Source organism: Brachyhypopomus gauderio, chromosome 11 (genome assembly GCF_052324685.1).
Source record: "Brachyhypopomus gauderio isolate BG-103 chromosome 11, BGAUD_0.2, whole genome shotgun sequence".
Taxonomy (NCBI): domain Eukaryota; kingdom Metazoa; phylum Chordata; class Actinopteri; order Gymnotiformes; family Hypopomidae; genus Brachyhypopomus; species Brachyhypopomus gauderio.
Window position 1 is genome coordinate 19,990,708 of NC_135221.1, and position 286,698 is coordinate 20,277,405.

Consider the following 286,698-nt stretch of genomic DNA (forward strand, 5'->3'; position numbering starts at 1 on the left):
TGTTTAAGAGTGAAATCACTTTTTTAAGTTTGTCAAGGTCAGACTCTGAGAAGGCAGACAAAGTTCTTCCTGGTGCTGTGTAACCTTGAAGGTCTGGGGTGCTTAGAGACCTTGTTTAACACTGTTCCAAATGGATGAGATTTTACTGCCAATGACTTCAGCAAATTCAAACATATCATTACCAAAGTGTAGTGAGGGCTAAGGTGAGGGGTCAACCAGGTGTAGTGAGGGCTAAGGTGAGGGGTCAACCAGGTGTAGTGAAGGATAAGGTGAGGGCTCAACAAGGTGTAGTGAGCACAAAGGTCAGGGGTCAGCCAGGTGTAGTGAGGGCTAAGGTGAGGGGTCAGCCAGGTGTAGTGAGGACTAAGTTGAGGGGTCAACCAGGTGTAGTGAGGACAAAGGTGAGGGGTCAGCCAGGTGTAGTGAGGACGAAGGTGAGGGGTCAGCCAGGTGTAGTGAGGACTAAGGTGAGGGGTCAGCCAGGTGTAGTGAAGACTAAGGTGAGGGGTCAACAAGGTGTAGTGAGGGCTAAGGTGAGGGGTCAGCCAGGTGTAGTGAGGACTAAGGTGAGGGGTCAGCCAGGTGTAGTGAGGACTATGGTGAGGGGTCAGCCAGGTGTAGTGAGGGCTAAGGTGAGGGGTCAGCCAGGTGTAGTGAGGACGAAGGTGAGGGGTCAGCCAGGTGTATTGAGGACTAAGGTGAGGGGTCAACCAGGTGTAGTGAGGACTAAGGTGAGGGGTCAACCAGGTGTAGTGAGGACTAAGGTGAGGGGTCAGCCAGGTGTATTGAGGACTAAGGTGAGGGGTCAACCAGGTGTAGTGAGGACTAAGGTGAGGGGTCAGCCAGGTGTAGTGAGGACTAAGGTGAGGGGTCAGCCAGGTATAGTGAGGACTAAGGTGAGGGGTCAACAAGGTGTAGTGAGGGCTAAGGTGAGGGGTCAGCCAGGTGTAGTGAGGGCTAAGGTGAGGGGTCAGCCAGGTGTAGTGAGGACTAAGGTGAGGGGTCAGCCAGGTGTAGTGAGGACTAAGGTGAGGGGTCAGCCAGGTGTAGTGAGGGCTAAGGTGAGGGGTCAGCCAGGTATAGTGAGGACTAAGGTGAGGGGTCAACAAGGTGTAGTGAGGGCTAAGGTGAGGGGTCAGCCAGGTGTAGTGAGGGCTAAGGTGAGGGGTCAGCCAGGTGTAGTGAGGGCTAAGGTGAGGGGTCAGCCAGGCATAGTGAGGACTAAGGTGAGGGGTTAACGGTAACTAAGTTAACGATTATAGTAAAAATGAATGTAGGGTTATTTGGGGTCTGTCAGTCAAGGTAGAAAAGTTCAGTGCTGATCTGCATGTTATGCTTATTGTTAAAATAATAAGTGTTAAAAAATAGTGTTAAAAATAATAATTGTTAAAATAAGTTGACAGTGAGCTTAAGCTGTCTCAATCTCTCTTCATGTCTAAGGTGAAGTCTAACCTGATAACAGAGATCTAAGTTGAGGTCTATCCTGATAACAGATATCTAAGGTGAAGTCTAACCTGATAACAGAGATCTAAGTTGAGGTCTATCCTGATAACAGAGATCTAAGGTGAAGTCTAACCTGATAACAGAGATCTAAGTTGAGGTCTATCCTGATAACAGATATCTAAGGTGAAGTCTAGCCTGATAACAGAGATCTAAGTTGAGGTCTATCCTGATAACAGAGATCTAAGGTGAAGTCTAACCTGATAACAGAGATCTAAGTTGAGGTCTGTCCTGATAACTGAGATATAAGGTGAGGTCTAAGATGATAAATGAGGTTTAACCTGAACATGGAGTAATGTAACCTGTAGCGATCATGAGGCACATTTGATGAGAAGAGCGATATTCATTAGGGGCAAATCCAGAGTCAGAGTGGTTTTACCAACACGAAGATATCCAGAAGACAAGAAGGATAAAAGGAAAAAATCTAGGAAGCATAAAGTCTAGAGACCCAAGAATGAAACCAAACAGAGATACAACAAAGACAGGAATATCTATACTGAGATTATGACACAAACAGGGATACAACAAAGACAGGAATATCTATACTGAGATTATGACACAAACAGGGATACAACAAACACAGGAATATCTATACTGAGATTATGACACAAACAGGGATACAACAAAGACAGGAATATCTATACTGAGATTATGACACAAACAGGGATACAACAAACACAGGAATATCTATACTGAGATTATGACACAAACAGGGATACAACAAACACAGGAATATAAAAATGAATTTTAATAAAAATGCTGAGATTAAGGCACAAACAGAGAGAACAAATGGAAGGAAACAGGAAGTAACGAAAACAAATGACCATCGAAGTAGAATGGAAAACACTGGCTATATATACACACTGGCAATCATGGCAATCAAAGTCAATCATAATTTTTGATAACAGCTAAACTCAATAAAACCTGGGTGATGTGTGGGGAGGTGGTACATAGGTCAATAAATACAACCAACTGTTTACAAAAAATAGCAATTAATAGCAAAATATTAAAATTTTTGTATTCACCAAAACACTGATATCTAATAAATATCTTCCTTTGCCAAATACCTTCTCCCTCACCTATTTTGGCAGTTCTCAGAAACAATATCAAGGTGGCATCAATATCAAAGTTCATTCATTAAGGGTGACATTATTATCAGTGCTGAGCCAAGTTTCAGGGAGAAAGGTGATATCTAAATCATAGTTTAAACCAGTTATGCTACTGTATGGGTTTTAAGCTGATGAGTGTTGCGAGCAGCAGCTCTTAAAGCACCTTCAGGGCGTAACGTTTCCTCATCTCTTCCTTTTGGTTTTTGTGCACTTCACAATTCTGTGTGCATATTTACTTTGCAAATACTCAAACTCTAATAAACCACAATTACACCAACCATTAAATACCACTTCGGTCAGACCCAGTGCTGACGTGAGGACACTGCATTCTGATGACGGTATCTCACAGTTACAGTGGAAAGCACACAGAGGAAAATGAGGCCACACTGAGGAGTTTGTGGTGTAAGATACACAAAAAGGTAAAAGAGATATTACAATCTTTCCAGACCTCACAGACATCAGGTCTGGAGAAACAAGAGTTTCTGAGCCACCGCAGCCATCTAAATAATGTTATACTCTGATGGAAATACTTGAATCCTTTAACAGAATTACAAAAATGCAGATAACTGAAAGATCCCCAAGAGTTATACTTTACTGAAATTAAGTCCAACAGGGGAGTGGGTCAGAACAGAAGCCCAGACTGTGGTCCTGGGTTCAGACAGGAGTTCTGTTTTACCTTTCTTATAGTATCATGCGTCACATAAGGTGTAAATTTAAACCACTGTGGGTGTGAATTTACTCCTCTCTGGGAGTGTCGTTATTTGAAAGAGCAGTTGTGTGTATACCAGTCTCTCCTGCTGGAGGAACAGAAATTGGTGGGAAATTCCCGTGTGCCTCATCTGTCCAGATCTTTGGACCTCCTGACGTAATAAAATGTGAATAACAGAAGAAAAACATCTCACCTCTACGCCAGATTTCAAACACCTTTCAGATACATGTGATCAAATTTAAACCATGGCTGGAACACAAAGTGTATGCCAAGTTCATTGCTGCACTTCACTCTGTTTTATGTTATGGGTTAATACATTACTGAAATACAGCCAGAAGCTACACACAACGGTGCTACAAGCAGAGGGGGGGCAGAGCACGACCAGAACAGAGACCAGTGTGGACCAGTGACTCAATATGAACAGGGTGACTCAGTTTGAGCTTATGAAAAGATGAAATATCCCACATGCCTGAACTATGGCACTGTCATCCTACATCTCTCGTGTGTGAGGGGAGTGTGTGTGTGTGTGTGTGCAGGATAGGGATAGGACTCAGGCTGCACTGCTGTAGGAAGTCAAACTCTGTTACTTGTTAACCGACAGCATGAGCAAACACAGAAACACCTTCGCATGTCTCTGATCACATGTTCACACACAGTTCTTGAGCCTGATGCCTGTAGCTAATTGTGTGGTGAAGTGAATATACTCCAGACCACACTGTTCTGCCTGTAGGCTGTTAGATCACAAGAAGCTCATATTTGCATTAATAAAAAGGTCAGAACTAATGAATAACTAATCAGTATGGGCCAGACAGATCATCACAACATCACAGAGTCAGTGTAAGGAAGCTGGAGGGTTAGTGCATTTCCACAGCACTAACAGCACAACACACAACAGCACAGGGTCTAGGGGGGCTGAGGGGCCTAGAAAAACTCAAGTGGGTTTAAAAACGAAGGATCACACCATACCATCACCATCACAAACACATCCACACCATCACCACCACAAACACATCCATGCCATCACCATCACAATCGCATCCACGCCATCACCATCACAAACACATCCACACCATCACAAACACATCCACACCATCACCACCACAAACACATCCACGCCATCACAAACACAAACACATCCACTCCACCACAAACACATCCACGCCATCACCATCACAATTGCATCCACGCCATCACCATGACAAACACATCCACACCATCACCATCACCACCACAAACACATCCACGCCACCACAAACACATCCACGCCATCACCATGACAAACACATCCACACCATCACCATCACCACCACAAACACATCCACGCCACCACAAACACATCCACGCCATCACCATCACAAACACATCCACGCCATCACCATCACAAACACATCCACGCCATCACCATCACAATCGCATCCACACCATCACCATCACAAACACATCCACACCATCACAAACACATCCACGCCATCACAAACACATCCACTCCACCACAAACACATCCACGCCATCACCATCACAATCGCATCCACGCCATCACCATCACAAACACATCCACGCCATCACAAACACATCCACTCCACCACAAACACATCCACGCCATCACCATGACAAACACATTCACACAAACACATCCACACCATCACCATCACCACCACAAACACATCCACGCCACCACAAACACATCCACGCCATCACCATCACAAACACATCCACGCCATCACCATCACAAACACATCCACGCCATCACAAACACATCCACTCCACCACAAACACATCCACGCCATCACCATCACAATCGCATCCATGCCATCACCATCACAAACACATCCACACCATCACAAACACATCCACGCCACCACAAACACATCCACACCATCACCATCACAAACACATCCACACCATCACAAACACATTCACATAACCACAAACACATTCACATAACCACAAACACATCCACGCCATCACCATGACAAACACATCCACACCATCACCACCACAAACACATCCACGCCACCACAAACACATCCACGCCACCACAAACACATCCACGCCATCACCATCACAATCGCATCCACGCCATCACCATCACAAACACATCCATGCCATCACAAACACATCCACGCCATCACCATCACAAACACATCCACGCCATCACAAACACATCCATGCCATCACCATCAAACACATCCAAGCCATGACACAAACACATCCACGCCATCACCATCACAAACACATTTACTCCATCACAAACACATCCACACCATCACCACCACAAACACATTCACACCATCACAAACACATCCACACCATCACAAATACAAACACATTCACTCCACCACAAACACATCCACGCCATCACCATCACAAACACATTCACACCATCACAAACACATCCACGCCATCACCATCACAAACACATTCACACCATCACAAACACATCCACGCCATCACCATCACAAACACATTCACACCATCACAAACACATCCACGCCATCACCACCACAAACACATTCACACCACCACAAACACATCCACGCCATCACCATCACAAACACATTCACACCACCACAAACATATCCACGCCATCACCATCACAAACACATTCACACCATCACAAACACATCCACGCCATCACAAACACATTTACTCCACCACAAACACATCCACGCCATCTCCATCACCACCACAAATACATTCACACCATCACAAATACAAACACATTTACTCCACCACAAACACATCCACGCCATCACCATCACAAACACATTTACTCCACCACAAACACATCCACGCCATCACCATCACCATCACAAACACATTTACTCCACCACAAACACATCTACATCCACGCCATCACCATCACAAACACATTTACTCCACCACAAACACATCCACGCCATCACCATCACCACCACAAACACATTCACACCATCACAAATACAAACACATTTACTCCACCACAAACACATCCACGCCATCACCATCACAAACACATTTACTCCACCACAAACACATCCACACCATCACAAACACATTCACACCATCACCATCACCACCACTAACGCATTCACACCATCACAAACACATTCACACCTGGAAAGCAGGTGGTAGATCCAGTAAGGCTGATGTATGTGATTTTACAACACTATGTTTGCATGACAGTATCAGTTATGACTGGAAGAGTCTGTGATAAAAAACAAATAGGGAAATAAAAAAGAAACCATGTCAGTCGTAACGCTTATCACAGCAGCCATATACCTCACATAGTCATAATGCGGTCTGAGCATGGATCAAATAAGTAGATTATTAATATAACTACTGTACAAATGTTCATTACATTTACATCTTGTCCAGAGTGTTTTACAATAGTAAAAAAAACTTATGCTTATGCATTAGACAAAAGTCTAAGGATCCTATTAAGCTAGACCACCGCCAGACGGCAATCTCGAAATACAAATGCATAAAAGGATGTCTAATGAAGTCTTGGTGATCGAGTGATTTGGTGATCGAGTGTCTTGGTGATTGAGTGCCTTGGTGATCGAGTGTCTTGGTGATCGAGTGCCTTGGTGATCGAGTGCCTTGGTGATCGAGTGTCTTGGTGATCGAGTGCCTTGGTGAACGAGTGTCTTGGAGATCGAGTGACTTGGTGATTGAGTGCCTTGGTGATCGAGTGTCTTGGTGATCAAGTGACTTGGTGATCGAGTGTCTTGGTGATCGAGTGTCTTGGTGATCGAGTGTCTTGGTGATTGAGTGCCTTGGTGATCGAGTGTCTTGGTGATCGAGTGACTTGGTGATTGAGTGTCTTGAAGTGACTCTGGATCATTTAAGTGCTTATAGAGGAGGTGGATGTTCAGTCAGTGCATGAAGACGCCGAGAGACTGATGTACAGAGAGGAAGTGGGAGTTTTTTGGGGGTGGGAGTGGGAAGACTCATGATCTTGAGTCTTGGGGAACAGTTTGAGTCATGGGGGCAAAAGGGGCAGGAGATGTGGTGCGGGGCAGAGAGCTTGCAGGTGGGAGGCAGTAGAACCAGTCAGTTCTGTACGCAAGCGTCAGGGTTTTTAATCTAATGCGGGCAGGTACAGGGAGCCAGTTGAAGGAATGTAGCAACAGCAAAAATGAAGTGTGTGTCCTTGAGAAGACTGAATATGTCTTGATAAGATGGATGGGTCTAGAGGTGTGTGCAGAGAGGCCCCTGTGAATAGATGATGAGGGCATGGACAGTCAACTGAGTTTCATCTATGGAAAGAAGTGGCAAATTCTCCTTACTCTGTATGAGATACATCTCCCTGCCTAGGTCATGTTAGTAACATGGGCAGGCGATGGCTGATTATCCAGGACCACGCCCAGATTTCTAGCATTGTCAGATGGTGTGAGTGCTGAGTTCTCAAAGGCCAGTTCTTTGGGTGTGGAGAAATCACAAGGAATACGTAAGAGATCTGCCTTGCTGAGGTCCAGTTTCAGATGATGTACAGTTATCCCTTATGAAATATCAGATAGGTATGCAAAGATCAAAGTTGAAATATCAGTATCTGAGGGAGAGAAGGAAAGGAGGATTATTGTAGAAGGATGATTTCCACAATGAACCCTATAGGGGAGTCTGGAAATCTCTGTGGAGATGAGTGGAGCGCTCTTTCTAATTGTGATTTTCACCTCAGACAACCAAGGTGTAACAACATGAACTTTAATTGGCTTAGAGGATTAGTAGATTACACAGGAGGACAATCCACGGTTGTTAGGGATGAAGTCGAGGAGAAGATGGACTGTATTTAAAGCCATGAAAGGGCATCTGTCCCAGAGTAAGAAAGGATGGACTTTATAGGCCCAATAGTCACTTCTAAAAGTCAGATATGGTCTAATGTGTACATGCAGCAATCTGTTGCCAAGTATCAGAATTGTCTTTATTTAACTGAAGAAAATCCTTCATCCAAATACTATGTGCTCCAAAATGAGGTGAAGTGTGTCTACTGGGATATAATCAGAGGAAAGGGCAGGTATACAAGGGCAGGTGTACGAGTGCATCATCTACACACCTGTGAAAGGAAATGATGCTGTGCTGTAGAAATTAGCCTAAAGAGATTGAGTAAGGAGCCCAGTCAGAACCCTGGGGGACTCAGCATGTTATATCTGACTTATCCAATTACAGTAAGAGACATTTGCTTCCTCCTTCTAAGAAAAACACAAATCCCAACTGTCATTTCCTGATAGAGGACATTTCTGAATTCTCCTAACTCATTTCCCAGCCTCTTTAGAGGTTTATCATTTATAGAGTTAAAGGCAGCATTGAGATCTAGCAACACCAAGACCAATATTTGTCAGTATTCAGGTGTTTTATTTTTATTTTTTACCTCTTTGAGGGCCATTACTGTGAGGGTGACAGAAACTTCAATGGAAAAGGTCAAGCTGGCCATATGTATCTACCAGACAGTGTTAATTTTGACAGCAATTTTGGATTTAGTTTTAGTCTTAGTCTTTTGACTAAAATGTAATTTAGTTTTAGTCATAATTTAGTCATTGATTTGTTTTTAGTCTTAGTCTAGTTTTAGTCGACTAATTATCATTGGAATTTAGTCGAATAATATCAAAATAATTTAGTTGACTAAAATATAAATGGTGTAGTAGTCATTATATACACTTGCACAAAATGAAACATTTATTAACCAGTTACAGAATATTATTTTTTGTATGTGCAATATATACAAAAACAAATTTCCAAACAACTCTATTGACCTGAACTTATAGTTATTGAGCATAACAATAACAAAACATTGATGACCAGTAGGTCCGCTCTACCTGAAAACATATGGAGTTTATGAACAATGCATATTACATTCTATATAAAACTGGGCGCCGTAAAACAATGCCATAGCCCGCAGATGTCGTTTCATTTGTCGTATTTGTCCCGACATCATCATTCCTCATGGTTTACACAGCATCTTGTTTTTCTCAAAGTCAAAGGAGAAATGTGTCCATATATCGCCGCTCATCTTTCTCCCTGCTGACATTGTCGAGTTAACTTCGAGTTTAATTTCATGAGTGACCACAGTTCACGCGCTGGTTTTGTCCTAACGGGTTCTGCGCGATGTGAAGACGTTAGTTCTGATTGGATGGTTACCCGGTTTGTCCCGCCTCTCCGTGTACGCTAAAGTAGTTACGGTTGGATCTCTTCTTAACTTATCCCTACCTTTCACAAAACTAAATCAGGTCTGATTGAATGTCGTCGCTGGACAATATTTTCGTCTCGTTTTTATTCGTTGACGAAAATGTCCTTTAATTTCGTCATCGTTTTTATCCCTTCGTATAGTTTTAATTTAGTTATCGTCTCGTTTTCGTCATGAAAAAAGGTTCGTTGACGAAAACTATGACGAAAATTATTCGTCAACGAAATTAACACTGCTACCAGATGGCCTCAGAATTTACTCGTTACTACATTACTGCAGACATATTTATTGATAGGTTAGTATAGCTAGATCAAGTTGGCATTCATTGTGTGATTACAGAGCCCAGTACAAATACAAAGCCCTTATTCCCTTAGAGCAACCACTTTAAAGAAACTTACCAGCTATGCTGCTTATGATATGTTCATGTTGTCCCTGGTTCTGTCACTAGTGATGTTGCAAGAAGTGCTAATATGGCTGTAAATGGTTTTTGTGCCTGCATTAATGAGCCACTAGGACCCTCTTTACACACTCTTGGCAATTTTCACTGGTTAACATTAATATTTTAGACCAATCCAGGACAGATGCTACCCTATTTGCAAACCCCGATAGAGCCATTATCTGCTAAATACAACAGCAGGTCATCTCCCCACGCCCAACCGAAAGACTCTAAAGCAAACACTTCATTTCAGTCTGTCACTATATATGATTGGAACACACTGCAAAAACATCACAATGAAATCTCACTTTTTATGTTTAAGAATTTATATAAAGGAAAATTAGAAAGATACCCGTTCCTGTGCTTCTGTTAACTGATTATATTAGGCCAATCGTGTATCACAGCTGTGTTAATAAGGATTATTAATAAGGTTAATAAGGTTATTAATTTCTTGCTTTGTTATATTAAATGTGACACTATATATAAGATTATGTTCTTGATGTTTTTGCCTGGTTACATTAAAAATAAAACCACCAAGACCTAAAAAGCTTGTGCCTGCTTTCAGCTCCAGCAGCATGGACAAGTTTAATGGCCTCCTAACTGGACTCCACAAAGACAATACAACAGCTACAGCGCATTCAAAACACAACTACAAGTGTTGTAACCAGAATAAAGAGATTAGAGCACATTACTGCAGCTAGAACATCTCTACACTGGCTTCTAGTTGGTTATGGAACTGACTTTAACGCACTACTAATCTACAAATCAGTGAATGGATTAGATCCAGAATACTTCTCACAGCTGCTGAAAGAGTATAAACCTAGTAGGGCTTTTAGCTCCATGGACACAGGCCACTGTGTAGAGCCCAGAAAGTACATCAAACATGGACACAGGTCAGTGTATAGAGCCCAAACATGGGAAAATGGTGTTTAGTGCTGATGATGCTACACAAATCTGGAATAAATTTCCATTTCAACTTTGATTAGCCCAAATTGCAGCAATTTTTAAATCCGGGTAAAATATCTATTCACTTGTGCTTGTATATATACCTGGCTGTATTTTATTTAATGATCATCAATATTTTCTATTTCACTTGTTTCATGTAACTTTTTTAATTTGTAAAAAAAAAAATCCTGTTACATCTTAGACTGTAATAAACTGTTATGACGTCAGTGTTACACAATGACACTTGATTCACAAGGTGATGGTCCTCAGTTTGCTGCTGATTCTGAGCACACAGGCTGGGCTACAAACTACGTCTGTGCCTGAAAAGAAGGGGTTTGGAAGGAGGGCAGGTTGGAGGTGTGGGATTAAAGGGATCGAGTGGACTCACCTGGTAGAGCAGGCAGAGCGAGATTCTAGTTCAGAAACCAGGGAGCACACATGCAATCACACATACCTGCTCTGGATAGGAGGGCCTGCCAAATGATGTAGAGATATGTGATGAAAGAGTCAGGGGGGACTCCGTGGTTACGCATGACAGAAAATGTCCAGAACGGTTTTAAATCTTTGATTTGACATGTCCATTTTCTATGGGGAACCAGCAGTGGTCCGAGGAGTCTTTCCTTTACCTACTGCGATCAGTAACACAATGAAACTGTGGCTCAGCAACAACTGAAGGTTAGGACACATAGGAGTATTTGTTCCTATTATTAATACTGGACACAAAAATGTCAGAGAAACATATTTAATCAAAAAATCTGTAAATACAGTATAAAGTTCTACACATATTAAAATGTATCAAATTGGAACATTCTATGCAAATGATTATTGACACTACCTCAGAAACACACACACAGACACACACACACACACACACACACACACACACACACAGCCATGTGCAGGAAGCAGAGTGGATGCAGATGCAGGTCAGCAGTGGTGGTGTTTCAGCATAGATGCAGGTACAGGTACTGTAGGCAGGACCTGGTTATGGAAGACGAAGGTCTGAACCCGCTCAAACACCCAGAGGAAGATGAGCAGCACACTGACATACTGGATCCAGGCAAACTTGATTGTCTCCCAAAATCCTGGTCTATAGGTGGAACTCTCGGTCAAGGAGACAGACAGAGGAAATGGAGGAACACGAACAAATCACGGTCTTCACTGAGAAGCTGCTTAACTATGTGAACTCAACACATCCTTCATCTTATTATGGTAGTCTTATTACTCAGGAAAGTAAGTACAGATCAATTAAATCACAATGTTAGCAACATTTTATATAACAAAATCACAATACTAGTTGATTTTTATATCATTCATTTAAAAGGGTTTTCTTTATTAAATGCTGATAAGTCACAGTGGATTAAGTAGAAGCTTCCCTTGGTACCTGAGGCAGTGACTCACAAGGGTGACTAGGGAAAGGATATCTGATTGTCTCAACTGGGTACCCGATTTCCACGTTAATCTGAAAGGGAACATTTGCAGCTCGACCAGCTGTCCACACTGGAGCTGGACAGGCGAGATGGGTCGTCACTGCAGGGAGGGACAAGGTGGGTCAGACGGCACCAGTCAACCCTGATGAGCTCACAGTGAGTCTGTGGCCACAGGATGAAGCCTTGGACACACACAGCTGTATACACCCCCCTACCTACTGATTCACAAACACACGCATGCGCACACACACACACACGCCCACTCTCTGCTTACAGTTTCTCTCCTGGTAGGACCCGATGATTTTGGCCAGGTCATATGCACTAGCAAAGGGGCTGGCACCATCCACCACTGACACCTGAACATGGAGATGATGTCATTAAAAGGTATTGCACACAAGCAGAACCCAGCCAAGTCAACATCTGAAAATAACCACACCCCTTATCTGCTGAGGACGGTGTGCTTTTTGTTCTAACCAATTATAAGGTGCTTATTTGCATTTGTTTAACTGGTAGTTGTATGGAGGGTTCTGGCCTGGTTAGAACTAATTCTTGCAGCCACACCTGAGGATAAGACTACCTGCCCTGGTCTACCCCTCCCACACCTGAGGATAAGACTACCTGCCCTGGTCTACCCCTCCCACACCTGAGGATAAGACTACCTGCCCTGGTCTACCCCTCCCACACCTGAGGATAAGACTACCTGCCCTGGTCTACCCCTCCCACACCTGAAGATAAGACTACCTGCCCTGGTCTACCCCTCCCACACCTGAGGATATGGATATCTGCACTGATATCTGCCCTGAGTCTACACATAGTGAGATAATTGGAGTCTTCTTACATGAGAGCTACAGGTAAACCTGGCTGGTGAGTCATCCTTGCCAGAGCTCATTATTATAATTTACCTAATAAGCACCCTGTTATTTCTGCAGGAGCACTGTGCAGACGCATATATTTTTCTTTTGTTTCTGTACCTATGTAGTCACCAGTGTACCTGTGCTGTGTATGTGTGCCTGTGTGGGTGTCTCAGATTAACTATGCGGATGTCTCTGAGACTGTGTGGATGTCTCTGAGACTGTGCGGGTGTCTCTGAGACTGTAACTGTGCAGGTGTCTCCAAGACTGTAAGTGGGTGGATGTTTCTGAGAATGTAAGTGGGCGGATGTTTCTGAGAATGTAAGTAGGCGGATGTTTCTGAGAATGTAAGTGGGTGGATGTTCTCATAACACTAATCCATTCCCTGCAGATTTAAATATTTGTTTCTCGTGTCTGCCTACTTTTCCTGCTTTCTAGATATAATTACTGAAATAAAATTGATCAGATGTGCAGAGAACGCACACGGGTGGCGACACGCTTTTTCAGACAAGCTCACATTGTAAGATGTGTGTAGCCCACGGTGAGGAAGTGGAGTTCTCTGGTGGAGCCTCAGATCTCCACTGACAAAGAGCTGCGATCCTGGGACAGAGGACGAGTGTTGAACCAGAGCGAGCGTCTGCATCACCACAGTAGACATCCGCTAAACACACGCATGCACACACGTACGCGCACGTGTGCACACGTCCAGAGGGAGAGAGAGAGAGAGAGAAAGGTTCATGAGTGTGACTCAAAAACTATACAATACACAAACAGGTATAAGTTTGGTGAGTGAGGTACATGGAGATGCATACAAACAGCTGGTAGGAGAAGGTCAGCAGAAGCTGGACGCTGTACACTTGCTCTTCTGCTTTCAGAGGAACTGCGAGTTGCAGTATTAATCGGTCAGTCTTCCCATCCTGGTTCTGGTCCTGCTCTCGGACCTGTTTGAGGGACCAGCTTGGTCATGGCAATGCTCATCTACTACGAAACTACCCTGTAATTGGCTATGATAAATATCAGCTTATAAAGTAAGACTGTAACAGAAAACCCCATCAGACCGGATCTTTCAACCCACAGCAACGTTTGTCGCACATGCAGCACTTACAGACACGGCAGGGATGCGAAGATTATTTCCCAGCAGACGGTTGAAGTTAGGAAAGGTGCTCCACGCCACATACTCCCCCATCACGCCGGTGGACCCGACAAGTAACATCTGATACTGGAAACGTACCACAGGTTGCTCTTCATACGTACTTCGTTTCAACCAAAAACCTGTTCGATACATCAACAAATCGGATATTGATTGATGATGTGTACTGAATCAAATACGTGAAAATAAAACGTAATGATATTAATAATAAATGTATGTACCTTGACTTCTGTAAGCAACGAGCAGCGGTGGGACGTACGTGAGACACAAAACCACCGCCACAAACAACGTGGCTCGTGTGCAAAAGCTGGTTTTATACCTTATCAGAGCCGGATGAGAGTACACTTCATAAAAGGCCATCGTGTTTACTTTTACTACTGAGAACTGTCGTTTAGTTTTACACGTTTAGTTTAGGGCGCAAACACGAGACGCGTGTAGATGACCGAGTCAAACAAGCTCGTCTTGGCTGGATAACTTAGCTAGTTAGCATGTACGCTAGGTGACGTTTTATTGTTTACAGTTTTTATTGTTTTGGAATGCTGTATGCTGTTATCTCCCTTTTATTATCTTTAAAACGCTGAATCAGCGAAAATGTTACTTTTACTAGTTGTCCATACAGTCACCCAGTTTAATTTAAAAGTGACGCTAGGATTTTAGCCTCACTCTTCTGTGTCGCTTACTTCCGGTCTGCAGGCGTCCGTTACCATGACGCCTGGCGACGTCACTACACCTCGCTTATTATGTTTAGTGTCAGAACCACGTTCATCCAAATGCATGATGTGTGTTTGCGAAAGACTTACTTATTGACAAGTTGTTTGTTGAAAAATACGATACAATTAAATACAAGCTCATTTCAACGAGTTTGGTTTTTCTTTGCGTACATTAATGCAACACTTCACGGTTATTCGTGTGAGGGTTTGACTGGACATGGTTATATACACAGGTATTCATGTGGGGGTTTGACCGGACATGGTTATATACACAGGTATTCATTCATGTGAGGGTTTGACTGGACATGGTTATATACACGGGTATTTATACGAGGGTTTGACTGGACATGTTTATATACACTGGTATTCATGTGAGGGTTTGACTGGACATGTTTATATACACTGGTATTCATGTGAGGGTTTGACCGGACATGTTTATATACACAGGTATTCATGTGAGGGTTTGACCGGACGTGTTTATATACACGGGTATTCATGTGAGGGTTTGACCGGACGTGTTTATATACACGGGTATTCATGTGAGGGTTTGACCGGACATGGTTATATACACAGGTATTCATTCATGTGAGGGTTTGACTGGACATGGTTATATACACAGGTATTCATTCATGTGAGGGTTTGAATGGACATGGTTATATACACGGGTATTTATATGAGGGTTTGACTGGACATGTTTATATACACGGGTATTCATGTGAGGGTTTGACCGGACGTGTTTATATACACGGGTATTCATGTGAGGGTTTGACCGGACGTGTTTATATACACGGGTATTCATGTGAGGGTTTGACCGGACGTGTTTATATACACGGGTATTCATGTGAGGGTTTGACCGGACGTATTTATATACACGGGTATTCATGTGAGGGTTTGACCGGACGTGTTTATATACACGGGTATTCATGTGAGGGTTTGACCGGACGTGTTTATATACACGGGTATTCATGTGAGGGTTTGACCGGACGTGTTTATATACACAGTTATTCATTTGAGGGTTTGGCCGGACGTGTTTATAAATCTTCACGGGTATTCATGTGAGGGTTTGGCCGGACGTGTTTATATACACGGGTATTCATGCGAGGGTTTGACCGGATGTGTTTATATACACGGGTATTCATGTGAGGGTTTGACCGGACGTGCGTCATCACGGCTCGGCACTGGCTAGTCAGCTAACTAGATTGTTGACGTTTTGTTATTGACGTTGTTGATGTTGGTAACATCGTAATTTCTCCTATTTAGTTAGATAATATTAATATTTGTATTCATCTTTCAATAATAGCATTACGCTACTGGAGCGCGGAACCTGCAAAAATGAAATGGATGTTTAAAGAAGACCATTCCCTGGGTAATTGCGTTTCATTGGCAAGCTAACCTAGCTAGTTAGCATAGCTAGCATAGTTTAGCTATCTTAGGCTGTCTGGCTGTCACGCAAGTTGGACTAGTTTTCCAGCCGTATCCTTAAATAAATATAGGTAGCTAGCATTAATGAGCCAAACGACAAACTCTCGGGGTTATTTATATATGTTTTGTGTGGTTAATGTCGCACCGTCGTGTTTACATTGTTGTGGCCAGGCCTAGCACTGATCCACCCTTAGGATGATAGACAAGACATCAACTTATCCTAAATATCTCTCTAATCTCAAATATCATTTTATCATAATTATCTCTCTAATCTCAAATATCAGATTGTCCTAACTATCTCTATTCAATACGCCAGCTCTTAAAATATTAGCCCCTTTTGTGTTTTCTAGAACAGACAATAACCGTGTAAACTGTAGATGGTTAAACCAACCTGCGAAAACCAGTTCAAGTCTCTAACACTAGCCAGCTAAATTAATGACTCCTGTTATTAAATACAAATGTAACGCTCTGAATGTAAAACCGACATTGTAACATCCAGAAGAAGAACGTTAGATATAATTCAAAGCGTTTAGGTCAATGGTTCTCAAATGCAGAGTGTGGGGTCAGTGCTTTAAACACACACCAAACGCAGTGGTCCAAAACAATGTTCAAAACAAACTGTAAAATCGGGATGTCTTCTAATCACAACATGATTATTTCTGTGTTCATGATGTCCTGGCGTCAAGTTGCATAATTGAAGTGTACGTGCAGGGAAATGCCTTCGAGTTCAGTGTTGCTCAATGTCCCCTGTCGGACACGCACACATCGCTGCTGGTTGTTCTGAGTTCTTTACCCCAAGTTGTTCTGCATGAACATAACTATTACAAAATAGGTGGTTGAAATTCCACCTTACCAAAACACAAAAAAGGAAGCATTTAAAAACATATTTTTGAAATCTGTCATCCTCCATTGTAAACATTCCCAGCCTGAGACTCCTGTTTTCTTATTTCCCATGCAGAGCACCGGTGTGTGGAGTCAGCCAAAATCCGCCACAAGTACCCAGATCGGGTCCCTGTGAGTACCACACCTAGTTACACCCCTGAGCCCAATATTGAGATGTTACTGAACACTTTGATTACCTGGGGCAGGTTTGTTGGATTGAGTTTGGAACTAAACTCAGCATGCAAATGGGACACACTTTAGTTTGAACAATGGGGTTTGAATGGTGTTTGCATGTGGTCTGAATTAGTCAAAATAACCAGACAGGGGCATCATTGTTGAGGAAAATTGTGCTCTGAAGCCAATACAATGGACCTTTTAAGTACCTGAGACACACACCTGCTCCTTCATGGGGCCTTCACCTGTAAGCTGAAACCTGAAAGAGTTTCATACAGCCCTGCGAGGTTTCCTGCTACCGGGTTTAGGGAAAACCTACGCTGTCTTTCATCAGCAGTGCAGATGGACTCTAGCAGCTTCGCAGTGTTTCTGCTCATAACAAGAAGTGGCTGTTGTGGACCTGCAGTTTGGCTGAGTCACGTCTGCGCAGCCTTGTCTAGGTGGTTAGACTTACTTCCTTTTCCACGTCTGAGCAGGTTATCGTAGAGAAGGTGTCTGGCTCACAAATACTGGACATTGACAAGCGGAAGTACCTGGTCCCGTCAGACATCACGGTAGCCCAGTTCATGTGGATCATTAGGAAGCGGATCCAGCTGCCCTCAGAGAAGGCCATCTTCCTTTTTGTTGACAAAACTGTGCCCCAGTCCAGGTGAGTCATGATGACCTCATATTTCAGACCCGTGTTGAAAATGTTGATGAACTGGGTTAACGGACGTATGTCTTTCAGTCTGACCATGGGGCAGCTGTATGAAAAAGAGAAAGATGAAGATGGATTTCTGTACGTGGCATACAGCGGAGAGAACACCTTTGGATATTAAGGCCTTTGCATCAGAGCTCCGCCCATTGGATCAGGTTAACCCCGCCCACTAGTCTCAGATGGTTCCTTCTGGACAAGGGCAAATCTGCTTATGTCTGGAGGTGTGGATGAAATGTCTTTGCATCAATTATACAATATCTGTATGTGTCACCTGTATTGTATTATGAAACTAAATAGTAGCATTAGTTAAATTCATTAAGATATTTTTGTGAATGGTATTGCAGTATTATTAGAGGTGCTTAATATTGTTTTAAGCGCTAATATACAGTAATAAATTAAGTTTTAATTTATCTTTTTCCCTGTATAAAAATATTTAAGAAAAACATTTGAAAGGTAAGGTAGCTGGATGACCTAACCAATAAAAAAAATAAGACAAAGAAACACTTGTCACATACATTTATTATAACTGCACATAGAACTCTGAACTTAAGACAGACTATAATCCAATCAGATGCCCGATTGTTGAAAGCAAGCAGCCAGACTGTTGGGTCAGTTTACACACCCCTTTACACACACACACCAGAATGGCGGCATCGACTGTACTTTTCTGCACCTTTGGGCCCATAAAACTCTATTTAAAGCCTCTTTGCCCTAAAAATCCATTTAACGCCTCACTGCAAAGAGACGAGGAGGTCGCGACCTTGTTGCCAAGACGACTTTGTGACTGTGACTTTGCCACAGTCAGTACTGTGCTTGCTGCAGTGCACAGGATTAGTCTCCAGTGAGGGTTCTGTCTGTGTCTTTATGGGTCTGTGTTTGGGTCAGGTGCTGGTCCTGTTGCAGGCAGGGGGCTCGGTGGATATCTCCGCTGAATTGCAGCAGCTGTCGGGGGCTTCTGGGCCACAGTGTGAAGGCGTGGGTGCGCAGCAGGGTCCAGGCTTGCTGGTATTCCTCTGCTGCTTGCTTATAGTCCCAGTACGAGCGGAGCTCCCTCCCCCTGCAACACACAGATTGCTAGTGTTGAACAATGGGACATAACGGGCTTCACCTGGACCGAGCTACAGCTACACCGCCTGTCCCGCCATTCCAACTGCTGCCTTCATTTCATGAGTAGAGGACAAGAACAGATAACCTGAGAAGCAGCCAAACGCTAACCTCACACTTACTGACCCTAATGTTAACATTAACCTAACCCTAACCTCACTCTTACTGACCCTAATGTTAACATTAACCTAACCCTAACCTCACACTTACTGACCCTAATGTTAACATTAACCTAACCCTAACCTCACTCTTACTGACCCTAATGTTAACATTAACCTAACCCTAACCTCACTCTTACTGACCCTAATGTTAACATTAACCTAACCCTAACCTCACTCTTACTGACCCTAATGTTAACTCTAACCCCACCCTAACCTCACACTTACTGTCCCTAATGCTAATACTAACCTCACCCTAACCGTCCAGAACGTACAACTGCACCCCAGAGACCTTCACACTCTAAACACGAGTTTTTAATACCAGTGAAAATGTCACTGTTGAATACACAGAACTTGTAAGTACACATATATTTTACAGTCTTTGATCATACAAGTTATATAATAATGTGCAGATGAGGAGCACACAGTCTGTATGTCGTCTCTCTGGACAAAAGGATGAATTCACACACTGTACCTACATCACTCAGGACCTGAACATTACATCAAATGTGCTGTTGTGAAACAGAGACACAGAGTTCAGTAGTGGGGCTGGCTCTGGAGGGAGGGGGGGGGGCAGTAGGATCAGGTGATGGGGCCAGGTGCAGAACATGCACTGTTCCCCACAATGGACACACACACACACACACACACACACACCTGGGGGGTGGGCTCACCTGAGGGACTCTGGTAACTGAGAGTCTTCAGTTATAGCCAGAAGTTTCAAGAATGAATGAAAAAGTTCCAGCTTGCTAATGAACGATCTATATGAAGAAAATAATATTAGAACATAATAAACAAATGTCCACTGTTAAAGCACAGGGGCACAATGGAAAAGAAAATAAAGACACATGGGTGTGCACACTGAGAACTAGTGTATGTTTGGGTAAAAAGCTATAAATATGGAGGGTGCAAGTGGGGGGGGGGGGGGGGGGGCACACGTGTGGATGGTGTGTGTGTGTATATGTAGGGCACTGACTGGGCACATGTGTGTGTGGCACTGACCGGGTGCATATGTGTGGTGTGTGTGTGTGTATGTGGGGCACTGACCGGGCCTGTAATGTCCCCCGTGTTTTTTTCGTTGCTCCTTGCTTGTATCCATTGGCAGTGACATCTAGAGGCTGGGTGGAGACAGCGCACCAGCTTATAGCTGAAACACACACACACACACACACACACACACACACACACACACACACACACACACAACAGCTCTGACACCATCAGTAAGACTAATCTAACCTGCTACACTTTGCACAGCACCGTTCTACCTGGAAATACATCACGTATGAGGAGGGCCAATGCTTTCATCTCCGTTCCACTGCCTGTGTGATGAGCTTAGATTAAACTGCTAGCTGATATTTCTAAGAGTGAAGGTATCTGCAGGCTGGATCCCTGCCGTACTAAAGCTCCGCCTCTCTTGTAAAGGGAGGCTAGTGCAATCACAGCTGACACCTGTACATGAATACCGTGGCTAAAGAACCTGGAGGGAAAATGAGCCCAGCGTCTTCCAGGCTGCTGGTGGGCTGGAGCTGCTTAATCGCCAGCTAGTCCAAGACCCAGTGACCTTTGACCTCAGGACATAGGGTGTGTTATCTTTCTATAAAGTTTGGCCTCTGAACCTGATAAAAACAAATCTGAAGTATTGCCGGCTGAATAAATGTAACAAAACGAGCAACCCAGGCAGACGCCCCCTCACTCACCTGCCCCACATGGTACTAGTCTGGTCTGTGTGTGATTGTGGGATTGCTGCGTGTGTGGGCGAGCGTGGAGGAACTCCAGATTGGACTGCTGCAGTGCTGGAGGCTGCTGGGAGAACCCTGCTGGGAGACCCCTTACATGCGCACATCTGGGCAAAGCAAGAAAGACAACAGGGACTTGTGGTGACCTGCAGGGGCACGAGCTCCACGTTCTACAGTAACGCAGCGCACACGCGGTGAATCAGCTCAAAGACGACTTAAACTCGGCTCAGGAACCACTCTCTGCTCACCACTGTAACTGCAAGACTCCTGAGATCATTTTAATGTCTTCAGCAAATTCATAAAATGTCTTATGTCCCATCATATTTCAGAATTTTATTGCACCTTAGCAACTTAGTGCTCCCCAGTGATGACTGATGGTAATGTAAAATCAGAGAGTCAACACCACACAGCAGAGCTAGCATTGCCTCTGTGAGCTCTCCGGTCCTGCAGGATATACTGCACACGTCTCCATGAGCAGGTCTAGCCTCACTGACATGGTGCTGATGACCAAGACAAACACGCCACCCTGTACCCAGCAGTAACCACTCATTAACCACTCTGACATGACAATGGGGAAACACTGACAGCTCTGACAAACACAGCAGAGTCCCTGGATTAATGAGCCTGGATTAACAAGCCTGGATTTGTTCACTATGGGCAATAATCCGAAGTTTAACATACATAAATATTGACAACAATGACAGGCAGCAGGATTTGACCACTAGCAGAATACACAGAGACTAGCATGGGCTGAATGACTCAACACACTGCAACGTTTCATACAATGTAAAATCAAACTATGGCCAATTACATCAACTAAAATGCTAACACTGGTTTAGGGTCATCGCCAAACCCTGACGCTTTCTACATGATTAGCTTGGTTAGCTTTCTATATGATTAGCTTGGTTAGCTTCCTATATTAGCTTGACTGTTTGTGCACTCCAGCTAAACTGCCTTTTGCTCAGTGGCCACAAGCCCTTCTGATATCTACCACTCGGCAGAGAATTGTTACAACTCCAACACACCTGGTCCAGATAATTACTAGTCTTCATTACTACAGGTGGGCTAGACTACTCTCAACTACTCAAGCCTGCTGATTTTCTAACCAGCACTGGAAAAACAAGTGCTACATAAATCAAGATTTGTACTAAATTACTGGCTGAACGGAGCGTGTGCAGGGCGTTTAGCCAAACTGAGCGTGTGCAGGGGGGGTGTGTGACCTGCTCAGAGCTCTCTCCATGGCCTGCTCGCTATACGGACACTTCCCCACCACCACGGCACTGAAGTAGATGCCTCCTTGTAGGAAGTGGGACAGCAGCGCCCCCTGGAAACCAAGCACAGTCCAGCGGGCCAGTTTGTCGCTGCAGGACAGGGAGAGTGTGGGCTGGCCCCGACCCGGTTTCACACGCAACACCCCCACTGTATGGAATCCCAGTCCAGGCAGCAGGGGGTCCGCCGGGCCTCCGTACACACACTTGGCTCCAGTACGGTGAAGGTCGGGCAGCTGCTGGCCCCGGCCGCCCTCCGGGTGGTCGAGTCCCGGACCTTCAGCGGGTTTCTCCGCTGCAGTCCCACTCTCGGCCTCTAAGGGGCGCTGTGCTGTGGGCCGAGGGGGCTCCGCGCTGACTTTGAGGCGCTTGCTTGGCGCTGCCGTGGGGCTGTTTGCGCGCCGCCTCACACCTCCTTGCTCTGAAATCCGATTGGCCTCGTGGCAGTTCTCCTGCGCTGTGACTGGAGGGCAAGGCTGGGCCGGGCTGTCACTCATGGGGATGATGGAGGCGTCTCCGCCTGCATGAGGTAGTGAGGACAGCAATATCAGCAAGAGCTGTGTGAGGTGAACGAGACAGCACACAAGGTGGCCCGAGTGACGCTGATACTGTGAGGTGTGTGTGTGTGTGTGTGATTAACACACAGGGTGTGTGACTGCTGAAGAACAGGAATGTGACTCCAGGTCGTAGCCTCCACTTCCCTTTCTGATCACCAGGACAGAAGATCGTGCTGCACTCTCCCCTCAGTGCTACACCCAGCTGCTCCATCAGATACCTGATACACACACACACACACACACACACACACACACACACACACACCTGAGCTGTGCTGGCAAAGAACAGAGAAGACTGAAAATTTATTAATTCTCTGATAGGGAAAAAACTGACAAACTACAAACTGACCACTCCATCTCACTCGACTTGGTACCACTGGAACCAAGCAGGATGAGTCCATAGATTCTGTCTAACCCCTAACCCGTTAGATTCACCAGAGCACAACAGCATTCATTAGTCATCAGTACAGCCAAGTCTGTGGGCAAGGTGGCACTACAAGCCTGAACTTTCACTGCTGAACTGCCACGGTGACCAAGATGCTCAACAGCGCGTCGCTGCCATACAAACATCCACCTGGAATGCAGGTGACCTATCAGGCATTTCACCTCTGACCTCTCCTGATCATATATTTGGGGAAGGATCTTATTGTTCAGAGAGCAGCTGCTTTTGATATGCTGGTTGAACCATATTAACCCCAACACCATATCAAAACGAAAATCTTGCACAAGAATCGCTGAACAGTGACATCCTGCCACCCTAACATATATCAACTAAACCCAACACCCTAACTGTAACCCTAACACCACAACATCCAACACCTTTTGATTTTCTTGTATTAGGGTGGGTGACGAACACACCCAAAAGTACGGACAACCCTAATGCAGGAAGTATAACTTGTCTGACGCCAAACCCACACCTTTACACAAACAGAACTTGGGAAACAAAGGGAAAACCTGCATACGAATTTATACAAAACACAGAGGAAGCGGTGATCCACGTGGCATTCATAAAAGGCGCCGATGAATGAACACACACGTGACTTGCGCGCGCTCACCTCACGCAGCTGCGCCTCGCGACCACCTCCGCGTGGCTGTCGTTCAGGACGTCACCTGGAGGGGAAACCTCTTCTAATAATAAGTCTTTCACAAAGGCGTTTCATTAAATAATTAAATAATTATTTATATATATTTATTAAATAATTCTGTAACTGTTCGAAGTATATCTGTATTACTAGTGCTAGTACGGGTGGGAGGCCACACGTTCCCTTAACGTGTGTGTGTTCAGGTTTATTTTACCTTTAGGACTCATGGCGGAGCGACCGATGCATTTAGTGCCCGTCCCCAAAGCGACAACTTCCTTTTTCACTAAGGACAAGAGTTATTACAGTCCTCAAGGAGTTAGAAAAGTATAAATTAATTAACTCGTTTGATTTATTAACATTTCATACGGCCAGTTCCCCCCCACCCCTACCTCTCTGGCCTGGAGACTCAGAGATTTGGACCACGGCGGCCAGCTGGGTCCACTCACGCCCGGTCTCCGGTTTTCCGCGCCTCGGCAGCTCGTTAAAGCGCTCATAACACACACGGGCTATTTCATCCGCGTCCCACATCTCGGTGTCTGGATCTCCACGACCCGGTATCGCGGCCACGGCTGGTGCAGCAGCGCGGGTTAGAGAACACCGGCTATATTACTACTGCATTCTCGCAATAGGTGGCGGGTTGTTTTGTATGCCACTTTAGTCATACAAAGTCTTAGTGATTCCTTTTAACACAGAAACATGATTTCAGGCGTAAAGCCGAGAATGTAGATTACAACCCGGGGTCTAATTTTTGCTTAGTTTTACAACTCTGACTTCCGACGTCGAAATTTCAACTTAAGAGTCCTTAAACTTCTCAAGTAAACGGTGACCGTCACTATGGAAACTCATTCCCGCCACCGAAAATAAAAAATCCAGCACGTATTTTTTCCCCTCATCATTACGTAAATCGCTATATCATTATTTCGAGATACCAAGCCAATATTTTGATATTGTAAGGCATTATTTCGAGATACTAAGTCAATATTTTGAGACACCAACGAGTCACATCTGAATGGTTTGGTCATGTGCGTATACAGGTATGAGTTCTGTGAAGTATGTGCCACGGTATTTGAGCTGGGCAGGAGGCAGGAAAGGACTGTTGACATGCGTATAATGTGTTAGCATTACTGTCTTACAGTTGTGAATTACTTTGGCTCAACTTTGTGTCGTATCGAGTCCTCCAGTTTACAAAACATCACCATGTGTGCCTGAAGCTCATTACACTTCTGACAGAAGCTACAGGAACATACTTCCAACATTCCTTCATACTCCCCTCATTAAAATCCCCAATTAAAATTAGACATATGATTGCTTTATATAGTATAACTTACACATCAATATATAAAGTTTATATATGGCTATATAAACCAACCCTAACAGTTGCATTCTTCTTCATGGGTACAGACCGTTATGAGAGGACCTGGGCTCCAACATGGGCCTGAGAAACAGGGTACAGTGACCCTACTGCAGACATCACAGAGGGGCAGGAGCGTTTGGACTCTCTACCGCCCTCTAGGGGATGCAGCAATGCACCACTGTGCTGAGGGTCAGACCTGCAGCACAATCACCATGGCGCCAAGGGTCATGCCTACAGCACAATCACCATGGCGCCGAGGGTCATGCCTACAGCACAATCACCATGGCGCCGAGGGTCATGCCTACAGCACAATCACCATGGCGCAGAGGGTCATGCCTACAGCACAATCACCATGGCGCCGAGGGTCATGCCTACACCATGGTCACTGATGCATTCACTGGTGTGACATTTTGTCTTTTCATCATGTTGGGGCATGTTTATATTTGGGGGGGGGGGGGGGGGGGTATTCCACACACTGGTTCATTAAGCTGCCCACAGAAATCCAACAGACATTACAGAATGTGTCTTTACAAAATGTACAAGACCTTTACCCATCAGCCCTCTTCTTCTGCTGTAGTGAATGAGAGACCCAGGCCTGCATATATACACCTTTTTAATCAGGGATTTTTGTACAACCCTTTTGTTTCCAAATGACACATGAATTCTCATTTTTGATCTGTACAGTATTATGAGTTATTTCACAATAAGCAAAAAAAATAAAACAAACCAGAGAAATAAAATACATTTGACAAGTCTTTTTAAAGCATACACAAACTCACATCTGGTCATGAATATCGTCTCATAAGCTCTAGATATGGGATGTTTACTTTAGCTGTGCTGCTGTTTCAGAAGTTTGTAATTTGTTAAATTTTTTTGTGAGAATTTGCTTTGTAGGTTGTGATGGCGGTGGTGGTTGGGGGGAGGGGTCAAGATACAAAAAGTATCTTCACATTGCATTAATATTAATAATCACATGAATATTTTCACATTTCACTAGTGCCTGGTTCTTTACTGACTTTATCGAAGGTCTCATGGCCTGTCAGATCACAGGACCTGTAACCTTCCCTGTTGCCATAGTAAAGAAACTTTGTAGTGGCACCAGACTTTCCATAGCAACTGCTGATAACAATGTGAACAACAAATATCACACTGCTAATACAGGTTTAAATCTTGCCTCAAGACATCTCATTTTAGCATTTAGCTGACACTTTTATCCAAAGCAACATACAATTATGACAAAAGTACAATTGTGAGCAACTGCTTATTAAGAGCTGGAGTCAGGGTGGCCAGTAGCAGAGGTGTGGCTTGAACTGGCAACCTTCCCATGAAGTGCTTTAACCACCACGCTACCACTGCCCAAGTCTTACACTCATCACATTTTATCACTTGTGTTACTGCTGGGCATTATTGCTGTGTGGTCTGTATTTTTGGCTACTACATACTTGATTACATTTTTTTTATTTCTTAACCTAGGACCTTTATTCAAGAAGCACATATATTAATTATGGTTGTATTCAAATTAGCTTTAGAAATAAATCTGACTGATTGACTGACTCAATGAAGGTAATGGAAAATGTTTCCTTAGTGTATCGTCACTATCGCCATGAACCCTTCCCCAACCTTCCTCCTGCTGAGTCACTCCAATCCCAGCACTCCCAGAACTCCTTGGTGTCCTGCCCCGCCCCCTCCCTCCTCCTCCTCCTCCTCCTCATGGCCCCGCCGCTCATGAACACTCATTCCTGCCCAAAGCCCTCCGTCTCCTCAATAGCAAACAGAAGCTTCTCCCTCAGCTGTTCCAGGTTCCTGTATGGTGGCAGGTCCAGTCGGTTGAAACTGCGTTTGACAAACAGAACAGTTGAAGGGAAGTGCCAGTGCGATGAGAGCTCACGAAATGTTTGAGTAAACATGAGCCGTACCACGTGTGACTTCTGGGCAGCCACGTCTCCTTTCCTACTTTGTCTATGCAGAACTTCTGTGGTCCGTTACTCCCTGAGGAAGAGTGGGGGCATGGGGATTGTGTCATCTAACCAGCATCAACATTAGTGAACTGCAGCCAGCAGTTAAGGGTTAACTGCAGCCAGCAGTTAAGGGTTAACTGCAGCCAGCAGTTAAGGGTTAACTGCAGCCAGCAGTTAGGGGTTAACTGCAGCCAGCAGTTAGGGGTTAACTGCAGCCAGCAGTTAGGGGTTAACTGCAGCCAGCAGTTAAGGGTTAACTGTAGCCAGCAGTTAAGGGTTAACTGTAGCCAGCAGTTAAGGGTTAACTGTAGCCAGCAGTTAAGGGTTAACTGTAGCCAGCAGTTAAGGGTTAACTGTAGCCAGCAGTTAAGGGTTAACTGTAGCCAGCAGTTAAGGGTTAACTGTAGCCAGCAGTAAAGGATTAGCGGTTAACTGTAGCCAGCAGTTAAGTTAAGGGTTAACTGTACCTATCAGTTCAGAAAAGCCCCCGACTGGCAGTCGACAGGTTCCTGTAACAAATTGCAGCAGGCGGATCCTTTTCTCATTGTCCATTTCCTTCACAACCTAAAGGCAGGAGACAAAGCACAGGATTACACAGGGTGCCAGACAGCACAGGATTACACAGGGTGCCAGACAGCACAGGATTACACAGGGTGCCAGACAGCACAGGATTACACAGGGTGCCAGACAGCACAGGATTACACAGGGTGCCAGACAGCACAGGATTACACAGGGTGCCAGACAGCACAGGATTACACAGGGTGCCAGACAGCACAGGATTACACAGGGTGCCAGACAGCACAGGATTACACAGGGTGCCAGACAGCACAGGATTACACAGGGTGCCAGACAGCACAGGATTACACAGGGTGACAGACAGCACAGGATTACAGACAGCCATGACGGGACATGCACACACACGCGCACACGGACAAACACATGCAGGTACACGGATACACACACGCAGGCATACGGATACACGCACACACAGTACCTGCCAGAACCAGTGAATCTGTTTGCTGTTCTTGGTGTAATGGCGATAGATGGTGTTTTTCTGCCAGTCACTGAGGTCAATCTCCTGCATCCCACACAGCATCAGCTGTGAAATCAGCACAGTCAATCAGCCAATCAGTGACACAGTCAATCAGCCAATCAGTGACACAGTCAATCAGCCAATCAGTGACACAGCCAATCAGCCATCACAATAAGCTCAGACATGTAAGGGGTTCAGGGGACAAGGAACAGTGCATTAACGATAATATGCCGGTTTTGGAGTAGACATAACCGGCATTTACTACATTTCTATAAGTGTTTGTTTTAGCCCCGCCCACCTCCAGCTCTTTCTCGTCAAAGTAGCGGAGCCACTCCAGAGGCACCACTTCGTTAAAGCCGTCCAGGAAGGCCTTGGTCTGCTCCTCCACCCCACGGGTGAACCGCCAGTCCGTCAGCAGCCTGGGAACAAACACAACGGAAGACCAATCAACACCAAGACCAATCACAACACTTATCCTAATCCAAATATTCATTTTAGTGCTGACACTATCCTCAGCCCAACATTAATACTAATGTGAATTTGTACACTAATTGTATCACCAACACAAATACAAACCGCAAATCAAAATATAACCGATGTGAAGACGAAGAGGAATACTATTATCTACAAACGATAAAACTGGGTGATGTTGAAGTCAAGGGGGAGGGGTTTGGTGGGGGAGGGGTTTAGTGGGGGAGGGGTTTGGTGGGGTCAGTACCCAATATATTCCTCTTTGTTATGTTGGGTAACGAGCTGATTCTCCCCATCGTCCTTCAGCTGGTGGGTGGACACCTTTCCCAGGATCTCCATGTCTTGTGCGAAATACAGCTCCACTCCACACTCCTCTAAGTCATTCTCCCTGACACACACACACACACACACACACACACAGTCCATGAGGGCAAAAGTAATCCACACATTGTTCTGTGTTGATGACTCTCCACACTCAAGACGTCAAAGGGCGACACTTACTTCACCCACATGATGGAGTTGTAGAACTCTGGGTCGATGGACTCCAAGTCCTTCAGAGTGGGCTTCTTATTCAGCATGCGCTTGTAGAAGGGGAGGGTGAAGCCTGTATCGATGAACTTCCCGTGGTAGAGAGCCTACAGAGCACAGAGGCCGGGGGGGGGGGGGGGGGGGGGGGGGGGGGGGGGAGAGATGGGGGGAGGGAGTGGGACAGGAAAAAGTGCAAAAAGGAGAGTTGTACATTTATACAGGTTTATAAGGGTTTATAAGGGTGTCCAAAGCCAGATTCAGACTAAATATAGGCCTATCTTGGCGGGCATGGACTGGGTGCGGCCCTGAAGTCATGCAGAATGGGGGGGTTGTGTGTGTGTGTGTGTGTGTGTGTGTGTGTGTGTGTGTGTGTGTGTGTGTGTGGGTTTTGGGACCTGTTGGTTCTGGATTCTGTCCCAGAGTGAGCTGGGTGGGGGCTGTCTGCCTTAAGAAGATATTCACCCTTGTGTTCACACTGTTAAATCATGTTCATTTATACATGCATGTACACACAATCCTCCCACCCTTCCCCACACACCCAAGAACCAATGCAGTAACAAATGTGAAATGATATACTACTTCCTCTTTGACAGGAAGTTTTCGTCCATTTCCAACCTAAATATACAGTTAAATGCACCACGTCATGCTTTACTCATGGTCCATGTGCATATACATTATAGTCATTCATAACAACATTCTCATACACAAACAGACTGGATACTCTTTACAAGCGTGTGTTTACACACTGACAATTAGGGCTGTACACATTTGTACACATTAAATGTGTACACGTTTATGTTTATATTTGGAATGTAAGCATTCACCATTGACAAATATTAATCACAGCATTTGTGTGTTTACACAGTTCAGCCCAGAGTGGGTTGACCAAACTTCGCTCACTGCCGAGAACTCATGAGCCACCATGTAGTGTTCCCTGAAGAAGCTGGTTAAGACATTCAACACATCCAAACTTCAGTGGTCAGACATTTGGACTTTCAGTGTCTAAACTGTGCATTTTGTGTTGTTGTAACAAGAGCTCAGACAGTATGTTCCTCACTGCTCCATTAGACACTCTAATACACACACACACACACACACACACACACACACACACATCACACTACATCAGTCTATTTTAATTTGTGCAATGCCAATGTTACTACAAAAACTACACTAACTTCATTAAACTCACTACAGTAACCACACTATCTTCACTATGCATTACCAACACAAAGCTATTAGTCCAAATTCAGTAAACTAGGGTTAAGGTCAGGCTTAGCATTAGGGTTAAAATGAACCCTAACCCTCATTCCATTTCTGACCTGAGACATTGTACACTCTACTACACAACACTACTCTTACTCCAAATGTGAATTCAGATTCACTTTATGGAAATGGAAGACATTTCTTTCCTAGAAATGTTTTTTCTTGTTCCAACAAACAAGATAGACAGACGCAAGCTGCTGAAACCCAGAGTAAAGAATCTCACCATGGCTATGAAGCGGCCAATGAAGCGGAAGTAGGTGAGGTGGTCTGGGTTGATGGAGGAGGCGGGGTTTATCTGCAGGCAGTAGTTATTTTTGCCAGCATACTCAAACAGACAGTACATCGGGTTCAGAACCTCATGGGAGAGCAAGAAGAACCACTCTCTGTAAGAAGAGACAGACAGACAGAGAGAAAGACGTAAGTCTAAATGTTGTGATGTAAATAATTCGTTGTAGCATCACTGCTTATGGCCATACCAGTAACCAAAACACCTAACCCTAACACATAACTTCTAACACTAACCCAATTGTAACCCTAACTCCCCTAACCTCCAACACCTAACCTCTGACCTCTAACCTCCGACCCCTAACCTCCAACCCCTAACCGTCTCTCTCCCCTGGCCCAAACCCTAATGCCTCCCCTCCCAAGGTCTAACCCCCATCGGTCTCCAAGCCCTTACCCAACTCACCTTCACCCCAGCTCTGAACTGATTGGACTTTCTCCCTGGTCACCAAGTTTAACAGCCTCTTTTCTCTTCCCTTCTCCTCCTCTCTCCCTTAGGAAGAAGTGGTGAGCCCGTGCCCTTAAAAGGTCAACAATCTTACTGTCAACTCTTTTACAAAACGTAACCCTAACACCAACATTAACCTCCAAACCTTAACCCCCACCTCTATCCCCAACACTAACCCAAGCGTAACCCTAAACTCTAACCCCGACCTCTCTAACCAGTCCAGAGCTCGAGGAGGTGCTGTGAGGACAGACAGAAACACACCAGAGGCAAACCACGTGAAGCGTACGCCCAAAAACACACACACACTTACTTTGTGGATAGAAAAAAGACCCAGAAAACAAATCCAGGAGAGACTTTACCCAGCAGTGTGTGTGTGTGTGTTTGTCTGTGTGTGTAACAGCAATACAAACATTGTCAAACAGAGTGCAGCATTTAGGAGAACTATGATCTGCAATTTAAGTTGCAGAGAGCCATCAATATGACAGAGGACCATATAAACACAGACAGACACACACACACACACACACACACACACACACACACACACACACACACACACACACACACACACACAAAGAAACAAGCAAGCGAAGCACAGACCCCCAACCTCTTGACCGTCACATCCAGACTCCAGTGAGGGTGGACAGAGGTCGGGGGTCGGGGGTCAAAACCAAGGGCAGCGGAGACATCTCCAGGCATCCCGTCCGTGGTTCTACCCTGTGGTAGAACAGCATGACCCAACCTACCATAGGGTAAAACCACTGGAGAGACACCGAGACCGACACCAAACACCACCAGGAGGAGGGGTTCCAAACACCAGGAGGAGGGGTTCCAAACACCAGGAGGAGGGGTCCAAACACCAGAGGAGGGGTCCAAACACCAGGAGGAGGGGTCCAAACACCAGGAGGAGGGGTCCAAACACCAGGAGGAGGGGTTCAAACACCAGGAGGAGGGGTCCAAACACCAGGAGGAGGGGTTCAAACACCAGGAGGAGGGGTTCAAACACCAGGAGGAGGGGTCCAAACACCAGGAGGAGGGGTCCAAACACCAGGAGGAGGGGTTCAAACACCAGGAGGAGGGGTTCAAACACCAGGAGGAGGGGTTCAAACACCAGGAGGAGGGGTTCAAACACCAGGAGAAGGGGTTCGAACACCAGGAGGACCAAAACAATGAGGAGGGGGGGGGGGTGCCAAACAAGCACACAGTGGTACTGAAGTGTTGTGATGAGACCTTGATACAGTGGACGGGGGACACTACTGGTATATAGCGTCACGGGGGTGGGGGGGGGTGGTACTTGCCTGGCAATGCCTCCATAATCCAGCCCCTCCTCTCCCCTCATGATGATGTAGAGCCTCCGGCGTAGGTCATAGGGCTTCATATTCATGATCTGAAGGGACAGGAACATTACTACCACACACACACACACACACACACACACACACACACACACACACACACACACACACACACACACACACACACACACACACACACACACACACACACACACACACACAGCAAACAGATTTGGACCAACTTGGATGTGTGAGTCTCACCTGCTGGAATGAGTCCTCAAACAGAGTCTGCCTGGATACAGAGATCTTCACATGGCTCGGTAGAGCATTGGACTAGAGAGAGAGAGAGAGAGAGAGAGAGAGAGAGAGAGGGGGAGATAGAGAGAGAGAGAGAGAGACAGAGACAGAGAGAGAGAGACAGAGAGACAGAGAGAGAGAGACAGAGAGAGAGAGAGGGGGGGGGACAGAGAGAGAAAGAACAAGTTTTAAACAGATGAAAGAGGAAAAGTTGGGGAAAAAACGGCACACACACTTACAACACACACACTTACATGACACAGGAAGCGGAACTGGTGATATTTCCATCTAAAGCTCCGGTCATATGCACCTGGAGACCCACCTTGACGAGAGCTGAGAGAGAGAAAGAGAAAGAGAGAGAGAGAGAGAGAGAGAGAGAGAGAGAGAGAGAGAGAGAGAGAGAGAGAGAGAGAGAGAGAGAGAGAGAGAGAGAGAGAGAGAGAGAGAGAGAGAGAGAGAGAGAGATTGCTTTGGCAATACTGCTGTAATCTACAGTCATGCCAATAAAGCTCCATCTTGAATCTTGAGAGAGAGGGAGAGCTCTCTGCACCTCTGCAGTGACTTTGGTACATCAGAGAGGACAATCTGTGATGGGAAAAGCAACCTAACACAGTAAACTCACACATACGTGGTCACACACACCACGGGGCACGTACAGGCACAGTCTACGCTGACCCAAAGCCTTTTGAGAGCGTGTGTGTATACGTTATTTATCCTGATGTGTGGTATCTACCCTGAGCAACACCTCTAAGAGTGCTAGTGCATGTGCACGGTATCTACCCTGACTCAAAGCCTGGCCGCGGGTCTTTGAAGGTGGTGGTGCGAGAATTGTGGTCCACAAAGTAGCGCACGCCCTCAGCTGTATACTTCATCTCCCAGCCAGGGGGCAGTGGAGGCTCCTGTATCATCCTGGAACAGGCAGAGAGTGAGGAACAGTGAAGAAGGGTGGGACTCGTGTGTGCGTGCGTGCATGTGTCTTGAGTGTGTGCGTCCGAGTGTGTGTGTTAGGAGAAGGGGGCAGAAGGTTGACCAGTGCAGAAGAACTAGCCTTCAACAACCACCTCGGAGATAAAGATTTGGGGAAAACACAAATAAAGTGAGAGCTGAGGTGAACTAGAACATGGACCTCCTTTAACAGCAGAGGAAGGTGGTGGTGACAAGCAGAAGTCCATGAATGTGGCCTTGTTCAGGGAGTTCGGAGTGTGGAAACTTCTGGAGCAGCTAGGGTGGGGCCACTGTGCCCACCAGGCATCACGCACCAGCAGGGCTAATTACCGCAGCGGTTCCACTGCGCAAATACACGTACTGAACAAACTCTTATTGTACCAGACCAGTAAACTCTCAATACTCGAGTCAGCTGTGAGTCAGAGCAGTGGGCGGAGTCCTCACATTGAGGTTTTAGCCTGGGCGGAGCCTGAGACCACAGCTACTGCCTACAGCAGCAGTACAGATCAACCAATCAGAGCACATACAGAGGAGGCGGAGCACACGACCACAGTAAGCAGATATTAGGGACCGTGTGTGTGTAGTTACACATTTACTGGAAATGTAATCCTCCACACACACACACACACACACACACATACATACATACATACACAAACACACACACACACACACACACACACACACACACACACACTCACCCTTGGGTTCGAGGGTCCTCCCATTGTGTGGTTCGTGTGTTATGGTTGACAAAGTAGACCCTGCCATTGTCTTGACGTTTCTCTATAAGAGAGAGACAGACAGGGGGAGAGAGAGAGACAGACAGACAGAGAGAGAGAGAGACAGACAGGGAGAGAGAGACAGACAGACAGGGAGAGAGAGACAGACAGACAGGGAGAGAGAGACAGACAGACAGGGAGAGAGAGACAGACAGATGGTGGGTGAGTGAGGGAGAAATGGGGTAATGATTTCAGGTTTATTTGCTAGAGCAAAACGAGGGATTTCTCCATTTCTCTTCAGGAGACAGAAATAGACTTCAGAGCACAATCAGACGTACACGGGTGGAGGTTTGAGGTGGGTGGTGTGACAGAAGACAGGCATGTGTATCTGGATGAGTGGAGAGGTGGACAGAAAGTGCCGGAACCAGAAGCAAAAAATAAAATAAAAAATAAATATATACAAATAAATATACATATAATGTAGGAAAAGTGTCGGGTGACTAAGGCATTTCACTATAGCCATGGAACACTCCCCTCTAGTCACTACTTACTCACTGTTAATGCCACACCCAACACCAACCCCTAACAACTAACATCTAACCCAAACCCCAACACCTAAGCCCAACCCAAATACATAACCCCAACACCCAACATCTAGCCCAAACCCCTAAAAACTAACATCTAACCCAAACCCCAACACCTAAGCCCAACCCAAATACATAACCTAACATCTCTAACCCAAACCCCAACACCTAAGCTCAACCCAAATACATAACCCCAACACCCAACATCTAACCCAAACCCCAACACCTAAGCCCAACCCAAATACATAACCTAACATCTCTAACCCAAACCCCAACACCTAAGCCCAACCCAAATACATAACCCCAACACCCAACATCTAACCCAAACCCCAACACCTAAGCCCAACCCAAATACATAACCCAACATCTCTAACCCAAACCCCAACACCCGACATCTAACCCAAACCCCAACACTTAACTCCAACACTTAACCCCAACCCAAACAACTAACCCTAACATCTAACCCAAACCCTAAACACCCAACCCCAATACCGATACCAAACCCTCACACCCAAACCCAAACCCTCCAACACCACCCCACCCCCCACCGCTGCCTTGGTATGTGCATGTCACTCATCCACTACGTGTTGGTACAGTCATGCCTGAATTTCTGACCAAAGATAGCACCATTCCTCCCTCTCAAAACCCCACCACACACATGAACAAATGTTCACGCACACACACACACACACACACACACACACACACACACACACACACACACACACACACACACACACATTTTCCAGAGCCAGCGCACCCCCAGGTCTGCGCCATACTGTTCTCATTAGTGAGTGTGTGGACCCTGGAACAGTAGTCTTTGCATTACAGGCTCCACTCCCCCACTCTGGACCTCCTTCTCTACCACACTGGGATCAAACTAACAGTCCCGTGGCAGACAAAGGCGGCTGTGAGGAGCAGTGTGTGTGTGTGTGTGTGTGTGCGCACGTGCTCCGTCAACACCAGACCCATTCAGCCTCAAGCCCTTTCAACTGAAGGTGAGAGTCCGGGGCGCCTGAGACCGGACAGATTCTCCCCTTGTGGAGACCACATGTGTCCGTGGGTCTTCAGCCAAACGCGCTCAAACGGACCGTGAACAGAGGAGTCTCACTGGAGACTGGCGTGTTCTAGACATACGCTGGCTTGTCCGGCCCGGGTCCAGACCTTTACGCGGGACGCGACAGGAAACGAGACTCGTTGAGACGCTACACCGAACGCCGCGCTGACCTGTGACCTGTCCGTGAATGAGTACACCGTGAGAGACAGAGAGACTTACCCCATCCTGGAGGAAGAGGGCCCAGTGGATCATTCTCAACTGGAGCTCCAGAAGACTAGAGGAGAGAGAGAGAGAGAGAGAGACAGAGAGAGAAGAGCGCTTCAGTTGAGACACTCTGGGCTTTACTGGGCGTCTTCTCTGTGCTGACGGCTGGGTGCTCCATACGCAGGTCTGATCCAGTCTGGTGGCGGAGAAGCCCGAGGAGAGACAGACCGAGCTCCCTCCGGCCCGCTGCTCCACCACACTGACTGAGCCCTACACGCACCCTGCATATGCCTTCCTCGACCCACACGGGCCAGGGCAGGAAGGAAAGCACACGCACAAGCTGTTCCAATGAGATCACTGGCTGGCCAGGAGGCCCCGCCCCCGTCTCCTGCCCCGTCCCGCTCTGAAGTCGAGCTGTTGTGAGAATGTAGCAGGGAGGTGCGATGTCTGAGTTAACTGAAGAAAACATTCATCCCTGTAACAGACGCCACAGAGTTCTCCTGCACAAAAGCACCTTTATTCACACACACACACTGGAACCTGCACTTTTCTGGCTGCCAGCTCCGTGTGTGTTTTTGGGGGTGGGTGGAGAAACATGTTTTTTTTTTGTGTGTGTGTGGAAAATTTGTATGCCTATGTGACAAACACCTTCTGTGTGCACCCCTGTGTGTGTGTGTGGACATGTTGGCATTTAGGAGCGTGTTTTAGACAGGAACGGTGATCTGTACGAAGAGCATGAGAAATTTGTAGCTGTAAGCATCTTAAGTGAGATCTAACTGCAGAGGAAGCCAGTGTCCACACCACTAGAGTTCACAGAAGACCTTTCACATGACATCTGGAGCTCTTAATCAGGGTTAGAGATCCTTTCTATTATAATTTTGTTACATGCGCATCAAAATCAAAAGCCTGTAGAGTGAGCGGTGCTGGGTGGGGCAGCTGGGTGGGGTACTAGAATGGAGCTGCTCCACCCAGAACCCTCAGCACCTCCAACAGGCCACAGCTCCTTTAAGGCCAACTGGGTCACAACGTTGAACACAGTCATGTCCTTCATCGGGCCACAGCACTGCAGGACTAAACACAGCTAGCAACCACAGCTATGAAATACAAAACATGATGAAATCGAAGGAAAGAGAGAGAGAGAGAGTGTGTGTGTGTGTGTGTGTGTGTGTGTGTGTGTGTGTGTGTGTGTGTGTGTGTGTGTGTGTGTGTGTGTGTGTGTGTCATTCACTCATTCACAGGCTCAACCCTCCCGAGTCTCTATGACTAAAAAAGGTAGAAAAAATGAAATAAACCCCTGACATCATCCCCATTGGCTCTTCCTGTCATACAGAGAGAGGGGGAGAGAGAGGGAGAGAGAGAGAGAGAGAGAGAGAGACGGGTGCTGCATTGAAGTAGCTGATAATGACTCTACTCTAAATGACGGGCAATTACTACACAAAACTGCTCTGTGTGTGTGTGCGTGTGTGTGTGTGTGTGCGCCCACAGTTTGTGTTTCTGTTTCTGTGCTATAAAGCTGTGTGTGTGCTGCCTTGTTCTGCTATATAAATGTGATGTATGTGTGAAGGTGGGCTGTGCGAGTCACAGTGTAGATGAGTGTGTATTACGAGTGTGTATTACGAGTGTGTATGTGTGTGTGGCGTGTAGAACGTACTCAGTGTACCGTAATGTTGGAGTCAGGTGTGAAATGTGTGAGGTGTGTGATGGGGGCGGCTCTGAGGCCTTCAGCTCTCAGTAAAGGACCTTCACAAGTTCTTCGGCTCTACCGCTCACTACAGCGACTTTGTCTCAACACCCTCGACGCCCGCACTCACTCCCGCACACACGCAGTCCACACCGACAGCCGCACGCATGTGCTCGGACCCACGCGCCCGCACAAACCCCCGTGCCCGAACCCCCAGCCGTGAGGAAGCGCTAATCCATGGTGTCTATGGGAACCTGCAGGTCCTGCTCTGCTGTCTGGACAGATGGAGCCCCAGAGTGGGTGGAGCTTATTCTGGTGCCAACTCTAACCCTAACTCTAACCCCAGAGTGGGTGGAGCTTATTCTGGTGCCAACTCTAACCCTAACTCTAACCCCAGAGTGGGTGGAGGTTATTCTGGTGACAGGCCAGCATGGCAGCTGGGTGGAGCTGCTGGTGTAAAATAGCTCAGCAGAGGCTCTGCGGCGTTTTTAGTAATTAAGCCAACATCTCAAAAGCAGCTTGTTATTCTTTACAATCTTTGGACACGCCCCCTGCCCTTGGCCCTAGCACTTCACCCATAATGCACTGCACTGTGTGTGTGTGTGTGTGTGTAAGGGGGGTGGTGCTCTGAGCCAATGAGTAATCTTCTACCGTGGCTCCATCACTCTCACACTCGCTAAGATGGTCCTTGGCCAACATGGTCTAGAACAGGGGTGCTCATTACGTCGATCGCGTCGGTCGATCGCGAAGGAATGTGCGTAGATCGCGTCACATAAAATAGTAGTAGATGAATCGCACATCTGCACTGACGGTTGTATTTTGATTGACATTCACGGTAGCCAATCTGCAATCCACTCAACAAATTACGTTCGCCGCCACCCCGGTAGATCTTTCTGACTTGGTCATCTTATAAGTAGCTCGCAAGCTGAAAACTGTGGGCACCCCTGGTCTAGAAGTCGAACAGCAGCGAAGTGAAAATACGCTCTGTTTTTGTGAATACAGGCTGTGAGAACGTTCTAGTAAACCTTTAGGAGACTCTCCACACCTGATTATTAGGGTTGTCCAAATGTTTATATACGTTTATCTGAGACCAGACAGGGGAGTGCAAAACAGAAAATGGTGACATCACAATCCATAAAGTACTAAAGGAGCAGGACAGGGGAGGGTGTGTGTGCATGGCACCCTGACAACAGACATGTACAAAACATAAAATGATGGTGTTCTGATCCAAGTACTCACACTCCCATACCTGAACCTGAGGGTCACCTGACAGGGCGGGGTCACGCGGGGGGGCGGGGTTACCTGGTACAGGTATCTCTGGTTGAACTGATGCATGGCTCCCTGTAGCTGGCTGCGCTGGCTCTGCCACTGCTCGTAGCTGCGCACGGACTCGGCTGTGGGCCGCTGCCACGTGGTGGTGCGTGTGTTGTGGTCCACATAGTAGAACCTCCCGCGCTGATCAACTCTCTTCTCCCAGCTACACACACACACACGTACACACACATTGGCACAGACAGACACACAGTCATAGTTTGAGGGAGCAAATGTCAACATTTTGTATGTCTGTAGCCTAAAACATACACACACACACACACACACACACACACACACACACAAGTGCGCATATCCTGGGTCTCTAGCCCACTAACCCAGGTGTGCTAATGCTAATGCTAACACACCACCACACTGCTGCAGTCCTGCTGAGCTCCTGAACATCTCCATATTCAGGGTTTTCATCTCCAGATCTCCAGCAGTCTCCACACACACACGTCACTCACACCAGCCCTACAGGTCACACACTGTCATGGACGTGTAAAACCCAGAGGGAGTGTGTAACTAACCCTGGAGGAAGAGGTCTTTCCCAGGTTGTGGTCTTGGTGTTGTGATCCACATAATACACACGACCGTGTGGCAGAACTCTCTGCTCCCACCTGGGAAAATAAAGAATGTATGTATTACACATTACACACACACACACACACCCCCACACACATTACACACACACACATTACACACACACACACACCCTGCAGGTAAGGACTCCACAACAGGCTCTGAGGGTTGATCCTCAGCTGTGGGCGGGGCCGTATCTGCAGACGGAGGCGGGGCCGTATCTGCAGGAGGGGGCGGGGCCGTATCCGTAGGAGGGGGCGGGGCCGTATCCGCAGGAGGTGGCGGGGCCGTATCCACAGGAGGGGGCGGGGCCGGATCCGCAGGAGGGGGCGGGGCCGTATCTGCAGCTGTGGGGGGGCTGTTTGCATGTGCAGCAGGTCTGAGTGTTGAGGACGAGGACACGGCTGTGTGGCAGCTCGAACCCACATGTCCATTCTCCAGGACCTCCTCTTTACCTACACACACACACACACACACACACACACACACACACACACACACACACACACACACACACTCACAATCAGTTTAAATACACTGCAAAACACAAGAATGCATTAAAGTGGAAACAGTAAATTTTTCAAGTTTTCAATTGATATTTTAAAGAACAAAGGAGGGATACGAACGCGGGCCGATACGAACGCGGGCCGATACGAACGCGGGCCGATACGAACGCGGGCCGATACGAACGCGGGCCGATACGAACATGGGCCGATACGAACATGGGCGCCCTCCCAGAAGAGCTAGAAGAGGTGGCTGGGGAGAGGGAGACCTGGGCCTCTTTACTTAGGCTACTGCCCCGCGACCCAGACAAGCTTATGAAACACGTGTATATTTGTGTGCCTGTATGTTAATGTGTTTGTACTCCTGTAAGGTAATGTGTGGGTGTGTGTGTGTACCAATATTGAAATACACTCATAAGTATACACCTCTATGGTAATGTGTGTGTGTGTGTGTGTGTGTGTGTGTGTGTGTGTGTGTGTGTGTGTGTGTGTGTGTGTGTGTGTGTGTGTGTGTACCAATATTGAAATACACTCATAAGTATACACCTCTATGGTAATGTGTGTGTGTGTGTGTGTGTGTGTGTGTGTACCAATATTGAAACACACTCATAAGTATACACCTCTATGGTAATGTGTAACACTGCGTGTGTTTGCACATGAAAGCTGAATTTGTTTTGTGTACCCATTGACTAGGGAGGTGTGTGTGTTATCTATGCATATGAGTATTGTGCAAAGTAGTGTGTGTGTGTGTGTGTGTGTGTGTGTGTAGTGGTGTGTACCTGTATGGTTGTGTGAGATCTCTGGTTCCCTATCCAGTTCTCCGTTGGTAAGAGCTGGAGGTGGGTTTGGGGTTCCTGCCTTAGATTCAGCGGGAGATGCACTAGACACAGCGGTAGAGTGTCTCTGACTCCTAAACAAACCGTGCACATACACACACAAACAACATCACCATGACACCCATTCACCATGTAACCTTAACAACCCTACACTACTTAACCGACCTTAACCCATACACTACTTAACCGACCTCAACAACCCATACACTACTTAACCGACCTTAACAACCCATACACTACTTAACCGACCTTAACAACCCATACACTACTTAACCGACCTTAACCCATACACTACTTAACCGACCTTAAACCATACACTACTTAACCGACCTCAACAACCCATACACTACTTAACCGACCTCAACAACCCATACACTACTTAACAGACCTCAACAACCCATACACTACTTAACAGACCTCAACAACCCATACACTACTTAACCGACCTCAACAACCCATACACTACTTAACAGACCTCAACAACCCATACACTACTTAACAGACCTCAACAACCCATACACTACTTAACCGACCTCAACAACCCATACACTACTTAACAGACCTCAACAACCCATACACTACTTAACCGACCTTAACCCATACACTACTTAACCGACCTTAAACCATACACTACTTAACTGACCTCAACAACCCATACATTACAAAATTAACCTTAACAACCCATACTACTCAATACACCTCCACACAGGTACAGAAGGGCTTTGTTTTACACAGGAGTGGGGGGGTAAAAGACTAGATTCACAGAGGGACACGGCCTCACAGACATCCCTCCACACAAACACACACACACACCGACACATTCCCCAGTGTGTGTGTGTGTGTACGTGCGTGTCTGTCTCACTGGCTGAGTGTGTGTGCGCACACACATGTGTCTGTCTCACCAGAAGTGTGAGTGTGTGTGTGTGTGTGTGTGTGTGTGTCACCTGCTGAGAGTGTGTGTGCGCGTATGTCTGTCTCATCTGCTGAGTGTGTGTGTGTGTGTGTGTGTGTGTGTGTCTCACCTGCTGCGGGGACTAACACTGCTGGTTGTCTCCTCACTTTGACTCCTGCGAAGGTTGAGTACATCTGTCTGTAGAATCTCTATATACACACACACACACACACGCACACTTAAACAATAAGACAATTCAAAAAGCCTACTGATACATTAGAGTAAAGTTAGTTGTGAACAGCTGTTTCTGCACTCACGACTGTGTATGTGTACACCATGTGTGTGTGTGTCAGATGGGCACTGTTGCCAAACACCACAAGAAGAAAACCATATTGATCTTCTCTTTCTACACACTCACACACACTATGTCCCTACACATAACCTCTGCCCTCATGTTTCTACGCCCCCCCCCATACATACACAATCTGTACCCTCATGTTTCTACACCCCTGCACACACACTCACACACACACTCCCAATCTCTAGCCTCATGTTTCTATGCCCCTACACACACACTCACACACACACTCCCAATCTCTAGCCTCATGTTTCTATGCCCCTGCACACACACTCACACACACACTCCCAATCTCTAGCCTCATGTTTCTACACCCCTGCACACACACTCACACACACACTCCCAATCTCTAGCCTCATGTTTCTATGCCCCTACACACACACTCACACACACACTCCCAATCTCTAGCCTCATGTTTCTACACCCCTGCACACACACTCACACACACACTCCCAATCTCTACCCTCATGTTTCTATGCCCCTACACACACACTCACACACACACTCCCAATCTCTAGCCTCATGTTTCTATGCCCCTGCACACACACTCACACACACACTCCCAATCTCTAGCCTCATGTTTCTATGCCCCTACACACACACTCACACACACACTCCCAATCTCTAGCCTCATGTTTCTACGCCCCTGCACACACACTCACACACACACTCCCAATCTCTAGCCTCATGTTTCTACGCCCCTGCACACACACTCACACACACACTCCCAATCTCTAGCCTCATGTTTCTATGCCCCTGCACACACACTCACACACTCCCAATCTCTAGCCTCATGTTTCTATGCCCCTGCACACACACTCACACACACACTCCCAATCTCTAGCCTCATGTTTCTATGCCCCTGCACACACACTCACACACACACTCCCAATCTCTAGCCTCATGTTTCTATGCCCCTACACACACACTCACACACACACTCCCAATCTCTAGCCTCATGTTTCTATGCCCCTGCACACACACTCACACACACACTCCCAATCTCTAGCCTCATGTTTCTATGCCCCTGCACACACACTCACACACACACTCCCAATCTCTAGCCTCATGTTTCTATGCCCCTGCACACACACTCACACACACACTCCCAATCTCTAGCCTCATGTTTCTATGCCCCTGCACACACACTCACACACACACTCCCAATCTCTAGCCTCATGTTTCTACGCCCCTGCACACACACTCACACACACACTCCCAATCTCTAGCCTCATGTTTCTACACCCCTGCACACACACTCACACACACACTCCCAATCTCTAGCCTCATGTTTCTACACCCCTGCACACACACTCACACACACACTCCCAATCTCTAGCCTCATGTTTCTACACCCCTGCACACACACTCACACACACACTCCCAATCTCTAGCCTCATGTTTCTACACCCCTGCACACACACTCACACACACACTCCCAATCTCTAGCCTCATGTTTCTACACCCCTGCACACACACTCACACACACACTCCCAATCTCTAGCCTCATGTTTCTACACCCCTGCACACACACTCACACACACACTCCCAATCTCTAGCCTCATGTTTCTACCCCCCTGCACACACACTCACACACACACTCCCAATCTCTAGCCTCATGTTTCTACACCCCTGCACACACACTCACACACACACTCCCAATCTCTAGCCTCATGTTTCTATGCCCCTGCACACACACTCACACACACACTCCCAATCTCTAGCCTCATGTTTCTATGCCCCTGCACACACACTCACACACACACTCCCAATCTCTAGCCTCATGTTTCTATGCCCCTGCACACACACTCACACACACACTCCCAATCTCTAGCCTCATGTTTCTACACCCCTGCACACACACTCACACACACACTCCCAATCTCTAGCCTCATGTTTCTATGCCCCTGCACACACACTCACACACACACTCCCAATCTCTAGCCTCATGTTTCTATGCCCCTACACACACACTCACACACACACTCCCAATCTCTAGCCTCATGTTTCTACACCCCTGCACACACACTCACACACACACTCCCAATCTCTACCCTCATGTTTCTATGCCCCTACACACACACTCACACACACACTCCCAATCTCTAGCCTCATGTTTCTATGCCCCTGCACACACACTCACACACACACTCCCAATCTCTAGCCTCATGTTTCTATGCCCCTACACACACACTCACACACACACTCCCAATCTCTAGCCTCATGTTTCTACGCCCCTGCACACACACTCACACACACACTCCCAATCTCTAGCCTCATGTTTCTACGCCCCTGCACACACACTCACACACACACTCCCAATCTCTAGCCTCATGTTTCTATGCCCCTGCACACACACTCACACACACACTCCCAATCTCTAGCCTCATGTTTCTATGCCCCTGCACACACACTCACACACACACTCCCAATCTCTAGCCTCATGTTTCTATGCCCCTGCACACACACTCACACACACACTCCCAATCTCTAGCCTCATGTTTCTATGCCCCTACACACACACTCACACACACACTCCCAATCTCTAGCCTCATGTTTCTATGCCCCTGCACACACACTCACACACACACTCCCAATCTCTAGCCTCATGTTTCTATGCCCCTGCACACACACTCACACACACACTCCCAATCTCTAGCCTCATGTTTCTATGCCCCTGCACACACACTCACACACACACTCCCAATCTCTAGCCTCATGTTTCTATGCCCCTGCACACACACTCACACACACACTCCCAATCTCTAGCCTCATGTTTCTACGCCCCTGCACACACACTCACACACACACTCCCAATCTCTAGCCTCATGTTTCTACACCCCTGCACACACACTCACACACACACTCCCAATCTCTAGCCTCATGTTTCTACACCCCTGCACACACACTCACACACACACTCCCAATCTCTAGCCTCATGTTTCTACACCCCTGCACACACACTCACACACACACTCCCAATCTCTAGCCTCATGTTTCTACACCCCTGCACACACACTCACACACACACTCCCAATCTCTAGCCTCATGTTTCTACACCCCTGCACACACACTCACACACACACTCCCAATCTCTAGCCTCATGTTTCTACGCCCCTGCACACACACTCACACACACACTCCCAATCTCTAGCCTCATGTTTCTATGCCCCTGCACACACACTCACACACACACTCCCAATCTCTAGCCTCATGTTTCTATGCCCCTGCACACACACTCACACACACACTCCCAATCTCTAGCCTCATGTTTCTATGCCCCTGCACACACACTCACACACACACTCCCAATCTCTAGCCTCATGTTTCTATGCCCCTGCACACACACTCACACACACACTCCCAATCTCTAGCCTCATGTTTCTATGCCCCTACACACACACTCACACACACACTCCCAATCTCTAGCCTCATGTTTCTATGCCCCTGCACACACACTCACACACACACTCCCAATCTCTAGCCTCATGTTTCTATGCCCCTGCACACACACTCACACACACACTCCCAATCTCTAGCCTCATGTTTCTATGCCCCTGCACACACACTCACACACACACTCCCAATCTCTAGCCTCATGTTTCTATGCCCCTGCACACACACTCACACACACACTCCCAATCTCTAGCCTCATGTTTCTATGCCCCTACACACACACACTCCCAATCTCTAGCCTCATGTTTCTATGCCCCTACACACACACTCACACACACACTCCCAATCTCTAGCCTCATGTTTCTACACCCCTGCACACACACTCACACACACACTCCCAATCTCTAGCCTCATGTTTCTATGCCCCTGCACACACACTCACACACACACTCCCAATCTCTAGCCTCATGTTTCTACACCCCTGCACACACACTCACACACACACTCCCAATCTCTAGCCTCATGTTTCTACACCCCTGCACACACACTCACACACACACTCCCAATCTCTAGCCTCATGTTTCTACACCCCTGCACACACACTCACACACACACTCCCAATCTCTAGCCTCATGTTTCTACCCCCCTGCACACACACTCACACACACACTCCCAATCTCTAGCCTCATGTTTCTACACCCCTGCACACACACTCACACACACACTCCCAATCTCTAGCCTCATGTTTCTATGCCCCTGCACACACACTCACACACACACTCCCAATCTCTAGCCTCATGTTTCTATGCCCCTGCACACACACTCACACACACACTCCCAATCTCTAGCCTCATGTTTCTATGCCCCTGCACACACACTCACACACACACTCCCAATCTCTAGCCTCATGTTTCTACACCCCTGCACACACACTCACACACACACTCCCAATCTCTAGCCTCATGTTTCTATGCCCCTGCACACACACTCACACACACACTCCCAATCTCTAGCCTCATGTTTCTACACCCCTGCACACACACTCACACACACACTCCCAATCTCTAGCCTCATGTTTCTATGCCCCTACACACACACTCACACACACACTCCCAATCTCTAGCCTCATGTTTCTACACCCCTGCACACACACTCACACACACACTCCCAATCTCTAGCCTCATGTTTCTATGCCCCTACACACACACTCACACACACACTCCCAATCTCTAGCCTCATGTTTCTATGCCCCTGCACACACACTCACACACACACTCCCAATCTCTAGCCTCATGTTTCTACACCCCTGCACACACACTCACACACACACTCCCAATCTCTAGCCTCATGTTTCTACACCCCTGCACACACACTCACACACACACTCCCAATCTCTAGCCTCATGTTTCTATGCCCCTACACACACACTCACACACACACTCCCAATCTCTAGCCTCATGTTTCTACACCCCTGCACACACACTCACACACACACTCCCAATCTCTAGCCTCATGTTTCTATGCCCCTGCACACACACTCACACACACACTCCCAATCTCTAGCCTCATGTTTCTACACCCCTGCACACACACTCACACACACACTCCCAATCTCTACCCTCATGTTTCTACACCCCTGCACACACACTCACACACACACTCCCAATCTCTAGCCTCATGTTTCTACCCCCCTGCACACACACTCACACACACACTCCCAATCTCTAGCCTCATGTTTCTACACCCCTGCACACACACTCACACACACACTCCCAATCTCTAGCCTCATGTTTCTACACCCCTGCACACACACTCACACACACACTCCCAATCTCTAGCCTCATGTTTCTATGCCCCTGCACACACACTCACACACACACTCCCAATCTCTAGCCTCATGTTTCTATGCCCCTGCACACACACTCACACACACACTCCCAATCTCTAGCCTCATGTTTCTATGCCCCTGCACACACACTCACACACACACTCCCAATCTCTAGCCTCATGTTTCTACACCCCTGCACACACACTCACACACACACTCCCAATCTCTAGCCTCATGTTTCTATGCCCCTACACACACACTCACACACACACTCCCAATCTCTAGCCTCATGTTTCTACACCCCTGCACACACACTCACACACACACTCCCAATCTCTACCCTCATGTTTCTATGCCCCTACACACACACTCACACACACACTCCCAATCTCTAGCCTCATGTTTCTATGCCCCTGCACACACACTCACACACACACTCCCAATCTCTAGCCTCATGTTTCTATGCCCCTACACACACACACTCACACACACACTCCCAATCTCTAGCCTCATGTTTCTACACCCCTGCACACACACTCACACACACACTCCCAATCTCTAGCCTCATGTTTCTATGCCCCTACACACACACTCACACACACACTCCCAATCTCTAGCCTCATGTTTCTACGCCCCTGCACACACACTCACACACACACTCCCAATCTCTAGCCTCATGTTTCTACACCCCTGCACACACACTCACACACACACTCCCAATCTCTAGCCTCATGTTTCTACACCCCTGCACACACACTCACACACACACTCCCAATCTCTAGCCTCATGTTTCTATGCCCCTACACACACATTCACACACACACTCCCAATCTCTAGCCTCATGTTTCTACACCCCTGCACACACACTCACACACACACTCCCAATCTCTAGCCTCATGTTTCTATGCCCCTGCACACACACTCACACTCCCAATCTCTAGCCTCATGTTTCTACACCCCTGCACACACACTCACACACACACTCCCAATCTCTACCCTCATGTTTCTACACCCCTGCACACACACTCACACACACACTCCCAATCTCTAGCCTCATGTTTCTATGCCCCTGCACACACACTCACACACACACTCCCAATCTCTAGCCTCATGTTTCTATGCCCCTGCACACACACTCACACACACACTCCCAATCTCTAGCCTCATGTTTCTACACCCCTGCACACACACTCACACACACACTCCCAATCTCTAGCCTCATGTTTCTATGCCCCTACACACACACTCACACACACACTCCCAATCTCTAGCCTCATGTTTCTACACCCCTGCACACACACTCACACACACACTCCCAATCTCTACCCTCATGTTTCTATGCCCCTACACACACACTCACACACACACTCCCAATCTCTAGCCTCATGTTTCTACACCCCTGCACACACACTCACACACACACTCCCAATCTCTAGCCTCATGTTTCTATGCCCCTACACACACACTCACACACACACTCCCAATCTCTAGCCTCATGTTTCTATGCCCCTGCACACACACTCACACACACACTCCCAATCTCTAGCCTCATGTTTCTATGCCCCTACACACACACTCACACACACACTCCCAATCTCTAGCCTCATGTTTCTACACCCCTGCACACACACTCACACACACACTCCCAATCTCTAGCCTCATGTTTCTATGCCCCTACACACACACTCACACACACACTCCCAATCTCTAGCCTCATGTTTCTACACCCCTGCACACACACTCACACACACACTCCCAATCTCTAGCCTCATGTTTCTACACCCCTGCACACACACTCACACACACACTCCCAATCTCTAGCCTCATGTTTCTACACCCCTGCACACACACTCACACACACACTCCCAATCTCTAGCCTCATGTTTCTACACCCCTGCACACACACTCACACACACACTCCCAATCTCTAGCCTCATGTTTCTACACCCCTGCACACACACTCACACACACACTCCCAATCTCTAGCCTCATGTTTCTACACCCCTGCACACACACTCACACACACACTCCCAATCTCTAGCCTCATGTTTCTACACCCCTGCACACACACTCACACACACACTCCCAATCTCTAGCCTCATGTTTCTACACCCCTGCACACACACTCACACACACACTCCCAATCTCTAGCCTCATGTTTCTACACCCCTGCACACACACTCACACACACACTCCCAATCTCTAGCCTCATGTTTCTACACCCCTGCACACACACTCACACACACACTCCCAATCTCTAGCCTCATGTTTCTACACCCCTGCACACACACTCACACACACACTCCCAATCTCTAGCCTCATGTTTCTACACCCCTGCACACACACTCACACACACACTCCCAATCTCTAGCCTCATGTTTCTACACCCCTGCACACACACTCACACACACACTCCCAATCTCTACCCTCATGTTTCTACACCCCTGCACACACACTCACACACACACTCCCAATCTCTAGCCTCATGTTTCTACACCCCTGCACACACACTCACACACACACTCCCAATCTCTAGCCTCATGTTTCTATGCCCCTACACACACACTCACACACACACTCCCAATCTCTAGCCTCATGTTTCTATGCCCCTACACACACACAAAGTCTCTTAGTCTCCCTCAGGCACAGGAACATGAAGTGAGGGGTTAGGGGTTAACCCTAGATTGAGTGTTAGGGGTTAGGGGTTAACCCTAGAATTGAGTGTTAGGGGTTAGGGGTTAACCCTAGAATTGAGTGTTAGGGGTTAGGGGTTAACCCTAGATTGAGTGTTAGGGGTTAGGGGTTAACCCTAGATTGAGTGTTAGGGGTTAGGGGTTAACCTTAGGGTTAACAACACCCAACACACAAGAGCACAGACCACCAGCACCTCAAAAACTAAAACAAAAATCCAAAAATGTGCAGAAAATAAAATGTTTTGAGTGCTGTGTGTGTGTGTGTGCGCGCATGAGTGCGTGTGTGTGTGTGTGCGCGCATGAGTGTGTGTGTGTGTGTGTGTGTGTGTGTGTGCGCGCATGAGTGTGTGTGTGTGTGCGTGCGCGCATGAGTGTGTGTGTGTGTGTATGTGTGTGCACGTGTATATGAGTGAGTGTGTGTGTGTGTGTGTATGAGTGCGTGTGTGTGCGTGTGTGTGTGCGCGCATGAGTGCGTGTGTATGAGTGAGAGTGTGTGTGCGCGTGTATATGAGTGAGTGTGTGTGTGTGTGTGTGTGTGTGTGTGTGTGTGTGTGTGTGTGTGTGTATGAGTGCGTGTGTGTGTGTGCGCATGAGTGTGTGTGTGTGTGTGTGTATGAGTGAGTGAGTATGAGTGAGAGTGTGTGTGCGTGTATATGAGTGAGTGTGTGTGTGTGCGCGTGTATGAGTGCGTGTGTGTGTGTGTGTGCGCATGAGTGCGTGTGTGTGTATGAGTGAGTGAGTATGAGTGAGAGTGTGTGTGCGCGTGTATATGAGTGAGTGTGTGTGTGTGTGTGTATGTGTGTATGAGTGTATGTGTGTGTATATGAGTGTGTGTGTGTGTATATATGAGTGAGTGTGTGTGTGTGTGTGTGTGTGTGTGTGTGTGTGTATGCGTGTATGTGTGTGTGTGTGTGTGTGTAAATACGAGTGAGTGTGTGTGTGTGTGTGTGTATGTGTATATGAGTGTGTGTGTGTATATGAGTGAGGAAGAGGCAGCACAGCTGAATGTGTGCACACGTTTAAGGTGTGCTCCGTCTCAAATGCCTTTTTTTTTTTTACTAGGTCTGTAGAACAAAGACCTGTTTATGAGGAACCAGAAGCATATGTGTGTGTGTGTGTGTGTGTGTGTGTGTGTGTGTGTGTGTGTGTGTGTGTGTGTGTGTGTGTGTCAGAAAGAGAGCCAGGGGAAATAAGGCAAAACACTAAACTAACAAGAGCTGCCTTCAGACAGAACACAGAGACCTTTACACACCTATCCTTCTACACTGAGGCCTTTATATACCATATATACACGCTTGTACCACACACACACGTAGCGCGCGCACGCACGCACACACACACCATTTCCCCCAAAATCCCAGGAGACCATGAACCCTCTCAAGACCTCTATTCACTCCTAATCCAGACACACACATACACGCTTACACTACACAAATGGGCACACTCATGCACACAAACACTTACACCACACACATACATGCTTAAACCACACAAATGCGTGCACACACATGCTTAAACCACACAAACGTGCACACGCGCTTAAACCACACAAACGTGCACACACACACTCACAATTACACCACACAAATGCACTCATACACGCTTACACCACACAAACGCGCACACTCACGCACATCACACAAACATGCACACACCAACGTACACACATGCTTACACCACACAAATGTGCACACGCACGCATGCGTACAACACACAAACATGCACACTCACGTACACATACACGCTTACACCACACAAATGCGCACACACTCATACACACTTACACCTCACAAACGTGCACGCTCACGTACACATACACGCTTAGACCACACAAGTGTGCACTCACGCACACATTCACACGCTCACATGCATGTGTACTCTCACAGACACACATACAGACACGCTCGCGCACACAAACACTCACCCATATGTACACACACACACACACACACAAAGACACACTATGAGCCCTCTGTCCTCTGAGGGAAAGGAACTGACACAGCCACCATCTCAGTGTAAATATCACGCTGGTCATTTTTTTGTGAGAATGATATAATTGAGCACCATTTCTTAGCTTGGCAAAGGAGCTCACGTGCGTGCGTTATCTTATCTAATCCGGTGTATAACAAGCAAATCAGACATTTATTATGAGAAACATTCATCACTCATGGCACACTGTAATCCATTATAGATACAGCTACACAATCTAATCCTTCATAAACAGACACGTTTAGACAAGCTTTCCTTGTGTACATTTACTGAGAGCAGGAACATGTCAATCACTCATGGCTAACCACAGTTACTAACCATTACTCTCCAAAAACAGTAGCAACTGGAATGCACTACGGAGAGTTAGTTTAACACAATTATATAAACATATACAGCATATCATACATCATAAAAAATATAACAATTGTCTGCATGAGCCAAAGATCTGTGTAATGATTCCAGAGAGCATCACAGGGGTCACCACACACCCATGGCTCGTAGGGGTCACACACTCGAGGCGTACGGGTCACATATTTAGGACACACATTAGCCCCAGACATCTGTGCAGACATACCCCTGCACACAGCCGCTACCACACACTCTGGAACTCTTTACAGAGTGACTGTGAGTGGGTGTGTTATAAGGCGGGACTCACTGTCTGTTGCTGAGCTGCCATTGGGCAGAGATCCCAGATCAACAACCAGGCCGTCCAGACAGACGCTGAGTTCACCTCCTGCTACAACCAACCCTTTGTTCTCCGTCTGCAGCACCAAACGGACCTCCAGGTTCTCCACTGGGAGAGAGAAAGTGAGGGGGGGGGGGCGGCGACAGAGGGGGAGGGGACATTACAGAGGGGGAGGGGACTAAGCAGCTTGTTCTTGCTGACCACAATGGCGTTGCCGTGAGTGAAGTGATGTGTGTGTTTCAAAAAAGGTCTAGAAGGTACCGCTCATCAAGACAGCTTTGTTGAAAATACACTACACATTCTGATCATTAAAAATATTTAAAATACAAATCCCACCTAGAGACAGTAAACTAGTGTCCAGAGTCATACCACTACCGTCTAGGTGTTGTGCATCTAGGCTCTCTGTGTCCGTGTTGGAGGGTGTGTGGTTCTTTCGGGCCTTTAACGTACTTTTGCCGTCGTGCGTGCGGAGTGTGTCCAGCAGGTCGATGGATGCACTACCCAACAGCTCCTTCCTCAGTGTGTGACAGCTCCACAGTTTCAGGTCCAGGTGGCTTTGAGGAGTCACATTCCTACACACACACACACACACACACACGCACACACCTCATTGGAGTACAACTGCAGATGATTGTAACTGAGCAATGGGAGAAATCACTTTTAAAAAGACTTTTAACTGCCCCTCCCACACCTGTGGACAAGACTACCTGCCCCTCCCACACCTGAGGACAAGACTACCTGCCCCTCCCACACCTGAGGACAAGACTACCTGCCCCTCCCACACCTGAGGACAAGACTACCTGCCCCTCCCACACCCGAGGACAAGACTACCTGCCCCTCCCACACCCGAGGACAAGACTACCTGCCCCTCCCACACCTGAGGACAAGACTACCTGCCCCTCCCACACCTGAGGACAAGACTACATGCCCCTCCCACACCTGAGGACAAGACTACCTGCCCCTCCCACACCTGAGGACAAGACTACCTGCCCCTCCCACACCTGAGGACAAGACTACCTGCCCCTCCCACACCTGAGGACAAGCCTACCTGCCCCTCCCACACCTGAGGACAAGACTACCTGCCCCTCCCACACCTGAGGACAAGACTACCTGCCCCTCCCACACCCGAGGACAAGACTACCTGCCCCTCCCACACCTGAGGACAAGACTAGGAAGAGGAAGGAGAGAGGAAGGCTTACAGGGTGAGGTCCTCATTCCACTGCAGTTCCTGCTGTCCACTGCGTTTGCCCGTTTTCTTGGTTTCGCTGCTCAGGCCATCAGCCGTCACCTCTACAAATGAACTAAGACGGGAGAGACGGCGGGACTGTGGCCGGGCCGAGATCACTGTCCCACACACACACACACACACACACCAGAGTCGACATTAATCACACCACTGCCAAGCACAACCAGCTAACAAACAGCACCAAAAACAGGCTGACATTTGATACATCTAATCCAGCGTTAGGATTAACCCCAACACCTAACCCTAAGACCTAAACCTAGCCCCTTATGCCTTACCCAGTACCATAGTCTGCACAACTGTCCAGCCTGAAACACTGTACCCTCCAGGATTGCTGGTTAGCCTTCATGCTACAATTAAGGGTGACTCTTGAAGTAGTTATTTACTTCAATCACACTGCCCTCACTGACACTGCATTAAAATCTACTTACATAACGATGTTATGTTCACATAAACTCTCATATTAGAAACGTGGCAACATCCAGATATGTCATCTCAATTACATCTCACACTTAAAACCACACTGGTTCTTAGTGAGCATAAGTGCAAGTCTGAAATTTGCACAGACTAAAGTATCCAGACAAACAACATGGAAGTAACCATCGCCCTCCAGTGGACACAGGAGTGACGTGCAAAAAGATGAAGGCTGGAATCATTCATTTACTCTCCTTTCCTACACTGGTGATTACGTAGGTTATTCCCACCCATTACACCTGTCCTATTGATTCATTAATGTGTGAGAACTGGGGACAGAAGCAGAGAGGAAGTGTAAGTTTGAATTTTACCTTTGAGGGTGAGCTGGGATTTCTCTGTGCCCTGGACACTACCTGGTCTGCTCACACTGGCAGCTGCCATTACATCACAGCTCTAAACACACACCACCCCACACACACATCCCCCACACACCCATCCACACCAACACACCCATCCACAAAGCAACACACACACACATCCACCAACACACCCATCCACAAACCAACACACACACACCAACACACCCATAGACATTCATACACACCCACCAACATGCACACATACACATGCACACCCACACAAACACACGCTTATCAGTTTGCAGCCTTCACAAGTTCCCCAATATTTACAATTTTACCACTTGGTAATGTTAACATCCTATAACATTATAGTTTCTTGTTTGCTATATGCTGCTTCTCTTAACATTATATACACCTGCTACTAGCTACAGTGTTGTGTAACAACACTAACAGTGTAACAGTGATGCTGTTTCCCACAGACATGAGAATATGAAATATGAATGCGTTTATGTGCTATTAAATCCCTTTCGGGCCTTGGTCATGTCAATACAATCTGACTAAAGTAAAGCGCAACGAGGCCGGGTCAGAGCACGCGTGGTTCCGGCTGACCCAGATGAACTTTAATCACACTCATCACATAACCAACATCTCTGAACATCAACACCAAGGACGTCAGCCGCTAATGCTAATAGAAATTACACACAAGACTAGTTGCAATTACTTTTACGATGACTACCAAGAGCATCTGTACCAGATGATTTAGGTGTAATCTACAGTACCAGATGATTTAGGTGTAATCTACAGTACCAGATGATTTAGGTGTAATCTACAGTACCAGATGATTTAGGTGTAAGCATCAGTACCGGATTATTTAGATGTAATCATCAGTACCGGATGATTTGGGTGTAATCTACAGTACCAGATGATTTAGATGTAATCTACAGTACCAGATGATTTAGATGTAAGCATCGGTACCGGATGATTTAGATGTAATCATCAGTACCGGATTATTTAGATGTAATCATCAGTACCGGATGATTTAGGTGTAATCTACAGTACCAGATGATTTAGGTTTAATCTGCAGTACCAGATGATTTAGGTTTAATCTACAGTACCAGATGATTTAGGTTTAATCTACAGTACCAGATGATTTAGGTGTAATCTACAGTACCAGATGATTTAGATGTAATCATCAGTACCGGATGATTTAGGTGTAATCTACAGTACCAGATGATTTAGATGTAATCTACAGTACCAGATGATTTAGGTCTAATCTACAGTACCAGATGATTTAGGTCTAATCTACAGTACCAGATGATTTAGGTCTAATCTGCAGTACCAGATGATTTAGGTGTAATCTACAGTACCAGATGATTTAGGTGTAAGCATCAGTACCAGATGATTTAGATGTAATCATCAGTACCGGATGATTTAGGTGTAATCTACAGTACCAGATGATTTAGATGTAATCTACAGTACCAGATGATTTAGGTGTAATCTACAGTACCGGATGATTTAGGTGTAATCTACAGTACCGGATGATTTAGGTTTAATCTACAGTACCAGATGATTTAGGTCTAATCTACAGTACCAGATGATTTAGGTTTAATCTGCAGTACCAGATGATTTAGGTTTAATCTGCAGTACCAGATGATTTAGGTTTAATCTGCAGTACCAGATGATTTAGGTTTAATCTACAGTACCAGATGATTTAGGTGTAATCTACAGTACCAGATAATTTAGGTTTAATCTGCACTGATCTGCGGGTTGGTGACACTGATGTGATAAATCACACTACACGTCTCGTTTAGGATAAACACGGAAGCGAATTCACTCCTGGATACGACTCCTAAAACTTAACTTCACAAAACGGGACTATCGCGTTAAGGCAGCGCGACTAAAACAGTTCACAACCACATACGTGTTTTCTTCCAGCCAATAATCCATAAAACAAGACAGCGTCGCACTGTTAATCGTACCGTTCCGCCGCGCTCTGCTTCTGCTGCTTAGCTAACCGCTTAGCCTGCACTTCCGCCTTAGTGGTCACATGACACAAACGCAAACGCGGTGAATTGTGGGTCGCTTTACGTGCGTCAAGTAGATTATTGAATTGAGATGCACCCAATGTGTGTGTGTGTGTACATGTTTGATTCAGTGTTATTTTAACTTTTTAAACAATTGGAACTTTTTTAAACGGTTGTAATATTGTATTCGTAATATTTGGATCATAAAGTGGTAATATTTTGTTCATTACGCAACGTAAACTGTAATTTTAGAGCAACTTCAATACGATCTCCGTCGATTTGTAACGTCCAAGGCACAAACAGCCTATTGTCCAAGGACGACGACCTTTAACGTTGCATCTATCTTTATTGATAACTTGTAAAATTAGGACGTCCCAACAAAAGCACATATGGAGGAGATATGACACTGGCCATCTATGTAAATAACATAAACAAATGGAAAATGCCTCAACAGCTTTACTGGATTTGCTAGTCGTAATCAACAGTATCAGCAACACTACTGCATTACCGCTGGCTAGGGTTAGCGTATCCCCAACACTACTGTATTACTGCTACACTACACTACACTACTGTATTACTGCTGTCTTTCCCGATGACAGACACGTCCCTGTGATGTGATTTATGTTCATTTGAGCGACACCTGAAGCGCGCAACCCCACGCAGAGAACCCCGTGACATTGACATGTATCAGCCAGCAGGGGGCGCCATGGTACAAGGAGAGCAGCGTTCTGTGTGTCGCTGGCGTGTCCAGCTTCCATTTCAAAATAATGGGGTCTGATCATAAGAATTCGCTGGAGAACGATCAAGCTTTGCCAGAGCATGCGAGAAGCGGTTGGTCAGGGTCGATTGAACAGACCAAGATCATCTTGTAACATACTTGACGCATGGGAACAGGCAGCTGTCAGTTAGTTCTGTAGATCTACTTCAAACACCGATAATAAAAGTACCTTAATGCAAAGTTAAACTGATCAGGCATTACTACAGAGGTATTATTGGACACTTTACAGGAAACTAAAACCCACCTGTTGCACTGCAGTTCACACAGAATTGTTGGCTGTTTGGATGACAGACTATTCTAAACCCCAACCCAGACTATTCTAAACCCTAACCCAGACCGTTCTAAACCCTAACACAGACCATTATAAACCCTATTCCAGATCATTCTAAACCCTGACCCAGACCAAACCCTAACCCAGACCATTCTAAACCCTAACCCTAAGCCCAAGCTTGACCATAACTCCAGCAAAAGGGCCCTGTCTGGTAATACTTGGGCAAAGCGTAAAACAGGCCAGTGCCATGTCATTGTCACTGCTGTGTGGAGAATAGTCTACTACTCGAACATAACATTACCATATGAACAGTTCTGAGCCCTCGTGGGGATGCTTGACAAACTGTGTGGCTTCACACGAGCTAGTCAGTAATAGTAGACTTATATTATGCACATACAAGTTGTGATCATTTAATCAACTGAATGATGGCTACTGTTTCAAACTGAGACCAATATATTGATACATTGTGTATGCATTTTATGGGGCAGTACACCAAGACAAAACAATGACAATTAATTAAAATAATTATATACATAAATACAATTATTTAACATAATACATATGGCGCTTTACGCTAGTAATGACATAATGGTAGTCTTTCATGTCGTGGAAAACAGACTGTCAAGCCAATTCAGTGAATGAATTCAACAGAACGAGACAACATTGGCTTCAGTTTCCATTTTCTTTCCAAACTGCTTTTCGCCCATGTAAAGGACGACTATTGGTTCACCAGTCTGACGCATGCGCAGTACGCGAGTTAGCCCACCAACCCACCAGTCAGCCTGCCAGCCAACTAGCTAGCTAGCTGCTAACACAACATCGACTCACATCAACTTCAGTGACTCGAACTAACGAAAACCGAGAAAATCGTGGCAATTCGGATGTCTCACGCGAATATTTAGCGAACAATAATGAGTTTACATTCTGGAAATCGACTTGGGTTTTGTGGCGATTAGCTAAGAATCTCTTTAAAAGGTTTAGTTCGTTACTTCAGTGTTGCCGTTTTGGCGCTCGGGACACTTTTGTGAGATTGACCGTTAGCGGCTGGCTGTCCGGCGCTCGCGCCGCTGTTCGGCTCTCGCGCCGCCGTCCGGCTACACAACACGGATGAGAGAAACTCGCAGGTCGCCCAAGTCACGTATAACATTCGTGGCCGAAGAACGGCGGGTTCGCTTTAGCGGAATACAGTAATACAGCAACGGTAAGTATTCGTCTTTTCAGTGTCCGGTCCACCGCTCGGTTGTTAATTATGTTTTCTACACGTCTCCCGTCCCGTATTTAGCGAGCGGGCTAGCCACGTTAGCTAACTTAGCTGTCGTACATGGCGTTTATTAAAATAATAGAAGCTAACGGCTATCTAGCCGAGCTAGCTGCGCGAGGTCTTCACACGGTTCGGTTTCTGAGTAAAATAAACGAGGTTTTGTGGCGGTTATTACGACGTTATAACGTATTGAGCCAGCACGAACCCCTTTCTCCGGTACCTCAGCAGCCCAGTTAGCCGTGTAGGCTAGCCAGCGAGCTAACGGCACCGTAGTCCGCTAACAACACGGAACCCCTGAGGTAAGCTACACCGAAGCTTCGCGGGTTTAGTGGAGCCACACAGAGCCCGCGGTGGTCGTGTGGAGTTGGGGGTGAACCTCGCCTCAAGTGTGTCCCAACACTGACAGAAATACTGACGCTTAAACTGGTGAAGAAGAAGCTGAATTCAAAGTTTTGAAGGACATATTTAGCCGCGTAGCTAGTTTCGCCTCACACGATAACGTAAAGGTTACATTAGTTAAACACGGGCTTGGCCGACATGTTTTAAAGTGTTGGGTGCTTGTGTGGTTTTACGCTCATTTGTTACCCCACCGCGAACCTTAATGGTGGGTTTATGTACCGATGTGTGGGCTGGTTCTGAGTAGCGCTGCCTCAGAAAAGTGGCACTTTGGTGTAACCGTGTTAAGCTAGCGAGGCTAACTCCGCACGTAGCTACACTTACACGTTTATCCCGCTGGATGTGTTTTATTCACGGTTACATTTGCGACGGCGAGTCGAGGCGATGTTGGGTTTTTTTTCTTGAGGCGGCGACAAAATGCTCTTCAGACAGGATGAAGAAAATGTTGGTGTAGCTTCCGAGCGAGAGGGAGGGGCGCGTTATGAAAATATGTCAGGAATTTTTCATTCTCCAAACCATCTCGGCGTTTAAAGATCAACCGCTCGGTCTTGGGGGGGATAACTGAATAACTCAGACATCGTGTTGGTGTACCTCGCCCGCTTGGTCATCTCGATCAGGCTTCACTTTCTGCGTCCAAGCATCTTTTTTTTACTCGCCTTAACGTCTGGTGTTTTGATCAGGGTTTAAAATGTTTATTCATAGGAGTTGGGGTTTAGCTAATGTCAATGTCCTCGACTTTTTAAGTAATCAGCTTTGTTAGGATCAATATGAATTCATTAGTTTTGTTTCTGTTGCGCTGTTTACAAAGATCTTGTCAGTAAAGCTCTTAGCGAGCATCCATAAATAAATATCTATATTCATTCAGGCGGATAAATGGCGTGCTGTGGTTTGGTTGGAATTGTTTTAAACAGCGCATCAAACTGCAGGATCAACCGTCGCCACAGCTAGAGGCCGTACACATCAAGAACCCTGATCCAGTACATATCGAGAATGTCTGTCCGTCTGGTGCTGAACGAGTCAGGAACCCCGATGGCTGAGTCTAGGTAAGTGCTTGCTGGTCTCATATGCATTCTTAACTGTGCTACATACATAGATATGGCACTTTTAAAAAGATCTGGTTTATCCAGTTTAAAGTCCCAGTGGTGTCATGTGCCTGTGTGCTGGTGTTGTGTGTGTGTGTGTGTGTGAGTGTGTGTGTGTGTGCTTGTGCTGGTGGCCTGTGCGTGTGCTGGTGTCCTGTGTGTGTGTGCTGATGGCCTCTGTGCTGTGCCAGGCACCCAGTGGTCCTCTGAAGAAGCCATGGGAAGCTGTTGGAGTTGTCCAGACAAGCAGTCCATTCCTGACAATCACCAGAGTAAATTCAAGGTGGGTGTCCTGTGGTCGTGTTGAGTGTGAGTCCATGCGGTGTGTGTGTGTGTGTGTGTGTGTCTGTGGAGCCGCTGACGTGCTGGGTGCCGTGTGCAGGTGGTTAACGTGGATGATGATGGGAACGAGCTGGGGGCAGGAGTCATGGAGCTGACAGAAGAAGAGCTGGTCCTCCGCACGCACAAGTGTGATGCCGTCAGGTGGCCATACCTCTGCCTGCGTCGCTATGGCTACGACTCCAACCTCTTCTCCTTCGAGAGCGGCCGACGCTGCCAGACTGGGCAAGGTACTGAACCTCCACACACCTGGACCTCCATACACCTGAACCCCCACACCTGGGTTAGGTTAGGAAGCCTGGTTAGGTTACATGGTATCTGCAGTGGTTCAGATATTTCCACTGGTTCAGATATCTTAAGGCTGATCAAGCGCCATTAACCCAAAAACACATAATATGCTGCAGTGCAAACACAGAAACTTTATTGATTTGATTTAGTGTTTGACAAACTACCATTCCAGCAGTCGGAATGGGCCGCGGACCGGTACCGGTCTGTGGGTCATTTGGTATCGGGCCGCACATAATATTTTTTTTATCGACGATCAGTCACAGATCAGAGTTTTTATTTTGGGGGGGAAAAAGGATTTTTGCATATGGTTAGTTTTATTTTTATGTGCTTTATATTTGTTTTTATACCAGTCGTATCATTTTATTTAGTCGTATTTACCCCCCACGCTTTAAAGGCTGGTCCGTGAAAATATTGTCTGACATGTAACTGGTGGCACAAAAAAGGCACCGCTGGTGTAGAACATTCAGGTGTTAGCCAGCGACTTTTACACTGTACGGAAAAATGCCCTAATAGTGTTCTCATGACCCAGGACACAGATAACATTTTTTATGGTGGAGATATTAAGTCGGGTATTCATTATTTAGTCATGGTAGTCAAAAAGTGGATTTGCATCCTCTGTACATGTATGTATTCAGTCAGGGTTTTCTTAGAAGGATATTCTCTAAAACTGTTACAAAATGTTATAATGCAATAATTATTTAGAGATCAATATAGAAAAATGTATCGTGATCATTTTTGGCTGTCTGGCCCATCTATAGGTTAGGGTTATTAAATGTTAGTGCGGAGTCCCAGAGGTAGGTGGTGCTGGGTATGGATGTGTGTGAGGCTTCGTTAATGTGTAGTACCATAATGAGGTTGAGCATGTGTGTTAAGTTGGAGGTTAATACAACACAATCGCAAGGATGTCAGAAATGGATCGTGTAGGTGTGAATTTCCAGTAATCAATGAGAACAGACAGGTTCTGTAAAAATACCCTAACAGAGAGGCTCAGGCTGGATGAGTTCGTAAATATTTTATAATCATTATTTTGAGTTTGATGTAATTTATTTCACTGCTTTTTAAAAAAGTAATTGAATGTAGATTTAGTTTGTGGTGATTAGCGCCACAGCTTAGAGGACTGTCACCGGTTACATCTCACTTTTCATTACTGTTGATTTATTCAGTATGCCTGTTGATAATGTGTGGTAAGGTGGTGTAATGTGTGGTAAGGTGGTGTAATGTGTGGTAAGGTGGTCCTGATGCCCCATCACTTATTTATTATGGAGATGCTTCAGGAATAATGACTTGAAGTTGAATTTGTGCAGCTTTTTGCCCACTGATTAATGTGACAATGTTAACTTTGACCCCACTGTGAACTTTGACCCCACGCTTTCAAAAGGATGAGCTTGAGAGAGCAGGGGCCCTGGGCTCCATGCGGTGAGTAAAGGTCAAAGGTGGCTTGCTGTGCCCCCCTCCCCAAGCGAGCCCTGCCCCTCTGGTCCTGCGGCGGGACCCCAGCAGGACAGGGCTGCAGTGTGTCTCGTGTTCTGGTCTTGTCTTTACGTTCATCATCAGGTTGTGTGTTGAATACACTTAGTGAGCATCACTTGATGGCTGTGTGGGGTGTTGTGGTTGCTATTAAGGTGGTGTAACGGTGGTGTAACGGTGGTGTAACACTGCTGCCTGTGTTCTGCTGCAGGGATCTTTGCGTTTAAGTGTGCGCGTGCAGAAGACATCTTCAATATGCTGCAGGACATCATGCACAATAACAGCATCAGTGTGGTGGAGGAGCCTGTGTGTGAGCCTGCACTCAGTCAGGCAGAACCAGACCCCCCACTCACCCCACGCACACCCACCAGTAAGAGAACCGCACACACACACCCACCCACCAGTAAGAGACCCGCTCACACACACACACACACACACACACACACACACACACCAGTAAGAGAACCACGCACACACCCACCCACCAGTAAGAGACCCGCTCACACACACACACACACACCCACCCACCAGTAAGAGAACCGCACACACACACACACCCACCAGTAAGAGAACCACACACACACACCCACCAGTAAGAGAACCACACACACACACCCACCAGTAAGAGAACCACACACACACACCCACCAGTAAGAGAACCACACACACACACACCAGTAAGAGAACCACACACACACACCCACCAGTAAGAGAACCGCACACACACACCCACCCACCAGTAAGAGAACCACACACACACCCACCAGTAAGAGAACCGCACACACACACCCACCAGTAAGAGAACCACACACCCACACACACCCACCAGTAAGAGAACCACACACACACACACCAGTAAGAGAACCGCACACACACACACACACACACACACACACACCAGTAAGAGAACCGCACACACACACACCCACCAGTAAGAGAACCACACACACACACCAGTAAGAGAACCGCACACACACACACACCCACCAGTAAGAGAACCGCACACACACACACACCCACCAGTAAGAGAACCACACACACACACCAGTAAGAGACCCGCTCACACACACACACACCCACCAGTAAGAGACCCGCTCACACACACACCCACCAGTAAGAGAACCGCACACACACACACCCACCCCAGTAAGAGTACTGCTCACCCCATGCACACCCACCAGTAAGAACTGCACCCCCACTCACACTACACCTACCCACTAGTAAGAGAACTGCTCACACACACACGCACACACCCCATTAAGAAAACTGCCCACACCCACCAGTAAGAGTAATGCACCCCCATTCACACCCCCCCCCCCCCCACTTGTAAGATTACCACAGCCCCACTAACCACACACACACACACACACCACAGTTCCACACCCAGCCTCCCTACAGTATTTAAACAGACACATTATGTATGTGCAGTTGCACTGTGAGGTGTTTGTTTGATGAATGTGGTGTTTGTCTGATGAATGTGGTGTTTGTCTGATTAATGTGGTGTTTGCCACAGGCACCTCTCTGCCCGCTCTGCCCAACGGGAGCCTGCGTTACCCGTCGCTGGGCGAGGCCTCGTCTCACCCCTCCAGCAGACACCCGTCAGTGGGGAGCGCCCGCCTGCCCTCTGTGGGAGAGGAGTCCACACACCCCCTGCTGGTCCCAGACGAGTCTGTACGAGTGAGTGTTGTGTGGTCTCGCTGCGGTGCCCCGGGTCCTGCGTGACAGCGGTACTGATGCCTCGCCGCTCTTTCTGCAGGGTCACACGTACGTCAACACCACGGGTCTCCTGGAGGAGCCGCAGAAGGACGGCCCCGCCCCCCACAGCCCAGCCGCAGCGCAGACCCACGAGGCCCCGCAGGCCCCAGAACCGGGGCCACGCGTGCAGCTGGAGGCCGAAGGTGTGAGGTTCGTGCTGGGCCCCACCCCCGTGCAGAGGCAGCTCATGGCGAGGGAGGGGCAGTTGGAGTCGGGAGGGCAGAAGTGTTGCGTACGGGCGGAGGAGGGGCCACCCGGCTCCGCCCACAGCGCAGACAGGAGTCTGTCTGCTCAGCCCAGGCCGGACTGCACGGACGTGGCCGAGGTCAGCAGGGCGGAGGACGCGGTGGAGCAGTCGAACGGCCCCGCCCCCAGCCACCACGGCCCCTCCCGCCGGCGTAACCGCCCCCCGCCCCTCAGCCCCGACGCCAACGTCAACAACTCCGCCCAGCGCAGGACGGCGCTGTTGGACTACGAGAACCTGCCGGCCCTGCCGCCCCTGCGGGAAGACCCCCGGGCCAGCGACGAGGACGCGGACGGCGACGGCCGGGGAAAACCGCTCAACGGCTACCACAACCCCCGCCAGCCCAGCCCCGACCCCACCCACCTCTACATCAACACGGAGAACGTGACCGCGCCCCTCAGCGCCGGGAAGGTGGAGTCGGCCCGCTGGCGAGACCGATCCGTGTTCAGCTTCGACTTCCGGCGGCCGTGCGAGGCGCACGCGCTGAACTACATCGAGGTGGAGACGGAGAGGGGGTCGGACTCCAGCGCCCCGCAGACCCCCAAAACGCCCACCTCGCCCCTCCCCCACACGCCCACGCGCAGGACGGAGCTGTACGCCATCATCGACGTGGAGCGCACCGCCGCCATGTCCAGCCTGCAGAAAGCACTGCCGCGCTACGACGGCACCTCCAGGAAGACGCGACACAACAGCGTGGACTTGCCTATGTGAGACCTGTGCTCCGCCCCCCTGCCCAACGCCCCGCCCCCTGCTGCACTTTTTTTTTTCTCCTCCCAAGGCAGGCGGGCTCACACTCAAGAATGAACACCTGTAGGACATTGTGATGTAGTTGACCGAGGCACAGAGAGGCTTCACCACACAATCATTTTATTCCTATGGCGATATACTACTACTGCCTTACACTCGGTTACCAGTGCCTGTGTATTGTGGTTTTATTATGTTAATAACAAGGTTGGACTACAGTCCTTGTCCATTCCATACAAATCAGTATTACTGATCAAGCATTCCTGGGGTTTGTTGTGTTTTTGTATTGAAATGACACTACAGGTTATCAGGATGCAGGGACGTTACGGTACACTACAGCTGAGGGTTTTTTGACTGCGTATAGATTTCACTACTCGGCACAATAAAAGTCTATTTTGTTTGATTCACATTTGTAATGATATAGAGTATGACTTGAGGCCCTGCCCCCTGATCTGGGAGCAGACGGAGGGTGTGTTCCAGTCCTGCATGCTTGAGGCCCCGCCCCCTGAGGGAGGGTGTGTCCCAGTCCTGATGATGCCGTTACCCGTCTTTAATCGGCTTCGGGATGCCCAGGTCCGTCCTGATGCGCTCGTATCGCACACGACAGCGATCCTCACATCCCCAAGACAAATCTATATCAACGCAAGCTCATGATTTAGAGAATTTGTGCTGTATTAGAACTTTATATCTGCATTTTATAATAGTCATGTACATAGTTGCAGAATTTTCTACACGTATTAACTGAAATGTAAATGATGTTAAATATTCTTAGTGATTAATTCCTTTGGGCTGTTTGGCCTGACTGTGTTCAGCAAAATAACTGAGGAAGAGTTGTGAGGCCACAACTGGTTTGCGACTGGATCTAGGACTAAGGGTTCAGGTTTAGGACTGGGGATTACGTTAACCCTAGCCTGGTGCAGCACTCTTCCTCCTCAGTCTGTACATGATCAGTCCGATGTATTTTACAAATGTATTATTTCGAGACTCCTTGGGTTTGCGTGTACACACTGCAGGAGCTGGTGTGTAATTCCACTTCTAACCTGCAGCACACACATTCAGCACACACAGGTGTTCAGGCAGACGGGCGCAAGTCTTCTTCATGATGAAGGTACATGGCCTCCACGTTCTTGTTAACACTCCGCTCGACTGGCTACATCTCAACTACACAAAACACCTTTTCAGCTATTTGCAAGCACTCTGGAGTTCTCTTGATGTCCAACACCACTGCCAAATTCTTTTAATAGTTTAATTAGGGCTTCAATGAAAATCAGACATTGGGGAAAAATTTAATTGCATATAAAATAGTTTACAAAACTGCACATTCATTCACTCGAGTGGTAGAAAACTGAAGGAGTGATGCAGTTCAGACGGGTTGGGTGTGTAGGCGGGGAGCTTGGACGCGGTGTCTGCTGCTCTGCTCCACCACCCTGTAGTACTCCTTCAGCTTCATCTTCAGCCTCTCGTACACCTACACACACACACACGAGGGGCAGAACACACACTTGAGTCGTCAGCGGAGGGCGGGTGCGGCGGTGTGCGGAGGTGAGGAGCTGGTGATCTCACCGTGCTGTGAGGCTGGCTGGAGCCCAGACTCTGCAGCAGCTGGTCGATGGAAGTGTAGGGCAGCCAGACCAGGGGGGCCACGGCAGACAGCGGCCTCTGCCCGGGACAGAGAGACGGCACACGGTCAACGCCCGCACACGCTCAGCAGCTTACAGGCAGCAGCGGGGTGGAGTGTTGCAGCAGGAACTCACCTCTACACCGAAATACTGGTGTCCCTTCCCCAGCAGAGCGTCTACGTACTCCAGGACCAACTCGGCAGCAGGTTCCAGCAGGTCGTAGTTGAGGTACAATCGCAGCAGGGTGGCCGCATCCACCTCCTGCAGTGGTCAGAACACAGACACCTGTCAACATGTTGGACAACAACTAGAACGGAGCAGAATTATTTAGACAATCCCCATTTACTGTACTGTTAGGATATTTCTACCTGATTTATAGAACCCTTAGACCCTGTAAGCAGCTGCCCAAACGTTCTTACCAAACTAACACTCATCTAGAGTCGTGTGGGATTCATTTACCCAATTTTAGCATGCAATTACGTTTTATATTCTCATACTATATTATTGTATTACATTCGCTCTCATTCTGTATAATGCTTGCTACTATGATCCCACGTGACCCTAGATAGACGATCACTAAGTAATCAGAGTTCAGGTGCTGTTGGTGTCTATTTTCGAGAGTCCTGAACCTTCAGTCTGGCCTCCTGCAGGTAAACGTCCTGGTTGGTACATGAAAGCTCTAATGATGCAGCCGGTCTGAGACTCAACACCATTTACCTTAAAGGCAATAACCAACCAATCAGGTACCGGCACCCCATGAGAGAGGAGCCTGTTGATGACACAGCGATGGTGCTGGGCATTCTGGGACGGATGCTTCTCTAGGTACACAGCCAGGAGTCTCCACGCCTCATCGGTTGCGCTGCAGAGCAAAGACTGCATTGGTCACCATGAACCCGCTCCACACGTGGCCCTGTGGCCCTCAGGAACCAATCACACACCTGCACTCCTTGGTGGTGATGAGACCTGCCAGCTGATTGGCTGCTAACCAGGTCCACGCTTCATTCTGGCTCTGCTCGCCTCCGTACTGAAGCTTGATACACCTGCGGCACAAGGGAGTGAGTGTGGTCATACACACACACACGAATGCACGTACACAAATGTATGAACATGTACATACACGTATGCACACAATGACACAAACATACACACGCACGTAAACACATACATACGTACACGCATGCACTCCTTTTCAGAACAGAGACAAAATACTCATCGCTTTAAAAGCAATGTTACGCTCCAAGAACACCATCCTCCAAGATCTATAACTTACTTAAAGGTCAGACCTTCAAAGACGGGAGTAAGGGGCAATTTGAAGGTGTGACAGAGTAAGAGTGCAGTGTCAAACAGGCCCGACTGAACCAGCAGGGCGACCATCTCCACCGCAGACGCGCCCCCTGGTGGTCAGAGAGTACCAAAGAAATCTCACCACAAATTCTGAGCAAATCTGAAAAAACTATTTAAGATCTTCAAGCCATTGATGAAGTATATGATGCGGTGTGTAGTGTGTGTGTTGTGTATGGTGTGCAGTATGCGTGTGTGGGGTATAATGTATGTATATGGTGCGTGTATTGTTCGTGTCGTGTGTAGTGCGCTGTGTGTGGTGCTCCTTCCGCACCTGCGAGGGCGGCTGAGGCGGGCTGGTGTTGGGCCAGTGTGAGGCGGCTGCGGGCGAGGACGTACTCCTTCTCCACGTCCTTCAGCTCCAGAATCTCGATCTGACGACTCACTGTGGTCACAACACAGCAGGTGGGATGAGACAGGCGGGTGTGCGGGTGGCTGTGTGTGCAGGTGGGTGTGTGTGCGGGTGGGTGTGTGTGCGGGTGGCTGTGTGTGCAGGTGGCTGTGTGTGCAGGTGCGGGTGTGTGAGGGTAGATGTGCGGGTACCTGGAGCTGCAGCCAACTCTCCATCGTGGTCACGCTTAGGTGATGCACCAGGACGGTCAGATTGCTACGAGAGAAGAGAATCGAAGGTGTGCACACACTGGAGACAGGACAACCCTCCCACCCATCACAGTTCTACTGGATCTGGGAATGTCAGTGGTCCCTAAAGTGTGCAAGCTGCATTTCACTATAGCAGAACTAGTTCCCTCACTAATCTTACAGCTTTTTGCTTTTGTCACAATTCATTATAATTTATAATGGGTGTGGCGCAAATATCTGACTGGCCTCCACTTGGAAAGCTATGAATCTCATTTGCATAATGTGCACAGCACTGCTGTCTTTCTCTATAGACACAGAACAGCAGGCGGAATGATATCGTAGCTCAGCTGCAGTCAGAACACACAAAGTGCCAGTCAGGGGCGGGGTTTGTCAGGGGTGGGGCGGGGTTTGCCCATGCAGCTTACAACAGCTCTGGACGATGGCTGGACGATCCAGGCGTACTCAGGCCGGATGAGACGGAGGCAGTTGAGGGCAGCGAGTAAACAGTTGACCTGCTTCTGTAAACCACGCAGTGTTCGAACCTCTCTGCCCAAACGCATACTGTACTCAAACATCACTGTGCCAGCTGTGAAACACACACACACACACACACACACACACTTCTGTAAACCACAGTGTTTGAACCTTTCTCCCACACATACTGTACTCCAGTAGTGAACCGTGACCATTAAACCTGGGCTCGCTCCCATCCCCCCCACGAAAAAAAAAAGTTTTCTCTCCTAATTAACTGCAATAAAGAAAAAAATTGAGACATCTTTATAAACGCAATAACCAATAATATCTGTACTAGATAACTTCTTAATCTTCCTAAATGCGTCCGGGACTCCGACACAGTCACAATCTTTAAGTCTAGGTTGAAAACCCACTTATTTAGTTTAGCGTTTGATAATTAATATCCCCTCTTAGATAAAGGTACAGATCCAGGGGTTCATAGATGAAGGGTTTTATGGTAGACTGGGGTGCTGGTGCTGTCGTCCTGTCACTGCTCGAGGTCACTCAAGTTTGTTGACAGTGCAGTGGACGGATGCCATTGTCTCAGAATGCCCCCAAGCCTACGTTACCTTCTGGTTCTGCCTTTTTAGCTAGGCTGTAATAGTTTAACTTAATGCCGGAGTTGCTGCCACACTCCAGAAATGTTTATAATTTCACCTGTCCTGTATATGTCCTCATACAGAGCTAATTTTCCCTGTTTCATTTCTCCACATGGCTGCCCGCCTGCTTGAGGAAAAATGAGATGAGGATACCAGCGATCCATCCTGAGCCAGCCACCTCCTGCCTAACCGGATGCATACATCATGATGGACATTATTACATATTTTTCCTTTTCTTTCTCTTCTTTCTGTCTAAATTGTTGTTGTTGTCATGGTGACCGGTGTCGGCCAGAGGAGGATGGGTTCCCCCCCTGAGTCTTGGTTCCTCTCAAGGTTTCTTCCTCATGCAAAAAAACTAGGGAGTTTTTCCTTGCCAGTCGCCCTTGGCTTGGTCACTGGGGGCTAGGACTCGGCACTTGTAAAGCTGCTTTGTGACAACAACTGTTGTAAAAAGCACTATATAAATAAAATTTGATTGATTATTTTGCTTAATCAATCAATCAATGTTCCAACAAAATAAGGTTCACAGCTCCGTGTTTCTCAGAAGTGGAATATGTAAACAACGCGCACGAGGGCATCAAAGGAATGAATCGAAACTAGCTAGCGGTGGTACGCTAACGCCAGCTAGCGTCGCCACAGCGGGCGGAAATGATCATACAGTTAAGCCCGCCCACTAAGAGGGAAGATATGATTGGTCAATTTTACTGTAATTTGAAACTGGTCTTGCGCTGAATTATAACTGCCAGGCCCTCTGTAAACGAACAGCGGGCATCACAGTCCTGATAGGGGGAGACACAGGCTCACAGGCTTCCACTTAACCCCTCACCTTCCAACACAGATTGAATAGACACGGGTGAATAATTTATTTGCTTATATTTCCGTAATTGTTTAGATGTCGATTGTCAAACTGTAAGTAGATAAAATAAAATTGGATAAATTATATATATATATATATAGTTATGTTTTAAGAATATTTTTAGGCCCTCTGAGAGGGCGTAGAGGGCCCTGACGGTTCCCCACTGCTGTACTCATACATCACTGTCCCATCACTCTTAGCTGTGTGTGTTTGGGCAGGTGGAACGTGGCACCTTTGCGGTAGTTGTGGCGGTTTATGTGGAAGGCGTAGAGCAGCTCGTAGTAGTTGTGGGTCAACAGGTCGACAGCCCGGGCCCGCGACTCGATGATGACCACCACCTGCAAAACAGCAGCCCGCACCACACAACCTCCTCAGCCAATGGCAATGTCTTAAAGGCGTGCGTGCGAATGTCTTAAAGGCGTGCGTGCGCCACACTGTGGGGTAGTGGGAGAACTGACCTCCTCATGCAGGTTGACGTAGGGGAACTGGACCAGGTCCTGGAGCTGAGCGCGTTCACACAGAACCACCACCAGCTGACGTAGGCAGTCCAGTCGGCTGTTCAGAGAGGAGGGGTGTGTCCGTGAGCCCGAGATGTAAGGCAGACGGGGGGTGTGGACTCTGGAGACACCTCGTTTGTGCGTGTGGGTTGTGTGTTGTGTGCGTTGGGGTTGTGGTTACGTACCTCCTGGGTTCTGGGTTCTGGGTGAGGGCTTCATAAGCTTCTCGGTTGTGTCCGAGGTCCAAGTGGTGTTTGAATATTCGTGTCCACAGGGCGGCCTGTAAGACACACGGACGTCGGTGTGGGTAACAGACGTTTGTGTCAGTGAAGGTGTCTGTGGGTCACTTCTCCTACCTGTCTCCTCTGATCATTCCCGGCCTCTGATATGGCCAGTGTAGCCAAGTTGATAACCAACTCTGGCAGTCCAACATCTTCTAGGAGTTGCAGCACCTAACACACACACTACACATCAGTGTCTCCAATAGCAACACAAACTAAATCCAGAATCTCTTTAGACCGGCTCCGAGTGCGTGTGTGAGTGTGTGTGTGTGTTTAAGCACCTTATTGTAATAAAGCAGGCGTGGTGCAGCAGTGTTTGGCTCCTCCCCCATACCCGTCACTCTCATCAGAAACTCCTCCTTCTCCACCTCTGCTGCTGCCTCCTGGAAACACTGCAGTGCCTACAAACAGATGAACAAATGAGCACACGAACGCCCCCAGCAGGGTTAATGACAAATACAACTTATTACTAACACTGCAGCGCTTACAAATTAACACACCTCAGTGTGGTTTTTGACAAAAATAACGTATTTTTCTCTAAATGGAACAACTTTAAGAAAAACAAATATCGTATTTTCTGGACTATAGAGCGCACCTCAATATAAGAAGCACCTACAAAGTTTAAAAAAAAAATAAGAAAAAACTTCTTAGCCAGCACCGGGCTAAAAGCCGCATATATCTACTAAACTGAATACATTTAACTGAACTGATCAGTTTCTGAACGGTGCCTGTAGCATTTCATGTGCAACAGTTTTGGCTTTCAGCCGGTGTTGTGTCGAATTCCGACTCCCCTCGTTTATCCGCGCATAAAGACGCTACAGATTATATTGTCGATTTATGTTTCTATGCATAATTAAGAGCTAGACTTTAAATTATCCATCACAGCAAACGGCACGGCATTATCTATGTCTAAAGCCACAGTGGCTGTATAAAATATACACTGGCTATACGAAGTTCACCTCTGACCACATGACTCTGCAGTATTACTACAGTATTATGTCTAAATATCTAGTTAGGACAAAACTAGAGTGCTCAATTAACTAAGTTATAATCACTGTAACTTCCGAATATCATCTGTAGCATGCGGGTGCAAACGAGGGGAGTCAGAATTTGTCACAACACATGTTGGTTTGAAAAAATTCTCCGTCGTGCCTGCTGCTTGCAGGTGCTAAATGAAATTGAGCATTTTCGTCTTTGATTTACAACTTTGACCTACCAGCTGATTCACTTTCTGCTCCGCCCCGTGACGGGTGAATAAAAGTCTACAGAAAAGCCGCACCTCAATATAAGCCGCATGCTTAAAGTAAAAAAGTAGCGGCTTATAGTCCAAAAAATACGATACTAGTGTGGATGAGCAGCTTGGTCTCCGTCTCCGATGTGTGTGTGTGTGTGTGTGTGTGTGAGAGAGAGAGAGAAAGAGAGACTTTGACCAGCCGACAGTAGTCAATGTGCCATCATGAAGATGTGTGTGTGAGGCTTTGACCAGAAGTCAAGAGTAAATGTGGCGAGTGTAATGCGAGAGTTTCACTGTTGTGAAGGTGTGTGCATGGGGGTGTGGCTTAACCTTGTGCCCCTCCCCACTGGCCAGGTAGGCCTGACCCAGGATAAAGCGACAGGAGCCCACGTTGGCCTGACACCAGGGGCCGATGAGACGCACGTACTCCTGCACACACAACGCTGGGTTAGGGGCCGTTCTGCGGTCAGTCTACTAGTCTGGCTTTTAAACATTTATAATTGCCACACGGACACACAGGGACAAAAGGATGGGGACACGGACACACAGGGACACATGTACACGGGGACACGGACACACACGGGGACGGCCCGTCACGCTAGCTTGTGGAAGGCTCGTCCTCCCTCTCACCTGCAGCTGTGTATACTGGCAGTTTCCCATCATGCACTCTGGGAACAGGAAGCTGGGGTTGCTGGGCCAGCTGGTCGTGGTGATGTAAGGTCTCAAACTTGCGCAGAGTCCGTCTGATATTACCACCAACACCACTTACTGCTAGCACTCAAATATCTCATCTTACATTTGAATGTCACTCAAAATCAATACTGATCCAATATCAATATCTTACATTTGCATGTTGATATCTTGATACTATACATATATTTCCCATTAAAACCGTGGAGCTATAGTTTAACTGTTTGGGGGAATTGTTTTGTGTGAGATGTATAATAAATTTTTTTATTGGTATTCTATAAAATGTATGAACAATTATAAAAAAACAAAACATCACATGACTGAATCACTCTAACCTTCTGCATGCAGTGCGATCACATATACTGCTGTGCTGTTTTCAAGCTGTATTTGTGATGGTATCGGATCAGTTGTCTTAAAAATGTCTTTACTGATATCCAATACAGCACGTTTGATATCATCAGCCTGTTATGTGATAATGGATCGGCACCATCGCCAATTACAGGGGTGATAGTGGGAAAAATTCCTGAGCCTGAACTTTTTCTGAGCGGGGGGGGGGGGGGGGGGGGTGGGGGGGGGGGGGTGGAGTGTTAGTGTACCATATTTAGAATATTTAATAATTAATCTTTAAATTTATTAATAATAATTAAGTCAGGTAATCATTATAGTGAAATTAAAAAACTAATTTCTATTAATATTCTGAGAAAATGCTGTAACCTAAAGATTTATATAACATACTATACGCAGTTATCCCATCCTAAAGCTAGGCTTTTGACCAATACCTTTATCCATAACTGCGTTTAACTAATCCTGACGCTGCGCACACCAAACACCAAGTTCCGTTTACGACGCAGAACCACTTAGGTCCAAACGAGGCTTTATACAGTAAATGGGAGGTGTGTAGTAACCACGAAAAATCGTAACTTGGGAACCTCATAAGGATCATTTCGGCCTCAAAACAGATAGCATGCGCGCGCGTGTGGTTTATCATTATGATTTGACGGATTTTTTCCCCCCCTCAAATTTTTTTTTCTCGCGGACTTGTCAGGTACGCCAGAATTCCGGCGTGGCACCTGAAATCTATCAGGCCTGCAATTACTACAGCTACCACCATTATTAATACTAGACCCTCCTTATTAATACTAAACACAATGTTTGTGAATGCATGTCAGAGAGAGAGAGAGAGAGAGAGAGAGAGAGAGAGAGAGAGAGAGAGAGAGAGAGAGAGAGAGAGAGAGAGAGAGAGAGAGAGAGGAGAGAGAGAGAGAGAGAGAGAGAGAGAGAGAGAGTGATATAGTGTGTAGTGTGAGGATGTTAGAATACAGATGTGGATACAGCGGGTGTGTGTGTGGTGTGTGTGTGTGCGCGTGGTGGATACAGGTGCTGTGCCAGCAGGTGTGACCACGCTTGAGATGAGCTGGGGCCAGTGTAGTGGAGTTTGACCCGCCTCTGCGCCCTGCTGGCCAAACAGCTGAGAAACAATAACCTTACGAGCCACGTTCTGATAGAAGAGTTCCACCACTGTCTGAGGATTCAACACTGAGAGAGAGAAAGAGAGAGAGAGAGAGAGACAGAGAGCAAGAGAGAGAAAAATGGAGAGAGAGAGAGACAGAGAGAGAGACAGAGAGCAAGAGATAGAGAAAAATGGAGAGAGAGAGAGAATATTAGCACACACACTGGAGCTAGCAGGGTCTGCTCCAGCTGTGTGTGTTGGGGAGCTCACCTGATCTATTTGGGGCCAGAGCAGCAGAGTCTGTCAACTTCAACACTGACAGATGCTGTAGATTAGTGTCTCTGAGAGAGAGAGAGAGAGAGAGAGGAGAGAGAGAGAGAGAGAGAGAGAGAGAGAGAGAGAGAAATGGTTACAAATGTATAAAATTAGTTTCACTAACAAGTTAGGGTGTATCCTCAATAGAGTGTACGAGGTGTGTGTGTGCATGCATAGGAGGGGTGTGTGTGTGTGTGTGTGTGTTTGTACACTCCTAATGTAGCTAGTGGACAGGATAAAAGTGCATGAGATTTAAGGTATTTGGCAGACACCCTTATCTAGACTACTTTACCTTCATCAGTATGACGCTACAGGTCAAGTTGCTTCAGGTGTGTGTGTGTGTGTAGGTGTGTGTGTGTGTGTGTGTACCTACAGTGTGTCCAGTGGTACAGGTGAGGTGAAGGTTTGGCTGAGTTGCTTCAGTAGGTGGTAGCAGCACAGCAGGTGACAACAGCGTGGGATCAAATCCTGCTGCATGTGCAGAGACTGACCACAGCCAGGGAGCAGCATCTAGACACGCCCACACACACACACGCCCACACAGACTAATTTGAACACACAACCTGCTGGTTTTTCATTAATCAAAAATAAGTAATTCATTTACTTATTGCCTTGTTTCATGCATCTGATCACAAACACCCTCACAAACACACAAATTTGCACACACAAGCTGTTGATTCGTGGTTCTTCAAAAAATGACTCACTTATTGGTTTGGTTCATCCCTTTTAACACACACACACACACACACACACACACACACACACACACACACACACTCACGTTGTCTCCGAGCCGGAGGTAGAGGTGCTGAAGGATCAGGAGGTCTCTGCAGAGCTGGGCTCGGCTCATGGCTGTGAGACACACGGTCTGGCACACAACGCTGACCGCCACCGTGCTGCCATACAGCTGCGACAGACTCATACGCACACTCAGAGACTGACCTGCAAAACACACACACACACACACACACACACACACACACAGTCTCAGAGACTGACCTACAGCGCGCACGCACACACACACACACACACACACACACACACACACACACACACACACACACACACACACACACACACACACACACAAACAAACACACACACACACACAGACCTGCAGCACACACATTCAGAGACTGACTTGACTAATTACACCCATCCTCTCTGTGGAGGGGTATTACACTGTCAGTGATGTGCAGTGTGTGATTCCACCTGTGAGAGGCGCTGTTCCCTCTGGGCTCATATCCATGTCTGTCTCCAGGTCCAGCTCTCTGAGCAAAGCGTTCATGGCAGCCAGTGGGTTACGGACGTCCTGCAGCTTGTTGGTAATGTCCTCAATAACGTCATCACTGGGACAGGCCGGGACGTGAGACAGGGGTGTGAGGGACAGTGTGTGTGTGTGTGTGTGTGTGTGTGTGTGAGTGTGAGTCTGTGTGGGGTACAGACCTGTCGTTGGCCAGGAGATTCTCCAACACCTGTTCTGCGGCTCTCTCTGGAGACTGCAGCATATCCAGAGCTTTGTCCATTTCACACGCCATCTCACCCTGCACACACTCACCCAGCAATCGCACACACTGCACCAACTGCAGGACATCACTGCCCAGCTCTGGATCTGACAGACACACACACACACACACACACACACACACACACACACACACACACACACACACACACACACACACACACACACACACACACACACACACACACACACACACACACACACACACAAATCACCCTTCCATTCTAGACGTGCTGCTCTAGTGAGTATCGCCCTCAGAGACGTGCTGCTCTAGTGAGTATCGCCCTCAGAGACGTGCTGCTCTAGTATCGCCCTCAGAGACGTGCTGCTCTAGTGAGTATCGCCCTCAGAGACGTGCTGCTCTAGTGAGTATCGCCCTCAGAGACGTGCTGCTCTAGTATCGCCCTCAGAGACGTGCTGCTCTAGTGAGTATCGCCCTCAGAGATGTGCTGCTCTAGTGAGTATCGCCCTCAGAGACGTGCTGCTCTAGTGAGTATCGCCCTCAGAGACGTGCTGCTCTAGAGAGTATCGCCCTCAGAGACATGCTGCTCTAGAGAGTATCGCCCTCAGAGACGTGCTGCTCTAGAGAGTATCGCCCTCAGAGACGTGCTGCTCTAGTGAGTATCGCCCTCAGAGGTGTGCTGCTCTAGTGAGTATCGCCCTCAGATGCAGTGTTGTATAAAGTATTAGAGACCCATACTTGAATGTTACATGTACTTGAATACATGAATCAAAAATGTTACTTGAGTAGAAGTTGAAGTGTTCTTTAAAAACTTTACTTAAGTAGAAGTACAGAAGTATTCAGCATTCTTTGTACTTAAGTATTGCAAGTAGTTTATTCTGAAATTTATTACTCAAGTACTGAAAGTAAAAAGTACAAGTACTGGGTTTTGAATTAATTAAAGAAAGCCATCAAAGTTTGATTATCAATTATTTTTATATATCACTTACAAATCAAAGATGTCAAAGACAAATACAAGTGGTCTGTATGTATAAACAAGCAACTTAAAAAACTGGGCTTAACACTTTGCACACAAAAAACAGATAACCTATGTCCCGCTACGTCGTAGGTTTGATGCAGAAGTACAAGTTTGTCTTAATTTAGCTGAGAAAACGAGGTGTATTTTGGACGTAAAATCCGTCCGTCGGGTTCTAAGGGTGAGCCTACTATCCTGCTTTTAACCCTAACAAATGCCTTTACCCTATAAAAACACTACAATATAAAAATGGGCACATAATTAGTCAGCATGAAGAGACACTGCTTACTGTTGCTAAAAACACACAACTCACACAAAACACACAATATATGTACAATATATGTACATTAAAACGCCAACAAGCTTCTCTTCTGTTACCAAACACGGTACCATCTCTTTTAATGAGATAAAAAGCGAATTATTTGGAATAATTTCGAGTATATGTGTATTTGTATAAATAAGTAAACTAAGCTGAAGGTGCTGGAAAATACTGAAAATGGACCTTCAAAGTGCCGTACAACTTCGCACGCACAAAATCGTGAGGTGCACGACATCGCGACGCGACCGCGCGCGTGGCCAACACGCATTGGCGGAGCCACCGCGATTGCATCATTTTTGCAGCGCGGACCCTTGCGGCAGTCACGACGTGTCAAGTGAACCTAGATTACGAAGCTCAAGTGTTCAGTGAAGGCAGCAGCAGAGTAAACGGGACGCGACCGGAGCATGCGCAGTTTTCTCATAAGACAGCCTCATCGCTTGACCGGGTGACAGCGCCAGCTAACATGTTTATAATTGTAACGAGTAACTATACAGCATGTCAAAAATTTATCGGAGTAAAAGTATTAAACTGATGGAAAATATGTAGTGAAGTAAAAGTGGAAGTAGGAGAAAAAATAATACTCCAGTAAAGTACAGATACAGCATTTTAGTACTTAAGTACAGTAGTGAAGTAGTTCTACTTCGTTACTATACAACTCTGCTCAGATGTGCTGCTCTAGTGAGTATCGCCCTCAGATGTGCTGCTCTAGTGAGTATCGCCCTCAGATGTGCTGCTCTAGTGAGTATCGCCCTCAGATGTGCTGCTCTAGTGAGTATCGCCCTCAGATGTGCTGCTCTAGTGAATATCGCCTTCAGAGATGTGCTGCTCTAGTGAGTATCACCCTCAGAGATGTGCTGCTCTAGTGAGTATCACCCTCAGAGATGTGCTGCTCTAGTATTACCCTCAGAGATGTGATGCTCTAGTGAGTATTACCCTCAGAGATGTGATGCTCTAGTGAGTATTACCCTCAGAGATGTGATGCTCTAGTGAGTATTACCCTCAGAGATGTGATGCTCTAGTGAGTATTACCCTCAGAGATGTGATGCTCTAGTGAGTATTACCCTCAGAGATGTGATGCTCTAGTGAGTATTACCCTCAGAGATGTGATGCTCTAGTGAGTATTACCCTCAGAGAGCGGCGTTTCCTCCTCAGAGAGCAGGTACTCATCAGACGACAGGTACAGATGGTCCACAGCAAAACAGGGCAGCAGGAACGACACAAAGCCCTGTCACACAAACAGTACAGTGAACCCACACCAGACCAACCCCCAACAACCCTCACACCAGACCAACCCCCAACAACCCTCACACCAGACCAACCCCCCAACCAGACCAACCCCCCCCCACAACCCTCACACCAGACCAACCCCCCCCCCCCCCCCAACAACCCTCACACCAGACCAACCCCCCCCCCCCCCAACAACCCTCACACCAGACCAACCCCCCCAACAACCCTCACACCAGACCAACCCCCCCCCCCCCAACAACCCTCACACCAGACCCACCCCCCCCCCCCCCAACAACCCTCACACCAGACCCACCCCCCCAACAACCCTCACACCAGACCCACCCCCCCCCAACAACCCTCACACCAGACCCACCCCCCCCCAACAACCCTCACACCAGACCAACCCCCCCCCCCCCCCCCCCAGCATTTTTTGCTGATACTGACTCAATGCCAATATGTAATATCTGAGCAACTGTAGTCAAAGAGCTGAGCAAACTGTACCCCCCCCCCCCCCCCCCCCGGCACCTTTTTGAGCAGGCAGACCATAGCTGTGGCCTGGTTAACGTGCAGGGCCAGGGGCGTAGACAAAGCCTCCTGGTACTGTAGGCAGCAGGCATAGAATTGGGACCAGAAGTCCAACTGCAGCATACGGTAATCCTCCTGAGAAACCTCAAACTCCGTCACACTGCTCTGGAGCTGCACACACACAAACACACACCAGAAACCCAGCAGTCAATCAAGAGTACAAAGTACACATACGTGTGTGTGTGTGTGTGTGTGTGTGTGGTGTTGTGTGTGTGTGTGTGTGTGTGTGTGTGTGGGGGGGGGGGGTTGCACTTACCTCATTCTCCACAGTCAGAGTGACTTCCTTCTTCAGCGAATCCCACGTCAGATCTAGAATGCGTTCTGAACCACGCCTATAAATCTGCACCGCACCATTAAACCATTAGAGAGCACAAAGAAGACCAGTGTGTATGCGTGTGTAGGGGATGAAGGGTGTGCAGGTGTGTGAGTTCAGAGCGTACCTGCAATGCCTTAACGACAGCAGCGGCAGTGAAGCGCAGAGAGAAGAGTGCGTCCAGATACGCTTCCTGTAAAAACACCACCCCGTCAACACCACACCGTCAACACCACCCCGTCAACACCACCCCAGAGGAGGGAAGAGCATATTCAGGTATGCTTCCTGTAACCCTGTTAACACCAACCCCCGTTACCCTAACACACACACTAACATGAACAAACACAAACACAAAAAGCCATGTTGAGAGGGACTGGGGTGCGTGTGACTGGGGTGAGCAGCGGTGTGAACTCTCACCCTGGGGTCTTGGTCTGGCCCAATGTGGATTTCCTCGTCTGGAGGGGGCTGTACAAACACCTGGTTCCACAAGCCTGCTACATTACTGCACAACACAAACATCAGCATTGACCACCAGCTTCACTCACTCACTCACACACACACACACAGCAGCTTGGAGACCGCTCAATGGAGTCAATACTCACTGTTCAAAATTGATATACTTCATAACAGTCTGATTGTCGTCATCCACCCAAAGTCCCCAGATGTCAGTGGAAGTCAAAACAAAGTCCACTAGGGTCTCCTGTGGCAAAAAGAAGCACTAGTCATATATGTGGGTGTGTGTGTGTAAGTCTAAATGTGTAAGTGTTATGTGAGAGTGGATGTCAGTGTGGCAGCACTGTGTGTGTGTGTGTGTGTGTGTGTGTGTGTGTGTGCATGCTTGTTTTCTCTCACTGTGTGTTTCACTTCTGTGCTTGTGTGACCTGTGTGTGAGACCTGTGTGTGAGGCCTGTGTGTGAGGCCTGTGTGTACGTGTGTGAGACCTGTGTGTGCATGTGTGTGCGTGTGTGTGTGACCCGTGTGTGTGAGACCCGTGTGTGTGAGACCTGTGCGTTGAAGAGAGTGGAGATATGCTCCAGACTGTAGCGGCTGTTGTCAGTAGCCACCAGCTGCAGGACGCAGAACTGGCCCTGGTTGGGTGCGGCGAGGTAGACGGCCACACACAGCCCCGTGGAGGCGGAGAAGCTCAGACGCATACGGTGGGTCTGTCCCGGGCTCCGTCTCACCTCCGCACGGCCCGCGGGGACGTATTCCAGCAGGTCTGCCGCCAACACGCACTGCTGCTCCTGTACAGGGGACGGGACCACGATGAGGGGCAGCTCAAACTGCCCCCGGGGGGCGCTATACTCAACGCTCCACCCTGCTGTAGTGTGGACACGGCGGGCTTCCTCACCCTGTAGCTCCACACACGCAGTTTATGGTCCTGACACAGGGTGAAGAGGAAGGTGTCGTGCTCCAGTGGCCAAGCTGCTACACACACAGCCAAATCACACGGGCTCTGCTCACCCCTGTAACGCAACACACACACACACACACACACACACACACACACACACACACACACACAGTCAGTTATATGTTCAATTTATGTAGCGCCTTTCACAAACCCAAGGTCGCCTTCACAACCAGCGTGTGAGACGAGGAAGGCTGCTACTCTTCCTCACTCACCTGATGGCAGTGGGCATCCACCCTGCTAGCCTTTGCATCACCGAACTGTGTTTCATCTCCAGCAGAGAGATGGAGCCTGCAGGGTTCAACACACCAGTTACGTTCTACACACACACACACACACACACACACACACACACACACACACACACACACACACACACACACGGAGGGAGCCTGCAGGGTTCAACACACCAGTTACGCTTTATATACACACACACATACACACAGATGGAGCCTGCAGGGTTCAACACACCACAGTTACGCTCCACACACGCGCACACACACACACACACACACACCCCCTGCAGGGTTCAACACACAAGTTACAGAAAATGAACAGGAAAATGTTCCCATCACGGTATACAGATAAAATATTAGGTCACGTCATATATAAATATTACAGTTCACATACACACCACATTCTCAAAGTCTGCAACAAAATACTTGGCTATATTACCCTGCTGATCATGGGGTGGCAAGGTAACCACGGTGATGCCTCCAGAGGGTGTGGCTAAGGCGAAGTGGGCGTGTCCGTCTGGGCTGAGCCAGGTGGCAGATGTGATGGGGCTCTGGGCAGGTGGCAGCACATAACTGTGGGCAGCGTCCTGAACGCTCACCTTCCACACGTCAGTGAAGATAGACTGTACCTGCAGCTCTGTAACCAGTTCCTACAGACCCACACACACACACACACACACACACACACACACACACACACAAACATCAGTATAATGCTTTCCCAGACCTAAGCAGTCAGGTTGTAAAGCAGCACAGCGTCTTACACTGCGGTACATGTGGGTGGGGTGTGGCAACACCAGCTGGTGCACAGACTGGCAAGTGACGATGAGGATGACGACATTGTTGAGGGTCTCGTGGACGTGAACTCCCCCGGGCAGCAGCGGGCAGTGCGGGATCTTCAGGCGGATGGCATTATTGAGCAGGTTCACGTCCAGTGACTGCTCCACCAGCTGAACCGTGTCTCCAGACGTAGACCTGAGAGCCAGAAACAGCCGTGTCCACTCAACAAGCTACAGCTTATTTATGTGTTCTAGTCCCTATGAATGCAGCCTGCATGAATAATGTTGGATTAACATTTCAGCAGCTCTGTTCTGGCACACATCACCAATCAATCACCACACACACACACACACACACATCACCAATCACCACACACACATGATTAACCACCACACACACATGATTAACCACCACACACACACGACCAATCACCACACACACATGATCAATGATCCTAACCCTTAACCCTATATGTTTATCCTAAACCACGTTTAGGGCATTAATAACTGATCTCACCAGTGAATGAACCTGTTGCTGGTGATAGAGAGGAGCTTCCCGCTCTCCTCGTAAAAGAACCCGCCGGCGCTGTCAGGATGTTTCACGGCACCGGGCGCAGCACTCACGCCTGCAGAACACACGTTAATGTGGGATTACACACCTACACACGTTAACGCAGGATTACACACCTACATATAGAGTCAACACCGGGTTAGCCGCCGTTAGCCGCGGGGCTAACCAGTCACGACTTTCTCTACATGCCGACATGAACAGGACTTCACCGCGGTAACCGAGGCAAATGTGAAGGAGCGCCGAGACGTATTGAACATATTTACCCAGATTTATCGTGATATCTCTGACCCGCGACGCCGTTTCTCTCTCAAATCCACTAATCTCTATAAAGCTCCTCTCCAAGATAGCCGCCATCTTCCGCGCGCTAGTGAACCGGATATGACGTCGTACTGTGAACGGGCCCCTTGTCGTTGGCAGCGCGCGCGCCTCCTTTCGACACGTGCCGGTTCTGCGGCCCGGCGCCCGTTTACTGCTCGTAAACCGTTCGGCATCTGGCACATCTGGTGTTTTACGACCTAAGCGTCCGTGTAATATAGGTGTAATATAAAACGAGCGTGGTATATTACCGTGTGCGTATTGTGGAGATGAACCTTAGAGCAGGGCAGCTGTTTACGACCCTTATCTCACTTATCTAGACACAACACTGGGATTATTGTAGTGCGACTTCAAGATGGCTGCTGCTGTTGAGACTTTAAGATTTACTATTTGTGTTCAAATAAATAATGTTTATACTATTCTGTTCCTTCTTGTGAATGATAACTTTTAAATTAGATTTTAACGTTTATGACATCTGTGTTTGGGGTTTTTTAAATCTATTTTTGACGGTAGAAATGACAAAACACCTACATTGTGTTCGTTCCTTTATTTTGAAGACACCAACTGCTGGGGAGGACAGGGAGCAGAAGACAAGTTCAGGGTCTAAGGCTAAAGTGACTGGGCCTCTGCAATGGTGTCTAGATGCAGTGACTCGGTTTGTATAAATACATGACAACAGTGATTCGGTTTGTATACATTCTTATGATTTAAAATTAGCATCGGTCCTATTAGACAATCCGTAGATCACACCACGGTGTCATCAAGCATTTACAATTGGGGAAATGAAAACGTATAAAACTTTATCAAGTATGTCCCTCAGTGAAAAACAATAAACGCATACATGAGAAACCGATATGTTCATTTATTTATCAACTAAATCAAATGAATACAACAGAAATTTGAATCGGGAAAAATCTTTTAGGAAAAATCTTCTAGGACCTCCTGTCCTAGAAACAGGAGGTCTCCTCTCCAGATCAGATACAGAGGGCGGTCTGTCTTCCCACGTCGGGAGGAACTTGGGACTTTAGTTTGGGAGACCGACCGTTTAATGAAAGAAATCAGGGAGGCACATTCGAGATGTCTACTAAAACTGTGAGTTCACGGCATGCCGGTTAGTGGATCAGCAGTATAAATCTCGGTGTGTTTGGACTTTTGACTTCGCCTGCTTGGTCGTAAAAAGAAGTTCAGCTGAAAAATAGCAGCGCAGGAGAAATGCAGATCTAACGATTTCCTCCACGAACATTCGCGTTCAATAAGGTAAACGGCACATTCACCAGCGATCGGGCTTGCAAATGATCACTTGGTGCTGCTTCTGAATAAAAACAATAATATCTGTTTAAATGTCGGTTCTGTAACCTACAGTATTGGGGTGTTTACCCGTGAATGTTCCTCGACATTTATTCCGATTTCTGGTCTTTGTTTAACCTGTTGGACCAAGTACCGCATATTCCACAGCGATGTTCCCACTTCTGGTCTTTCATCTAAGGTGTTTGCTGAAGAACACAGTAGATATATTGATTAAACGGTTGAAATGAGGTGTTTAGAGTACAGTAGGACTCACGTTGGAAGACGTCTCGGCAAACCTCTTACCAGTAACTGTAAGTTTAAGAAACGGTTGAAACTACGCCATACCCACCCTGCAGACTAGACCCTGCAGGCTAGACCCTGCAGACTTGACCCTGCAGACTAGACCCTGCAGACTGGACCCTGGATGTCGGAGGTTCTGAACGCACCGGTGGCCAGCAGCGTTCAGCAGTGTGTCAGGTTGAGACTACACAGGATTTGGTAAATATACTAGACTGGAGGCACGTGTCGTGTCTGCAGGTGTGCCAGAATGTGGTCATATTGATATCAGATCACCTGCCGGCAGGTACACGACTACAGACGCAGAAACCCAAAAGGAAACGGAATGGGCGTGACTAATAGTTGAGAGTAACTGTCAGTTCGTTTTGATAATCAGTGGCTACTAGTGATTAGTGAAGATTCAACTTTGACTTTGTTTGTGAAGCACTGGTGTCCCTGTGTTTGTCAGCACACACCTAGCCCCATCAGGGGGGTTATTGCCCCAGCCACGTGGCTCCCAACACAACACCCTTCCTGTATCAACAGATGGTTTATAGATGTGGGGAATGCGGAAAGGAAATTTGCATTCTTTGCGAAAGCAAGACTGATCTTTGTCTGAACATTGTCTATTCTCATTCAGTCTTGCGACACACAAACCTTTTATTTTTTTCATCTGAGGAATTTTAGTCCTGTTAGTCCTATTTAACTTTGGTGAATTGTTTTGAATTGGAGAATTGTTTTGGTTCCTGAGTTCTTGAGCCGTTAAACGGGCACGTGGACGTCATTGGAGATCCAGGACAGATTTGCAGCAGTCTCCTCCAGTCAGGGGAATAAACCAGTAAGACCAGTTGAAATAATATTACACAGTGATCAATTGGAGAAATTTTGAAATTTTAAATACATCAATGAATTAAGTTATGTTTATATATAGCCTTTCAAGTAACCAAAGGTACCTTTACAGTTATCATGTACAATTTATGTACAAGACGAAATTACAGTTCTCTTTGTGGGGGAAATGTATGTAAAATCAGCAGTTAAGCAGTTATCAGATTTATTTGTTGGAGTGATCACAGGGCCTTTAAGATGGATTGGATTTGCAGAGTGGATTTAGCAGAGCAGATGTTTTAATACCATGTCTTTGAATACCAGTATATCCAGGAACTGATACCGATACCATGTTGTTTTTTCAAGCATTTACACCTAACTATATCACATAATTTGAATTAAGCAAATTAAGGAACAATGAACATTTAATAAAGGCTGTTTTACTTTACATATGAATGAATGTGTGTGTGTGTGTGTGTGTGGGGGGGGGGGGTATTGAAGAGCAAATTTATAATAATACCATGCATGCTTTGTGTTGCTTTGAAATATCTCAAGCACACTTCAGCTGAGCAGTGAGGGCAGGTTGGGGCATGTTGGATGTGTGTGAGGCTCTGGTCTGCCGCTAACTAACTCCTAACTCTATCCCTAACTCTAATTCTAACCCTAACTCCTAACTTTAACCCCAACTCCCAACTCTAACCCCCAACTCTAATCAGCCTGCAGGGTTAGAGTTAAAGTCTGGCAATGTTTCTCCACAGCCGCTTCATGATGTCATCACTCTGCACCAGTACCTGTTTATAATGATTACTGTGATGTTTTTGGAAAACCTCTCGAAACCGTAGTAAAATGTCGTAGTCTAAATGCAGAGTTGTTTTGACTTTAGAAGTGTTCAGAATTTAGACCCTTAGCCCTGTGCACATTTATGTCTTCCCGCTCTTCATTCACATTACACATTACAATGATTATTTTGTCTTCTACTGAACTATAAATGTTTTCAATCTGTGGTTCTTTTTTCCTGATTACTGCTTGCAGCAACATGTACAGTTAACTTGAACAGAGTTCAAGTTATTTTTGTGTGTCTGAGACGGTGACACATGACCGGGTTTTGAAGGAGTCTCCATGTTGTCTTAATGAATGTGGATGGGCACTGAGCAGTGTGGAGGTCTGTGAAGGGCCTGAGAGTTTTGAATCATGCTCTTTGGTGCTGCTTTATGATAAATACTAAATAGTATGATAAAAAGTAAAACATATTTCTGTAGGTGCCCACTCATTTACATATGATCCCATGAGACTGATAACTGCACAGAGCTGAGAAGATGTCAAGGGGTCAGGTAAGTTTGGCATTGGAAAACATGAATAGATCTTAGTTTTTTTTTTCATTTAACATGCACTTTTTGGTTTAACTTCTGTGCTTTAGATAATCTCTAAAATCGTTTCGCAAGATCTCACTCAAACACCAAGCAAGTGTTTCTATGTGGTTATCACTGTCAGTCTGATACTCCCATGTTTGGTAGAAGCATCTGGAACTGTCAGACACAAGGGGGAAGTTCATTTCAATATGAAACTTCCTGAAAGTCAGCCCTGTAACCCTAGTGAGCCAAGCTGTAACCCTAACCCCTAAGCCTAGCCTAACCCTGAACCCAGTATTCAGTCCTGACTGCTCTCTACCAGCTGCAGGGTTACTGTGACTCATGCTGATGTGGTCAAGCTAACAAAAAGGCAAACCCCATTATAATCCATCACTAATGGAAGGATTTGGTCGAACTAATGACATCAGCGCATCATACAGGATAAGGCCAAGTGTAGGAGCACACAGTGCAACTGAGCGCAGTACATGTGGTCTCTCCCTGGATGGCTGTGGTCTCTCCCTTAATGGCTGTGGTCTCTCCCTGGATGGCTGTGGTCTCTCCCTGGATGGCTGTGGTCTCTCCCTTAATGGCTGTGGTCTCTCCCTGGATGGCTGTGGTCTCTCCCTTAATGGCTGTGGTCTCTCCCTTAATGGCTGTGGTCTCTCCCTTAATGGCTGTGGTCTCTCCCTTAATGGCTGTGGTCTCTCCCTGGATGGCTGTGGTCTCTCCCTTAATGGCTGTGGTCTCTCCCTTAATGGCTGTGGTCTCTCCCTTAATGGCTGTGGTCTCTCCCTTAATGGCTGTGGTCTCTCCCTGGATTTGGACAAAAACCCCTTTTTAGTCATTGCATGTGTCTGGCAATATCAGCACACGCCTCCCTGTAGGAGGACAGTCCACACTTTTTAAAAATCGAGTTGTAACACAAACAGCGCTACAGTATACTAATATATGCAATTAATTTGTGAGCGTGAATTTGTGTGTTACAGACTGGATATAAATTACACCGCGGCGAGAGTGTCAGAATGCACAGGACATCTGGGCTTGGATAAAACTTTAGAATCACAGAAATACGCAATCAGTTAGAAAAACACACTCGGTTAGAAATACACACTCACTTAATATTAGCAGATATTAATGATGTTTATGACAATTACACAGTGCGCTGTGCCACAGTGACGTGAGGTTGGGTGTAGAACAGAAGAGAGACTGGAAGAGTCTCCCTGTCTCTGTTCACCAGTTTCATATTACATCTGATCTCACTGAAAATGCATAGAGTCAGTCTGATTGGTTGCGTGTGCAGAAGAAGAAAACACGAGGTGTTATGTGGTCTCTGTGGCCATGTGACTCATCCCGGGGACCAGCGGAAGGATGACGGTGCCACGCTGTAGTTCCTGCTCAGCAGAGACTGCGCATGCAGCAGTAATGGGGGTTGAACACTCTGCCAAACGTTTTTTTTGTACAACATTTCAGTAGATCTTTTGTTGCAGGCCGTCAGAAGCTGTTCCCACAAGCTCACATGAAAAGAGACGTTTGTTCTGTATTTTTAGGTAGAACTTCAGAGCTCTGGCAGTAAGTGTTCACAGGAGGTCCGCTGCTACTTCCAGCTCTCTCAGTGGTGTCGGGTCTATGGTGTCAGACGTTGAACTCCACGTTCAGTAGTTATACGTAAACACAGGAGCTACAGCTACAGGTAGCAGGCCTGTTGCAGCTTGTACGAAACATCCACATCACGTGGCCATCCTACTTCTCAGAAATCTCTTGGTAAAGGAGTCTCCATGTGCAGTGGTGCAGTGGTACTGACTTTAAGTACTGACTTTGAGTTTAAGGCCGTGCGAGCATCGTGCGGCAAGCCTCTTGATGTCAGGGGTTTGTGTTCCTGCTGTGTGTTTTGCGGCTGTGTTCGTTACATGGGTGTACTGCTGTTTGTAGGATTGGACATGATTTTTCTTACTGAATCAGGGGGGAAAAAGGGGAAATAATCACCCTCTCGCCTCAAGATTCTGCAGTGTTGTGCATTTTGTAAGTCAGTTTTCCTGTACACACACAATCCGCTGTGGAAATCAGGTCAGCAGTACTGAGTGCTGGTCCCTGAGTGCAGACGGTCTCACATAACACCCATTTTAAAATCCTTACACTGGCTTCCTGTAGAATTCAGGATCCAGTTCAAGATTTTAACTTTAACATACAGAGCACTACACAACACAGCTCCTGTGTATGTCGCTGACCTGCTCCACCCCTACACTTCATCACGATTACTCAGGTCAAACAACCTGAGTTTACTGTCTGTGCCACGCTCATGTCTAAAGACTCGTGGAGACCGAGCATTTAAGGTGGTTGCTCCAAAACTGTGGAACACACTTCCTCCACATTTAAGATCAGCTGACACTGTAGATACTTTTAAAAAACAGCTAAAGACTTTCCTTTTTACGCAGGCGTTTAGTTAGTGGTGGAGGTTGCAGCCGTTGACCTTGTACACTGTATTTTATTTCTGTTTTATAGTGTGTGTTTTTGTGTCTTTGATTTATTTTATTTTATTTTCCGTTGTAAAGCACTTTGTGGCTTGTGCCTGTGAAAAGTGCTATATAAATGTATTTTACTTACTTACTTACTTACTTACTTACTTACTTACTTACCTCTGTGCCCAACTGCTTGTTTGTGACATTTGGGGAAGGTTTTATGTTCTGTATTGACTGGTAATGCTGTCCTGGTTATTTTCAGCTAAATGTGCCAACGCACAAGGTTATAATTGCATAAAATTGAATTCAAGTTGAACCCAGAGACGGACCTTTCTTAGTTTTGTTTACCAACATCCCATAATCTAGTTTAAAGTGCTGTTGGGGTTGGATTGATTTGCAGTAACATTCCGTACAGTTTAGGATTGGGGTTAGTGAAGGGATAGGTCAGGTCAGGTCAGGTTAGGTCAGGTCAGGTTAGGATTATTGCAAATGTGAGATTTTAGATATTAGAGTAACCCTACACACATGAGAGAGATTTAGAGATGAATTTACAGAATAACTAAACATGGAAATAAATAACTGAAAACGTTTCTAATTGGCTGGTGAGTTGATCTTATTCTGACTTCCTTAATATGGCTCCATTTCATTGATATCAATATTTAAATTTCATGAGCTGACTTGCCAGAATACTGCATGCAGTGAAGTCCGGAGCCACCTGTTCCCAAAGGAGGGTTTAGGGTTAGGTTTAGGATTGGGGTTTAGGGTTGGGGCCAGAAACGAATCACAACGAAGAAAAGCGCTCAATTCAGAATTTATATTAAAATGATCATGTTTAGTCCAATAATAAAACTCAAACACATTTGTTCTTTGAGTGTGAATCTGTTCATTCAGGATCTATGTTTGTTGAATCAACTTGATCTAGAAAATGTCTGCAAAACTGGCTAATATAAGGTTAAATTACCTTCATCAAGCAAAAGTCCAGCCTGCTTGAAGGATAAGACCTTTTTTATATACAAGAGATCAACAGATCCAGGCTCCAGAGAGAATGTTTTCGTATGCGTTCATGTAGTATGTTGAAGCTTCCCTGAACAGTTTCCTGTACTGTAATGACGGTGGTGTTTCTGATGGTTTGTGTTGGTGTGCAGATGGAGCAGGGTGGAGATGGCTACGTGCTCAGTATCCCTGTCCCCATCCTCCGCGTGAGCTCTGACTCCAACCTGAACACCTACAGCGACCGGCTGCTGGAGACCCAGCGATGTCAACTAGGGGTGGACAGCCTGCAGCAGAAGATCCTGAAGTTGACGGAGAAGCTGAGGGTGGAGCAGATGGAACAGGATGCAAATGTGGCGGAGTTCCTAAAGCTGGTCAACATGGCGGACAAGCAGCAGGTGGCCCGCATCAGGCAGGTGTTTGAAAAAAAGAACCAGAGGTCGGCGCACAACATCAGCCAGCTCCAGAAGAAGCTGGAACAGTACCATCGTCGCGTGAAGGACGGCGAGAGCCTCCAATCCCAGCAGCCCGACCCTCCTAACCTCTCCTCCAGACACAGCAGCCCAAAAGACCTGGGGAAGGACTCGTCCGGAGATCCGTCCAAGGACGTGAGCGGCGGTGGTAGCGGCTTAGAGTCCGGGACACGCTTGGGGTTCAGGGTGGGCGGTGGGCGACATCCGTGGGACAAAATCAAAACCATCGGTCCTGGAGTTTCCCTTTCACCCCCGTTTTTCTTCAGCAAGTCCAAGGAGTTCGCCAACCTCATCCGCAACAAATTTGGTAGCGCTGACAACATACCGCACCTCCAGACCACCTTAGAGGGCAGCAGCGACCGCGCTCTGGGTGGCAGTGCCAACCTAGTCGGGTCCAAGTACCACAGTGACGACGAGTGTTCCACTGGCACCTCGGCCTCCTCGGACAGTAACGGCAACCCCGATGTTTCTCGCCATGGCGGCAGCAGCGTTCCCGTGGTGTTGGACGAGCTCCGAGAAATCCGTCGTTCTCAGGAGCGTCTGTCTCGGGACGTGGAGGCCCTGAAGGACGAGCTTAGCGGAGACGGCGTCCTCACGCAGACCGTGGAGGAGGAGAGATGCAGGTTCGCGGTCAGCTTTTACAGCAGGATGCTAATGCTAATGCTCTAATCATTTACCTGTAGCCTATAGTGTGTGTGGTTTTCTCACCCACACCTCACGTCTCACCCACACCACCTCACGTCTCACCCACTTCTCACGTCTCTCACTTCCCTTTTTTCATCCTTTTCTTCCTTTCCCTTCCTCGTCCTTCCTCTTTCACTCCCTCCTTCTCTCTTCCTCCGTCACAGGATGGAGCGTCTGGAGGAGCAGCTGAATGTGCTGGTGGAGCTTCACCAGAGAGAGATGGCCGACCTGAAGCAGGAGCTGGCAAGCATAGCGGAGAAGGTGGCTTACCAGGCTGATGAGAGGGCCAGGGACCTGCAGGTAGCCCACCTGCAGAGCTGTGGGGGGTGGGAACCATGACCCCTAACCCTTAACCCCTAAACTCTTAACCTGCAGTCGGGGGGAGGACTCTGGTGGAGCTCCGTGTGAGCTGTGACTGATGGGTACTGCAGTCCACAGTGTGCTCATGGTCTCCAGGTGTCAGTATTATTCATGTGATTTTGGGTTTTTGTTACAGTCTAGCCCTAGGCTAAGGGTACTTTCACCACTACATGGTAAACAAAAATGTATGAGAAACTATTTCTAAAACCATTTTGAAGGTCTGAGAGAAATGTGCTTTGCGCTCTTCCCACCAGGAGGCACTGGAGTCGTGTCAGACGCGGCTGTCTAAGTTGGAGGAGTTGCAACAGCAGCAGGCGGGGCATGTAGAGGGGGCGGAGCCATCCGGACGCATACTGCTCGGAAAGGGCATCAGTGTGCTTCTGGCTGTGGCCACGCTACTGCTTGTCTGCGTTTCCACGGCAGCCAGGTTCATCACCCCAGTTCTGCGCAGCCGCCAGCATCTTCTGACCACGGCGCTGACTGCTGTGCTGCTCTCGCTGCTCTGGAGGAACTGGGAACATCTGCAGCACAGCCTGGAGAAACTGAACCCCAACCTTAGTACTGAACCTTAGTACTGAACCTCTGTACTGGACTCTTCCCTGCAAATCTGAGCCCTGGCTAAGATGCATCAATGCTAAACCACAGTACTGGGCTAAACCAAGACACTACCTCTGGCTCTTTTCCCTTTTAAGACTGTTTAAGAGGCTGTTCACATTCACAGCTGGCCATTTCCTGCCATGCAACATAACCCTAAACCCCAACCCTAAACCCCAACCCTAAACCCCAACCCTACACTCCAACCATAAACCCCAAACCTACACCCCAACTATAAACCCCAACTCTACACTCCAACCCTAAACCCCAACCCTACACCCCAACCCTATACTCCAACCATAAACCCCAACCCTACACCCCAACTATAAACCCCAACCCTACACTCCAACCCTAAACCCCAAACCTAATCCCAATATCCTGTCAGACTTGTTGCACATTCCCAGGGATTCCATTTCCATAATCAGTAATAACAGAAACTCCGGTTTCTATTTTGGTAATTAACCACCTGTCCCTTAATTAACCACCTAAGTCTTAATTAACCACCTAAGCCTTAATTAACCCTTAAGGACTGAGAGACCCCAATGAGACCCCATTGTTGCTCACTGTGAGGGCTGTGATTGTTGTAAAGAATTTATGAAATACACTCATTTTAGTTTTTACTGGAAATTTTAAAATGTATCGTATTTTCTGTACTTATTTAGTATTGTAGTATTTGACTGTAATTGTTTGCATCTCGACTCTGGATAGATTTGCAATTAAAAGCTTGATATACAGTTGTGATCAAATTTATTCAACCCCCAATGCTGCGAAGGGTTTTATGGAATTCAGTGCACATTTGTAATTGTGTTCATAATGAAATCTTACAAGGACTTGTTAAAGAACTAAATGCAACTAAGATAGCATCAATTTTTTTTGTCATAAAGTATTAAATGGCCTTTTTGTGATTTCTTCATTGACACAATTATTCAACCCCTTTACGACTACCACTCCTAAGAACAGAGGTTCATTCCAGTGTTTTCCATCAGGTATTGAAAACATCTGTGGATGTCAATGAGCAGCAATCAAACATGATAAGCACCAATTAGGCAGATTTAAAAGGACTGTGATACTCAGCTCCTTCTAGACATCTACTGGTGTGTTTCCAAGCATGGTGAAGGCAAGAGAATGGTCCCAGAAGACAAGAGAAGAGGTTATTGCTCTTCACAAGAATGGCAATGGATATAAAAAGATTGCGAAGTTGTTAAATATTCCAAGAGACACTATCGGAAGTATCATTCGCAAGTTCAAGTTAAAGGGCACAGTGGAAACGTTACCTGGTCGTGGCAGAAAGAAGATCCTGACCGCGACTGCTGTGCGCTACCTGAAGCGTAATGTGGAGAAAAATCCCCGCGAGACTGCTAAGGAACTGAAAAAAGACTTGTCAGATGTGGGCACTGAAGTTTCAGCTCAGACAATAAGGCGCGCACTGCATAACGAAGACCTCCATGCCAGAACGCCCAGACGCACCCCCTTGCTGACTCCAAAGAACAAGAAAAGTCGACTGCAGTATGCCAAAAGTCATGTGGACAAGCCACAAAGGTTTTGGAACAGTGTACTGTGGTCAGATGAAACTAAATTAGAACTGTTTGGGACAATGGACCAGCGCTATGTTTGGAGAAGGAAGAACCAGGCTTATGAACAAAAGAACACCTTGCCTACTGTGAAGCATGGCGGGGGGTCAATTATGCTTTGGGGCTGTTTTGCTTCTAATGGTACAGGAAAGCTTCAACGTGTGCAGGGTACCATGAATTCCCTTCAGTACCAGGAGATCTTGGAGGAAAATGTGATGGAGTCAGTCACAAACCTGCGGCTTGGGAGACGTTGGACCTTCCAACAGGACAATGAACCGAAGCACACATCCAAGTCCACTAGAGCATGGTTGAACATGAAAGGCTGGAACATTCTAGAGTGGCCATCGCAATCACCAGACTTAAATCCAATTGAGAACCTCTGGTGGGACCTAAAGAAGGCAGTTGCAGTGCGCAAGCCTAAGAATGTGACTGAACTGGAGGCTTTTGCCCATGAAGAATGGGCTAAGATACCCATAGGTCGCTGCAAGACACTTGTGTCAAGCTATGCTTCACGCTTGAAAGCTGTCATAACTGGAAAAGGATGTTGTACTAAGTACTAAAAAATAATGTCACTAGGGGGTTGAATAAAACTGATAATGATGTGAGCACAGTAAAGACATTTGTGGTTATTCCATCATAAATATTATGTTATGTTTGTCTAATTTATAAGTGCCTCTTTGATATAATTGTAAATAAGATGACTGAAATGATCAAAATCAATGTCAAACTGGCCAAAACACTTTATTTCAGTGGGGGTTGAATAAATTTGATCACAACTGTACCATGTGAATACCCAGGTGTCTATGAGTAGGCACACACACACCCACACCCGCAAACACACACACACACACACACACACACACACACACACACACAATCTGGGCAGGAGGTGGTGAAGGTGGGTCTGAGTCACACTCATCTTGTCTGTCAAATTTGTCATTTCATTAGTTTTTATTTTTTCAAATTTCTAGAATATTTCTATCACACTTTTATACAACCTCGTTTGTCACAAAGCAGCTTTACAAGCGCATGGGTCCAGATCCCTAATGAACAGGCCAGGGTGACGGAGGTGAGAACAAACTCTTACTGGGTTGTTGCGTTCTACATAAATCAACCCAGAACACATGACATGACAGAATGACTGACAGCTCAGATTACCAGGACACGCTATGATTATTAGTGTCCACCAGGGGGAGCAAGTGCAGTATGTATGTCTGTCTCAGAGATATTCAAATCAGTCCTCTAGGTCCCAATCAGAGCACACACAGTGTGTGTGTGTGTGTGTGTGTGTGTGTGTACACTTCAATATCATATGCCATTTCATGTTGTTTTGCACACAGTTTTGTGTATCGAACAGATTGCCTCTCTTTGAATATGTAGCCACTCTGTGAACACAGTACACAGGTACAAATTCAGATTTCGTTTCTGTTGTACTAAAATATTCAGAATGGTTATTTTCTTGCAAAACACAATCCAGCTCAAATTGTCCTATTTCTCAAGTTCATTTTTCTGCTTGTTGCCTAGCAACAGTTCACGGTCAGAGGAAAGCCTTGAGTTAAGTGGTGAGTGAGTGTGTGTACGTGTGAGTGCGTGTACGTGTGAGTGTGTATGTAATTTTGTTTGTGGGTATCTGTTTTGTGTGTGTGAGGATGTTTGTGTTAGTAGAAGAGAGATTATCAGTTTGACTCTAGCACTGAGACTAATAGTACAGAAATCTGAACTTGATCTAAATGCTCAGTGTGCAAGAACAGTTAAGCAGTATTACAGTAACATGATCCAGACACAGGACACAGAGAAGGTGACGACTCCAGCAGACACAGTCAGGACACAGAGAAGGTGACGACTCCAGCAGACACAGTCAGGACACAGAGAAGGTGACGACTCCAGCAGACACAGTCAGGACACAGAGAAGGTGACGACTCCAGCAGACACAGTCAGGACACAGAGAAGGTGACCAGCAGACACAGTCAGGACACAGAGAAGGTGACCAGCAGACACAGTCAGGACACAGAGAAGGTGACGACTCCAGCAGACACAGTCAGGACACAGAGAAGGGGACCAGCAGACACAGTCAGGACACAGAGAAGGTGATGACTCCAGCAGACACAGTCAGGACATAGAGAAGGGGACCAGCAGACACAGTCAGGACATAGAGAAGGTGACCAGCAGACACAGTCAGGACACAGAGAAGGTGACGATTCCAGCAGATACAGTCAGGTGCCATCACTGGTACATTAAAAAATATAGAAATTGCTAATATAATATGCTTTTACAGAATTACAAGTCACACATACTAATTTCTTCTTAATGTTTTGCATTATTGACCACAGAATGCAAGGCAAATGTACAGTTGTGCCAAGAAAGAAGGCAAGATGCCATCAATGAACTTGTAAGTACACCTGACTGAACATAATCATTATCCTATGGAGACTGTGGAGGAGGAGTCCTGTAGGTTCTATAACAGCAACAATTATGAAGAGACTTTTATACATGCTCTCACCGGCCCCTTAATTAGGTACACCTCACTGACACAAATGTCGAATCAGCCAATCACATGGAAGCAACTCAATGCATTTAGGCATGTAGACATGGCCAAGATGATCTACTGCAATTCAAACTGAGCATCAGAATGTGGAAGAAAAGTGATTTAAGTGTCTTTGAACATGGCATGGTTGTTGGTATTTCAGAAACTGCTGATCTACTGGGGTTTGCACAAACAACCATGTTTAGGGTTTACAGAGAATGGTCTGAAAAAGAGAAAATATCCAGTGAGCGGCGGTTCTGTGGGCACAAATGCCATGTTGATGCCAGAGGTGAGAGGAGAATGGCCAGACTGGTTTGAGCTGGTTCGGAAAAGTAACTCAAATAACCAGTCGTTACAACCGAGGCATGCAGAAGAGCATCTCCTGAACGTACAACACATCGAACCTTGAGGTGGATGGGCTACAGCAGCAGAAGACCACACCGGGCGCCACTCCTGTCAGCTAAGAACAAGAAACTGGGGCTACAATTCACATAGACTCACCAAAATAGGACAAAGATTGGAAAAACATTGCCTGGTTTGATGAACCTTGATTTCTGCTGCAACATTCGGATGGTAGGGTCAGAATTTGAAAGCATGGATCCATCCTGCCTTGTATTAACGGTTCAGGCTGGTGGTGGTGCAATGGTGTGGTGTCAATGCCACAGCCTTCCTGAGTATTGTTGCTGACCATGTCCATCCCCTTAGGACCACAGTGTATCCATCTTCTGATGGCTACTTCCAGCAGGATAACGCGCCATGTCATAAAGCCCGAATCATCTCAGACTGGTTTCTTGAACAAAACAATGAGTTCACTGTACTCGAATGGACTCCACAGTAACCAGATCTCAATCCAATACTGCACCTTTGGGATGTGGTGGAACAGGAGATTCGCATCATGGATGTGCAGCCGACAATGCCATCATGTCAATATGGACCAGACTCTCTGAGGAATGTTTCCAGTACCTTGTTGAATCTATGCCAAGAAGGATTAAGGCAGTTCTGAAGGCAAAAGGGTACCCGGTACTAGCAAGGTGTACCTAATGAAGTGGCTGGTGAGTGTAGACTATACTATATGTATATGTAGACTATAGACTATACTGGCACCACAGTACATATCTGTGAACCTCTGCGTACAAGTCAGAAAAGCTGACCAGGTAAGGATTAGGTTAGATTTAGACTTAAAATTAGGGTTAGAGTTAGAGTTACGATTAGGGTTAGGGGTTAGAGTTATGATTAGGTTTAGAGTTTGGCTAGGGTTAGGTGTTGGGGTTAGAGTTTGGATTGGGGTTAGGTGTTGGGTTAGAGTTTGGATTGGGGTTAGGTGTTGGGTTAGAGTTTATGTTGGGGTTAGGTGTTGGGGTTAGAGTTTGGGTTGGGTGTTGGGATTAGAGTTTGGATTGAGGTTAGGATTTGGTGTTGGGTTAGGGATAGAATTAGGATTAGGTGTTGGGGTTATGGTTAGGAGGACTAGGTGTTGGAGTCAGGGTCAGGTGTTAGGATTAGGGTTAGTGTTAGGGCTTTTTAAAAATTTAGGGTTAGGGTTAACCGGGTTGCCGTGGCCCGGTTAGAGGGTACTGGGTTGCTGTGGTCTGGTTTCTGTTAGATTTAAGTTCCTTCCGTTTTTAGGACACATCTGTTTTGTCAATTTAATAATTAACTCGTATAATGAATTTAACTCCTATAATTTAACACAACTGTTGAACTCACAAAACATTATCTGATCACTAATCTCGTTAACACTCACTGGTTCTCACCTCTTCTGTTTGTTTCTCAGAAATACACTTCCTGTGTTCTGTGACCCATTTTCTCACATCTGCAGCCTAATAGACAGAGATGAAGAGATTCTGACCAACATTCTCACGACCTCAGAAGGGTTAAAGCTGGCTGCCGCTCCCTGGAGCTATTCACATAGTTTGTGTGTGTGTGTGTGCATGTGTGTGCGTGCGCGCGCGCGCGTGTGTGTGTGTGTGTGTGTGTTTCTTAGTGTGTAGTACATTTCTGACGTGTTGCGTTGATAACAAGCCAGCTGTCTGAAGAAAAGAAAGGAGAAGAATGTTCTAGAGCGGACACAAGTTAGGGTTTATTTTCTATGAATATGGAGTAAACAGTGGAGAAGCTCATCATCAGAGGTAAATATGGACCATCTGGAGGAGAGTGAATGCTAAGAGTGCTAGCGTGTGTGTGTGTGTGTGTGTGTGTGTGTGTGTGTGTGTGTGTGTGTGTGTGTGTGTGTGTGTGTGTGTGTGGATCTGGTGTTAGAGCAGAACATCATCAGCAGAGCAGGAAGTGAAACCAGCCGTGAGGAGCTGACTCAGAGCTGCAAGATGTCTGCTGGAGACCCTTCTGCCCCCTCTCTCTCCTCTTACCTCTCTTCCCTCTCTCTCCTCTTACCCCTCTTCTCCCTCTCTCTCCTCCTACCCTTCTGCCCCCTCTCTCTCCTCTTACCCCTTTGCTCCCTCTCTCTCCTTACCCCTCTTCCCTCTCTCTCCTCTTACCCCTCTGCCCCCTCTCTACCCCTGTTTTCTCTCTCTCTCCTCTTACCCCTCTGCCCCCTCTCTACCCCTCTTCCCTCTCTCTCCTCTTACCCCTCTGCCCCCTCTCTACCCCTGTTTTCTCTCTCTCTCCTCTTACCCCTCTGCCCCCTCTCTACCCCTCTTCCCTCTCTCTCCTCTTACCCCTCTGCCCCCTCTCTACCCCTGTTTTCCCTCTCTCTCCTCTTACCCCTCTGCCCCCTCTCTACCCCTGTTTTCTCTCTCTCTCCTCTTACCCCTCTGCCCCCTCTCTACCCCTGTTTTCTCTCCCTCTCTAGTTACCCCTCTGCCCCCTCTCTACCCCTGTTTTCTCTCTCTCTCCTCTTACCCCTCTGCCCCCTCTCTACCCCTGTTTTCTCTCCCTCTCTAGTTACCCCTCTGCCCCCTCTCTACCCCTGTTTTCTCTCTCTCTCCTCTTACCCCTCTGCCCCCTCTCTACCCCTGTTTTCTCTCTCTCTCCTCTTACCCCTCTGCCCCCTCTCTACCCCTGTTTTCTCTCCCTCTCCAGTTACCCCTCTGCTCACGTTTTTTAACCGTAACCCTCCTCTCCCCTCACTCTTCTTACACTCATGCTTGCTCCTACTCTGTTCTAGGGTAATCAGACTCTTCAGACTCTGGAGTTTCCTCTGTGTGTGTGTGTGTGTGTGTGTTCAGCACGACTCCCTCTTGTCTGTGTGCACGTGTTTGTGTGTCTGTGTGTTAAATGTTGGTGGGTACGCAGATTCCAACACTCTCCTCCCACGTTGTTATGAAAGCCATGGATGGATTACGCCACTTCTAGAGGAAGTTCTGGACTCCCCAGGTACAACACAGCGCTCTCTCTCTCTATCTATTTCTCTCTCTCTCTCTCTCTCTCTCTCTCTCTCTCTCTCTCTTACACACACACACACCTCATTTGCTAGTGAGCACATCTAACACAAAAAGCTGAGGGGAAAGAAAATGTGTGTTTGAGAGAGAGAGAGAGAGAGAATGAAACAGAGAAGGAGAGATAAACAGGGAGGGAGGGAGCAGGAAACGGACAGAGAGAGCTGGTGAGAGAGAAAGCGAGAGAGAGAGAGTGAGAGTGTCACAGTAAGGGAGCACGAGAGACACTTCGCCAAAGCATTTCTGTTCAGGCAGACGAACTGTGAGCAGCTGTGTGGATCTTTGGTTGTTATGGACACATCAGGACTCTAACGCAGCAGAGTGACCCCTGCAGGTACGGTTATGTCATCGCCTGTGAGCGTGTGTGTGTGTCTGTGTGTGTCTGTATGCACTACACTAGTTTGGTGTATATCTGCAAATATGTGGTCTCTGTGATTTTATAAGCACTGAGTGCTAGGCTGTCTGACAGAGCTGTCAGGCACTCAGTACACATTGGGAGTGGGAGACTGTGTGCGTACACACACACACACACACACACACACACACACACACACACACACACACACTGACTAACACTCTTAGAGCAAGACATGTAGAGAATGCAGCTCTTCATGTTGAAATTGTAGAGCAACAGTGTTGCCATTGTGTGGTGGGCTGTGACATATGTCTGGACTGTAAGGAATGTTCTGTGTTATAAGACAGGAAGCTCAGGCCTGTTTTACCTTTTAGGTCAGTGTGGAGGAGTTGACCCATTATTCCCATCATGCCCACGGTCCTGTCTGAGAGGGCCAGGTCATAAATGTTGTAGTATTGAACATGATAAAATGTTGCAAAATGGATCTGTGAATCTGGACTGAAGAAAGTGGATATGAGTGTGGGCTACACGCAGTGGCCCCGTGAGACCTGAGTGTGAGAGTCAGGGGTTATGGTGAGGGAATGAGGGGGTTATGGTGAGGGAATGAGGGGTTATGGTGAAGGAATGAGGGGTTATGGTGAGGGAATGAGGGGGTTATGGTGAGGGAATGAGGGGTTAGGGTGAGGGAATGAGGGGGTTATGGTGAGGGAATGAGGGGTTAGGGTGAGGGAATGAGGGGTTATGGTGAGGGAATGAGGGGTTAGGGTGAGGGAATGAGGGGTTATGGTGAAGGAATGAGGGGTTAGGGTGAGGGAATGAGGGGGTTATGGTGAGGGAATGAGGGGTTATGGTGAGGGAATGAGGGGTTATGGTGAGGGAATTAGGGGGTTAGGGTGAGGGAATGAGGGGGTTATGGTGAGGGAATGAGGGGTTAGGGTGAGGGAATGAGGGGGTTATGGTGAGGGAATGAGGGGTTAGGGTGAGGGAATGAGGGGGTTATGGTGAGGGAATGAGGGGTTAGGGTGAGGGAATGAGGGGTTATGGTGAGGGAATGAGGGGTGAGGGTGAGGGATTGAAGGGGTTATGGTGAGGGAATGAGGGGGTTATGGTGAGGGAATGAGGGGTGAGGGTGAGGGAATGAGGGGTTATGGTGATGGAATGAGGGGCTTAGGGTGAGGGAATGAGGGGGTTATGGTGAGGGAATGAGGGGTTATGGTGAGGGAATGAGGGGTTATGGTGAGGGAATGAGGGGGTTATGGTGAGGGAATGAGGGGTTATGGTGAGGGAATGAGGGGCTTAGGGTGAGGGATTGAGGGGTTATGGTGAGGGAATGAGGGGTTATGGTGAGGGAATTAGGGGGTTATGGTGAGGGAATGAGGGGTTATGGTGAGGGAATGAGGGGTTATGGTGAGGGAATTAGGGGGTTATGGTGAGGGAATGAGGGGTTATGGTGAGGGAATGAGGGGTTAGGGTGAGGGATTGAGGGGTTATGGTGAGGGAATGAGGGGCTTAGGGTGAGGGATTGAGGGGTTATGGTGAGGGAATGAGGGGTTATGGTGAGGGAATTAGGGGGTTATGGTGAGGGAATGAGGGGTTATGGTGAGGGAATGAGGGGTTATGGTGATGGAATGAGGGGTTATGGTGAGGGAATGAGGGGTTATGGTGATGGAATGAGGGGTTATGGTGAAGGAATGAGGGGTTATGGTGAAGGAATGAGGGGGTTATGGTGAGGGAATTAGGGGTTATGGTGAGAGAATGAGGGGGTTATGGTGAGGGAATGAGGGGTTATGGTGATGGAATGAGGGGTTATGGTGAGGGAATGAGGGGTTATGGTGATGGAATGAGGGGTTATGGTGAAGGAATGAGGGGTTATGGTGAGAGAATGAGGGGGTTATGGTGAGGGAATGAGGGGGTTATGGTGAGGGAATGAGGGGGTTATGGTGAAGGAATGAGGGGGTTATGGTGAAGGAATGAGGGGGTTAGAGTGAGGGTGTTGGGGTATTAGGGATAGGGTAAGGAGATCATAGTGTATCAATAAGGGACAATAGGGGGATGTTGGGACTAGGGTTAGGGACAGTTTAACATATACATGCTCCTTTCACTCATGCTTTCTTGCTCTCTCTGTCACTGTCTCTCTCTCTCTCTTTCTCTCTCTCACACACACACACACACACACACACACACACACACACACACACACACACACACACACACACACACACACACACACACACACACACTCATACACACAAACTCACTCTTTCACTCAAATACGTCCACCCACTCACAGTCTCTCTCCCTCTGCCTCTCTCTCTCTCTCTCTCTCTCTCTCTCTCCTTTCCTCTCTCTCATGCACTGTATTGATATACCTGATATACAGTATACACACTGTGCTTTTGTTCCTACCAACACACACACACACACACACACACACACACACACACACACACACACACACACACACACACACACACACACACACACACACACACACACACAGTACCTGCCTACATACTGCTCACCTCCTCCTCAGTCTCATCAGTACAGCATCCTGAAGGCCCTTAGCGCTTTGCCACCCCTGCTCCTCCTACACACACACACACACACACACACACACACACACACACACACACACACACACACACACACACACACACACACACACACACACACACACACAAAACAGTATGTATACACATACATACACACACAAACTGAGACATGTAAACACTCTTACCCACAGATTTTGCACATGCACCCAAACACAAATGCTGATCAAATGCTGATTTGCATACATGTACATTCTATATGTGCACACACACACACACACACACACACACACACACACACACACACACACACACACACACACATATATACATATACATATATATTCATATATATATAAACATACGTACACATACATATAAATACACACGTGATCTTGTACACAAGTAAGAATACACATCTGCACTTGCTCACATGCATATATACACATGTGTGGGTGTTGTGTGTGTGTGTGTGTGTGTGTGCGTGCTGCACTAAAGCCTTTGCTTTTTTGCTGCTGTAATTCATTCCTCCTCCATCCACCCTCCACCCCTCCATCCATTGGCCCTTGGACATTTAGGTGTTATATTGTTAACAAACCAGTAGATGGCAGTGTTGTGATGTGTCCTAAATAAACATCAGTTACTGGAACACTAAATCCTTGCAGCATTAGTTCAGCTGATCGTTAGGTAATCTTCATTAGTCAGAACTGTTTAATCATATCCTTTTATCATAGAGGGATTGTTTATAGGGAGTATTTATAGGGAGTGTATTGAGGGAGTGTATAGAGAAAGTGTACAGAGGAATTGTTTATAGGGAGTGTATGGGGAGTGTTTATAGGGAGTGTATGGGGAGTGTTTATAGGGAGTGAATTGAAGGAGTGTTTATAGGGAGTATTTGTAGGGATTGTATAGAGAAAGTGTATAGAGGGATTGTACAGAGGGAGTGTTTATAGGGAGTGTATGGAGGGAGTGTTTATAGGGAGTGTATAGAGGGAGTGTACAGAGGGAGTGTTTAAAGGGAGTGTATAGAGGGAGTGTACAGAGGGAGTGTATTGAGGGAGGGTTTATAGGGAGTGTATAGAGGGAGTGTACAGAGGGAGTGTTTATAGGGAGTGTATTGAGGGAGTGTTTATAGGGAGTGTATAGAGAGTGTGTACAGAGGGAGTGTTTATAGGGAGTGTATAGAGAGAGTGTACAGAGGGAATGTTTATAGGGAGTGTATAGAGAGAGTGTACAGAGGGAGTGTATTGAGGGAGTGTTTATAGGGAGTATCTATAGGGAGTATTTATATGGATTGTATAGAGAGAGTGTATAGAGGGATTGTACAGAAGGAGTGCTTATAGGGAGTGTATAGAGGGAGTGTGCAGAGGAAGTGTATTGAGGGAGTGTTTATAGGGAGTGCTTATAGGGAGTGTATAGAGGGAGTGTACAGAGGGAGTGTTTTAGGAAGTGTATAGAGGGAGTGTACAGAGGGAGTGTTTATAAGGAGTGTATAGAGGGAGTGTTTATAAGGAGTGCATAGAGAGAGTGTTTATAGGGAGTGTTTTTAGGGACTGTATAGAGAGAGTGTACAGAGGGAGTGTTTATAAGGAGTGTATTGAGGGAGCCCTGAAACTTTGTACCCATGTTGGGTGTCTGTCTCTGCTTATATGATTACTCCCAAGTGACGGGCAAATGATGGTAAGATATCAGTGTCAGAGCAGTAAAGAAAAAAAAAAAAAAACACATACAAAGGTTCAAAAAAAGGTAACACACATATCCCTGTACTGTACTGTGATTTGGTAATAGCAGAAGGATAAGTGTATTACAAAGGCTTGTTGGCATATTAATGTATACTTAAAATATATGTTTGGTTAGGATTTGCTCCTGTAGCTAGCTTAGCTACCAAATATTTGTAATATAATAAAGCAAACCATTCTGTCAGAGAGTTATTTGTTAGATACAGTTCATTTCAAGCATTTTCAAGAACTTTAGCCAAAATTCCAACACTTTTTAAACCTGGAAAATGCAACATTAAAATTCAAGCATTTTCAAGGATTTCAAGCACCTGTACGCAGTGGCGGATTTAGCTATTTGGGGGCTCAAGGCGAATTTAGCTAGGGGGCCCATCAACATTAATATGCGAGAAATAAATTAACTAGTCAGGGGGCCAATACAGTGGGCTGCAGTGGGAGGGGCCCAAGGCAATTGCCTAGCAATGCCTCTATGCAAAGACCGCCTCTGCCTGTACGAACCCCAAATTTCTGTCCGCTCCAAGCTCCTTTAGAAGTAGGCGTGTCCGTGGTGCAGCAAACTTTAAGGCAACCAATTAAAGAGCTTCTCCCGATCACAAGCTTCTCCAGATCACGTGTTACCTCATGCGTTTCAGTGTGTTATCTCATGTGTCTCTGGATGTGTTATGTGTTTCTTTGCTGGTGTAGACGAGAGCAGTGATCCAAAGGCAGCGGAGGCCATTATGAGCGCAGCCACGATGGAGAAGCAAGAGAAGGCGGAGCAGGCGGAGGAGGTGCTGTCTGAGCAGCAGGAGCTGGACACCCTGAGGACTCAGGTGCTCCATCTGCTGGTGGAGCTGGAGGAGGCACAACGTGTGTCCCAGCGGCAGGAGGAGAACGGTGCAGAACTGCAGGGTGGGTTCTTCTGGCCCTAAGCACTTCACATCCACCCTGAGTCACGTGTCTGTGGGGGAGTAACGTATCTGTGTTGAACCGGCGCATGTGGAATGGAACAACAGCTGAAGGCTCACAGAAGCTTCCAGACACGCTGTCCTAACTCCTACTTGGCTGATGACATCACTCATTCGCACTGAGCATGCCCAGCGGCTCCTGGCTGAGAGAGCTGAGATGCTTCCTCTGCAGTGCTGAGGTCACCAGTCATGAGAACCGCTGTCACAACACAGTGATTCTGTTGCAGAGAGCAGGACACCAAACCACCACATGCGGTTCCTGTCACTGTACCAGCCTCATTATCCCAGTGTCACTCCCACTTTCTCCTGTCTCTGCTCAGCAGGTCTGTTGGAGGATGAGCGCTTGGCGAGTGCCCATCAGGCTGAGACCTTCGCACGTCAAATTCAGTGCCTTCAAGGTAACAGTCCTGACACTCCAAGATGGCTCACTACAAAACACTCAGAACATCAACAACCAATAGATGAAACAGAATCCTCCCAGTCTTTCTGTCTCTTTATTATACTTTGGCGATCCTGTCAATGACGTTATGGTAGTTGTTGCTTGCAGATATTGGAACACTGAGCTACCTGATTTTTGGTGTTAGTCTTTAGATATTAAGTATCGTAGCATCCATATTTCCCACATCCTCTGCATATCCCCTCTAATCCTGCCGTGGCATGAATTGCATCATTCCAACAGTGCTCAGTTCTCCACGTTTGTCCATGAGTGTCTGGTCAAGAAGGTGACATGGATTTGACAGTGTGACATGTTGCCTTGGGTGACAATCCAGCTAGTGTGACTCTGGTTTTTGGTTCTCGTTGGTAATGGGTCTAGTAAAGTGACCACACTGGAGACACCCTGTTCAAGATTCAAACAAGTGACCCCCTGTCAGTCATGTAATTCAATATTGGCTGGAAAAATAGGTACTGTGATCCATAAACACAATAGAAGGAACAGCAAAAATACTGAAATTGTTAGGGGGGGGGAGTGTTAGTGTGTTAGGGGGGAAAAAATATGAGCACCTACTGGAAGGCAGAGACAGGAATGCTCTCTGTCTACCTTTCTCCTTCTGTGTGTATCTCCCCAGCCCAGCTGTGCTCTGCTCAGAAGGAGATGGAGGCCCTGGATGAGCAGAAGGAGAGGGACCTGGCGGAGGTTCGGGAGAAGCTGGGTATCACTCAGGAGGAGGTGCAGCTGCTCCGGCAGGCAGCTGAGGAGGCTGAGGAGGCTGCTGCCACGCGGGAGAATGACATCGCCAGCCTGCAGGAGGAGCTGTGTCACCTCCGCACTGAACTCGGCCGCATGGAAAGCACAGCACAAGAGTACGAGCTGGAAATGGTGACTCTCCGAGCAGAAATCGCCATGAAGAGCCAACGGCGAGAGCAGGAAAGGAGAGAAGGAGATAGAAGAGAGGGTAAGATGAGAGGGGGAGAGGGGAAGGGAGAGAGAGAGAGAGAGAGAAAGAGACGGGAGAGACCCTGAGGAAGGACCCAGATGGTTCTTGTAAGAATGACTATAGCAGTAGAAGCTGGTCCCAACCCCAACCCTAACCTCAACCCCAACCCCAACCCCAACCCTAACTTCAACCCTAAACCCAATCCCAAACCCAACCCTAACCCCAAACCCAACCCCAACCCTAACCCAAACCCCAACCCTATTACCAACCCCAAACCCAACCCTAACCCCAACCCCAACCCCATTCCCAACCCCAACCCTAAAAGCTGGTCAGAGAGCATCAAGAGTATGTGCTGCTCTAGAATCCAGTTGTGATTCATTTCAGTATAGTAAGTTCAAATTATTCTGGTACTGCTGGGAATCACCCAGACAACTGAAAATAAGCCCAGTCCATAGCCCAGTTTCTTAACATCATTACACTGCTCACACCCTTCTTGGTCTGTGTAATGTTTATCAGTTCAATTTTCAGGTGTGTCCAGGCAAAATGAAGAATTGGATGTAAACCTTATTTTCATTTGGTAGAATAAATGAAATTTTGGTTTTGGTTCATACTTCCACCTTTCATGTGTTTAATTTTTGCTCCTTAGAATATGAATTTAGGAAAGAAATGACTCCTTGGCCAGGTTTCTGACGTATGGCTTTACTGACCAATCACAAGCAGTTGTGGTGTTCCCCCACCCCGGTCTCTGATGGTACTGTCCTTCCAATTTATATTACAGTAAACAAACATGGAAAAGCAGAAACTTGGTCAGTTCTTTCTGAAATTCATATTCTAATGAGCAAAAATTAAACACTTGAAAGTTGGAAGAATGAACAAATACCAATTTTTCATTTATTCTACCAAACAAAATAATTTTTACATCCAAGTCTTAATTTTTGAGTTTTACCTCAACTCGGGAAATCGAACTGATATAAACATTACATGGACTCTTTAGGTGCTCAGAGTAATAATCTTTCATCTTGGAGTCTCATGCATATAGGAGGTCTGGTCATGTCACATAGTAACTTCTGCCTGATAGCAGATCATACTGGCCCCTAACGCTGTGGTTGCCCTCACACTGCTGTGTGTGCTGAGGTCAGTGTGAAAGCATCACATGATTATCGGCATCATCTCCAAAGGCCTTTACATGCCTCACACTCTGCAGCCAGAGGCATTAATCACATGGCTTTTAATAAGATGCCGAGGCCTGCAGCAAGACGGATGTGTTTGCCCCCTGGGGTGACTGGAAGGGGGAAAACACTGCATGCCAAGAGGGTGATGTCATCAGTGAGAGAATGACATCACAGGTTGAAGCCCCTGGACACTCAAGTGACCAAGTGAATGGAAGAATGTGAATGCTGTAAAGAACCCGGCCTGTGGGGTTAGGGTAACCCAAACCCAATCCCACACCCTAACCATAACCCAGTGGGGTACGGGTAACCCAAACCCAATCCCACACCCTAACCATAACCCAGTGGGGTACGGGTAACCCAAACCCAATCCCACACCCTAACCATAACCCAGTGGGGTACGGGTAACCCAAACCCAATCCCACACCCTAACCATAATCCAGTGAGGTTAGGGTAACTCAAACCCAGTCCCACACCCTAACCATAACCCAGTGAGCTTAGGGTAACTCAAACCCAGTCCCACACCCTAACCATAACCCAGTGAGGTTAGGGTAACCCAAACCCAATCCCACACCCTAACCTTAACCCAGTGGGGTTAGGGTAACCCTCATCTCATCCAACACTCCCTCTCTCCTCCTCTCTTACCTTGTTAATGGTGTACTTGTTATAATACTGATCTATAGGACCTTTCTATCCAGCAGAACTTACCAACTCATGTGGATGCAGGTTAGAAAAGGGTCACCCCCGCCGAGGTCTTCGGCCTCCTGGTCTGGAACCGGGGACCTCTGAGTTTCTGTCTTCCACACTGTCCCTCTAACCCACACGGATTCCTCTCGCTCAGCCCACTTCTCCCATTCTTATATCTTCCAATTCTTCCCTCCACATATATAAAAAAAATATAAAAGTCCCCCCTAGTAATTCCTATCAACCCCAAAACTTAACCTTCCCTTCTCCCCATAGTCCTACGACAACCTCTTCCCCCCACCTACCCCCTCCTCCCAACCTGGCCCTAAACCTAACCTTTTCCCTTGCTGAGCCCTTAACCTAACCCCTCATTTTACCCCAACCTAACCCTTCCCCTCATCTTACCCTAATCTAACCTCTCCCGTCACGTAGCCCTAACCCTAACCCTTCCCTTTCCCGGGCCCTAAACCTAACCTTCCCCATCACCTAGCCCTAAACTTAACCTCTCCCCTTACCTAGCCCTAAACCTAACCTCTCCCTCTCCTGGGCCCGAAAACCTAACCCTTCCCCTCACCCAGCCCTGACCCTAACCTTTCTCTGTCCCGGGCCCTAAACCTAACCCTCCCCATCGCCTGGCCCTAAACTTAACCTCTCCCCCTTTCCTAGCCCCAACCCTAACCTCTCCCTTTCCCGGGCCCTAAAACATACCCTTCCCCCTTACCTAGCCCTAAACTTAACCTTACCCCCTACCTAGCCCCACCCCTTACCTAGCCCTAACCCTAACCTCTCCCCTTCCGGGGCCCTAAAACCTAAACTTTATTTCCCCCCCCCCACCTAGCCCTAAACTTAACCTCCCCCTTACCTAGCCCTAACCCTAATCTCTCCCTTTCCCGAGCACTATACCTAACCTTCCCCCTCACTTAGCCCTAAACTCAACCTCTCCCCTGACCTGGCCCTAACCCTAACCACCCCCTTTCCCAAGCCCTAATCTAACCTTCCCCCTCACCTAGCCCAGAACCCTACCCCTTCCCCCTCACATAGTTCATTCCCTTGGTCCTACCCCATTCTGAACCCCTCCCCTCTTTTTAGATCTTGGTACCTCCCCCTATTTTTTATCCTTCTTAGAAGTTGGTGAAGCCAGTGCACCAAAAGGTTTTAGACCATTGTTTGAAAAAAACTTCAGCCAAAAACCTAACCATAACCCAGTGGGGTACGGGTAACCCAAACCCAATCCCACACCCTAACCATAACCCAGTGGGGTACGGGTAACCCAAACCCAATCCCACACCCTAACCATAACCCAGTGAGGTTAGGGTAACTCAAACCCAGTCCCACACCCTAACCATAACCCAGTGGGGTTACTGTAACCCTAACCCAATCCCACACCCTAACCATAACCCAGTGGGGAGTTGTACATTTATATTAATGTAAATTATTGTAACCCTAAGCCTAACACTCTAACCCCTAACCCTAAGCCCAACCCTAACCCCTAACCCTAACCCTAAGATGGCACAGAATCCCTTGGTGCTATTGGTTATTATTGTTTGAGTGAGGGACTGTTTAACTGAGAGACAGAATGATTTATTGACAAAATGAGTTAATAAGTGTGTGAGTGTGTGACTCTCTTCCCAGGTGAGATGGATCAGCTGAAGCAGGACTGTGCTGATCTAAAAGCAGAGTGTGAGGCACTGAAGCAGACCAATGGCAGACTGGCACAGAGAGTACAGCTGCTACAGCGGACAGGGTAGATCTCACACACACAACACACACACACACACACACACACACACACACACACACACACACACACACACACACACACACACACACACACACACACACACACACACTACAGCTGCTACAGCGGATAGGGGAGATCTCTCTCACACACACACACACACACACACACACACACACACTGCAGCTGCTACAGTGGACAGGGTAGGACACACACACACACACACACACACACACACACACACACACACACACTACAGCTGCTACAGCGGACAGGGTAGGACACACACACAGACTACAGCTGCTAGAGCGGACAAGGTAGGACACACACACACACAGACACACACTACAGGTGCAACAGCGGACAGGGTAGAATACACACACACACACACACACACACACACACACACACACACACACACACACACACACACACACACACACACTTCAGCTGCTATAGCGGACAAGGTAGGACCAGGGGTGCAAAGTAACCAATTACATTTGCTCACGTTACTGTAATTGAGTACCTTTTATGAGTAATTTATAATTTTCTGAGTAGTTTTTGAAATATGTAATTTTTACTTTTACTCGAGTAAATTTTGACCTAAGTAGTTTTACTTTTTTTTAACTGCATTTGAACCCCCTTACATTACTATTACTGAGTAAAAAAATAATAATAATAATAAAGTCAATTGCGTTGTCAGGGCTGGCTCGGCTGCCGCTCCTCCTAACAACACTAGAGGCACCAGAGTCAGTCCTAGTCTCTCCAGGCACAATCAGTGATTCGTCTTAGCTGTCTCTATGGCTTCTTAATTAAGGAAGCTCAGTGAAACGGATCACTGCTGAATCGTTTTGGCTCGCCTTCACATCCTCAACCCTTTCTCTGTGATCTCTGGTTGCATTTCTTGTGTTTAGGTGTCTCGTCACCTTATGCTCTTTCTCGCTCTCTCTTGCTTTTCTACTACTTATTCGAGTAACTATAGCCTGCGCTGCTTACTAGCCTACCTCAAGTTTTTCCCCTGCTTTATCTCTTCCTTTCCGTTCTTCGTTTATTTTGGGAAGGGTTTTTGATTCGTCGCGGCGTTCTGCCTGCTGCCAGTTACTTCCCCTGGCGTCCTAAGTTTCATTTTCTCACGTTGAGCTTTCTCCACGTCTTTTCTGTTGCGTTTTTCTCCCATGTGTTTGTGGTCGAGTTTATTTTCTACGTGTTGAGTTTATTCCGCATCTCGTGTGATTGGTTTTGCTGCTTATGTGTGTGTGTGTGTGTGTGTGTGTGTGTGTGTGTGTGTGTGTGTGTGTGTGTGTGTGTGTGTGTGTGTGGACGCACGCGCACATTTTGCTCTTTGTGTTTTGTCGGCACTTGGGTCTACTACTCTCTTGGTTTGGCGCAGTGTGTTGTTGGTACACCCGACGTTACATGTGTGGCCTTGCCTTGCCTTGCGCACGCCATTTCCACTGTCTCATAATCAGGTCGTAATCTGGTGTACTTTTTTCCAAAAGGATGAGATTGTTCTATCTTTAAATCTTCTATCAGGATCTGTGGGATCCTGTGGACATTTTATTGTGAATAGTGGGATCCTGTGGGCACTGTATTTTGAATAGCTGGATCCTGTGAGCACTTACTTTTAAATTGTAGGATCCTATGATCCTATTTTTTAATATATTTTTGAGGTGAGATCCTGTGGGCATTTTATATTGTTTTATTTTGAGTTTTGGGATCCTGTGGGCATTTTATTGTGAGTAGTGGAATCCTGTTGCATTTTAGTTTGATTTGTGGTATCTAATTTAATTTAATTTTGTGTGCATTTTGTTTTTTGAATAATTTGTCATTTAAATTTCTTTATTCTTATCATAGTGTTGTCCGTTGGACAATAGGACTGAAAATTGTTTGCACTTTATGGTACAGGTTGTGATTTGTCCTTGTGCTGTGAGGAAGTATGTTCCTGAGCCTAGCTGATCTTTTGCAAGTGTGGATGTACACTTAAATACGCTTCGAAATCAATTAAAACAACTTGTGCTGAATTTGATTCATGACTCATCCTTTTTTGCATTAAATAACAAAGTAATGAAGTAACTTTTACTCAAATTACATTTTAAATGAAGTAATTTTGTACTTTTACTCGAGTAAATTTTGAGATGGGTAATTTTACTTTTACTCTGAGTAGAATTTAGGCAAAGTAAGGATACTTTTACTCAATTACTTTTACAACCTCTGGGTAGGACACACACACACACACACACACACACACACACACACACACACACACACACACACAGACACACACTACAGGTGCAACAGCGGATAGGGTAGAATACACACACACACACACACACACATACACACACACACACACACACACACACACACACACACACACACACACACACACACACACACACACACACACACACACACACACACGCATAGACTACAGGAGCTAAGGCAGACAGGGTAGAATACACACACATACACACACATTCACATGCACAACAGCAGACTGGCACAGAGACTACAGCTGCTACAGCAGATAGGGTAGAACACACACACATAGATATACATTCACATTTACACAAGCGTGCGCACACACACACACACACACACACACACACACACACACACACACAGACTTACACAAACATTTTTACAGACACATACTGACAACACGTACACGAGCCCACACAGTTAAACTGTCTGTCACTCTCATACACACACACTTACATAAACACATTCATACACACATGCACACACACACTTTGTCGTAATAAATGTTAATGTCCTTTCCGGTCTCCGTCTCTGAACAGCCCCGGCAGCACGTGTATGCCTGTGCAGCCGGTACAGGCGGAGGGAGGGGAGCACGCGGAACGCTCAGCATCCAACTGCAGGCTGGTGGATGTTTGCATCCAGAAAAACATTTCGTTTGAGGGCAAGCCGATCACACCCACCAACTGGAGCGGAGGATTCTCCGAGGTGCTGTCTCTGCGAGACCAGCTGAAGCAGGCTGAGGAGAGAGCTGAGCAGGTGCAGAGGCAGGTGAGAGGAGGCACCTGGGCAGGTGCAGAGCAGATGGGCGGGGCTTAGCTGGGCAGACACACTAAGGAGGGACATTCAGCTGTGATGAGATACTCTGCTAAACATTTTGTCTTTGACTGTCTATTTTTCCATTAACCACTGAACCACAGATATGACTGATATATATATATATATATATAAACTATACTATGGTCTGTGTCTGTCTGCTGTGCTTGTGTTTTACCCGTTTGTGGGTGGTAGTGTGATAGGGTGCGGACTGACCTGAGGGAACTACAGGACCTGTTTGAGACAAGTCAAAAGGAGCGGGCGGAGCTGGAGCTGGAGCTTCTACATTGTAGGGAAGAGCTTGAGAAGATCACGGATGGGGGCGAGCAACAGGTGGAGAAACACCTGCACCTAACCCACAGCCTCTACACCAACCTACAACCTCTACATCTAACCCACAGCCTCTACACCAACCTACAACCTCTACATCTAACCCACAGCCTCTACACCAACCTACAACCTCTACATCTAACTCACAGCCTCTACACCAACCTACAACCTCTACATCTAACCCACAGCCTCTACACCAACCTACAACCTCTACATCTAACCCACAACCTCTACACCAACCAACACCCTTTACATCTAACCCACAGCCTCTACACCAACCTACAACCTCTACATCTAACCCACAACCTCTACACCAACCTACAACCTCTACATCTAACCCACAACCTCTACACCAACCTACAACCTTTACATCTAACCCACAGCCTCTACACCAACCTACAACCTCTACATCTAACCCACAGCCTCTACACCAATCTATAACCTCTACATCTAACCTACAACCTCTACACCAACCTACAACCTTTACATCTAACCCACAGCCTCTACACCAACCTACAACCTCTACATCTAACCCACAGCCTCTACACCAACCTACAACCTCTACATCTAACCTACAGCCTCTACATCTAACCCACAACCTCTACACCAATCTACAACCTCTACACCAACCTACAACCTCTACATCTAACCCACAGCCTCTGCACCAATCTACAACCTCTACACCAATCTACAACCTCTACATCTAATCCACAACCTCTACACCAATCTACAACCTCTACACCAACCTACAACCTCTACATCTAACCCACAGCCTCTGCACCAATCTACAACCTCTACACCAATCTACAACCTCTACATCTAATCCACAGCCTCTACACCAATCTACAACCTCTACATCTAACCCACAGCCTCTACACCAACATACAACCTCTACATCTAACCTACAGCCTCTACACCAATCTACAACCTCTACATCTAACCCACAGCCTCTACACCAATCTACAACCTCTACATCTAACCCACAGCCTCTACACCAACATACAACCTCTACATCTAACCTACAGCCTCTACACCAATCTACAACCTCTACATCTAACCCACAGCCTCTACACCAATCTACAACCTCTACATCTAACCCACAGCCTCTACACCAATCTACAACCTCTACATCTAACCCACAACCTCTACACCAATCTACAACCTCTACACCAACCTACAACCTCTACATCTAACCCACAGCCTCTACACCAACCTACAACCTCTACATCTAATTCACAAACACTGCACATAACCCTTGTCCTCTAACAGGAACCCCCAGCCTCGACATCAACCCCAACCTCAATCTACCTAACCCTCCATATGAACTCATATTGCTATGTAACAAATGTAACGATGTAAGTTCTGTGTCCTTCTGTCTCTCATATTCATGTCACTATTCATATGTCGTTAACACACCTCCACTATATTCCAATAAGAGCTTTGTGGTTTTTATTGTTGTTTCGTTGAACATTCATTCTTTAATTTGTGGTTTTCCATCTCTCCCCCCCACCTCCACCCCTCCCCTCATCTCACCCCCCACCTCCATCTCTCCCCCCCACCTCCACCCCTCCCCTCATCTCACCCCCCACCTCCATCTCTCCCCCCCACCTCCACCCCTCCCCTCATCTCACCCCCCACCTCCATCTCTCCCCCCCACCTCCACCCCTCCCCTCATCTCACCCCCCACCTCCATCTCTCCCCCCCACCTCCACCCCTCCCCTCATCTCACCCCCCACCTCCATCTCTCCCCCCCACCTCCACCCCTCCCCTCATCTCACCCCCCCACCTCCATCTCTCCCCCCCACCTCCACCCCTCCCCTCATCTCACCCCCCACCTCCATCTCTCCCCCCCACCTCCACCCCTCCCCTCATCTCACCCCCCCACCTCCATCTCTCCCCCCCACCTCCACCCCTCCCCTCATCTCACCCCCCACCTCCATCTCTCCCCCTCACCTCCACCCCTCCCCTCATCTCACCCCCCACCTCCATCTCTCCCCCCCACCTCCACCCCTCCCCTCATCTCACCCCCCACCTCCATCTCTCCCCCCCACCTCCACCCCTCCCCTCATCTCACCCCCCACCTCCATCTCTCCCCCCCACCTCCACCCCTCCCCTCATCTCACCCCCCCACCTCCATCTCTCCCCCCCACCTCCACCCCTCCCCTCATCTCACCCCCCCCACCTCCATCTCTCCCCCTCACCTCCATCTCTCCCCCTCACCACCATCTCACCCCCACCCCTCTGTCCCTCACTCTCAGCTCTCCACTGAGCCCTCTGTTCTCTCACTGCCTTTCCTAGGAATGATCGTTATCCTCGCTGTTCTTTGGTGCTGCTGGAGTGAACTGGCAGCCTAGAGAGTAGAAGGTAGAACATGGCGTAGTCTCACACTCACATCCAGCACACAGTGTGACGTAGCCCCGTGATCTCAACCTGTTATGGAGGAAGCATGTAAATGTGTGTGCGCATGCACATTCGTGTGTTTGTGTGCGTGCATGTCTGTGCATGCATGTGTCTGTGCATGTGTGTGCACATATTTGTATGAATGCGTACAGTACAATGCAAATGTGTTAGGCAGGTGTAGAAAAAAATTACCTTAAAGTATGAATATGCAAAAAGAATGAGCACAAAATCAAATCAAATTAATGTTTGGTGTGAACACCATCAAGTTTTTCTCTTATGGTCATTCACTTTGCATTTTGTTAATTGACAAACAAACTATTAACACATATTTTTGAAAGCATTCTTTCTTTGCAGCAATACTATACACACACATGCATACATGCATACATGCACAAATACACACACATACTCACACACGTGTTTGTGTGTGTGTGTTTGTGTGTGTGTGTGTTGATATGTGAATAGTCACCAGATTCCTCTATTTCAGGGAGCCACAGGGGAACTGTGTGCATGTCTGGATGTACTACAGCAGCAGCACATGGATCATTATCTGAATTTAAATTCATTTAATTTTGGACCTATTGACCTTTCACCAGTGGGGGGGTCTTTCATCACCATGGATCTGTCCTTGCTTTGGTTACGTCTAACCCTCCGCTTTGGGCTCCACCCACTCACCACTGCAGACCCCATGGGCCTGAGGAAGCTGACCCAGACTGGCACAGACAGCATGGCGTGACCCAGACTGGCACAGACAGCATGGCGTGACCCAGACTGGCACAGACAGCATGCCGTGACCCTGTGCCTGGCGGCTGCCTGGTTTCTCCCACCCAATCAGAACAGCAGAAGGTGGAGGTTCCTTTACCAACTTTGCTCTTTTCTGATTTTTAAATGTGTGTGTACGCATTAGATACTATGGTTACACTTAAATTTATTTAAAAAATGCCCTGCGTAATTACATATTAATTTATCCATTTACTTAAGTATTGTTGTGTTGTATAGAATATTCATTTATGCTGTGATATGTGAAGCTACTGTACAAAAAAGCTACAGTGCAGTAAAGCTACAATAATTACTGATTGAATTACTAATACATGAGGAAGGTATTGAATGCAATAATAATGCATAGCTATTTCAGTATCTCCAAACTGGGTACAAAACTAATATGTTGTTATAATGTGTCCCCGAGAGCTCATACATGTAGACCAGATGTCCCCTAGATCTGGAACCCTACAGACTAGGAACCCTACAGACCAGGAATCTCTTAGACCAGGTACACTAGACCTCCAGACCAAGTATCCTTCAGCGCACAGATTCAGCACTAAAGAGTTTTTAGTGTGTTTACAGACATAAAATATATTTGTACACTTGAATATTTTTAATAACCTAGGGTTATGGTTATGGCTTAGTATTAGAGATTAGGGTTTATTAGGGTTATGGTTATGGGTTAGGGTTAGAGGTAACCTTAACAAAACCCTGGGAGTTCTGGGTTAGGGTTAGAGTTAGGGTGAGTTTCTGGTACAATACAAGTGGTGATTTCTTTTAAGATGAATGTCTGCATATATCTTCCCATCACTCAGAAGAATACACACACATTATATGATATTTAGGTTTTTTGAATTTGTCACAGTACATACATTTTTGATAATTATAGATATGTTAGGATTAGAAAACCAATCCTAACCAGGGTCAGTCATTTTCTGGTGGTTAGGGAACTGGTCTTGTGACTGGAGGGTCGTGGGTTCGATTCCCAGACCCGAGGCCATGACTGAAGTGCTTTTGAGGAACCTAACCCTAACTGCTCCATGGGCTGGGCATGTATGCACCACAGCCCCCTAGTGATCACTAGTGCGTGTGTGTGTTCTCACTGCACAGATGGGGAAATGCGGAGGACAAATTTCGATTGGGGTGAAAACCCCAATTGACAAATATGGCAACTTAACCAAACCTTCCTCAGTACACAGTGAAGAACATCACACACTGTACTTATCAGTGTGCTGACTGATTCAGGTAGACAGAACAAATCATTTATCCTTCACAGCTAAAAGTGCATTGTGTTATTCTTTCTAAATAAACTGACTAGGGTTAGTAGTTTGTTGCTACGAGTGGGAGTTTGCCTGTTCTGCAAATTTGCCTCTTCTTTTACAGGCTTCAGGCACTGTGGTTCTCCTATAGGGTTCTAGTACTGTGTTTTTTTAGGCTTTAGGTACTGTGGTTCTCCTATAGGGTTCTAGTACTGTGTTTTTTTAGGCTTTAGGTACTGTGGTCTTCATGTCTTAGATTTCAAGTGCTCAAGTGAAGGGTCAAATGCCTTTATGTACTTTGTGAAGGTGAAAAAGTACATCTTTGTGGGAAAATTGCTTTTGTTTTCTGGTGTTTTGTGATATATAATAAGTGCTTATTATATGCTTTATATAGACAAACTTTATAGGAAAATGTTTGTATTCAATTCAGCTCACAATCTTACAAATGGCTATTTATAATATAATATTTTGAAAAAGTATACTTGGTATGTGTAAGTTGCAGTGAAGGCTGCATGGTAATATAACTAATTGATATAACTAATCCCACTTTTGAGTGCTCAAGAAAAGCACACTTAAACCTACACCTACACCTACACCTGCACCTACACTTGCTACACTTACACCAACACCTGCACTTACACCTGCACTTACACCTGCACCTACACTTACACCTGCACCTGCACCTACACCTGCACCTGCACCTACACTTGCTACACTTACATCAACACCTGCACTTACACCTGCACTTACACCTGCACTTACACCTGCACCTACACTTACACCTGCACCTGCACCTACACCTGCACCTGCACCTACACCTGCACTTACACCTGCACCTGCACTTACACCTGCACTTACACCTGCACCTACACTTGCTACACTTACACCAACACCTGCACTTACACCTGCACCTACACTTACACCTGCACCTGCACCTACACCTGCACCTGCACCTACACCTGCACCTACACCTGCACCTGCACTTACACCTGCACTTACACCTGCACCTACACCTATACCTGCATGTTGCTACCATGCGTCCAGCTACAGCCTCTAATTGAAAACAGGAGCAAGCACAGTTTCCTTATAACAGGAAACTAGAAAATAGCAATACATTTGTTCTCCATCTTTGATAGAGTAAACTACAGCAATATACGATTGTCCTCCATCTTTCATAGACTACCATTAAAACATCAACAAATCCTGTTTTTGTAAAGCTGATGAGAAAGTGGTTGTGGTTGAGAAACATGTGGTTGTGGTTGACTTCAGAAACTGGAGTTTTGTGGCACTGAAACTTGTTTTAGTAGCGTTCAGGATGTCGGTAGAGAAGCATTACTACTCAGGCTGTTATTGGTTATTTAAGTTAATGTTGCTTTGCCGTTTGCAATAAAAATATTTCAGCATGGTAATATGGTTGAAAAACCTATTTTAGATTCTGGGTTTATTTGCATATTGTAATGTAGCCTACTTGAGTAAAATGTTCATGCTTACGTTGTGCCTATCCCCTAACCCCTAACCCCTAACCCCTAACCCCTAACCCCTAACCCCTAAGTTAGTGCATGTCATTCACTAGCGTTCAGTCTTTCTCAGTATCGACTTGCTGATGCTCTTCATTCATCAGTAGTCATTTTGTAACCCAGAAGTATATTTGTACTGTACATGTTTTGAAAAATGAATCAATAAATTGGATATTTCTGTTGAGTTTTCCCAAAGGTGTGTAATGTAATATATATGAATCAGACCTGTCAGATGTGCACAATGAAAGGAGGCAGTTAGTGTGGGGTCAAGGATCCGAGAGGCCGCCACCCAGCTCCGACTTCCAGGACCGTACCGCTCCCAGTCCACCAACTACTGGAGGTGTTTGCCCCAACGTCGTGAGTCAAGCAGGGAACACAATATATGCAGTTCCGTCCTGGAGGTGAATAAGGGATGGCGGAGGTCCCTCCTCTGGCTCATTCACTGGGCCTTCCTTCACCCCTTTGAGGGTGGATATGCGGAAGGCCGACGATGCCCGGCTGCTTCCTGGTGTGCCAATCCTATACATCACAGGGTTGATTTATGTAATTGCACAATAAGGACTGGCATACCTTGCGTCCAGCTTTTGATGTGGTTCTACCCAGCCGTCCTTGGTAGCCACCCAGACTCTGTCTCCCAAGCGGTACAAGGACGTCTAGTCTCACTTGAGGTCATCCGTATAACAGAGGTTGATACCCTAGCACACACTTGAAAGGCGTTATTTTCGTTCCTTCATGATGAAGGGAGTTTCGAGTGTATTCTCCTCAGGCGAGATAGGGAGACCACGTATCCGGATGCTCCCGGCAGTACACTCTGAGAAACCTGCTTAGCTCCTGGTTAGCTCTCTATACAGATGTTAAGCTTGTTAAGGTAATGTTTAACTTATTGAGCAGTTCTCTCCACACTCGTGATGTGAACTGAACACCCTGGTCTGACATGATGTCTTCTGGAATGCTGAACTGCCTGAAAATATGTTGAAACAGAAGGTAAGCTGTCTCCAAGGCTGTGGGCAAGCATGGTAGGGGAATAAAGTGCACAATCTTTGAGAACTGATTGACAATCACCAGGATTACAGTGTTTCCTTCTGAGACAGGTAGGTTGGTGAGGACCACAGACACTGAGGTGTTGGAGAGGGGGGGAGAACTGGCTCATAGTGGATTCAGCTAGGTCATTGTGCTGGCAAGAGAGCACGTCCGCCCTCGTGTTCCTCTCTCCAGGCCTGTAACTGGCTGCAAAATCAAACCGGGAGAAGAAAAGCGACCACTGGGCCTGCCTCGAATTTACCCTCTTGCTGGTCTTGAGGTATTTGAGGTTTTTGTGGTCTGTTATTACTACAAAGGGGTGCTGCACTCCCTCGAGCCAGCGTTTCCACTCCTCAAATGCTAATTTCATCGCCAACAGCTCCTGGTCACCAACTCCGTAATTTTTCTCTGTGGGAGTAAGCTTCCTGCTTAGGCTTCAGTTTATCTCTCTTACCTCTTAACTTTTTTTGGAGAGAATAGGTCCTACTCCCACGTCTGATGCTTCTACTTCGATGGTGAAAGGACAGTTGGGATCAGGTAGTTGCAGGATTGGAGCAGTGGAGAATGAACCGGAAGTAGAAGTTGGTAAACCCCAGGAAGTGCTGTAGTTCACATCGCATCTTGGGTTGGGGCCATCCAGTTGCTGCGTCCAACCTTGCAGGGCTGCGTGCATCTGGAGCCTTTCCTGACGATGTATCCCAGCAGCAAGGTGGCTTGGTGGTTAGCATGTTTGCCTCTCAGCACTGGGGTCTTGGGGTCTGAGTGGAGTTTCCATGTTCTCCCTGTGTCTGTGTGGGTTTCCTCCGGGGTCTCTGGTTTCCTCCCACAGTCCAAAGACATGGAGGTTAGGTGAATTGGCCCTCCCTGATTCCCTGACAAATTCTCCCTGAGTGTGTCTGTGTGGCTTCATGTTCAATAAAAGCAGTTGTCTGAGTGTGTGTGCATGAATGTGTGTGTGCTTGTATGTCCAGTGGTGGATGGTGCTCTGTCACTAGGGTCTGTCCTCTCTCCCCTTCCTGCACCCCATTCAGTCCCCCAGGGGGCTGTGGATCCCGGTAGAGAGTACGCTGTGTGCAATTGGCTGCTGCTTCTCACCGGTGTGTGAATGGTAGTGTAAGAGTTGTACCTATGTTACAATTGTAAAGCGACCTTGAGTATCTAGAAAGGCGCTATATAAGTTGAACATTCATTCATCATTCAACTTCACCTCCGTGAGGTAGAACTTGCACCGCCCAGCTGCATCGGCTCTGGGAGGAATGGGTGCAGGAACTGGAACTGGGAGGTGTAACTTCCTGTAGCAGAGCAGGTAGCCTAATTTCAGAGGCTCCTTCTCATGCAAGAGAAGTAGCCGCCTCCTGTTTGCAGGTCAGCTCTGCATGTAGCTCAGTCTTTAATCTATCAATGAACACGTTTACCAGGGCTGGATCATTCCAGCCAGTCCCAGCTAGCGGCGAGTGTCCATAACTCCATAGCATAGTCAGCCGCGTTACGCGACCCCTGTCACAATAGCAAAAGCTACTGACCATAGATCCTACCCCAGTGAGGGTGGTGAAAGATGTCCTTGAGCTCCGCGATGAAGTCAGGGTATTCCCATTACCTTATTGTCTGAGTGTAACTGTCATATATACCCTCATATACATGATATATATATATCAATCAATCAAAATTTATTTATATCCCGCTTTTTACAACAGTTATTGTCACAAAGCAGCTTTACAAGTGTTCAGGTCCAAGGGTGACAAGGAAGAACTCCCTGAGAGCATGAGGAAGAAACCTTGAGAGGAACCAAGACTCAGGGAGGGAGTCGATCCTTCTCTGGCCGACGCCGGTCACCATAACAACAATTAGAGAAATACATAAACAAAGAAAAGATGGGAAGTACAAATAATTCTCATCTTTGTGTGTATTTATATACATGAGTTCTCTATGTAATTCCTATTCAGTCCTAAACTTCTTGACGGTCGGTAATAGTAGTGTAGGGCCGCGGAGATACAGGGTGGATATTAGTAAAGGCTCGTCTCTCCTCGTCTCAGTATTTCTTGGGTAGGCAGGCAGACATTTGGAAAAAGAAAAGAGTGAGGCAGCAACTCCAACATTAAATTATTACAGCATAGCTAAAAGACAGAACCAGAAGGTAACACAGACTTGGGAGCATCCTGAGACATTGGCATCCATCCACTACACCGTCAACAAACTTGAGTGACAACGTGCAGTGACAGGATGACAGCACCAGCACCCCAGTTTACCATAAAACCCTTAACCCATGAACCCCTGGATATGTACCTTTATATAATATATATCCTAACAGACACATACATACCCTAACAGACACATTAACCCTCACTCTAGTGACTAGGTTTCACAGATGGTTCCCTGCACTGGTCTATTAATATTTTCACGTACTGGAAGCTTACACACAGCAATGTAAAGTGACTGGCTGCTGCCCACACAGCTGATGAGGCCAGTTTGTATTTCTCTCTACCAACATCATATTACCTCCTCGAGTGCATCATGATGTCATGGCTATGTTGCAGACACATTTGAGGAAACCCTGATGAATCTTCTAGTAAGTATTCAAATTAAGCAATACCTTTTACCAAAGGTCAGTCTTTAGCATTGGTTTGTATGTGACTTGTATGGACTGACATGTAAAAATCTTCATATATTTATTTTTATTTAGCTGACGCTTTTATCCAAAGCGACTTACAATGCTACAAAATAGTAGTTACAATAAAATTCAGACTTGGCATAAAATGGATGATATAGGTTTATTCAAGATTCAGAGAAGCTTTATTGGCGTGACTATAGTTTACAACAATATTGCCAAAGCATTACAACAATAGACGAGAAATAAGATGAGACGAGAAATAAGAGAAATAACTATAATAATTACAAAATAAGTGACAACAAAGGTAAACAATAAATAATATCAATAATTAAAATATTTAAGTTTCATTCATCTATTATACAAGCCCTTATTTGATCTGATTGTGAAGAAGATAAAAAATAAATGAACTTGCTAAAACACTTTACTGCTATGAAGTTTGAATAATTTTGAACACACCTGTATATATATATATATATATATATATATATATATATATATATATATATATATATATATATATATATATTTACATACATAATATTGATTGTGGGTGTTACTCACTGTCTCTGAAGCGGTGACACGCTGATATACACTGGGCAGCCAGGGGGGGCGGTGTTTCCCACTCCCAGAGTTATTCCAGTTCTGTACATTTTTAGCTATTTGAACCTGTCTGTGAAATGTTCTCGTATTGTGTAAAATTTTGGACAGTGGAGGAGGAAGTGCAACTCGATATGATACTATATATCAGTGATTTGTACATGTTTCTATATTTGTTGAATAGAACATTTCACTCGACTTAGGGTTGGGAAACTATATAAATTAGGGTTAAGGATTAGGGTTGTGGTACTGTGTATATGTGTATGTTTGTGTTTCATATTGCTTCACATTTGCTTATAATAGTGTGATTAGCCTGCATGCCAGAGTGTATGATGTGTATAGTGTGTGATGAGGAGCGTATTATGTGTATTCAGTACCACACTGATGTAAGGGACCAAGTTCTTCATTCCCGTGTAAGGGCAGAAAGTCAAAACATTATTCAGTTTTGTTGGCAGTGTAACTTTACCGATGTGTCATGTTCTTATGCCTAATAGTCTGTTCAGTGTTTTAGCAATGAACCACAGGGTCTTGTTTTGTTTTTTTCTTTAAACACGGTATAATGTAAAGTTGTAAAGCACATAAAATAATAAGATCATTTTATACCACAAAAATATTTGTAATGATAGGTACTTTCAGCACCTCTCTTCTGGTTGGTCCGACATGTCTGAGGAGTCCTGGGAGAGTAAAGGTCACTCGTACTGAGTCACTGGAGATTCTACTCCCAAAATATACCTTCAGCCAAGCAAGCCAGTCATACTTTATACACAGAAGATTTCTCTGGTGGATCTTACTAATCAGAAAGCTCTAGAAGCTTGTTTAGGTCATTAAGGAGTGGGAAGTTGCACAGGACAGTCATTATAGTACTAAATACAGTTAAGTAGGGACAGAATTTCATTTAAGCTTTTTTTTCAATACACATGTTTACAATGTAATTTTACACAGATGAAAGATTATTTACATTTTAAATGTTTCCAAATGATAAATGCTGATTTATCACTTTAATATCACTATAGCATTGTGAAAGAATGGACTGATAAAGAACTAACATTGAAAACCACTTGAACTTTATTCCACAGTATCAGCAGAAGCAACGTTAGTCCAATATCTCCTCTGGCATGTCAAAAGAAAAGTCAAACACAGACACACTACATAATTTGAACACAAACAGTACAGACATGATAACCTAACAGACATATTACACTATAACCCATTACAGACACCTTACACACTAACCAAGTACAAGCATGAATTTTAATTACCTTTTTAAAAATAAAAAATATATATTTTTTATAAAATTCATACATTTGCCCCTCATCCTACAAGTGCTCAGCATACATGAGAAATGAGAATATGTTCACTGCATCAACTATCAACATCAACATCATAAACCGCAAGATGTCTGATAGTATATATATCACACACAACACATTCACAACATCAAAACTGCTATAGTAATAGAGTTATCTCTTGTTCCCTGAGGATGTTAATTTGACCTTCTTTAATGCTTACATTAGCTCCCAAAATGGTACAGATTTGACTCTAAGGTTCTATTACTTGTTTTATAGATCACTGATTGGTTCAGGGCCAATGTATCTGTCTGACATACTCAAACAAAGAGTCCTAGGGGCTTCACAAGTTATGTGTGAGGTCAGCACTAAGCGTGGAGAAGCAGCGTTTAGCTTCTGTGTAGTTATTGGGATCAGCTGTCCCAGAATCTCAAAGTGCCAGACAGTGGACATATTCAAATTGAGACTTAACACTTATCCAGTGTTCAGTTAGACCCAACACACTGTTTTAGCTTTTAGGGACAGTTGCGCTGTCTGCACTTCTGTCTCAAAGAATTCAAACTTAATTCAGTTTTCATTTCTTTAAAAACAAATACACAAATGCATACAATACACCATATTTGTTATTTCACCAGTGTCACTAAACATTGTCAATAAACAAGCAAACAACAGTGTCCTCTTCTTGAAACCTGAACATTACATGTGTCTAAATCTACAGTTACAACCAATGTTTACTCCAGAGTGTACACTTAATAAAATATTTCCCCTTCTTTTACACAGAATGCAGATTTGATGTAGAAGTCACAGTGAATACGCCTCTCTCTACATAACAGAAAAAATAGATGTTATCCAACTCATTAAAGGCCTAAAAGTTGAGCCCTCCTTGATGTGTTTAAAAGCTTGAGATTTGATCGTTAGAACCATCCCCTCCATGACACGTCACTTTCTTTTTTAGAGCTCAGAGTTCATCATGATGAGCGCATGTATTTAGGCTAGCAGGCCAAAGCGCGTCCCCTGCGCGCTCCCCTGCGCGCTCCCCTGCGCGCAGCCCCGGCCCGTTTCGGAAGGCGTAAAAATAGCGCTTATTGTCACAACTGTTGCGCTATATGTGGCGCGGCCAATCGCAGGCTGTTACATTTGCCACGGCCAATCCACAGTCTCTCCGTTATCCTTCAGGGATAGAAGTTTGTTCATCACTCATGTGTACAACATGACAGCGGCATTCCTGCGCTCTGACGTGAAGTGGGGGGTCCCAAGATTTATAAAGGGTCCCAGTTACTCCACTGCCCTCATTTCCAATTCAGGGTGGAGAGTCCGCTGTGCGCTAAATCACACGACGCTGTGCATCTTGCTGCCGCAAAACTTCATTTATCAAAAAGTGAAATTCTTCAGCGCGCGTCCATTAGGAAGGACCGACAATATTTGACAAGAGACCGCCAATTAAAAAACTAGGACCAGCTGCCTTGTAAACTGTAAATCGGATTATTTAATTAATCATTATCGTGACAGAAGCGTGCCCTTAACAAGTAAGTTCGAAAGTCTTTCCGTTTTTTTATTTACCTCAACAAAGTTTTGAACTTTTTAACTACGTGTTTGCGTCTCACACTGTTCTGCAAAGCTAACGTGAAGCAAATTTCACACATCAGTAACACAGAGTATAAAAGGAACAAGGGAAACGGAAAGATGATGAGCCACAACGCGCAGGTGGAAGACCCGCCGCAGTACTACCAGGACACCAGCCTCGGCGAAGAGGACGAGATGCCGGCGACGGAGAAGGACCTTGCGGAGGACGCGCCGTGGAAGAAGATCCAACAAAACACGTTTACCAGATGGTGCAACGAACATCTCAAATGCATCAGCAAGGGCATCAGTGACCTCCAGAAAGACCTCGGCGACGGTCTGAAGCTCATAGCGCTGCTGGAAGTTCTAAGTCAAAAGAAAATGTACAAAAAGCATCATGTCAGACCTAACTTCAGACAAATGAAACTGGAAAATGTGTCGGTAGCTTTGGAATTTCTTGACAGGGAGCGAATCAAGCTAGTATCAATAGGTAAGTTCTGTGTGTATTGACTTAAGTATCAATAGGTAAGTTCTGTTTGTATAGACTGAAGGATCAATATGTAAGTTCTGTGTGTATAGACTTAAGTATCAATAGGTACATTCTATGTGTATAGACTGAAATATCAATAGATAAGTTCTGTCTGTATAGGCCGAAGTATCAATAGGTAAATTCTCTGTGCATAGTCTGAATTACATTGGATAGCAGAAAGCCAGAGGATGTTGGGGTAATGGAAGTTGTGCTAAATCAAAATGCCCCTGTTCCACCCCCCTTTCTTACCGACACGCACACACACACGCGCACACACACACACACACACACACACACACACACACACACACACACACACACACACACACACACACGCGCGCGCGCGCGCACACACACACACACACACTGCTCCACCACTGTCCATGTCTTTTCTTTGAGCTTTCAGCTGTTACGAGGCATCAGCTCCCAGTACCCTGAACATACAAATATGCACATAGGAAACAGGTGTATTGGTGCTAAGATGTGATATGGTAGATCCTTCCAGAAGTGCTACATGCTGTCCTTGGAATATGTGAATGAAGAGCAAAGGGTCAGGGTTAGGATTAGGATTAGGGCTAAGGTTAGGATTAGGGTTAGGATTAGGGTTAGGGCTGTGCTGCTGGACGGTAAAGTGTGGGTCTTGGAAGCTTTACACAGTTCATCACTTATTGAGTGGCACATGCCAATTATTAATGGGTGAGTCATGGCTGTTAAAATATCTTCTCTCCCAGCAAGGTTTTAAATTAGCCTGCATATCTGTGTGTGCAGGTCTGAGACCCCAAAGGTCATATGTGTGTGTGCAGGTCTCAGACCCTGAAGGTCAGACTCTTCACACAGCAGTGTAGTGGTGTGGAAGGGGTGTGAGATCAGGAACATGTTTAGTCCCTGATGGAGGAACAAGTTTGGATTATGCTGCCATTTCAGATAGTTGGAACAAATGGAGTTATTTCCATACTAGCCAATCATAGTTGCAGGCGTCTTCATGTTCACGTGGGTTAATGTTGTGTCAGTATATTGTGTAGTATACTTGCTAATCTGTTAGTGTCAGGAGTGATTTTGGTGGTATGTTAGCTTGTTTATCAACAGAATCACTTCCAGACTGTAGAGGTAATCCTCCATTACCTCCATAATAACCAAAACATTCTGGTTATTAATGTGCTGACAACTGTGTAAGTGAAACAGTTCTGTGTGATGTTTCTCAGAGACAGGCGGAGAAATTTCGAGCGTGACTGCTCCTTTGAGAGCCTCAGTGTAAAGGGTGGAGCGTTCACGCTGCACTTCTACATGCTGCAAACAGCCTCACCCACAATCACTGTCTCATGAACACACCCTCTCATGAACACACCCCCTCATGAACACACCCGCTCATGAACACACCCCCTCATGGACACACCCTCTCATGGACACACCCTCTCATGAACACACCCCCTCATGGACACACCCTCTCATGAACACACCCCCTCATGAACACACCCCCTCATGAACACACCCCCTCATGGACACACCCCCTCATGGACACACCCCCTCATGAACACACCCCCTCATGAACACACCCCCTCATGAACACACCCCCTCATGAACACACCCTCTCATGGACACACCCTCCTTCGAACCACTCAGGGCTTTCATGGCCTGGGGAAGCGTAAGAGTTTCGTCATGTTTGGGGGTGGGAGGTTTGTCTAGGATGAACAGGGTTTGGATTCAGCTATGGAACAGAAGGGGAGGGATTTTAATTGGCGATGAGGAGGATTTCTCTGTTAGTCATCATGGCCCTTTTACTCCTCTGGTTTTGTTGCTGGTGTTCCTCCTATTCAGGCTGATTTTCACAGCTCCTCTGCTCCACAGACAGCAAGGCCATTGTGGATGGCAACCTGAAGCTGATCCTGGGTCTGATCTGGACTCTTATTCTACACTACTCCATCTCCATGCCCATGTGGGATGATGAGGATGATGAAGAAATTAAGAAACTCACTCCCAAGCAGCGTCTGCTGGGCTGGATCCAGAACAAGGTTCCCCAGCTGCCCATCAACAACTTCAACCGTGACTGGAGAGATGGCAAGGCGCTGGGTGCCCTGGTGGACAACTGTGCCCCTGGTGGGTGATCACACGAAACACACTTACCTTCATTTAACATCTAGGAGGGACATGTGGAGATGGTGTGGGATTGTGGGGGTGGAGAGGGTGTGGGGGTGGAGAGGGTGTGGGGTTGGAGAGGGTGTGGGGGTGGAGAGGGTGTGGAGGTGGAGAGGGTGTGGGGTGGAGAGGGTGTGGAGGTGGAGAGGGTGTGTGTTTGGAGAGAGTGTGGGGTTGGAGAGGGTGTGGGGGTAGAGAGGGTGTGGGGGTGGAGATGGTGTGGGGTGGAGAGGGTGTGGGCTGGAGAGGGTGTGGAGGTGGAGAGGGTGTGGAGGTGGAGAGGGTGTGGGGTGGAGAGGGTGTGGAGGTGGAGATGGTGTGTGTTTGGAGAGGGTGTGGAGGTGGAGAGGGTGTGTGTTTGGAGAGGGTGTGGAGGTGGAGATGGTGTGTGTTTGGAGAGGGTGTGGGGGTGGAGAGGGTGTGTGGTTGGAGAGGGTGTGGAGGTGGAGAGGGTGTGGAGGTGGAGAGGGTGTGGGGTGGAGAGGGTGTGGAGGTGGAGATGGTGTGTGTTTGGAGAGGGTGTGGAGGTGGAGAGGGTGTGTGTTTGGAGAGGGTGTGGAGGTGGAGATGGTGTGTGTTTGGAGAGGGTGTGGAGGTGGAGAGGGTGTGTGTTTGGAGAAGGTGTGGGGGTGGAGAGGGTGTGGGGGTGGAGAGGGTGTGGAGGTGGAGAGGGTGTGGAGGTGGAGAGGGTGTGGGGTGGAGAGGGTGTGGAGGTGGAGATGGTGTGTGTTTGGAGAGGGTGTGGAGGTGGAGAGGGTGTGTGTTTGGAGAGGGTGTGGGGGTGGAGAGGGTGTGTGTTTGGAGAGGGTGTGGAGGTGGAGAGGGTGTGGAGGTGGAGAAGGTGTGGGGGTGGAGAGGGTGTTGGGGTGGAGAGGGTGTTGGGGTGGAGAGGGTGTGTGGTTGGAGAGGGTGTGGGGGTGGAGAGGGTGTGTGTTTGGAGAGGGTGTGGAGGTAGAGAGGATGTGGGGGTGGAGAGGGTGTGGGGTGGAGAGGGTGTGGGGTGGAGAGGGTGTGGAGGTGGAGAGGGTGTGGAGGTGGAGAGGGTGTGGAGGTGGAGAAGGTGTGGGGGTGGAGAGGGTGTTGGGGTGGAGAGGGTGTGGGGGTAGAGAGGGTGTGGAGGTGGAGAGGGTGTGGGGGTGGAGAGGGTGTGGGGGTGGAGAGGGTGTTGGGGTGGAGAGGGTGTGGGGGTAGAGAGGGTGTGGAGGTGGAGAGGGTGTGGGGGTGGAGAGGGTGTGGGGGTGGAGAGGGTGTGGGGGTGGAGAGGGTGTGGGGGTAGAGAGGGTGTGGAGGTGGAGAGGGTGTGGGGGTGGAGAGGGTGTGGGGGTGGAGAGGGTGTGGGGTGGAGAGGGTGTGGAGGTGGAGAGGGTGTGGAGGTGGAGAAGGTGTGGGGGTGGAGAGGGTGTTGGGGTGGAGAGGGTGTGGGGGTAGAGAGGGTGTGGAGGTGGAGAGGGTGTGGGGGTGGAGAGGGTGTGGGGGTGGAGAGGGTGTTGGGGTGGAGAGGGTGTGGGGGTAGAGAGGGTGTGGAGGTGGAGAGGGTGTGGGGGTGGAGAGGGTGTGGGGGTGGAGAGGGTGTGGGGGTGGAGAGGGTGTGGGGGTAGAGAGGGTGTGGAGGTGGAGAGGGTGTGTGGTTGGAGAGGGTGTGGGGTGGAGAGGGTGTGGGGGTAGAGAGGGTGTGGAGGTGGAGAGGGTGTGGGGGTGGAGAGGGTGTGGGGTGGAGAGGGTGTGTGGTTGGAGAGGGTGTGGGGTGGAGAGGGTGTGGGGGTAGAGAGGGTGTGGAGGTGGAGAGGGTGTGGGGGTGGAGAGGGTGTTGGGGTGGAGAGGGTGTGGGGGTAGAGAGGGTGTGGAGGTGGAGAGGGTGTGGGGGTGGAGAGGGTGTGGGGTGGAGAGGGTGTGTGGTTGGAGAGGGTGTGGGGTGGAGAGGGTGTGGGGGTGGAGAGGGTGTGGGGTGGAGAGGGTGTGGGGTGAGGAATGTTGTCACTGGTAAACTGTTCTGCTGTATCTCATTGGGCCTTTTGTTATCTCAGGCACTTGTATAGACACTGCTGTCACCGTCTCACACCAAGTGTTTAGCAGCTCCGCCCCTGAGCAACGCTCTTTATAACTAGCTCTTTAGTGCCCAGATTAAACTCAGAGATTCAGAGATGTGTGCGATAAGAGCTGTAATTAAAATCCCATTTGAATAATAGTTTTTTTATGGTCTGATGTGACACAAGTAAAGGAATTTTCCTCAGACCTCACTGTGACCTCTCCGTAACCTCTCCGTGACCCTGCTGTATCCCTTGTATCTTGGAGGTGGTGGGAGTGTTGATTATTGTGGCAGGGGTGTAGAGAGGTGTTAGTGGTTGTGGTGGTGCAGAGGGTGGTGTTAGTGGTTGTGGTGGTAGTGGGGGGGGGGTGATCTGTGTTTACTGCAGTGAGTGTGTGACATTAAACAGCTCCTTCTGAGGCATCGTTGCTGTGACCATACACGGCTGTGCTGGAGACCAACACGGTCACTGTTTCTCCACTCCCAGCCAGCTAGCCGAGCTGCTCTCACCACTCAGCACCTTAAATAGGAATCGGCTGCTTTATCAGGGCTGGTGACAAGGCCACGAAAGCACAAACAGTAATGGATCACACACATCATAGAGGTCGTGGTGTGATTGGATCACACACATCGTAGAGGTCGTGGTGTGATTGGATCACACACATCATAGAGGTCGTGGTGTGATTGGATCACACACATCATAGAGGTCATGGTGTGATTGGATCGCACACATCACAGAGGTAGTGGTGTGTTTGGATATTCTGATTCAGAAATGATTGGATTCTGAAACAGAACAGACAGTAGTCTGGATTAGAACAGACAGTAGTCTGGATCGGACAGACTGTAGTCTGTTCTCAGGGCTGGTCAGTGTTTATTGCAGCTTTGCCAGGCCGTTCAGAAGGGAACAGGAACAAAGATCTTTCTCAGCCTTGCTACCTTAACACTAACCCTACCTTAACACCAATGCGGGCTGTGTGTGTGTTGGTCTGTAACTCTCTCTGGTCGGGTGTCTGCAGGTCTGTGTCCAGACTGGGAGACATGGGATCCCAACCAGCCAGCACGCAATGCACGTGAGGCCATGCAGCAGGCAGATGACTGGCTCGGGGTACCACAGGTGAGAGTATACACACACACACACACACACACACACACACACACACACACACACACACACACACACACACACACACACACACACACACACTACAGATAACACACATAAATAAAGACAATGACGATCGCACTCTAGTATAACCCTAGTCTAACCCCAACCATAACCCTGCTCTCTGACCTGCTGTCTGACCTCTTCCTTCTAGGTCATTGCTCCTGAGGAGATTGTGGACCCCGATGTGGACGAGCATTCTGTCATGACGTATCTCTCCCAGTTCCCAAAGGCCAAACTGAAGCCGGGCGCCCCTGTCAAGCCCAAGCAGCTGTATCCACAAAACGCCAAAGCCTATGGGCCAGGTGGGCGGGGCTTAGTGGCAGGCCCAGCTCGGTCTGCAGAGAATTTACAGCACACACACATGCAGTAAACACACAATGTCACTCTGCTATTCAGACAATATTTAAATATTTTTCACTATGCTGAACCAAACGTATTTCACTTTTACCACAGTAATGCTTGAACGTTTTTTTTTGTTTTGTTTATCATCACAGGAATTGAGCCTCAGGGTAATATGGTGCTAAAACCAGCTCACTTCACAGTGGAGACACTGGAGGCGGGGCTTGGTGAGGTCATCGTGTATGTGGAGGATCCTGAAGGCCATACTGAAGAGGTGTGTGGCAGACGGGTCATAGCCAATCTAAATACCAACCATATACCAGCCTAAATACCAAGCATAGTACCAGCCTAAATACCAAGCATAGTACCAGCTCCAGGACCAGTCACAGCTCCAGCTCAACCCCTGCTCCAACGCTAGTTCAAGCCTTAGAAACAACCCTAGAACGGCCCGAATGCCAGTCCTAGTAACCACCCTACTAACAGCCTTATGATGATGCTCAGTATTGTCTACATTAATAAGTTAGTAATCAAAACTTTATGCTGAAGACAATGAACAGCATCATAATCTTCACATATCCTACAGAGGAAACAGCAACATACATACACGTCCTGTAAACATTAACAAAGAAGTCATGACCGCATCACATATCTGCCAGGTTTCTATTCAACACTGTACTCTGACCCGTCTAGGCAAAGGTTGTTGCCAACAACGACAAGAAGCGAACGTACTCGGTTAGCTACGTGCCCAAGGTTGCCGGCCAGCATAAGGTACAGCGGATTTACATGCATGTGTTTGCCATACCTATATAACACGTATCTTATAAGTATAATACTTATAAGAGTATATAATTAGAGTATTTATTTGTCTGGTGTTCAGATGGCGATCTGTCTGCTGCTTTCTTCCAGGTGAAGGTGCTGTTTGCTGGTCAGGACATTAATAAGAGTCCCTTCCTGGTGAATGTCGCTAAAGCTCTCGGAGATCCCACCAAGGTGCAGGCCAGAGGTCCTGGGCTGGAGCCCACAGGGAATGTGGCGAATAAACCCACCTACTTCGACATCTACACCGCAGGTGAGCCCGTGTGCCCAGTGTGGACGAAGCTGGTGAAGCTGCTATGTGATTCCTCAGTTGCACTCAGTCCTCATTTTGTCGCCTACAGGAGCAGGAACAGGTGACGTGAGCGTGGTCATAGTGGATCCTCATGGGAAAAAAGACACCGTGGAGGTGGTTCTGGAGAACAAGGGTGACAGCGTGTTCCGCTGCACCTACAAACCCGCGGAGGAAGGTCTCCACACCATCCACGTGTCCTTTGCCGGACAGCCCATTCCCAAGAGCCCATACAAAGTGCAGATCTCTGAAGGTGAATATGGTCTTCTCTGCACCTCCCCTTTGTGCTCTGCTGTCTCCTCCCCACTGGTCCTCCACCTTCTCTACATTAACAGATGGAGTTACCGTTGTGCTGTTTGTTGTTGTAGCTCCTGTAAGTGCTCCTTCTCCAGCAGTGCAGACTCTCCCACAGTCAGTGCGCACCCCTCCTACAGGGAAACCCCTCCCCAAACCTAAAGGTGCGGCCTACAGATCAGCCAGTCAGGCGAGGCCTAGAGGTCTAGCCACGCCCGTTCTTTGTGCAACGTCGCACCTTTCCTGCTCGGCCCGTTCTGTCCGTTATGGCTTTCTCTGCTTGCTGAAGTTCTTGCCGAGCCCGAGCACTCTTGACCTGTGGCCTGCTTCATGCTTGGGCTCTAGCTCTGCTTCACAGTGTCTAGTGCAGGGAGACAGAGAGACAGACACAGGTGGAGAGAGACAGACACAGAGATGGGTAGGGAGAGAGACAGGCAGAGACCAGTAGAGAGAGAGAGACAAACAGACAGGTAGAGAGAGAGACAGACTGTTTCTAATGCTCAGATGCAAGCAAAAGAAGTGAGAATTATGTTTTTCCTTTTTTCCCATTTGTAAGTGTTTACTGGTGTTACTAAGCTGCTGGTAAGTGTGAGAGATTCCTGCTCTCATCAGTCAGATTTGGGTGGGTAATTTGTGTTGGTAATTTGAGTAGGTAATTAGGGAAGGTAGTTTGGGTGGGTAATTTGGGTTGGGATTCTCTGTGCAGAGGTGACGTGGGTTTAATAAGAGCATGTTCACCATGTGGCCTTACAGCGACTGTTTGCTTCATGAAAACAGAACTGCAAGTTCATGTCCAGCAGATTTGATCTGTTTTCTACCAAGTCTTCCATGTGAAGATCCAACCTAGAAGCAGGTGCAGCCCTAACTCTGGCTCACTAACACAAGATGCTGTCTGTGCCATCAAGTATGCTACGTTCTGCTCACAGACTCACTGTCTCTGCTCTCTGCTCAGCCACCAATGCTAACGCATGCCGGGCCACCGGGCGAGGACTGCAGCCCAAGGGTGTCAGGGTGAAGGAGGTGGCTGACTTCCGCGTGTTTACCAAAGCTGCCGGCACGGGAGAACTTCATGTCTCAGTGAAAGGACCCGGTAAGTGCATCCTGTTCACACATTCTTCACCCCCGTCTTCTGTGGTCTTTCTCCAGGTCTTTGTGCACTCTGAGTTCTCTCTCCGATCGTGCTTTATTCTCTGGGTGAGTTTTAGGTGGAGCTGAGGTGCCTGTGAAGGTGCGCGATGTTGGTGATGGTGTGTATGAGTGTGACTATCGCCCCATGTCCCCGGGAAAGTACACTGTGACCATAACCTGGGGAGGGCAGCCGATTCCCCGCAGGTTGGAACCTACACCGCTCACATGAACCAGCACCACCCACACACACCACGCAAACTCACACACACCACAAAAACCAGCACCACCACACAAATCCAGGCCTGCAATTGCACATGGGCCTTCACCAAGATGGAAACCTACAACCACACAGAAACCTACACCCACACGCAACCTACAACCACACGCAAATTTACACCAACTTACACAAAAAAATCCTTACACAAACCTACACAAAAAGTCCTAAACAAAACTGAGCTCAGTCACTTCTGCCTGCAATCCTGAACTGGGATTCTCTCTGCTCTAATTACAGGTGCATCACCATATGACATAAAGTGTGTGCATTAAAAAGTGTTTGTGTGTGTGTGTGTGTGTGTGTGTGTTCCAGCCCGTTTGAGGTGGAGGTGGGGGTGGAGGTAGGGTTACAGAAGGTCCGTGCCTGGGGTCCTGGATTAAAAACTGGCATGGTGGGAAAATCAGCTGACTTTGTTGTCGAGGCTATCGGGACTGAGGTTGGAAGTCTGGGTGAGTAAACAGAGTCCGATGTGGAGGTGGAGATACGATGTGTGATGAAGGAGGTGGAGATGTGATGTAGAAGGTTGAGGTGGTGGGGCTCTTTCCTCAGTGCAGCTGCTTTGTGCAGGCTTTTCCATTGAGGGTCCATCGCAGGCTAAGATCGAGTGTGATGATAAGGGAGATGGCTCCTGCGATGTGCGCTACTGGCCCACAGAGCCAGGAGACTATGCCGTCCACGTCATCTGCGATGACGAGGACATCAAGGACAGCCCCTTCATGGCCCATATCCTGCCAGCAGCCAATAACATCTTTCCTGAGAAGGTGAGAGACGGCGTGAGATCTGATTGGCTGGATCTAAACTGCACTGTTTTTCTGGAGAGTGTGAGTGTGATAAATGTTTCTCACTTGCAGGTTCGAGCATTTGGCCCTGGTCTGCAGCCCACTGGACTCATCGTGAACAAGCCAGCAGAGTTCACCGCAGACGCCCGGCAGGCTGGACAGGGGCAGCTGGTCATCTACGCTCAGGTGAACGCACTGAACACTCACATACCTGCCTACCCACAGAGGACAGCATCGCTCACCTGAGAGCCTTTGTGTTTTGCAGGATGCTGAAGGGTGTGTCATAGACGTCCAGATCACCGATAAAGGCGATGGTACCTTTGTCTGTGTGTATGTCCCAACAAAACCAATGAAACACACCATCATCATCAGCTGGGGCGGAGTCAATGTGCCTAACAGCCCTTTTAGGGTGAGCACTTTTTCCACCCCATCACCCCAACACTCCTGCCTGTGTAAAACACCCCAACACTCCTGCCTGTGTAAAACATCTCTTTTGTAATGTCTCTGTCACTGCTGATACTTTTTTGATGCCCACATATTTGCTGGAGAGTTCCCACCAAAGGGTTTAAATACACTGATGGGTTTATGTGTAGGTTCTTGTTGGTGAAGGCTGTTATCCAGATAAAGTGAAAGTCTACGGTCCAGGAGTGGAGAAGACGGGTCTGAAGTCTACCGAGCCCACGTATTTCACTGTGGACTGCAGTGAAGCCGGCCAAGGTCTCACACAGCCACCTCGTTTTGCTTAGTTCCTCTAGGCTGTGATGACCCAGTCTTCTAATTACTATTTTGGGCCTAGCAGGTGATGTTAGCATCGGGATCAAGTGTGCTGCAGGTGTGGTCGGCCCAGCTGAAGCAGACATCGATTTTGACATCATCAAAAATGACAACGACACTTTCACTGTGAAGTACACGCCCCCTGCGCCGGGTCGCTACACCGTCATGGTGCTCTTCGCTGACAAGGTGACACGAAACCTTTTGATGCTAAGATTCCTCAAACCACACTGCTCAATACAATTGAGCGTGAGAGAATTTGAATAACATTGACTCATACTGATTAGATGTAACTGAGTGCTGAAACAGTCCGTCTATAACGCAGGAAATACCCAGCAGTCCTTTCAAAGTAAAAGTGGAGCCCTCTCACGACGCAGGCAAAGTGAGAGCAGAGGGCCCCGGGCTCAACAAGACAGGCTAGTGCTGCACACACACACACACACACACACACACACACACACACACACACACACACACGCCCCATACACTCCACACATACTCTTCTCCACACACACATAGATACACACGATGCCCAATGCATACTCTGTAAACACACACACGCTTCACACTCATCAGCCAGGCTAGTGTGTACTAACGCTAATCTGTGTTACAGGTGTGCAAGTGGGAACCCCGACACATTTCACTATTCACACGAAGGGTGCGGGCAAGGCCAAGCCAGACGTGCAGTTCCACGCCGCTCAGAAAGGAAATGCCGTGAAGGACTTTGAAATAATAGATAACCATGATTACTCCTACACTGTCAAATACACAGCCCTGCAGCACGTGAGTCTCCCGCATCACACTCGTGAACACTCGTGAACTTTTGAAGGATTCAAGTTGGAGTGGCTCTTCATTAATGGTTTCTGCTCTGTTTGTAAATATAGGGCAGCATGAATATTTCAGTCAGTTATGGAGGAGATCCCGTTCCCAAAAGCCCCTTTAATGTAACTGTTGCCCCTGCGCTGAATCTGGGGAAAGTCAAAGTACAAGGCCTTAATGAAAGTATGTATCAACACCTCACACACACCATCAACACCTCACACACTGCATCAGTTCCTTACATGCACTATCAACACCTAACACACTGTATCAATGTCTAACACATTGTATCAGTTCCTTACACACACTGTCAATGCTTTTTGCACATACTATCAATACCCAACACTCTCAGTACCTTACACATAGTATCAGTACCTTACACATAGTATCAGTACCTTACACACAGTATCAGTACTTTAGCCACATTATCAGTTCCTTACACAATATAGCAGTACCTTTTGCAGTGTATTAGATTTTACACTTTGTTGATTTTGTACATGTGGCCGTGCATGTGTGCGTTAGCATTGTGTTTTTCTTGATTCTCTCAGAAGTGGAAGTGGGAAAGGATCAGGAGTTCACCGTCAACACAAAGGGCGCTGGCGGCCAGGGGGAGGTGGCTGTGAAGATGGTCTCTCCCTCTGGACGGCCAATCCCCTGCAAGCTGGAGAAAGACCAGGCGAAGGAGAGCACCAGCGTGAAGTACATTCCCCCCGAAGAGGGAAATTACAAGTTAGATGTCAGCTATGATGGAAACCCCGTGGCAGGAAGCCCCTTCACTGTGGAGGCTTTAATGCCCGCAGACCCCTCAAAGGTGCGATTTGGGGTAACAGAGTATTGAAGAGTATTGAAGCATGAAGAGTATTGATGTAAACAGAGTATGTGTTTGTAGAGTATTGATATAGATTGAATGAAAATGAACGAAACGGAACGTGTCGCCTCCTCAGGTGCGAGCGTACGGCCCCGGTCTGAAGGGGGGTGTTGTGGGCAAGTTGGCTCCGTTCACAATCGACACCAAAGGTGCTGGTGCGGGTGGTCTGGGGCTGACGGTGGAAGGTCCGTGTGAGGCTAAAATCGAATGCCAGGACAATGGCGATGGCACGTGTTCTGTGTCCTACCTGCCCACCGAGGCTGGAGACTACAACATCAACATCCTGTACAGAGACACCCACATCCCCGGCTCCCCCTTCAAGGCGGCCGTTACCCCGGCGCTGGATGCGGGCCGGGTCAGGGTCAGCGGTCCAGGTCTGGCCAGGGCACAGGCTGGAGAGGTGGCTACCTTCACCGTGGACTGCAGCAAGGCAGGGGAGGCAGAACTCACGGTGGAGATCGTATCGGAGACCGGACTGAAGGCGGAAGTTTGTATCTCTAACAAGAACGACGGAACCTTCGCCGTCACGTACACGCCTCCTTCCCACGGCCCCTACACCATTAGCATCAGGTACGGTGGCCAGATGGTGCCAAAATGCCCCATCCGTGTCCAGGTGGAGCCCGCTGTGGACACCAGTGGGATTAAAGTGTACGGACCTGGAGTGGAACCCACAGGTGAGTGTCGCACTTATCAAACAGTGCTGTGATGTCCTACATCTAAACAGAACAAAATCAAAGGCATCTTAAACAAAATGTTCAAAGGAACATTTTGATTATTTTATTATAATATTATAATTATTTTGGCTGAATAAACATCTCTGAGTACCTGTGTGTTCATTCAGATTAGTCATGCAGATTATTGTTTTGACTGCAGGTGTTTTGAAGGAGGTAACCACACATTTTATCGTGGACGCACGAGCCCAGACTAAGACCGGAGGGAAACACGTCACCGTGCACATCACCAACCCGTCTGGCACTCGCACTGATGCCCACATCACAGATAAGGCTGACGGGCTGTACCGTGTGGAGTACACGGCATTCGAAGTTGGTAAGAACGGGCAACGTTCACCCACGGCATTAACCTTATGGCCACAGAGACGATACAAACCGCAAGAGAACCATTTCTGTCTAAACAACACGGGTGTGATGGTCAGGTGTTGGACCTGGTGCCGGTGCCAGTGGCCGATGAACAGGTGTTTGTGGAGCAGTGGTTATAAATATAGGGGAGGAGAACAGGGCCTGTGGGAGTGAACCCTGATGGAGACACAGGGGAAAGCTGCAGGGTTATAAACAGAAGATCTCTGTAAACACACAGGGATGTGTGAGATGTTTCAGAACTTGGCACTGTGGGGTTGCTGCTTTCAGTGAAGCCTGTCCGGCCCAGATCACTGTTATAAATAGAACTTACCATGAAGACCCAATATAACTCAGCCCAAGGCCACAGCTACTGAATCTGATATCTGTTCATTAGAGTGTGGCCCTAATCGTCATTGTGTGCAGTGCTACATAACCGGTGGTTCATGTCCCTTATGGCTTTCTTCTGATGTGTGTGTGGTGCAGGTGTGCATGTGATCGAGGTGTGCTACGATGACGTTGGCGTTCCCAAAAGTCCCTTCCATGTGTCGGTGGTGGAGGGCTGTGACCCGACCCGTGTACGGGCTTATGGTCCAGGCTTGGATGGAGGCCTTGTCAACAAGCCCAACTGCTTCACCGTAGAGACAAGGTACGTCCCATCCACACTACCTGCCCCCACCCCACTCAGACTACCTGCCCCTGCCCCCCCTATACTAGCTGTACCTGCTCCACACCCACACTACCTGCCCCTGCCCTACCCACACTATCTGCCCCTATCCCACCCACTCTACCTGCCCCTATCCCACCCACACTACCTGCCCCTGCCCCACCCACACTACCTGCCCCTGCCCCACCCACTCTACCTGCCCCTGCCCCACCCACACTACCTGCCCCTGCCCTACCCACACTATCTGCCCCTATCCCACCCACTCTACCTGCCCCTGCCCCACCCACACTACCTGCCCCTGCCCTACCCACACTATCTGCCCCTATCCCACCCACTCTACCTGCCCCTATCCCACCCACACTACCTGCCCCTGCCCCACCCACACTACCTGCCCCTGCCCCACCCACTCTACCTGCCCCTATCCCACCCACACTACCTGCCCCTGCCCCACCCACACTACCTGCCCCTGCCCTACCCACACTATCTGCCCCTATCCCACCCACTCTACCTGCCCCTGCCCCACCCACACTACCTGCCCCTGCCCCACCCACACTACCTGCCCCTATCCCACCCACTCTACCTGCCCCTGCCCCACCCACACTACCTGCCCCTGCCCCACCCACACTACCTGCCCCTATCCCACCCACTCTACCTGCCCCTGCCCCACCCACACTACCTGCCCCTGCCCCACCCACTCTACCTGCCCCTGCCCCACCCACTCTACCTGCCCCTGCCCCACCCACACTACCTGCCCCTGCCCCACCCACACTACCTGCCCCTGCCCCACCCACACTATCTGCCCCTATCCCACCCACACTACCTGCCCCTGCCCCACCCACACTACCTGCCCCTGCCCCACCCACACTACCTGCCCCTATCCCACCCACACTACCTGCCCCTGCCCCACCCACACTACCTGCCCCTGCCCCACCCACACTACCTGCCCCTGCCCCACCCACTCTACCTGCCCCTGCCCCACCCACACTACCTGCCCCTGCCCTACCCACACTACCTGCCCCTGCCCTACCCACACTATCTGCCCCTATCCCACCCACTCTACCTGCCCCTGCCCCACCCACACTACCTGCCCCTGCCCCACCCACACTATCTGCCCCTATCCCACCCACACTACCTGCCCCTGCCCCACCCACTCTACCTGCCCCTGCCCCACCCACACTACCTGCCCCTGCCCCACCCACACTACCTGCCCCTGCCCTACCCACACTACCTGCCCCTGCCCCACCCACTCTACCTGCCCCTGCCCCACCCACACTACCTGCCCCTGCCCTACCCACACTATCTGCCCCTATCTCACCCACTCTACCTGCCCCTGCCCCACCCACACTACCTTCCCACCTTCTCTTACATCTGAATGCACTTGTGTCTACATATAAGAGCTGAGGTGTGTGTAGTTATTTGGGGTAAGGAGCACGTTTGTCCTGCCGCTCCCAGGGGTGCAGGTACTGGCGGATTGGGCTTAACCATCGAAGGGGCATCTGAGGCTAAAATGTCCTGCAAAGATAACAAGGACGGCAGCTGCAGCGTGGAATACGTCCCCTTCCTGCCTGGAAGCTACGATGTCAACATCACCTACGGGGGCCAGCCTATTCCAGGTACAGCCAAAGCTTTTCATTTGTATGAATAATTCATGATTTTGACAATCATATTATCTCGTATTAAAAGCACAACCATGAGACAGAGTGAGAGAATATGATTGGGGGAAGGAATGCGAGTGAAAGAGTGAAGGTAACAGGACTTTGTCTGTGTTGTGCAGGCAGTCCCTTCCGTGTTCCTGTCAGGGACGTGGTGGATGTCAGTAAAGTGAAGTGTTCTGGTCCAGGCCTGGGAAGTGGCGTCCGGGCCGAAACCCCACAAACCTTCACCGTGGACTGCAGCAAAGCTGGTATCGCCCCCCTGCAGGTACAACTACACGGCCCAACAGGTGAGTCACTGCGGTCCCAGACGAGGGCATGCTGATGAAGACGTAGGCTACGTCATACACGCTCCCCACCATTCAAGAGCTCAGCACTAATACGTCTGTGCTGACTGCTGATTTGTCTCAAAGGTGCTACAGAACCAGTTGCCGTCGTTAATAACGGCGATGGGACACACACAGTGAACTACACGCCAGCTCAGGAGGGGCCGTACACCGTGTCCGTCAAATACGCAGACAAAGATGTCCCACGCAGGTCAGCATTAGCGGATGTTGTAGTACTGCGCTTATGTTCATGACATGGTAGCTAAAATGGACTCTGATTCTGACTATATTGACTCGCAACACGGCAGAGAATCAGACTCAGTGTTGCAAGTGTGACTCTGATTCTGAGTTGTGTTGGGACGGTACTGATTCTGATTCTGAATTAGCACAGAATGCCCAACATCATCAGAGTTTAGGTATTGCTAAAAACAAATGGCCATAAACTGACCCAAGCATAAAGTGTTTCTGTGTGCCCTACAGTCCGTTTAAGGTTCACTCTGGCCCGGCGCACGATGCCAGTAAGGTCCGGGCCAGTGGTCCAGGGCTGGACCCAGCCGGAGTGTCGGCCAGTCTGCCGGTGGAGTTCACCATTGATGCTCGTGATGCGGGCGAGGGTCTCCTCACCGTGCAAATCCTGGTGAGCTTCTTACTCGCATCTCAACAGGCATTCGGTGCAGTATCCGGTGTTGCTGTGCTGATGGGGTTGTTGTCATTGTTACAGGATCCTGAGGGGAAGCCAAAGAAAGCCAGTATCCAAGACAACAAAGATGGTACCTACACCGTGTCCTACGTGCCTGATGTGACAGGCCGCTACACCATAACCATTAAATATGGAGGAGACCACATCCCCAGTTCCCCCTACTCCATCCTCGCCACGCCGACAGGCGACGCCAGCAAGTGCCGTCTCTCAGGTACTCCACCCATACACTGGTGCACTAGTGGCTCTGAAACAGAAAGATTCAACTTCCTCTCACCGTGCTCCTCTGTCTCTTTGTTTCAGTGTCTATTGGAGGACATCGTGTCGGTAAGCTAAAACGTCTCCTTTTCCCACCGGTTTTTACAGCTGGAGTCCAAATGCATGTCGTTACTTTTCACGAGGGCTGTTTGTTTGCGAGTGCAATGTTGGTATTTATGTTTATGAGTAGGCAGTCTAGGGCCCACCATTCAGTCGTCGGAGGAGACGTTGGTCAGCGTGGATGCCAAGGCTGCAGGGAAAGGAAAGGTGACGTGTAAGGTGCTCACCCCGGACGGCACGGAGCTTGACATGGACGTGGTGGAGAACGTAGACGGGACCTTTGACATTTACTACACGGCCCCGGAGCCTGGAAAGTACACCATCACCATCCGCTTTGGAGGGCAACACCTTCCCAACAGCCCCTTCCACGTCCAGGCAAGCACCACGATCAGACTGAGCTGCAGCGAATACTGACATGGTTACAGTATTTCCCAAATGTACTTTAGGGAGTTAATGAGCTCATGACGTTCATTCTTGTCTTCTTAGGCTACAAAGGAGCCTGTTGTCCCGCGAGATGCCAAGCAACCTGCACTCCGCCCCCTCAACCTGCTCATTCCATTCTCTGTGCAGCAGGGCGCCCTGACAGGTAAGACTCTCAGTTCTGCTCCAGCAGCTCCTCCTGACCTCTGACCTCTGACCTGCTCATATGCCGTGTGCGCAGGTGAAGTTCGCATGCCATCGGGGAAGACCGCACGACCTCTCATCAAAGACAACAAGGACGGGACGGTGACGGTGAAGTTCGCCCCCACGGAGAAAGGCCTGCACGAGATGGACATAAAGTATGACGGCAACCACATCCCAGGTCGGAACCCCCCACCCTAGAGCCACAGCTGAATACGTACAGCCAGACTAGAGCTGCAGCTGTTGACCAGCTTCAGTTATTTATAGCTGCTCAGTGAGAGTTTGAATCATGGCTGTAGAGAGAAAAACCAATCGACTCTTTCCACAGGAAGTCCTCTGCAGTTCTACGCGGACGCTGTTGACAGTGCGATGGTGACGGCTTATGGACCGGGTCTATGTCATGGTACAGTCAACAAGCCAGCCATCTTTACTGTGGTGACCAAGAACGCTTCAGAAGGTAGATGATACACAATGTTCAACGGATGATTCATCTGTGTCTTAGAGTTGAATGTGGATGTGGTATATGCTGAAGGTTCTGGTGGTGCTGTGGTGTGCAGGTGGCCTGTCGCTGGCTGTAGAGGGGCCCTCCAAGGCTGAGATCAGCTGCAAAGACAATAAAGACGGCACATGCACAGTGTCGTACCTGCCTACCGCACCTGGAGATTACAGCATCATTGTCAAGTTTGATAACAGGAACATTCCAGGCAGCCCTTTCACAGCTAAAATTACAGGTGGGTCAGGGGTCAGGGTGAGTGTCAGGGTGAGTTGGGTTAGGATTGGTATGGGCCAGGGCTCAGGGGTCAGGGTGAGTTGGGTTAGGATTGGTATGGGTTATGGGTAAGGGGTCAGGGTGACTGTCAGGGTGAGTTGGGTTAGGATTGGTATGGGTCATGGGTCAGGGGTCAGGGTGAGTGTCACGGTGAGTTGGGTTAGGATTGGAATGGGCCAGGGGTCAGGGGTCAGTGTGAGTGTCACGCTGAGCTGGGTTAGGATTGGTATGGGTCAGGATTAGGCTAAAGGTCAGGGTTGGGGTTAGGGTTAAATGGTTTAGAGTATGTAGGGTTAGGTTTAGGTTTACTTTAGGCTTAGTATTAGCTACTATATGTTTGGGGGGTAGGGATAGAACAGCAGACTAGTCTCAGAACTAGTGACGAGTCTCAGGCCTGTGTGCTTGATTGTCATGTGTTCAGGTGACGATTCCTTGCGGACGTCTCAGTTGAATGTGGGCACGGCAGCCGACGTCTCCCTGAAGATCAGTGAGACAGATCTGAGCTCCCTGACGGCCAGCGTTAGAGCTCCATCAGGAGCAGAACAGCCCTGCCTTCTGAAAACACTGCCCAACCGCCATATTGGTCAGTACTACACACAGCTAACCTCACACCCATGACTCCACACAGCGTGTTTCACACATATACGATTATGCTGGCTCCAAATATCCTCATACCATGGAACATTTGTCATTTTGTCATTGTAATTTCTTTGGAAGTGAAACCTTAAGTCTGTGTTTCTGACTCTGCGGTCTGTGGTTGCTCGGTTACAGGCATATCTTTTACCCCCAAAGAGGTTGGGGAGCATGAGGTGAGTGTGCGTAAGAGCGGCAAACATGTGAACAACAGTCCCTTTAAGATCATGGTGGGGCCGTCGGAAATCGGCAACGCCAGCAGGGTGAGGGCGTTCGGGAAAGGACTGGTGGAAGCACACACCTTCGAAGTGGCTGAGTTCTTTGTGGACACCAGAAATGCAGGTGAGATCATAGAGAGACAGGATGGGGAGACAGGAGAGGGGAGAGGGAGACAGAAGGCCCAGCTAGCGGCTTTAACATCAGAGCACAGAGCATAAAAATAAAATAATAAGATGATTAAAGTGTTTAAAGCTAGTAAAGGGTTTTCTTATGGTCACATGAGGACTTTGTTTATTTTTCCTTGTAATCTTGAACATTATTGCTGTATATTCATATCTGCTATAGTACATTCACATCTAAAGTAAATTCATACCTGCAGTGTTTTTATGTTCTAAGTGACTGAGAGTGTCTGAGAGGTGTGTTCAGCAGCACTGTGGTGGTTCTGTGTCAGGGTACGGTGGACTGGGTCTGTCCATCGAGGGTCCCAGTAAAGTGGACATAAAGTGTGAGGACGCTGAGGATGGAACATGCAGGGTGACCTACTGTCCTACAGAACCAGGCAACTACATCATCAACATCAAGTTTGCAGACAAGCACATCCCAGGTAATCTGCTCGTTTTAATCTGCTCACACTAGTGATCACTAGGGGGCTGTGGTACACACGTGCCCAGAGCAGTAGACAGCCCTAGCCCGGCACCCAGGGAGCGGTTGGGGTTAAGTCCCTTGCTCAAGGGCACTTCAGTCATGGCCTGGGGCCTGGGAAACAAACCCACAACCCTCCGGTCACAAGACCAGTTCCCTAACCACCAGACCCTGACTGCCCACTGTGGGTGGTTGGGTGTGTTTGGTTTGTTTAGGGGATGTGTGGCCTGGCTTCTTCTCATCGTTGCCTCTGACTTGCAGGGAGTGCGTTCACTGTGCGGGTGAGTGGGGAGGGCAGGTTGAGGGAGACTATCACGAGGAAGAGGCAGGCACCAGCCATCGCCTCCGTCGGCAGCACCTGTGACCTCAACCTCAAAATTCCAGGTGAGAAACAACGAGCGATGCAGAACACCACACGCCTGTGTCACCACGGCAGGCGAATCAGAACTTCACCCTGAAGCCCCGCTCTCGTCTTCAGGAAACTGGTTCCAGATGGTGTCGGCTCAAGAGCGTCTCACGCGCACGTTCACACGCAGCAGCCACATGTACACTCGTACGGAGCGCACGGAAATCAGCAAGGTGCACGGCGGGGAGACCAAACGTGAGGTTCACGTGGAGGAGAGCAGACAGATGGGCCGAGACCCCTTCACGGACGTCTTCGGCTCGCTGCTGGGCAGAGAAGGTCTGGGCTGCTTCGGGATGCTCACGTCAAAACAAGAGGGTGAGCGGAGAGGGCGAGGAGCCAATAGCGTCACGTGCTGTTCACAGTGTAAACACCACGCCATCACACTGAGTTCAGTGCTCTTCCACTGGGACTAAAGCACAGGCCCATGGGTAATGAAGTGCACTTACTGCTGTAAGCCACTTCCAGTGTGAGGCGCGTTGAGCCCAACCCAACCCGGAGGCCTTGTAACAGCTGCGGTTGGCTGACCTCCTGCAGCAGGGGGAGGATTAGCTGTAGGATTTAAAAAGCTCATAGTGCAGTGCTGCCCTGGTAGATATTATGAGACCCCCCATCAATCAGCAGAGATCAGGAGGACACTAGCTCGAGTGGGAGCAGGTGTTGGGGTTTACTTTAATGTTGGTTGGGTGTGTTTCACTACTTCTGCAACTGAACTACCACTAAAACCCCTTGTGTTGGCCAAAAACATTGTTCTCTGTTCTGTGTGTGTGTGTGCGTGTGTGTGTGTGTGTGTGTGTTCAGGAGACGTGCAGGGTATGTCTGCCCAGGTGACGAGTCCAGGGGGCAGAGTGGTGGATGCTGAGCTTGTGGAAGGTGGAGACAACACCTACAGTGTGCGCTTCATACCTACTGAAATGGGCTCCCACACCGTGAGTGTGAAGTACCGGGGGCAACATGTCCCTGGCAGCCCTTTCCAGTTCACCGTGGGGCCCCTGGGGGAAGGAGGGGCCCATAAGGTCCGGGCCGGAGGGACTGGACTGCAGAGAGGCATCGCGGGACTGCCCAGTACGTCCCCCACACACCTCCCGCTTCACATCTCTGTCAGGATTTGACAACAGCTCTGACTAGTTTTCTACACTGACAAACTTTTCATTATCCTTCTCCTCTTCCTCACGTCCCCCTCCAGCGGAGTTCAGTATCTGGACCAGAGAGGCTGGCGCAGGAGGCCTCTCCATTGCTGTTGAGGGGCCCAGCAAGGCAGAACTGTCCTTTGAGGACAGGAAGGATGGCTCATGTGGGGTCTCTTATACAGTACAAGAGCCAGGTACATCATACACCACTCACGTGAGAACCAGGTACAACACACACCACTCACGTGAGAGCCAGGTACATCATACACTACTCACGTGAGAACCAGGTACTTCACACACTACTCACGTGAGAGCCAGGTACATCATACACCACTCACGTGAGAACCAGGTACAACACACACCACTCACGTGAGAGCCAGGTACATCAAACACTACTCACGTGAGAACCAGGTACATCATACACCACTCACGTGAGAACCAGGTACAACACACACCACTCACGTGAGAGCCAGGTGCATCAAACACTACTCACGTGAGAACCAGGTACATCATACACCACTCACGTGAGAGCCAGGTACATCATACACTACTCACGTGAGAACCAGGTACTTCACACACTACTCACACTACTCGTGCTCAGTCATGATCAGTGATGATCTTTAAAGAACACTAACTCTTCAAGAACACTGAACACTGCTCGTGCAGATATCTGTAGAATGTTTAGCAGAAGTTTGTAAAAAGCAGCATTTGTTGGAAACACAAACTGCCTCCAAGTGTTTAAACTGAACGCAGTTTAAAATATTCAGCAGTTCAGGGGTAATGGAAGATGAACTCTGAGAAACCGGGTCAGGCAGCTTCAGTGTGAACTCTGATCCCTGTAGGTGACTATGAAGTCTCAATCAAGTTCAACAACGAGCACATTCCCGACAGCCCGTTCACTGTTCCGATCGCCACACTGTCCCAAGACTCACGCCGTCTCACCATCACCAGTCTGCAGGTGCGTCGCAGAGAACAGCATTTCTGGCTTGCCCAACACTCACGCTAACCAACATTCCCAATGTTTCCAGATGTCCTCCTGACCAATCCCACTGTCCGTCTGTCTCTCCAGGAATACAAAAGTACATTAAAATTAAAATTAAAATTAAAATCAGCCGTTTTCAGATCTTAGCCATATTTCAGAACATCCATGTTGAATCCACGACCCTCTTTATTAGACTTGAGGTATGACTTCTCTACTGTACTAGGTGCATTCTGTGAGAAGATGGCAAAGCACTTTGCATGTGGCTCTGGATAAGAGCGTTTGCTAAATGCCCTAAATGTAAATGTAATATTGTAATGAGGTCCATACTATAGAAATATGACCTAATTCACATAATAATAACCTCACACAGGCAGCTAATCCTTTTATTTTTCTTCATCATCTTCAAAGTTTCTTGTCTTAATTATAATGTAATTTGGGTAAATAATGCCTAAACGACTGCCTTAAATACATCTGAATTAGACGTCTAACTAACTCTGTAGCTAAAAGCTGATCTGATATCAGCAAAGAACCTCGTGGGGTGAAAATACTGAGGTCCCTGGTGTCATAACTAGCTCGCACCGTGGTGTCATGGTAACAGGTGTTATGCTTATATGAGTGCGTCAACCACAGCTGCGTTGCATATACTGTATCAGAGACATCTCTGAGTGAAAAGTTGTCTGCCACCCATATTAATGCAGCTAACAGCAGTTCTGTAATCAGAAAATGGCCAATTTTAACACGGCTAATGCAGTCTGGCATGGCAATAGCTGGGTTCTAAAAGTTTCCAACCACCAAACTAATGCTATTAGTAATTCTTATGATGTAGGTGGTAAGTTTAGCTAAGAAAAAGTATTAATTAGTATAGTGAATGTGAGGGGACTGGCTGGACTGGACTTGCCTTTGTGAGGGGACTGGCTGGCTTCTGTTCAGCACTGCAGTGCTGTGGGGATTAAGTGCCCATATCTGCTTGAGCTCCAAATATGTCCTGAATACTCAGCAGTGTGGTAATGCTCCCCATCTGTGAAAACCCTGTGAAGCCCCCTTTCCCCATAGAACACACCCCCTCTCCATAGAACACACCCCCTCCCCATAGTACACACACCCCTTTCCCCATAGTACACACCTCCCTATGCAGGGTTTGCATGACCCTATGCAGGTCTTTCTCTTTTTAGGGTTAGTTTGTTTAGTGACACACTTTGTCTTTTTCAGGAGAAAGACCTGAGGGTGAACCAGGAAGCTTCTTTTGCCGTGCAGCGAAATGGCTCCCGTGGTGTGATTGATGCCAGAGTGCACAGCCCCTCTGGGGTGGTGGAGGAGTGCTACGTCACTGACGTGGATGCTGGTGAGTCAGGATTTACTTCACCATCAGCACAACTGCTCAGGAATTTTGCTTTCTCATGGCAGAGAAACAGAATTACATTTACTTCAGTTGAGGCCTGTGTGAGCTGTGTAAGGCTAACGCTAACCCTAGGACTGTGAGAACTATGTAAGGCTAACCTTGACCCTAGGACTGTGTAAGCTGTGTAAGGCTAACCTTGACCCTAGGACTGTGTAAGCTGTGTAAGGCTAACCTTGACCCTAGGACTGTGTGAGCTGTGTAAGTCTAACGCTAACCCTAGGACTGTGTGAGCTGTGTAAGTCTAACGCTAACCCTAGGACTGTGTGAGCTGTGTAAGTCTAACGCTAACCCTAGGACTGTGTGAGCTGTGTAAGGCTAACCCTGACCCTAGGACTGTGTAAGTCTAACGCTAACCCTAGGACTGTGTAAGCTGTGTAAGGCTAACCTTGACCCTAGGACTGTGTAAGCTGTGTAAGGCTAACCCTGACCCTAGGACTGTGTGAGCTGTGTAAGGCTAACCCTGACCCTAGGACTGTGTGAGCTGTGTAAGTCTAACGCTAACCCTAGGACTGTGTGAGCTGTGTAAGGCTAACGCTAACCCTAGGCTAGTGGAGTTAGGGCAGTTGCCTCACGCCTCTGCTGTCCTGTGAACAGACAGCACCGCTATCCGCTTCATCCCACGTGAGAACGGCGTGCACTCCATCCACGTCAAGTTCAACAGCGGCCACATCCCCGGCAGCCCGTTTAACGTGTGTGTGGGTGACGTGAGTCACGTGGGCGACCCCGGCCTGGTGTCGGCCTTCGGCCCCGGACTGCAGGCTGGCTGCACAGGTATCAGAAATTAACACAAATCAGTGTGGTCATGGTGCTAAAGTCTGGTCAGAAAACAACCAATGTGAATTTGTCCTTGTTCATTTGTTGTGCTGTAGGTGTACCCGCCGAGTTTGTGGTCAACACCTGCAACGCTGGATCAGGTGCCTTATCTGTGACAATCGATGGCCCTTCCAAGGTCAAAATGGACTGTTCTGAATGCTTGGAGGGCTCTAAAATAACCTACACGCCCATGGCACCTGGCAACTATCTCATCTCCATAAAATATGGCGGGCCACATCATATCGTAGGCAGCCCGTTCAAGGCTAAAGTCACAGGTACACAGCTAACGCTTGCAAGCAGGACACGGCCAATTCTACTTTACAATCAGGAAGCTGCAAGGCTCAACCTTAACCCTAACCTTAGCTTACCTTAAAAACAGGACAAAACCTTATGTCAATTTCCCACTGGGATTAATAAAGTGATCTATGCAACTCATAGTGTCGCATGAATATGCAAGAACACCAATATCACAGACTGCAACAAAAGAAAATAACATATCAGTGAGACCAGCGCTAGCAGTGGATAGTGAGAGTGGCATAGAGCATATCACTGAAATCTGTACTCTTCTGTGACTGTATTATTTTGGATTGTGCAGTAATGCAGGCATCCTGTCACATCACAGAGGGTATTGAGGGGCATGTGTGTTGTATTCTGCCGTAGGCGTGCGTCTGTCTGGAGGACACAGCCTGCATGAAACATCGTCTGTGCTCGTGGAAACAGTCACCAAAAGCTCAAACGTGGCGGGAGCCTACAGTTCCACATCCAGTCCCTCCCTGCCTTCAGACGCCAGTAAGGTAGTGTGCCAGGGTGCCGGTCTGTCCAGAGCCTTCATCGGACAGAAGAACATCTTCACTGTGGACTGCAGCAAAGCAGGTAAGAGAATCTTCGCTCCACAGTGAGCTGCAGACCGTAGTAGCTTCAAGTCCGCCTGGTGTTGTGGGACCAAAGTCCTTCCTTCTGTTCTACAGGCATCAACATGTTGATGGTTGGAGTGCATGGACCCAGGACCCCGTGTGAGGATGTTTATGTGAAGCACTTAGGCAACAGGCTCTATAACGTCACCTACACAGTGAAGGAGAAGGGAAATTATGTTGTCATTGTTAAATGGGGGGATGAAACTGTACCAGGAAGCCCCTTCCACGTGACGGTGCCCTGAGGTGAAGTCACATCATCCTTCCCTGCTGCAGCTCCTCTCAAATGCACTATCCTGAAGACTTTTTCTTAACTTGGGGAAGAGTGTCAACTATATATGTTCCAAACATTTTATATTAACTCATTGTGTGGAGAAATTTCTCTATAATGACACTTGTACTCCTGTTTGTGTTGCTAGGCTGTTATGTTCTTTTAATGATTTACCACGGCAATTCGTCTGATCATTTCTGGATATTTGAAACTTTAAAATTTAAGAGTTTTCGTCCGTACATTGTCTCTGTTCATAAATGATCCGCTGGGTGTGGTTTTCCAAGACCATCAGTGGAGTCAGGGGTCAAACAAGTCCTCATCAATGGAAGAACAGATTTGTGTTTGAGTGTTCTAGTCCATTAAACTGCATTAGGTGTGATATTCCGTGGTATTTATGCTTTAAGGAGTGGGTTTTTTTGTTATATTAACCAAACAATTGGTAACCCTTTGCAGACCTAATAAATATTATATAATATAATAAAGATTATACTGCTAACTTGCAACATTTTTTGTTTGGGTGATTTGTGTAGATGTAATTTGCTCAAAGTTCTCACAACTAGTGGTTAGCCTCTCTAAGGAACCCTATGACCTCTCCAACCTGTCCAAGATTTTGGACAAAGTTGGTCTTCCCACAGCTTAGATCTTATTTTGGTAGTCTAACCAGCAAAATGTTTCTGTTTTATAGAAGCATCTTGGCACTAGGTATGGTACTTGCTTCAGACTGTGGGTGTGTGAATGTGGATATACATTTTCAAGGATTCCAATTTTCCAATCAATATAGCTATGCAAAACATAGATACGCAACAGAATCAATAAATCTCTATTGAACTTTGTAAAAATCTCACCCCAACATTAACCCTAACCCTAGAGTGAGATTTGTAAAACACCTGGGACTTTTAAGTATAATCCAGTTACTGTATTGAGTTTGCTAATTACCATTTTTAAAAGTCAACATGTATATGATATATAGTTGGAAGCATTTGGCAAAGACCTTAGAATTAAATAAAGTCACCTCTAATGTAATGAAGGCAAAATGTGTGTTCATCTTTCTGTAACTATGGTGACATTTCATCCAACACACAGCTGTGTTGAAAACTTTAATCACAAAGAAAGAAAACATGTATTTAAGATGGCTCAATAAACTTTGAATTTTATGATCAGTCCTCATAGTTTTACAAAACCATTGAAAGTGTACCTCTTCTATTTATTTAGTTTGTTCTGACATACTATGTCCAGAAACCAGCTACAGAGCAAGAGTGCTGAGGCCATCAGATCCAGCCTCCCACCCCTGTGAGCTTCAGCAGTCCAGAGCAGTGCGTCAGGTCTTCAGAATATCTCCACAAACCTTCTTCCCTGGATATCACGTAGCAGAGGAAGGCCCTTCCAAATCAGTTTCCTGAACACATTTTCTAATCTCAGATCTCTGCCTAGCCACCAATGTCTGTTGGAAACACCACAGTACAGCTAGAAAACACTAAACTGTAATCACTGTGAAAGCACCTTACAGTCTACACTACTGAACTGTAATCAAAACAAAAGTATCTATCAGTCTACACTACTGAACTGTAATCAATGCAAAAGCACCTCTCAGACCACACTACTGAACTGTAGAAACTGTAAAAGCATCTTTCACAGTAATTCAGCAGTAGTCACTGCTGAAGTGTCTCTCACAGCCTACAGTACTGAACTATAATCATTGCTGAAGCACCTCACAGCCTACACTACTGAACTATAATCATTTCTGAAACACCTCACAGCCTACACTCCTGAACTGTAGGCCTAATGAATGCAATCATGTTTACACAAGCACAGCTTAAGTATCACATTTCTGAATTTTTGCACATAAATCTAAACACTGAATGTATATTGTTTCATTCAAATTTACCCTCTTGTATATTTTACTATATTATCATGTCTGCATTGTAGATTGTTATTGAGTTATTGCTGTGTATTGTGTTTATTACATAGTTATCAGCAATCTCATCATTATATTCTATAATTATTGTTTAACTCTCTTATATTGTCCTGCATCATTATATTCTATAAAGCAGCTTCTATCATACCAAAGCAAATTACTGTATGCGACAAGTACTGTTGAATAAAAGTGATCCTGATTCAAAAAGCCTTGTGTTGCCTGCGTTTGCGTATGCACTAGTTTGTCACATTATTTAACGGTTAATTTCTCACCAAGCTAAATTCTGAGATATTTTTCCACTGTGACTCAATCTTTGAGCCAATCATGATAGAAGTGGTCAGATTATCATTGCCAATACTTCTGGCTTGTCTGCATTAAGAAATCAACTTGTAATTCATCCAAGTACATGAGCCATATTTGTCAATTGTGATTTTCACCCCAATCGAAATTTGTCCTCTGCATTTACCCATCTGTGCAGTGATAACACACACACACACACACACACACACACTAGTGAGCACTAGGGGGCAGTGGGCCGACCTAGCCTGGTGCCTGGGGAGCAGTTGGGGTTAGATGGGCACCTCAGTCATGGCCTCAGGCCTGAGAATTGAACCCACAACCCTCCGGTCTCAAGACCGTAAATGACAGAAAAGAGGAAAAGAACAAACAGATGAGTAAGACTAACCCCTAACCCAGAGGACTGAGACTTGAGGAACAAAATTAACTTTAGCAATAGTTACACGTTGCTGTCTACACGTGAGGTTCAGGTAGAGAAGTCTTGTCCTGGTTTTGACAGATTACGATTCACATTGTTAGTGTAAAAAATGATTTTTAAGAGCGTAAGAATTGCGGTATCTGGTTGTGCTGCCATCGTGTGGTGGTGAGGGTTAATTACACCACTGCTGTGTGCAACCGTCCTCTCAAGCAGAGGAAGTACCTGTAGACTGGATCGGCTTGGTATGCACCATTTTCCAGGAATGAGAATCCCTTCGGACCACATATGGCTCCCAGGCAAGTACAGTCAATTCTATTTGACTTCATATACATCCGTTCATACACAGTAGTCTACCATAGTCAATGCCACCCAGAGGGCTGAGCAATAAGAGTCAGACTTATGACTTGAGGGACAAACCCCCCACCGGCCACATCCAGAACAACCAACACAGTGAATGATGCTTCAAGCAGAACCAGTACGGTACCTTCCACCTCTGTAACCCATATGACTATTCTCCAGGCACCGATAGTACAATAATGTCCTTCCACATATACTTACAAGTGTTATAAATCCCCTCAGGAAGAACTTTGTTCAATCCCTCATTACTGCTGGACTGTGGTCCATGATGCACTCTGACCCACTAGTTCTCACACTGTAGCCTGTGCAGTTCAAACTCACCAGCCAGACAGTACCACAAATATCAGAAATAAAATTCCTTTACTGCTCCACTGTCAACACTCCCCCCCCCCCCCCCCCCCACCCGTTCACATGATTTCCTCTCACAAGACCAACATTATAAATGCATAAAACACACCAGCTTACGAGAACAGGTCAAAGCATCCCGACGTACCTGCTGCTGCGGTCATTCTGGCATCTTCTTACTGGACTTCAAATAAGGGTCCGCTGGCCTCACGCCAGAACATTTTAATATCAACTTCTTTCTACTTAGGTTATTTTCGGTAGAGCCTGTTTATGCAGTTCTGCCATGGGCTTTATCTGAGTCTCACATAACCTACCAAGTGTGGCAAAACCCATCTAATCCAGTGAACACTCAACCCTGAGAGATTGACCCCATACTTTACCATGATGTAAGCTAGTTTTGCTTATATGGAAACAGTAAAAATCTCCCATCAACATTTATACAATCTTGCGAGGCTCTCCAGCCCCTGGTTAACCTCTAGCGCCCCAGGACTCATGTTTATGGCCACAGGTGATTCACACAAACAGGAGATGCTGGATGGTTTTGTATCCTGTGGCTCAGTGGAAGAAACTGGGAAACTGAAAGTGCCATAAAGTGGAAAAACGTTCAAGACCAACTAAAAATACTTAGTCAGGAATTCACCATCAGGCCTCCTGCAATTCTGCAATCACTGTGACCTTCTGGTCAGAAGTTGATGGCATGCAGTGTATAAAGGGCCATGCCATGCCATTACTTTGTACAGAATATGTTAACCCCAACTCCAGATTAACCTGAACCAACACTGTGGGAACACTGGGCTTCCTGAACCAACGCTGCAAACATGAATAATATCTGGACAGTCAGAACAAGATCACGCTAAGATCTTTCGCATCATTCTAAGGTCTTTCGCCTAATTCTGGAAGCTACTTCAGTGTCACTGCTGAATACCAAAGGGTCTGCATTTATAAAAAAAAAAAAAAACAACAACAACAAAAAAAAAAAAAACACTACTACACCAAAATATTTTAATATTGTTTATTATTCAAAAACCGGTGCTTATGCAGTCAGTACACAAGCTCCACCCACATCCTTGATCTTCTCCTCTGCTCGTCGACTGAAGAACTTGGCCTTGACAATGACGGGCTGCTTGGGCAGTTTGCCTTTGCCAAGGACTTTGAAGTAGCCCTACAAAACAAACAAGCACATTCATCACTGTATTCACTACAGGCAGGTTTCCATTAACCTAATCAGATCATATGGCATGATGGAGAGAAGCTTCACGGCAGTGGGGTGTTAGTGCAGTACATCTGCACCCATGCACTCCTGACGGAGCGAGCTCACCAGGCCCTGCACTCCATGAGGGAGTGTGGAAGGAACGGTGCAAATGCTGGATAGCATTGTGTTCATCATGTGGACTTCACTATGAACCACTTTAAAGTATGAACCACCCACCAGCAGCATGAACTCAAGACGTAAACAGTTCAATAACCGACCCAGTCTGAGCTCAGGAAGAATAAGAGTCTAATTTGTACATCTGACAGACACACACACACACCCATCAAAACACTACAATCCATATCCGGGTCATGGGGGGCAGTAGCCCAAGCAAAGAGGCCTAGGTTTCCCTCTCCCCAGCTACCTCTTCTTGATCTTCTGGGGGGGATACTGGTGTTCCCATGACAGCAAATATATCGCTCCTGCATGTCCTGGGTCTTCCACGGGGTCTCCTCCTAGACGGACATGCCCAGAGCGCCTCACCAGGGAGGCATCAAGGGACCAGATGCCCGAAATACCTCAACTGGCTCCTCTCTACACGGAGGACCAGCGGCTCTTCTCAGAGTCTCTGCCGGATGACCGTGCTCCTCACTTTATATCCAAGTTAGAGCCTGGACACTCTACAGAGGAAACTCATTTCAGTCTCTTGTATTCATGGTCTCATTCTTTCGGTCACTACCCAAAGCTTGTGACCGTAGGTGAGAGTTGGAACATGGGCAAAAGACAAAGCTCTCCATTTGCTGGTCAATCAACACCTATTAGAACCATGTCATTCACAAAGAGCAACATCCTGACATCAATTCATAACATCTATACCCTGCATAACTACACTTCACTGTATTAAATAAAGCATGGCTTTATTACATAAAGCCTGCTACCGGGCGCAATAACACCCAAGCATGTTAGGGCAGCAGACTGTGTTCTAACTGAACCAACAGTTGCATTACACTGGGGTGTATCAGACTGGTGAGTCAAACTATGGGTGGACACAAACTATGGGTGGACTGAACTAAACGGAACCGTGTACACACTACACTTTGAAAGCAGCCATCAACTGATCACTGATGGGATTCTACATGGATGAGAATAATTGGAAAACTACAGTCAACAGGAGTTTATAAACTAGAGTAGTACATACTAAAGACCATTTAATCAATCACACATCAGTTACTGCTTTTTAAATCCGTATTCTTTGTTTTATATATGTTTAAATCGTTTTTAAGCTTTACACAATAAAATCTTCATTTTTGTAGTGATATGCTTATGGCGGTAGTCTCTAGGGATTACAGTGTGATAGAACACAGCTAATTTTCACAGGATATGTGTATGAGGATCACTTCAGCAGATCCGGAGTACGAGACATCAGATCAGTTTGTCTATAAACGTTGAGGCATGAAACACGTGTGTAGTGCTTGTATGTAAGAAACTAGCCACAATTAGTTCAATAATTTTACAGACCTTTTACAAACTGGTTGGGAGATTAAATGTTTGCAAGAAAAAGTTAAATACCCCTCTGGGTATTTAGTGACGTGATTTTCTGCAAGTGGTGTTTCTTAGATACTTTATTGAACTTATTAAACTTCATCTCTGCCAACAGAAAAGTTTTTACTTACAGAACGAACTACATCAATGATGGGGGCAGGACCGTCTGGCTTCTTGGCATGATTGACTCTGGTCTGCTCACTAACCAGAGTCCACAGCTTGTCCAAGTTTATGGTAGGGCAAAATACGGTGTTCTTCTTCAAATGGTAATGCCTCATGCCCACCTTTCCAAAGTAACCTGGATGGCTGAAATGCAGGACAAATTATTAATACAGATAGACGCCCTTCAAAACCAAACTCCCTTCGAGTATACAAGTCACTGCACACCCTGACAGGGCTAGATGTTCAACAACCAGTTACTTCAATAGTTTAGAAGTGAAACCCCAAAGGACCAGTTAGCACAGAGCTTGTTCACTTACTATTTGTCAAAGTTGATTCTGTGGTGATGCATCCCGCCGGCATTACCACGACCACCCGGATGTTTTCTGTGCTTACCTGTCCAGGTAATAAAAACGTTATCAACAAAGACCCCAGCCACATGGTCTCGCATAAGTGTGTGTGTGGCATGAAAGTGTGTGTGTGTACTCACCGATACGACCGTGTCCGTGGCTCACGTGCCCACGGAGCTTTCTGGTCTTGGACTTCTTGGTAGGCTGGAAAAGACGGTAACCGTTAGCGAGGAGTTTACCGAGCTGCCCCACCGCGGACACGTTCACACCGCTGGAGAATTTACTGACGAAGAGAAACACGGCAGCAACGTCCGCCGTATCTGGACACGACCGTTTCAGCACCGTGTGACGGAATTATAACAAAACTAACCACGAAAAACCCATCCACACGCACACAGACGTGTTCTGCTTCACATATACATGACTAATACGAGCTTTGAATCATTGTAGATCCTAAAGACGCATTCTAGACACGAAACACACATTATAACCGGTAACACGGACTCGTTTCCACTTGGCCCATCAAACATGGGGCACAAAGTGCTGTGGCCTCGACTGGGAAACGAGTGTCAACAGATTTAATTGTCGATTTCAATGTTTAAATGCATCAATACGGAAACCATATTAAAACACGATTGCTATAGCACAGTACAGCAAAGCCAAATAATGTGTTTTCTCCTTGATGAACATGGGATGGACTCGGATTTTGGCGATAATTGTGATGCGAGATCACATAGTAGCACCTACCATCTTAGAAGTCAACGTAAAGAGGAAGAGGAGGTGAAATCTCACGAGGAAATACGAGACTTCGTGCCTTCTTCTCGTTTTCCTGACCAGCATCAAGCCAACAGCGCCCCCACCGCACTAGAGGACTCACTGCAGGGTTTGGTGTTCAAATGTGCGCCGTCTGCTGGTAGTCGCGACGTATAGACGAGAGTAGTAGGCGTTATACCCTCTTTTATTCTCTTTTTTTTTCTTCTTTGTTGTTGTTGTTTTTTGGTCTCTAAGTTATGTCATGCAACGTATTGTAGATATCTTGTTGTTCTTTTTGAAGTATCTGTTATGATCCTTTATCTAATGTGCATTGTAACAATTGATGTGGCCATAATGGATAATTATTGTACTAATGAATATATCAATTAATTAATATATCAATGTTATAGAAAATGTATATCACTAAGGGTGATATGTTTATCTGTAAATATATAATGTTTTGGATAGCGTATGTTATCTTTGAGAATTGTTGTTTGATACGTTTAAATAAAGAAATAAAGTAGTAGACGTTATAGACGTTTTTTAAACGTATTTTAAAACATTAACTATTAAGAAATAGTTCAGCCCGCGTATCTTACATTTGTACTGTAATCTCATGGTGTAATCTCGCACTGTAATCTGTCGTTACAGGCACTGGTGTTTTGTGACTGTAACACTAGGGGCAGTCCACACCTGTGCGGAAGGTCTGATGAGATGCAGAACATCTCACAACACACTAGAGGATTCAACGGCCATAACGCACTAAAGAGCAATTTTATTCTTATTACTTAAAATGTCCATGTCCGCATTTCAAAAGGTTACACTGGTGTCTTGTCTGGTGTTGTGCGTCGCGCTTCTTCTGCCCAAAACGCTGTTGTCCGGAGGGAAGAGGGATGCGCCGCCGTCTGACGGTAAGGGTCGCGACGACCGGTCCGGTTGCCAAGTCGGTGTTCCTTCCTCCCCCGCGCGTGGTTCATCACTACGTTTGGCAATTTAGAAGCGCAGTGTTTTCCTAATGTGTTACATGTATAATTAATCCACATATAGTACTATATTATTGCCGTCTTTTTTACCGGGGAGTTTACGAGATTATTTATTTCATAGCATTTGAGTTTCAGGATGAATAATTTTCAGGATAATATAGCCTGTTTCTAGAATCATGCTTATGATGTCTATGCGCAGGCCGAGTAGGCTGAACATCTAATGTGCATCCAGAAACAGTCGTGGGTTAGAAGCCCTACATGATATTTTGCCAACAGGGAGGACGTTAGTAAAACAGTGGCGTACAAGTCAGGTCAAAACGACTACGAACAGGCACCACTTACTTAAATAGATAACACCTTAAAAACAAACATTTTAGCTGAGTATGTTGCCATATATTATTGACTTTCCTTAAATAAACAGAAAATCCTGTAATCAAATGTAAAATATTCTCAAAGTACATTTTTATTATAAATCAACATGTAAAAGGAAACAACAAGAAGAACGTTTTTTTTTTCATTGCACACTGTCTCTCTAAATATAAATGAACATAAGGCTTTAAAAACGAAATACTTGTTTAACACACATTTTATATACAAAAATGTTTGTGAAGTGTTCTGAATCACCGCTGAAATTTTTATCCCTTAAGTACCATTATCTGTTATGTACTTTTCTGAATGTAATACATTTGAGCAGGATGGTTGTATATTTAGCAGCTCTTCTGCCCTACGTCTCCAGGGTCTGCAGGACAGCTCTCCCCGATGCTCCACAGGAAGCCCGAGAGAGGACCGGGGGGGCTCTTCTCCCGCCCCCACAACCCTGAGGCCATCGCCAGAGCTAAAGGCAGCACCGCTGCTAGAGGCAAATCTAACCTTGCAGGACAGATCATACCAGTCTATGGATTTGGAATCCTTTTGTACATCCTTTACATCATTTTTAAGGTTGTAACTTCATAATACACATGAGAACCTTCCATCGTGCTGTGTTATTGTGTGTGTGGTATTCTTTACTTCTTTTCTTTCCCTAAAAGATCACATCCAAAGGGACTTCCTCCCAGGGGCCCAAGAATACAAGATTCTCCGCTGTGAGATCAGAAAATTTGAAGACTAAAATTAGTGAGTTCTTGTGTCAGTTTTTACTCTAGATCCACACACTATATTCATGTCTCATTTTTTAAACCTTCACCGTTTTTAATTTTTTCAGCGGACTTTGAGCTCACACAACTTCAGGAGAGACTCAAGGAGACAGAAGACGTGATGGAGAGAATCGTGTCTAGAGCCCAAACTCACCATCACCATGGCATCCCAGACAGGTTAGCTCCATTCCTGAGCTGTGTCAAGGCTGTTGTTCCGTGCTACTGTGCAAGACGTGCGAGTGTGGATCTGTACTGTAGTGTGAGATTTGGGGGCGTGTGCATGTGATGTAGTGTGAGACTTGGGGGTGTGTGCATGTGCTGTAGTGTGAGACTTGGGGGCGTGTGCATGTGCTGTAGTGTGAGACTTGGGGGCGTGTGCATGTGCTGTAGTGAGAGACTTGGGGGCGTGTGCATGTGCTGTAGTGTGAGACTTGGGGGCGTGTGCATGTGCTGTAGTGTGAGACTTGGGGGCGTGTGCATGTGCTGTAGTGTGAGACTTGGGGGCGTGTGCATGTGCTGTAGTGTGAGACTTGGGGGCGTGTGCATGTGCTGTAGTGAGAGACTTGGGGGCGTGTGCATGTGCTGTAGTGAGAGACTTGGGGGCGTGTGCATGTGCTGTAGTGAGAGACTTGGGGGCGTGTGCATGTGCTGTAGTGTGAGACTTGGGGGCGTGTGCATGTGCTGTAGTGAGAGACTTGGGGGCGTGTGCATGTGCTGTAGTGAGAGACTTGGGGGCGTGTGCATGTGCTGTAGTGAGAGACTTGGGGGCGTGTGCATGTGCTGTAGTGTGAGACTTGGGGGCGTGTGCATGTGCTGTAGTGTGAGACTTGGGGGCGTGTGCATGTGCTGTAGTGTGAGACTTGGGGGCGTGTGCATGTGCTGTAGTGTGAGACTTGGGGGCGTGTGCATGTGCTGTAGTGTGAGACTTGGGGGCGTGTGCATGTGCTGTAGTGAGAGACTTGGGGGCGTGTGCATGTGCTGTAGTGAGAGACTTGGGGGCGTGTGCATGTGCTGTAGTGTGAGACTTGGGGGCGTGTGCATGTGCTGTAGTGAGAGACTTGGGGGCGTGTGCATGTGCTGTAGAGTGAGACTTGGGGGCGTGTGCATGTGCTGTAGTGTGAGACTTGGGGGCGTGTGCATGTGCTGTAGTGTGAGACTTGGGGGCGTGTGCATGTGCTGTAGTGAGAGACTTGGGGGCGTGTGCATGTGCTGTAGTGAGAGACTTGGGGGCGTGTGCATGTGCTGTAGTGTGAGACTTGGGGGCGTGTGCATGTGCTGTAGTGAGAGACTTGGGGGCGTGTGCATGTGCTGTAGTGAGAGACTTGGGGGCGTGTGCATGTGCTGTAGTGAGAGACTTGGGGGCGTGTGCATGTGCTGTAGTGAGAGACTTGGGGGCGTGTGCATGTGCTGTAGTGAGAGACTTGGGGGCGTGTGCATGTGCTGTAGTGAGAGACTTGGGGGCGTGTGCATGTGCTGTAGTGAGAGACTTGGGGGCGTGTGCATGTGCTGTAGTGTGAGACTTGGGGGCGTGTGCATGTGCTGTAGTGAGAGACTTGGGGGCGTGTGCATGTGCTGTAGTGTGAGACTTGGGGGCGTGTGCATGTGCTGTAGTGAGAGACTTGGGGGCGTGTGCATGTGCTGTAGTGAGAGACTTGGGGGCGTGTGCATGTGCTGTAGTGAGAGACTTGGGGGCGTGTGCATGTGCTGTAGTGAGAGACTTGGGGGCGTGTGCATGTGCTGTAGTGAGAGACTTGGGGGCGTGTGCATGTGCTGTAGTGTGAGACTTGGGGGCGTGTGCATGTGCTGTAGTGAGAGACTTGGGGGCGTGTGCATGTGCTGTAGTGAGAGACTTGGGGGCGTGTGCATGTGCTGTAGTGAGAGACTTGGGGGCGTGTGCATGTGCTGTAGTGAGAGACTTGGGGGCGTGTGCATGTGCTGTAGTGAGAGACTTGGGGGCGTGTGCATGTGCTGTAGTGTGAGACTTGGGGGTGTGTGCATGTGCTGTAGTGTGAGACTTGGGGGCGTGTGCATGTGCTGTAGTGTGAGACTTGGGGGCGTGTGCATGTGCTGTAGTGAGAGACTTGGGGGCGTGTGCATGTGCTGTAGTGTGAGACTTGGGGGTGTGTGCATGTGCTGTAGTGTGAGACTTGGGGGCGTGTGCATGTGCTGTAGTGAGAGACTTGGGGGCGTGTGCATGTGCTGTAGTGTGAGACTTGGGGGCGTGTGCATGTGCTGTAGTGAGAGACTTGGGGGCGTGTGCATGTGCTGTAGTGAGAGACTTGGGGGCGTGTGCATGTGCTGTAGTGTGTGTATCCATGCCGTATTGCAGGACCTTTGTGTATGGATGTGTGTGTCCTGTAGCATGGGACCTGTGAGTGTGGATCAGGAGGAAGCGTTGCTGCTCCAGCTGAGGGAGATCACTCGCGTGATGCAGGACACTCAGCTATTGGAAGGAATCCCCTTGGAGACAGACACGATGGACTGTGGTGGAGACCAGGATCTAGAAGGTTTTTAAATGTTCAGTAGCCCATGTGGAATATGGCTGAATATGTGTGCTGTTGAAAACACAGAGCTGGTCCTGAAGTTCATATATTACAGCAAAGTCTCAAATGCTGAAAAATTTGCTCATGTGCTCGGTCAGAATTGTTTAATAACAAATTTAAGAAATAAAGGAGATGTGTGTAAAGGAATAAATGAGCCCTTTGTTTTGACAGGGTACTCTGGACAGGCCCAGTGCAGTGGGCACTTCTGCACACTCTGCCCAGCAGAAGCAGCACCAGGAACGGGAGAGGAGGGTCTTCCACTGCGAGGACTGTCCTGATAACCACAATCTACACGATCAGGATCAGGATCAGATAATGAACCTGAACTTGTGATGAAGAGGAGGTCCTGGCTGGTGAGAGGATGAAGACCCTGGAGAATTTATCATCACATGGGGCAGATGATACTAAATACAAATGTTTTCAGACTTCCAGTCAAAAGATGAAGATGCTGCATTTTCAGGCAACGGCCTGATTAGACATAAGACAGCAGTCATCTAGATCTTTTTTTGCATACCTACTTTGTCTTTTGCATGGGATTCTGTGACTTAATACTGAGGAACTAAACAGCTGTTTAGTAGGAAGATTCTTACTAGCGAAGTGTAATGCATCTGTTGAATATAGCATGACACTAAACTGAAATGCACTTTTCTGTGGCCATGTGTGCTCTTGACACTAAATTGAAGTGCACTTTTCTGTGGCGCTGTGTGTGCTCTTGAAGGATCAAATCTTGCTCTTAACCCCATCAGGCTTGAAAATATAATAAATCTTCCAGCATATATTAAATAAATGTTCACATATTCTTAGATGACTGGTTATTCATGCAAGGCACCATATTTCGAAAAAACATTTATTGAACTAAACTCCGTACACATACAAAACCAAAACCTTCCATCTATTGCAGATGGCATAAGGATGTATTTTGTTTATCCAGAAAAAATGGCGTCGCTGCCCTGCGACTCCAACAAGGAAGTTGTGGGTCAGAAGGTCTGGGGGAGCCTCAGTGTTCCATGGGCTCATCAGATGCAGCTGGTGCCACCTCGTCTGATGGCTGTACCACCTACAACACACACACACACAAGTTAATGCTTCTAAGGAACTGCATACCTGAGCCAACACAAATAAAGAAGGCCTCTGTTACCATTCAGCACCAAGGTTAGTGTTAGTGTTAAACTGGGATAAAGGATTGTGGGTCCGTTTCCTGCCTCACAGACCAAGGGAGAGGACACAATGCACAGTGCTGCCAAAGCCATCAGCAGCATGTTCTAACATCACTGGGAAAGTAGAAAGCTTACTCCCCCTCTGCCTATTAACATCAGAAGCCTTTCATAATGCTCATCCATATACACACCGCTTAGAAGGTGGACACTCCACAAAGTTACTGTGGAAGCAGCAGTTCAAGATGATGCAGCAGTTGGCTACATGTGTTACAGAGGGTGATGAATCACTGACTATATGTCGTAACAATGCACTCTGTTCATGATTCATTATGGTTTATGATACGGGATTAACAGTACGATGTTCTCACGATACCTGAAAAAAAGTGTTCCTCTATAATTCTGAAGCACAAATAATGCAAAACGCTGTGCAAATAAAGTAAATATCTAAAGAAAATTTGTGAAACATTAGGTTTATATCTTATTCCATCAAAATGTGCCACTGTAACAGCTTTAGGTCAACCTCTAGAGTTCAAAAATGCAATTGCATTAGCATAATAAAGAGAACGAGATCACCGCCCATCACGTTTCTGCATTGTTAAACCTGTGTATGATTAGAGGGCAGTTCAATGTATTATTACACTCTATTTAGATGTGTTATGAAGCATTATTACACCCCTAGTTATGTATTTTAGCCTTCTTGTAGTCGGTACGCGTGTTAGTGGTCAACCTCTGGAGTTGGTACATGAGATATACGTGTTAGCTCTCAACCTCTAGAGCTGAAACTCACGGGTTACCATCAGCCCTGTCTTTGCTCATCTCTAAGGAAGTCTCACCTTCCTCTGAGGTCTCTCCTCTAATCCTTCAAGGTAAGGAGCAACCTCATCATCATCGTAGATGGTGAACTCCATGTCTTTCCCCACAATTCCAATGGAAACATTCTGAAAGAGAGAAAGTGTTATCTGACTTAGCCAAACAGGAGCCTGCTTACTGAAGGCTATGGGAAAATGTCTTTAAAAACCTTGGTGTTGAGATCTTGTTCAGCAGGCAGAGTTTCTCTGAGCGCACAGAGTCCATGTTTCACCAGCTCCTTTAAATTACCTGAGATTAAAACACACAACACACAATAATACACGCCATGTCTGCAGCATGCAGCATCACTGAACTTCAGCAGGACTGTGTGCAGGCGTGTGTGTTGGAGTTGGTCCTCTTACACTCAGAAAAGCTCTCCATGTGTCGTTCCAGGTATGTGCGTGCGGACTGCGAGCGTGCTCCAATAGACATGGCCTTACAGTCAAAGTAATTAGCTGAGGGGCAGGTCTGGAAGATGTGGGGGCCCATGTCCTAAGTGCACAAAAACCAGAGTTTCACTTGGGAAATTTGGAATATACCAACAGAGAATGTGTTAAAATCTTCATTTTAACATTATGGTCTTTTGGGGCATATGCCACACGTACATCATAACCTGCAATAAGAAGACCCACTCCGTAGGGCCGGCGTCCGTAGCGCTGCGTGGGGATTTGGGTTTCTGGTGTTTAAATTAAAGAACCATAACAACGGCAAAACAACAATTTCATATTTGATTCAGACTAAAACATGCGATAACAGGATACTGCTGCCAATGAGGGAGACAAGGCGGGACACAGGAAGAGGACGATCGAAGACGAATCTGGAATCCAGACACTCCTGACGCATGAAACTACTAAAGTGCCATGAGGGAGAGAGAGAGATTCATCAGGCCTGACCAATATCAACACATTTATTAATGATAAATGAACAAATATTAGAATGGATATTATTTAATCCCATGGCCAAGTGCTTTAATCCCATGCATTAATGAGATCCCCAAAATTATGAGTCATTAAACTTAAACTGCAAAGAGAAATCTCATCTGAAATACTATATACTGCTGCAATAATCATCACAATGCACACAGATGTCCTACCAGAGCAACCTGGCATCAGCAGTCAGTCCAGCGATGGAAATGCCAATGTGGTTGTCAACATGGAGGACCTTCTTCTGATGTGCAGCGAGCTCAGACTGAGCCCTCTAGAGCACAGATTAGTGAGGGATCTCCAATCAGAAACCATGACAGCACAAACATCTAGCTTCACAACGACAAATCCGAGCTTAAACATCTAGCTTTTACGGTGACAAAACTAAACTTATACATTTTAGATCACACACATCTTAGGCAACAGTTACTTGAAAACAATCAATCATCAGCTCGAGGTCATTTCAAAATGACCCTGTCTTGCAGGAAATTCCTTACTGTACTATTGAAGTGCCTTATTTTATACCAAACTGATTCAAAAGAATGAATACAAGTAAACTAAAGAGACTAAAGATATTACTTTAGCAATTATTCTGCAAAATCTGTAACCAGATACCAGGATCAATGATGTAGAATAAACGTCCTTTCTTAAAGTGATCCAAAATCTGAATAAATCAGGTAATGAGGCCAAAGGTAAACCCAGCTGATCCTAACACAAAATCTAATGAGAAATAACTTTAAGGCTACTAGCACAGCATATGTGTGGGAAACATCTTTAAGGCTACTAGCACAGCATGTGTCTGAGAAATACCTTTAAGGCTACTAGGACTGCATGTGTCTGGGACTTGAGCCCCACTGTGGCAGAGCCCTGCTTCACTGCCTCCATGGCATATTCAATCTGATGGATCCGTCCCTGCAAGGAGCACCGATAAGAACAAACACCACGAGGAACACCAATAAGAACAAACACCACGAGGAACACCAATAAGAACAAACACCACGAGGAACACCAATAAGAACAAACATCACGAGGAACACCAATAAGAACAAACACCACGAGGAACACCAATAAGAACAAACACCATGAGGAAGACCAATAAGAACAACCGGCTGAGTGCAGGAACAATAACCTTACCTGTGGACTCCAAACAGTAACATCATTGTCATACTGGTTTCGAAACTGTAGGGGGGGAAATATGTATACTTAGAATCTAAGCACATTAGAAATTAAGAAATAAACAAGGCTTCAGGACATTAGGGTTTTCAAGAGAAATCCTGCTTTATAATTTAAAGTGTCAGCTTTGCTGTAAACTGCAGGGTATGATCTTTATGGATATACTGACAGCAGTGCCCACAGTCAGTACGTACACATTACTGATAACAGTGCTTGGTATTAGCTTATATGTGATATTCAGTCCTCAATAGTTGCTTTAATTTAAACCGGAAGGTCTTATGATGAGTAAAAATCCGTCTAAAATGCAGTTACAGTGCATCTTAAACCTCCAAATTATTTCTGGGCCCCGGTGGCTCGAAAACGAAAGTAGAACTTGATGGAGCCGTGTCACGGTTATCAGTCTTAGCGATATAGCCATGTAGCCTCGATTATACACTCACACAAATAAAGATAATTCAGTAACTAAATTAAAAAACATTGATGCTGACGCTGGTCCCGGCACCGCGGGCTACGTTAGCATCGTGTGAAGTTTCTCGGTGAAGTATCCAGGGTTGGGGTTAGCTGCCTGGTGGCGCTCTTAGCTACGCAGCTAACAATGACGAAGCCAGAAGGCAGAGGCCGTCGTCCGCTATTAGAGACCAGGCTCGCCGTGTCTCCATAAATGTCCCGACACGTTTCAGCACACACGTTAAATAGTCGTAAACGACTCATAAAACTACTCTCTCCTTTACCGGCACGGCGCTTTAAACTTGCTCGTTGTGCTAGGTGTCTATGCTAGCCGTGCTAGGTGGCTATGCTAGCTTGCTGTGTAAAACCGAAGTTGTTAGCTAGCTAGCATGTAAACGCTTACTCACGGTGTGTTTTTACCAGGTAAAATGATGTAGACGATTCAGACAAGGGCTACAGCTATATCTATCTATCTCTCTATATATATATTCCCTGCGGACAGAAGGCAGATTGATGTAAAAACGTTTAGTATTAAAACTGTTCCTTCTTACCATGTCTGCTTCTGAATCAGCCGCCTGCCAACACAATGATTCGGCTCGATTACTTTTCCTAGCTATTTGACGCAGGGCAAAAGCAATACATCACAGAATCTGAATCTCAAGAAATGGATAGTCCTGGTGCACATGCGATGCTATTAATTAACATCCTGCGACTCAGAGCTGTAGTTATAAAACAAGAAACATAGTCCGAGGTTCCGAACGTCCAGAGCATTTTAGCTTTATTAAAACGTGAGTTTTTGCCCATAGGATTTACTGGGTATTAATCAGTAACATTAATCAGAGGAGTAATATTGACATCCAGTGACAAAACTCACTAGATGGCAGTATTATAGTGTTTGTGTTTTTAGTGTATTTATTGCATTTGCTTGTATTTATGGTGTGTGCTTTTTATTTAAAATGATCTGCATCAAAAGTATGCACATGATTTAGAAGTATACACTTGATTTAAGAGTAAGCACTTTAAAAGTATGCAATTTATTTTGTGTGTATGCCTAAGGCGTTAAACAACAATTTAAAACAATTCTAAGTTCAGTGGGTAACACCGCTAACTTTGGTACAGGAGGAGTGGAGGACCACTGACTCAGAAGGCTGGGGGTTTGAACCCCAGCCAGAGCATTTCTAGTAGGACCACTGGATGGTCATGAACAACTGTATTGGGAGGCTAAATGCCTGTTGGACCGAACAGCTCGCAAGTCTGCAGCTCAGAGGCAGTGGCTGGGCGTTTCTACAGGGTGTTTCTACAGAGCTCCTTCATCAGAGCTCATTCATAAGTACTTCTCTGGAATCTTGGATTTACTCCTTTTTCTCCTCTGTTTGGAAAGTCCTCTTTGAAGCCTCAACACTCCTACTGCGTACTCTCTCCCACAGAAAACTTGAAGGGGAGAGATGACAACACCCAGGACAGAGCACAATGCACCACTGTACATACAGACACACATTCATTCACACACACAACCATTTATTCAACTTACAGTAGGGGTGGGCGGATCGATATTTATATCGATAGTATCGATACAAAGGTGAGGATCGGTATCGGATCGATACCACGGCGAAAATATCGATTCTTTTGCTGCAGTTTAGAGGTCTGCACGGGACTGCTTTTTTAATCCCGCTCCCGCTTGTTTTAATCCCGCTCCCGCCAAAAAATCGCTTGTTTTAATCCCGCTCCCGCCCGCACCTGCTTGTTTTAATCCCGCACCCGCCCGCCACATACACATTTCTGTCGCCCCCGCCCGCAATCCTAATATGAATTGAATTAATTAGATTTAGTACTTGAAATTTTCTTATGTATTTATTAAAACAGCAATATAGCGATGGATCGCGCTGTCCCATTTCTTACCACAGTCCAAACACATGCCGTCAGGTGACGTACACCAACACTTTCTGATATCAATCACAACAAGCCTATTTCCCTCTCCATTAATTACAATGGAATATGACTTCCATACATCAGACTTTCCTGTAGTTGGCTTAATTGTGGTGTATTCGCCTGTTTTAATTGAATTTTCCACAGCTGAAACTGGTTGACCGTCTACAACAGGGGTCGGTCAACTTCTGTACCTGCAGAAAGGCTTTTCTCTAAGGTGGGACAGTTAATAACTCAGAGAAGAAGTGTAATAAAAGGGAAGAATGTAAACATGCTACTGTTCCTAAATAAAAACCTTTAAATCTGTTGTCAACATGGGAACAGAGCCAAAAGGGCACCTTGAGGGATACTTCCTAGGAGGGCTTTGTGAGCAAAGAGCCAAAGGTTATGAAAGAGAGCCAATTATAGTTTACACTTTATTTGCACTACTAAATTTATTTACAAATATCTGTGTGCAATGAAAGACATTTTTTGTGTTTATATTGTTATATTTATATTTTTGTTAAATTGTTGCTTTTTTGTTATTTTGCACGAGAGACCTTTTTCTTAAACAAATGTGTGTTATTCTTTATATTCTTAAATATTTTATATTGTTCTAGTTAATAAAAAGCATTTTTATTTGCCTAAAATCTTCATCCTGTGTTTAATCATAATCAACTAACTGGCAAAATTACAAACTATTCAATGATCATGAGTCACATTTCAAGTAAAACGTATAGACACTTTTTACATTTCAAGTAAAAAGTATCCCCCCCCCCCCCCCAACGGTTTGGAAGTATCGGTATCGGCGATACTGACCAGTATCTTATCGGTATCGTATTGATACCAAAATTCCGAGTATCGCCCACCCCTAACTTACAGCCATATGCCTGGAGAGAACATGGACTCCACAAAAGCGAAGGCAGCCACCGAAGCATAATTTTGGGGAGTCACTTAATTGTTAAGCACAAGAAGTCCTTCCAAGTTGGAGAGATGATAAAAGAGGCATTTGTTGAAGCCACTGATTCCTTGTACCGAGACTTCAAAAACAAATCTAAAATATTATCTTCAGTCAAATCTCTCCAGCTATCGAGGAATACAGTCACACGGTGCTCTGAAGCCATGACCGAGGATTTGACCCAGCAACTTTGGAAGGATATTGCGGACAGCGAGTGTTTCTTGCTACAATTAGACGAGTCAACAGATGCAAGACACACCAATATGTATTGTAGATGAAATTCAAATTAAATTAAAATATACTTTATCATAATAGGGAAAAAAAGAGAAGGATACACAATGTTAAATAGTAAAAATAATAACTTATAAATAATATAATTATAATATAGAAGAAATAAATGTATTTAGCATTTTTATTGTAGGTAGATAATTTTGACTTTATCATGGTGGGTCGGCCTGGACGCCACCAGAGGGCGCACACACGTACCTCTTCTCTCAAACGCACGCCCACAACCACACAGAGCACACCCTCTCATTCCCGGGCACTCCTCCCGTCTCAGTCACCTGAATACTAACACCTGCACCTAATCAGTTCAGAGCTGTATTTATTCCCACAGGTCGTGCTGTCCAGTGCTGCGTATTCAGCCTGCACCCTCGCCTCTCGTCGTGGGACACCTTGCCCTGTTTGCTGGACTTTCCATGCCCGTTGGCTTCTCGTTGCCTTTTTCTTCTTTTGTTTGCATATTGAATTGTTTCTGCATTGTGGCCTGAGTTTTTCTGTTGGTTTGATAATAAAACCGATCATTCTCAGCCCATGCCTCTGGCTGCTTCTGTCCCGACGTCACAGAATGCGCAGCCTGTGGCAGCTGGAGCAGAGGAGCTGTCACCAGTTGAGATCCTGGCCCTGCAAGGTAGGACCATTGGTAAACAACAGCAGGAAATAAAAGAGATGAAAAATCTGATGCATATAATGTCTAGCTGCTTACAGAGCCTCACGTCCCAAGCGAGAGCACCCTCATCACACGAACCAGAGGAGGAGAAGGTCCACATCGCACCCTGGAACCCTACGGAGGAGACCCCGATAAGTGTGAGGGGTTTCTGGTGCAGTGTGGGTTTTACTTCACATACCGCTTGAGATTGAGCGACGACGCGAGGGTCGTGTATGTGATTTCACACCTAACCGGCAAGACGTTATATTGGGGGTCGGTTCTGATGAAGAGCGAGTCGCCTCTCCTAGCGTCATATGATTCTTTTATCACAGAGTTACGCGAGGTTTTCCACCACCCGCGACAGGGCAGTACCTGTGGACAGAGTCTTTTGAAGCTGCAGCAGGGTACGGGCCCTGCTGCTGAGTATGCTCTGGACTTTCGCACCTTGGCGGCCAGCATGAGCTAGAATGATGCCGCCTTGGTGGACGTGTTCGTGGCCAGCTTGCGACCCGAGCTGTGAGCTGAGTTAGCTTGCAGGCAGGAGGGACAGATGTTCAACCAGGTGGTTTGGCTAGCGGTTACATATGACTGTTTTATCCAGGAGAGAGGTGTCAGAGCGACGCCCAGTGCAACTCCCGTGTCCTCCTCACCTGGGAGTTCCAAGGAGAACCCGACAGCCAAGCCCATGCAGATCAGAGAGACCACGGCAGCCAAGGAGACCGCTCGCCCGAGCAGTAGCAGAGCTTGGGTGAGTAACTCCTTGACTGGAAAATTACTGTCAATAAATGCTACAGTTTTGTACAAGGGCTGTTCTGTGGGGGTTTTCGCCCTAGTCGACTCGGGAGCATCGGGCAACTTAATGGACCGGAGCCTCGCTGAGCAACTGAGAGTGCCACTGAAGCTGCTGGAGGGACTGAGGCGTGTGCATGCACTGGACGGCCAGCCTGTGGGCGGGGGGGGTTATACAATACTGCACAGCATACCTCCGTCTCACCATCCAGGGGCACACAGAGCACATCTCATTCTTTATCCTGTCACATTTGTGTTACCCCATCACTCTCGGTTTGCCCTTGCTCCGGTTACATAACCCTCACATTAAATGGTCCACAGGTCGCATCCTATGTTGGTCAACCCCGTTCAGACGCACATTCTGCCGAGCACCAGTTAGAATGCTGACAACCAGTATAGAGAGCCCTAACGTGGCCAACCCCCAAGCAATTCGCAGCCAGTACCGGGACCTCGCCAAGGTGTTCAGCGCCGCGAAAGCAGCCCAACTCCCACCACACCATCCCTGGGACTGTACTATCACCCTTAAGGAGGACACTACTCCCCCCAAAGGCTGAGTTTACCCCCTCTCACAGGAGGAAGAAAAGGTTATGAACCAGTATGTCAGAGAGGCCTTAGCGCAGGGCTACATCACGCCATCCACCTCGCCTGCCTCAGCCAGCGTTTTCTTCGTAAAGAAGAAGGACGGTGGTCTGAGGCCGTGAGTAGATTATTGAGGGCTCAATTCCCTCTTGGTGGGCTACTCCTACCTGCTTCCTCTAGTGCCATTGGTGCTGGAGCAGTTGGGTGTTCACCAAGCTCGATCTGCGCAGCACCTACAACCTCATCCACATCCGGGTGGGGGATGAGTGGAAAACAGCGTTTAGTATGTCCACAGGGCACTATCAGCACTGGGTCTTACCTTATGGCTTGGCTTCGGTGCCGTCGTTTTTCCAGGCGTACATCAACGAGGTCCTACGGGAATACTTGAATAAATGCGTTGTCGCTTATATCGACAAAATCCTTGTTTATTTGCCTTCCATGGACCAACATGTGCATGACGTGCGTTCTGTCCTGGGCACTCTCCTGTGCAATAGGCTCTATTGCAAACTTGAAAAGTGTGAGTTTCACCTCACTGAGGTAAACGTCCTGGGTTACATCATCAGGCCAGGTTCCGTGCACATGCAACCTGGTAAGGTGGAGGCGGTGATGGGATGGACTAAGCCTCACACACGTCGCAAACTTCAGTGTTTTCTGGGTTTCGCAAACTTTTACAGGCGTTTCATCTGGTCATATAGCCATATCGCAAGGCCTCTCACTGATTTACTGCGTGGGGGGGCGAGGAGGCTACAGTGGAACGCTGCGGTGGAGAAGGCTTTTGAGGAGTTAAAGCGAGCGTTTGCTTCTGCTCCTGTTTTACACCAGCCCGATCCAAGCAAACCATTCATCGTGGAGGTGGATGCGTCGGATGTGGGGGTGGGAGCTGTGCTGTCACAGTGCTATAAAAGGACAGCTCTCCAAAGCCAATCGCCTTCTTCTCCAAAAAGCTCAGCTCCGCCGAAAGAAACTATGGGGTAGGTGACCGTGAGTTGCTGGCCATGAAGTTGGCATTTGAGGAGTGGAGGCACTGGCTGGAGGGAGCAAAGCGTCATCACGGATCACAAAAACCTAGAGTACCTGAAAACAACTAAGAGATGGAACGCGCGTCATGCCCAGCTGGGCTTTATTCTTCTCAAGGTTTTGTTTTCAGGTTACGTACCGCCCCGGTGAGAAGAACATATGAGCCAATGCCCTCTCTCGATCCTTCCCGGAGAGTAGGGATTCCACGGAGGAAGAACCGATACTCCCAGCGGACTGCTTCCTCAGTGCTGTGGAATGTGAGATCGACAGGGTGATCTCCACGGCCAATCCTAGATGTCTTCCTCACCGCAGGTATGTTCCCCCGGCCCAGCGCACTCCTCTCATCAGTTGGGCACATACATCTCTCGGCACAGGACATCCCGGGTCCACGAGAAAATCTCAAGTGCTGGGAGCTACTGGTGGCCAGGCATGCACCAAGACATCATGTACCATGTCGCCTCATGCGCGGAGTGCGTGCGGAGCAAAGTGCCGTGCACCCCTCTAGCTGGTAAGCTCCTGCCGCTTCCGATCCCTAAGCAGCCCTGGACGCACATAGCTGTGGACTTTGTCACCGACCTACCTGTGTCTGAGGGAAACACCACCATCCTGACCATTATAGATAGGTTTTCCAAAATGATGCGGTTCATACCGCTTCCAGGGTTGCCAACAGCATGGGAGACAGCGGAGGCGTTGTTCCGCAAGGTATGGAGGGAGTTCCTCGCTAAGCTGAACATAACTGTCAGTCTAACATCTGGTTACCATCCGCAGGCTAACGGGCAGGTGGAGTGTGCAAACCAGGAGCTTGTTTGTTGGGGTTTTCCCCAGTAGACAAGAGGGTTCTCCTTCAACGCCTTCAGGTTGGGGAACGGGCTCTGACTGTTGTTTGTGCTTATGCACCAAATGGCAGTTAGGAGCACCCGGCTTTCTTGGAGTCTTTGGAGGGAATACTGGAAGGTGCCCCTTCTGGGGATCCCATTGTTCTGCTGGGGGAATTCAATGCTCACATGGGCAACAACAGTAAGACCTGGAAGGGTGTGATTGGCAGGTTGTCGGTGCCTGTTGTGGCGGCGGTCCCCGAACCCGATGGTGGACACCTTGAGTTAGGGAGGCCGTCATGCTGAAGAAAGAATCCTATTGGGCCTGGTTGACTCATGGGACTCTGGAGGCAGCAGACAGGTACAGGAGGGCCAAGCGGATCGTGGCTTTGGCAATCTCTGAGGCAAAAACTCGTGTGTGGGAAGAATTCGGTGAGACCATGGAAAGTGACTTTCAATTGGCTCCAAGAAAATTCTGGCAAACCATCAGGCAACACAGGAGGGGAAAGCGGATCCTGACCAACACTATACAGTGGGGCTGGGGATCTGCTGACCTTGATGGGGATGTCATTAGGCAGTGGAAGGAATACTTCAAGGATCTTCTCAATCCCATCATCACGTCTTCCATAGAGGAAGCAGAGCTGGGGGACTCGGACGGGGGTTTGCCCATCACTCCTTGGCGGCAAGGCTCAGGGGTGAATGAGATCCATCCTGAGTTCCTTAAGGCTTTGGATGTTGTGGGACTGTCCTGGCTGACAAGTCTTTGCAACATTGCGTGTACATCGCGTGTGGGCAATGCCTCTGGACTGGCAAACCGGGGTGGTGGTTCCCCTTTTTAAGAAAGGGGACCGGAGGGTGTGTCGGGGGATCACACTCCTCAGCCTCCCTGGCGAGGTCTATGCAGGGGTACTGGTGACAAGAGTCTGTTCAATAGTTGAATCTCAGTTACAAGAGAAACAATCTATGTTCCGTCTTGGTCATGGAACACTGGACCAGCTTTTCACCATTATGAGGGTCTTGGAGGGTGTATGGGAGTTTGCTCAACCAGTCCACATGTGTTTTGTGGATTTGAAGAAGGCATTCGACCGTGTCTCTCTGGCATTCCTCTGGGGGTGCTCCGGGACTATACGGTACAGGGCCCGCTGCTACAGGCTTTCCACTCCCTGTACAAATGGATCAGGAGCTTGGGTGGCATGACCAGCAGTAAGTCAGACTGGTTCCCGGTGGGAGTTGGACTCACCCAGGACTGCCCTTTGTCACCGATTCTGTTCCTAATTTTTATGGACAGAATTTTTCAGTGTAGCAAAGTGGCAGAGGGGGTTCAGTTTGGTGACCTCAGGATTCCGCATCTCCTTTTTGCAGATGATGTGGTCCTGTTGGCATCATCGGGCCAGGACCTACAGCTCTCGCTGGATCAGTTTGCAGTCAAGTGCGAGACAGCCGGGATCAGCATCAGCATCTCTAAAACTGAGACCATGGTGCTCAGTCGGACATAGGTGGAGAGCCCTCTCTGGGTCGGGAGGAGTTCAAGAATCTCGAGTTCTTGTTCATGAGTGAGGGAAGGATGGAACAAGATTGACAGGTGGATCGGTGCTGCGGCTGCAGTATTGTGGACGCTGTACCGGACCGTTGTGGAGAAGAGAGCTGACCCAAAGGCAATGCTCTCGAATTACTGATCAATATACGTTCCGACTCTTACCTATGGTCACGAGCTCTGGGTAGTGACCGAAAGAATGAGATTGCGAATACAAGCAGCCGACATGAGTTTTCTCAGCAGGGTGTCCTGACCGGGGAGGACCCAGGTCAGGCTGGAGAAATTATATCTCTCAGATGCCTTGGGAACACCTTGGTATCCTCCCAGAAGAGCTAGAAGAGGTGGCTGGGGCTTAGGCTACTGCCCCCGCGACCCAAACCCAGATAAACGGTGCCCGTTTGCTCAGCTAGTTGCTCGCTGTGTGCGGGGTGCTTAAGCAAACTATGATGACTTTCACCTTGATAGTTTAGCTCGGGTTTATTCCTAACCAAATTGCACAGTAGGGGGCAATAACGAGTTTTCAAACCTATGAATTACAAAGATTTGTGTTGTACCACAACAAATCGCACATGTGCTTACATGGATGCAGCCACAAAGCCGCCAGGTTTGCTTCATGGAAAATTCATTTTTAAGAAGCTTCCTAATGGAGACATTGACAAGCCAAAAGTTGTTTGCACCTTATTACAGCTAATGCTGCTGACGCTGGGTCAAGCACTGATGCAGCCCAGGGGATGAGTCGCCGCCGCCGAAAACCGGTTAAATTTATTAAATGTTGGCTTACATTTCAAATCTCATGTTTATTCAGCTAAATAAACCCCTTTTAATGTACAGTATGTAGGCTTACAAATTCATGTTTGACTGAATATGCCCTCTTAAAGTATTTAGGCTTACAGTACTATTTTCATGTTTAGCTGAATAAACATTTTATTGAGCATGTTTTTTTCTTCAAGTATCAAAGTAGAACAGCTTTCTCAAGCAGTCATTAATGCATGAGCCCCTGGTCTAATGCACCCTCTGTATTAAGAAACCCTATCTCAAAGACTGACTTTTAGTCATTACTTGGGTAGCACGCATATTCTGAATGAGCCATTTTAATCTAGATTAATCTAGATTAATTTCAAGATTTCAGTGAAATATATATATTCCAGACTATAAGCCGCTACTTTTTTTCCCGCGATTTGAACCATGCAGCTTATACTGAGGTACGGCTTTCAGGTGGTAGGTCAAAGTTGTAAATCAAAGAAAAATGTGCTCAATTTCATTTAGCATATGCAAGCAGCAGGCATGACAGAGAACAAATGTGTTGTGCCAAATTTCGAGTCCCCTCATTTGCACACGCATAAAGACGCTACAGATATGATATTAGGGAGTTACAGTGACTATAACTTAGGACAAAACTAGAGTGCTCAATGAACTAACTAGATATTTAGACATAATACTGCTGTAATACTGCGAAGTCGTGGACAGAGGTGAACTTCGGTATAGCCAGTATGTATTTTATTTAAAATAATTAACACCCTTGAGCCAGTGTCGCTTTGGACATAGATAATGCCGTGCCGTTTGCTGTGATGGATAATTAAAGTCTAGCTCTTATTTATGCATAGAAACATAAATTGACAATATAATCTGTAGCGTCTTTATTCGCGGATAAACGAGGGGAGTCGGAATTTGACACAACACCGGCTGAAAGCCAAAACTGTTGCACATGAAATGCTACAGGCACCGTTCAGAAACGGATCAGTTCAGTTAAATGTACAGCGAGTACATTTATACCCCTATATAGGGTTAGTGTTAGTATGTTAATGTTAGGGTTAGTGTTATATATATATATATATATATATATATATATATATATATATATATATATATATATATATATATATATATATATATATATATTTGTATTCCCCTCTCCCAAATGCCCCTGCTCTCTATTAACCCTTACACTAACCCTAACACTAACAAACACTAACCCTAACACCAACACTAAATACTAAATCAATTATTTATATTTTCTTATACTGTTATATTTTTTTTCTACTATTATTTTCCACTATTATATTTTGTACTTCTTCTATTTCTTATCACTAGTAGCCCCATATCCATATGGTTACAGAGCAGAATCCTGGTGCACCTTCTGTTCCTATTGGCCCACGATACAACAGGATTTGAGTCTTCAGACCAACACCCAGCTGGTGGGTGTCTGATGGATGTTCACACTGAAGTTCTTACAGTTTGTTTCCTGTAGGAAAATTAGCGAGTTAACAGCTTGACACGTGTTTGGCGCTGAACCGGTTCCACTGTGTGAGCAGTGCTCTCCACTGCTGTGTGCTGCACAGCTTTCACTATGCTGTATGTTATCAGAACTCCTTAGCACAGTGGAATCTACACCAGAAGAAGTGTACTATATAAGGAGAAATGCACTACAACACTCAAACAAAATAAAACAATATTATTATTTAGAGACCGATATTGATAAACAATTTATTCAAAGTCAGTAAAACAGTGACAAAAATTTAAAAAGTTTTGGTTATGGCTTACAGACAATAACTAATGCAAATATATATTTATACACATGCATGCACCACACACACACACACACACACACACACACACACACACACACACACACACACACACACACACACACACACACACACACACACACACACACACTAACTCTGACCCTGACCCTAACATCTAATTCACTCTAATTCATCTATCATAAAGAGCTGTCCTTTTTTTACAAAAAGGGCCACATCACCATCTGTTATGAATGTCCAGTATGAACAGGAACGATGTTGGATTTATACAAAATAGGTTCTAAGAAAACCAATAAATATGATACCTCAGGGTCTCCGTAACCTTAACCATTCATAGCATGTAAATAGTTACAAATTCACAATTATGATATCATATTTATTATTAACACATTGATTTAAACTGTATTTTACAGTGTTATACACTGTAAAAATACACATTGTCTATGTAATGCATTTACACTGGTGTGCTTTACCACTGGAGCTGCTTTATTAAGTGGTGCAACCTATAACATACCTGCAATGCACATCTTTCCCCAGCAGATGGTACCAGCAGGTTCAGGGTGGCTATTGAATTATTTCATTCATAAAATACTTTTGGACATCTACTAAATATTTATTGTTTCAGATGGTTACTATGGACATTCACATTAATTGTTTCGATTGAATTATTATTACAAAAACAAATGCAAATGCTGACATTAAAACAACTGAAATGTCTGATTTTGTGAATGAAGCTTGCTGGAGAGTGACGTCGTTAGCATGTCATTGTCACAACCACAGGACCACTGCTCATTGGCCGGACACTTCCTATCTGGTAGGTGATTGGATGACGAGAGATAATTGAACACCTACACCATCAAGACACAAACCCAAACATATATAGGCTTGTCCATTGTTGCTGCATTCAACAGGACCGAGCGCTGCTCTACAGAAGAAGTCAACTTTGTGTGCAAGAGGACTTGACAAGGTAGGCAGTGGTTTCCATGGAGTGTTTTAACAGAGTGCAAGTGCAGAGCTTGTTTTAAACATACCTGAAGCAGAAAATAAAAGATCTTGTGCTATACTGAACCTTTTACTGAGTGTACTGAAGTGCTGAATTACGTTCAGAAATTAGTATGATCACTGTACAATGGCCACTTGAAGGAAAAAGCTAAATTGTGTAATTATGTGGACAATTTCACCTCATTATACCAGTTAGGTGGGCGTCTGTGGTGTGTGAGCCTGTTTGCAAAGGATGATCACTGGATTAAAGTTACCTGAGTGTTTATTTCTGCAGTAGACAGTGTTCCTCACCAGAGAACCCTCATTATACAGGCTGCACCAGCTTTTATGTCTGAATGACGTTGGGGGGGGGGGGGGGGTGCAGGGAGGGAGAGAGAAAAACAGAGAGAGAGAAGGAAAAGGAGACAGAGGAAGGTAGAGAGAGAGCCATCATTCATCCTCTCCTCTGTGTTCTGTTAGAGAATTATACAAGGCAACATGCAGACCATAAAGTTCACAAGAAGTCTCATGTTTAAATGAACTTACAAATAAAATTGTACTTTATTATTTTGCTGTTATTAAATGGAAGTCGACTTTTGCTGTAGGAAACCATGTATATGTTGAAGATTTCTGGCGTCCTTGCTGCCTATTTCCTGCTGATGTCCCATATGTGCAGCTCAAACGCCAGTCCTGTCAGGTAACAGCAAGGAATAAACAACAGCACAAGAACATAAACATGCATATTCAGAAGCATGAGATCCCAAAAGTAATGTGTTGAAATATTTAGAACATTAGAATATTAGAGAATCTAAGATAAATAAAATTATTTAAAATAGGAGAAAACATAAAAATATTTTCTCTGGAACTTTCAACTGCCACCAGGGAACAGATGACCGATGTCTGGCTTCTTTCGTTTAACTTGGTGACATTTGAAATTGTGATGTTTTGTTTTTGTAGATTCCTGATCAATTATAGAACTGTAGTGTGTGCGTGTATGTGTGTGTGTGTGTGTGTGTGTGTGTGTGTGTGTGTGTGTGTGTGTGTGTGTGCGTCAGTTAAAGGAGCCAAGCTCTGCTGTCAAAGCAGGTGATTGTCATGAATCTAAACTTGGCTTCTCTCAGCTCTGCAGAGACTACCTTTAGTGATGGGAATCCCTTCACTATTTGGGGTATTTTGGGTTCTGTTTTTTTGAAGCCCATCCAGCGGTAACTGGTTAGAATCTGGGTTTGATGATCTGTATCCAACATTATTTTCCTACAGACCTGCTTTAGACTCTATGACAGACAGAGTCTTGATCACAGACTATGAAGCCCGGAAGTTCTTAACTGCCATTGTCAAAGAATTTGTGCAGATGACTGCAGAGGAACTGGAGCAAACAAATGATGGAAGCAGGTGGGATTAGAGTTCTTTTTGTTCACCTGTGCAAATGGTTCTAATTGTTAGATTGCTCCATTACCTGAAATCATACCTGTCTTAACATCAACTGTAATTCTTTTCACCGGCAAATGCAAAAATATAAAAAAGTTGTTCAAATGAATTATCATTTTAATCCCCAAAAGATAATATTTAATCCCAGTCAAACTTCAGTGATGACTGTTGGATTAGGAAAATGAGGTATGTTACTTAAACAGTGGTCCATAATGGACCTTTAGTAGAAAGACATTTTAGTTGAACAAGTGTAAGCAAATGTCATGATCTCTCTGCATGCATCCATGTTTCTTTAAGTTTATGGATTTAAATATTATGTTTTGTCAGTGACTGATGAGAATGTTAGGAATGTTGGGAATGATGGGAATGTTGGGAATGATCCACAAAGCATGAAAACCTGAAATCTAATGAAACGCTGCATGACAACAGCAGTGACCTCATGATGGACATGTGATGTGTACTTCCTGGTTCAGACAGAGCATGTGATGTGTACTTCCTGGCTCAGACAGAGCATGTGATGTGTACTTCCTGGCTCAGACGGAGCATGCTGCTTATTGGACAGTCAGCCTCCTGCTGCTTTGAGTGCATGTAGTGAAGGGAATGGTGAGCATGAGGGGGTGTGGTGGGAGGAGTTTGTGTGCATGCTTCTGTGAGCTTGTGCATGTTTGTCTCCTGACAGCCAGGGCAGAGTGCTGTCCAAACGCTGCTCCAGCCTCAGCACCTGCGTGCTCGGAAAACTGTCCCAAGAGCTGCACAAGCTACAGACGTTCCCACGGACAGACGTGGGTGCTGGCACGCCCGGCAAGAAACGCAGCCTGCCTGGCACTGATCGCCATGCCAGCTACGGAGAAGCGTTTGATGTCGTCTGACCTGGCCACGCCTCCCATGGCCACTCCTCCTCTGGCCACGCCTGCCCTGGCCACACCTCCCCTGGCCTGTTTTCCCCCTTTTATCTCTGATCTTGTTGCATGTGGATTCTGCCTGCTTGACTGACTTTGAGAAGACGACTAATATATGATCTGTTACTTCAGAGTTTCTTTTTAATTTCTTTCAGCAGAGCAGGACCTGTTATATTTCAATACAGAATGTCTTTAATAATTCTGAATAATATTCCAAGCAAAAATGATTCAATCAAATTTAGGTTTGGAAACTGTACATTACAAATTGTCTCCTGAACAGAAAACATGGCTCCATAACATGCAGAACAACAGGGAGTCTTACATGTGCTTTTAGTTTAATAAACATATTTTTCTATCAGAAAGTTGTTTTACTTTTATCACTGAATTATATAAGATCAGCCCCAGTGTGTAAACATGCTGTATGAAGTCACTGTAAAGCTGAGCCTAATTCATTACATGATTGCTATCAGGGCTGTACATTGAAACCTTAATGTGTATGGAAGTAAACATCAGTAACTTCAAGTAATGATCAGGTGAGGCAGCTGATGCATATTAATGCAATTGACACCTATGTTTACAAATTTGTTCATTATACGTTGTACTTTTGCAATACGAGTGTACTTGAACGAATTTAAATGTGTTTGAGTTTGCTTGCATTCGCATGGTTGAAAGTTTTGTATGTTTGAAAGCAAGTGTGTTTGTGTTGAATGCATATTTTTGAGTGAGTTTATTTGCGTGTGGGTTTACTAGGCATCTGTTAATTCCCTCTGTGTCTCTGCTGAAACAGTGGTACAGTGCAGAAGCGAGCGTGTAACACAGCCACGTGTGTCACTCACCGATTGGCTGATTTCTTGAGCCGCTCGGGTGGAATCGGCAACAACAACTTCGTCCCCACCAACGTGGGCTCCGAAGCCTTTGGCCGCCGGCGGAGAAGCGGTGAGAGGTAAGCTAAGTCCCAGAGAATACTTTATTACTGTTCTTCATGACAATTATGTACTTCATACAGGTGTCATTTTACAGAGCATTTAAAATCACTGTATAATTAATTATTACTTAATTTGAATCTTAATTTGAATTTTGCTATTTCTTCTTATGGAATTAATTTCATCTATTTATTGTGGCAGCACTGCATTACATTTAATCTGAGAGAAACTGGAGGAGAAGCAAGAACTACAACTACAACTACTACAACAACTACAACTACAACATGAGCAGCAGCCTGTCGCCTCTGAACAAGAGTGTGTATAACAGTGTGTATAACAGTGTCATTCCTATTGATATAATGAATTTATTTTTGCTTTTGCAAACAAACGTGAGCTTACTATTGTTAATAATATTCACAAATGATGATAAAACTATAAATGATATGAATTTTATAATAAACAATTTTAAATAAAAAGAAAAAAAGCATTGCTTGTACTTTATCTTGCTGATAAATACATAATGTATTGTACCACTGATCCAGTAGAGGACAATCCAACTTAGTCATGTAGACTGGGTGTCCACTGTAGACTGAGCATCCACTGTGGACTGAGCGTCCACTGTAGACTGGGCATCCACTGTAGACTGAGCATTCACTGTAGAGTGGGCATCCATTGTAGACTGCATGTCCACTGTAGACTGAGGATTCACTGTAGAGTGGGCGTCCATTGTAGACTTGGCATCCACTGTAGACCGCATATCCACTGTAGAGTGGGCATCCACTGTAGACTGCATGTCCACTGTAGCGTGGGCGTCCACTGTAGACTGCATATCCACTGTAGAGTGGGCGTCCACTGTAGACTGCATGTCCACTGTAGAGTGGGCATTTACTGTAGACTGCATGTCCACTGTAGAGTGGGCATCCACTGTAGACTGCATGTCCACTGTAGAGTGGGCGTCCACTGTAGACTGCATATCCACTGTAGAGTGGGCGTCCACTGTAGACTGCATGTCCACTGTAGAGTGGGCATCCACTGTAGACTGCATATCCACTGTAGAGTGGGCGTCCACTGTAGACTGCATGTCCACTGTAGAGTGGGCATCCACTGTAGACTGCATGTCCACTGTAGAGTGGGCATCCACTGTAGACTGCATATCAATTGTAGACTGCATGTGCACTGTTCATCTATGTGCTGCCCTTCTACATTACTGTTTAGTGCATCTAAAGGGAAATTAAGTCAGTGAGGAGAAATCATAATATAAATGGCCCCATACACCATAACCCTATAACCCTAACCCTAACACCCTTACCATAACCCTGTTATAAATAGAAGGAATTGCTATATTCCTGACCTTGTTACAGTTCAACAACTCTCTGAAGTATGACTAAATATATCTCTGGGGAAAGGGGCGAGGGACGACAGAACTGTCTTCACAGCAGGAAGAGAGAAGATTCCGCTCCTAGCAGAACAGCCCATCCGAAGTCTCGGGAGAGAGTATACACCAGAGTTATCAGACAGGCAGATGTGGAGGACGGTACAGAAAGAGTTACGAGAGGGCTTTGCCAGGATCGATAGTAGCCAACTTCCGGCAAAGCTGAAGGTACCAGGTCACTCTCTTCCATCGAGTGATGTGGCCACTGAAAGTGGGAGAAATCCCATCGTCCATGACCAGCAAGCTGGACAGAATCTAAAACAGGTACATCAGGAAGTGGTTGGGACTGCTTAGCTGTTTCTCAGACACTGGCCTCTTTGGCAAGAACGTCCTACAACTCCCTCTGAAGTCCATCAGCACAGGATATAGACAGGAGAAGACTCGCCTTGTCCTTGAGCTGAGGGAGGCCAGAGACGAAGCAGTGAAGGGAGCAGTGGTGACCGTCCATACTGGGCGGAAGTGGAGGGCACAGGAGGAAGTGGACCAAGCGGTCTCCAGGCTGCAACACAAGGAGATTCTTGGAAGATTCCAAGTCAGTCAGGCAGGGTTAAGTTGGGGGCAACCAATCCAGTTGTGGTCCAAAGCTACAAAGGAGCAGAGGAAGGCTATGGTAGTGCAAGAGGCCTCCCAAGTGGCATAGGACCACTACATTATCAAGGCGGTGTCCCAGGCAAAACAGGGAGCTTGGACTCGCTAGGAAGATATCATCCACAGAGTCTTAACATGGGCCGACATCTGGCGAACCCCACAGTCACGGCTCAATTTCCTCCAGAAGGCAGCATATGACACCCTTCCATGCCCTCGTAATCTTTCCCAATGGTTTGGAAACGAAGTCAAGTGTCCCCTGTGTAGCAAGGACAATACAGGCATCCAGCACATTCTTTCAGAGTGCAACGTTGCCCTAACGCAGGGGCGCTTCCGGTGGAGGCACAATCAGGTGCTGAGAAAATTTGAAACGTGGGAGTGGCTGAGGGCGTGTGCGTGAGGCAGTGGGAGTGGCAGAGGGCGTGTGTGTGAGGGAGTGGGAGTGGCTGAAGGTGTGTGTGTGAGGGAGTGGGAGTGCTAACGGCGTGTGCGTGAATTAGTGGCTGAGGGTGTGTGCGTGAGAATCTGAAAACATTCATTTAAAGCAAAAGTTTTTATCATATAGTACTGAGATTGTACATTGTACAAGTGACCACTACTACCACCACCACGACTACCACCACTATTATCACCATCACTACTACCACCACCACTACTACCACTACTACTACTACTACCACCACCATCACTCCCACCACCACTATTATCACCACTATTATCACCATCACTACTACCACCACCACTACTACCACCACCACCACCACTACTACTACCATTACTACTACCACCACCATCACTACCACAACTACTACTACCACCACTACTACTACCATTACTACTACCACTACCACTACTACTACTACCACTACCACTACCACTACTACTACTACTACTACTACTACTACTACTACCACTACTACCACTACTACTACCACCACCATCACTACTACCTCTACTACTACCACCACCACCACTACCACTACTACTACTACCACCACTACTACTACCATTACTACTACCACTACCACTACTACTACTACCACTACCACTACTACTACTACTACTACTACCACTACTACCACTACTACTACCACCACCATCACTACTACCTCTACTACTATCGCCACCACCACCACTACTACTACCACTACTACTACTACTACTACTACCACTACTACTACTACTACTACTACTACTACTCCTACTACTACTATCACCACCACCACCACTACCACTACTACTACTTCCAGTACTACTACCACTACTACTACTACCACCACTACTACTACCACCACTACTACCACTACTACTACTTCCAGTACTACTACCACTACCACTACCACTACTACTACTACCACCACTACTACTACCACCACCACTACCACTACTACTACTACCACCACTACTACTACCATTACTACTACCACTACCACTACTACTACTACCACTACCACTACCACTAGTACTACTACTACTACTACTACTACCACTACTACCACTACTACTACCACCACCATCACTACTACCTCTACTACTACCACCACCACCACTACCACTACTACTACTACCACCACTACTACTACCATTACTACTACCACTACCACTACTACTACTACCACTACCACTACCACTACTACTACCACTACTACCACTACTACTACCACCACCATCACTACTACCTCTACTACTATCGCCACCACCACCACCACCACCACTACTACTACCACTACTACTACTACCACTACTACTACTACTACTACTACTACTACTACTCCTACTACTACTATCACCACCACCACCACTACTACTAAAACTACTACCACCACCACCACCACTACCACTACTACTACTTCCAGTACTACTACCACTACCACTACCACTACTACTACTACCACCACCACTACCACTACTACTACCACCACCACTACCACTACTACTACTTCCACCACTACTACTACCACCACCACTACCACTACTACTACTACCACCACTACTACTACTACCACTACCACTACCACCACTACTACTACCATTACTACTACTACCACCACTACTACTACTACTACTACTACTACTACTACCACTACTACTACTACCACCACTACTACTACTACCACTACCACTACCACCACTACTACTACCATTACTACTACTACCACCACTACTACTACTACTACTACTACTACTACCACTACTACTACCACTACTACCACTACTACTACTACCACCACCATCACTACCACTACTATTACTTCTATTACTGCTTATTGTCCTCCAGGATTGATTGCACTGAGTAAATATTCATAATTCTAAGATATTCAGATCCTTAATATTTCCTAATCCTGATAGGCACACAATAATAAACATCATCTGTAATAGAAAGTCCTCAGTTTTAAATTATTTCCTCAACTCTCAATACTGAAGCAAAGAGATTTAAATGCCATCATACCCAAACAAGCAGTTTCATCTGTCATTGGCTTTTATGGTTTTTCCACTGTCTCCGTGCAGTCCGACTGGATGAACTCAGCTCTGGGCTGAATCACACCGGAATTCATATGGAAAGTTTGCTTGGAAGATGGAAAAGCTTTGCAGATAATTTCTGAGGTTTGGAAAGGCTGTTTTTCTGTTTGGGTTTTGTTACTTCTTCAGCGATGTGCGTTCTATGCCTTAACAGTGAACAGCTGTTAGTCATTTGGTAATTTCAGATGGAAAAAGATCCCTGGGTTAACCCCAACCTCAGATCCCCTCCTCTCTGCGTCAACGCTGCAGTATTTTCTTATGTAAAGGTATTCATTTGAAGCTTAAGTGAGATGTTGGCCAATGACATTGGAGGTAATAAAAATGCCATTTAAATTCCTTGTTTATTCCTTTTAGATTTCTCGGTACTGATGTTGTACTGGCACCTTCACTGACCGGTGATGTTGCTTACCACGTGCTGCTTAACTTTCTTGTGTATTTTTCCAGTCATAGTTTCCAGTGAATTGGCACTCTAGTATGCAAAGAAACAAGACACCTTTTGGAAATTTGGAATCCCAGAAATAGCTTTCTCCAAGACAACATCCTGACATCTCCCGTGTCTCTACTGTCCCCTCCCTCTCAGACTGCTGGGGAAAATAAACATAACCTGACCGGGTGAGAAATATGATTTCTTTCTGCTCATTCTGCTGCCCCAGCAGATTTAGCGTCAGGCTCTCTCTCCAGTGGATTCCCTGCTCTGTCTGCTATGCAGCACATCTGGGTTCCAGTGCCTCATTTATTTATGCAGTCTGAGTAGCTTTTGTGGGACTTTAGAAGTTCACCACCTTGTGCTGGCAGTTTGGACAGATCTGCTGAGGGTTACAATTACATCCTACCATAACTGGTCAGTCTGCAATTACATGCTTGACCACAAACTCTCAGAAAAAAAGTGTAGCCCTTGCCTCTTAAACAGCAGACAGAAATAGAATAGTTTCATGTCTGCCTGGCGTGGAGCCCAGCTGGGGCTGCTTGCCTGTCGGAGGGATGTGAGTTTGCTCTAAAGCTCAGAGCAGCACCGTATGAGTTTCACACAGACTTTGGGCTTTGTGGAGTTGTGATCTCATAAGATACATGCAGCAGGTAGAGAGGATGAAACCCTGTGGGAATTTTCAACCTTACTGGGGTAAGTCTTAACTTCTCACGCAGTCTATTTTAACAGGAGAGCTGTTGGAGACAGATATGTCTTTTAGTGTTCGGGTTAGGGCTAGTGTTAGTGTTGGAGTTAGGATTAGCTGCCTGTTGTCCCCTTTCAGCAGTATGCATGTCTTTAAAGTGTTCTTATCATTTTATCTTAAAAGAACAGGAAGGGTCCTTGTGAGGAGTGAGCCACTAAAAGTGTTGCAGATGCACCACAGGACATCTCATTCAAAATCAGAGAAAACTTTGATGTTGATCACTGAATTTGTTTTCAGAGGAGTGGATGACCCCCGGTGAAGTTAATGATTCATGTCACTAGTCCTAATTTTACATCCCGTGGTAGTGATGTTCTAAATGCCACTAATTTGATATTACAAAGATATTAGTAAAAGAACAAATAATAAATAAAAAACTTCTATAAAATCAGCTTGGGTGTGTTCATGTAGAGTCTGAATGAAGAGAGAAGCCCTGTCAGTAATGACAGAGCAGATGGAATGAGAGCTTCGCCACAAATGACAGGCCTGCGGTACTGGGGCAGATCAGGCCGAGGTCCCGCCCCTCTCCACACACACCCACCATGGCGGAGGGCCTGCTGGGATACGGTTACTCCTCACAGGACCTCTTTGTTTGACATAGTTGGGCCTCAAGTCAAAACCACTGATGCATTGTTTTAGTCTGCAGTTTAGTCTCAAACTGAGAGTGAGCACAGGTCCTCTGTAGGCTGGACTGCAGTCTGCTTATACTAATATACATTATTTTGACCCAAATAATTATTTACAAAGTTGGAAATCCAGTGGAGACAATGAGATTTCAAAAACACTGAAATGTACAAAAGTACAGGAACAAATGTTAGTGTTCTCAGATGATTGGGATATAGGAAAATGCATCAAAATACAATAGTGTGTGTAGTATATATCAGGACACAGTAGCGTGTAGTATACATCAGGATACAATAATGTGTTTAGTGTGCATCAAGATACAGTAGTGTATAATATGCATCAGGATACAATAATGTGTGGTATATATCAGGATACAGTACTGTGTGGTACACATCAGGATAAAGTAATGTGTGTAGTATACATCAGGATAATCAGGATAACGTGTGGTATGTTTCAGGATTCAATAGTGTGTAGTGTACTTCAGGATAAAGTATTACGTAGTTTACACCAGAGCACAGTAGTTTGTAAGGTACATCACATGAGAGTAGTGTGTAGTGAACATCAGATGACAGTAGTGTGTAGTGGACATCAGATGAGAGTAGTATGTAATGTACATCAGATAAAGTAGTGTGTATTGGTTAACAGACCACAGAAGTTTGTAGTGTACCACCTCAGACCAGATCACTCTTTTTACTCATTCAGACATTAATTTCATCTATCACTACACTCTCACCATTTCTAGATTTAATACTTGATCCAGCTAGAGCTAAAGTGAAAAATTTTACCTGCAACCTTTTCTATAATTTAGTATATGCTGTTTAATACAGTATATACATTTATATAGATTATTTATATGTATTTAGTATAGATAAGTTTTCCTGGAGCTTAAATTAAGATCTTTATAGTACATCTCATGCAGAACTATAACATCCATCCATCCATCCATCCATCCATCCATCCATCTCTTCAGCAGTTCCTGACGTGTCTGCTTTTGTTACGTTGCTTCTTTATGTCCTGAGATGTTGAACAGTTTACCAGAATGTCTTTGGGACCAAAAATCTTTCTTCATGATCTCTCCAAACTAGAATTCTAGGATTGCTATCACAACACACTGACATCTTGTTGATCAGAGTTTCATGTTGATGCTGTATGATTGAACATGGTCCTGTTCCCCACTCTACACTTACAAGTAGAAATAATCTCACAAAGAGAGATCTGACAGATGTTACCAGGCCAACCGAATGGTTCTCTTGTTGATTCTAGCAGGCAAAAATCTCTTTTGACAAATCAAGCTCCCTTCCACGTGGTGATGAGTTCACAGCTGTTTCCGTAACCTATGGCCAAGTCATCTGATAAGATTACATAATCAATCACTGACCTTCAGCGCTGGGTGCTGTGATACCAGGCACATTTATGAGCACTTTTGTGTTTGAACAACATGATTGTTCAAACATCACATATCTTTCTTCTCCGAGGTTCACCTGGGGAGTAACACTGCAGTTGGAGCCTACAATACCAGTATCATCGCTCCGACACGGAATGAAAACCTGGCGTTCATCATAAGACATTTACATAGACAATATCAACACCCAGAACTTTCATTCTAGTTACCTTATACTTAGCCTGATTGTGTGATTTGTTTGTAACTTGTGTATTCGTCTGTATAATTTGTTTTTGTGTAATTTGTGTGCTAACGGGCCGCCCAATGGACGATGGGTTCCCTTTTGAGTCTTGGTCCTCCCAAGGTTTCTTCTTATTCCCCACCATCTAGGGAGTTTTTCCTCGCCACTGTCTTTGGCTTGCTCATTAGGGATTTGGACCATTAATATTGTTAACCTTGGACCATTAATATTGTGTGTGTGTGTGTGTGTGCTCCCACCTCAACTAGGCTTTATGTGAGCTTTTAAGTGAGTCTGTCACTTACTAACATCTAGGATTCTAATCTAGCATACTCATCTAGCATTCTCTCACAGCTTTGCAGTAATACTCTTTCTCTTTTTCCCACTTTCCAAAGACACACACACACACACACACACACACACACACACACACACACACACACACACACACACACACACACACACACAAAATATATGAGTAGACTAAATGTAGTTTGAGGCAGTAGTTTTTTTTTTCCTCTTTTTGCCCATTCAGCTCTTTGCCGCTTTGGTTTTACTAAAATAACATCATTAGGGACATACCACACACACACACACACACACACACACACACACACTCACACACACACACACACGCATGCACGCAGAGAAAAGCTTCTTTAGAAAAGCTTCTTTTGTGTAATATATTACTTTGACATTTTCTGAGTTTTATTTTTTTCTTGTTTTGCCTCAGAGGGAGCAAGGCTTTTGGGTCCGCTGGGTTTTGAAATGGACAAAACAAAATTCAACAAAAATCAACAAAACAAACAAACTGCAGATGGTTCTTCCATATGTTCGTTCTTATGTTTGTTCTTATGTTTGTTCTTGTGTTCGTTCTTATGTTAGCACACAATAAGCATTGTGCACCAGTGTAGTGAGGCGAGACTACTTTGACTTCACTGGGTAGAAGATCCAGACTCATTTATTATTAAAAGAGCAAATGGAAGACAGCAGGCTGTTTAGACCTGCAGTACAGATGTCCCCTCTTCACAGGACACACGTAGAAGACCGTTGTAGTTCAGTAGGGATCTTCCATCAACATTTTACTGCATCCCTGTGGCGGTGCAACACCCTAGAGAGACTGTTCAGCTCAACACAGGTACAGTAGCACTGGGGTTGATTGCTTCAGTAATATCCAGCTTGTTTAGGCCTGTGTGGGTGTTGTGTAGCCTGTGTGGGTGTTGTGTAGCCTGTGTGGGTATTGTGTAGCCTGTGTGGGTGATGTGTAGCCTGTGTGGGTGCTGTGTAGCCTGTGTGGGTGTTTTAGAGCAGAGCTCTGGATGTAAGTACTCACTGATGTACTAAGAGAAAATGCATTGTGTGCATTCTGTACTGCTACCAAAGCAAGAGTGTAACTGTTCATAGTTAGGGTTAGCTAGCCTAAACCTAACCCTGACCCTAACCCTAGGGTTAGCTAACCTAAACCTAACCCTGACCCTAACCCTATAGGTTAGCTAGCGTAAACCTAATCCTGACCCTAACCCTAGGGTTAGCTAGCCTAAACCCTAACCCTGCTGATTCGCAAAAAAAAATGTTGAAATACCTTCTAACATTTTAATTTATTTTTGTTACCAACTGTCAAATGACAGTCTTAAAGTGTAGTCAAATTAATTTTGTCAAAATTATTTTACTGATTATTAAATTTATTGTTATTATAATTGATCAATTATAATCTATTCATTCTGTCAGCTTGAGTCATTGGGGTTCACTTGGTGTCGTGGTGTTTGAGTTGGGGGGAGGGAGCATGTATCAGCCAGCATAGTTGTGTAAATATGTGTGATGTAGACCGAGGGAGGGGTCTCACTTAGCTGTAAGATGACCTCTCTCCATCACCTGATCCCTCTGTTCAGGAGGACAGAATAGAGAAGTGGGGGCAGTGAGACACAGACAGCCTGCTTCTCCACTTCTAGTATGGTGCGGCATATATTGCTCTGTTACTACTGCTGTAGTTACACAGACATGTACTGTAGTATAGTAGTATTTATTATTTGTAGTTATAGAAGAATAAAGGGTGTGGCAGGCTAGACAGGTTCCACGTCCTAAACTAGCCTGTGAACAGAGGTCTTGCATTTTCATGATCTGGCTGCTTACACAGTGGACTGACATCACGGGAGGTGCAGAGATTCGAAATGGGATGAGTGTATATGCATAACTACCCCAGTGGGTAAGGAATAGGGTTAGGGGTTAGGGGTTAGGGCCTTTAACACTGTACATGTGCCTGCTAACTTTTCTGGCTAACAGTGGGTAGGCCTTGCATTCTGCAGCCAGTATGAGTCTAAATGTAAAAACAATAATTGATTTATTTGACTGCAAGCTACATATCCTTGTGCCCACTCCTACACAGATTACATAACCCACAGTAGAGTGCAGGGTCCACCATTACTCCTTCTCCTGACATCAGCTCTGCTCTGTCATGAAACAGCTGGAAAAATAGCTGTTTGACAGTTAGATTTCAAATTTAGAAGTAGATAGACGAAGACTGAATAAATCAGCGCACAATGGTTATTTTAACAACAAAAACTAACTAACTAACTAACTAACTAACTAACTAACTAACCCTAACCAACCCTAACCCTAGTCAAACAAAACTAGATGGGTTGGGCTAAAGGAGTGTGGCGAGGTTTGAGCTACATAAATACTCAGCCAATCTCAATTTAGGAATGTGCCTCAGAAGGGAGGGTTAGGGTTAGAATTAGTGTTGGGGTTAGGGTTGGGGTTGGGGTTAGAGTTAGGATTCATATTAGTTATGTTCAGGTTTGATAAGTATTAGTATTGAGCCTAACTATGCAAGGGTTGTGGTTAAGGTAATCACAAGTAAGCAAATGTATGTGTATTCCAGAAAGAAACTGCAGTTCACTGTGTTTGGGAACACTTGATGAGAGACACTGGGTGGGTATTGATGAGAGACACTGGGTGGGAATTGAAGAGAGACACTGGGTATTGATGAGAGACACTGCACATTGAAAAGAGACACTGTGTATTGAAAAGAGACAGTGGGTATTGGAGAGAGACACTGGGTATTGAAGAGAGTTTTCAATTGCAAACCCACATTTGTTCAAACACACAGCAATGCACAGAACCTCTGTGAAGTTAGGTTTTTTTTGCTGCTCTGTGTCACTTTCATTGTGGAAGCTGGCAACTGCTTATCTTGTTTAAACAGCAAAATACACCCTTAATAACTCCTGGCATGGATTCTGCTCTGAGTGTTGGTTATAGGGATTTTCGCTTGGCAAAATTCACCCAAAGCAATATTTACTGTAAAGTCTGCGTAAACCTGTGTCCAGACTCAAATGACTCTTCTACCTCATGAAACAGTTACTCCATCTCTTTGGATGTAATCCAACCAGGAGCTACTGTGGGCCATCAGAGGGAGAGTGGACAGGACTCTAATGACTCTACAGCAGGATGCCATTATCTTAATGGATTACAATAGCACACAGCACTCCCATATTCAGGGTTAAAAATTGAATAATCTAAATCGGATACGTCAATATAGAATGCTGAATGAAGCTACAAGCACTTCCCCTGCTTGGCACTGGTGTAGAGGCTCTGGATGGCAGCCAGTCAGTAAATTAGAAGATAAGGAATGTTCTATTGGGCCCCTTCAGTTTCACCTATTCAAGGGGGGAATTTATTGATAATGAAATTGCTTGGGAAAAAAGACAAGACAACAATAGAAGCTTTTGGATGCAGATTGATGGAGGAACACAGTAGTGAAGTTTGTACTTGATAGTGAATGATAGGAAAACTAGCAGACAGAGTTCTATGTAAAATATATATCTAGCACTAAGTGTTCTATGTACAATACAACACTGTGTTACATATAATGTAAAATGTGATAACAACTGACACGAAAGATTGAAATTTACTGACATGTTAGATTAATGGAAAACCATGTTAGATTAATTGAAAATTAGAAATAATTGAATATTTGACCAATGTATATGCTGCCTACTTTAAATACTCTCTGCATTTCATTTTTTGCCCTTATTAACTAGGACTGAGATATTGGTTTAAATATGGCAGTATTTGTTCTTGATCTGCTGGTCTTTGGTGCTTCTGACTCCACAGGCTGAGTGGAGGAGTGCGTGATCCTGGTCTTGGCTCTGCTGGGTCTGCTGGTTATGCCATACAACTCCAGAACAAGCAGTTCATCCGTATCCACTGCCAAAAGGTGGGTGAGCACCTTCCCCTCACATATCTGAATACATCAGCTCCAAACTCCAAACTGCTGGGAAATGCTCAGTACTGTTTATGCATGTCTGATGTGATCACCCTAAAGAGAAATTCAGTGACTGGTTCATTAGATAGAAGCTCAATGGAAAGAAACGTGTCTAGTGTGTAATAGTATGAAGTGATGGAAGCCGATGGGACATCGATGTTGTTGATGTTGTTGATGTTGTTGTGGTGAGGTGTTCGGTCAAACTGGTGCTAGGACTGGTATCTACACACTGGTGCTATTGACTGGTATCCACACGCTGATGTAAGGGTTATGCCTTTAGTGTCGTGGAATTAGTGTCATTATCCACTGACCTGCCAAGAGCATGCTCAAATGACCTGTCTCTACTGTCACACTGGCTTAAATCAGAAATTGATCTCTATATTAACGGTTCCAGATGGACAGTGTTTCATCTCCGATTACGTCAGGACAGTTCATGACAGGCACAAAACACGTAAACACGTAAACATGTAAACATGTAGACAATTTTTTTGTCATGGAACAAAATCTGCTGCATTGAATCTCCTGTACGCTGTATGATGCAGCACACTTCTGCTTACAGACAACACAGAAGCACAAAAGCTCAGTGTGTGTGTATATATGTGTGTGTGTGTGGGGGGGGGGGGGGGGGTACAAATACACATGATGGTGGAAGACTACATAAGTTTTAATAGGTTATAATGGATTATAATAAGGTTATAATGTGGGTGAGAGGTGGTATAGAGTAATATAGGAGGAGTTCAGTATATTGTATAAGCTGCTCAATAGAGTATTATGCCCAGTAGAGTATTCTGCCGAATAGAGTATTCTGCACAGTAGAGTATTCTGTCCAGTAGAGTATTCTCCCCAGTAGAGTATTCTGTCTGCTGCTGAGAGTGTGAGAGAAACATCTGGACATCAGATGCTGAGAGCTCCATTTAACACACACTGTCTCAGCTCAGCCCAGATCTTTTTATAGACCCAGACTATGAGACACGCTGCAGGTCTTCTACTGGCCTCTGGATTTCCTCACCACTCAAATATGAGAGCAGCAGACCAGGGTGGGATCAGGTTATGTGGAAGTGAAAAGCCGAATACATTAATGCAGTAACAGAGATGCCCTCAGTCGCAGAACATTAAATTAACAGGCCAGTGAGCTCTTACATTTCAGGTTTTCTTCAGTCATGCAGGTTATGTTGGTTAAAATATCATGTGCTATTTAGTCAGATCATATTACTCCACTTCATATTAACATTGGCTTACTAATAAGGTCTATGTTGTCTAAATTTCTTAATAGTTCGATGTATCTAGACAGCCTTGTGTCATGGCCCCTCCTACCACTGCCTTTAGCTCAAGCAGGTTCACCGCTAATCCATGCTAATTCTTGTAGTGCTGGTACCTCAAACCCAGATTAAAGTATTTGTTTAAACAAGAGGTTAAGAAGGAACTACCTGCAGATCAAATCTGATCTTATTCCTTAAACTACACTTACACAGCAATTACACTAAACTTACACCATGTAAACGACATTTACACTTAAACTACACTTACACTTCACTTTAATGAGTGAAGATGTTTAAAGCTAGAATTAACTTTTTGCAGTCCAAAGATTGGGTCAAGACTCTTATTCCTGTTAGGAATTCCACTTTTCACATGCATTCCAATGTAATTACATTGTAATCTGCAGTAATTATGGAATGACAAGCCTTATGCTTAATAACTACAAAATTAGTTTTAGTCTAAATAACTTTAACCCTAACCTTAACCCTTGTAATGGTGATAACACTATCCCTAAACCTTAACCCTAAAGCCTAACCCCTAAACCGTAGCCCTAACCCAGAGGATGATGACATGTTAATGGTAATAACCCTAACCCCTAACACTAACCCTTAACCCTATCCCAGAGTATGATGACATGTTAATGGTAATAACCCTAACCCCTAACACTAACCCTAACCCAGAGGATGAGGACATGGTAATGGTGATAACCCTAACCCCTAACTCTAAACCCTATCCCAGAGGATGATGAAGGTGATATGCTACTGTCGGAGGAGAAACTGAGTTGGTTCTGAATGGCTGTGACTCACTCTGCGTAATGTCCTCCCTTTAGCTGTTTTCCTGACAGCTCATGTAACAGCCTGACATGCAGAGCCAGTGGCAACATTGATGCGTTTCTCTGTATGAGTCAATATAGGAAGGCAGAGAGGATTTTTATTAAGATGCATTCAATAAAATCCTATGCTGATACAGTCAATTAATATTACTCCCCATATAGACATATCATGTGTTTTCAATGTTGCATTTGCTTAACTGCATAGTAGTTGATTGTGCAGGTTTTAATGGAAAACATTGCTGTTACAATGAATATATAACAAAGATGCAAATACCTAAAGACTGTAATGATATCAAAACTGTAGAACCTTCACCAGTGCATTTGTATGAAGCATGTAGTATTCACTGGCTTTCAGACTGTTATTACATTTTGTTGACTTGTAATTACAAATTTTTTGTAATATTAGCAATATATAAATAGACATATGTGTGGATATACCTCATTATACCTGCACATACCTGTACATATGCGTGGATATACCTCATTATACCTGCATATATGTCTGGATATACCTCATTATACCTGCACATACCTGTACATATGTGTGGATATACCTCATTATACCTGCACATACCTGTACATATGTGTGGATATACCTCATTATACCTGCACATACCTGTGCATATGTCTGGATATACCTCATTATACCTGCACATACCTGTACATATGTCTGGATATACCTCATTATACCTGCACATACCTGTGCATATGTCTGGATATACCTCATTATACCTGCATATACCTGTACATATGTCTGGATATACCTCATTATACCTGCACATACCTGTACATATGTCTGGATACACCCAGAATCTGCAACAGGGTGGAATAAGCGGAGAAAAGACATCACCCTTTGTGGGGAAATTATCATAGTAACACTAATATGTATTTATTATCATCATCATCATCATCATCATCATCATCATCATCATCATCATCATCATCATCATCATTTGCATTTACTATTATTATTATTATTATTATTATTATTAATAATAATAATAATAATAATAATAATAATTTATTCTTTTAAAAATATTTTTATTGCTTCCTAAATTGGCTTGGCTGGTTAACTGATTCTTGGGCTTAGGAAGTCTAAGGTTAGCCATACCAGGTCTGTCCTTCTGTGTAAACAGCTCGTCCCCAGCAGAATAATACAGCAGAATAAAGGCCTTGTGCTTACTGACTTCTCTGTGCTGGTGTATGTAAATATTTGTCATTTCCTCTGCTTAAGAGCAGCTATTTCAGCCTCTCCTCCAACCAAATGCTGTTATCATGATTATTTCACCCTCTCATCCAACCAAACGTTGTTATCATGAATATTTCAGCCTCTCCTCCAACCAAGCGCTGTTATCATAAAAATTCAGCTGAGGCATTTTGCTCCGCTGCTGTTGGTAGAAGCTGAAATTGAGACTGTAAAGAATGTCCTCCAATGGTCAAATACATTTTATATATAAGCAAGAAAATGTAATCGTTTACATAATCAACAAAATGAAAATATATAATTTGATGAAATAGCCTGTATCTACATGAAAGGAGTGAAACAAGTTATTCAACAAATATTTTCTAAGATTATAACATTTAAGATTTTAGAATGTGCAAATGTAAAGTATTTATCAGCTATTGGTAAACTGTGGGAAAGCAGCGATAATAATCTGTGTGTGCAACATGAAATATACAATGATGAATATGAATAATGAATATGAATAATGAATATGGACAGAACATGACCTTCCAAGCAAAAGCTTTTCATTAGTTTTACAATATAAACCCTGGGAACTGTGGGTAAAATGTTACACAGACTCTATGAGAGCACATTCAAAGTAGCCAGGCTGATTTACTGGAAGCAGCTTTGGCTGGAGCGCAGATTGATGCTTTAGTTTTCAATATGTATCTGCCGTTCTAATAAATGAACATATTTTAATTAATGAAACCGCATCGTTTCCTCTTGTCTCACTTGGGTGGATATTTGTCTTTTTGGTTTGGCTACACGAGTGTTAGCTGAGGCTGAGAGGATATAGGGCTGCATCAACCTTCCCCAATTAAGAGACACCAACCTCCCCCAATTAAGAGACACCAACCTTTCCCACTCTCCTTTTAGCTGGGCTTGGCCACTGATGAGCTGGCCCTGGCTCTGTGTGGGTGGGAAACATCCTCATTGTGGGTATGATGTGACCTAGTAGTTATCTTGCTGGTTATTCACTTTGTGCTTCTGACCTGTACGTGTCTGCTGACCCTGTACACTGCTGCCACTGTCTGCTCTGCCACTGAAGGCAGTGCTCAGAAGGTAATTGGCCTGCACCAGGAATAATCTCTGTTCACTTCTTCATCACAGTATGATATTGTTTAACCTTTTTTCCCCACATCCAATGCACATCTGACTTCCTATGACTCATGTTCCTTTTTTATCTTTCCTTTGAACTCTCAATTGCAGTGATCTTCTTTCTCCCTTGCTTGCTAGTGTATTTTTATGAATCGTAACTGATAACAAAGTCTATGATGAAATAATATAGAACTCACTGTAGTCTCACAAGATTTATCATAACACAATCTGTGAAGTTTAATAGTCAAAGGGGCTTGAATGAGTTAATGTGTTGGATGTCATTAACATTGGAGAATATTTTAATCTAGTAAATGCAGTTGTACAGGACTCTATTATTTGTTAACCATACATGGTTTTTACTAGGGTGTAATTTGTCGAGAAATACTTTTATAGTTGTCTACTATGTTCATTTATTTAACTTCAGACACTTATAAGCAAAACTTTCTATTATTTTTCCTCAATAATAAAACACACTATTTTTAAAAATAATGCTTTGGCATTTTAAATTATTTGGCATCTAAATTTGGCATCTAAATTATTACATTTTGCTGCTTTTGTCATTACAAGCAGGTACTCATTAAAGGATATGAGTCAACGTTGTTCAAACTCTGGCTGTTTGTAATGTTTTTGTTTCTTAAATATGTGTTTGTCACCACTGGGTGGGCAGGGAGGGAAGATGTTTAATGAAGAGCTCAAACTCACCTGATTGGCTCCTCTGGTTTAGGTGTAATGCTGATGTTATGGGAAATGCTCCATAACCTCCACCTTTAAGTGTAAGAGATATAGAGTGTCCACCTCTACCTTTCTCTAATGGCATGTCAGTTCCTGTGATCTTACAGCATGTGTGGAAACCTGTCTTAACGCTGTTTACTAAGTGTTAATCATTTCTAATAAACTCTGTAAAAACATCTCCCATATTTAGCAATCAGTTCCAAAGTGTTTAAATTGTTCGAATAAACAAAATGGCTCTTGGCCTACAAAATTGGTCCCATTTAGGGCCCATAAACTAGTTGCTAGCTTGTGTCACGATTGCCTGACCATCACGTTTGAAAATTGTTAAATTTTTTAGACTGTAGGTTTAATCAATAAGCATCCAACAGACTCCTATTTTAGCTCATTGTTTACCCCCCACACATATTGATTGACGGATTCTAAAGGCTTGTTTCCATCTTTTATGTTGACTCGGCACTAGAGGTCAACTCTGCTTCCAGAGGTCATGGTGCTACTGTGGCCCTGACCCCAGCACCTAAACCCCACTGTTGTTAGACGTGTCTGGCTTGCACGAGTAATTATTGATACAGTAGAACAGAGAGTTCTAATGCAACGGCTTTTATTGTGTGGCCGTCCAATCAGGATGCACGCCATTCAAGTGGACTCTGTGCAGCGCTGGATGGAGGACCTACGTCACATGACGGAGGTGGAATGCATGTGTGTTCTGCAGTCGAAGCCTATCGGCGTGGATGAAGAATGTCCGGGTGAACTCATCGTGTCCGGATTGGGTACCACCGGTGACCATGTGACCCGGGACAACCTGCAAACGCTCCTGAAGAGGGCCCTGGTAGTCAGCACCGAACTGGGGAAGATGTTCCATCGGCTGGAGAAGGGTCGGTGGCTGCGTGTGCATGGCACAGCCGTCAGGGCCAACTGCCACGTCCGCTCACTCGTGCTGGAGTATAACTGTGCCAGGGGCACACCTGCACACATGCAACAGGTGAGTAGACTCCACACCTGCACACATGCACCAGGTGAGCAGACTCCACACCTGCACACAGCACCAGGTGAGCAGACTCCACACCTGCACACCTGCACCAGGTGAGATAACTCCACACCTGCACACCTGCACCAGGTGAGATAACTCCATACCTGCACACCTGCACCAGGTGAGATAACTCCACACCTGCACACCTGCACCAGGTGAGAAGAGATTTAACACAACAGATACCCCACTGTACAACAGCAGAAACTCCACACACTCACTGATGTTAATCTGCATGTTTACATTTAAACGTGACGTTTCACAGAGTGAGACCTTTATAATGGTAAAAACATCACATATAGGAAGGAAAACATTACAGATCCCACCTCTAGTATCGCTAAAATATCTCTGGTATCGCTAATATTTCTAATATCACTAATATCTCTAATGTGTGTAGTATCTCTTCTGTGTTGCAGTATGAGACAGCTCTTCTGGAGAAGTGTATGGAACTTACTGTTATTACTGAGAGGTAAGAAAACCCAACCAAACAATAACAAAAACTCAAACAACATGGCACATGTATGGCAATGATCATGTATCAGAATGGGACTGTCCCATGTATGTCTCCACATTTTTACATGTGTCTCATGTATGTCTCCACATTTTTACATGTGTCTCATGTATGTCTCCACATTTTTACATGTGTCCCATGTATGTCTCCACATTTTTACATGTGTCTCATGTATGTCTCCACATTTTTACATGTCCTATGTATGTCTCCACATGTTTACGTGTCCCATGTATGTCTCCACATGTTTATGTGTCCCATGTATGTCTCCACACTCTACACATGCTCCATGTTCTACAGGTGCCTTCACACTAATGATGAGTATTTCCTGAAGTCCATGAAGGAGGCCATTCACGAGATCCTCACAGATGTCAGTGATTCCTTCAGCCAAATGATTGACATGGCGCTAGCCAATGAAATACAAGTAAGGACATGACTATATAAAACTATGACTGACATGACTATGGCTATATAAAACAATGCAGTAGATATTGAGTCCTTTAGATACTGGATACTGGAACATGATAGCCACTGAATGCGATGTAGGACCGTATGTTAATGCAGATTGTCAGTTACGTCAGCTGTTGTGTTTACAGGAGCTGTTGTAGGAGCTATTGTGTTTATAGAAGCTGTTGTGTTTAAAGGAGCTGCTGTGTTTATATGAGCTGTTGTGTTTAGATCTTGTTATGTAGTAATGGAGCAAAACAAACACTTACTCATAGTATATACCCCATCATAATGAGGTCCATTACACTCTACTTTAATCACTTTAATCACTAAACTCTGCTGACTGTGTCTTTAATCACTAAACTCTGTGTCTTTAATCACTTCAGCATGATCCACCTTTTCAGTTATCTTTCTTTGTCTTACTATGATACAACTGGTATTACAGCTTATAATGATTATAGGCAAACATTTGAACTTTTGTTCAGATCCTGATCAGGCAGATTGAAGATTCAGACGATCTCTTCACTATTGAGAATGCCATCAGTAACCTGCTCTCACTCACACAGGATGGCCCACAGCTTTGCAGTATCATCGCCAAGGTAACCCAATGGGAAATCCCCCATCACCATAGTTATAGAGTAAGGGTAAGGGTAAGGGTTAGGTTAGGGTTAGGGTTAGAGTAAGGGTTAGGGTTAGGGTTGGGGTTAGATATTTGAAATGAGGGCTTGGGATGAACGGTGTTATAAACCTTTTGGTGCACAGACACACTAATAATACTGGGGCTGGAATACATTTTGAGGCTGGAAGAGAATTGGGTTGGGTTTAGAGGAAAGGAAGGGATAGAGTAAGTTTAAGGGTGAAGGAAAAATTTCCCCCTTTTGGGAATGGGGGAGAGGTTAGGTAAAGTTTAGGGGTGGGGGAAGGGTTTAAGGTTGGGGTCAGGGTTAGAGTTAGGGCCATACGGGGTTCTGTTACTTATTCACACTATTCTCACTGCCAGTTATCTATCTTTTGTTTGAATTTAACATATACATTTGATTAGTCGGGGTATTCAGTAGTACATTGAGGAATCTCGGGACACTGAAATAATTCTTATACATTTAGAGTCAAATGCATCTCAACAGGCTCTCTGAAAATGATGTTTAAATGTTTACAACGATGTTTACTGGTTGAAACAGAATGGAAGTCCGTTTAGTGTGGAGCGCAGTGGCAGGTGCTGCTGTGTGTGTGTGTGTGGGTGTGTGTGTGTGAGGGAGGAGTTCATGCAGACAGAGAGGAAGAGAACGTTCCCTCTGAATGAGACAGGCTGTGGTGGCTTCAGACTGAGATACTCCAGATGGAGCAGTTACAGCCTGCCTCGCCATTATGGCAGTCATGTCACCATCATAATGAAGCTTGTTGATATAATGGCAGTTATTACCTGTGATTGTCTTACTGGTCATTTTTGTTATCCCCATAGTGGCTGATTGAATTTGATCAGCCCCCTCTGCTGACACAGAGGCATTTCTAACCCACACCACATCAGCTTCCCTCCTGCATTGCCGTGCGTGCAATTTGGCAAGAAAAACATTGTGTGAACCTTACTAGATATGATAACTGTTGGACCAAGCACACTCACGCACTCACGCACACGCGCACACACACACACACACACACACACACACACACACACACACACACACACACACACACACACACACACACACACACACACACACACACACACACACACATGTAGTTAGAGAGAGTTTGTGTATGGGTTTGTTATTTGTGCATTCACAGTATATTTTTCAACACGTTGAGGAACAAAGTTTTATTCAGTCTTTACTGATTATTATTTTTCTAAATAAAATTTAAAATATTATTAATTAGCTAACAGAATTGACATTGATTTCACATGTATCCACATGCAGTCCAAAAATTCATTAATTTGAGTCAATATAATCACTGCTCCAGCGATGCATGTTGAAAATACATGAAAACATGAAAAAAATAAATGAAGAAAGTAAAATGTCTGTGACAACTTCTCATTTGTGTGTGTCATTCAAGATGGGTTTCCTATATATATTTTTTCTTTTGCCTTAATCCATTTGCTGTTCACTATCTTAATTTATATTGTATCATTGTTTTTGTAAAATGCTTGTGAATTGTGGCTGTCATTCTATATGAAAAAAGAAATAAAGACTATTGTATATAAAGCATTGCATACATACATACATACATATACATATATGTGACCTAAGCCATCTAAAGGTTTAAATGTAAAAAGCAAGGCAGGAAAATGTAATAGGTTTTATATTTTATTTAATGAATTTATTTATTTTATTAATAATTTTCTTACTTCTTTAATATTCCATGTTTGGATGCTTAATACATGTACTGCAGTTATTAGTTTGTTTAATGTTGTATTTGATTCTTGTTTCTAAGGAAGCTTCTTTTTAAACATTTTCCTACATAATTTCCTGTGTTTGCTGTACACAGGAAGGTGGGGTGGTGGCCTTGTTGAAGCTCTGTAGACAGGACTGCTTCAGCTGTCTCTATGCCCAGGCCTTGAGGACAGTGGCCTCCATCTGCTGTGTGGAGGAAGGCATCAACCAGCTGGAGAAGGTACAGTGACACCAACCACACAGTTTCTCAATTTGAAAATGAGGTACGCAACTGTTTCAAGTCACATCGGGAGGAAACAGAACTTAAGCCACAGTTACCTGTAATTCATACTAGAACCACAATATACTATCAACAAAACCCAGAACGTGTTTGTTTAGTGCATCATGTATTTTGAAAATTAACCTTAACATCATAAAAAATTATTCCTGAAAACCTCAGAGGAGATGCTCAACAAAACAGACGAAAAACACAAGGCATACATTCTGATATGATAAATGATACTATGGCTTTATGAAAGTAAAGTTGTGTCTTCATTCTATCAGGTTGTGTAACACTGCCCCCTTATGGGGAAGAACACAACATGCAGGAGATGCAACATTTAAACTGAACAACAAATGCACTTAACAAGTAGGGTTAGGGTTATATGTCTCTAGGGTTAGGGGTATACGTCTCTAGGTTTAGGGGTATTTGTCCCTAGGGTTTGGGTTATATGTCTCCAGGGTTAGGGTTATATGTCTCTTGGGTTAGGGTTATCTGTCCCTAGGGTTAGGGTTAGGGTTATATATCTTTAGGGTTAGGGTTATCTGTTATCTGTCTCTTCACTCTGAACATACAAAAAAGTGAAAGTATGATCACTACTATAAAAGACATAGACCACACTCCTCACATTCCTATGTGTGCGCGTGTGTTTAGTTTTTGTGCAGGTGTGTGCGTGTGTGTGTGCCATATGTGTGTGTAGATGGATGGTATCCTGTGTCCTGCTGATATCCTGACTGATGAGGCTTGTGTGTGTGTGTGTGTGTGTGTGTGTGTGTGTGTGTGTGTGTGTGTGTGTGTGTAGGTGGATGGTATCCTGTGTCTTGCTGATATCCTGACTGATGAGGCTTGTGTTGAAGCGGCTCGGGCAGAGGCGGCTGCGGTGGTGGCTCAGATCACGTCTCCACACCACACCTCCACACAGTCCCCACACCACACCTCCACACAGTCCCCACACCACACCTCCACACAGCACCTGGCCAGCTTCCTGGAGAGTATGCAGGACATCGTCACAGCCCTTATAAGTAAGTGTGTGTTTGTACATGCGTATATGCGTATGTGAGTGTTTTTGTGTGCATGTGCTCACACGTACCTTTCTGTACTTATGTAGATTGGATTATATAAGTATAACCACATAAAGGTTGGATTATGTAGATATAACCATGTAGAGGTTGGATTATGTAGATATAACCATATAGAGGTTGGATTATATAGATATAACCATGTAGAGGTTGGATTATATAGATATAACCTGCTACTTCCCCTAACCCTAGTGCTAACCCTAACCCTAGTCTTAACCATAAACCTAGTGCTAACCCTAACCCTAATGCTAACCCCAAATACATAACATATATAACAATACACTACCAGTCAAAGGTTTGGACACAGCTCAGTGTACATGAGAATGTGTTCAGAGCATCATAGGTGCTCAGTGTACATGAGAATGTGTTCAGAGCATCATAGGTGCTCAGTGTACATGAGAATGTGTTCAGGGCATCATAGGTGTTCAGTGTACATGAGAATGTGTGAACTCATGAAGCTGGTTAAGAACACCAAGAGCATCCAGAGCTTCATCTCAAACTGTCCAGGAATGGGCGACTCTGAAGAACTTGACAATCTACAGCCATCTATTAAACCAGCTATTTTGGATTAACAGCATAGTCATGTGTTATTTATTTTGATACCTTCACTGTTTTTCAAAAATATAGAACATATTTAAAATTAAATAATCTAGGTGTGTCCAAACTTTTGACTGGTAGTGTATTTATATATACATATATATGTATATATATACAAAATATCTTTTGTTTACTCTCTCACGTCTCTCTCACACTAACGTTAGGCTTTGCCTATTGTGCTGTCAGTGTGAGCTGGCACTTGTCGGTACACCCGCGTTACAGTGCCCGCGTTACATATATATATATCTCCCGCGTTACATATATATATATATATCTCTCTGTCCACAGATCTGTGTGAGAGTGCGTCATGCGGCGAGGTGTTTCTCTTAGCTTCAGCAGCTCTGGCCAACATCACCTTCTTTGATAGCATGGCATGTGAAATTCTTCTACAGCTCAACGCTGTTCACATTCTCCTCCAAGCCTGCAGGGACCGTCAGCGAGTAGACACACCTTACTCTAAAGACCAGGTACTCTAGTCTTTCTGTGTTGTCTTGATTGTGCATTCTTTAAAGGTTGGGACACTGCAGCACAATGATCTGGATAACCAGCAAAATTTAATGATTCATTCAAAACCTTTCATGTTTTAAAAAGCAAACTTCTTGTCAGCCATTTAGAAAACATCACAAATTCTTGAGAAATACCAGTGAAAGTATTTAGTCACATTCTCAACATGAAAACACTCTAGTGTTGGGTTGTAGGTACACTAAAAGTATATTGCTATTACACATTAAAGCATTAAATTAAGCACATTGGCATGCAGACTGTTTTAACAAACAGTTTTGAAAGGATGGGTCGCTCTCAGGAGCTCAGTGAATTCCAGCGTGGAACTGTGATAGGATGCCACCTGTGCAACAAATCCAGTCGTGAAACTTCCTCGATCCTAAATATTCCACAGTCAACCGTCAGCTGTGTTATAAGAAAATGGAAGTGTTTGGGAATGACAGCAACTCAGCCACGAAGTGGGAGGCCACGTAAAGTGACAGAGCGAAGTCAGCAGATGCTGAAGTGCATAGTGCGTGTCAGGGCTGGCTCTCAGCTGTTTCTAGGCTTCTTAAGGAAGCTTGGTGAGACGAATCACTGCTGAATCGTTTTGGTTATGCCGGTGCGCTTTCAGCCCGTCTCTAGTGTTGTGTGTCGTTACAAGGTGTCTCGCCCATGGCATCCTTGGTTTCATTTTACGCATTACGAGTTTTTTCCGCGTCCTTTTGGTTGCCAATATTATTTTTTCTCTGGTCTCTCTTCTGTTCAGTTTCGTATTGCATGCGTTGAGTTTTCTGTGTTGCCTTTTGCTTAATTTTCTTCTTACTTACCTCTTTTCTTTATCTTTTTATGCATTGAGTCTTCCGCGTTGTTTTCTTTTGTTTACTCTCTCACGTCTCTCTCACACTAACGTTAGGCTTTGCCTATTGTGCTGTCAGTGTGAGCCGGCACTTGTCGGTACACCCGCGTTACAGTGCCAAGAGGTCAGCAACTTTCTGCAGAGTCAATCAGTACATCCAAGCTTCATGTGGCCTTCAGATTAGCTCAAGAACAGTGTGCAGAGAGCTTCATGGAATGGGTTTCCATGGACGAGCAGCTGAATCCAAGCCATACAAGCCATACAAAGTACTTTGTAAGTCACTCTGGATAAGAGCGTCTGCTAAATACCATAAATGTAAATGTAAATACATCACCAAGTGCAATGCAAAGTGTTGGATGCAGTGGTGTAAAGCCCACCGCCACTGGACTCTAGAGTAGTGGAGGGGCATTCTCTGGCGTGACAATTTGAGCTTCTCTGTCTGTCAATCTGATGGATGATAAGGCTGTTCACAAGGTTTAGGAGTGTGTTCATGGGGATTTTTGTCCATTCATCCAGAAGCGCATTTGTGAGGTCACATACTGATGCTGGATGAGAAGGCCTGGCCCTCAGTCTGGCAGTAGCCAGGAGAACGGTACTTGTCTGACTGCATTGTACCAAGTGTAAAGTTTGGTGGAGGGGGGATTAAGGTGTGGGGTTGTTTTTCAGGAGCTGGGCTTGGCCCCATTTTTCTAGTGAAAAGAACTCTGAATGCTTCATCATTCCAAGACATTTTGGACAATTCCATGCTCCCAACTTCGTGGGAACAGTTTGGAGCTGGCCCCTTCTTCTTCCAACATGACAAGGTCCATAAAAACATGGATGGCAGTCTGGTGTGGATTAACTTGACTGGCCTGCGCAGAGTCCTGACCTCAACCTGACAGAACACCTTTCTCGTCCAACATCAGTATGTGACCTCAAAAATGAGCTTCTGGAAGAATGGTCAAAAATCCCCATAAACATACTCCTAAATCTTGTGGACAGCCTTCCCAGAAGAGTTGAAGCTGTTCTAGCTACAAAGGGTGGACCAACGTCATATTGAACCCTATGGATTAGGAATGGGATGCCACATATGTGGCATATGAGTCAAAGGAAGGTGAGCGAATAGTTTTGGCAATATATTGTATTTGCGCACTCCCCAGAACATATTTACTCAATTTCCATACAACCCCAAATTTTATAATATAGCAACACTCTGCATGTATTGCAGTGATCGTCTTGGAGAAGCAATCCTCATTTTGAATTTAAGTCATGGTGCCAAACAAACCAGGTCATCCTGATGATCGTATCTTATTTAGTGACCTGTTCATTCTTCAGAATAACTTATATCCTTATTGGTACATTTGTGGTTGTATTAGCAGTGAAGGTTCTGGTAATTAGAAGGTTGCCAGTTCAAACTCCACCAGTGCCAAGCTGGACCACTGAACAATAACATGAAGTGTATTTATGCCATAACTGTCAATGGCGGACTGGCGAAGGTGCGGGGCTGGAAAGAGGAGATAGACGCCTTTGTTGGCAAAGTCTATGAAGCCCTCATGTTAATCACATTGTGTTTTGTAACTGCTAATCACATTTTGTGTTTGAGTTTTTGACTAACAATTACCTTTGTTTCACTCAGGTTGTAACAATTTTGGCAAATCTGTCGGTTTTGGAGCAGTCAGCTTCAGACGTTTTACATGAGAATGGTATGTGAAAAAACAAAGTGCCCACTGAACACTAAATAAATGTAAACTAATATGTAAAATGCTAAAGGTCTGTTATTAAAGCATCAGAACAGTCAGCAGTGATTTCGGTTCTTAATAAACCAAATGTTTCTGTTATGTATTTTTGCATGCTGAAACCTGCTTTCAATATGTTTTGCTTTTTGGTTCCACTATAGTCACATATATGGAAAAGAAAGTGGAGAGGCAGCACAGTTAGCCAAGAGCTCATTAGAACTAAGGGATGTGACTGGCCACATACCCTGTGACAAACAGTGTGACTTTTTGCCTGTCAGATTTTAGAGAACAGTCATGGCAGGATTCTTAACATAACTTGATATGTTGGAGGAAAATAGACCTGAGATCTGCTGGTCCAAATATAATTACCACAGATTCTTTCTCATTCGGTTGGTAAATGTTTTTCAACAGCCACAGTTTCAGATTTTTTATGCAATCCAAAAGAGATAAAAAAACTTGTTGGGGTTAACACCAGGTTTCAAAGGCAGGTACAACTCTGTATCATGTGCATAGCAATGATGAGCGATACCACACGTATTATAAATAAAACCCAATGGAAGCATGTAAAGGAAAACTTATGGGACCCAAGATAGAGCCTTGAGGTACAATATACAGTATAATACAGGTGAAACTAATAAAATGGATTTACCTATCTGGACTGCAAAAGTAAGCTCTTTAAGATAAGAGGAAAACCAAGCCATTCCCTTGAATTCCAACTCCAAGGTTCAGAATAGTATAGTTGTCAGCAGTCACATGACCAGAGTACAGTGAAATCAGTAAATCATTAGACAATTTCAGAAGGGCTGAATATGAACTATAGTAGGCTCTAAAGCCTGACTGAAACTTTGCATAATGTTATTTTCAATTAAGCTGACAGTTATGACAAAAGCCACATAGAACATGTGTATCAAATACACTGAACCAAGAGGCATGAACTAAGTGCACACTGGCATAATAGCATTTTCCAAACCGAAAGCATAGAAACAACTTTACAATACGCAACAATTTGGAGACCACATGATGGGTGACCTCAAGAGGGCCTCACCTCTAACCCTAGAATCGCATTAACACCAGCAGTTCATTAATAAGTCTAGCTGGACACAAGTCTCCTCGGGTAAAAACTGAAGGTATTAATTCAGCCATGTGTAAAAAGTATGTTAAAACCTACGTTAAAACCCTGTAAAGCTCTATGGTGAGAGGTGGAAAGTGAGAAATCAAATCACCTTGTCTGGGATCCGTGATGGTAGGAACGTGTTTCAGACACAAACAACTAACTGATGAACTTGATTGAATGAATGATTGTATGTTGAATGATTGTATGTTGCTTCTCCTTTCCTATGTCGTAATTCCTTCACCTGTACTGGGCGCTTTGCTCGTATTCTCCATGTTTCATAAGGAATAGAACCACTTCTCCAACTGCTGGGTGAGAGACCTTCATCCTCCAGTCCATCAGAGGGCGCTGCATGCGAGCGAGTTCAGCAAAAGGCAGCAGTCACGCTGGCACGTCTTAGTAGGGACCCTGGTGTAGCCCAGGCAGCCATACAGCTTCAAGGTAAAACCCAGTAAAACACCACACATACTGGACTGCACAACATTAGAGTGTTTGTATTAATGCAGAGTCCAGGGTTACAACAGTGCACTCTAGCTGTACAAGGATACAGTAAACCACAGTGAACCAAGGATACAGTAAACCACAGCAGAGCACCACAGCACACACAATTCTGAAATATTTATATACAAAAATTATGGGCAACTATTAAATAAGGACAAAAACTATTGAAATATGTGTAATTGAAGTATGTAGAAATATACCTGGTGCAAACACCTTCACATTTCGCCACACCCATGTACCTGACAGTGTTTTATCAGTATTACATAAACAACAGTCTAATTGATGATTGAAGTCTTCAGAGTGTTCAGTTTCAGAGTGTTCAGTTTCAGAGTGTCCAGTTTGGCAGTTGAAGGATTTCTGGTAGTGAAAGTGTTATTTGCGCTAGTTTGTTTTACTGCTAGGTGCAGCTGTAAACGTTGTTTGTTTTTGAAGCTGTGCCCCGCCTCATCGAACTCTGCCGCTCTCCCGCCGAGAGGAACAGCAGCGACTCTGTGCTGGTCGCTTGCCTGGTAAGAGATGCAGCACTAACCCTGCCTACAGGGGGCAGCACTAACCATGCCTACAGACTGGGTTCTCTTCATGTTCCTGTGTGTTTGCATGTTGCTGCAGGCTGCCCTGAGGAGACTTGCGGCTGGATGTCCAGACAGCATTAACCCTTCAGATCACCAGCAGCTCATCAAACCAAGACTTGTTGACTCTTTTTTGCTCTGCTCCAATATGGAGGAAAGCTTCGTCTGAGTGAGCCTGTATGTTGCTGCCAGAATCTATTCATTAGTGTAAAGGCCATTACGCTGGAATAAAATTGTAATTGTCATCATACATACCAAAAGTTATCATACACAAAACATTTTTGTACTCTCAAATGCTTGAGTACTGTTTTCTGAGTTATCTCTAAATTACCAGATTCAGTTGCTTTGCTTTACCTGTATATCAAAAAAGTAAAAATTAAAATATGAACTCTATATTAATTACTTAGATTATATTTGGATTTGATGCATTTAGGATTAATTTATTTGTACTCACAAATACCATTGGTAGTAATAAATTCATATAATTAATGTCTGCACACTGTACTTAAAGCAGCATCATTCACTGAAGTCTCACATGCAGCATTTTGACATATACGGTCTTTCCTAGACATGAATCCATGTCAAGACAGTCAAATGTCAGTCTTAATGTCAGACTTAATGTCAAATTCGTTACTGAGACCATTAAGAAAAATTGTTGTTTGTGAATATCAACACCTCTGGCTCATTTCACCACTTCGTACCTGTATGTAAGCATGGGTACCACAACATGAGGTACCACAACATGGGGCACCACAACATGAGGTACCACAACATGAGGTACCACAACATGGGGTACCCAACATGGGGTATCACAACATGGGGTATCACAACATGAGGTACCACAACATGAGGTACCACAACATGGGGCACCACAGCATGAGGTACCACAACATGAGGTACCACAACATGGGGTACCACAACATGGGGTACCACAACATGGGGTACCCAACATGGGGCACCAAAACATGGGGTACCACAATAATTACCCTTGCTCAAAGCCTCTAAGCTGTCAACAACATGGGGTACCATAACATGAGGTACCACAACATGGGGTATCACAACATGGGGCACCACAACATGAGGTACCACAACAAGTACCACAACATGGGGTATCACAACATGGGGCACCACAACATGAGGTACCACAACATGAGGTACCACAACATGGGGCACCACAACATGAGGTACCACAACATGAAGTACCACAACAATGGGTACCATAATATGAGGTACCACAATATGGGGTACCAGAACATGGGGTACCACAATAATTACCCTTGCTCAAAGCCTCTAAGCTGTCAACAACATGGGGTACCCACCATGGGGTACCACAACATGGGGTACCATAACATGAGGTACCACAACATGGGGTATCACAACATGGGGCACCACAACATGAGGTACCACAACAGGTACCACAACATGGGGTATCACAACATGGGGCACCACAACATGAGGTACCACAACATGGGGCACCACAACATGAGGTACCACAACATGAAGTACCACAACATGAGGTACCACAACAATGGGTACCATAATATGAGGTACCACAATATGGGGTACCAGAACATGGGGTACCACAATAATTACCGTTGCTCAAAGCCTCTAAGCTGTCAACAACATGGGGTACCCACCATGGGGTACCACAACATGGGGTACCATAACATGAGGTACCACAACATGGGGTACCACAATAATTACCCTTGCTCAAAGCCTCTAAGCTGTCTCATTTATTATACACCTTTTATCTTGCATACAATTGTACTGAAAATAAATTAATTCCAGACACATACCACCCAGAATGATACATGAGAGGCAAATTTATTTGGCAGATTTAAGAGTTGGGAAAATCAGCGCTGAACTGGTTAAAAAAAGATGAACCACTGGAGATACAGGCTGTAAGACTGGTGCTCTCAACACTATTGTTTACCAGACCATACAGCAGAAACAGCCAGGTTTAGAAATGGCCACCTAGTGGAAAGGTACTTTAACAGTCAACTGGACATAAGGCATTGATGTGGTAAGATCACAGGCATTATCTGGTTCAGAATGCAGCTGCCCGTCTCCTCACTAGGACAAAGCGGCAGGAACATATTACACCCATATTGGCTTCCTTACACTGGTTACCGGTAGGCTACAGAATAGATTTTAAAATTTTAATGCTTACTTATCAGGCCGTCCATAATGAGACTCCATCTTACATTACTGAGCTCTTACATCCTTTTAATAGTGCAAGAAGTCTCAGGTCTTCAGATCAGGGGTTGCTAACTGTCCCCCGTACAAAATTAACATCTAAGGGGGACCGGGCTTTTGCGGTTTATGCCCCGAAACTGTGGAACAATCTCCCTGTTAATGTCAGACTTTCCGAGTCGGTTCTGATTTTTAAAAAACGTTTAAAAACACATTTTTACTCTCTTGCGTTTAACAGTGTTTGATCAATGTTTTCAGTATTGTATTTTTGAGTATTTTATTTAATTTCTACCTTAAGTAGGATATTGTATCATTATGATCGTGTTGTATTTTATTGCTATCTACCTTTGTAAAGCACTTTGTGATAAAACCTAGAAAAGTGCTATATAAATAAAGTTTTACTTACTTACTTACTTACTAGGCATTAAAAATAATGGAGAAAGGTGCTGCCCAAAACTCTGGTCATGTCAGAGTCCCTCACCATATCCGTCACTGCTCCCACAACTAACGCAGCAATATGGACTAAACATCATGTAGAGTAGCATGGAATGTTTACTAGTTGTCCAAGGAGGATGGTTCCTCCGGAACTCTTGGTCCTCCCAAAGAGTTTTTCTTTGCCAGTGTTACCTCTGGCCTGCTTATTAAGGATCAGCACCCATAACTTTATAAACTGCTTGTGTGACAACTTGTATTGCAAAAAGCACTACAAAATTAAACCAATCTTTAGAAAGCATTGCATAAATAAATCTGGCTAGCCTGTTTGTCTTCTACTCCTACACTATCACTATTGAGCCTAGTGTATATGCTATCAGGAGAGCAGCATCCTCCCGATTCCAAAGGCCAGGCCCTCAAAACTTCTAGAGGGTATTCAACATCAAAACCCATAACAAACTCAGAAGACATGCAGAGAAACCAGGGACTGAAGCAAGCTTCTAACTTGCTTCACAAATAATTGGTTGAATTGAAATTTAATAGGATTAGGTTAGGGTTAGGGTTTGGCTGATGAGTGTTAGGGTTATTAGGGTCACATGCAAGAGCAATGGAAATTTGTTTCAGGTGTGTGTGATTGAATCTTTGCTGGGGAAACAGCTAACATTCAGGGGATGGCGTCATCTGGTGGATAGACTGGGAGTTGCACATGACCAGGTAAAATTTTTTACAGTTATCTTGTGCTCAAGTAGAATCCCACATCCAAAGTCACAAATGTTTTGCCTATTCCACAAAAACAAATAGAAAAAAATAGATAATTGGTCTGCTAGGTTTACATCATGCAGACTGAAATCTTGCACTAAAATATTTTATATTAACATAAAAAGGCAATGCTCCAACATTTTAACTGTTTTATTATTATTATTATTATTATTATTATTATTATTATTGTTGTTGTTGTTGTTACATATTATTATCATTACTTTAGTACACAACATATTCATTCAGGACCTCACTCCTATGCACCACATGACCAGAGCCAGAAATATCATCAGTGACTCCTCACACTGTTCTCCATGCTGGGCTCTGGATTGGGATTCTGTAGCATTTGGTGCAGGACCACCAGGTTCTTGCAACAGCTTTTGCTCCAGGTCGTTAGACTGCTGAACTCTTTTGATAATATGCTGTTAGAACCAACACCATGGTTCTTATTCCTGTGCATTTTCCCATACCTTTAATTTACATCTTCTAATATATGCAAACAATATTTAACTTACTTTTCAGTGTATTTGGTTGCTATACATTTATTTGATATGTATTTGCACATTACATATTTCAATTCCATGTGGAGTTTATTGCAACATAATTTCATCATGTACACTTGTTAAATTCTGAATGATGATAAAGTTTGTCTAAATCTAGTCTTAAGTACTACACTCTTTTCATAATGAAATGCAACCTTGGATTCTATACGTAAAGCTGAGTTTTTAAATTATTCTAAACCCAAAGTTAATACATAGCCCTAACCTTAACCCTAGTTAATATGTAACCCTAACCCTAACCCTATGCACAAATCAAGCAGTGAAGATGCCCAAATGGACATTGCACTTTGATGTGTCCCAGTCTTGCTGAGTCACTGGACACTCAGAGGACATGGGTCACACATATGGCATGTGCCCAAATACAGTCCCAATAAACATGTCCTACTGACAAAGGCCATACTGTCCTCACCATCGCACAAGCGCTACTCACTTTGGTCTTGAGCTGGATTTGCACTGAACTCATCCAAAGAACGAATGGAACCTCTCCGAAACAACCAAAGAGATACATTTCTGCACATAGATGTATGCTTGGATGAGCAAGCACCTCGTGCTGGAATCATTAAGATACTGAAATTCTTGAGGCCACATTGGAAACCTGAGGACATTCAGATGAAGGCAAGTTCGGTGGTAGGACTCTGGCCCCTGCTACTATCATATACTGCTGATAAAAATAATAATGAACATCTTTATGACTGCACTTCATAGGCAGAAGGTTAACTGACTTTGCAGAATCATAAAAAAATACTTATTATGTTTATTGTGAGATGAAACTCAAAGTGACCTGAACATGAATCTTTTCTGAAATTCAAATCGCTTTTCTTGTGAGGTTTGTGTCTTGGATACCACTGTGGAAACAATATAGCCATGATACATGTTTGTAATGTTTGTTTTCTGCACGTCCAATGATTTTTAATTACAATGATTCAGCTTTATGTTGGATTTTAAAATTATATTTAAATTAGTGTAACTAAGATTAACAAAGTTAACAAACATAGTGCTAGCTGTTTTTTGATGTAGTTTAAAGATTCTGTATAGCAAAATTAAAGGCCCTTTAGAGTGACATGTATGCACTTTCTTACACAATCCTTTTTGTGAATCCTTGAGTGATACTTTCTGAATATAAGTCTGAGAGCAAAATTAATTATGGGAAGGAATAAAGTTATGTAAGCGATACAGTTACTCTTTTTGTTGCTGAACAGGTTTTCACAGAAGGCATCACTAATCAACTGGTTGGCTGTTATGTTGGGTCTGTGACCGAGACAGAAATGATGCTGGTGCGAATGTTTGGCCAAATGACAGAGCTGTTCGTTGACCGGAAAAAAGAAGTGGAGATGTTGAATCTGCTCCACGCACATGGGTGTGGTCCAAAACTGTACTGCAGTTTCCTGAACGGCCTGTGCTATGAGTTTGTGAAAGGGAATGTGCTGGATGACACCCTACTCAGACAGCCTTCTGTCTACAGGTCCGTACCTTCTGTCTGCAGGTCTGTATCTTCTGTCTGCAGGTCTGTACCTTCTGTCTGCAGGTCTGTACCTTCTGTCTGCAGGTCTGTACCTTCTGTCTACAGGTCTGTACCTTCTGTTTAAAGGTCTGTACCTGGTAACATTGCATAATTACATAGAAAGTACCTCACATTAATAAAAAAATAACTGACATAAAGGGAAAACAACGGACGGGTTCTACTTGTTTTTTGAAAGACAGATGAGACGTTTCTCCAAGTAAGGGATTATGTCTTTATCACCAAGTATACTGTGACAGAATGATCAGGTCCCGTGCCCTTCCATAGCTAGCAATGATTACCTATAGAATAAGCCAGCTTTTCAGAAATAACAGACCTCTGAATGGCCAATCAGAATCAAGCCTTCTACAGTGCTATGTAATAAAATCAATGCAAGTTCCTCATAGGTGAAATGAACCAATGCTTCATCCAAATGCTTAGTCCAAAGTTTCAAGCCATCAGTGATCTATATGGTTTCAGAGCTTGTATGAAGTTTAACTTGAGTTTGAACCAATGGAACATTTCTAAGTGTACTTAGGTCCACAACTCTGATTGACAAACTTTAGTGACAGACATCTCATGCAAAGTCTACATTTCAATATTCTGCTTAAAACTCTGCTATGCCATTAACATTTCACTAGTGTGGTTTTTCTGCACTGAAAAAAAGAACTTGTTGGATTTACTCAATTCAATAGTGGACATTGGTTGCACACATTTGTTTTGCTTCAGCAACTTACTTTCTCTGTGTGTTGTGTAGTTTTTACACAATAAAATTACATGTCTGTTTAAAACAGACAGACATGAGGCAGTTGTAATGCATTAGTTAACATGAACAACACATGAAGTAACACATTAACAATAATTAACAGTAACAGTTGCGGCTTCTGTTTTGGCTCTTTGTTGTTTACACTTTTTTTGGTGTGACCTTAAAGGAATATATTACATTGTACTGATTTACATACATAAGTAATGAGTAACTTGGAAATATCCAAAATCTATCAGCATAGGAACAATCTAACAGATACACTCAAAATGCTTACATAAATCCAAGACATGGCTTGTCTCTTTTTTTCAGTGTGGAAATCACTGCTCCTCTCCAGTGCTAAAAACAGCATTAAATTACATTAAACTAGCTTTAAACTATTGTTAAAATACATTAAACTACATTAAGCTAACATTAAAATAGCATTGAACTATATTAGCTTGTATATGGCCACTTAATGTATACAGTATATGAATTTGTATAATCAGATAAGGTTTAAGCTAAATTAGGTGATGAGTGTATGTGCTTGAGGAAATTAAGATGCCATGCAGAGTGTACAAAGATGTTTATTACAAAGACGTTTATTACAAAAATGTTTATTACGAAGACGTTTATTAAAAAGATGTTTATTACAAACAGGTTTATTATGCACAACACAAACTGAACCTAAAACATGAAGGAAAACACGGAACAGTTAATGAAGATAAAGAATGGTAAACAAGTTGCATGCACGAGAAGCACAGGTGTCAAACACCAACAAAAGACCACAGAATGAGGACTTAAGCACCTACACTAACACTTACACTAACACCAACAAAAGACCACAGAATGAGGACTTAAACACTTACACTTACATTAACACTAACACTAACACCAACAAAAGACCACAGAATGAGGACTTAAACACTTACACTAACTTACACTAACACGGACAATAATGATGGATAAGTGTGACATATTACCACATGATCACGAGGAGACACACACACACACACACAAATATGGCATCACATGGTCATGGACACACACACACACACACACACACACACACACACACACACACACACACACACACACACACTAAAACAGCTAAAAACAGTATGGACGCACTTCAGTTCCTATGCTGATAGATTTTGGATATTTCCAAGTTACTCATTACTTATGTATGTAAATCAGTACAATGTAATATATTCCTTTAAGGTCACACCAAAAAAAGTGTAAACAACAAAGAGCCAAAACAGAAGCCGCAACTGTTACTGTTAATTATTGTTAATGTGTTACTTCATGTGTTGTTCATGTTAACTAATGCATTACTTCACATTAGTTAGTCAACACTTAATGTAAAGTGTTACCCCACATTTATACCACATTATTTATTTATTATTATTATTGACATGAATTTGATCAAATACATGTTAAAAGAATTATATAAGTGTTTTAATAATTACAATAAAAAATCTATTATTTTTAGATTGATTGCAGCAGAAATGGGGAAAATCCACTCCATAAAGCCCAGGGCCACTTCATCTCCGGTTCCAGTCCTGTGGTCAAAATTATCCCATTACCTGCAATTGCTTCGGAGTTCAGAAAATGATGCTACTCTGTGCCACAGGTAAGAGACCATCCCACATAACTGAAACCTTTTCTATGAATGTTCCTTCACACAAAAACACTCGGAGTCTGTAGTGCATTATGGGTCCTCCAGAGAGACTCTGTAGTGCATTATGGGTCCTCCAGAGAGAGTCTGTAGTGTATTATGTGTCCTCCAGAGAGTCTGTAGTGCATTATGGGTCCTCCAGAGAGACTCTGTAGTGTATTATGGGTTCTCCAGAGAGACTCTGTAGTGCATTATGGGTCCTCCAGAGAGAGTCTGTAGTGCATTATGGGTCCTCCAGAGAGATTCTGTAGTGTATTATGGGTCCTCCAGAAAGACTCTGTAGTGCATTATGGGTCCTCCAGAGAGAGTATGTAGTGCATTATGGGTCCTCCAGAGAGAGTTTGTAGTGCATTATGGGTCCTCTAGAGAGAGTCTGTAGTGCATTATGGGTCCTCCAAAGAGAGTCTGTAGCAGCAGCATAAATCATCTCAGTATTTTAAAAGCTATTCTCCTTGTAGCATACCACAATGAAGAATCTGCCATCCTTTAATATAGGTAAATCACTAAAAGCAGTATACCCGATTAACATTATTTAAATGCCTGATTGTTGCTTTTGATGAACTCTAAAGGTCCAGTGTCCAGCAGAAAGTTCCCAGTATTGACACCCTACTAAGTGAGATGGAAGATGTGAAGAGACATTTAAATGGAATAGATTCTCCAGTTGTACTGTGCCACAATGATCTCCTAATCAAAAATATTATCCACAACCCAGCTGAAGGTGACATAAGCAATTCATATGCAATATTAGCAAGAGTTAAGCCATTAATTATGGGACTAAAACATGTCCACATAGTGGGAGGACTGCCCTAAACATGGGGTAAATGGCCCATGCAAACATGTAATTAGAATAGAATGTGTATAAGACAGAAAAGTATTATATTATCTTTATTGCATTTATTATATATGTATGCCTGGAATCCAGATTCATACGTGTCAAAGTTCAAAAGACAAAATTAATACAAAGAAATCAGGAAATAGTTCATGTTAAAATCTACCAACAATGTTTTGATGGGTGGGAAAGGTGCTATCTGGTCTCATATAGGAATCAAACCCAAGGCCTCCCAGTGATCCCAGTGACCCCAGTGAGCTACATGACAAGCCACCAGCAGTATGGGGCACATTCAAGTACAGAACAGATCTAGAACTTTACTAAATTACACACAGAACTGTATAAAACCCAAGACTGAGTGCTCAGGACTGAGAGTTTCCCTTAAGTTAAGGCAGACATAGGTGCTGCTGGTTTGGCTTGGGTTAGGTTAGGGTTAGTGTTAGGGCTACTTTAGGGGTAGGGTTAGTTAGAGTTAGATTAGGGTTAAGATTAGGTTAGAGTTAGGGTTAGGTTAGGGTTAGGTTAGACTGATGAGGAGCTCTGTCCCTCTGGGGATCATGGATGCCCTAACACTAACCATACATTAAAATCTTGAACTCTTCATATATAAATTCATATAAAAATATAATCTTCATATTTTTCTTTTAGGTATAGTGAAATTTATTGACTTTGAATATGCTGATTTTAATTACCAAGCTTATGACATTGGAAACCACTTCAATGAATTTGCAGGTAATCTATTATGCAAAATTAATAAACATTCAAAATACTGTCAGGTGTTGATTCATACAAGGAAATCTGTTTTGTTTTGAGTGAAGGTGTGAATGATGTGGACTACAGCCTTTACCCAAGTCATGAGCTGCAAATGGAATGGCTGACTGTATATCTGCAGAGTTTCAGGCACAACACAGGTAGAGACTGTGCTATAACCCAGAGGGACCTACAGGAACTCTACATCAAAGTCTGCAAATTCTCACTGGTGAGGCTTCTTATGATACTTTTCAATATAGCTGTGTAAACCCACACCTCAGTAAACCATTAGAACAAGTGTCTTTTTAAAAGAAAACATCAATTTTCTAGTGTCCATATATTAATCTAGATTACATTGGCTCATTCAGAATATGCGTGCTACTGAGATGCATCTGTGAGATAGGGTTTCTTAATATAGCGGGTGCATTAGACCAGGTGCTCATCTCCTGTTTCCAAAATGCATCAATGACTGCTTGAGAATGCTGTTCTACTTTGATACTTGAAGAAAAAAAACATGCTTAATAAAATGTACGCTACTCGTGTTCAATGGTTTATTCAGTTAAACATGAAGATAGTACTGTAAGTATACATACTTTAAGAGGGTATATTCAGTCAAACATGAATTTGTAAGCCTACTGTACATTAAAAGGAGTTGATAACATGTTTATTCAGCTTAGTGTTGCCACCTGTCCCGATTTTACCGGGACTGTCCCGGTTTTCAACTTTTTATTATTTGGCCCCGGCAAAAAAAATTCATTTAATGTCCCAGTTTTCACTAGGTGGTTAGTTCAAATGACTATTTAGACTGTTTCTGCACACTTTAAATCTTTTTTTTCTCGCTGTGTCCATTTTACACCCCCCCGGTAACATTTTACGTTCAACAATTTACAGACCTAGGTGGCAACCCTAATTCAGCTAAACATGAGATTTGAAATGTAAGCCAACATTTAGTACAAGGGCTCGATAACCGGTTTTCGGCGGTGGCGACTCTTCCCCTGGGCTGCATCAGTGCTTGACCCAGCGTCAGCAGCATTAGCAAACGGGTGCTTTGCGTTTAAATGGTACTTCAGACTGGTAGAACTCCTACAATAAACTAATTCCGCGTTGCATAAGGTGCAAACAACTTTAGTCTTGTTTAGAAACATTAGGAAGCTTCTTAAAAATGAATTTTCCATGAAGCGAAGCTGGCGGCTGCATCCATGTAAGCACACGTGCAATTTGTTGTGGGTGGTAATTCACAGGTTTGTCAAAGCTGTTTATGATTGTTCATATACACCTATGTATCACTGATCACCATTTAATAATCTCTTGGCTGTTTATATATGTGGATCCAATTAGCGTTAATTAATCTTTTGGCTGTTTATGTCCATTTGCGTCTGTGTTTAGGCTGCACATTTGTTCTGGGGTCTCTGGGCTCTGTTACAGTCCAAATATTCTACCATTGATTTTGACTTCCTGAGGTTAGTTATTTTACAGTGTTTCAAACCAGGTTTATTGTATAAATTAGTGATTGGCTTACATAAATAATATGATAGATATTTTGAAGAAAGTTTTGTTAGTAACTGTCTCAGTTGTCATTTCATTGACATCACAGTCATAGCACTGAGTGGCATGCTGGATTTTTCTGTGTTGTGCAATTTGATCATGCAAGTCCTGACGATTATAACCTCTCTTTTAGGTATGCCACAGCCCGATTCGACTACTACTTTGAGAAGAAGCAAAAGTACTTGGGGATGAAACATATCTGACTGAGGTTTAGAGTGTGACTGTAGCTATGAGTCTATAAAGCAGATCAAAAGAAATCTTAAGAAAGTTCATTTGGTGCTGAGTCAAAGTCAAAGTGTGAGTGAAGGTTTGATGTTTCCCCCTTAGCAGCTGAATGGATTATAATAGATACAGCAGCATCTGCTCTTATTCATTATTAAAAAACATTTAACCATGAGTAATGTTAATGCTTTCATTACCGCCTTGTAGCTAGCAGTTACAGTGCTACAGTATAACTAGTAATAGTCAGTTTTGAAAGTTATTTTTATATGAAAAATAAAGAGATCAGAAGTTGGGTACACTGTGGTCATAAAGGGATGGACATGGTCAGCAACAATACTCAGGTAGGCTGTGGCTTTGACATGATGCACAATTGGTACTAATGGGCCGAAAGTGTACCAGGGAAATATCCCCCACACCATTGCACCACCACCACCAGCCTGAATTGTTGATACAAGGCAGGAGGAATCCATGCTTTCATGTTGTTGATGCCAAATTCTGACCCTACCATCCAAATGTCGCAGCAGAAATCGAGACCAGGCAACATTTTTCCAATCTTCTATTGTAATTTTGGTGAGCCTGCACGAATTGTAGCCCCAGTTTCCTGTTCTTAGCTGACAGGAGTGGCACCCGGTGTGATCTTCTGTTCAAGGTTCAATGTTTTCAACTAAATGCACTGAGTTGCTGCCATGTGATTGGCTGATTCGGCATTTGTGTTAATGAGCAGTTGGACAGGTGTACCTAATAGTGGCCGGTGAGTGTATATTTATATACTCAGTGACCACTATAAGAATCAGCTGCATTGTATCTACATTTGCTGGCTGCTTTTAAGGCACATATGTAAAGTGGGTACAAATGGCGTTCAGCTACAGACAGGCAAACACAGAAGGTGATGTGAGTGTCCAGGTGTGAGTGAGCCATAAACAGTCAGAGTTCAGTTGACCCAAAGGGTTTATTATTATAATTGACAGTGTCAAGCATACTACAATAACATTGTGATTAAAACATATCCCACACTATCTGAAGGTTAATAATGACAAAACAGTGTAGGTGTCAAACACAATCCTGTGCTGATGGAATGGATTCGGTTGCTAAGTGCCTGCTCTTGCTATTGGGGGAGACTGCTGTCAATCAAGCACATTTCCTCAGTTTTCTTACTCACATGCCTCTGCCAGGAAGGAAATAACAGGCTCAGATGTTTATGTGCAACTTCATATAATGGTTGTGTAGCAGACATTAACCGGACGATGGGCTCCGGGCGGGCGAAGAAGTCACAACACACTGGAATACGGTACTCTGCGTTGTTTATTCGATTCAGCTTCTCTCTGAGTGAGACATGGGGCAGAATCAGCACGCGCACACGCACACACACACACACACACACAGGCTTTGCTTCTCCCTCGCTCTCTCTCCCGCCAGTTCAGCATTCACAATGCTACTACCGTTTTTCTTTTTTTTTTTTTTACATATACAGCCGAAAGGAGAAAAGGCCCTATATATAACTTACTAATATAAACCAGCAGTGTTAATACACAGTCACAATATAAACATATTTTAAAGAGTTCCAAATTTTTCCATTTTTTTCTCGACAGGAAAACATACCTGAGTGAGACATGGGGCAGAATCAGCACGCGCACACGCACACACACACAGGCTTTGCTTCTCCCTCGCTCTCTCTCCCGCCTGCACGAGGCATAAAACAATGGATGACTCGACTCCAATGTTAAAAGCATCATCTAACTCGGTTTAACTTAAGAGTTTAGAAAGAGAGGCAACTAGCGATATAACTTCTCACAGCGTAGTTTATCTCTTAAACTTAAAAGATATGTTTCTACACTTTTAAATTGTGAAATTTATGGGAGAGCGCAAAACACCTGCTTACCAGTTCAGCATTCACAATGCTACTGGCGATTTTGCCGCGAAAGCACCGGATAGCTCAGGCGTGTGTCGCACTAATTGCCGCCCCACATAAAACAAACAAGGGGGAACCCCCAAAGGGAACCATATACAAAAACCTCTTTTTTTCTTTTAAAGTTTTAACTTAACATAGAGATTGTAAAACAAAGCTTGGTGAAGTTCATTAAAAAAAATAGACATTCACATATTCGAAAATATTACCACGGCTACATACTCCCCCCTGAACTTCACAAAGCTTGCACAGAACAGGTTACATACCACACAAATTAGAAGGATAACTAAGAAAAGTCATTATTCTACAACCACAAAATACCATTACGCAACACGTGTGTCCCAACTACTAGGGAAAGGGGCAATAAAGAGTTGATCAGACTCGTTAATGCCACCTCACTAAGGGGATGCCTTGTACACCACCCACTGGTATGACTCAAATGACTTTCTCCTTCTTTTTTTCCCCACACAAGGAAACCATCACTCTTTTCACTTATTTTTCTTGGGAGCCCCCTAAATCAATAAAGATTTTGCTAAATCTCTGGCTGATCTGTGCACTGCTTTCTGCGTCATATTCTGTATCAGCCTATTCACAGGTCTCACCAGCCTACCAGCCCGTGTCTTAACCTGGGTCACTATTCCAGTAACAGATGAAGCAGCATTATCTGTGGATATCATGCTGGTCTTTCCTGGATTCTCCTCAGCACTAGCCTCAGCGACCTCAGCAGGCCTAATGCCTTGGCTATCATCCTCACTAATCTGAAAGTGACTGGAAGTGGATTCTAAGTCCATACTACTGGGGTGACGTTCCATCTCTCCACATTCAGGTGTGCATGGACACTCAGAGGGGTTAGTGTCACCTAGTGTTGCTATCCAACTAGCAGTCCTTTCTCCCTTATCAGAGGCATCTTCTGACACCATGGACGATCTAGAAGATCCTTGAGCCTGTTCATGACTTGACTCTGAGTCTCCGAAAGATGGCTCTATTTCAACCTCTGTGTCAAAGGGCAGGAAATTGACCTGCAGCATCAAGTTCCGATGGACCACTTTTTCTTGGCCAGTGTTGATGTTTCTCACCCGATAAGTGTGGCACTTAGGATCTCTCGAGACTACCAGGTAAGGTGTGGACTCCCACCTGTCCGCCAGTTTCCGTCGTCCTCGCTCACCCTTATTGGCCAGCAATATGCGATCGCCTTCCTCAATGTCACAGCCTTTCATCCTCCTGTTATAAAGCTCTGTCTGGCGCTGTCGACTGGTATCTGCACTGGCTTGGGCAAGAGCTGCAGCCTCCCGGAGGTCAGCACGAATACTGTTGATGTAGCCATCATAGTCAACAATGTCATTGTCCCTTCCTACATTGTGAAACACTACATCGACTGGCAGACGAGGGATTCTCCCAAACATCAGGAAAAATGGGGCATGGCCAGTAGATTCATGTGCTGTACAATTATACATAAAGGTCAAAGTCTGTAACATTTGTGGCCACTTCTGCTTAGCTCTCGGGGGCAAAGCCCGGATCATACCTCCCAACGTGCGATTAAATCGCTCAACGTGGCCATTGCCCATCGGGTGGTAGGCAGTTGTTCTTGATTTTTTTACTCCAGCAATCTGTAGCAATTCTTGGATTAGGTGGCTTTCAAAATTTGCACCCTGATCTGCATGGATGCGCTCAGGGAACCCATACAAGCAAAACACCCTGTCCCACAGCTGACGTGCTACTTGCTTAGCGGACTGATCACGACAAACAAATGAATGGGCCATTTTGGTAAAATGGTCAGTGACCACGAGAACGTCTACAGATTTGCCATGAGAGTCCTCAGCAGACCAGAAGTCAATACACACCAATTCTAAGGGTCGTGTAGTTCGCACACTCTCAAGTGGGGCTCGTCCTTCTGGTTCGGGGGTCTTGCTCACCACACACCGTTTACAGTGCTTGACATACTCCCGAATCTCTCGTTCCATGTCGACCCAGAAGAATCTCTGCCTGGCCAAATAGAGTGTTCTACTCTGGCCCTGGTGACCAGCGTCGTTATGAACACCCTGCAGAACCTGACTAACGAGGGAGGCTGGAACGACATATTGGTAGCGTTTTTTGCCCGACAGGGGGTCTTTGCATAAGCGATACAGGATTCCATCTAGCATTTTCAACTTATCTCACTGTTTCAGAGTCTTCAACATCCTAAAGGTCTCTTTTGCCCTCTCTCGTCTTGATGGCCTTGTACCACGTGTGACATACGAAAGAACTTGAGACAAAACAGGATCCTGCTGCTGTTTATCCTGAAGCTCCTTCAGTGAAAATACTGACAAAGCGCCTTGGTCTGATGGTAGGAGACTGTGCACATCCTGAGACAACCATAGCGCAACTCTCTCCTTGGGCCCTGTGCTCCACCCAGTTTGGCCATTCAGTATAGCCGACACCTCATCACTTGAGAGCGAGCAACAGGTTAACTCCTGGCAGGGAGATGGAGGTTTAACCACCTGGCACTGCGTACTGACCAGAAAGGTGCGTTGGACCACATCCTCTTTGTAATGCTCTGCTTCGTCCAAGAGCACATTATAGGGCTCAACAACCAACCTCTGGCTGACGCGGCTACGTGTAAAGGGCTGTCTGCTCAAGGCGTCCGCCACCACATTCTTACTGCCAGGGATATACTGGATGCTGAAATTGTACGGAGCCAATTTAGCGACCCACCTCTGCTCACACGCATCGAGTTTCGGCTTCGTTAAGATGTAGGTTAACGGATTGTTGTCCGTCCAGACAGTAAAAGAGTGGCCTTTTAACCAGTGACTGAACTTGTCACAGACGGACCACTTTAGAGCCAGAAACTCTAGACGGTGAGCAGGGTAGTTACACTGGGCACGGGTGAGGGCCTTACTGGCAAAAGCAATGGGACGGGCTTTTGTTTCTCCCTCAGTCACCTGAGACAGCACAGCACCCAAGCCGTCCAATGAAGCATCTGTAGACAGAATGAATGGTCGACTGAAATCGGGGTGTGCGAGCACTACAGATTCCAATAGCGCAGATTTCAATTGTTCAAAGGACTGGCTATGTTCTTGCTTCCAATCATTCGGACTCAACTTCTTGAAAGCAGCAGCCCCCTTCCTGTGGATCTTCTGACCCTTCGGCGCAGCAGTCAGTGAAAACAGTGGTTTTGCTATGCCAGAGCAATTTGGTATGAACCGCTGGTAGTACATTATCATACCTAAAAATGCCTTGATTTTCCTTTGTGACGGGCTAGCTCCATCCTCCATCATGAGATCAGCCTCTGTCATGGCAGTAATAGCCCTGACTTTGTCAGGATCCGTTGCCACTCCATTTTCATCTATAACATGCCCCAGGAACCTCACACTTCTCCTCAACAAGTGGCACTTTTTAGGAGCCAACTTAAGTCCATGGGCACTCAACCTGGCAAAGACCATTTCGAGCCGTCTCAAAGCCTCGTCTTCATTAGGTGCGAATACAAGAAGGTCATCCAAATAACAGAGAAGGGTGAGGAAATTCTGATCACCAAATACACCCATCATGAGCCTCATGAAGCTTGCCGGGCTATTACACAGACCTTGCGGTAATCTGTTAAACTCGAACAATCCCATAGGGGTCGTGAAAGCGGTGAATTTTTTATCCTCTTCAGCCATCTCAATGTTATAGAACCCAGAAGTGAGGTCCATCGCACTGAATATTGCATTGCCCCCCAAAGCGGCTAGACAATCGGCTTGGTGTGGTAAGGGATGAGCGTCTTTCACGGTGCGGGTGTTCAGCCACCGATAATCTACACAGATACGTAGGTCTCCACTTTTTTTCCAAACCAGCACAAGCGGCGAGGCCCACTCACTGGAAGACTTACGGATGATTTCACGCTCCTCCATTTCTGAGAGCACCTGTCTGAGCTTATGGTAATGTCCAGGAGGCACACGACGGTAAGGGAGTCTGAACGGCCGGTCATCTGACAGACGTATGCGATGGAGAAAATCTTTGGCTTTGCCACAATCCAGTTTGTCCTTTGAAAACACACCTTCATATTTGCGTATCAGCTGCACTAGCCGTTCCTTCCAGCATGTAGACACCTCGCACGAGTCAACATCGAGATCACCTAAACCGAACTGGCTCAGTCTGTCATGAAAACTAGAAGCAGGTTGAGTTTTGTCGGCCGTGGAACCATCCACCCTCTGGTTTGACACTATTACTTCACTACGGTCAGACTGGTTATACTTCACATCAAGATCCTCGAGAGCCAAGCATGGAGATACATCAGCCACCTTCGAGTTTCTCTTTAAGGTGACTGGCCTATCACTTGGGTTTAGGATCTTAACCGGCACCCACCTATCAGCATTCATTGAGGCCACTACCCTACCAACCATGATATCTTTCCTGTGCGGTTGTGACTTGGGTGGTTCGACGAGGACAGCACTTCCCACAGAAACCGGGGCGATTGAGGGTAGCTTGGCCCATACTAGATGCTCCTGTCGAGGTAGAAGTGTGACAGCTTGTGTAAGTTTAGCCGTACCTAGGGTGTCAGGAATTTCTCTGCCCTTCCACCTGTGCAGTCCAGACAACATGTTTAAGAAACATTCAATTTCAGGTTCTCCTGAACTTTCGGCCAAGCTGAGAACACGCCAGTAGTTGGGAGTTTCCTTGAGATGACTGAGGATGTACTTAATAACGTTAGTACCCAGAATGACATGATCACGCTGCCCAGGAACAACTAATGTAGGTACACTGACTGTATATCCATAAACTTCCATCTCTATCTGATAGATGCACTTTGGGCGTACTTGAACTCCACCACAGCCTACAAGTGTGACGTCAGAATCCACTTCACTGAATTCTAGTGCAATCCCTGAGCTCTTGAGCTTGTGTTCCGCTTCTTCATTCATGGTACATGCCATAGATCCACTATCTAGTAGAGCTCGCAATGTGATTTGACCTTTCACAAGCACATCGGTGTAAAACAGACTGTCAGCTTTTTCTAACTTCATCACATTTTGGAACAGAATTTCACTTTTATCAGATGCGGATTTGCAGCAACTTTCATACAGTGACATGTCATCTCCACAATCGAGGGTTTCATCTTTATCACCCACGCTGTTCCCCCCTAGGCGTGAGTGTGCTAGTTTCCCTGGTTATGTGACACAGAGTTAAGCTGGGGAGCTGGTAAAACCATGTTGGGGCAATCCTTACGCTGATGTCCTACTTCGAAGCAGGTTAAACATCGCTTCTCTCTCATACAATGTGAGCGAGTGGTATGGGAAGCGTCACTACAAACACGACAGACTAACCCGCGAGTCCATGACGTCACATGGGGCCCTGAAGAGTTGCGAACCGGCTGGTTGGTACGTTCAAGCACCCTTTCCAACATGCTGAGCACACGCTCTAATGTATTAGAGTCAGATGCCACATTATCGTTGCGTTTAGAGATGTTATTGGGGATACACTGTGTAGCATTAAGAACTGTGCATCCTGCTTCAGTGGTCTCCTCTGGGCTAGCAACAGCTGTAGCCGTAGCGACTTGGAGTGTGCGAGGCTTTGGGACACTGGGAGTTTTGCGTGACCAATGTTCCCTCTGATGCTCATCTATGGCCTCCTGAACTTCTTCAAATGACCATTTAGTCATTGGCTTGCACTTAAATACGCTGGACAGGTCAGGACTAGGGCAGTTCCGAATGAACATCATAGCTACTTCAGCATTCATATTCCCCATCCTACTCCCACTGCACAGTAAATGACTATTAGCACGTTCTGCTGCGGAGTTCAGGCGCACCCAGTAATCAACTGGACTTTCTTTGCACTCTGGTTGTGTGGCATAGAAATCGGCTAAAGGCAGGCACGACACAGGGCTGTCACTAAAGTAACGCCTCAGCACATCATAAATTTTGTCGGGACTCACAACTGTGTTAGACGAAGAATTACTCTTTAGACCTACTTTCACGATGTTCTTAGCTCTGCCTAAGAGATGGCTCAGAATTGTGTTTGCTTTCTCTGTATCAGGGCAGCAACTTTTCTTTAAATATAGCTCCATTACATCTATCCACTCCTGGACAGTGTATTTGTCACTCTCGTCGCCCCTAAACACAGGTGGTTCCTTAATGTCTGACCTAACTACCACACTGACCCTAGAGGTGTCTGGAGAGGTGTTAACAACGTCAAAGCCATCCTTACTGGATGATCCAGGGGAGGTAGGAGTAACTGGACTTTGACTGGACAGTATTCTATTCGCAATAGTCTCACCAATCTGACTTCCAAGTTCCCCTATCAACTCACGTAACTGCTGTGTGACATTATCGGTACCATCGGCGGGGGTTGAACACAGAGGCCTCACTGACTCATTATGAGAGCTATTTTCCAAACCCAAAGGGCTTTCCTGAATAAATGGAAGCATGTCTGGTTGGCTTCTCAAACCCCCATCCACTCTACATATAGTTCTCCCCCTCCCAATTACAGGAGTAAACACATCAGTTACTTGTTGCCCTCTACCGGCCATAGTTGGTTTACGACACGTTGAAATCACATATACTGTAGAACGGAAATGATACAAACACGTAACAAATACCTGAACAAAGTGTGACTAAAATAAAAAATGAGTCCATACGCCGACACTTCAATGTCCGCTGAAAGGAGTCTCTGATCCTGTAAACGATACCTCACGCGTCACAACGCACTGCTTGACCCCGGCGATCGGCAGCAGCTGACCAGAGATCCGGGTCACGGCACCACTTTTATGTAGCAGACATTAACCGGACGATGGGCTCCGGGCGGGCGAAGAAGTCACAACACACTGGAATACGGTACTCTGCGTTGTTTATTCGATTCAGCTTCTCTCTGAGTGAGACATGGGGCAGAATCAGCACGCGCACACGCACACACACACAGGCTTTGCTTCTCCCTCGCTCTCTCTCCCGCCAGTTCAGCATTCACAATGCTACTACCGTTTTTCTTTTTTTTTTTTTTTACATATACAGCCGAAAGGAGAAAAGGCCCTATATATAACTTACTAATATAAACCAGCAGTGTTAATACACAGTCACAATATAAACATATTTTAAAGAGTTCCAAATTTTTCCATTTTTTTCTCAACAGGAAAACATACCTGAGTGAGACATGGGGCAGAATCAGCACGCGCACACGCACACGCACACACACAGGCTTTGCTTCTCCCTCGCTCTCTCTCCCGCCTGCACGAGGCATAAAACAATGGATGACTCGACTCCAATGTTAAAAGCATCGTCTAACTCGGTTTAACTTAAGAGTTTAGAAAGAGAGGCAACTAGCGATATAACTTCTCACAGCGTAGTTTATCTCTTAAACTTAAAAGATATGTTTCTACACTTTTAAATTGTGAAATTTATGGGAGAGCGCAAAACACCTGCTTACCAGTTCAGCATTCACAATGCTACTGGCGATTTTGCCGCGAAAGCACCGGATAGCTCAGGCGTGTGTCGCACTAATTGCCGCCCCACATAAAACAAACAAGGGGGAACCCCCAAAGGGAACCATATACAAAAACCTCTTTTTTTCTTTTAAAGTTTTAACTTAACATAGAGATTGTAAAACAAAGCTTGGTGAAGTTCATTAAAAAAATAGACATTCACATATTCGAAAATATTACCACGGCTACAGTTGCATGACTGTAATTTGATGTCATATATCAGTTCTACTTTATAGGGATATATATGCCGTGTGTTATTACAATCTAAATGATAAATCTAGACAAACAAAACTGCATTAGGAAATCACTTGGCGTGGAGTCTGTAGGTACCTGTTGGAACATTCCTGCAAACAACAAGCACATCTGTTTTTTCATATGATTAAGTGAGAAATCATCTTAGATCATTGATATGGATCTCTCATATCTCTCTCAGCCTGTCTTTCTCAGTCTCTCTGAGCATCTCTCTCTTCTTTTTCATCTCTCTATCTCTTTCCTCACCAGTGGGCTGACGTGCTGTACTTTCTCTCCCTGTCCTTCTCTGCTCTCATTTACTACTAATGGGTTAAGAGAACTACATCATTATGGTAGGTACATATAAACGTAGACAGGTTGTAAATCCAAAGTTTTAATAATCACTGTAGGAAAATGGCTGATGTTTACCGTGTTCTGGCAGAGAGCTTTTCCCCAGATTATCCTCCTGCTTTTCATGTGGTTTGTCCTGGGTGTATGCTGGTCCACTGTGGACAAATCACAAAGCCATTCAGTTAGCATTTCATTGATAATTGTGAAAGGGTGGACAGAGATGAGAGTGCGTAGGCTCAGGCTGTTGTACAAGCTGACCTTAACGGTTGCCCGAGTGAAGCCACTCCTGGGAGGACAGAGAGGTCCAGCTCTGATGGGATGTCCATTAGGTTTGTTAGGTTCTGGCCCAGCATGTCAAACCGCTTAATGTGGAGGATCCAAACTCTGTTCCAAAAGGAAAAATCATATAAGAACTGTGCGAGTTCACTGCTTTTAAACTCATTGTTTCTGGTCATTTACATAAAGCGAGACTCAACGTGAGTCTGAAGAAGTGTGAAGAACTCCACCAAGCCTTGGTGGCTTGACCACATTCATATTTGAACTTCAAAACTGTTGACTGAAAAAAAGTTTTTATCGAGAGTGACAATGGTTAGGATGGCTCCCTAACTTAAACTGGTTAAAAAGTCTTGTCCTGTAGGGTTGTGTGAGGTGACAGAGCTTGAAGTAATGTAGAGCTCAGGTTAACAGAGAGGTGATTGAAGTCCTCCACTCTGGAGCTCTGCAGTCCACAGCTTTCAAACACAAAATTACAGTCCAGCCAGTTCATGCACAGGGACGTGCATAGATTCAGGCAGGGAGGATGTAACCCAGGTTATAAACCAGGATACCATATTTTAATATGAAAGCTGTTATTAGATATTCTTATTTAATTAAGAAATAGTTTTCCAGATATTAATACAAAAATGACAAAGAATAATATTTTTATTTGATTTATTTTGTAAATTTTCCATTGGGTACACTCAGAGCCGTAGAAAGAGAGAGTTGCGACACTCCCATAGACTCCTATTGTAATTCAGGAATGCGGAAGTAAACGTGCCATGGGGAGACCAATAGTTCCAAACATGCTATAGTTCCAGCATTGAACTGCGTATATTTGAAGCATTTCCGCGGCTGTTTTTCTGGTAAGTTAATGAATTATTCATCGTTTCCTATATAATCCTCCATAAATGTGATTAGTATTACTGTTATAGTTAAGTGGTCACTTGTTGTTAGTTTATTTCTGCATTTTAAATGCCGTTAGCTTAAATTACACTTCGCTAGCATTAGCTATGCTATTAAAAGCAGGAATCGCTTAGCGGTGCATTAGCCTCAGAGTATTCAGTCATTAGGATAATTGTTAAATTCAGTAATACCTATATAGATTTGATCATATTGTAATTAATGGTAACTATCTGAAGTAGAAAAGATGGTTGGATTGTAATGAAGTTACTCTTTGGTTGATTAATTAATTAGCTAGTGTTTCAGTGACAGGTGATAAAACCAGCTGCTTGTACATGGATGACCACTATTTATACAGGATGCAACAATCAACAGGTCTATATATAATCTCAACACAATTTAGTAACAATTTTTTTATTTAATTACGTATGATGCTTAGGATTGTCATTACCATCATAACATTTACAATATTTTTTTTAGGCCAGTGGTGTGATGACCAGACCAGTGGAGCAATGTAGATTGGTGATTACTGCAGTAACTGGTGGAGTGGGGATGTGAAAAACAGATCCTCCATACCTACTGAAGTTTAAGTACCACTGGGTGGCAGGACATTTGTAGGAGTTAAAGACAGACCAAGCACATTCATGGTAACAATGAAAGTATTTGATGGGGGTGTATTTACAGGTGTTACATGGCTTTGCTGGCTTTTCTTAGACATTTTCATCTGGCTTTTACTTCCAAAATGGCCAGTTTTGGACAGTGTGTGTTTCTTCCTCTCAGCCTGGATGTGCTTTGCTGCAATTCTCAACCTCAGCCTGATGTATCTGTTAGCTATTTTTTGTTTAACATCATGGCATGAGGGAAGCCTACTGTCTAAGAGCCTAGCCTCTATCTCCATTAAATGTTTTGCATTAGGGAGTGCCATAAGTGAGGCACTGGTCCTAGTTCGAAACAATTGATCGATTTTCCGAACTAGATCAAAAGCCTCCTGTGATGGCCGACAAAGTGCACCTGACTTGAATTCCTTCAATTTTAGTAAAATACTGTGCTCTTCTTCAGGGCTCTCGTTTCTGTGCTTAATTGCAATTTGACATTCATTACAAATTTTGGAATATTTGATTACTTGATTCACAATGTACCCTGTCAGATGATAGAGAGCACAGGTCTCCATTTTTGTGTAGTCAGGTGAGGGTGTAGTCACAGGGTTGTGCTCCAACAGGTCATCCACTCTGATGCCAGGACTGGGAAATTCCTCTTTAGCATCCAGGAAGTCTGCCAATAGGCTACTGTCATCCTCCTGATAGCTTCCTGATTTTAGTGTAATAAGAAACTGTCCAACTGATATTGATCTTAGTGCCTGGTGAAAATCTACAGGAGTTGGGACTGGATTCCTCTGTCTTATGCAGCTAAACAGATTTTCAAGACAGTCTTGTGTAAACCTGCTTGTCAACACAAAAAAGTGTCCCTGGGCCAGCATGTCTTCTTGGATTGACAATATTGTGGATGTTGCCATAATGATTCCTGTTTGCACAGGTTTCCAGCTACCCTGTCGACCAATCTTCAGACCATGAAACAACTGGATCATTTGCTGAAGGAACATGATTGATTTATGATATTGATCGTTATTATGCCTGCTCAGTGCCATTACTGGGTGGCGAGAAGACATGATGTCAAACCAGTGGTTCACCTGCTCCAGGAACCATGCTGTTGTCAGGTAAGAGTCAGCTCGCTGTTCTTGCTCCACCATGTATTTCAGCCCGGCACTTGTTGCTTTGCTAAAGACATTTAATGCAGGGCCTCTCTTCATCTTGTCAAAATGACTGGGGTGAAGGGTTTTATGTGACACATTTGGAGCAATTTTTAGTGTCATCCCCTCTTGAAAAGCCACCAAATCTTGCAACGGGCCAATCAAAGCTTCACAGGAAGAGAGCTTCTCCCTCTCCACTATATCTGGAGGAATTGTAAACGTCTGTCCACGGACAAGGGCACTTCTCAAGTTCTTAACTAGATGTGGGACATCTGGCATAAAGTATAGCCTTCTGTCTGGTTTTGCTGGATGTGGAATAGATGTTTTATTATGGTCCACTCCGAAAGCCTTCCACATTGCCCGATTAGGGCTGCCCATGTCAGTGGTGATATTAATAACATGTAGCCCTATGGAGTCTGCTCTGTGAATAATGTCTAAAATGAGTGGTTTATAAACTGCCCCATCAGTGGAGTTACCACTGTAGTGGTAAGCCACTACTTGTTTCCAGCGTGTTGTGCTCCCTGCCAACATAAAAACACATGCATGCGTTGCTTCTCCTGTGTGGCCAGGTAAAGTCACATCCCCATAAAGCTTTCCTGTTCCCAGGTGCAGTTCCACGCTTGGTGTGATTGACATCTCATCAAGAGTCAGCACACATTCCTTCTCCATCTCATTTAGGCTATCTACCTTCAGCTTAAGCATGTCAAACACTTCCCCCAATATTCCTGGTTCCATCTTTATAAACTGTAGTCTTCTTTGCAGGGTTTTAATGTCAGGGAGAGGAATCTTCATGTCCTGCAGGAGCTTGTAGCCTGTTGCGCCTGTAGCAAAATGGAGTTTTATGGCCTTTTTAATGATGTCATTTCCCCATCTGATGCCCCTCTTGCTCTTCATTCCAATTGCATTCATCTGAGTTTTAGAAAAAACTGCCCCAAATTTTTTTTCCCTAACTAAATTTCTTCTCCGTAGGACTGCATTTATTCTTTTTTGTCGTTTAAGGGCTGCTTCTAAACTTTTTATTTGTGTTTTGAGGTTCTCCCTCAGGTCTTTCTCACTTGCCCCTGGCTCACTTGGATGCTGCACACTCGTACTTGGCTCACTACTTTCTGGTATACCTCTCTCAGTCTCCTCACAGCCTCCACCTTCCCTTATTTCACTTCCCTCACTTTCCCTTCTCTGTCTTTCCTCATTTCCTTCAGTAATATCTGAAATTATTGCATGGCATTGTTAGGTTTAAAAAACGGGGTTAGCAATTGAAATACAAATTAACTTTATTAATTATAATCGTATGAATTATTATTTAAAATCATTCATACCAAATTTTATTTTAGGACAATATGTGTGGTCACTCGTCACTGCAAGAGAAATGACAGGAGATTTTGGGGTTCTCAGAGCAGGGGCCTTCCTTTTCTTAGGCTCAGGACGATGGATAAATATGGTTGGAACAGCATCAGCTTTCAATTTCACTTGGCCTGTTTTGGTTGTCGTGAATTGTTCTCCCTCAAAGTATGCCTGCAGAATGAGTTTAAATTCCTCACAGAATCTCAGACCACATATCATATCTTTATTTGAAGTCAGGTACGCAATGCAACACAAAAATGAAACAATAAATCATGATCTGCACATATGGTGTATGAACAGAACTTACTGCACATAGTTTTCTGTTATTGTAATTTCTTGTGATGGTCAGGTTGCTTCTACTGATTTGGGCCAACCACTTTTTTCTTCTGTAGGTATCTTTTGGAAACCCATACATCCGGATCCCTTTCTCGGACCGATTGGTACATCCAAATGCTGCACAGCCAACCATGTTCAATAAGAAATCAATCTGTAGAAGTTTGATGTGAAACGAAAATGTTAGGGATGAATTAATTTATGTATTTAATAATGTTATTTTAGTGTTGTAATGTGGCTAATGAATTAATTGATGTATTTAATGATGTTATTTTAGTGTTGTAGTGTAGACTACAGAATAAATCTATGTATGTGTTTTTAGTGTTGTTTTGTGGACTAAATAAATCTATGCCTGAACCTTTAATAGTGCAGGCTGCTTCAACAGGCTATTTGTAACTCTAGTTTTGTTCAAAGATACTATAAAAATTATATCAATAAATATTTATTGAAAGTTGATATAAATATTAAGTTGATATAAAGCAGATTAAGTGTTATATCGCCGGTGGATGGCGCCAGAGCTAGCGAACTAGTAACGTATTGAATCACATCTGTGGATCTGAGGTACATAAACTGGATATTTTTTTTCGTCGTGAGATATCGGAAGTGTGGCGTGAGAGCGTGTGAAAACGGTCAAATGCGTGTTGGCAACCCTGTATGTTGTAATATTTACCAGAAATACGGTAACCGCTGATGTCTTTCCCGTTTAAAACCATTCAGTGTTCGTGTTTGATTGGAACTATACGGTCCTCCATGAACCACGTGACCTCTGAGCGGCGAGATCAGAGTGTCGCAACTCTCTCTTTCTACGGCTCTGGGTGTAACACCTGTTTAACTTAACAAGTCAGTAAGCGATTGGCTAAGGCAGCGTTATGGTAGCCAATCAGAGCCAGTGTTTTTACACGCGCGCCGAAGCATGCGAGTGACACGACACAAACGGAGAAGAGGCCGAAATGGCGTCAGGTGCAAGCCGAAGAAAATTTAGCATTTTCAAGGCGATATAAACATTATTTAAGAAAATACTTGAAGTTCTATGGAGTCAAATTAGGGTCTTTAATGGTGACGAAAAAATAATAATATCGCAAATATAAGATTAACATTTTGCATTTTACATTCCTAATTTGTTTCTGCAATACTTTTCCTCTTTTGCGTTTCTTTCTTTTCTTTGCGTTTCACATTTTATGTTGCTGCTTTTTTTTTGCAATACTTTCTCCCTTTTGCGTTTTTCTTTTGTTTGCGCGTCACTGCTTTTCTTTGCGTCTCGCATTTTACGTTCATAAATTTTTTTTGCGCTTCTCTCTTTTCTTTGCTCCGGTTTTACCCTCTGTGTGGGGGCGGGGAAAGAGGCGTGGCCAAGAGCGAAAGGCGTGCTTTGTTATGTCCAAGAGGACAACGTTCCGCTCCCATCTCGCCACATGTTGCATTGTCTCTCTTGAGGCAGGGCTCCATCCTGTTTTCACTACATGCTCTGAAGAATTGTACACACTCCAGGCAGTACTCCATTCCTAACTCATCACACGCTCTTCCTAACTCATCACGTGCTCTTCCTAACTAGGGATGCAAATGATTAATCGACTTTCGATTAATTGTCGATTAAGACGTTACTCGATCAAAATGTATTAATCACGATTAATCATTAGAGAGCGCTCCTGTATTAACTTGAACAGAGCGTAAGAACGAGAGGTGAACACGTGTCGCGAAAGACCAGAGTGGAAAACAAAATGAAGCGGGCGAAAAGACGTGCGGTGTGGGACCATTTTGAAGCGTGTTCGGGAAACGAGGCAGAAACTGCGTAATCCAGAAAATCCCAAGGAGGGAAACTTTATTTTCCACGCAACTCAAACAACAGCACTGTTCTCTTCCCCTCCCCTGGCGCGCGCAGGCGCCGCTCTCCCAGTGTCACTTAAAGGGCCAAGTGCCTGTCTGTTAGGGAACTCGCTGCGAGGAGTAGTAGTCGCTACAATTTCAACATTGTTAATTTAGGCAAAGAAGTCAAATGTTCTGTGTGTAATGCGGTATTGAAGTACAACAGTTCCACTAGCTCACTCAATTATCATTTGAACACCATGCATGCAGCTGTCCTGCATATCACCAGTGCACCTGGTCAACCTAAAATCACAGCTACACTGGGAAGGCGAGCGTTTTCGAAGCTCGCTACAAAAAAATACGAGTGAGCTAAAAACAAAGCTATCTACTGCTACTACTGTAGCCCTTACAACAGATTGTTGGACGGCTCTAACAACAGAAAGTTACATTACTGTGACGTGCCACTACACTGACGAGAACTGGCAGCTAAAATCTGCAGTGCTGATTACGACGAACATGTCGGATAGACACACCGCTGACAGTTTAACTGACAAGCTCAATGATGTTGTGGAAACTTGGGCACTCTCCGGTCGCGTTACAGCATGTGTTCACTACAAAGCTAGAAACATTGTCCAAACATGGGCTCAATAATATTCTGTTTGGCTCTCTATTTAATTTCTTTTTTTTTTAAACATTTTTTTTAATGTCTAATGTTTCAAATTGAACTGAGCCAGTCCTTAATTTATTCCTTTTTTAAAATGAAAGAATGTATTTTGTTATACCATAATTTCCTCATGCATAATTACTTGAGCAATATATAATATAATACAATATAATTATCATAATATAATATATACTTTTTGAACAAAGTGTTTTAACTACACTGCTCAAAAAAATAAAGGGAACACTTAAACCACACAATGTAACTCCAAGTCATCCACACTTCGTGTTCAGATAGGAAGCAACACTGATTGTGAATCAATTTCAACTGCTCTTGTGCAAATGGAACAGACAACAGGTAGAAATGAGAGATTTTCAACTGATTTCAAAGATTTTTATTAATTGAGATCTAGGATGTGTTATTTTAGTGTTCCCTTAATTTTTTTGAGCAGTATATTTAGCTGATATTTTTAAAAGCCCTATTGAAACACTGAAATTCAGGTGAAAAACGCCGCTTATCGATTAATCGAAAGTCGATCGATAAGATCAGTCAACTAACGATTAATGAATTAATCGATAATTTGCATCCCTATTCCTAACTCATTACGTGCTCTTCCTAACTCATCACGTGCTCTTCCTAACTCATCACGCGCTCTTCCTAACTCATCACGCGCTCTTCCTAACTCATCACACGCTCTTCCTAACTCATCATGTCCTCTCATCACGTCTCTTACACACTTGGGCGGCCAGTCTTCCATTCCTAATTAGTGGCATGATACATTTAGAGCATTTAGCAGATGCTCTTTTCCCAGTGAACCAGTGCACCGATCAACATTGCTCAAGCCCCAGGGGCCTCGTCGAGATCAGGGCACTGAAAGTGTTCCGCAACCTTGGAGTGAAACGATCACCCCGCCTGTCAGGACAAATTCAGAAGTGGAATGATGTGCAGGGGAGCACAACAGCACACTGCAAAACAAAAGGTGGAGAGACGTCTGCTGAAAGTGCCCTTGTCAGAGCCTCCAGGCAGGTTGCTCAACAGGACAGCCTATAAGGCAGTTCTTTCCAGCCAGCTCCTTGCAAACGTCCCGAAGCAAATCCACAGATCCTAAAAGGTGAGGACATGGTCTCTCTATAAAAAACACACTTCCTACCAATTTTTGTTAAGAGGTCCCTCTGCACGTTCACAGATACAGTGCTGCTAAAGGGCTGATGTAGGAACGTCCTGAGGATGTAGAAGTGGTGAGTGGAACGATTAGGAGCGATTGCAATTTTTCTCGATTGGTTTGGCTCATTTCCTGAAACTGAAATTACATTCTCAAAACTCTAACACCATTTGGCATAACTGTCTTACAGATCAGCACAACAAAGAGCTCACTTACAAAAGCGTATATCTGTCCCAAAACTGTTCACTTATGCTTCAACGCTAAACCCCCTTTTCATTTAAAGTCAGTGCCACCAAAATAGTAAAGATTGGCAAGAAATTGCTTTGGCCCATTTCTCGAAACAGACTGGACATCCTCAAGCATTTGGTGCTTTTATCAAAATAACCTGGATGGTTCAGCATAACACCATGGTTTGCCTTCAGAAGCCCATATCCTTTCCAAAACAATTCACCCATGTGTCAAAACTCAATTCCCTTCTCGTATGAATAGTCAGTGCTACCAAAATGTATTGTCCATTTGGCATTGTGTGAGCACTTCAAGTCAAAATGGTTAGATGTGTTGTCACTATGGCAAAGGACTAACTAACAGAATACAATGGTGTATAAAACTGAAAAAAAAAAAGATTTTACAAAGGTTAATCACACATCAAACTAATAACGCCAAGGAAGTTTAAACCATTTTTATTTACACAAAAATGAACTTGCTAACAATACTGAAGTGTAAAAAGGAAATGTAAACATGATGCCCATTCTGTAATACAATCAAATAAAAATAGTCCTGTAAATAAAGTGGGGGTGTGGTTTCACTTCAATAGTCACTATCCTCACCCTCTCTCACCTGGCCACCATCCTCAACCTCCTGGCCATCCACACACTGCTCTCTGTCTGGCCATAGATTTTCATCCATCTCACAACGTATAATCTCCTTTGCAATGCAACGAGGGTAGAAATGTCGCAACCACCCCCTACACTGAGCAGGGATCTCTGGTCTTGTGGATGATGGTCATACACTCTCCATCTCCAAGTGGAAAAAAAACTCTTCAATGGGATTGAGGAAAGGAGAGTAAGAGGGTAGGAACTCCATCAGCATTCTTGGATGGGTAGCAAACCAAACACTGATGAGTTGGCTATTGTGAAAATTCTCATTGACCCATACAATGATGTGGAGTGGTAGGTGAGGCCCTACGAGACCTCTCTCATTTTCAGGGATCAAATAGATGTAAAGGTGATCCAAGAAAAGGAGAAGTTTCTCTGTATTGTATGGGCCAAGACTGTGGATGTGGGTGGCCACACCATTCTCAGAAATGGCAGCACACATAGTCAGATTGCCCCTTCGCTGGCCTGGGACATCCACTGTGGCCCGTTGGTCAATAATGATGGAGGAGACGGTAGACAGAGGCACTTTGGGTTGAACTCGTTGACCTGCCTCTGCCATTGTGAGGCGATGATTTACAGTAGGCTATAACATGGTCAATGAGCGTCGCCTGAATTTCATCTGGGACAACACAGTGTGATCGTGCTCCTCTGTCTCTTCCCCCTGTCCCACCACCACGTACCCTCACTCCCCCTCTTCCTCATCTTCTTCTTCCCCCTCTTCCTTGAGCAGGAAGTTGCCTTCTTGCTTGTGTTGGACTAGTTGCCTCCATGTTCAGAAATTGTATTGGTCCTAGTCAAGCTCTCTATGTACAGGCTTACATGATTGATAGCATTCACAAGCATAAAGAGCACCTGTCAAGTATCTATCTGCTTGGTTATCTGAGATGTGTGAACCTTCATTAGTAAGGTTCTAGTTTCAGATGTTCAATTATAGTCATGAATTTACCAAATATATCAAGAGGTTGGTATGTGGTATTTGTGGTATAATGCTATATAATATATATGGTATAATGTTGATTAATTTTGAAAATTGAACAGATTGCTGTTCGATTGGGGTGTAAAAAATCACAATTGACAAAATATGGCACATTTCATTTTTCATTTCATTTCATTTCAAATTACTAGGAAATTGTGCTAACTGTAGGCTACTTGTACTAAATCATTTGCAAAGATGACTGGGATATTTGAGACATGTACAAAGACATTTGCAATTTGACTAAACCAAGGAGAACTGCTATTCTGTTGTGAACAATTGCCAAGGGGTTTCCAGACTTGTCCATGTTGTATTGAGAATGTCATCTCGGTTTCAAGAAATGAGCCAAACCAATCGAGAAAAACTGTAAAAATGCTGGCAGATGGCTGCCTCTGTGCCTGTGCGCTTGCGTGAGCGTCACGGCTCCTCCGTGACAATGACGTACTTGTGTTATTTAGTTTTAGCCAGGTGAAAGAAAAGGGCTTTTTGCAGGGATTTTTTTTTTTTTTTTTTTTTTTTAAAGGATTTTTAAAAATTTTACCTAAATTTAAATTTATCTCTTGGGAGAATAACAAAGTTTTACATATCACAACATTGGCAATATTTTCACCTTTAATTTAAGCCATATTTTATAAAAATCGGATAAGAAATAAGGGCGGATGGATGCACATCCCACATAGGAACTACACTGCTGTGCTGACATGACTCAATGCATAGTAATGGCTCCGAGGGCGACGCATCGCTAGCTATAGCGGCAACAGGCGATGTCCAATCCAGTAATATAGATCAATGGTCACCACCACCCCTCTCCTCTTGGCTTTTGGTTGGTACCGGACTTGTGGTCACTGCTGGGCTTCAGGGGACTCTTCCCCCGCACTGCTCTTGGAAGACTGCATCTCTCAGTGGTGGCTGGTCAATAGGGGGCGCTAGGGCGCCGCCCATTTAATATTGTTCCAATATTAAAATTAGTTCATTATAAACTGCGATAGTGAGGAAATTATTTTGTCACACTGTGTGTCTAATAGCCATGTTTGAATGTATTAAAAGAGTAAACACAATTGTATTTAATTTAGTGCTGTCAATTCCAGGTGCTGCGATTAAAAGTCCTTACCAGGATTTTGCTCAGGCTACCTGGATTGTGTTGATTCCACTAATTTTACCTGGATTGCTAATTAAAAAATCTAGCAAGCTTGAGCAAAATCAATCGCAGCACCTGGAATTGACAGCACTAATTTAATTGCTTACATTGTGCACACTTCCTGTGTGCGGGGCACCGGTCTAATGAGAGTGCATGGAGAGGCATAAACTTTTGCCAAGCACGTGATCTGAGGCTGGAGTTTAATTGGCTGGTTTCAGATTTTCCACGGGGCGCAGCTCTCTGGACACACCCACTCTTGTTGGTAGTGTTAGTCAGCTGCGGTTCATTAAAGCTAGGTTTATACTTTCGCGAGTGACCGTAGCGTGTGACGTAACTCCGTAGCGCGCGTAGTAACTCGGTTCACGTTGAATATCAGGCAAGCTGGAGCAGCAGCTCTTACAAAATGAGAGAAAATTCAGTTTTATCTTTACAAAAAAATCCTTTCATCCTTCTAGGGCAAAATTCATGTTCAAATAAATTATTTATTTTTTCACCAGCCGTCATTTTTCTCCATCTCTTCTCCCCAGTCTAACACGGGCTGGTGGTCCTCCAGAGGGATGTAGGGGCTGAGGGTCTCTGGGGTGCTGAGGCTCTCCTTTGGGGAGGGGATGTCCACCTTGGGCCCGGATGTCCGCTGCTGCTTGGGGCTCGGGGTGGACGGGGCGTGGGAGCTGGAGCTCTTCAGTTCTTTCTGGTGACCAAGAGTTCATTAAATTAAATGCATTAGCAGTACTGCTAACAGGGAGTTTCTTAACGGCACCTGCAGGCTAGTCCATCGGCAGAGACGATATCAACTATATTAGTTAAACTCTGGGAATTATCAAGTGCTCAACCATGGATCCAACCAAGCTTCTGGAAGCACAAAAGCCTCACCTTTTCTGATAGGGCTTTGGGATGCTCCTCTCTGGGCTTCTCCTCCTCTTTCTCCTTCTCCCAGCGGTTATCATGCATGCTTGAGAACAGAGACACAATAATGAATGAATGTTCAATTTAACACAGGTACAAGTCTCAAACAATAAATCACACACCAGCGAGAAGCAGCAGCCAATTGCGCACAGCGTACTCTCTACCGCAGGGGTCTCCAACACGTCGCTCGCGAGCTACCAGTAGCTCGCCACCCCTTTCCGAGTAGCTCGCCAAAGGGCCAATGAATTACATATAAATTTGTAAACCTAATTGGTCCCATCGAGAAATCTACTTAAATTTATGTCCAATCAAAATTCACAGTTGTCCCTCCCCTTCTAACTAAATGATTATTCGCCAATTATACAACAGTTAGTTCACAATCCGACTGGTTTAGAAGTGTTCTAACCCTGCAGATATGTGTGATAACAGCACGGTATTCTAGTTCTCTGTATCACTCCGCGGACGCGTTGTCAAGTAACGGCATGTAGCTACATTGTAGCTACATATATTCACGATAACACACTCCCTCTCGTGTTCTATTGCTCAATTAGCTGTCAATCAAAAAGTTAGGATGCCGTCAATATTGAATAAACCAGGGGTCACTTACGTCATGAGTCACCCGCGGGCTTGTTTTAAAAATAGCTCACTATAGTGCAATGCATCAAAGCGCTGCATCGTTTATGTTTTTGCTACTATTATAGATTGTCCGCGGTTGCTAGCGGTCTTCCCGCTTAGCAATTGACACTCGCACACGCAACTTTCGTTCTTGAACCCAAGACCCCAGTGCTGAGAGGCAAACGTGCTAACTACCAAGCCACCGTGTTGCCCTTGCCACCGTAATCCCATTTACTGGGAACCCACGGCTGAGATGGCGCTTAAGCATCAAATTAAAACTAATCTTGTGCAACATTTCTGAAGCTACGGTGACTAATACTTTACATTTACTGTAGATAACGTCACCACCTCCCAATACCCCATTTCAAGGAAAACGTAGAGCTGATAGATTAATTGAAGAGTGACCGATGACCAGTATGGAACACTACCTGTAGCTCTTGCCCTGACCCCTGCCTTTCCCTCGTCCACGACAGCTACGGCGCTCCTCTTTGGACTTGCCGTGCCCCAAGAAGTTTCCAAACGTGGGCACCGTGGGGGGTCTCTTGTTGTCCTCTGGAAGAGAGGGGAGGTAAAACAGTGTGAGTCTTACAAGGGGTCCTGCAAGATCCTGGAAGGCGACTGCATACAACAGACTAGCAGAGGAGAGCACAGACCCGGAGCTCAGAGGCACAGATGGCCCCACAAGTCATCATGATGGATAGCAGCACACATCAGTCTTCAGTGAGGGGGGAGGGGAAATTATGATGAAAAGCATGCAAATTGAGTCTTGACTGGACTTGTGTCTAACGAGTTTTGACGTAAGGTGCTGAGGCACGTAAAAAGCCGCTCAAGAGCGTATGCCACAAGATGAATAGTTTTTTTTTAAAAGCAACCATTCAAAATAGGTAATTCTTCCCCTTCCGCCATGAACTTCAGTTCATTACTGCAGAGGAGCACCCCATAAAAACACCATGGACACAACTACAAGTGAAGGATGGTCAGCATGACCATGAAGCAGATGTAGGTGAGAGCATGGTTAGACGAGCTTGTCCTTTGGCAGGGTCAATGTGGAGTGAGGTGACAGACACACGCCACACAGAGACAGTCCCATGCCACAAGCTGACCCGAAGCCCCACTGTGCTGCTGTATATGGGCATTACGCCCCCTAGCTGCTGAAAGAAGACATCACAGAACATCACTAAACACCTACAATGATGATGGGCTAAGGATGGTTAAGAAGTCCAACTACAGAAACAAAGCCCAAAATCACAAGTGGTGCATGGAGTTGATTAAGGTGTACACCTGATGTACACACAACTGACCTCACAGGCAGGTTTTATGCAGGTATGTTCACTGATGCCATGATCAGTGCCGAGTACTCACTCTCATGGTCAGCTGTGTGTGTGTGTGTGTGTGTGTGTGTGTGTGTGTAACTTGCCTCTCCTACTTCCTGCTTCTGGTGTGGCCTCTCTGGCTGCAGCCGAGTCCTCACTGAACCTGTGAACACACCACAGAGAGACTCATCATCCCACTTGCATCCTGTCAACATGAATCACTCCCTCCCAGCTTCTCTCTCTATCCCTCACACACACTCACCAATGATAACCGAAAAATCAGATTGTAATTGTCTAACAACATTACACCACGTTTGCTTTTCATATGAAAATACTCTATAACTGCGCCCATTTCCCATGACAGGCTGGCTGTCGTTAGGCAGCCGGGCGGGGGGCGAGTGCTGTGCGTGGAGGAGGGGCCGCCGGGGCTCCGGACTCACATGGTGTCTGTTTTCTGGGCGTCCCACTCCCGCTTCCACTGGCCAGTGGAGTTGCGGTGGCGAGCCAGCCTCTCCTCGTCAATCTGCTCGCGCTCCTTCTTCCAGCGCAGGTACTCGGCCCGCTCTCGGCCCGTCATGGACAGAGTCATGTCCACGGAGCTCTTGGTACCGGGCCTCCGATTCTGGGGGAGGAGGAGAGGGAGGGAGTCAGTGAGCAGTTGTCACAGAGGGCTTCCATAGGTGGTGTGTGTGTGGAGGGCTGGGACATCATAATCAGCGGTGTGTGTGTGTTCTGACACTTGACCTTCATAGACCAGAGGGAGGGAGTCTAATTACCACTACACAGGCCATCTGTGTGTGTGTGTTACTTTCCCTGGATGGTGTTTTTACATTATATGCCATCCAAAAGCCAACATTAGCATAGCCCCAAAATGCTAAAAGCACTGAAAACATCCCCTTGGCAGCTTGGCATTCCATGTCCACAAAGCCCACTTTGAACTATGGACGTTGCTGGTCTTACCCCACTCAGTTTGGACAGATCGACCGAGTCGGGCTCATGAGAGCGGGGCTTGCGGGGGGTTGTCACAGCGATGCCCTCCTGTTCAGCCTTCTTTTTATCTTGCTCTATTTCCTGCAGGATGTAACGTAGTGGTACTTATAAATATCATAACAAATAGCGCCTATTTAAAATAAATAAATAAAAATTATCTGGCCTATTCTGCTGTTGTTACAAAAATTAATTGCCTTCCCCTTCAGTTTCTGCTCGTATAGGGTTTTTTGTTAAGTACAAGTTGGCATGCACATTACAAAAATCACATATTATAGCATATAAAATTAAAATGATCCATGTATGAAGAAATGCGAAAAAAGTGCTTTACTTAATTGAAAATGTATACATACCAGACAGATACATGTACTCTTCTCCACAGCAAACCCACGAGGTTGGGAGACAACACGCATGAAATAAACAGTGAAAGGGGAGAATGCCATGCAACTTTCAGCACACCCACCTGATATCTTCTCATCAAGCCCTCGTTTTTCTTGCGCAGAGCCTCAATCCGTCTGTCCAGCTCTGCACATTTCTCCTCCTTCTTCATATCAACTGCATTGGACTGTCGGAACCAGCACAATGTTCAGAACTCACAATCACAAATGATAAATACCAGACAGATACATGTACTCTTCTCCACAGCAAAGCCACGAGGTTGGGAGACAACAGGCATGAAATAAACAGTGAAAGGGGAGAATGCCGTGCAACTTTCAGCACACCCACCTGATATCTTCTCATTAGAGCATCATTCTTTTTGCGCAGAGCCACAAACAGTCTGTCCAGCTCTGCATCTTTCACCTTCTTCAGCTCCAATTCATTGGACTGTCGGAACCAGCACAATGTTCAGAACTCACAATCACAAATGATAAATACCAGACAGATACATGTACTCTTCTCCACAGCAAAGCCACGAGGTTGGGAGACAACACGCATGAAATAAACAGTGAAAGGGGAGAATGCCGTGCAACTTTCAGCACACCCACCTGATATCTTCTCATTAGAGCTTCGTTCTTTTTGCGCAGAGCCACAAACAGTCTGTCCAGCTCTGCATCTTTCTCCTTCATATCCACTGCATTGGACTGCCAGAACCAGTACAATGTTCAGAACTCACAATTACAAATGTTTGGAAGTTACTGCTACTTTATTTAAAAGATTATCCTTAATAATTTCCTTAATGCAACTACATTTCAGAAAAGTACATGAAGATCTTTCCATATTGAATAGAGTAACAGAATAAAGAAGCATTTTCTTTACATTCAGCATTTATATCCATTTATGGTTCCATATTTATTGCTTTTTATTTAAAGTTTTTGGAGGATCCCTTTTAATACCGAGTAGTACAATTCTCTTCCAGGCTATTTCAATGAGCTATATAAGAAAATGGTTCAGAATTGTTTCTGTGTTCTTAAAGATCTTTGTATCTTAAATGAACATGGGTGTGTGGTGCTGGATTCATCACCCACAACTCACCATAACTGGAAGCCTGTCGTCAAATTCAAGTTAAGAATGGACCAAAACCACCTACAAACTAGATGAAAACACCACATGTAAACAAATATGTCGCACTCTTGGGCCACGAGAAACGGGATTTTAGATGTGTCTTTTCAATTTATGTGGATTTACAGAGGCAAATGCGTTCATGGTTGGTTAACTATGTTAATGTAAAAATATCAAAGATGCCTTCACAAAACTATTACGACAAGAAAGACGTCGTCGGTCCTCGAATTAAAAACCGAATTATTAACCAAGCTCGCTAGGGGCTGGGCAGCTGGTACTGCAACCGCAATTTTTTATTGATCCACTACATATGATCTGGTCCCGAGATTGTGAATTAGGTGGTGTTAACATTCCTACATTTAGATAAAAAATATTTTGATAAAAGACGTGTGAGCAAAGAAGCGAGGTCAACATGCTTCTCAAAAGCAGGTTAAAAACGCAATAAACAATAACATATGCACTAGATAACTTCTTAAGCAAAATAAGGTCCACAGCTCCGTGTTCCTCAGGAGCGGAATATGAATCGGGCATCGGGCATCACAGTGCTGATAGAGGGAGACACAGTTAACTTAACTTAACCCCTCCTTCCAACACAGTATGAATAGACACGGTTGAATAATTTATTTGCTTATATTTTTGTAATTGTTTAGATGTCGATTGTCAAACTGTATGTAGATAAAATAAAATTGGATAAATTATATTATATATATTTATGTTTTAAGAATATTTTAGGCCCTCTGAGAGGGCGTAGAGGGCCCTGACGGTTCCCCACTTGTGCTAGGATGTGTTTCTACGTCCAGAGAGACGTATCATCTTCTTTCGGCAATTCCCGTTTGCATTCGAAGTATTTGAAGTTTTTAACTAGACCCCGCCTCTTTGAACCAAATGTATAACTGTTCCAAAGGTTTAAGAGTTGGTTGCACATCAGTAATAAGGCACGTCAAAAATAACTAAATATCGATGCTCTTTCTAAAAACAAATGTTGACTCTATAGCTACTTTTAAAACCGCATTTAAACATCATTATACAACAGTTAGTTCCGACCTCGCAATCTGAGAACAGCACTGCATTCTCACACTAAACCTGTATCACTCCGCGGACACGTTGCCAAGCAACGGCATGTACACAAAAAACATTTTTGTGCTTATACAACCTGCAAAAATTAATCAAATGGATGCTTTTAACATAACGTTTGACCTGCAGCCAATTTGGACAGACTCAGAAAAAGTGTGACTCCACACTTACATCAAATTCTGAACCTACAATTACCACAAAAACGATTTGATCGACTGCAATGACAGTAGAACAACTGAACGCGCTGGAACTGGCTTAACATGAGCAAAATACAATTCGACAAATAAAGTGGGCTACAAAGTGCTTCACAGTCTGGCTCTTACAAAATCACTTTAAGGTCAATTTGGGAACAGTTGAAAAGGCTGAGCTAAATAATTATTTTATTTTTTAGATAGGCCAGGGAACTGTTCTGTTCACTTGTTGTGGAACTACTTTTTGGCGGAAGGCACAGTTCGTATTAAAACATATTCATAAAAGTCCAAAAGACATACATACCTCTGCAGCAATCTGTGTAGCTGAATCCTGTATGCTGTGGTAAATAAATGTTGTAAATGTATCCAAAACCACGTACTGCTCTCCTGTCTGTATCCCACAAATGACGCTCTCAGCGCAAGTTTATATACAGTTGCTGCTTTGTGACATCATGGGAATTCCCCTTACACTTGACAGTTTTAATCAAACAATCATATTTTGAATTAGACCGATTGTGAACATATTGTTTATCTAATAATAAACATATCTGTTTATTGTTGCCATGGAGGCAATTCCCAGCTTGGTCTTGAGATCGCGGTGCGCGATTTCAAAATAAGAGCGGATAGCGCGATTGAAAAAAAATCATAAAAAAAAAAAAACTTTTCAAAACAGCCCGCGGCCCTTTTTAGGCCCACAGGCCGCTATTTGAGTATGAGAGGTATAGAATAATCTAGATGAATGGATATGTTTGACTATGCTGATGTACACTGCTCTGTACAGTTTTTGTTTGTTTGTTTTTTATAGCTGCCGTGATATTTTTTCCAGTTGCACACATGAAGTTTGATGTTTTGATACTCTTGCTATGTAGTAAAAACATTGAATCAATCAATACAGGCAGGGATTTTCACAGCAAACTACACAGAATGGGTTGAGCCTGTCTCTGCCCTTTGGCAGTACAGGCAGAAGCAGCCTCAATGTATTTTCAAATGTATATACTGTATAGTGAGATCTTTTGTTACTGGATGTTCAGTCCCTCTCTGCTCAATCTCTGCTTTAAATAGTTAATTCATGGACTTTGCTACAGATTTTATTGTAAAAAAGATTTATCCATTTGCATTAAGTTTGGAGAGATGTTCGTTTTTTTCTCATTAACAAGTGAGACCTTTTCAAAGTAGGTCAGATATCCACAACACAATTTAGTCTTGTTGCAAAGGTCTGAAATTTGCTGTGTTTTAGAGGTCTGACAAGTCCACAAAATGGACTATGAATGAGAGTGAGGATCCATATGCAGGTATAAAATTGTTTTATATATATATATATATATATATATATATATATATATATATATATATATATATATTATTTTATATTGATATCTTACGTGTTGCAGAGGTCTGAAATTGTTGTAATAGTCTGATTTTCTAAGGGTTTGCGTTTTGTTGTATTGTAAGTTTCTGTGCTGTGATGGGGGTCTGTGTTGTGTTGTCAAGTTCTGACTTGTGTTGTCATGGTCTGAAATGTCTTGTAGAGGTCTAGATCCCCTTATCTAAGCTCCACTTCCAATTGATGTAACCAGTATACTGTAATTAGTTGTGCTGTAGAAGGCATCAAAACTATGAATGAATACATGTGGAGTTATGTACTTGACAAAAAAAGTGAAATAACTGAAAACATGTTTTCTATTCTAGTTTCTTCAAAATAGCCATTCTTTGCTCTGATTACTACTTTGCACACTCTTGGCATTCTCTCAATGAGCTTCCACTAATGAACCCTATTAAAGCAAACCTGAAGCCCATTTTAGGTGACTACCTCTTGAAGCTCACTGATTCTTACCTCATCTTCAGATTCTAACACAAGCCGGGAAAGGGTACGTTAATGATAACAGTGGTATGGACGCGTTTTTAATACTACGGTCATGTTTTCATTTGGCTGTGTCTAGTGGAGGCCCATGGCCAGTAAGTACGGTTCTCCAAGATGTGTATGTAAAAATAAGTTTAAACTGAATGCATTGTGAGATAGATAACCAATGTAACAGATGGAGAGTTGGAGTGATGTGGGCCAGTTTTCTAGAATGTAGCAGACATACTAAAGTGAGCAGACCAGTTTGTTTTGGTTTGCCAAACAATAAGGATGTTTTGAGTTTCAGGAGAAAGTTATCAAGATATAAAAAACTTAATATAATCAAGACTGGACATGATGAATTATGAAACTGAGCATGGGTGTCATGGTGGGTGGCTATGGGCCTGTAGCAGGGGTAGAAGAAGATCGTGGCACCATGAAGTCTGGAAATGATGGACTAGACCAGTGATTAGAACTACAGTTTTGTAGGGATAGTCAGGAAATTAATGCTCATCTACATTTTAAGAACTTGAATATAGGAGAGCATAGCAAGGGGTGTTAGGGCAGTCATGGCCTGGTGGTTAGAGAACTGGTCTTGTGACCGGAGGGTCGTGGGTTCGATTCCCAAACCTAAGGTCATGACTGAGGTGCCCTTGAGCAAGGCACCTAACCCCAACTGGGTGCCGGGCTAGGGCTGCACACCGCTTTGGGCATGTGTGATCCACAGCCCTCTAGTAATCACACACACACGTGCATGCTCTCATGCACACACACAGACAGCTTGGGGTGGTTAGTAAAGATTTATGTACATGTCATTCTGATTAGCAGAAGGACTGTGAATAGTGTGATTCAGTATGTAATTATGTATTTTTGTATGTGTGTGTTTATTGTAACCTGCATCAGAGGAATGTGCAGAGACGGAAAGCACTATGTTATCTGCAATGTTGTGAATAACGCCGTTAAAAATAACGGCGTTAGGTAACGGCGTCATTTTGTCAGTAATGGGATAATATAATTAATTACTTTTCCTGTCGTTACAATACCGTTGACGTTACTGGTCATTAAAAGCGGTGCGTTACTATACAGTATATTGATATACTAACAGTAATGCGAGCGGACCCCTGCCCAGGCTAGTGAGGAGTCACAGATCTCGATAGGTCACAGTTCTCAGAGTAACACCTGTTTAACTTAACAAGTCAGTAAGTGATTGGCTAAGGCAGCGTTATGGTAGCCAATCAGAGCCAGTGTTTTTACACGCGTGCCAAAGCATGCCAGTGACACACAACACAAACAGAGAAGAGGCAGAAATGGCGAGTCAGGAGTAAACATTACTTAAGAAAATACTTGAAGTTCCTGAATGTCTACCAGACAGGGTATTTGATTTATTTAATTAAGAATAGAGGTTTTATTGTTAAGTTTACTTCTGTTGTGAACAAACCAGTTGTCTCAGGTTGAGAGAATTTAATTTAATAGATGTAAATGCACTTTATATAGTGTAACTGTTTACTTTTACTTTTTTTTTTTTTTTTTTTACAAAGATTTGGGATTTTAAAGGATTTTATCCTGCACTGGTCTGTTGATATGCAATAAATATCAAAAGTTAAACACCTTTCTGATCTACTCATTTCAACTGACTGTGAAAACTGCTTTTTCAAAAAAAATCCTTATTCATTAGCATATAACTTTTTAAACTGTAGTGCAAATAGTTACTTTCCCTGGTAACGAGTTATTTTTATTATAGAGTAATTCAGTTACTAACTCAGTTACTTTTTTGAACAAGTAGTGAGTAACTATAACTAATTACTTTTTTAAAGTAACGTTCCCAACACTGGTTATCTGCCTGTCATTCCTCTGCTGACCCATCAGCTTTTTCTGTGTACAATTGATACGTCAGTGTCTTCTATCACACACACACACACACACACACACACACACACACACACACATACACACACACACACACACACACACGCACACACACACACACACACTAAAGTAGATTGGGATGTTTAGTAAAGAGCTTAACATCTGATTGTGTGTGTGTGTGTGTGTGTGAGAGAGAGAGAGAGAGAGAGAGAGCGAGAGAATGCAAAAAGGCTAGAGAAAGAGTGTGGTATGTGGTTGCATTTGTGATGTAATGCGTGTGTTAATTATGAGGAATTCCATTTCTCTCTGCAGTCTGTCTAACTACAGTATTCCACAGGAAGGCTGTGCTGCTCTGCTTTAGCTATGAGGTCAAACCTCTCATCACACCTGAGAGAGCTGAACCTGGACCTCAATAATCAAGGAAATTCAGGAAGGAAGCAGCGTTCTCCTGGAGGATCATATTATGAAATATGCTGAAACTGAGACCCCGAGCCAACCCAACACCACGGAAACAACACCACGAACCGCCATCAACACCACAAGAAGAGCAGCGGGACCAGAAATCTTCAGCCCAGAAAACTGACTCACAAGCTGAACAGGGGACAGCAGCGCAGGCACTACCACTGGTGGTGCTATCATCATCAGCACCAAACCAGCTGCTGGTGCTGCAATCATCATCATCATCATGAGCACCAGCCCAGAAGATTACAGCGGTTACGACACAGATAGTGAGCAGGAAACAGGAGAAAAGCAAGGTTGTGAGCTCGGGGGGCCAAATTTTGAAACGCAGGCCTCATTAGAAAGAAAAAAACAGAAAAAGGAGAGACAAGAGACCCACCAGATGCCAATGGTAGAGGTGGCAAGCCATGAAGGACTCATGTTGGTCCACCGCCCATGGACTGTGTCCGACATCAAAGAAGTCATGTGACAGATAGACAACCCTTGAGACGTGGGCGGAGAGAAGTTCGTCAGGCAGGTCCACCAGTTATGTCAATAATTCAAACGTAACACCGGCGAGTTGAGAAGACTGCTGATGGCTCACCTGGGACTTGACTGGTGTAAGGAGGCCGGAGGCTGCAGGAGGATATGAGAATGACAGCCTCATTCTTTGTAATGCAACTATAGTAAAGTGTAACTAGTGCAGTGGTTCTCAAACTTTTTCTATCATTCCCCACCTCAGAAGAAGGGGAAATTCCATGCCCCACCTGTCCCATATCACCCAAACAAATTTGTTGCGAACGTAATTTGTTGACCGGGGGAGCCAGTACAAATTCATTAAAGGGCTAGACAGGATAGTCAGCATCTGCCGAGAGTATAATGGCTACTAAAAAAACTTCAAAAGTGTGGGAGTATTTAGAAAAAGATAAAGATGAATCAAACAAAGTAAAGTGCAAGTTATGTCATCAACGTCTTTCATTTCACAAGACAACAACCAACATGGCATACCATTTAAAACGCGTAAGGCAAAAAAAAAAAAAAACAGTTCAGCCGTTTGTCGTTTCGGTCGTGTTGTAATGGGTGAAAAGCCTGTAGCGGAGGAGCCAGCAGGGAAAATACACAAGTTCCTGGCTTCTCTGGAGGCACACACACAGGACACACACCGTGCGGGGTAAAAGTGGTGTTTAATAGGGCAGGAGTCACCCACGCATCTCACTATTACTGTCCAGATAACTCAGGGTAGACACAGCAGACCAGAGGCTATGCTACAACTAGCTCGCAGTCCCGCGCAGGATAGCCAACAAGAGCGCGCATGCGCAGTAGTACAGTACATGTAAAACCACTGTTACAGTGTCATCTCGTCTCGTCGCGGTGCGTCTCGGCAAGTAGGCCTATAAACATTTTTTGTTGTTGTTTGCTTTTTAAACCCCGTTACTTGAACCTTTACTTATAATTTATAATTATAAAATGCTGTTGTGTGGCATTTTTTATATTTTCAGGCAGGCATATTTTATTTAAAATATTTTTGACATTTTGCACAGTGCCTGTCTGACAGTTTGATATGCGCACTGACTGTGACTTTTTTTTTTCATAAAAAAAATGTGAATAAATGTCACGGTGAGGCGGCCCCCTACCGCCCGCCTCTGTCCACAGCGGCTGTCATGTGGGCGGAGCCCGTGATCCGTCTCACCTGAGGGTCGTTTGTTTGCCTATATATGTCTTGTCTTTGTACCAGTTGACTGCTGGTCATTATATCCTTAATTTGGATCTTTTGCACGGGTTTTGGTTTGCACACTTTCTATTAAACCATCCTTTTTCCCTGAGACTTGGCGTGATCGCTTCCTTTTCAGTTGCTCACACCGCCCGTCACAATAAATAAAAGCTGAATAAAGCCAACCAAGCCAATAAAGCCAAGGATGAAGGATCCAACGGCGCAGAGACGATGACGGTGTAACGCTACTCCTCGGGGGACAGAGTGCGATCAGCAAGATGGCGGCACACACTATCTAACAACCTAACTAACAAAACAAACAAGAGAAAACGACAGCAAACAAAACACAACGCCCTGGAAGCGTTAGAAGAATTCGTCGACGAGTATTACCGTCTATATTGCAGCATGAGCTCGGACAAAGGAGAAGGAAAGAAAGGAAAAATGAAGGCAACTCCTATCTCCAAAAGACCAGGTCCGACCAGCTCGACCGGAGACTCGGAAACGGATTCCCCAACCCACACAGAGGTGAAATCCTCATCTCCATTGACTCCAAACTAGCAACCCTGGACGCGAGAATCTCACTTGTGGAGATCCTGCACAAAGAATTCCAGGCGTTGCGTGAAAGCCTAGAGTTCAGCCAGGAGCAGGTCGCATCACTGGCAAAAGAAAACAAAACCCTACAGTACAATATAAACACCGTCACAACCCAACTTTCACACATTACCAAAGAAAGCAAGGAAATGAAAAGAACCATACTAGACTTACAAACTCGCAGCATGAGGGACAATATTGTATTTTCCGGGATCCCCGAAAATACATCCGAAAACCCGGAAAAGCTGATCACGGAGTTCATAATCTCCAAACTTAAAATCCCACCTGAAACGGCCAACACCATAACCTTTCACCGCGCACACCGCCTGGGAGGAATAAATACGCAAAACAAACGCCCCAGACCCATTGTGGCAAAAGTGGAACACTATAAACACAAACAACTCATACTCGGCAAAGGAAGAGAACTGAAAGGAACAAACTACGGCATAAATGACCAATACCCCCGTGAAATACTTGACAGACGGAAAAAATTACTCACCGTGAGAAAACAGCTGATTTAAAACGGAAAACGGGCAGTTCTCTCCGTGGATAAACTATACGTGGATGGCCAGCTATACAGAGATCAAGAAATCTCTCCCTGGCTGTACTGATACGAGATGGATGATCATCAGTGAAGATACATCACAACTGACTACCTGACAGCTGACTACAAGCTCTCTTTTCTCCCTTAAACCTGATTCGATGTCTATATATGTGTATGGATATATGTATGTGTATATGTATGTATGTATATATATATATATATATCTACCCGCCTACATATTGGTTGATCTACATAGATAGCTAGACAATTACAAATATTTTAATAAGTATACATACAAATATATATATATATATAATTAATATACATAAGAATGTACATCTGAATATGTACTAATAACTATCCATCATATCATCGCACTCGTCTACACTACACCTTCCTTCATGTACAAAAGAGGAAAACGACCCTGCATTACCCTCCTTTTCCCCACCCCTATCTTTCTCTCTATCCTCTGTCTGTCCCAAATAAATTACATTCACCTAAATAGAATCATGAACATAACTATACAATTAATTACAAACTATTGGACACCTTACAACACTCCAACATGCTACAATTAAAATTAGTTACATGGAACATACATGGAATCGGCTCCCAAGAAAAAAAAACTAAAATATTTTCCTATCTCAATAGATTAAAAGCAGATATATGCCTCCTACAGGAAACTCACCTAACAGAATCAGATCAACAAAAATTGAAATCAGCAGAATACAATCACATATTTACAGCCAATTACAACTCTAAGCAAAGAGGTGTAGACATTTTAATTCATAATAAAATTACATTCACACACAATGCTACAATCACAAACCCAGATGGACGATACATCATCATAAATATCACCATTAACAACCACACTTTTATCATTGCTAACATCTACGGACCAAACATCGACAATCCCTCTTTTTTCCATGACTTCTTCACACAAGTAACCTCAATAACTAACTCTTCAATAATAATAGGAGGTGATTTTAATACAGTTATTGATCCAACACTAGACCGGTCAGCCTATACTCAGAACACACGCAACTGGAATTCCACTGAAATAATAAAACAATACATGCAAGATTTCGGTCTTGGTGATAGCTGGCGACAAAATCATCCAACCAACAAAGAATTCACATTTTACTCAGCAGTACATAAATCATACTCACGCATTGACTATTTTTTAATCAGTAATTCAATTCTGTCAAATATTGTACATACACAAATTCACCCTATAACAATAAGTGACCATGCTCCTGTCTCAATAATATGGAACTCAAACCAACAACACAAACAGACATTTAGATGGCGCCTTAACACATCACTTCTCAATGATCAAGAATTCGATAACTATATTAAAAAAGAGTGGACATCCTTTTTAGAAATAAATGACACTCCAGACATACCAGCATCACTTTTATGGGAAACAGGTAAAGCAGTGCTAAGAGGAAAAATAATCTCATACGCTACATTTAAAAAGAAGAAAGAAACAGAACTTGAGATAAAGTTAGAATCAAAAATTAAGAAATTAGAAAATATTACCATAAGTAACCCATCTGAAGATAAGCAAAAAGAACTTAGGAAACTTAGATACGATTTAAACGAATTGACAAATAAAAAAACTAAATTCCTACTACAAAGATTAAGACATGAAAACATCGAATACTCAAATAAATCTGGAAAATATTTAGCAAATCTTATTAAGCGTAATAAAGAAAAAACATTTATTCCAACCATAAAAAACTTAGCAGGGAAAACAGTGCAGACACCTGATGAGATAAACAACACCTTTAAAGATTTTTTCAAAAAAGTATACTCATCAGACAATGAAACCAACTTAGACGAAATTAATAATTTCCTGGACCATATCAAACTACCTAAATTAACTGAAAACCAAAAACAAACACTCGAAAGACCATTATCCCTAGAAGAACTTTACAAAGCTTTAAAACATATGCCCAACAGTAAAGCCCCAGGACCTGATGGATTCCCTGCTGAGTTTTATAAACACTTTTGGCCATCCTTATCACAACTCTTTTACAGAACAATAACAGAAATCAAACAAAATGCAAAACTCCCAACAAACATGAATACTGCAACCATCTCCCTTCACCTTAAACCAAACAAAGACCCTACCCAACCATCTAGCTACAGACCATTATCAATAATGAATACAGACACAAAAATAATCAGCAAGGCGCTAGCCAACAGAGTAGAAACAGTAATTCATAATTTAATACATCCTGATCAAACGGGTTTTCTCAAAGGTCGACACTCATCCACAAATATGCGCAGATTAGTGAACATAATAGATTACACCTCACACCAAAACATACCAACAGCAATTATAACGCTAGATGCAGAAAAAGCCTTTGACAGAGTAAACTGGAAATTCTTATTTACCACACTGTATAAAATCGGATTTGAAGAATCATTCATTAACTGGATACAGATCTTATACACTGCACATAAGGCTACAGTCAACACCAACGGGGTAATATCACAACCTTTCACATTACACCGGGGGACCAGACAAGGATGCTCACTCTCTCCTTATCTATTCTCTATCTTCATAGAACCACTAGCAGCAGCAATACGACAAAACACAGACATTAAAGGAATCCAAACACCTAACATGGAACATAAAATCAGTCTATATGCAGACGATATCCTACTATTTCTACAAAAACCACATATCTCAATAACAAAAACAATTCAAACAATTGAAACCTATTCAATAATATCAGAGTACTCAATTAACTGGTCAAAATCTGCAATTCTCCCAATAAATATAAATAAATGTGATAATGAACTGAAAACATTACCTATCCCAATATGTAGTAATTATATCACATATCTGGGTATAAAGATATCTCCCCAGCTGTCAGAATTGTTTAAGCTTAATTACAATCCATTAACTAAAACAATAAGTGACGATCTTCACCGCTGGACTACACTTCCTCTTTCACTTGCTGGCAGAATTGCTACGATTAAAATGACAATATTACCAAAAATCAATTATTTATTTTCAATGATTCCCATTCAGCCCCCACTCACTTGGTTTCAGACTTTAAATACCACAATAACTGATTATTATTGGAAGAATAAACCAGCTAGAATCAAACTCACAACGTTACAGAACTCAAAATCATATGGCGGTCTAGAGGCACCAAATTTCCACAATTATTACCTGGCAAATCAATTACAATATATATTAAAATGGATAAAACCTAATAGTACAGATAGATCATGGACTGATTTAGAACAAGCACTATGTAAAGATATACAAATATCCAATTTACCATTTATCAGCCAAACAATTAAACATCACCCATGTTTTTATAATACAACTGTGGCCACAACTCTGACAGCCTGGTGGAATTTTCACAAACTAACAAACTCAGCACTAACACCAACCATCCACTCACCCATCTGGAATAACCCGGACTTTACAATTAATAAAAAAACATTAAATTATCTATCATGGGCTAATAAGGGAATCACACACCTAAAACATCTGTATAACAATACCACACTGATGTCACTACCACAAATAACCCAGAATTACGGAATCGAAAGAACTCAGTTCTTACAATATCACCAGTTAAGATCACTCATCAGTTCAAAAATCAATCCAACTACTCTAGCCCTCTCTACACCAATCTCAGAACTTCTTAACATTAATACAGCAAATAAAACATTATCCAAAATATATAAAATTATATCTCAATTAAATCTTAACATGAGCCTACCGTATAAGCAATGGGAAGAAGATTTATCATCAACTTTTAATACCAACTTTTGGATACAGATATGTAATAATAACTATAGCATTATCACAAATACTAATTTACAACTAATCCAGTATAAAGTTATCCACCGAGTACACTATACCACATACAAAATGTATAAAATGGGATTCACAAACTCACCAAACTGTACACACTGTAATCAGAACACTGTTGATAATTATATCCATGCTATGTGGCACTGCACTCCAGTTAACCTGTTTTGGAATGAAGTCACTACTCATCTATCTCAAGCACTAAATACCCAAATTCATCCAACACCTTCATTATGCCTACTAGGGGACATATCAACCATTAGCACAACACCACAAAACAATAGAACAATCCTAATGTCGCTAGTCATTGCCAAAAAAGTCATCCTCATGAATTGGAAAACAAAAAATAACATAAACATCAATCACTGGAAAAATCTTCTAATATATTATATCCCCTCAGATACACACTTAGAGCCTACCATAAATACAGATACAGACTTAATCTAGACACAACTAACTCAAATATTACATCACAACATAAGCAAATTCAACTGTAGCAAACAAATCACAAGTTCATGATTAAAGTACATTTCTATCTTTTTATAAGCAATATGGTATATTATATATTGTTGTATTATATTATGTTATATTATAATATACTATATTGCACTATATTATACCATATACATATTACATATCTGTATAACCCCCTCTTCCTTTAGTTTCTGTCCCCCTTTACACCCCCCCTTTTCTTCTCCCTTTATACCCCCCCTCCCCCCATTTAAAATGTGCTAAATTTATATATGTTTTTATGATTGAATAAACAATAAACAATAAAGTATCAATAGTCCTCCGAAGAGGGGGGGTGGTGGTGGGAAAAAAAAAAAAAAAAGATGTAATTAATTGTAAAACATTTAGAGTCTCGTATGTCATATGTGACCCATCCCTCATTCGTATTTAATTTATTCAGGTTTCCCCTTTGGTTTGGTCCTGCATATATTTAGTATCAGCTGTACCTTGTGTCTTTGGCGATTACGTTGAGTATTCATTTGCATAGTAAGTAAGGTGTGCTGTGGGTCATTTTGTATAATTAAGTCTATTGCATCTGTTTCTGTTCCATGCATTGTTTGCATATTGTATATAAGTTCTCCTTGTGTCTGGTCGGTAAAGCTTAGTGATCGTGCGTGGATATTTTCTCGTCCTGAGATTACTTGTGTTTTACTTCCGAGTTAAATTTCTAAATTTTGCACCCTCCCCTAGTCTCAGACTATACTTTGTAGGTTCATATATTGTCATTGTTTGAGTGTTGAATATGTTTCAGGCCAACCCATAGTCTAAAACTATACTTTAGGGATCATAAAACAACTCCGGTTGTTAATAAGTTCGTGTGTCGTTTATTGTGTTGAATAAGTTGGGTTCGCTATGCTGACGGTCTTTTTATACTTTAAATGGTCGCTGGGTTTGTTCTGTTAATGTCAGTTGTTTCTCTGTATCCCATATATATATTGGCTATAAGTCATCGGATAAATTTCTTCCTTCGTTGTTTAACAAATAGCATAGTATGTGCTTTGTCTGAGGTGTTCTAGTTTTGATTGTAAGTGGGTGTATTTAATTTCCTCATAATTTCTTATATCTTAACGCTAGGTTATGTCATTTAGTATTGAAATCAGGATTGTTTGTACACAGTATGGATTTTGTCCCTCCTCTGTATTTAGTAACTAAGTAATCAATCTTAGTTGAACGTCTTGAGAAATGCCTCAGCGTGCACCTGTTGCGTGGGAACAGTGTGCCTAGACAAGCAGACAAGCGAGCAAAAAGTAAAATTTCATTCGTGTATTTGCCTCCGACTCTTAACCGAGAATTGTTACATCATCGCAAAATAGACCAACTGGCTAAAGTGCACACGTTTAACTCGTAAAATTATCAAACGCGGAGAAGATTTAGCTCTGTGACACATGTACAAATACTGTTTGGGGGTTGTTAATAATCAACTAGAAGGAGTTGGGTCTACACAGCAGATATTCAGGAAGGAAGATACACAACAGCCACCGTATGAGTTAAACTCGGTAATGCCCACTAACTAAGTTATCCAGGAATTAATGTAAAAACAGGAATCGTACAAATAGATAAAAACCGACGACGTGGAGTTTAAAACGCGCGAGTTACCCTTGACACTGAATGTTAGTATTTAAGGCTACAAAAGGGAACGCATGCCGTGGGGTGAAGTGTAAACTGCATTTTAAAAAGAGACTTGGATGGAGTAGTTATAAATAGCACACACACACAGCGAAGTGACTTGAGTGAGGTAGACATGTCAGTGAAACGGTGAAGTATTTGGATAGCTAAAACTGGACAAGCTGACAGCAGCTAGAGAGCTTGGTTCTGGCAGACTTGTGGTGTTAAGTATTATAATAATAAAGATAAATACTTGAAATCGTTTACACTGTGGGCCTTGAAAATATAATCCAGGAAAGTAGCTTTTTGAATAATAATCAATGTTTCTATGTTTTTCTAATGTTGGAATAGGTCTGTATGTTGTCAGTTTAATATGAGAAACCTGATGCCAGTTAAAGTGACTAGGAAATGTTTATTAATAATAATAATAATAATAATAATACTCTGTATTGGTATAGCACCTTTCAAACGTACATGCAACTCAAAGTGTTTTATAGAATAGACAAAAAAGAAAAATGTTAAAGAAATAAAAGATAAAAAGAAATCAAACATAATAAAAGAATGTAATAGAGTGACAAATTATAAGATAATATTGCAATAAAGAAAGTAAGATGGCAATTAGAACAGAGTTGGAGTTTCTTAATTTAAAAAAAAGCAGATCTAAACAGGAAGATGTTGAAACTCTTCTTGAAGCTGTGCAGAGATAAAATGTCTCTGAAGCAAGCTGTTGCACTCTAAAAGATCTCAGAGCACAGGGGATCCGCCCCAGAGACCTCAATATGTCCCCTAAGTGTATTATTTTATGCAGTAGTATTAACAGTATGGGTTTAACCTAAATTTTAGAAGAAGGGGTTTTGGGAAGGGGCAAGGAAGGTCACAGTGATCCTGGCAACTTCGTTGTGGCAGGTGGGGTGGATGTTCTCTTTCTGTTCAGGAGAGTCATTGGGCGAAAGAGAGTCCCCACAAAACCATAGGATGAAGGAGGGCCAGAGGTCAGAGGTCCAGCACCAAACCCTTCTGCAGTACCAGGGCAATGGCGGGGCCCTGATGAGAACTCGGACAGCAAAGCTACAGCAAACCCTATGTTGTCCCTCACTGGCGGTACTCAAAGACTATCATTTCTGGCTGGAGAATATCAAAGTCTGCACAGAACTGTTGTAATGATTGTACAATGTGGCCAGCAGGCCACTAAACACAGGTTCCTGAGATCAAAGACTGCACCTGTTAACCTGTGGAAGAGACATTACAAATGCACTGTTTACAGACAGCAGACACCTGCTGCACCTGATGTCCACAGACTGGCCTCCACAGTTGCTATCTACAGGGGTTTCCTGAAGTCTCACTCATGAGCCGCGAGGGGCGTCCACTCCCAGTTCATTTCCTGGAAGCCAGATCACTTTGATTGAACCTTTGTCCTGCCACCCGACCCACTTCATGTTATTTTGTTTTATGACACAGTAGGGGATCCAATTCATGGGAGGAATGTGAGGAACAGCTACAGGATCAAGTAAACTAGGTTACTGGGGCCTGAGGGGCGGCAACCCTGCAAAGCTGAGACATGCGCAACAGTGCTGGTAGATAATGGGAGATTCCGCCACTCCACAAATCTAATTTTCTTCACACCCTGGTCACATGGGTAAGGAGTAGGTAAACATTATAGGAAACCAGTACAACAAGGCATCGGGTAACAACTAACTTTTTGAGTGTGAGCTAATTTAAATCTTGTAATAACTAGTGTATTAAAATAACTTTATTTGGCTAGTATTTTCCATCACAAAGAAAGACTTATTTTATTTTAAATTTAATTTATGAGAGTTTAATTTAATTTATTAAACAAAACAGACATTGGCATAGGCTGTGGACTTAGCAAATTACTGATTAAAACTTATTACTCTTTTTAGAAGTTTCTGAAATACATTCCTGAATGATATTTCAGTAAAGGGGGAGATACACCTGTTAGAAAACACCATGCACACAGCATGAAGCAGAGGTTGTACGTACAGAGTGACACGATAACAAAAGGGGGTAAGCTGAGAGACAGAGGCAAATAGGAGCACATTAGATGGTTTGCAGGGCAGACCACAGGACCTAGAGCTATGTAAAGTACAGGAAAATTGACCCCAGAGAAAAAATTAAAGAAATAAGAGTACTTAAATAAAATGTTTATTATTAAAATAAAATAGCATTGCTGAGTAAATATGGTAAGAAATAAGGAACTCTGGAAAGGACCAAATGGGAAACTAATTATATAGAATCTATTGATCAAACCAGTGTTAACCAGTGGGTAGAAATAAATAAAGAAAATTTTGGTTAACTGATGGCACCTATACTGACGTAATAGCAGACTGGACAGAGTAATGTGATATTTGAAACATGCATAACAGCTGTCATGCTTTAAGGAAAGGTCTAAGCAGGCTCCCTGGAACAAAGGAGCTAAGATAGGAAATGATAATTCTTTATTAATCACTCAGTGGGGAAATTTGCCCTGTTACAGCAGCAGAGAATTGTGTAAGGAAATACACATATGTAAGACTATGTACAAATGCAATGAAAATAGGAGATGAAGTTCAGATTGACAACATGGGTATGGTCAGTCTGCAGAATGTTGATAAAAATTACTGGATACTGCACCATTGTTTACTAAATTAAGTATGCTCAGATAATGGGATGCACTTTACTAGCTAGGAGCTAAAATTTGTGGAACAAAATTTGGGTTTAAGACACAAATGTGGGTTGGTTTATCATTCTCAATCTCAGGCTAAAATGGAGATTATAAATGGTAAGTATAATGGTAAAGGTAAAGGTATGTGCACAAAGGTATTTATATGGTTGGCCAGAAGATCAGTGAATTTTGTTGCAGGATTCACTTCGTTTGAGCTCATGACAGTGAGAAGTTTTCGGGGGTCCCCCAATGCGCTTGCGAAACCTGACAGGTACACTCGGGGTCGTACAAAGAAGGTTACAATGAACTAAAGTAATTTGTGAAGCTTATTCTGTCCAGGTACCAGGAGAGGAGTCAGAACCAACGGACCTGCCGGTAACCAAATGGGTCCTGCTTAAGGTCATCAAAAGAAAGTGGTCAGAGCCCAGGTGGACCAGTCCATTCAAGGTCACTAAAGAGAACATCACACTCTGTCCGATTGAAGGACAAAGGAGAAACGTGGTACCACCTCAGCCGGTGCTGAGCATCAGAACCAGCGCGCAGAGATACGGAGCTCTCAAACGACGGGTCAGAATAATTTACCCGAGAGCGGAGGTTCAACAATCAGGTAGTCCACCCTGACCTCCTTCGCGGGATAAGAAGATAATCTTGCCTCCAACAGGGCAGAAGAATAGATGATGCTGCAGTAAAAGTTTTGTGATGAATTTGGATGTTTAGTAATATTGTCTAATGTTGTTTTACAGGCCTTGTGTAACATTGTGTATTTGTCTATATGTTTTTATATTATCATTGAAAGTAGTAGCATTGTGATTGTTAGTATTTAACAACATGTTAAAGGACCTTACAGGGGACTGCCCCCTGTGCATATGGATCCATGGTGGGTCAAGGCCAATATTGTTGTAATAGTAGCTGCATAACTGAGATTCCTTGGAGAGTTTCACATAAAGCTTTAGGAGTTGATAATCATACTACTGGCCGGCTGGGACGGCCATTTAGCAATAATAAAGTTCAAAGGTAAGCATTATTTTTCAGAGAGACGCACATCCTACCAAGGACCTAGTTATTCTATCAATAGAATTGGGATGTTTTCATCTGGAGTACTGGCACATCTCTAGTACAGGTCATGTACCGTATATCTAGTAATAGGAGTGGGCCAATCGGGTTAAGACCCCTTAGGCCTAATTAGGATAAGCATAGTATGGTTTAGACCTGCCCCAACACTGGAACCATCACTGGACAATACGTCAGGAATTAAGATATAAGGCATTCATGGATCAGATTATACTAAATGGACACGACAGCAGATAATTGAATTAACTGTCTTATTATGTCTGTTTTAACTTCTGTGGGTATGTTTTTGACTTATGATTACAGGTGAATGTTGTTGTCCAATGTAGAAGAAGCTTAGTGAGAAGCTTAATCAGCAGTAAGATTGAGAAGCAGGAACCACAAAGGTGTTTGGTTATGATGTCATAGTTGGAGTCAGAAGATGAGAAGGTAGTTTTGGATTAACTTAAAGTTTGATCTATTTAGAGATCAAAAAGGGGGAATTGTTGTGATTTTCATCTTAATCCCTTCATAGTTTGTTTACATTACAGTATAGAATCAACAGCTTATCATAATTTATATATTTTGAATAGTCAAAGTATTAATCAAATCTCTAATATTAATCACTATATGTTTTGCTTACATTATTTTATTGATCAAGTTGTTTGTTAGTAAGAATGTCGGTGTAAGCGCTTGTGTGCCTTCCAATACTCTATGCGTTTGCAGTAGGCTAAAAATGGGATGTGTAAGAGGAGGCCCACTGTGGCCTTATGTGGTGAGGCCAGGTAGTAAGACCTCGCTTCCAGAATAGAGACAGCTGTAGGTTGAACTATGGAATGTATTGCAGCTCCTATGTTTAGAGGAAAGCATATATAATGGTGAAGAGAGCAGACAGCTTCAGAGCTGCACATGGGGTGACATGATTAGGGTATGTGAGCTCTCCAGAGATCTCTGTATTAAATTAATTAATAGGCATATGTGTATTTTTTAATAAAAGGCTAAAGACAAGACTGGTAATGTTTTCTTTTGCAATCAACGAACACGCTGCGCTAAGGTAAGAAAAGGTTAAAGCGCAACAGTTATCAATTTATTTATGTTTAAATTTCATGTGGCTAAGTTCTAAGTGTATAGAGACCTTGAAATAGCGCTTTGCACTGTCACGGTCCGAGAAGTTAATGTAAGAGCCATGTGCGAAGGGAGAGATTTTATTTTTGAAATGTTAAATGAATCCATGTTCAATGTATAGAGTTATAGCGGACATTAAGAGTTATACGTTAAGTAAAGTGGATGTTGTGAAGCAGCGACTCGTCTGCTTGTGCATATGTAAATGGTATTGTTTGTACGGCTTTAGGCTGGTTTTTTTTTAGAGTCCTTTGATTGGGTTCCCGGTTCTTCCGCCATTTTCTGCTTCCTTCAATCTGCATCTTCGCCATTGCCACTCGCCTTTGGGAGGGAAGAGTCAATCCACATCTTCATATTCTTCTCCATTGCAATACCCATCTCGGACATTCACAGTGGAAAAGGGCGGTAGGAATTTGGGTACCCCGGGTGATTTTTGAACTAAAGGGACTATTTTATTTCATTTTTTATATACCTGAGATCTCAGACATTTTTTTTTGTTTCAAGAAAAAATACATTTAATTGGCCAAATAGGATTCAAACATTGTCATTATACAAATATCTGTGTATTGCAAATTTAACATTGGGTAGATAATACAAGTGATGTGGTAATTCTGTTTTGTTTATTTATTTACTTTTTTGTCCAGTACTCATTCTTAATTTGATTTTTTAATTTAATTTTCATTGTGTTGCGAATGCCTTTATTAAGTCAATACATTTCTCTCAGGTTATCAGTCTATTGCGTATGTATGGTGTTTGTGGTGGACCTTACAGGCCTAATTCAGTAATTAGGCAGGTAACTCACAGCAGTCTCCTCATTGAACCTACATGTGAAGCCAACCCTTGGTTCTTAGGTGATACTCAACACTGTCTTATAGTGACAGACGCAAGGGTGGGGTTACAAAGTGGCGAGCCAGCCAGGAGACTGCTGCAGTTAAGCTAGGTCCCACCCCAAATAGATTTTTTCAAAAAAAAAAATATATAAATAAAATAAAATAATAATAATAATATTAATAATAATAATAATTAATTAATTAATAATAATTAAAAAAAAATTGATGTGCAGGAACACAGCAGGAGCTTAGACTCAACCCATTGTCAAAATATTATTGAGATAGACCCAAACCATTGTTAAACCTTAACACCTGATAAAATGGATCTGTGCAACCAGTTTGATGTACATGGACCTAGTAGTGTCACGCTACGGTCCCCGAACCCTTCCTTTGGGGCGTGTGTTAATGTTGTCTGCGTCTATTCGTCTGCGTCTGTGTACCTCCGTGGGTGTGGGTGCGTCTTGTCATTATCCGTCTCACCTGTGGCTCGTCTCGTCATCACGTGGGGTTGATGTGGTCTGTCTATTTAATGTGCGTTCGCGCAGTGTCTTGTGCTCGTCGTTGTCTATGTTGGAGTCTGCACGTTGTGTGTGCTTGTTTTCTGTGCGCTAAACAAAGCGCTTTATACGTAATAATAAAAGTGACGTCTGTCGCAACAAGGACTCTGTGTCTCGTCCGTCTGCCGCCGCCCAGCGTCACAGAACAACGAGCCGTCAGAGACACAACAAGCCATGCCAGGCTACACCACCCGGCCAAAGAAGGGCAAGAAGCCCAGCAAGCGCCGCCATGCCTCTGCTCCTGCCCAACACCGCACGGCCACCGTAACTCCCGAACTGATGGAGCAGGACCCGTTATGCAGCATCATGCTGCTTCGGTCTCGGGAGGCCAAGACGGTGGAAATGGCGGAGTATTTCCGCCAGACCGCGGTGCGGATGTGGAAGGAGCGACACCCCTGTCCCACCAGAGACCTCTCGCCCCTGAGGGTAGGCTCCCTCGAACTCTGCTCCACAGAGAAGACTCCTGAGAGCGAGTTCGAGGGGGAGGAATCGGAGGGCGAGGAGGAAGAGGAAGATCAGGCTCCCTCGGTTTGTTCCGCCTCCACCGTGGGCTACGGTGAGGAGGAGGACTACCCTCCATCCGTTTGCTACGCTCCCACGGTGGACTATGGTGGGGGAGAGGGGAATGAGGAGGACTACCCTCCATCCGAGTGCTCCGCACCTGCCGTGGGCTATGGTGAGGAAGAGGAGGAGGAAGACTACGATTACCCTCCGTCCGAGTGCTCCGCACCTGCCGTGGTCTATGGGGAGGAAGAGGAGGAGGAAGACGACGAATACCCTCCGTCAGACTGCTCCGCACCAGCCGTGGGCTACGACGAGGAGGTGGAGGAGTTCGAGTCGGAGGAGGAAGGCAGTCCGCCTCCCTCTGAGTGTTCCGCTGGGACTGTAAAGGGGAGGTGGACACCAGAGACGGTCCCATCCTCCGATCGTTCCGGAGGAGAGAGGATGGACTGCTCCCGGGGTGGCAGCCCGGAGCAGTCCATGGAGTGGGACCAAGGAGAAGAGGAGGAGGAGATGGAGACCGCAGGGGATCTCCCAGGCGGTCCGCTCGGGGCGTCCGCCGGTCGCGCAGCACACGGCACGTCCGCCGGTCGCGCTGCACCCAGCGGAGGATCCGCAGCAAAGACCGGAGGAGGACCGTCCGCTGCAGCACCGGCAGCTCCCGATCTCTCTCCCCTTGTCGCTCTACTCCTGGCGCGTAGTCTGGCGCCTGTTTCATGTTTGTGTATGCCAGTGTTCGTAAGTTTTCCCATTTGTGTGCCTAACCCGTTTTTCCCTTTCGTTCCACTATGTGTAAGTGTACCTGTGTGTGTGTTTGTGAATGTCCCGTTAAATGTGTCTAACGTGTTTTCCCCCGTCTTCCCAGGGAGGGTGTTCTAGACTGTGCGTGGCGCACTCTCCGCCGAGGGCGGTCATCTCCCAGACGCAGGACTGGGCGCTTCAGATCCGCCCATCGACGTGGGTTCGGGGCACTCAGTCCTGTTGGCACCCCGGGACGGGTAGTGCCCTTGGTGGGGGCGTCTGTCACGCTACGGTCCCCGAACCCTTCCTTTGGGGCATGTGTTAATGTTGTCTGCGTCTATTCGTCTGCGTCTGTGTACCTCCGTGGGTGTGGGTGCATCTTGTCATTATCCGTCTCACCTGTGGCTCGTCTCGTCATCACGTGGGGTTGATGTGGTCTGTCTATTTAATGTGCGTTCGCGCAGTGTCTTGTGCTCGTCGTTGTCTATGTTGGAGTCTGCACGTTGTGTGTGCTTGTTTTCTGTGCGCTAAACAAAGCGCTTTATACGTAATAATAAAAGTGACGTCTGTCGCAACAAGGACTCTGTGTCTCGTCCGTCTGCCGCCGCCCAGCGTCACAAGTAGCCTTTACATTACAGGCATAGATGAACAGTACACTGATGGTGAGATAATCGACTTCTTTAAGGTTAATGGAGATGTTAAAAAAATAGTCAGGGTTCCTGACGTGCCAGATCAGCCGAGGGCCAGAGCCCTTGTAGAGTATTCATCAGAACGGTCAATTTTGAGGCTCGATCCTGCAAACCTTGGCCAGGTACCTAGCCCTGGTGATCCCAACATTATCTGGCATGTTAAAACCATTCGCGAGATGTGTCAAGAGGAGCTTGGTAGAGAGTTAGCCCAAAGATGTTTAGCCGAACTGAGCACTCTCGCTGGGAGAAGTAAAGCTGGTTTTTGGCATATGCTTCAGCGGGAATTAGGATCAGTCCAACCTGACGCTGTCCCCCTCCCGAGCCCTGATACTCACCCCCAGTTGTCAGATACTCCTACGCCCAGTAGTGACAATAGAACAACTGATGGAGATCACTCCGACAATGCTGAGCCAAGCCTTTCTGATCCAGCTCCTAATGCTCCCTGTCTCAGCTCCCCTACAAGCTCCCCATTTCTGAATGCAAGTGCCATCAACCCGCCTCAAGTCCAGAAAGTTATTGTTGAGCATTTCATTCGTAATGAAGCTTCACCATCTAACTTCAGTCAGAGCAGAGTCAGAACCTTTTCTGGGCGGCTTCCCAAGCCAAATGGCGAGGTTGACTATGATGCCTGGCGCACCCAGGTAGACCTACTCCTCAAGGATGTTTCACTATCGGATTCCCACAAGGTGAGAAGGATTTTGGAGAGTCTGCTTAGCCCTGCAGCTGATGTGGTCAAGCCACTTGGAACAAATGCACCACCTGAAGCTTACCTCGTTCAGCTTGAATCTACTTTTGGGGTGGTAGAGGATGGTGAAGAACTCTTTGCGACATTTTTGGGTTCAAACCAGAATTCCAGGGAGAAGCCCTCTATCTACCTGAACCGTCTCCAAACGCTTCTTACCAAAGCCATCTCTAGAGGGGGGGTTTCACCTGGTGAATCAGACAAGTATTTACTCAGGCAGTTTTGCAGAGGATGTTGGGACCAGAGTTTGATCATTGGCCTCCAACTAGAGCACAGGAAAACTAGTCCCCCGTCTTTTCCAGAATTACTGTTGCTATTGAGAACAGAGGAGGATCGGCGGGCTGCCAAGATGGACCGAATGAAAAAGCATCTGGGAAGTACAAAGGCTGCAGCACATGTTCACTCAGTCTTGAGTCTACCAGTGGTTGATGAGGAACCTATTGCCATAATTCCCACAAAGCCTGATGTAAGTTCCAAGATTGAAAGGGAAGTTGCAGAACTTCGGAAACAAGTTGCACAGCTAATACACAAGGAGACTAAAGATTTTAAGCGTGAAGAGCCCCTGAGTGATTCACCAAAGAAGGAAGCACCCTTACGAGGTGAAAGTTTAGCTGGCCATGTCACAAGTCCTTCGACACCCCAAACTCCCACTCAGCCAAAACCATGGTTCTGCTTTAAGTGCGGAGAAGATGGCCACATTGCCGTAAAATGCACCAATGAACCTAACCCTGGCCTTGTTCGTAAAAAGAATGCAGAGCTCCGAGATAAACGTAACAGGTTTTGGGCACGACAAGGAGGCGCCGGATCATCTTTAAACTTGTAGAGGCTCCTGCAGTGGGACGAGCGGGAGCTGAGGACGTCAATCAGACAAGTCCCGCAGCGATGATCCACAGTGTGGAAATTGAAACTGAAGCCTCTGGGAGCGGTAATGAATCTCCCAAGGCCCTCGCTGTGTCTCTACAGTCTCCATAGGGGACATAGAGTGCCGAGCCATTCTTGATACCGGGTCCCAGGTCACAACCGTCTCAGAGACTTTCTGTTCCAGATATCTGTTGTCCTTTCCTATCCAGCCCATCCGTCATCTGCTCGAGATTGAGGGGGCTGGGGGTCAGTCTGTACCGTATTTGGGCTATATTGAGATCCCACTAACTTTCCCACATGGTGTTACTGGTACGGAGGAGCGGCTAACCACCCTAGCGCTTGTTGTCCCCGAGTGCCAGTTTAACAGCCAAGTCCCAATGCTGGTTGGCACAAATGTTCTGCTGCAACTTTATCAGCGTGGGATGAATCATGACAGGCCGAGCCTCCAGAGGAGGTCAGACCAGTTCGCTTTGCTCCTTCATTATGTTGCCAAAATGTGCAAAAGTCTAAATCAACCTCATCCTGTGAAGTTGCATGGGAGAAATCCCGTCACCATCCCAGCAGGGCATAAGCTATGTGTGGTTGGGGATGTCAGGGTTGGGAACGAGCATCCAAGCACGTGTTTTGTCCTTGAACCCCCTGGATATTTTTCCATACCAGGTGGGCTATTCCTTGAGTGTGCACTTATAAACATCACCTGTAAGGCCTCCAGCAAGATTCCTGTTACTTTTAGAAACATAACAGACCACAATGTCACTCTGCCTCCGAGGTGTGTCATTGGTGAGATATCTGCTGCTCAGAGTGCAATGCCCCTAAACTCCATGCAGTGTGTTGCCACTAATTCTCAGACTCCAGGTGAGCAGTTTGCGTTCAATCTTGATGACTCCCCTATGCCTGAGGAATGGAAACGATGAATTTCAGACCTGCTAAATTCAATCCCAGAGGTCTTTGCTGCTGATGAGCTCTCCTTGGGTCATACAACTGCTGTGAAACACCGTATACGCTTGCAGGACCCAACGCCTTTTAAGGAGCGCCCAAGGCCCATACATCCCAGTGATGGGGAGGCTGTGAAACAGCACCTCAGAGAGCTCCTTGATGCTGGAATCATACGTGAGTCAGAGAGTCCCTTCGCCTCACCAGTGGTGTTAGTAAGGAAGAGAAATGGGAAGATTAGGCTGTGTATCGATTATAGGAAGCTGAATACCCGCACTATAAAAGATGCATATGCCCTCCCCAATATTGAGGAGACGTTCTCGGCATTGAGTGGGGCAAAGTGGTTCTCAGTGATGGATCTCAGGTCAGGGTATTATCAGGTGGAGATGGCAGAGGAGGACAAACCAAAAACAGCATTTACATGTCCTTTGGGCTTCTATGAATTCAACCGCATGCCGCAGGGTGTGACCAATGCTCCGAGCACCTTCCAACGCCTCATGGAAAAGTGCGTTGGAGACTTGCATCTGAGTGAGGTTGTTGTGTTCTTAGATGACCTTATAGTCTTTTCAGAAACCCTTGAGGAGCATGAGGAGAGACTCATGAAGATACTACACCGCCTCAAGGACTATGGCCTAAGATAGTCACCTGAGAAGTGCCAGTTCTTTAAGTCATCAGTAAAGTACCTTGGTCACGTGGTGGATGCCCAAGGGGTCCACACTGATCCAGGAAAAATTTCTGCTCTCAAGGACTGGCCTCATCCTGTGAATAGAGAAAGAACTAAAGCGTTTTTTGGGCTTTGCAGGTTATTATAGGCGTTTTGTGGAGGGCTATTCTAAAATCGCCAAGCCCCTCAACTCTCTCACTGTTGGATATTATCCAGCCAAGAAGAGAGGTAAAGTCTACAAGAGGGACCGGCCAAAGAGCTGTGTCCATCCTCGCTCTCCCTTCAGTGCAGAGTGGACACCTGAGTGTGAGTCTGCTTTCAGAGCACTTATTGACAAGTTAACATCTGCTCCGGTCCTAGCCTTTGCCAACCCCAAGCTTCCATACGTGCTGCACACGGATGCTTGCCGTGAGGGTCTGGGAGCTGCTCTTTATCAAGAGCAAGGTGGAAAGCTCCGCGTGATAGCCTATGCCAGTAGAGGCTTGTCAAAGAGTGAGCGAAATTATCCAGCTCACAAGCTAGAGTACCTGGCTCTAAAGTGGGCAATCTGTGAAAAGTTAAATGATTACCTCTACGGTACTGATTTCACTGTCCTGACAGATAATAATCCGCTCACTTATGTCCTTACCTCTGCTAAGCTCGATGCGGCAGGACACCGTTGGTTGGCTGCGGTGGCTCAAACATGGGGGCAGCGTCTGTGGGTGCAACAATTCCATCAGATCAAGGAACACCGCGTTGTGGCTCAGTCTTAGGAACTGGCTCAGTTATCTCTGAAAGCCCCAATTGGGTTTTTGGAACTAATCTCAGGCAGGCATCAGTAGTAGTCAGAGTAGTTGCTGTAGATAACTGGGTAGCCTGTGAATCTGGTGTCTCTGGAGGACCCCGACAGACCTCTGGAACAGGCCGCAGGTGGGCCTAGAGAACAGGTCTTGCACAGCTTTTTCCGTGTGTTACCACTCTGCAACTTAAGAGTGTTCAGCTTGGCAATATGGTGCAGTCTCAGTTTGTGGAAGACAAACACAACTTGAGACATCAACATGAAATGGTAATTTAGTAAAAATATACTTTCTTTGTTTGTTCTGAGACTGGTTTCACCGCGGGAAATCACAGTATTACGTCCGTGATGAACAGTATTGAACACAAAATCAGGAAAATCTGTACGTAAAATGACTCCGTAATGGACAAATAGAAGCATTAATACATTTACATTCTTACCTGTGAAAGGTTATGCCAATTGATCTTGTTTCAGTTCTTTCTTTCTTTTCTTTATTAAACGGGTCCCCATTAGCTTCTGCCTCAGCAGAAGCTACTCTTCCTGAGGCCCACAAAAACATATTAAACAACACAATCAACAAAAAATAAAAATAAATAAAAATAAAATAAAAATAAAAATAGCCAGCGCTAACCTACATAACAAAGAGGCCAACACCCAGTAATCTAAACAAGACCAACTGGCTGAAAACACCTTCTAGTTATAAACAAAACAAAACAAGAAAATTCACAATTAAATCAAGGTCACTGAATTAAGAAAACAAGAAATTTTTACCCAAGTAATATTTGATTGTAAATGATAGATTTCCTAAGAATAACTTTGAATCTATTGTACATTTCCAAATCTGTTAATCCTGATGGCAACATATTCCAACAAGAAGCAGCTCTATATAAAACAGTATTTTTTAATGCATTTGTTCGTGGCAGAGGTAATATGAAAGAAACAACAGAAGCTCGTCTTGTATTAAAAGTATGTCTGTTTGAAGTTGGTAGCAGCTGTGAATAAATGTAAAAAGGTTTTTGTATCGTTTTAATTTTATGTAAAAAAAGCAATAGACAGTATGCAGCCCTATCTCTAACCTTCATCCAACACAGTTCCTGATGCATCTGATCAACATTGGTCCTGAAATCACAGCCCAATGCTAATCTTGCAGCTTTATTTTGAACTATCTGAAGTTTGACCAAATCCTTTTTTGAGGCACCGGAACAGCTGAACAGTAATCCAGATGACATAAAACTATAGATTGTAGTACCATTTTCCTAATTTTTGAGGACATAAAATGAGCATTATATCTGACAATAGCAGTATTTCTGCTCATTTTGTTTACCACCTTCTGAATATGTGCAGACCAAGATAATGTGTGATCTATTGTAACACCAAGCAATTTGATTTCTGTAATTTGTTCAATTTGATTATTATTTAAAAAAATATTTAATTTTGGAGTCTGTCTCATTAAATATTTAGAACCTAATACCATACATTTAGTCTTTACCACATTTAGTTTCAACCTATTATCTGATACTCACTCATAAACATACATCAATTCTTTTTGCAATACATCATTTACCTGATTCAAACAATCAGAAGAAACATACAATGTCATATCATCCGCATACACCATCGAAGAAGCATTACACAACATGTACGGCAAATCATTAACATAAATACTATACAAAAGAGGACCCAAACAACTCCCCTGCGGCACACCACACGGAAATGTCAAAACTTCAGAACAAAAGCTATTAAACATTACACATTGTTTTCTATTACTTAGATACCTACTCATCAGAGTAACAGCTCGTTTATCAAAACCATATGCAGATAACTTCATTAGCAACAGTTCATGATCAACAATATCAAAAGCAGCACTGAAATCAAGAAACACAGCTCCAACCAATCGTTTCCTGTCAATTTCTTTTAACCAATCATCAGTCATAGCTGTTAATGCCGTACATGTTGAATAACCCTCCTTATATGCATGTTGAAAATCAGCAAAAATACCATTTCTAATAAAGTAAGACTGAATCTGTTTAAACACAACTCCTTCCAGTAATTTACTGAGTACAGGTAATATACTGATTGGCCTACTATTTAGTCCAGTGAGAGGTACTTTTGAGTTTTTAATCAATGGAACAACTTTAGAAGTTTTCCAGAGCTCTGGATACACACATTCAGTAAGACACAAGTTAAAAATATGACATATTGGTTTTACTATTAAATTCGCTGAGATCTTAAGTAGCCGTCCATCCATATTATCCAGTCCACAAGGTTTATCACTATTAATTGTTTTTAGCAACTTAACCATCTCATCCATAGTTATACATTTAAATGAAAAATTACATTTTTTATCCTTCATGATTTTATTTAGAATAATTTCTTTAGATAATTTTCTAGACACTGTTGGCATATCCCTCCTAATATTTGTCACTTTATCCAAATAATAATTATTGAAATAATTTGCTATTTCCAAAGGTTTAGTTATAAATGTTGTATCCATTTGAATGTATGAAGACCTATTACCTTTTGTACCTCTACTCATAATTTCATTAACGGTTTTCCATATATTTTTACTGTCATTACTATACTGTTCAAACTTATTATAATAATACTGTTTTTTCTTTTGCCTGTTTAATTTTGTTACTTTATTTCTGATTTTACGATAAGTGCGCCAATCTTCAGGATCACCAGAGCTGATTGCCTTTTTCTTCATTTTTTCTCTCTCCTTCATACAACATTTTGAATATTCATCCAACCAGGGAGCTTTTACTGACCTTACAGATATTCTTTTAATAGGAGCGTGTTTATCGCACACTTCCAAAAACAATTTACAAAAAGTGTTGAGAGCTGTTTCAACATTCATATCCATCAAAATGTTCTCCCACTGAATTAATGATATGTCATTTAAAAAGTCCTGTTCTGAGAAAGATTTATACATTCTTTTATGAATAATTTTGAGCCCAGTCTTAGGAACTTTTATTTTAACCGCTACAGCAATAATATTATGGTCACTAAAGCCCACAGGTACTGAAATAATATCAGAACATTTTCCAGGACAACTTGTATAAATATGATCAATACATGAAGATGTTATACCTCTTGCCCGATGCAAACTTATTCTCGTAGACGAAGTTATTATTTGAGAGAAATGACATATAACAGCTGTATCATTAATTATTTTCTTTAGATGACAATTCTTTGAAAACCAGTCAATATTCATATCCGCTAAAATAAAAACTTCATTGTTAGTATCTGATACTTTTTGAAACATTGTGCAAATATTATTTAGATATTCTATATTTGAACTTGGTGGTCTATAGCAAACACAAATTAAAACTGGTTTACAATGCAAAAAATGAGCCTGAATCCACAAAGCCTCAACTCCACTTATTCTCAAATCATTTCTGATTTTAACTGGAATTTGGCTTTTAATATACAAAGCCACGCCGCCACCATGTTTGTTCCTATCTAATCTATAAATATCATAACCCTGTATATCTAGTTGCTCATCTTCCACAGTTTCATCCAGATGTGTCTCAGTTATAGCCATAACCTGTAAATTAGATTCATGTAAGACAGAACTCAAATCACTCACTTTGTTTTTCAAACTACATATGTTCAAATGACCCAGTTTCCATCCTTTTACAGATGAATCAAACATAATTCAATTGAAATTAATTTACTGCAAAATAAAAATTACCATTTTCATATAAAATTTGGAATTCATTATTATAACATGAATAATGTTTAGTTTATGATATATCCCCTTTTGAATCATTTAAATGTTTCTAAATCTTTAAGTTCTTTAACCATTCTGGCCTGTGTTCCTTCTTTTACTTTGATCCAAATGTTACCATTCCTGGTCCAAGTTGCTGCTATTTTATTATGCTTTCTCAGTAACCTTGCCTCCCTTGCAATGATTCCATTTTTCTTTGTTAAATGCTCATTTATATAAACATTAGTTCCCCTGAGTTTTCTTGCTTGCATTATTAAATTATTTCTCGATTTCCTGCTGATGAACTTGACAACTATGGATGATTTGAACTGATCTGATCTGGCAGGTAGGGTGTGACAGATGGAAATGTCTTCGTGTTTGATGTTAATGCTTTTGTCCTTTAACAAAGTCACCACCTGTTGCTCCAGCGTTAGCAGCTCCTCCTGTGGAGAGTCTTCTGATGTGTTTATATTAGCTGCTACTCTTGCATAGCTTCGGTGATTAACATCCAGTCCAGTGATTACCAAATCATCCCGTCTACTATATTGTTCCAAATTATCAACTTTTTGTTCTAATTCAGCAATCTTTTTATCCCTTTCATTTAGCAGAACTTTCAGCAGTTTCACTTCCCCCATCAAACTGATCAGTTGCTCTTGCTGTTTTGATAATTTTGTTAGTTCTTCACTCATGAAGTTTAGTGATCTTTTAATTTCATCCATATTGTCTGAGTTCCTCTCAACCGACTCTCTACTCTGTCCACGTCTGCTTAGCATGACTCACGTTATCCGGGCTGATGTTAGCAGCAGCCCGGCTATATAGCTGCTCCTCCGGTCCTCTGCGTGTGACCCCAGGCTAACTCCAACAGCAGCCCCGCTGTTGAAAAGCGGTTGGTGCAGTTATACGCAGAGCATGAGCGAGGCATCTTTCGCTGCTTCTCCGATCGCTCTTCTGCCCTCACCAATATGGCGGACGCATTTACGTACGACTCAGCGTTCCATGAGGCGTCTATGTATATATGTCTATGGTTCCCATGCAGCATACCAAGCGTTGGATATGTCCCTCCCAGCTACACCTGCTACTAATTACCACGCCCCCTTTTCAGTCACATATATACACCTTCCCACCACTTCCTCTTCGCGAAGTAATGCCGTTCCCATGCAGCATACCAAGCGTTTCCATTGCCTGTTCGATCTCCTGTGCTTTGACCCTTGCTTTCTCTCCAGACCTCACCTCCTGCCTAGCCCTCCTGTACCTCCCGGATTCTGCCCCCCCGTTATGACCCTGGACCGTCCCACGAAAACGCTGCTGTTATTACTGCACCTAGCGCTAGTGATACTCGTGCCATTTCTTGTAAATGTGACTCATTTGAATAAAAGCGGTGTACTTCCGCAGTTGGATCCCTCTCTGTCTGGTCAATACGTTACACATTTTAATTACTGAATATGTTTTACACTAGACTAGACTAGGTTGTTCAGGGTCAAGCCACAGCATTGTTTCAGTTTTATACCAGTCTTGACTGCTGCACTGGATCAGTGAACCCCCAATACCAGTGCCATTCCCACTGCTCTCCCAACCAACACCAGTGCCATTCCCACTGTTCCCCCAACACCACTGCCATTCCCACTGCTCCCACAACACCACTGCCCTTCACACTGCTCTCCCAACACCAGTACCATTAAATTCTAAAACACTTTAATAAAAATGCTTTATAAACAACCAATAGTAGGTGTTTAGGTGAAGATGTAGGAATTTGAGTATAATAGTATAAGGAGGTACATAGAGGGAAGAAGTGAAGGAGAACAGGAGGGTCATAGAGGGTCATAGAGGGTCATAGGGGGCCATAGGGGGTCATAGAGGGTAATAGAGGGTCATAGGGGGTCATAGAGTGTCATAGGGTGTCATAGAGGGTCATAGGGGGTCATAGGGTGTCATAGAGTGTCATAGAGGGCCATAGAGGGTCATAGGGTGTCATAGAGGGTCATAGGGGGTCATAGGGTGTCATAGAGTGTCATAGAGGGCTATAGAGGGTCATAGGGTGTCATAGAGGGTCATAGGGGGTCATAGGGTGTCATAGAGTGTCGTAGAGGGCCATAGAGGGTCATAGGGTGTCATAGAGGGTCATAGGGGGTCATAGGGTGTCATAGAGTGTCATAGAGGGTCATGGGGTGTCATAGGGGGAGGAAGATCATAGAGAAAATGACAAAAAATGAGAGGGAAGCACAGAGGGGGGGAAGAGAGGAAGATAGAGACTCCACTAATTCCACATTCTTATCCATTTCCATCTACTCTTTCGTTCAGACAATCATCAAATGCAGGACAGGAACAATTTACCAAATTGTAAGTGACATTTATATTACTGCTGAGAAGTACTTGCTTAGCCTGTTTTGTTTAGGGAAACATTGAATGTTTATGTTTTCAGAGGGCTGAACACTGCTGGGAAAGGATCCTCCTAATCCCACCAACTGCAGCACTGCAACAGGGTTGTCAACTTTTCGAAGATCACTTGGAGTGAGATTTGAACCTGGTGGGGTGGCGAACGAAATTGCTACCAGGTGGTGTTACAGTGGTTGGCGCCAGAGCGAACTAGTAACTCATTGAATCATAGATATGGATCAGAGGTAAATAAACTAGATTTTTTCGGCATGAGAAATCGGAAGTGTGGCGTGAGAGCGTGTGAAGACGCTCAAATGCGTGTGTTTCACGCTCAATGCGTGAGAGTTGGCAACCCTGCAGCAAAAAGAAAATTATGTCCCCCAAAAACAATGCTGTGTCCCCTGTGGACAGTCCCTGTCTGGACAAGTGCTCTGTACTATACCAATAAGGGTCCCTGGCCAAGGCTCCTAACACTACATGTGTCTTCTTCTGTAACATGACTGAAAATCTGAATGAACGTCTGAAATATATCTAAAATATAAATTATCACACCCTTCAGTCAGGTGTATTGGAGCAGGGAAAATAGCTTTTGGAGTATTTTAGAGAAAAGTTTAGAAGCAATTTTGTTTAATGAGAAAATCCCGCAGTGACCCTAATTTTAAAATTAGCTTCTTCAAAGAGCATGTATCACAATATCATACATCTGTTTGATCTATTTGTTGCTAACTTTTGCTCTGCCCCATGATTTTCTGTGCCTCACCCTTGTGTACCTCTGCCTGGTTGTTCCTAGTCCATTCTGGATTTTTTTACTCTGTGCCTGGTTATTTTTTGACTCTGCCGATTTGTGCCTTGCTCCGTTGTACTGCTGCCCTCTACCTCTCTGGATTTTCTCATTTGTGGTCCTGTCTTCAGTGTTTACAATATTAAATACTTTTTATTTAATCTCTTTAAATGACTATTTAAATACGTTTTATCTAATTTGCACATGGATACTTCTCTGCCTTCTGAGTCATGATTGTTACACACAAAAATCAAAATGTGATGGATCCAGGAGGGTCCTACTTCTACTAATGGGCTCCAGTAGTCCTTCTAGTTTGATTTAGCACGTTTGAGAGGCAGATGCATTCACTGAGAAAGACCAGATTTATTAAGTGCAAATCCATTGTCAAGGTTGTCTAGACTGTGCAGACCAACATGAATAGAACCAGGGAAAGAATACTTGATAAATATAATGAAAAAAAAAGCAATCACAAAAGTATCACAAAAGGAGACTTTTGTGAAGTTTTATTGTCACATTGTTGTTTCCCGGAAGAGAAACTGCCGCGAGGTTTTGATCTTAACGAGTGAACCCAAGAGCCTAACCACAAAGAAACAGTTAATATAACGTCATTTCTGTGCCAAAATTGGGGGCGCAAAAACACATTTCACGATGTCTTTTTTCACACTCGAGTTTTGACAAGGGGCGTTTTTGGCACTTTGGGGGCAGAGTCATGGGCGATTTTGGCATTTTGGGGCCGGGCTCAGGGGAGTTTCTTTCAGTGAATGCTATTGGCTCCTGGTTTTGTGACTGACAGTACACAGACTTTTCAGAATATGATGGAACACGATGACCATAGACAGACAAGTTATCTACCTATCCAGGTTAAAAGTAAAATAGTAAAATCTGGGTTGATCTAACTTATAAATATAATTTAATAGACAAACTTAACACTTTCTAATGTGCATGAATTCATGGATTACCATTATATTTCTATAGTCATTACACTCTTAGAAAAAAGGCTGCTATATATCAAAAAATATTATTTGATGACAAAAAGTAAGGACTCGAGGATAGGATATAACAGAACTTTACTTACACTCCACAGAAAATTACACACATTCCTACACTTATCAACACGCTTCTCCTACCGAATGTATCACTCTGTGAAGGGTGGTTATCTAGTTCTAAATAACATATAGTTTTGAACATACTATATGTACACTATATAGTACCAAAACAACAGACCAACCATCTTTGTTCCCATACTGAACCATATATGCAAAGTTATTTGAAGAACCATGTAAAATATATCCATTGTGGTAGCAGGACGCTAAGTCACTACCCATAAACACCCTCGGGTCACTGACAATGTTAGAAGTGTTTAAATGTTATGTTAGAAGTGTTTAAATGTTGGTTGGATATTCTGTGTGAATGATCATACATGCCATCAGTTAGTGGTTGGCGCCAGAGCGA

The 286,698-nt window shown here is 45.0% G+C and overlaps 17 protein-coding genes and 3 long non-coding RNA genes across 43 annotated transcripts; 10 read left to right on the top strand and 10 right to left on the bottom strand.

Moving 5' to 3' along the window:
* Positions 1-7,700: 7,700 nt before the first annotated feature.
* Positions 7,701-11,279, bottom strand: LOC143527406 (uncharacterized). Its single transcript, XR_013134107.1, has 3 exons — positions 11,251-11,279; positions 8,354-8,390; positions 7,701-7,852 (listed from the first exon to the last, which is right to left on the bottom strand). It is a non-coding gene; the product is annotated as an uncharacterized LOC143527406 (long non-coding RNA).
* A 311-nt stretch (positions 11,280-11,590) lies between these two features.
* Positions 11,591-14,989, bottom strand: tmem231 (transmembrane protein 231). The gene is made up of 7 exons (XM_077022601.1): positions 14,515-14,989; positions 14,249-14,415; positions 13,956-14,084; positions 13,661-13,804; positions 12,567-12,648; positions 12,287-12,392; positions 11,591-11,958 (listed from the first exon to the last, which is right to left on the bottom strand). Exons 1-7 carry the CDS (start codon positions 14,651-14,653, stop codon positions 11,790-11,792), a joined length of 936 nt encoding a protein of 311 aa, XP_076878716.1. The 5' UTR covers positions 14,654-14,989; the 3' UTR covers positions 11,591-11,789.
* A 1,293-nt stretch (positions 14,990-16,282) lies between these two features.
* gabarapl2 (GABA(A) receptor-associated protein like 2) lies at positions 16,283-18,675 on the top strand. Its single transcript, XM_077022606.1, has 4 exons — positions 16,283-16,369; positions 17,384-17,439; positions 17,958-18,130; positions 18,209-18,675. Exons 1-4 carry the CDS (start codon positions 16,336-16,338, stop codon positions 18,297-18,299), a joined length of 354 nt encoding a protein of 117 aa, XP_076878721.1. The 5' UTR covers positions 16,283-16,335; the 3' UTR covers positions 18,300-18,675.
* A 4-nt stretch (positions 18,676-18,679) lies between these two features.
* adat1 (adenosine deaminase tRNA specific 1) lies at positions 18,680-24,886 on the bottom strand. Of its 4 annotated transcripts, XM_077022602.1 has the most exons (9): positions 24,476-24,886; positions 24,301-24,369; positions 24,060-24,114; positions 23,092-23,222; positions 22,400-22,967; positions 21,141-21,286; positions 20,488-20,587; positions 20,115-20,201; positions 18,680-19,235 (listed from the first exon to the last, which is right to left on the bottom strand). In XM_077022602.1, the coding sequence occupies exons 1-9, from the start codon at positions 24,612-24,614 to the stop codon at positions 19,010-19,012; spliced, it is 1,521 nt and encodes a 506-aa protein (XP_076878717.1). In that variant the 5' UTR covers positions 24,615-24,886; the 3' UTR covers positions 18,680-19,009. The 4 variants fall into 4 exon arrangements, with proteins under 4 accessions (XP_076878717.1, XP_076878719.1, XP_076878720.1 ...); XM_077022604.1 differs by lacking the exons at positions 24,060-24,114; positions 24,301-24,369; positions 24,476-24,886 and adding exons at positions 23,354-23,421; positions 23,824-24,019; XM_077022605.1 differs by lacking the exons at positions 24,060-24,114; positions 24,301-24,369; positions 24,476-24,886 and adding an exon at positions 23,824-24,019.
* A 1,149-nt stretch (positions 24,887-26,035) lies between these two features.
* On the bottom strand, positions 26,036-57,395 carry wwp2 (WW domain containing E3 ubiquitin protein ligase 2). Of its 3 annotated transcripts, none has more exons than XM_077022607.1 (24): positions 57,277-57,395; positions 55,310-55,391; positions 54,481-54,625; positions 53,732-53,853; positions 53,252-53,389; positions 42,463-42,541; positions 41,384-41,514; positions 40,235-40,556; positions 40,050-40,139; positions 39,511-39,685; positions 36,543-36,597; positions 34,665-34,746; positions 33,799-33,927; positions 33,273-33,351; positions 32,983-33,054; positions 32,725-32,813; positions 30,920-31,079; positions 29,404-29,537; positions 29,150-29,290; positions 28,730-28,850; positions 28,393-28,497; positions 27,866-27,962; positions 27,357-27,429; positions 26,036-27,273 (listed from the first exon to the last, which is right to left on the bottom strand). In XM_077022607.1, the coding sequence occupies exons 2-24, from the start codon at positions 55,377-55,379 to the stop codon at positions 27,174-27,176; spliced, it is 2,709 nt and encodes a 902-aa protein (XP_076878722.1). In that variant the 5' UTR covers positions 55,380-55,391; positions 57,277-57,395; the 3' UTR covers positions 26,036-27,173. The 3 variants fall into 3 exon arrangements, with proteins under 3 accessions (XP_076878722.1, XP_076878723.1, XP_076878724.1); XM_077022608.1 differs by having other exon boundaries at positions 57,219-57,347; XM_077022609.1 differs by lacking the exon at positions 33,799-33,927.
* A 1,730-nt stretch (positions 57,396-59,125) lies between these two features.
* frs2b (fibroblast growth factor receptor substrate 2b) lies at positions 59,126-66,353 on the top strand. 2 transcript variants are annotated; one of them, XM_077022617.1, is made up of 7 exons: positions 59,126-59,571; positions 60,939-61,070; positions 61,301-61,392; positions 61,492-61,678; positions 63,415-63,573; positions 64,717-64,880; positions 64,960-66,353. In XM_077022617.1, exons 3-7 carry the CDS (start codon positions 61,327-61,329, stop codon positions 65,911-65,913), a joined length of 1,530 nt encoding a protein of 509 aa, XP_076878732.1. In that variant the 5' UTR covers positions 59,126-59,571; positions 60,939-61,070; positions 61,301-61,326; the 3' UTR covers positions 65,914-66,353. The 2 variants fall into 2 exon arrangements, with proteins under 2 accessions (XP_076878732.1, XP_076878733.1); XM_077022618.1 differs by having other exon boundaries at positions 60,954-61,070.
* Positions 66,354-67,189: 836 nt separating this feature from the next.
* On the bottom strand, positions 67,190-84,265 carry nup160 (nucleoporin 160). Its single transcript, XM_077022610.1, is given in 36 exon segments — positions 67,190-67,414; positions 67,510-67,605; positions 67,701-67,826; positions 68,283-68,424; positions 68,504-68,605; positions 68,836-68,959; positions 69,181-69,291; positions 69,450-69,513; positions 69,911-70,071; positions 71,686-71,791; positions 71,912-72,008; positions 72,136-72,230; positions 72,307-72,402; positions 72,513-72,632; positions 73,796-73,894; positions 74,096-74,165; positions 75,531-75,550; positions 75,552-75,691; positions 75,876-75,946; positions 76,294-76,430; positions 76,702-76,862; positions 77,133-77,269; positions 77,367-77,532; positions 79,867-79,966; positions 80,494-80,664; positions 80,810-80,893; positions 80,994-81,059; positions 81,284-81,368; positions 81,469-81,566; positions 81,871-82,110; positions 82,218-82,332; positions 82,493-82,568; positions 82,953-83,163; positions 83,278-83,488; positions 83,810-83,918; positions 84,127-84,265. Coding segments are annotated over 36 exon segments (4,203 nt in total). The 5' UTR covers positions 84,218-84,265; the 3' UTR covers positions 67,190-67,309.
* Positions 84,266-85,144: 879 nt separating this feature from the next.
* Positions 85,145-94,009, top strand: LOC143527415 (transmembrane and coiled-coil domain protein 3-like). Of its 4 annotated transcripts, XM_077022619.1 has the most exons (5): positions 86,078-86,579; positions 87,826-87,897; positions 91,517-92,457; positions 92,683-92,818; positions 93,133-94,009. In XM_077022619.1, the coding sequence occupies exons 2-5, from the start codon at positions 87,883-87,885 to the stop codon at positions 93,448-93,450; spliced, it is 1,410 nt and encodes a 469-aa protein (XP_076878734.1). In that variant the 5' UTR covers positions 86,078-86,579; positions 87,826-87,882; the 3' UTR covers positions 93,451-94,009. The 4 variants fall into 4 exon arrangements, with proteins under 4 accessions (XP_076878736.1, XP_076878735.1, XP_076878734.1 ...); XM_077022621.1 differs by lacking the exons at positions 86,078-86,579; positions 87,826-87,897 and adding an exon at positions 85,145-85,435; XM_077022620.1 differs by lacking the exons at positions 86,078-86,579; positions 87,826-87,897 and adding an exon at positions 85,180-85,270.
* Positions 94,010-94,143: 134 nt separating this feature from the next.
* Positions 94,144-121,043, top strand: ccdc136a (coiled-coil domain containing 136a). Of its 8 annotated transcripts, XM_077022616.1 has the most exons (11): positions 97,642-98,619; positions 99,342-99,696; positions 100,820-100,900; positions 106,287-106,493; positions 106,873-106,947; positions 107,617-107,943; positions 111,411-111,522; positions 114,318-114,546; positions 114,787-114,924; positions 117,180-117,285; positions 117,809-121,043. In XM_077022616.1, the coding sequence occupies exons 4-10, from the start codon at positions 106,322-106,324 to the stop codon at positions 117,273-117,275; spliced, it is 1,149 nt and encodes a 382-aa protein (XP_076878731.1). In that variant the 5' UTR covers positions 97,642-98,619; positions 99,342-99,696; positions 100,820-100,900; positions 106,287-106,321; the 3' UTR covers positions 117,276-117,285; positions 117,809-121,043. The 8 variants fall into 8 exon arrangements, 5 of the variants coding, with proteins under 5 accessions (XP_076878731.1, XP_076878727.1, XP_076878726.1 ...); XM_077022612.1 differs by lacking the exons at positions 97,642-98,619; positions 99,342-99,696 and having other exon boundaries at positions 99,783-100,900; positions 117,787-121,043; XM_077022611.1 differs by lacking the exons at positions 97,642-98,619; positions 99,342-99,696 and having other exon boundaries at positions 99,783-100,900.
* A 6,615-nt stretch (positions 121,044-127,658) lies between these two features.
* On the top strand, positions 127,659-154,189 carry flnca (filamin C, gamma a (actin binding protein 280)). 2 transcript variants are annotated; one of them, XM_077022623.1, is made up of 49 exons: positions 127,659-127,896; positions 128,017-128,420; positions 130,305-130,553; positions 133,635-133,732; positions 133,935-134,085; positions 134,278-134,396; positions 134,813-134,890; positions 135,029-135,191; positions 135,280-135,480; positions 135,596-135,685; positions 136,474-136,611; positions 136,727-136,853; positions 137,236-137,372; positions 137,491-137,684; positions 137,775-137,888; positions 137,968-138,111; positions 138,296-138,419; positions 138,502-138,662; positions 138,799-138,889; positions 139,087-139,256; positions 139,358-139,475; positions 139,841-140,103; positions 140,237-140,834; positions 141,034-141,207; positions 141,720-141,882; positions 143,353-143,513; positions 143,675-143,842; positions 143,966-144,089; positions 144,359-144,515; positions 144,600-144,789; positions 144,879-144,902; positions 145,024-145,268; positions 145,380-145,479; positions 145,555-145,695; positions 145,843-145,971; positions 146,072-146,245; positions 146,705-146,866; positions 147,055-147,258; positions 147,587-147,739; positions 148,039-148,161; positions 148,256-148,498; positions 148,982-149,245; positions 149,367-149,504; positions 150,153-150,268; positions 151,502-151,634; positions 152,286-152,462; positions 152,561-152,779; positions 153,165-153,377; positions 153,473-154,189. In XM_077022623.1, exons 2-49 carry the CDS (start codon positions 128,054-128,056, stop codon positions 153,658-153,660), a joined length of 8,178 nt encoding a protein of 2,725 aa, XP_076878738.1. In that variant the 5' UTR covers positions 127,659-127,896; positions 128,017-128,053; the 3' UTR covers positions 153,661-154,189. The 2 variants fall into 2 exon arrangements, with proteins under 2 accessions (XP_076878738.1, XP_076878739.1); XM_077022624.1 differs by lacking the exon at positions 135,596-135,685.
* Positions 154,190-158,016: 3,827 nt separating this feature from the next.
* On the bottom strand, positions 158,017-161,116 carry rpl27a (ribosomal protein L27a). Its single transcript, XM_077022625.1, has 5 exons — positions 161,009-161,116; positions 160,402-160,465; positions 160,232-160,307; positions 159,884-160,058; positions 158,017-158,180 (listed from the first exon to the last, which is right to left on the bottom strand). Exons 1-5 carry the CDS (start codon positions 161,099-161,101, stop codon positions 158,052-158,054), a joined length of 537 nt encoding a protein of 178 aa, XP_076878740.1. The 5' UTR covers positions 161,102-161,116; the 3' UTR covers positions 158,017-158,051.
* A 583-nt stretch (positions 161,117-161,699) lies between these two features.
* ric3b (RIC3 acetylcholine receptor chaperone b) lies at positions 161,700-166,476 on the top strand. Its single transcript, XM_077022627.1, has 6 exons — positions 161,700-161,925; positions 162,734-162,936; positions 163,026-163,110; positions 163,199-163,307; positions 165,492-165,637; positions 165,845-166,476. The coding sequence occupies exons 1-6, from the start codon at positions 161,808-161,810 to the stop codon at positions 165,949-165,951; spliced, it is 768 nt and encodes a 255-aa protein (XP_076878742.1). The 5' UTR covers positions 161,700-161,807; the 3' UTR covers positions 165,952-166,476.
* A 28-nt stretch (positions 166,477-166,504) lies between these two features.
* Positions 166,505-170,888, bottom strand: psma1 (proteasome 20S subunit alpha 1). The gene is made up of 10 exons (XM_077022626.1): positions 170,774-170,888; positions 169,737-169,781; positions 169,413-169,514; positions 168,773-168,876; positions 168,441-168,529; positions 168,285-168,355; positions 168,042-168,171; positions 167,849-167,928; positions 167,664-167,768; positions 166,505-166,730 (listed from the first exon to the last, which is right to left on the bottom strand). The coding sequence occupies exons 1-10, from the start codon at positions 170,774-170,776 to the stop codon at positions 166,671-166,673; spliced, it is 789 nt and encodes a 262-aa protein (XP_076878741.1). The 5' UTR covers positions 170,777-170,888; the 3' UTR covers positions 166,505-166,670.
* Positions 170,889-182,180: 11,292 nt separating this feature from the next.
* On the top strand, positions 182,181-185,921 carry LOC143527421 (calcitonin gene-related peptide 1). 2 transcript variants are annotated; one of them, XM_077022629.1, is made up of 5 exons: positions 182,181-182,257; positions 182,877-182,968; positions 183,532-183,663; positions 185,386-185,541; positions 185,723-185,921. In XM_077022629.1, the coding sequence occupies exons 2-5, from the start codon at positions 182,883-182,885 to the stop codon at positions 185,742-185,744; spliced, it is 396 nt and encodes a 131-aa protein (XP_076878744.1). In that variant the 5' UTR covers positions 182,181-182,257; positions 182,877-182,882; the 3' UTR covers positions 185,745-185,921. The 2 variants fall into 2 exon arrangements, with proteins under 2 accessions (XP_076878744.1, XP_076878743.1); XM_077022628.1 differs by lacking the exon at positions 185,723-185,921 and having other exon boundaries at positions 184,379-185,523.
* Positions 182,598-190,216, bottom strand: LOC143527423 (uncharacterized). Of its 2 annotated transcripts, none has more exons than XR_013134114.1 (3): positions 189,988-190,216; positions 185,435-185,546; positions 182,598-182,961 (listed from the first exon to the last, which is right to left on the bottom strand). It is a non-coding gene; the product is annotated as an uncharacterized LOC143527423 (long non-coding RNA). The 2 variants fall into 2 exon arrangements; XR_013134113.1 differs by lacking the exon at positions 189,988-190,216 and adding an exon at positions 186,053-188,540.
* Positions 190,217-190,706: 490 nt separating this feature from the next.
* On the top strand, positions 190,707-214,900 carry insc (INSC spindle orientation adaptor protein). Of its 3 annotated transcripts, XM_077022631.1 has the most exons (14): positions 190,707-191,178; positions 194,503-194,608; positions 197,581-197,683; positions 203,497-203,854; positions 204,316-204,368; positions 204,708-204,831; positions 205,340-205,453; positions 207,336-207,461; positions 208,303-208,522; positions 209,465-209,643; positions 212,131-212,197; positions 213,627-213,782; positions 214,275-214,351; positions 214,452-214,900. In XM_077022631.1, the coding sequence occupies exons 3-14, from the start codon at positions 197,634-197,636 to the stop codon at positions 214,578-214,580; spliced, it is 1,653 nt and encodes a 550-aa protein (XP_076878746.1). In that variant the 5' UTR covers positions 190,707-191,178; positions 194,503-194,608; positions 197,581-197,633; the 3' UTR covers positions 214,581-214,900. The 3 variants fall into 3 exon arrangements, with proteins under 3 accessions (XP_076878746.1, XP_076878747.1, XP_076878745.1); XM_077022630.1 differs by lacking the exon at positions 194,503-194,608 and having other exon boundaries at positions 190,708-191,178; XM_077022632.1 differs by lacking the exons at positions 194,503-194,608; positions 214,452-214,900 and having other exon boundaries at positions 214,244-214,347.
* A 193-nt stretch (positions 214,901-215,093) lies between these two features.
* LOC143526572 (uncharacterized) lies at positions 215,094-216,096 on the bottom strand. Its single transcript, XM_077021045.1, is given in 3 exon segments — positions 215,094-215,701; positions 215,858-216,024; positions 216,074-216,096. Coding segments are annotated over 3 exon segments (798 nt in total).
* A 2,711-nt stretch (positions 216,097-218,807) lies between these two features.
* Positions 218,808-225,749, top strand: LOC143527679 (ethanolamine kinase 1). The gene is made up of 8 exons (XM_077022973.1): positions 218,808-218,970; positions 219,555-219,817; positions 222,088-222,228; positions 222,843-222,991; positions 223,751-223,834; positions 223,921-224,081; positions 225,239-225,312; positions 225,531-225,749. Exons 1-8 carry the CDS (start codon positions 218,830-218,832, stop codon positions 225,598-225,600), a joined length of 1,083 nt encoding a protein of 360 aa, XP_076879088.1. The 5' UTR covers positions 218,808-218,829; the 3' UTR covers positions 225,601-225,749.
* Positions 225,750-237,341: 11,592 nt separating this feature from the next.
* On the top strand, positions 237,342-240,494 carry LOC143527429 (uncharacterized). Its single transcript, XR_013134117.1, has 2 exons — positions 237,342-238,402; positions 240,169-240,494. It is a non-coding gene; the product is annotated as an uncharacterized LOC143527429 (long non-coding RNA).
* Positions 240,495-247,194: 6,700 nt separating this feature from the next.
* LOC143527428 (coiled-coil domain-containing protein 9-like) lies at positions 247,195-253,878 on the bottom strand. 3 transcript variants are annotated; one of them, XM_077022636.1, is made up of 11 exons: positions 253,612-253,878; positions 252,016-252,073; positions 251,529-251,624; positions 251,269-251,367; positions 251,006-251,107; positions 250,516-250,626; positions 249,996-250,177; positions 249,660-249,718; positions 248,671-248,794; positions 247,595-247,673; positions 247,195-247,412 (listed from the first exon to the last, which is right to left on the bottom strand). In XM_077022636.1, exons 2-11 carry the CDS (start codon positions 252,016-252,018, stop codon positions 247,212-247,214), a joined length of 1,056 nt encoding a protein of 351 aa, XP_076878751.1. In that variant the 5' UTR covers positions 252,019-252,073; positions 253,612-253,878; the 3' UTR covers positions 247,195-247,211. The 3 variants fall into 3 exon arrangements, with proteins under 3 accessions (XP_076878751.1, XP_076878752.1, XP_076878753.1); XM_077022637.1 differs by lacking the exon at positions 253,612-253,878 and having other exon boundaries at positions 252,016-252,176; XM_077022638.1 differs by lacking the exons at positions 251,269-251,367; positions 251,529-251,624; positions 252,016-252,073; positions 253,612-253,878 and having other exon boundaries at positions 250,896-251,119.
* Between the last annotated feature and the right edge of the window lie 32,820 nt (positions 253,879-286,698).

What these genes read in the sequence shown, in the direction of transcription:
- LOC143527679 (XM_077022973.1), top strand. Translation starts at nt 218,830, where the DNA reads ATGGAACCTCTCCGAAACAACCAAAGAGATACATTTCTGCACATAGAT. An exon ending in AGACAGCCTTCTGTCTACAG is followed by an intron (nt 219,818 to 222,087) that starts GTCCGTACCTTC and finishes TATTATTTTTAG; the next exon opens with ATTGATTGCAGCAGAAATGG. An exon ending in GATGCTACTCTGTGCCACAG is followed by an intron (nt 222,229 to 222,842) that starts GTAAGAGACCAT and finishes TGAACTCTAAAG; the next exon opens with GTCCAGTGTCCAGCAGAAAG.
- flnca (XM_077022623.1), top strand. Translation starts at nt 128,054, where the DNA reads ATGATGAGCCACAACGCGCAGGTGGAAGACCCGCCGCAGTACTACCAG. An exon ending in GACTGAGGTTGGAAGTCTGG is followed by an intron (nt 137,373 to 137,490) that starts GTGAGTAAACAG and finishes TGCTTTGTGCAG; the next exon opens with GCTTTTCCATTGAGGGTCCA. An exon ending in CCCCGGGCTCAACAAGACAG is followed by an intron (nt 138,890 to 139,086) that starts GCTAGTGCTGCA and finishes TCTGTGTTACAG; the next exon opens with GTGTGCAAGTGGGAACCCCG.
- tmem231 (XM_077022601.1), bottom strand. Translation starts at nt 14,653, where the DNA reads ATGGCCTTTTATGAAGTGTACTCTCATCCGGCTCTGATAAGGTATAAA. An exon ending in CGTTGCTTACAGAAGTCAAG is followed by an intron (nt 14,416 to 14,514) that starts GTACATACATTT and finishes TGTATCGAACAG; the next exon opens with GTTTTTGGTTGAAACGAAGT. An exon ending in GTCCTACCAGGAGAGAAACT is followed by an intron (nt 12,393 to 12,566) that starts GTAAGCAGAGAG and finishes CCCTCCCTGCAG; the next exon opens with TGACGACCCATCTCGCCTGT.
- LOC143527415 (XM_077022620.1), top strand. An exon ending in GTGGAGGAGGAGAGATGCAG is followed by an intron (nt 92,458 to 92,682) that starts GTTCGCGGTCAG and finishes CCTCCGTCACAG; the next exon opens with GATGGAGCGTCTGGAGGAGC. An exon ending in AGAGGGCCAGGGACCTGCAG is followed by an intron (nt 92,819 to 93,132) that starts GTAGCCCACCTG and finishes TCTTCCCACCAG; the next exon opens with GAGGCACTGGAGTCGTGTCA.
- frs2b (XM_077022617.1), top strand. Translation starts at nt 61,327, where the DNA reads ATGGGAAGCTGTTGGAGTTGTCCAGACAAGCAGTCCATTCCTGACAAT. An exon ending in ATCACCAGAGTAAATTCAAG is followed by an intron (nt 61,393 to 61,491) that starts GTGGGTGTCCTG and finishes TGCCGTGTGCAG; the next exon opens with GTGGTTAACGTGGATGATGA. An exon ending in CACCCCACGCACACCCACCA is followed by an intron (nt 63,574 to 64,716) that starts GTAAGAGAACCG and finishes TGTTTGCCACAG; the next exon opens with GCACCTCTCTGCCCGCTCTG.
- LOC143527428 (XM_077022636.1), bottom strand. An exon ending in ATCTGTCCAAACTGAGTGGG is followed by an intron (nt 250,178 to 250,515) that starts GTAAGACCAGCA and finishes CTCCTCCCCCAG; the next exon opens with AATCGGAGGCCCGGTACCAA. An exon ending in GGTCAGGGCAAGAGCTACAG is followed by an intron (nt 247,674 to 248,670) that starts GTAGTGTTCCAT and finishes TCTGTTCTCAAG; the next exon opens with CATGCATGATAACCGCTGGG.
- psma1 (XM_077022626.1), bottom strand. An exon ending in CAGTCCTAGTAGCCTTAAAG is followed by an intron (nt 168,877 to 169,412) that starts GTATTTCTCAGA and finishes TCTGTGCTCTAG; the next exon opens with AGGGCTCAGTCTGAGCTCGC. An exon ending in CATGGAGAGCTTTTCTGAGT is followed by an intron (nt 167,929 to 168,041) that starts GTAAGAGGACCA and finishes TTTTAATCTCAG; the next exon opens with GTAATTTAAAGGAGCTGGTG.
- adat1 (XM_077022602.1), bottom strand. Translation starts at nt 24,614, where the DNA reads ATGTGGGACGCGGATGAAATAGCCCGTGTGTGTTATGAGCGCTTTAAC. An exon ending in GCGAGGCGCAGCTGCGTGAG is followed by an intron (nt 23,223 to 24,059) that starts GTGAGCGCGCGC and finishes TGTGTGTATCAG; the next exon opens with GTATCTGATGGAGCAGCTGG. An exon ending in CAGTTACCAGAGTCCCTCAG is followed by an intron (nt 19,236 to 20,114) that starts GTGAGCCCACCC and finishes TGTGTGTTGCAG; the next exon opens with GGGGAGGGAGCTCCGCTCGT.
- LOC143527421 (XM_077022628.1), top strand. Translation starts at nt 182,883, where the DNA reads ATGTATATGTTGAAGATTTCTGGCGTCCTTGCTGCCTATTTCCTGCTG. An exon ending in TCAAACGCCAGTCCTGTCAG is followed by an intron (nt 182,969 to 183,531) that starts GTAACAGCAAGG and finishes ATTTTCCTACAG; the next exon opens with ACCTGCTTTAGACTCTATGA. An exon ending in CAAACAAATGATGGAAGCAG is followed by an intron (nt 183,664 to 184,378) that starts GTGGGATTAGAG and finishes GTCTCCTGACAG; the next exon opens with CCAGGGCAGAGTGCTGTCCA.
- ccdc136a (XM_077022612.1), top strand. Translation starts at nt 99,892, where the DNA reads ATGTCTGCTGGAGACCCTTCTGCCCCCTCTCTCTCCTCTTACCTCTCT. An exon ending in AGAAGGAGATAGAAGAGAGG is followed by an intron (nt 107,944 to 111,410) that starts GTAAGATGAGAG and finishes CTCTCTTCCCAG; the next exon opens with GTGAGATGGATCAGCTGAAG. An exon ending in CAGCTGCTACAGCGGACAGG is followed by an intron (nt 111,523 to 114,317) that starts GTAGATCTCACA and finishes GTCTCTGAACAG; the next exon opens with CCCCGGCAGCACGTGTATGC.
- ric3b (XM_077022627.1), top strand. Translation starts at nt 161,808, where the DNA reads ATGTCCATGTCCGCATTTCAAAAGGTTACACTGGTGTCTTGTCTGGTG. An exon ending in TCCTTTACATCATTTTTAAG is followed by an intron (nt 162,937 to 163,025) that starts GTTGTAACTTCA and finishes TTTCCCTAAAAG; the next exon opens with ATCACATCCAAAGGGACTTC. An exon ending in TGGAGACCAGGATCTAGAAG is followed by an intron (nt 165,638 to 165,844) that starts GTTTTTAAATGT and finishes TTGTTTTGACAG; the next exon opens with GGTACTCTGGACAGGCCCAG.
- gabarapl2 (XM_077022606.1), top strand. Translation starts at nt 16,336, where the DNA reads ATGAAATGGATGTTTAAAGAAGACCATTCCCTGG. An exon ending in TAAAGAAGACCATTCCCTGG is followed by an intron (nt 16,370 to 17,383) that starts GTAATTGCGTTT and finishes TTTCCCATGCAG; the next exon opens with AGCACCGGTGTGTGGAGTCA. An exon ending in AAAACTGTGCCCCAGTCCAG is followed by an intron (nt 18,131 to 18,208) that starts GTGAGTCATGAT and finishes TATGTCTTTCAG; the next exon opens with TCTGACCATGGGGCAGCTGT.
- rpl27a (XM_077022625.1), bottom strand. Translation starts at nt 161,101, where the DNA reads ATGCTGGTCAGGAAAACGAGAAGAAGGCACGAAGTCTCGTATTTCCTC. An exon ending in CCACGGACACGGTCGTATCG is followed by an intron (nt 160,308 to 160,401) that starts GTGAGTACACAC and finishes TTACCTGGACAG; the next exon opens with GTAAGCACAGAAAACATCCG. An exon ending in AGAATCAACTTTGACAAATA is followed by an intron (nt 160,059 to 160,231) that starts GTAAGTGAACAA and finishes CCTGCATTTCAG; the next exon opens with CCATCCAGGTTACTTTGGAA.
- wwp2 (XM_077022607.1), bottom strand. Translation starts at nt 55,379, where the DNA reads ATGGCAGCTGCCAGTGTGAGCAGACCAGGTAGTGTCCAGGGCACAGAG. An exon ending in TGGAATGAGGACCTCACCCT is followed by an intron (nt 53,854 to 54,480) that starts GTAAGCCTTCCT and finishes GTGTGTGTGTAG; the next exon opens with GAATGTGACTCCTCAAAGCC. An exon ending in GAGGACCCTCGAACCCAAGG is followed by an intron (nt 33,928 to 34,664) that starts GTGAGTGTGTGT and finishes TGCCTGTTCCAG; the next exon opens with GATGATACAGGAGCCTCCAC.
- insc (XM_077022631.1), top strand. Translation starts at nt 197,634, where the DNA reads ATGCCATACAACTCCAGAACAAGCAGTTCATCCGTATCCACTGCCAAA. An exon ending in TCCGTATCCACTGCCAAAAG is followed by an intron (nt 197,684 to 203,496) that starts GTGGGTGAGCAC and finishes CCGTCCAATCAG; the next exon opens with GATGCACGCCATTCAAGTGG. An exon ending in TTTGCAGTATCATCGCCAAG is followed by an intron (nt 205,454 to 207,335) that starts GTAACCCAATGG and finishes TGCTGTACACAG; the next exon opens with GAAGGTGGGGTGGTGGCCTT.